At 45.0% G+C, this 284,588-nt stretch overlaps 1 protein-coding gene, 1 non-coding gene and 1 pseudogene across 3 annotated transcripts; 2 read left to right on the forward strand and 1 right to left on the reverse strand.

Moving 5' to 3' along the window:
• Window positions 1-13,444: 13,444 nt before the first annotated feature.
• Window positions 13,445-226,743, reverse strand: LOC144498588 (fatty acyl-CoA reductase 1-like). 2 transcript variants are annotated; one of them, XM_078219924.1, is made up of 12 exons: window positions 226,571-226,743; window positions 160,849-161,072; window positions 106,433-106,599; window positions 103,665-103,844; window positions 65,844-66,021; window positions 55,180-55,224; window positions 48,192-48,310; window positions 46,112-46,179; window positions 35,491-35,662; window positions 30,444-30,573; window positions 19,024-19,151; window positions 13,445-16,218 (listed from the first exon to the last, which is right to left on the reverse strand). In XM_078219924.1, exons 2-12 carry the CDS (start codon window positions 161,035-161,037, stop codon window positions 16,056-16,058), a joined length of 1,539 nt encoding a protein of 512 aa, XP_078076050.1. In that variant the 5' UTR covers window positions 161,038-161,072; window positions 226,571-226,743; the 3' UTR covers window positions 13,445-16,055. The 2 variants fall into 2 exon arrangements, with proteins under 2 accessions (XP_078076050.1, XP_078076051.1); XM_078219925.1 differs by lacking the exon at window positions 55,180-55,224.
• On the forward strand, window positions 91,746-91,948 carry LOC144499293 (U2 spliceosomal RNA; annotated as a pseudogene).
• On the forward strand, window positions 92,094-92,283 carry LOC144499380 (U2 spliceosomal RNA). The gene has a single exon (XR_013498844.1). It is a non-coding gene; the product is annotated as a U2 spliceosomal RNA (small nuclear RNA).
• Window positions 226,744-284,588: the final 57,845 nt, after the last annotated feature.

Raw genomic sequence — 284,588 nt, forward strand, 5'->3', positions numbered from 1 at the left:
ACAAACCATGCTCTTATATGCAGTAGTAATATGATTACATACATGTCAACCATCAGAATGTCATGCTGACAGCTATGTTTTGATGGGTGTTTACTTGCTAGAAGTAAAATTTTATTTTTTAGTCACAAGTAAGGCTCACATTAACACTGCAAGGAAGTTACTGTGAAATTCCCCTAGTTGCCACACTACGGCATCTGTTTGGGTCAGTGCATCTAACCAGGACGTCTTTCAGAATGTGGGAGGAAACTGGAGCACCCGGAGGAAACCCACGCAGAGACGAGGAGAATGTGCAAACTCCACGCAGACAGTGACCCAAGCCAGGAATTGAACCCGGGTGCCTGGTGTTGTGAGGCAGCAGTGCTAACCATTGTGCCACCGTGCCACCCCAAAGATGGGGCATTGATGGATGTTGAAAGGGATGGTTTTGAAAGAGGAAAGAATAACATTTGTAAGGGGAAAAATGTAAGGAAAGCACACGTTAAAATAGCTGCCTGGCACATAAAGAGTTAACTGGGAAAGGAACCATAAAACAGACACCGGCTTCCACTTCTACAAAGATCACTTCAAATTAAACCTAACAGACAAGCCATTTCTAAATCACAGACAGTGACTTAAAGTAAACAAACACCTCAGGAAGCCAAGCCAAGGATCGAGACATATTTTAGATAAGGAAAAACCCGAGACAAAGGGAATAGATTAGTCATAGGAAGAGCGGGAAAATATGAATGCAGGGAAACCGATTAGCACCTGAATGAGCTGAAACCAACCATTGATAGCCACAGACATAGGAAATGTACCCATTCATAAGAACAATACTATGTTAAATGTCTGTATCTGTTTGTATCTGCCTATAACGATGTGATAATGTTCAAATCACCGGTCCATCTATTGTGTAAAAAGTATCAAGATGGACCGTTCCCGGCATTTTACTGAGAGAAGGTTTGCTACAGACATGTGCCTTGTCTCCACGGAGCTCCGTTGAATAAATTGTGTTTTTGAATCTCGAGATCTGACTACTAGTGGATTTTTCCCACAACACATTGAAAAGAGTGAGTGAAAGGTTAGCAATGAAGAGAAGAGGGCAGAAGCTGGGAGAATTACAACTGCTGGGGTAGGAAGGAAAATATACAGTGTTCATTGAGAAGGAATAGGGAGGTAGAGTACCAACTAATGATTGAGGCAGAGAGTCAGGGGAAGAGAGACAGCTTGAATGGGGAAAGTATAAGAATAACAAAAGCCTTCATCACTTGCGTTTCCCTTTCAAATTTCCACATGCTTATATTGATGGGAAAATGCAATTGAAGGAATCTGATGCATTCCCATTACTTAAATTACAAAGCTAGCTGACTTTCTATGTTAGGGCTGTTCTTGCATTGTTAGTTTTTGAAGGGCAGTATTAGCTTTTTTGAAGCAGTTGCCAGCTTTTTAATTGTTCTCTTTTAGTGTGGTTTCTGTGTGATTTGATTTATTATTGTCACATATATTAACATACAGTGAAAAGTATTGTTTCTTGCGCGCTATACAGGCAAAACATACCATCTATAGAGAAGGAAACGAGAGAGTGCAGAATGTAGTGTTACAGTCATAGCTAGGGTGAAGCGAAAGATCAAGTTAATGCAAGGTAAGTCCATTCCAAAGTCTGACAACAGCAGGGAAGAAGCTGTTCTTGAGTCGGTTGGTATGTGACCTCAGACTTTTGTACCTTTTTCCCGAAGGAAGAAGGTGGAAGAGAGAATGTCTGGGGTGGGTGGGGCCCTTAATTATGCTGGGTGGGTGGGGCCCTTAATTATGCTGGCTGCTTTGCCGAGGCAGCGGGATGTGTAGACAGAGTCAATGGATGGGAGGCTGGTTTGCGTGATGGATTACTGTTTTAAGTTCCTTTATATAAATCAAGAAATTTTCAGCTTATAATTTGTATTTTTTTCTAGCGTTCGAAGGCTTTGTAGTACATTTCAATATTATGCATGTGATTTTGTACCAATTTGAATCGGTCTATGGGCTGTTTCCACAGCCAGGTAGCAAGTGTCCTCCAGACCCTCAACAATGGGAGCTCATCTCACTCAACAATATTTCTGAGAAAAAGATTTCTATATTTGAGAACCAGCACTTCAGTAATGTTGCAGGGCTAAAGAGTAGCTAATTAGCACATTCCAGTGTAAACTTGGGTGTTGATTACCCAACTGGTCAATCCAAACAAACAGGAGCACATGCCTCCAAACACTGGGCTTCAAATCCTTAGTTTCCTGTCTATTCATTTGAATAGATGATATCACAAGCTATTGGCATGAGAGTTTCCACTGGCACGCCCTACAAGTTGCATTGTGCATTGGAAATGAATAATTGGAAAGTCCCATGTGGAAGGTTCTTTAAAGAGGACCATTTTTCTAACAATTGGTTCCTGTTGGGAGCAATTAGAATTACTATAGATTAATAGTTTTACTTCCTGTGGTGAGAGTTGTTCATTTGCCACTTTGATATCTGAGTAAAGTAGGATCCTGCAAAGTTTTATATTTACAATGTTTTAAATGTCTCGGTAATATTAGTTCCAAGGTTTTAACAAAATAATTGAATATTCTTGTAAGATAAGGCTTTTGTATTTATATTAGCATATTTCATTCCCTGAGCATCTCGTGAAATAATTTCGCAATCATATTGGTGAGGAGCTGTTGATGTGCAATCACAGTAATAGAGAAAATCACAGCAGTCAACTGACCACAGCAAGTTCTCACAATAGCATTGAGGATAGATGCTCAGATAATCTATTGCAATGACACTGATTAAGAGATAAATATTAAGCAAGGCACTAGGAAATTTCCCCTGTACTTGGAATCATTCAATGGGACCATTCGCAGACAACTAACGGAGCAGATGAGGCTTTGTTTTAACAGCTCATGGAAAGATGGCACCCTTAACTGTGCAGCTCTCCTACTAGACTGAAGTGGCAGCCTAGATGCTGGGCATGATTTTACTGGCCATTCACACCCCACTGCCACTGCAACTGAGGACAAAGAATTTGGCGCTTAGCCTAATCTCCGTTCACTGCAGCGGGACCAGAAAATCTCGCCGGCGTGAATGGCCATAAGATTCTGTCAGATGTGTTAATCCCTTTGTCTGTAAAATAGGGCTTGAATCCACGAGATCTTGATTTATAGAAAAGTGGTACCACTGAGCTACAGTACCTTAGAGAAAGATAAACTAGTTGTAAATTATTATAGTTGAGTAGTATTGATTGTGTTCTCTCCCACCATCCATTTCCATTTTAATCCTCTTCTGTAGAATTAGCCTCCAACTGGAAAATGCCAGATGATTTGTAATATGCCTTTGAGGGACAGCAGCATGACATCAATAGAAACCATGGGGACAATCTTACCAAAAGAATTCTCAGTCTCGAACGAGTGTGAAAACAGAAGAAATTTCTGACTTTTTTTTAGGTGACTTAAAAATCGAATCTTAACTAACTTTGTCAAAAAATCTTGCCAAACTTGGAATCTGCCAGCAGGGGGAGTGGGCGGGGCCTAAATCACCCAAAAGCCGGCTGAAAGCAGCAGAGGGTGCCATTGCGTTTGTGCAGATTTCTGTACTCTGCCGGTCAACTAACCCCCCCCCCCCATCCCTTCCTGCCTAGACCAATCAGCAACCCGCGCCCCCCAACCCCCACCCGGACCGATTGCCACCCCTCCACCCATCGCTGTTGCAGAGCGGCAGTGGTTCCCATCTACCCCCTTCCCACAATCGATCACTGTTGCAGAGTGGCAGCAGTCCCAGCAGTCCCCCTCTCCCACCTCAGCAATTGCTGTTGCAGAGTGGCAGCGGCCCATCCCCCTTCCAGGGATCGCTGTTGTACAGTGGCAGTACCTCTCCCCCTTCAGGTATTGTTGTTGCAGAGTGCGCAGTGGTCCCCCTGAACGCCCCACCCCTAGCCTGGCCCCATCCCCTAAGGCCCCACCCCTTGGCACTGCCTTGGTGCCCAATGAGCAGTGCCAGGTGCCAGACTGGCACTGCCAATATGCCAGACTGGCAGTGCCAAGCTGGCACTGCCCAAGGGGCACCTCACCTCTGCTTTTGATCACTTGTAATATTTAAATACTATTTTAAATTGTATTTAAATGTTGAGATCAACCTCATGCCAAGGCTGATCTCGCCTGATATCCGGTGCCAGTAAGATCATGAGAGGCTCTCTCGTGATCTTACCGTCTCGCCCTGCCCTTCGGCTGGTGGAGCGAGAGGATAAGAGCGCCCCCTTTAGTTCCACTTTGGTGTTTGAACAAAGCATGTGCACACAGCTCTGATGTTGACATCTTCAAGATTTCTATCTTTGTATAAATATTCTCATGTCCCTAATTTAAATAAATGAACCCACATGTTTACACAAATATGTGACATAGAAAATAGAAGCAGGAGTAGGCCACTCGGCACTTCGAGCTTGCTCCACCATTTATTTTGATCGTGGTTGATCATCAAATTCAATATCCTGATCCAGCCTTCCCCCCCTTATCCCTTGAACTCTTTAGCCCCAAGAGCCAAATCTAATCTTTTCTTGAAATCACACATTTTGGTCTCAACTACTTTCTGCGGTAGTGAATTCTACTGATTCACTACTTTCTGGGTGAAGAAATTTCTCACCTCAGTCCTAAAAGGTTTACCCCTTATCCTCAACCGAGACCCCTACTTCTGGACTGTTCCACCTTTGGGAACATTTTTTTTGAATCTAGCCTAACTCGGTTAGAATTTTATAAATTTCTATGAGATGCCCTCTCACTCTTCTAAACTCCAATGAATATCATCCTAATCCACTTTGTCTCTATTCATATGACACACCTGCCATCCCAGGAAGCAGCCTGGTAAACCTCTGCCGCACTCCCTCTATAGCAAAGACATCCTTCCTCAGATAAGGACACCAAAACTGCACACAATAATCCAGATGTGGCCTCACCAACGCCCTGTGCAATTGCATTAAAACATTTCTATTCCTATACTCAAATCCTTTCGCTATGACGGCCAACATACCATTTGCCGCCTTTACCGCCTGCTGTACCTACGTGCTTACTTTCAGCGACTGATGCAGAACGGCACCATTCTCAACTTGTTAGATAAATGATTACCAACTGTAATGAGGAATGCCCCAGAGACATTACCTGAGCAAATGCCTTTCTGTGTTCAGTAAGCGGCTTAGTTTGAGGTACAATTTTTTTCTTTGAAATTCACAAGTAATCACACCAATCTCTTGATTAACTTCAGTTTACAAATAGCTTCAAATTACTGGATTTAATAATTGGGCACAGTGAGCTTTAAATAAGACATTAGTTAAATGCTAAACATCACAACCATTCCCCACATCAGAGAGTGCACTGCTAGTAGTACTAAAATAACTGAATGCTGAAAGCACCACAAGTAAAATGTTTGGCCTTTACAGGAATCAGTACATTTAATTGGGCTATTCAAATTTTTGGACATTAAGAATTATAAATTTAATATACGTGGATAATTCCTGAAGGGTCGAATGGATGTTTCAATAAAAGCATCGTGCCATAGTTTTCAAAAGTTGTAGCTGCAGGGACTTGATCCTTCACATAGATCTTGCACAGTCTATTCCTGCTGTTTCCACTTGAGCTTCGATCATTACCTTAACATAGTCACTGTCCCATACAGTGGACCTGGGCATGTGAGTTTCTAACTGACAAATCCTTGAACTTTGGCTGACCTGAGTTGGTGTTGAAAATGGAAGAGTTGTCATTCTTAACAGAGAGAGGAAACTGGAGCATCCGGAGGAAACCCACGCAGACACTGGGAGAATGTGACGACTCTGCACAGACAATGCCAAATGAATCACTGGATAGATAAAGTAGATTATCTGATCTCAGAACTTTAACTTTAAGAATATTCTCTTGCAGCGGGTCAGGAGGGGCAGTTTGTATTTATTATTAGTGTTGCAAGTAGGCTTACATTAACACTGCAATGAAATTATTGTGAAAATCCCCTAGGCGCCTGTTCAAGTACATGGAAGAAGAATTTAGCACCTAACCAGCACGTCTTTCAGACTGTGGGAGGAAACTGGAGCACCCGGAGGAAACCCACGCAGACACTAGGGGAATGTGCAGACTCCACACAGACAGTGACCCGAGGCCGGGAATTGAACCCTTGTCCCTGGTGCTATGAGACAGCAGTGCTAACTACTGTGCCACCATGCTAAGAAAATCAAAAAAGATAGACTGCATGGTGATGCTGAATGAAAATAAAATTGGAATTATCATTAGAAACGTCTAATGTTTTGCCACATTTGGCTACATTTCTCATGATTCCTGTAAAGGCCAAACATTTTACTTGTGGTGCTTTCAGCATTCAACTATTTTAGTACTACTAGCAGTGCATTCTCTGATCTGGAGAATGGTTGTGATGTTTAGCATTTAACTAATTTTTTTTAGATCACAAGGAGCTCCAAGAAAACATTTGCAATGAAAAATGCCTGAATTTGAACGAAATAAAACATTTTAACATTAGCATTGATTTGTAGCTTGCAATATGCTGATAACACTATATTTCATGCTATGGTTTTTGTCTTATTTTCTTTTTTACTCAGGCAGGGATATGGTTGCACAAGTGCCCCACCCTCTAATATTTCACCAACTGGCCATACTCCCCGAGTGAACTGGGCAGCGACTAAAGATAGGCTCTTTGACTGTAGCGACAGCATCACCGCCTATCTTGTCCTTACTTGACATCCATAAACATACTTTCCAATTGGCTAAATTTCTGCTATCGTCATTCTGGGAGTGGGAGGATGAAGAGTAAGTTTTGACAATATTGTAGATCTGTATAAATTATTAATAATTAATGACAATAACAAGAAACTGATTCAACTTCGCAAAAGCCTAACTTAGTGAGAAGTTCTTAGTCATAATGCTGACCGATTAGTGAAAGGGTTAAATCATTTGTGAAATTTGCGTGTGTACCACACTACCACATAGAACAAGATGTAAAAAGCAATTGCTCTAATATTAACATGAGATAACAAGGAGGTTGTGTTATAATGACGTATACTAGGCACAACATGTTTCTAAATATAGCTGGTCTCCTTTTTGCTTTTCTCATGGAGGAAATATAGGAGCACATCAGAACATAGACCACGCCAAGTGCCCCACATGAAATGAAATATGATGAAATGCACCAATTGTTTTTTGGTCAAATGGAGCAACCCTCCAGATCAAGCTGACAGACGTGATAAATGGCATAAACTCTCATGTATACTTAAATGTGAAGTCATCATCAAAATGCTACATGATCAGCAACCAAAAGCACTAGTTACCATGGAAACAGTCACATTTATAGCAAGGACCAACAAGCAATAGTTCCCATGGAAACCTATGGTTGCTAGGGGCCAGTGAGCACTATGTACTACGGTGATTGCAGATGCAATTTTCCAGTTACACTGTTCTGCAGACAGTAAGAATCAGATTTTAGGTCATGGGAAGTCGGTGTCGCTGGCTGGCCAGCTTTAATTGTTCATTGCTGACTGCCCTTGAGAGGGTGCTGGTGAGCTCCCTCTTGAACCTGCATTGTAGGAACACTGACAGTGCTGTTAGGAAGGGAGTTCCAAGATTTTGCCTCAGCAACAGCGAAGGAATGGCGCTAATGTTCCAAGTCAACATGGTGTGTGACTTGAAGGGGAAGTTGCAGGTGATGGTGATCCTACGCATCTGTTGCCCTATGCTTCTAGGCAGTAGAGGTCTTGGGTTTGGAAGGATTGCTGAAAAATTGCTAACTGTTAGACCTGCATATTTTTAATTTAAATAGATAGTTAAAATGCTAATTCAAAGACCATTGTGGGATGAGATTCTTCATTTATATTGGCCTGGCTTTTCACCAAGAGCCCTTTAAAAGTTGCTGGCTAGTTCAGGTCAAAAGACTGCACCCTGCACTCCTGAGTTGGCTCCATTGCAGGAATAGACTTGTCCTCACCCTCTGCCATTTTAATGGAATCGGGCCAGGTTTTCAGGAGTTATGAACCATAGTCTACATGAGGGGACCTTTTAGAAGCTAAGTTCAAAAAGTCCTCCTCATGTCCCTCCACTGCCACCCCCACCCCCAAACTGGAAAGTTTGCCTCAAATAACACCTACAGGCCATCATGTATCCTATGCCAAGGCATGCCCTTCCATCTACCCCATTACCCCCTCATGCCCCCTATACCAAGCCACATCCCACCAGAGACCCTCATGGCCACATGCCAAGCTGTATTATTTCCATGCCCGTTGACCCACTATGTATCATCTAGAAGCAATGAACCCCATCATAACAGAGGGTATTTAAAAAAACTTTTGAGTAGTCATTCATTCATAATTTCCCCCTATGTTAAAAAAGTTGAATAATGCGTCAATCATCCAAACTCTTTAAAGTTCCCATAGCTGAAAGCTTTTAACCTTGTGTAAATAAACATTGTACAATTGACAGCGGAGGTCAGAGAGCCAGAACTGTCAATCAAGCAATGTTTTCACTGGGGCTTAGGTGATTTAACAGACTACTGGATTTCTGGGCTCTCAGCCAAGCCGTATTATGTATTTTGTCTGGTTGCACTGTATTTGTTCAGAGGGGCCCATCTGAAATCAGCCAATCTGGCAAAAAAAGTGGCACAACTTTATAAGTTAAATATAGCGAAGGTATGGTTGAAATATCTATTTAGTCTTTCATGGGGTGTCGGCATTGCTTTGTTCTCCACCCCTAATTACCTTTGAAGTGAATGATCTGCTAGGTTATTTCGGAGGGCAGTTAAGAGCCAACCATATTATTGTGGATCTCAAATCACATGTAGATCTGATCATGGAAGGATGACAGATGCCCTTCCCTAAAGGACCCGACAGGTCTTCATGGTCATTGATGATAGTTTCATGGTCATCATTACTGAGATAGCTCTCACTGAACTGAATTTAAATTCCACCAGCTACTGTGGTGGGATTTGAATCCACGTTCCCAAAGCCAGCACAACATTGGAGTGCAGGGGGCAGCACAATGTCAAGGAGTGGAGTGCAGGGGCTGGGGGAGATCCAAGAGCAGGCTAGAGCAGAAGCTGCAGAATAATGAGAAGCAGAAGAGCATCAAAGAGTGGGAGAGGAATAGCATAAAATAAAGCCATGAGTTGGGAGCGCAGGTGCATAATTTGTGCGGTGGTGTTGGCTGCAACAGGAGATGTAGCACAGAGGTGTGAGAGTTAGGAAAGAGCAGATCAAAGCTGGAGGTGGTAACAGAAGAAGAACAGGTGGACAAAGAATGGGGCAAAAGTCCAATTATCAGCCAAACAATTATTGACTGATTAGTCATCTGCCATGCAATAACTTCAGAGATGATACTTTGGAAAGGTGCGTCACACTAACGTGTGCTCATACAACTGAATTATAAATCAGTGGATTTCACATTGGATTGTGATATGTCAGAATTTGGAGGAGGATGGCTGAATGTTCAAGTCAGAGGCAACCTACCCCACTGTTGTTTTCTACCTCAAATATTTCTCTAGCTTCCCTTGCATGCAACTATTCTATTCAACCTACTTGTGGTATAATTCTGGGATAACATTTCAGAGGGCTGGATAGGGTAGATGCTGAGATTCTCTTCCCTGAAGAGGCTAGAATAAATCAGAGTCATTTCAGGACTGTGATTCAAAGAACTAGCTTCACTCAGAGGGCTGCAAATCTTTGGAGAGCTGTAGATGCTCAGTCAAGAATGTTTAAGATCAAGAGAGATATCTTTTGGGCACTAAGGGAATTGAGAGAAATGAGGATGGGGCAGTAAAATGAAGTTGCAATAGACGGTCAACTATGACCTCATTCAGTAGTGTAGCAGGCTTGGGGGACTGTTTGGCCTTTGCTTATGTTCTTATTGTAGGACTTTCTCCTGAATTCCCTGTTCGATATATTGCTGACTGATGTTTATTGTCCTACTTTTGGTCTCCTCCACAGGTGGAAATGTCTTCTCTTTGTCTAGCTTCCATAATGCTGACAGATATCTATTAGATAATCTTAGCATCATAGAATCCCTACAGTGTAGAAGAGACCATTTGACCCATCGAGTCTACACCAACTCTCTGACATTGAGTGGGATTTTCTGGCCACGTGCCCCAGGACCAGAAAATTCTGCCCGCAGTCAATGGACCTTTGCATGGTCCTGTCCTGCCCGCCACAGGAATCATAGCGGGCGGGACAGGGCCGTGCAAAGGTCCGTTGGAAAAGTTCCACTCCGAATATCTTAATCAGGCCCTTTTCCCCACCATCCCCACACATTTCCCATGGCTAATCCATCTAAACTACACATGCTGGGACACCTAAGGGACAATTTAGCATGGCCAATCTACTTAACATGCTCTTCTTTGGTTTGTGGAGGAAATCAGTGCACTCAGAAGAAACCCAAGCAGACACGGAGAATGTGCAAACTCCACACAGACAGTGACCCGAGGCCGGAATTGAACATGGGTCAGGCAGCAGTGCCAACCACTGTGCCACCATGCTGTCCCCCTGTGATCCCTCAACCTTACTTCTAGAAAAAAGAGCCACAGCCTTGTTCAACTTCTCCTGGTAAGTATATTCTCTCAGTTCTGATACCATCCTTGTGAATCATTTTGCACCATTTCGTGCCTCCATATCCTTTTCTTAATATGGAGACCAGAACTGTGTACATTGAGAGCGCACAGTACTCTTAAACGTGGACTAACCAAGGTTTGATGATGTGGAGTTGCTGGCATTGGACTGGGGTAGGCACAGTAAGTAGTCTCACAACACCAAATTAAAGTCCAACATGTTTATTTGGTAGCACGAACTTTCGGAGCATTGCTCCAAAATGAAGGAGCGGCGTTCCGAAAGCTCGTGCTACCAAATAAACCTGTTGGACTTTAACCTGGTGATGTGTAACCAAGGTTTAATATGTTTGACATAACTTTGCTGCTTTTCTGTTCTCTCTCAGCAGAAATGAAACCATTTTTGTTTACTTTGTAAAGGGCTTTGTTAACCTACGTTGCTACTTCTAGTGATTTAATTATCTGTGCCTTCGATCCTTTTGCATCTCTGCCCCATTAAGACTGTATCCGAGCCAGAGGCAGCCTCCTTATTCTTCCTACCAAAGTGTCATGCCTCATCCTTATCCATGTGAAAATTCATTTGCTATTTATACCTCCATTCTGTAAATTTATGGTCAGGCTGAGAGTTGCTATAACTTGAGTGGAGAACTGACACTAAGAATTTTAATAATCATACAGATGAGTTTGGAGGAAATGTCACTTGGGAATATTGGCTCAAGGAGTTGAAATTTTCCTGTGCACTACTTTTAACTCATTGGCCACAGGTTTACATCAAGTTCCTCTTTGGACTATTTTAGCAGTCATTAACCTAGTTATTTTAAACAGGTTAATGATATTATTAAAATACTGCCCAAATCAATTGAATACAAACATGCTAAACTATACCCTACCTGTAGCACTCCGGGATTTCAGCCTTAATGGTTACTTCCTAAGGGAATTTCTTAACAAATTAGCCTTGCTGTTTATTCACCAATGTTCTCCTTGATGCTGTGACATTGTTGCTACAATATTCGGGGTTTTCTGTGCATGCATGTAGGTGGAAAAGTGAAGACACAGTATCAGATATATTTTACTCAACCATTCTCCAATTAAATAATTGAATCACAAGGGTACTGTGCAGTGCAGAGAATTCATGAAGCATTCCCTGAAAGACTCCAAAGGGAACTAGGAAAATCCAATTTTAAAAATGTAATTTATAAGATAAATAGAAAGCTCTAAAAGGCAAGGAAGAAAACTTGTGGTGGATTCTGCATTCGCTGATTCAGTCTTCTAGCAATTCTAAGGTGGGGGGGTGGGGGGGGGATTTTCTGGCCTCCTGCGCCCCAAGACCGGAAATTTCTGCCTGAGTGCAACAGACCTTCAAATAGTCTGCCAAATCCCACCCCTATGATTCCCGTGCCAGGTGGGACGGGAAATTTCTGGCTAAGGTTTAAGTGTAATACGATTGTTGGACTTATTGGAAGGGTTGATGCTTTCCTTTAAGTTTTGTTGTGGGGTTGGAACCAAGATATTGATCCCTACACTTGTAATAGAGATGTGATTCCCTCTCAATCAAACCATTCACCAGTCCCCAATTGGTTTCCGACTAACCACGTTCCACGCTTTTTTCCTCCGTTCCTTCTTTTCACTTGTCTATCCCCGATTTCCTTTGCCAATGGCAATCATGCTTTCAGCTGTTTAGGCTTTAAGCTATGGAATTTCATCCCTAAATTTCTCCACCTTTCTCTGCCGCTTTAAAATACTCCTTAAGACCTCTGTGGCTCTGTGTTAAATTTTGTCTGATAATCACGAATTGCAGGGATGCAGTTCTGCAATGGAATCCCCAAATCTGCAATAGTGCTTAAAATTTTAAAGCAATTTCAGATCAGCGGGGGAGAAATTTAACGGAACCCATGATAAAAGAATCATAGAATCCCTACAGTACAGAAAGAGGCCATTCGGCCCATTGAGTCTGCACTGACCACAGTCCCACCCAGTCCCTATTCCCGTAGCCCCAACTATTTACCCTGCTAATCCCCCTGACACTAGGGTCAATTTAACATGGCCAATCAACCTGACCCGCATATCTTTGGACTGTGGGAGGAAACCAGAGCACCCGGAGGAAACCCCACACAGACACGGAGAGAATATACAAACTCCACACAGTCATTGAACCCGAGTTCCTGGCACTGTGAGGCAGGTGTGCTAACCTCTGTGCCACCATGCCACTCCAAAAGGGCATCGGAGGAAAACTGGGGGCATTTTGTCACCCTGTTGTCATAAAGGCCCAGCTGTTGCCGTATTTAGGCTGACATGTCAGAGAGCAAACCACTCACCTCTCTGAAACATCAGCGTAAAATGGTTTAAATAAGCACAGAACTGCGGGTGGAAAAGGGAGGAGTCTGGACAGTGTGACTTCTACCTAATAGTCCTGGACATTGAGTAGTCTCACACGCACTCCTTAAAGCAACCACTAAATGCTCCTCTAAAACAAAAAAGAAGCTGAAATCTTTCCCCCCCCCAACTCGCACAAAAAACAAACTCCAACTCCTTTGAGACAGTGAAAAAGTAATAAATTATCTGATTTTTCACTCCCTCGCTTTTTTTTTTGCATGACTTGTAATGATCAAGCACCCCTGGGTTAGCTGGCATATTCTTGAAACTTCTGAATTATGAGTGGCCAATTTTGATTTGAACCAATTGCCCCCCCCCGCAGACACTGCTAACCTATATGTAACTTTGCCTCGAAACATGCTTCTACTGGGACAATGGCCAGATTTGCCTGAGCTTCAGTAGCTGATCTCCAATCAGATGAAGTCACTTTATAACATAAGTAGAATCAGTCGGATCCGAAGAGGGCAATCACGCAATGTGGGCGACTGAGAGGTCATAACAATTAATTCTGATAAAAAAATTATTTTATTCTGTTTTTTTCATTAGACTTTGGCACTCAGTCAGGAGGTTTTGAGGTCACTGAAATAACTTGGTTTGCAGCATAATTTGCAGTATGTTTGACATCATTCAGGAAAAATGGCACAAGTAAGACTACTACCTGGTAATGTACTGAGAACGTAGAAATCTTACACTTCAACATATGAAATCCAGCGGTATTATTAAACGATCCTCACATCCTACTGTAAGTATACTAGAACAACCCTTTCCTCGAGCAAAGTTATGGGCAAAACATAGTTAACCTTATTAATGTTCGCTCAGTAAAGCATGAAAAATGTGTGCAAATTATGTTTTATTGGCTGCACTACGCAATCTTATGAATACTTAATTGGTGACTTGCATCATCTTCCACCACAATTAATTGCCATGCATTTGTCTCTAGAGGAATTGACTGCGTGTAGCAGAAGTACATGTGGGCCATTTCTCCCAGGAATTTTTATGACAATTTCTCTTGCCTCCTCTTTCTTAAAATAAAGTGACTGTCTGTGCCTCTGGCATGCAGTCAACTGAGTTTACCATAGTTCACTTTAGAACCTCTCATACTGCTAATAAGGCACACTAGACAAGCAAAGCCTGTCCATAATAAAGGTAAATCAATATTATTCTTACAAATATCAAACGTAGTATTTAATCTTTTACCATTTGTGTTGGAAGCAATAACATTACCACATCTGGTGCTGATTTCCAGCTGCTCTCCATGTGTTGCAATTATGAGATTTATAAGATTATGTTTTGGGATGTCATTTTTAGCTTAAGGTAAAATAAAGAGGGTCATGCGACCTGTTCTCGACTTTGCCTGACAGCAAAGCTGGGTGGTTTGATTGCTAGAGATTAAGGGAGGACCAGATTGTTTTACTGGGAAGATGGTGCAAAATGTTTATATTTGGAGACAATGGCAGTAGCCCCTGGGGCTAACATGTGGTGGACTCATTCTCCAAAGTGCCAGAAATGTATTAGGAATGTGGGGTTATAAACAGTTGTGTTTTAAACTGTTCATAAACTATCAAATTGAGAGTTATGGTCTCAAGGATAGATAATCATTTCTACCTGGATACAAGGCCCATGTGATTCACATTGCCCAGTGGTGGGCTTTGAGATGGGAAGGGTACAATGGAAGCCATTGTGATATCAGATTATAAGCTTTCCTGAAATATCACTGATTATCCCAGGTAGGTTAGTCTGCTAGGGTCCACGTGACAGAAAGGGCAGCGAGAGGCCAAAAGTCTTTTTGGTTCACTGCTTAGAAATGCAGGCAGGAGCTCGTGCTTGGAATGGACAGACCAAATTCATGAGGTGTTAAAACGAGGCTGGGAGATTTACCCAGATTTAGCCAGAGTGAGAAGTCTCCAGGGAAACCTGGACTGTGAAAGACAGTTCCGGATTTAAAACTTTCCAGGCTAGGGGAAAAGAAAGATCAGAAGTAAACCCTCAAGAGTTCAGAGCAATTTTTGTCTGATTCTCAGAGAATTGAATGTCTGCTTAAAGGACAGTGTAACATATACCTGATGATTGGCTTTTTATGATTATGTTAAAAGTTCTGCTCTATTTTAAAAAGTGCAAGTTGAGTCAATAGTCCTTTTAATATGTTACAGTAAGTGTCCTAAAACATCAAATCTTGTTGTGTCATTCTTTCGGCTATTAACGGGAAGTTCAAATTTCTTTTTAAAGGTTATTGGTCTCTACAAAGATTGTCACACAACAAACATTTTGTCTCTATTTTCGCAGGAAAGGCCTTAGCTCGTGACCAAATGTTGAACACCTTTCTATAATGATTCCAGATTAGGCACAAAACAGAACAGAATGAGTTTCACATATCAGTTATTTTTATTCTGTTGTCATAAAAATGTGGTATGTTGCTGCCAAGGTCTCCAGTTGGTAGTTGTTGGCAAACATGGGAAGAGGGAAATGGTGACTTTCTGCAAATATTAGCAACAAATTCAGAAATTTTGGTCAAGTGTAAAACACCTAGTAATGTTTGTTAAGCTTTCTTTGCCGTTTTAGCACCAAGAAGTAGAATGTTACTGTGTTATTGCTGGAAAGTGACTTTCCTATTACATTAACTGTACAATGGGCCCCAAGCCCTATTCACAAAGATAACTGAATGCAATACCAGTCTCGAATGCAGTGGGACTACTAGTTCTATACACTGTGCAGGTTCCTCTTGTGAATAAGGCCCTGCATCCAAAATGTAACGGTGCAGAAGAGACATTTTTTTGTACTTGACAATCCATTCCAGCAATTACCTGTAAAGTCAAGCCAGGATATTGCAAGTGTGTAGAAATACAGACATTGAAAAACTGTTTATGCTGTCAATCTGAAGAAGGTGGTAAATGTTAGAAAACCAGAGGATCACACCAGCATGAGCTCGGTGTGAAAACATTATTGTTCTTTATTATAACATTGGCAGTGTGTAGTTTGGTTACGTTGGAATGCAGTCATATTATTTTCTTTACAGTGGCTTGGGAAGTCTTGTGGCCTTTCTGGGACGGGGATATTCCTAAAGGATTGCTTGTTGTTTGGAGCAAATTGAGGTTCTTCAATTTGCAGCGTGCCACGTGGGGCAGACCTCAGTGCCGGATAGTACTGGATGCCCTGAAGTAGGACAGGAATTTGTAACACAGGCTCACCACAAAGTACCAGATGTGGCGAGCCATTTGTGATCGAGCAATAAAAACACGCCAGATGACGACGAGGAGGATAGTGTTGAAGGCATAGCGGATGTTTCGTAGCCTGCAAGAACAGAAAGATTTCAGAGGTCAATATACCTTTTCATTCTGTTGTGGCCGGAGGGCCAACTACAACAGTGATTACAATTACAATAACAACAACAATATTAACTTTAAGAGCAATTGTTACAATGAGGGTTAAGAATGCTGGAAACTTTGGTCAAGATCTAATTAAACACAGATGCTAGTTAGAAAGTTGCTGCAAGTCGCAACCTATCCTGTGAGCTGTGACCTGACACTTCCTGTGGTGGCCAAATAAGGATAGTTGTTTTACTCCGCTAGACATATCAGTGCCACTGTTACCATATATGGTGAGGCTATATAATTTACATGTAGTTTGGTATAAACATTTAGGAGTTGTTTATGAGTAACTCCATGGCCATGATCGAACATTGTGATTGGTTTCTGGTTTCATCATTGGCTGAGTGTCAGAGAACTTTCTGGAAGATTGGGACAGTTTGGGGATAAAAGGTGTGTTTCAGCCTTTTGTTTTCTGTGATAAGTCGAGACCCACCATCACAAGTGTGCCCTGAAGGAACATCTTCAGAGAATGCAAAGAACTATGTGGAAGAACCTACAATGGGAATGGACCTGGCCAGCTCATTCTAAACCGGACGGTATTCATTTTCAGTTAAAGAGTTGAGGTGCGAGAGTTGAGTTGAGGTGCGAGAGTTGAGTTGAGGTGCGAGAGTTGAGTTGAGGTGCGAGAGTTGAGGTGCGGCAACTGTTGTGAGTTTGAGTTTTATACCCAAAGTGTTAAATAAATGAGAGTTTGTTTAAGTGAATTTGAATTGACTCCTGTCCTTTGGTTTGTTATACTAAACTAAGTGCCTGGAAAGAGATTTAAGTTTAAAGCCGGGTAACACTGCGTCGAGCAGTAAATAATATGTCTTAGTACTTGCACACTCACCTGTTTCCATTTTGTAAATCATCCACGATTCACAGAACTAAATATTTTTATTATTTTAGTGGATATAGTTTGACAGCCACAAATTTTGCTATCTACACCCTCTTCTTATAGCTGATGTACTTCTTTCAAACAGGTCAGTCCCTGGAGATGCCTTCACCGCATGTAACATGCGTGAGGTCCATTGTAAGGTGGGACCTGAGGCAATACAACCAAGGATTCTTTTTTCCTTAAGAACAATATTTTTAAATACACTATCAAAGTTTCATTACACTCCTTTAAGTTACCACTTTGTGTCCTGCTACACCATTCACTGGCAGATAAACCTTCTACCCCAGTGAGAAAGCAGCCTGCATTCCCATTTGCACTAAACCTCCACTTAACATTTCTCTTCATGGCCTGGGTCTCAGTTCTGGCAAAACGTCTACACTGAAAACATAAACCTGATTTGTTTTCAGATAGAGGATTGAATTGTCAGTTGCTGAAAGACACCAGACTTGTGTTGCTCCCCTGGTGTCAGGAGAAAGGATCCCATGGAAGAATGCACAGCATTTTGAGGTTGGTAGACGGACAGCTGAAAGTCATGGTCCATGGGGGAAGCAATGACAAAGGAATTCACATGTTTTCCTGAAACTTTGAATGTAAGAAGAAAGTAGAGACAATTAAAAATCAGCACCTCAAAAGTAGCAATCTCTGGATCACTCCCAGTCCACACATTGATGAGTAAGAAGAATGAGTTAAAATAGGCCAGTGCATGGGTGCAGAGTTGGTGAAGGAGGGAGAGCTCCAAATTCCTTTGGTATTGGAGGAAGTTCTCAGGGCAGGAAGGCCCTGAACAAGATGAACAGGTTTCACCACAACAGGGCTGGGACAAATGTCCACACAGTGAGGTTAAACCGTGCTGTGAGGGAAGGCTAAAGCTAGATTGGCAGGGGATGGGACATGAGAACAAAGCACAAGAGAAGGTGCACAGAGTTTTAAGAAAGACAAACAGCACTCGAGTAACAATGACCTTTGGAAAAAGGGGAGGTGAATTTGAGTGGAGGTGTGTAAAGTTGAGTATGGCAAGTCGGCTTGGTGAGCTGTAGGCACAAATCCCACCCCAGCCTTACTTGGGACGAGTCAGGAAGGCAACAGGGTCTCCATCCTGCACTTTCCCACCCCATTCTATGGCTCCATACCCCCCTCACCCTCCTCGACACCTCCCATCCCATCTACAGGGGGAGCACTGAATTTTTCCCTATGACAATGACAGACTCTGTCTCAAAGAAAGAGCAAATTTTGAACTTAATATTCTTGGCTACACAGTATTACGGAAAGATAGAGGAAGAAAAATAGGAATGGCATGGTAGTATTGATCAAATAAACTATTTTAGCACAAGAGTATGATGAGGGGGTTAAATGTATATAAATTAAGGAAAAATACAGCAGCTATTCTGCTATGGGTGCACACTGAAGGAGGGAGAGGACAAATTCTGCAGGCAAATAGCAGGAAGATGCAAAAAAAGATAGTCATGATAATGAAGACTTCAATTATTGTAAGATAGACTGGTTTGGGAATAGTGTAAAGGGAAAAAACAGGAGGAGGCTACGTTATGTGCTGTAACATAGGGATATTTTACTATCAACTGACTGCACATCAAAATTGTCCTAACATTCCTGTTATTTGTTTATAAAAACAAACTTCTAGGCAATCATTTTCCATGGGAAGGAAGCTGTATCCAGCCCATGGTCTGATCTCTGGATGCCTACATCAAACATGAGAAATAAAGGGTAGCTGGAATGCGGAGGAGGTGGTGACGAGTTATTATTTACGTTGCTTATTCTAAAAGTTTCCTTTTCCTCCCAATGAAGTTATGTAAAAGCAAAAGAGAAGCAGCTAGTGAAGATGTCTGTACTCACTTCTTTAGGTGCTGTCTTGCTGCTGGAAGTCCAGACATGTCTTCATTGAGCACATATTTCTTAGTTCCTATACAGTAATTTTCGATGTATTCGGGCCAGTGAAGCTGGCGAACATCAAAATTGAATCCCTGCAAAAAAAGCATTAAAAGTTGACCTTGTTGCCCTGACTCAAAACTCACACAATTCACCCGGTGCAGGAAGACTGTACATTCTCAGGCATGCAATCTCATTCATTGACATCTTTGTTAAGTTTTGGGTTCAAACTTCCAGTTCATGGAATTTTGCATTTAAATGTCTGCAAGTTGGCAGCTAAAAAAGATACTGGGTTAAGAGAATAAAACGTCCATATCGACATTTGATTATGACTACACAACACAGACGGAAAAGCTACAAACTTTATTCTGGTCCGGGCGTCCTATCTCAGTTCTGTGTTGTTGCCGTAGGCGATTAAACTTGGCTACATTCTTTCGAATTCCTACCCACAATACTCAACCATTCCATCTGATAGCGAGCAACAGAATTTAAGTGGGAAGTACCAGAACATTGTTGAAATGTAGGGAGCAGGGAAATGCCAGAATTAACTTGGCGGGGTGGGTGGCAGTGAAAGAGGAATGCCAACATGAACTGAGAAGGCGGGGGAGGAGGGCCGCACAATGATGTGCCAGGATGAGTTGAGCTGAGCATGAAAAGAATGCCCAAATTAACCTTCAACTGTTCAAGGAGGAGTGAAAGCAATTGGGGGAAAGAGGGGGCGAAGAGGTTGAAGGAGTGAGCTTGATCTGAAAGGAGTAGAATGTCTCTATGAGCAGAATGGGAGAGGGGCTGCAGATGGGCAATGATGGTTGATGTAGCATTTGAGGGTGTAATGATCTGGTTGGTTTGTCATATATTAAAAATCTATCAACCAGAACGTACCAATATTTGTTATGAGGCAGGGGCAGTATTTGCAAGGAATGTGTACAATTGCTGCCTATAATCCAAGAGGAATGGTTAAGATCTTCCTCTTTTAAAAAAATAAGTCTGATGGTTTTCAAGGGGCAATATCTTTGAAATTAGAAAGGAAAGTAATTAATTTCCAAATGGCAAATCGTAGTTTTCAAAAAAATTGAGCAAATGTCCATTCCTTTGTAGATTAATAAATGCAATGTTCATCTTCATTATGGGTTTTAAAATGGAATACCGGATTAAGAAAATCTTGTTCTTTTAGCTCTGGATCTCTCTTTAGGCTTTCATGTACTTTAATATCTTTTCCTTCAATATAACTGAAACGTTGTTTATACCCGCTGTTTAAATTACCCGCATGCATCTAACTGCACCTTCAGTGCAATTATTTTAACTTGTCTGCACCAACTAGTCCCTTGGTAGCTTGGTAATTATGTGTTCTCCATGTACATTTTTGACTTGATACTGCACATCAAGCAATCACAGAAGTTACAGCACAGAAGGAGATCCTTTGGTCTGTCATGTTCGTACCGACTCTCTGCAACAGTAACTCAGCTTATTCCACTCCCCAGCCTTTTCCCCATAGCTCTGGAATTTATTTCTCAACTGCTTAACCAATTCTGTTTTGAAAGCCCTGATTCTAACTGCCTCCACTACAGTCTGGAGTAGTGCATTCCAGATCCTAACCACTCATCGCATATAAACATTCTTCTTCTTATCGCCCTTAGTTTTTTTGCCAATCATCTCAAATTGGGGTCCCCTGGTTCTTGATCCTTCTAACAATGGGAACGGTTTCTCTCTATTTACTCCTGTCCAGACCCCTCATGATTTTGAACATTTCCATTAAATCTCCTTTCAACCTTCCCTTCTCAACTTCTAGTTGAGGCCAAAATAGGTTTTTAGAAAGTATCATCAAAACGTCCTTGTTTTTGTACTCTGTGCCTCTCAATATTAAGTGCAGGATCCTGAATGCCATTCTAACCACTTTTTCAACCTGCAAATTCATTGATTTGTGCACATGTACCCCCAGGCCGCTCTGTTCCTGCACTCCTTTTAAAATCATCCTCTTTATTTTTTATTGCCTCTCCTTGCTCTTCCTACCAAAATATACCGATTCACATTTCTCTGCATTAAATTTAATCTGTCATACGTTCGCCCATTCCACCAGCCTGTCTATGTCCTCTTGAAGTCTATCACTATCCTCCTCATAGTTTACAATACTTCTAAGCTTTGTGCCATCTGCAACTTTTGAAATTGTTCTCTGTACACGCAAGTCTATGTCCAACGCACCTCTCCCTGATGAGCTCAATGCATTCTATGCCCGTTTTGAGCAAGAGGTCAGCAAGAACATGCCCTCCACCCTAGAAGCCCTGGATGATCCTGTATCTGGGGTCACCATTGCCGGTGTCAGAGCAACTTTCTCGAAGGTCAACCCACGGAAAGCGACTAGCCCAGATAGAGTACCCGGACGAGCACTCAAGTCCTGCGCGGATCAGCTGGCACGGGTATTTGCAGACATCTTCAACCTCTCTTTACAAAAATCTGAGGTCCCTATCTGTTTTAAGACGACGACCATCATCCCGGTACCTAAGAAAAACCAAGCAGCGTGCCTTAATGACTATCGTCCGTTGGCTCTGACATCCATCGTTATGAAGTGCTTCGAAAGCCTAGTCATGGCACGTATCAATTCCAGCCTCCCGGACTACCTGGATCCACTACAGTTTGCCTACCACCGCAGCAGGTCCACAGCAGACACCATCTCCCTGACCCTGCACTCAACACAGGAACACCTAGATGACAAAGCCACCTATGTCAGACTCCTATTTATTGACTACAGCTCAGCCTTCAACACCATGATTCCCACGAAACTCATCTCCAAATTCTGTGGCTTGGGACTCGGCTCCTCCCTCTGTAACTGGATGCTGAACTTCCTAACTCACAGACCACAATCAGTAAGGATAGGCAACAACACCTCCTCCACGATCAAGCTCAACACCGGTGCCCCACAAGGCTGTGTTCTCAGCTCCCTACTATACTCCTTATACACCTATGACTGTGTGGCCAAATTCCCCTCCAATTCGATTTTCAAGTTTGCTGAAGACACCACCGTAGTGGGTCGGATCTCAAACAATGACAAGACAGAGTACAGAAATGAGATAGAGAATCTGGTGAACTGGTGCGATGACAATAATCTCTCCCTCAATGTCAACAAAACGAAGGAGATAGTCATCGATTTCAGGAAGCGTAAAAGAGAACATGCCCCTGTCTACATCAATAGGGACGAAGTAGAAAGGGTCAAGAGCTTCAAGTTTTTAGGTGTCCGGATCACCAACAACCTGTCCTGGTCCCCCCATGCCGACACTATAGTTAAGAAAGCCCACCAATGCCTCTATTTCCTCAGAAGACTAAGAAAATTTGGCATGTCAGCTACGACTCTCACCAAATTTTACAGATGCACCACAGAAAGCATTCTTTCTGGTTGTTTCACAGCTTGGTATGGCTCCTGCTCTGCCCAAGACCACAAGAAACTACAAAAGGTCGTGAATGTAGCACAATCCATCACGCAAACCAGTCTCCCATCTATTGACCCTGTCTACACTTCCCGCTGCCTCAGCAAAGCAGTCAGCATAATCTGGGACCCCACCCACCCTGGACACTCTCTCTTCCACCTTCTTCCGTTGGGAAGAAGATACAAAAGTCTGAGGTCGCGTACCAACAGACTCAAGAACAACTTCTTCCCTGCTCCCATCAGATTTTTGAATGTACTGCGTTTAATAGGATCACAGAAGTTACAGCACAGGAGATCCTTTGGTTGATCTTGCATTAAGTTGAACTTTCCCTGCACCCTAGCTATGACTGTAACACTATATTATGCACTCTTTCGTTTCCTTCTCTATGAACTGTATGCTTTGTCTGTATAGTGTGTAAGAAACAATGCTTTTCATTGTATGCTAATACATGTGACAATAATAAATTAAATCAAATCAAATGTCATTGATACGTATCAAGAGAAACAGTGCTCCCAGTACCGATCCACGGGGTGCCGCACTGCAGACCTTCCTCCAGTCTGACAAACAGCCAAAGTAGATAAACAATAAGATTAAAAGACTAAGTGCAGTCAGCCTTTCTAAAAACTCCTCTTTAACCAATTAATACCCATCTAGTATCCAAGCTACCTCCTCTTTTCCTATAACTTTGGCAGAATTCTTGGGAAAGACAGATACAAAATATGCATTTAGCCTCTCTGCCTCCATGCATAGATCCCCTTTTTCATAACAATTCACCACTTGCCTCTTATGATTTTTTAAAATGTTTATCTACTTGTAGAAGACTTTTGGACTCCTTTGTACATTAGTTGCCAGACTCTTTTTCTGCTTTCTCTTTGCCTCTCAGATTTATTTTCCTCTGAACTTTATATATTCAGCCTGGTTCTCATTTGTGTTATCAACCTGATGCGTCATATGCCCCCTTTTTCTGCTCCACCTTGCTTGCTTCTCTCTCATCATCCAGGCATCTCTAACTTTGGTTTCTGTACTTTTCTGTCTCATGAGAATGTACCTCGAAAGTACCTGCTTTAAAGGTAGCTCGTTGTTCCATTATATTTTTCCTTCCAATGTTTGAATCCAATATACCTGGGACAGATCCATTCTGACCCCACTGAAATTGGTCCTCCTTTCATTTCGCACTTCTACTTTAGATTGCTCCTTGTCCTTTTCCATGGCTAAGCGAAACCTGATGTGGAGATGCCGGCGTTGGACTGGGGTAGTAGATAGTGTGACAAATTCCACACACGAGGACGGCCTCAACCGGGATCTTGGGTTCATGTCATACTACCTGTAACCCCCACGACTTGCCTGGGCTTGCAAAATCTCACTAACTGTCCTGGCTGGAGACAATACACATCTCTTTAACCTGTGCTTAACCCTCTCTCCACTCACATTGCCTGTACCTTTAAGACTTGATTACCTGTAAAGACTTGCATTCCAACCATTATCTTGTAAATTGAGTTTGTGTCTTCATATGCCGTTTGTGAACACGACTCACACTCACCTGATGAAGGAGCAGCGCTCCAAAAGCTTGTGGCTTGTGCTACCAAATAAACCTGTTGGACTTTAACCTGGTGTTGTGAGACTTCTTACTGAACCGAAACCTTCCGAGACTATGATCACTGTTCTCTATTTGTTCCCTGACTGATAGTTGATCCATTTGGCCCATCTCAATCCCTAAAACCAGAACCAAAGAACAAAGAACCGTACAGCGCAGGAACAGGCCCTCCAGCCCACCAAGTCTGTGCCAACACAGATGCCTCTGTAATCTAATAGAGAGATTAGATTAGGCCTCTGTGTGGTCCATATCTCTCTATTCCCTGCCTATTCATGGATCTACCCAATACCCGTTGAACGTTGTTATAGAATCTGCTTCTACCACCTCCTCTGGCAGCACGTTCCAGGCATTCACCACCCTACATGTGAAAACCTTTCTCCTTACATCTCTTTTAAACTTTCCCCCTCTCACTCTCAACCTATGCCCCCAAGTAATTAACCCTTCAAAAGACTGACTAACCACGTTATCCAAGCCTGTCATAATCTTGTAAACCTCTATCAGGTCCCCCCTCATCCTCTGATGCACCAATGAAAACAATCCAAGTTTGTTCAACCTTTCTTCAAAGTCCATATCCTCCAAACCAGGCCATATCCTAGTAAATCTCTTCTGCACCCTTTCCAATGCATCAACATCCTTCTGGTAGTTGTGGTGACCAGAATTGTACACAATACTCCAAATGCAGCCTAACCAAAGTCTTCTTCCTCATCAGGTTGAAAATCATCATGAAAATTCTCCTGAATCCAAATCCGAAACTATTTTCCCTCCGTCCTTTACAATATTGTTATCCTAATAATATAAGGATAATTGAATTTCCACATTATCAATATAATTTAATAATGTAATTTTCCTGCAACTTTGCTGTCCCATATCTTTCCCACTACTTGGTGATCTATAGAATAGACCCGGTAGTGTGGTGTTTCTTAACTCTAACCAAAGATATTCAGTTCTTGCTCCTTCTACGACATCCTGGAAGGGGTGGTGGTGGTGATGGGGTGGGTGGGGTGGGGGGGGGGGGGGGGGTGACTTTGAACCTGCACTGTCCAAGCTTCTATTTTCCAGAGTGGAGTCAAAATGCTGTGAGATTGCAGAATGGTGCAGACCTCGCTGAAATCGTTTCTAATACATTTGCATCTCAGTTATCAGACACTCCCGCGGGATTTTCACCCCTCATGGAATATTCACAGGGTGCCGGAGTGACGTCATGCTGGCGTGATGTACAACAGCTCTATAAAAGTGTGAAACTGGCACCCTCGCCTCTGAGGGGGATTTTGGAGGTGAGCGCTCAGGAGGACATCACCCTACGGGGTGACCAACGCTCTGTGGACACTGCAGAGGACAAGGGGGATGCAGGTAAGTGTAACTCGAAGCAGGGAATGGGAGTCACTGTCGCGACCCTCGGAGTGGCGTCACTTGCAGGCTCTACCTTCCCTTCATGTTGGAAATTTGGCATGTCCGCTACAATTCTCACCAATTTTTACAGATGCACCATAGAAACCATCCTTTCTGGTTGTATCACAGCTTGGTATGGCCCCTGCTCTGTCCTAGACCGCAATAAACTACAAAGGGTCGTGAACAAAGCCCAGTCCATCACGTAAACCTCCCATCCATTGACTCTGTCTACACTTCCCGCTGCCTCAGAAAAGCAGCCAGCATAATCAAGGACACCACACACCCCGGACATTCTCTCTTCCAACTTCTTCTGTCAGGAAAAAGATACAAAAGTCTGAGGTCACGTATCAACTGACTCAAGAACAGCTTCTTCCCTGCTGCCATCAGACTTTTGACTGGACCTACCATATATTAAGCTGATCTTTTTCTACACTCTAACTATGACTGTAACACTGTGGGGGGGGGGATTCTCCCATCCCCCGCAAATTATTTAGTGCAATGGGCCGGGGGATTTCAGCGGGGCCAGATTAGCGTGATCCGCACTGTGTGTCTGGCCCCAAGCGAGTCTCCCAGATTTCCGGCGCCATCAGATCCACGGAACTGCATTAGGCATCCGAAGGAGCATGCAAATCTAATTTAAATATCATTAGCAGGCCCAGGACGGAAGTGTCCGGGCCTGCTAACCCCCCAACCTACCAGGAGTATTTCACTCCAGCGGGGTTTACAGTAGCTGGACTGGGGGAGCTGGCAGCTCGATCCCACTGGAGTGAGTGGGAGGGCAATCGCGGGGCCCTCCCAGAGGGTCAGGTGTCAGGGGGATATGCACCCTGGCAGTGCCAGCCTCTGCCCCTACCCATGGGGTAAAGTGCCAATGCTCAGGGGGCACTGGAGCAGGGGTTGCTCAGTCAAGAGATGGTAAATGACAGCTTTACCTCTGAGAATAGCTGGAGCTGAACTGAGTTAAAGTAGCCTGTAGCATACTTATGGGTGATCCCTACAAAAATAAATAACTTAAAGGCTGATGTGTCTTGTCAGAAAATCCTTGGGGTAAGTAAGAAGTAAACCTTAGTGCATAACAGTTATAAAGCATATTGTTAAGGTAATCATGCTTGTTTTGTTTAAGTTTGTGTTTAAAAATGTGAAATCTAGTGACACAGTTGATCAAAATGAGATGTTCAGATTCTCTTTAAATGTTAACAGTACTGAAGTGGATTGGAACAAACTTTAGAAGCAGTGATATTTGTAGGTCCATGGTCAAGCCACTAGATGGAGTAGCTCCTAAAATTAAGTTTTCAACCATTAGTAAGAGAATTATTGACAGTGCCGGTCTCTCCCTGTTAAAATGCATCTCTGCTTTGCTGAACATGCACCATCACTGGAGTGACACAAATCCAAGGTGACTTGTCTCTGCGTGTCCCATTTTCTCTCTCTCTAATATTTAACATGTCACAGTTCGCTGCTCTTCTAATTTTTTTCTAGATGTCTGAAATGTACTAGGATATTTTTCTATATAAAATACATTATATTAATGCAAGTTGTTATCAGGATATCTCTGTCTCTCCTAATTCAATGCTGTGTTCTGGGGAAACTCACAGCCACATCCCATAATAACACAAGAACAATAGCTGGTGTTGTTCCCATAGCACCCATGGTACTTGTACAGAAGGTTATCAACATTTCCTAGATGTGAAAATATTGAAATAAGTATTTAAGTATTGGTGACTTATTTTTGCCACTTGTTTGAAATACTATGATGATTTTGCAGCATTATTTAAATCATAAGCTCTTTTCAACTTTTACACACAGAATAGACATGGCATTTTGCAAGTGGTGGACGGCTAAGTATTCAGTTGTTTGTTGGGAATGGCTAACAGGACAAGACATGCTCAAAGGGCAGGCTTTCTTTTACTCTTGCCTACTATGGTACGTTCATATAGTTTAGACCTCTCTAAAATGAGTTTGGGAGAAGGTGAAAGTTAATTAGGAGAAATCAGGTAATGTTTCTGTTGTGCTTTTATAATATACAAGCATCAATCACTCATAACGAATTGGGTAAACATATTGTGGGTTCACTTATCAACTCTAGGCACAAGTGCACAGATGTACATGGCCATAAAGCTTGAAGACATCCGAGTTATAGAGCTGTGTACTGTGTACTCTTATTGAAAGCAAAAGTGAAACTAAACTGGATCCCATGGCATGCTTCCTACTAGTGAAGTGCAATCCCTTAAAGGTTATTACAACAGTTTGTAGTTGGGACGGTATGGTGGCACAGTGGTTAGTACTGCTGCCTCTAAGCGCCAGGGACCCGGGTTCAATTCCGGCCTCGGGTGACTGTGTGGAGTTTACACTTTCTCCCAGTGTCTGCATGGGTTTCATCCGGGTGCTCCAGCTTTCTCCCACAGTCCAAAAGACGTGCTGCTTAGGTGCATTGGCCATGCTAAATTCTCCCTCAGTGTACCCGAACGGGCGTTGGAGTGTGGCGACTAGGGGATTTTCACAGTAACTTAATTGCAATGTTAATGTAAGCACACGTGACACAAATAAATGAACTTAAAAAAAAACATTAAAACGCTTAGTTCTGTGGCAGTACTGTTCATCCTAGAAGCTGTAGCAATGTTCATTCTAATTTTTTATAAAGCCAAATTTCTTTCTTCATCAAAAGAAAATGTGATCTACAGAGGGCTCTTCAGTAATGACGCATATCAGATAAAAGGTGTGCTGACATTGATGGATGTCGACACTTCCTCACGACATCAGATCCATTACCTCAAATCACTTCTGCAGCAAAATCAAAGCTGATTTCATTTAGTGTGCCTTGCCAACATATTCTGAATGAATCAATATCTGGAAATGTATTACATTGATCTATTTCTGCTTTCTACCATTGGCCAATAGAAACAACAGAATTTATTTTCAGGAGGTAGTGGGAACATGTTACAAAATATCTTCCAGCATTCAAAAGCTCTTCATGCTCTTCACACCTGCTGTACTGATTTGCCTCCAAGGATGGTTCACTCAGAGCTGGTCCATCCTCCAATCCCTCAAGTAACCTACTTCATCAAACAACAGTACTTAGTGAATAATTCACTGTGTGCTGTGCCAGTGTTGTTAAGGACTAGCACTTTATGCAGCTTCTCTGAACTGTGTTTTCTAAATATCTCTTCCCCCGCCCCCCACTCTTTCCCCCTACTTTATCCCACCTTTTCTTACCTTTCCTCCCCCTTTTCTCAATTTTAACTCTCTCCCACCCATCTCCCCCCACATCTTCATCTGTCACAGCTCACCCTCTGATTTCAGCTTCTCTACCATTTGGCCATTCACACCTTCTATTCTCTCTATAGATTGTCATTAGCACCTCTGAGCCTTTCCCCTGGTTTCTGTGGCTATGACTCATCTTTCATTCCTTCACCCTGCAGTATAAATATCTCCCACTTTCTACTCCTTTTAGCTTTAATAAAAGCTCATCTGGACTCGAAATGCCAGCTCTTTTCTCTCCTTACAGATGCTGCCAGACCTGCTGAGATTTTCCAGCATCTTCTCTTTTGGTTTCAGAATCCAGCATCCACAGTAATTTGCTTTTACATCTTTACTAATGCTCTGTTCCGGAAAATATGCATACATTAACCTCCTGGACAATGAATTCACTCGGGATTGGATCAAGAAGAAAATAATAAAATGAGTTGAGTCCAAAATTCCATTCAAAATGGTGCTTTTCTTTTAAATGGTCACAGTGACATATTCTCCCCCTCCCTGATATCAAAGTTACCTTTTCCATAGAAACCCTACAGTACAGAAAGAGGCCATTCGGCCCATCGAGTCTGCACCGACCACAATCCCACCCAGGCCCCACACCCATATCCCTACATATTTTACCCGCTAATCCCTCTAACCTACGCATCCCAGGACACTAAGGGGCAATTTTAGCATGGCCAATCAACCTAACCCGCACATCTTTGGACTGTGGGAGGAAACCGGAGCACCTGGAGGAAACCCACGCAGACACGAGGAGAATGTGCAAACTCCACACAGACAGTGACCCAAGCCGGGAATCAAACCCAGGTCCCTGGAGCTGTGAAGCAGCAGTGCTAACCACTGTGCTACCGTGCCGCCCGCACGGTGTCAGGATAGCTTTACAGAGCTATCCTGGCACCGCAGTTCAATGCTATATTTTAGACCTTTACATTTGTGCCTCTATTTGAAGTACTCTGTTTCATCATCTTATCAGAGGTGCAGTGAGTTAGATGTTATTATTTAAGGTGCTTATTTTCCTGGAATATTTTAGGGCCTCAGATTTTGCTAGAGGTGTGACAGAGAAGAATATGAGATATATGTTTAAAGGCAAAATACGGCAGTGGATGCTGGAATCTGAAACAAAAACAGAAAATGCTTGGAAATCTCAGCAGGTTTGACAACATCTGTGGAGGGAGAATAGAGCCAACGATTAGAGTCAGGATGACCCTTTGTCAGAGGTCATATATCATGAGTTATATGCTCGTGGGCCTGGTACTCCACTGTGGGTTGCAATCTAGATACACAACTAGTGTATATCTTGTGACCTTATGCTCGTACATGTAGTGAGAACAGACTGGGGATCATGGCCTACTCCTGCTCCTATTTCTTATGTTCTTATTTCCTGGATGGTGCTGCTATTTGAGGTACTTACGGGTGACACGGTGGCACAGTGGTTAGCACTGCTGCCTCACAGTGCCAGGGACCCGGGTTCGATTCCTGGCTTGGGTCACTGTCTGTGCGGAGTCTGCACATTCCCCGTGTCTGCGTTGGTTTCCTCCGGGTGCTCTGGTTTCCTCCCACAGTTCAATGCTGCTGGTTAGGTGCATTGGCCATGCTAAATTCTCCCTCAGAGTAGCCGAACAGGCGCCGGAGTGTGGCGAGTAGGGGATTTCCACGGTAACTTCATTGCAGTGTTAATGAAAGCCTACTTGTGATACTAATAAATAAACTAAGCAGGGACTGCTGCTTACCCTCTTATCTTCAAGGCTAAGTTGACTCATCAACATATTCATATTGTCGGAACTCCAATTCCAGGACTTGCTGCTGAAGTACTCCAGTAGCATCATGGACTTGTGAAGTCTGTTGAAGATCTTCATCATTCTGCAATTACATGTACGCTTACATCAGTCCTTACATCTGTAATCATTAGTTAAAGAGTTGCTTCAGTGTGAAAGCTCACTGGGGGCGATTCTCCCAAAGAATTTTTCAAATTTGCATAAAAACTGGAGTAAATCACGCTGGTTTTTACAGCGGAAGTTTCAAAATGAATCTCCCACACTCTGGACACTGCAGAGTGCACTGGCATGATTCACTCCAAAAGTCAGGGGGCAGGGCCTATTCCCACTGGAGAGGCCGGCAGCAGAGCGCTGAGCGGCACATGCACAGTGGCCCCTGTCAGCCGGCGCCCCAATCATTGGCCAGCTCCGCAACCCCGACATCGCCAGCCATGCAACGCCCGATGGCCAGGTTGCTGCCCCGCCCCCCCTCCCCCCCCCCCCCCCTCCCCCCGAATGTGCCCGGGCCAGCCATGACCACCCACCCTTCCCCCGCAGCTCCGAACTCCTGATCCCCCCCCTGCATCCCCGACCCGCCCAGCATCCCCGACCCGCCCCAGCATTCCCCGACCCGCCCCAGCATTCCCCGACCCGCCCAGCAGCCCCGACCCGCCCCACCATTCCCCGACCCGCCCCAACATTCCCCGCCCCGCCCAGCAGCCCCGACCCGCCCCACCATTCCCCGACCCGCCCAGCAGCCCCGACCCGCCCCAACATTCCCCGACCCGCCCCAACATCCCCGACCCGCCCCACCATTCGCCGACCCGCCCCAACATTCCCCGACCCGCCCCAACATTCGCCGACCCGCCCCAACATTCGCCGACCCGCCCCAACATTCCCCGACCCGCCCCAACATTCCCCGACCCGCCCCAACATTCCCCGACCCGCCCAGCAGCCCCGACCCGCCCCACCATTCCCCGACCCGCCCCAACATCCCCGACCCGCCCCACCATTCCCCGACCCGCCCCAACATTCGCCGACCCGCCCCAACATTCCCCGACCCGCCCCAACATTCGCCGACCCGCCCCAACATTCGCCGACCCGCCCCAACATTCGCCGACCCGCCCCAACATTCGCCGACCCGCCCCAACATTCCCCGACCCGCCCAGCAGCCCCGACCCGCCCCACCATTCCCCGACCCGCCCCAGCATCCCCGACCCGCCCCACCATTCCCCGACCCGCCCCAACATTCCCCGACCCGCCCCAACATTCCCCGACCCGCCCCAACATTCCCCAACCCGCCCCAACATTCCCCGACCCGCCCAGCAGCCCCGACCCGCCCCAACATTCCCCGACCCGCCCCAACATTCCCCGACCCGCCCCAACATTCCCCGACCCGCCCCACCATTCCACGACCCGCCCCACCATTCCACGACCCGCCCCAGCATTCCCCGACCCGCCCCAGCATTCCCCGACCCGCCCCAACATTCCCCGACCCGCCCCAACATTCCCCGACCCGCCCCAACATTCCCCGACCGGCCCCAACATTCCCCGACCCGCCCCAACATTCCCCGACCCGCCCCAACATTCCCCGACCCGCCCCAACATTCCCCGACCCGCCCCAACATTCCCCGACCCGCCCCAACATTCCCCGACCCGCCCCAACATTCCCCGACCCGCCCCAACATTCCCCGACCCGCCCCAACATTCCCCGACCCGCCCAGCAGCCCCGACCCGCCCCAACATTCCCCGACCCGCCCCAACATTCCCCGACCCGCCCCAGCATTCCCCGACCCGCGCCAACATTCCCCGACCCGCCCCAGCATTCCCCGACCCGCCCCAACATTCCCCGACCCGCCCCAGCATTCCCCGACCCGCCCCAGCATTCCCCGACCCGCCCCAGCATTCCCCGACCCGCCCCAACATTCCCCGACCCGCCCCAACATTCCCCGACCCGCCCCAGCATTCCCCGACCCGCCCCAGCATTCCCCGACCCGCCCCAACATTCCCCGACCCGCCCCAACATTCCCCGACCCGCCCCAGCATTCCCCGACCCGCCCCAGCATTCCCCGACCCGCCCCAGCATTCCCGACCCGCCCCAGCATCCCCGACCCGCCCCAGCATCCCCCGACCCGCCCCAGCATCCCCCGACCCGCCCCAGCATCCCCGACCCGCCCCAGCATTCCCCGACCCGCCCCAGCATTCCCCGACCCGCCCCAGCATTCCCGACCCGCCCCAGCATCCCCGACCTGCCCCAGCATCCCCGACCCGCCCCAGCATCCCCGACCCGTCCCAGCATTCCCCGACCCGCCTCAGGATTCCCCGACCCGCCCCAGCATTCCCCGACCCGCCCAGCATTCCCCGACCCGCCCCAGCATTCCCCGACCCGCCCCAGCATCCCCGACCCGCCCAGCAGACCCAACCCGCCCCAGCAGGTGGGGAGCTGCTGTAAACCCCGCTGGAATGAAACACTCCTGGCGAGGTGGGGAGGAGATGCTAGCGGGCTCGGAGACTTCAGTCCTGAGCCTGCTAATAGCATTTAAATTACATTAAAATGAGCTGCTGAATACATTAGGCAGCTGGCAGCAGCAGAAATGCGGCACTGGGAGACACGCGGAGTCCGTGGCGCCCAATGGACAGCCCGTGAAACGCCCTCCGTTCGAGTCTCCCAGCCCGCTGCGCTCGAAAAGCAGCAAAGTGAGATGGGAGAATCGTCCCTATTGTATTTTATTGCCTTCACTTCAACTCACTGATATAGTTCAGCATTCAACATTTTAAACGTTTATTAATTTTACATTTCACTTATTTCACCATTTGCGGTTTCTATAATTATGTATTAAAATCGGTACATGGCAGGGCAAATGAGCATTTAATTGAAAACTCATTGTAAGCATCTAAATTACCTTTCCTCCCAGAGCTAGCCTTGCCATAGATATTTTGAAATGTTAAACACATCATTATTTCCTATCACAGTCAATGTCACATACAACAGATGTTATTTTATAAAGAAAGTATATTGGCCGTAAGCGTCATAATGAGCGAGGCTAGCGCGATGCGGACCACCATCGTCTCACACTCAGTCATTGTTTGGGAGAGCAGTGAACTGTGCACCATTTCTGGGAGGAGCGGGGCCTAAACACTGGTGAGCCTGGCTGCAAAACGATCGGGTGCCATTTTGGAAGGTCGGCCCAATCTCTCTGAGCTCTGGGAGACCCCCTCCCTCCCCCCATGGACATCGGAACATTCCCTCTTCCCCCCCCCCACAATCAGCGGCATGTTCGCCACCCTCTCCCTGACACAGATTGCCGGAGTTGGGGCCTTCCCAATGGGTCCCCTCTCATGACCCCTGACATGGCACCCCTTCATGACCTCCCACGACACCAAGTTACAGTCCATCAGGTCTTCACCTGATGAATGAGCTGCTCTCCAAAAGCTTGTGATTTCAAATATACCTGTTGGACTATAACCTGTTGACCCAGAGATGTGACTCCATGAGCTGAATTTGGATAGTGCAGTCTCAGAACGTACACTATACGCACAAATCTTGGTGGGAGTGAATGGTGAGGAAGATGTAAAGAAGTTTCAGGGTGATTTAGACAAGTTGTGTGGGTGGACAAATACATGGCAGATACAGTGCAATGTGGATAAATGTGAGCTTATTCACTTTGGATGGAGAAACAGAATGGTAGAGTATTATTTAAATGGTGATAGATTGGGAAATGTTGACTTCGAAATGAACCTGAGTGTCCAAGTACATCAGTCACTGAAAGAAAGCACTCAGGTGCAGCAAGCAGCTAGGAAGGCAAATGGTATGCTGACCTTCACTGCATGAGGACTAGAGTACAGGAGCAAGAATGTCTTACCGCAGCTGTACAGAGCTCTAGCGAGACCATACCTGTAATACTGCATGCAGTTTTGGTCTCCTTATCTAAGAAAGGATATATTTGCCAGAGAGGGAGTGCAGCGAAGGTTTACCAGACTGATTCCTGGACTAAAAGGATTGTTGTACAAGGAGAGATTGGTTCGACTGGGCCTGTATCCACTGGAATTTAGAAGAATGGGAGGAGATCTCAATGAAACGTATAAAATTCCGCCAGGGCAGGTCAGACTGTATGTAGGTATGTTCTTTCCCCTGGTGGTCTAGAACAAGGGGTCACAGTCTCAAGATTCAGGGTAGGCCATTTAGGACTGAGATGAGGAGACATGTCTTCACTCAGAGGATGGTGAATCTGTGGAATTCTCTAACACAGAAGGCTGTGGAGACCAAGTCACTGAATATATTAGAAATGATTAGGATAGATTTCTAGATTTTAAAGGCATCAATGGGAGAGCGTGGGAGTATGGTGTTGAGATGGAGGATGAGCCATGATCATATTGAAAGCCCAAATGGCCTACTCCTGCTCCTATTTTCTGTGATTCCATAGCTAATTTCCCATCATTATAATTCAGGAATATTGAATTATTCAAAAGTGTAAAAAAAAGCAACTGGCAAATTGCAAAATCTCTAATGGGTAAAATTTATTTTTTTAAGAAAAGTGATTGTGTGATTTAATAAGCTGTGTCTACGTGCATGAGATAAAGGACAGATGTGGCTTTTATTTGATATCTATAAACCTCAGAAAATGCATTAAGTTCAGAGAGCAACCAGTATTTACTTTTGTAATTGAGATATTTTTCCAGCAAGTGGCTGCATTTTGAAGCAAATGGCTTTTAATTATCTCATCTGATTATCACCGTTACATTGACAGAATATGTATGCATTCTAATTACTAATGATAGTCAAACAGAAAGCATGAGAGATTCAGTTGTGTTTGAATGTAAATACATCAATATACCAATAAATATGATCCTGTCAAAGCAGTTTTGAAGCTTCACTTTTGCCAAGCACTGGTGTCTTTTCCATTGTAACACTAAATTCCATATTGGCAGAAAAATAATTGGCAGAGCTTCCAAAGACTGAGACCCCTTTCAATTCAGAGAGCTCCCGCCGTTCAGGAAAAAAAAGTTGCAAGGGTCTACTTACCGTGGTTTTTGCCCTGTTAGCCTCAGATAAAGATCATAAACCAAAGCAGGGGCTTTGTGACTGACAGCAATCCAGTACTGATTAATCAGGTAGTTTGATGTGATATTTGCATTGGGTCTTCTAAAGGCCTGATCCAGAGGGTTCCTCTTAAACGTGGAAATTACATGGTATTCTAGGATGAGGAAGAAGAGAATCAGTTATTTTTTTGCACGGTTTGCTTTATTTAGTAACTCTGCCAGGTGGTAAAAGGCTTATTTTTCTATTCAAAACAAAAGTTGGGAGGAAGTTCAATTCCTGTCCACTCTGGTGAGCACAGAAATCCTGTGCATCCACTCAAATAAGCAGACTGAATTGTACAGCTTGTGTAGCACACACCACGCTTACTTAAATTACAAATAACTGATAGATTCTGTTGAGAACTTCGTGACCTCACAATGACTGAACTAAAGAATTTTAAATACATTAGACCCACTCAGTCCATCATAACTCTTTCTGCCGCAATCAGTTGTGTTTGTGTGTAAATACAGCAATATACCAGTAAATACGAGCTGGATAAGTCACACTGCTTATGGCTTTGTGTTTAAAAATCAAATACTTAAAGCAACCAATTCAGCTCTGAAATTCTGGAAATGCCCCCCCCCCCCCCCCCCCCCCCCGCCCCTGCTAACTACCTGCTCCAGTGAAAATGTCCTATTTTTAAAAAAAACTTGCCTTATAATTTTGTCTTCTCATCAACTAAAAGTCAGGTACGTCCATAAGGTAGCCCAACTCATTTTCTGTCTTTTAGCTTAACATGGATGGAAAATTAGTCTGATTACAAAGGGTCCGCTCCACCTCATTTTCCTTTACACATTCTGTTCAGGCAATGAAGGCCCTTGAAGCTTACTCAGAGGTACGGGAAAAAAAGACAGCGCTGGTTGTTCCAGCAAGGTCACAAACATGCTTCTGCCTAATGAGCTGGGGAACAACTGCCACTGCAGGCTAAAGGAATTGGTATTCAGACAATCCAGGTCCATCCCTTATTGCTTACATATTCCATCCATATTGGTCCCAGCCTAACAGGAGTAGGCAGAGGTGAAGCAACTTCAGGAATTGTGCCACTGGCTGCTACTTCCGGTCATATCCAGAGGTTAGGTGTTTCTAAATTCCCAAACGAGCCAACTTCTCAGCTCAGCGATGTTTTTTTTTGGGGGGGGGGGGGTTAAAGACGCTTGCCCGCCTTGGCAGTCCCAATCGCCACAGCCAAAGTATAAGCCATACTACACCAAGCCAGTTGGTGAAGACAGACTCTGACCTCCCATCAGGCAAACCACCACTGGAGATTGGGGACCCATCCAAAATATACAAAAACCATAAAATTAGCTAAGGTCAGCATGTCATCACTGCGGCTGGCCCACGTTCCGTCCTGCCAAAGGTGTACGAGTCCTTGAATGGAGTTTCCTGGAACAGAGGCTACCTTTCCTGAATGCTGCTTTCAGTCAAGGAGATCAACATTTAAATTTCCCATCCCAGAGCCCCGCTGCTGCCTCTTCCTGACAACATTAACTGTCGTTCGAGAAGCTATCTGGCTCGTTGGTGATACTTGACCACCACCAAGGGAGATGCAACTGTGTGGACTGTGGTCGGGAGGGGGTTGCAGAGCCGGGAATCGAGGAGACATTTCACCGGGGTCTCCGAAATAGGGTGAGGTCCCTTGGTAATATCCACCCTTGGCTTCCCATGTTCACCTGTCCACTGTTCCTGAAAACTGTCTCACAGCAGCTGCATGAGCAAAAATACTCAACCACGGGGATCCAATCTTTACAAGGTCAGTACAATAACACTCATAGAAGTTATGTGATCAGGCATCAGGCATGAACTTTCAGAAGGCTTTTGATAAAGTCTCCTACAGGAGGTTAATTAGCAAAATAAAAGTATAAGTGATAGGAGGCAATTTACTGGTATTTATTAAGGATTGGGTAAAAGGTGTAGTCATAGTCCAATTCCCCCATTTTGAGGGGGAGAGCTAACTGGTGGTGATTTAACCTGAGGATCACCACACCTCAGGCGAGGGGTAAGGTTGAAGATTGATAAAGCTGACCTTAGCTGGTACGGGAATTGAACCCACGCTTTTGGTGTCGCTTTGCGTCCCCAACCAGCTGTCCAGCCAACTGAGCTAACCAACTCATTAAAGATTAACTAATAGGCAGAAAACAGAGAGTAGGGATAAATGAGTCATTTTCATGTTGGTAGGTTGTGGATAGTGGGGTGCTACAGGGATCAGTACTTGAGCCTCAGCTGCTCACAATAAATGTCAATGATTTGGATGTGGATGCAAAATTCCAAGTTTGTGGATGCTACAAAGCTAGGCGTGAAGGTTTATTGTGAGGAAGATGTAAAGCGGCTACAGGAGGATTTGGACAGACATGGTGAGTGAGCAATAATATGGCAGATGGAATATAATGTGGAAAAATGTGAGGTAATCTACTTTGGTAGAAGGAAAAGATGTGCAGAGTATTTCCTAACTGGTAAGAAGTTGGAACATCTAAATGTACAGAGGGGCCTGGGTGTCCTTGTCCATAAGTCACTGAAGGCTAACATAAAGGTGAAGCAAGCTATTGGGAAGGCTATTGGAATGTTAGCCTTTATCACAAGAGGATTGAGTACAGGAGTAGGGCAGTTTTGCTTCAACTGTATAGAATCTTGGTTAAACCACACCTGGAGCACTTTGTGCAGTGGTCCCCTTACCTTAGAAAGGATATTATTGTCATAAAGGGAGTTTTAAAAATTAATTTACAGGACTGAGTGTCGCTGGCTAAGCCAGCATTTATTGCCCATCTCCAGTGCCCCCTTCAGAAGGAGGTGTTTGAGCCTCCGCAGTCCCTAAGGCATAGGTACACCCACAGTGCTATTAGGGAGGGAATTCCAGGATTTTGATCCAGCAACAATGAAGGAATAGCGATATATTTCCAAGTCAGGATGGTGAGTGACTTGGTGGTGTTCCCAGCTACCTGCTGCTCTTGAACTTCTAGATGGTTCCAAAGAACCTTGCTGAGTTCCTGCAGTGCACCTTATAGGTGGTACACACGCCTGCCTGCCATCATCAATGGTGGAGGGAGTGAATGTTTGTGGAAGGTGCTGCAATCAAGCAGGCTGTTCCTGAGGAACTCCTGCAGTGATGTCCTGGAGCTGAAATGATTGACCTCCACCCGCACAACCATCTTTCTTTGTGCCAGGTATGACTCCAACCAAGGGAGGGTTTTCCCCCCAATTCCCACTGAATCGAATTTTGCTAGGGCTCCTTGATACCTTACTCGTTTAAATGCTGCCTTGTTGTCAAGGGCAGTCACTCTCACCTCATCTCTGGAATTCAGTTCCTTTGTCTATGTTTGAACTGAGGCTGGAATGAGGTCAGGAGCTGAGTGACCCCTGGCAGAATCCAAACTGAGCGCCACTGAGCAGGTTATTGCTGAGCAGGTGCTGCTAGATAGTGCTGTTGATAATCCCTTCCATCACATTACTGATGAGCAAGAGTAGACCGATGGGGTAGTAATTCGTTGGGTTAGATTTGTCCTGCTTTTTGTGTACCTGGCAATTTTCCACATTGTTGAGTGGATGTCAGTGTTGTAGCCGTACTGGAAGAGCTTTGCTAGAGATGCAGTTTGTTGTGGAGCACAAATATTCCGGACTATTGCTGGAATGTTGTCAGCGCTCATCGCCTTTGCAGTATTCAGTGCCTTCAGCCGTTTCTTGGTATCCAATGGAGTGAATCAAATTGGCTAAAGACGGACATCTGTGATGCTAGAATAAAGAGGTCCCCAGAGGGGAATAAACCTACTTCCCATCATTTAGGCGCACTTGTCACAAGTCCATGATCACTTAGGCAATGTGCAAGATTCCCCAAGAAATATGTATCTGCACCAATACTGGTACTGCTACTAAATTCCCAACAGATTAGCAACTAAATTCTTGTTCTTCAGTGCATCTGCAGCACTGCGGATCAATGGGAAAAAGTGAAGAGGCAAATGAGGCAAAAGTAAATCACGGCATAATGCATTTTTAAAATAAAAAGGGTTGCCATGATCACAGAAATGAGGAGACTCACACCTCTGAACTGTGCAACAGAGGGCTGTGCTCTCAGCTCCATAGTCTTGCCAGTAATATCCAGTCTTAGTTTAATGACCTGGTTCTAAAAATGAAAAATCAGGACAGAAAGTGCATAATTCTGCTAGATTTTCCTTAATTAATAAGAAGGATAACCACAACATTAGTGCCTATGGGGGCATAGAATATGAAACGAGAACCAACACAATATTTAAATGAACCAATCAATGAACTGAACCATTAAAAGAATGGCTTTTGATGAGCAGATGTCATTAGGACCTGTCTTTTCACACAACTTGTACAATGCTGCTTTTTTAATACATACAGCACATTAAGCCAGTGCAGCAAAGTGAATTAGAATCAGTTAATTGTTTTATGCTTTGCAAAGGTCTGTATACACGTACAGAGTTATTAAATAGCTATTTATAATTAGTTAAAAATAGGTGACCATACAGAAAAAGCATTTTTACTCGGTTGGTGTTTTTTAGCTGCACTTGTTATCACTAGGAACAGCTAGGTTGAAAAGGGGAGCATGTTAAACAGATTGTTCCAGGCATCTGTGCCAGGGTCCCTTCTGTTTCCTATACAGATAAATAACTTGGATTTACAGCTTCAGTCCAAAGTAGTTTAAACTAAAAAATGGCACGTTATCACCTCACATCCTACAAAGACAACTATGAACTTGGGCTAATCAACGGCAATAAAATTCAATATGAGCAAATGCAATAGAAAATAGAAAAACAAATGTTAAGGACATAAGAACATAAGAACTAGGGGCAGGAGTAGGCCATCTGGCCCCTCGAGCCTGCTCGGCCATTCAATAAGATCATGGCTGATCGTTTGGTGGACTCAGCTCCACTAACCTGCCCTACACATGTTCCATGTGTAGGTTAAAACTTACCACTCCCCAATGGGAAAGTTGAAACAGACATGAGGGCGCTAATTGTTTTGTCCCTCGCTATGTTCAAAGAGCACGTACTGACGTAAACCCAGAAAACTGGATTCTAAGGCCGGAATGTTACTGGCCCCTGGGTGGTGGGCTAAGAGGTGGGGGATGGGTGGCAAAATGCCAGGGAGTTGTGTCACAAAGGTTCCCCACACAGTCCCACTCAGATGGCTACCCACCGATGCGGATGTGGGCAATGGGGGAAGAGGGGGGGTCTTGATTTCCAGAGACTCCATTGCTCAAGGTGGGCACCCCTCCCCACAGTACTGACATCTTTGCTGAAAGGGGCATACCCTCTGATTGCTGGGGCTTGGGTCTGGCCTTGGCACAGCAAAAATGTCCTACCCTCTCTTCAAGCATGCCTCAAAATGCAAGTGCCCTCTCATTCTTCTCGCTGTTTCTCTATCGAAGGTGCAGAGCTGCCTGCCCTCTGATTGGTCAACAGCATCGCGAGCCGAATCTCCTTAACTGAATGGCGGCCATGATGATGGCCTATTCATTGGTGGCTGCTGGGAAAACTGTCCCCGTGGCTCTGCTGCCCACCAGCATAGGTTCAGGACTCGCATTTGGTGACAACAGCAGGGACCTTGTGCCAGAAAGATCTCAGTCCATGTTATTCAGTACATCAGTTCAGTTCTGATCCCCAGAAGCTTTCCATAGTGTATTTGAATCATGTCACATTTGCAGTGCTGCACATTGGACAGATGCAAGGGAGTGTTTATTTGTATAGAGGTTACCAACAGCTGGGCTGGGTTGCTGGAAAACATGGTTCAGACAAGGACACAGAACTTGTGTAAGAAATAATTGGATGCAGGATTGGGAAGAGAATAGGTTAGTATTCTCGAAGCAGAACATCAAATGAATGAAAAGATTTTCCTGTGATCTTTATTGTTAAATGGCTTTCCTAATTTTTTGATGACTTAATATGTGTAAAGATTAACAGGAAAAAGTTTTAGAAATTTATTTATAAATTAAGAATGCTATGAGCAAGGGACTTGATATGGCAGCAGGTGCTGTGATATTTGTACACCTACCAGCACGGATTTTAATTGTGCCAATGTGACTGGAAGCATGGCAAGATTGTTGACAGACCAACTGAGTTGCTTTGACATGGACAAGTTCACCAAGGATCATACATGTGGCAGCTTTCTGGAGGAATCAGACACCGCAACAACTTAAAGGGCCAGACTGCTTCTGCAGTTGGGATCTTATTGTTGGCTCCAATTGCTGCCAAATTCTAACAATAAGGAAATATTGAGCACAAGTTCTGTAATTCATTAGCATGCCTGCTATATATTACATTTTCCACCATGTTCCCTGTTAGCTTGTAAACTGGAACACCTGCTGTCTGCTAGTTTCGGTGCTAATGGAAAATGTAATAAATAACATCATTCTGTTACATTAACCTCATTCAAAATTAATTTTGTCTTAATTCCAGCAGTGAAGAGGTATTAAGAGATGGGAGAAGTGGGAAGCACATTAGGATCACCGGAAAGCAGGCCGGGAGCAGTGTGAAGCAGGTCAGGATCACTGTGAAGCAGACCGGGAGCGGTGTGAAGCAGACCGGGAGGAGCGTGAAGCAGACCGGGAGCAGCGCGGAGCAGACCGCGAGCAGCGCGCGAGCAGACCGCGAGCAGCGCGGAACAGGCCGCGAGCAGCGCGCGTGCAGGCCGCGAGCAGCGCGGAACAGGCCGCGAGCAGCGCGGAACAGGCCGCGAGCAGCGCGGAGCAGGCCGCGAGCAGCGCGGAGCAGGCCGCGAGCAGCGCGGAGCAGGCCGCGAGCAGCGCGGAGCAGGCCGCGAGCAGCGCGGAGCAGGCCGCGAGCAGCGCGGAGCAGGCCGCGAGCAGCGCGGAGCAGGCCGGGAGCAGCGCGGAGCAGGACGGGAGCAGCGCGTGTGCAGGCCGCGAGCAGCGCGGGGCAGGCCGCGAGCAGCGCGGGGCAGGCCGGGAGCAGCGCGGGGCAGGCCGGGAGCAGCGCGGAACAGGCCGGGAGCAGCGCGGAGCAGGCCGCGAGCAGCGCGGAGCAGGCCGCGAGCAGCGCGGGGAAAGCCGCGAGCAGCGCGGGGAAGGCCGCGAGCAGCGCGGGGAAGGCCGCGAGCAGCGCGGGGAAGGCCGCGAGCAGCGCGGGGAAGGCCGCGAGCAGCGCGGAGCAGGCCGCGAGCAGCGCGGAGCAGGCCGCGAGCAGCGCGGAGCAGGCCGGGAGCAGCGCGGAGCAGGCCGGGAGCAGCGCGGAGCAGGCCGGGAGCAGCGCGGAGCAGGCCGGGAGCAGCGCGCGTGCAGGCCGCGAGCAGCGCGGGGCAGGCCGCGAGCAGCGCGGGGCAGGCCGGGAGCAGCGCGGGGCAGGCCGGGAGCAGCGCGGGGCAGGCCGGGAGCAGCGCGGGGCAGGCCGCGAGCAGCGCGCGTGCAGGCCGCGAGCAGCGCGGGGCAGGCCTCGAGCAGCGCGGGGCAGGCCGCGAGCAGCGTGGGGCAGGCCGCGAGCAGCGCGGGGCAGGCCGCGAGCAGCGCGGGGCAGGCCGCGAGCAGCGCGGGGCAGGCCGCGAGCAGCGCGGGGCAGGCCGCGAGCAGCGCGGGGCAGGCCGCGAGCAGCGCGGGGCAGGCCGCGAGCAGCGCGGGGCAGGCCGCGAGCAGCGCGGGGCAGGCCGCGAGCAGCGCGGGGCAGGCCGCGAGCAGCGCGGGGCAGGCCGCGAGCAGCGCGGGGCAGGCCGCGAGCAGCGCGGGGCAGGCCGGGAGCAGCGCGGGGCAGGCCGCGAGCAGCGCGGGGCAGGCCGCGAGCAGCGCGGGGCAGGCCGCGAGCAGCGCGGGGCAGGCCGCGAGCAGCGCGGGGCAGGCCGCGAGCAGCGCGGGGCAGGCCGCGAGCAGCGCGGGGCAGGCCGCGAGCAGCGCGGGGCAGGCCGCGAGCAGCGCGGGGCAGGCCGCGAGCAGCGCGGGGCAGGCCGCGAGCAGCGCGGGGCAGGCCGCGAGCAGCGCGGGGCAGACCGGGAGCAGCGCGGGGCAGGCCGCGAGTCATTGAAGGTCTCTATTCAAGAGAGAGAATTTCATTTCATTCCCTCTTGCCAGAGATAAGCAGGTGAGCATAGCTTAAGAGGTTGCAAGGTTTGCAGGCTACCCCATGGTGCAGGTGCCATTGACTGCATGTATATCTTTGTGTGAGTGCCTCATAAGAACTTTGCCCTAAACCAAGACTGAAAGGGATTCCACTTCATCAATGTGAGCAGTGTGTACCATCAACAAGATGGACTGCAAGAACTCACCAAGGTTCCTTCGGCAGCACCTTCCAAACCCAAAACCACTACCATCTAGAACAACAAGGGAAGCAGACACATCGGGACACCGCCACCTGGGAGTTTCCCTCCAAGCCACTCACCATCCTGACTTGGAAAGATATCACCCTGGAAAACTGTCAATGTGATACCCTTAGTGAAAAAGGGAGGGAGGCAAAAAGCAGGTAACTGTAGGACAATTAGCCTAATATCTACTGTTGGAAAAATGCTGGAATCAATTGTTAAGGAAATGATAGCAGCGCATTTGGAAAATCATAATCTAATCAAGCAGAGTCATCATGGCTTCATGAAAGGGAAACCGTGTCTGACTAATTTATTAGAGTTTTTGAGGAAGTCTCAACCAGATCAGATTACGGGGAAAGGGCAGGAAAGTGGACATGAGGAATGCCGGATCGTCACTATTGAGTGACAGAGCAGGCTGAAGGGGCTGAATGGCCTACACCTGTTCCTACTTCTTATGGCCTTATTCGTTCACTGTCCCTTCGTCAGAATCGTGGCGTTCCCTCCCTAACAGCACTGTGGGTGTACCTACACTACATGGTTCAAGAAAGCAGCCCACCATCACCTTCTTAAGGGCAATTGGGGATGGGCAATAAATGCTGGTCTAGCCAGTGACACCCACAGCCCACGAATGAATCAAAGAAAATGTCTGCACTAACAGCTTCTCATGCAGGTCAATGCCATGTATCTTGGTGGTAATCGTGATGCCTTCATTCTCTGGCATTCTACTGTGCCAACTGCACATCAGCCACCATGACAAACCAAACATTAGAAATTGGATGGCAAGGGCTATCTACTAGCGACATGGTTCACGACTATAGTTCGTAACACACACACTCGCACACATCATGCACATAACAAAATGCAAGCTGTCACGAGGTGTAGGGTATAGATCTTGGATATGTGTCCTGGTTGACAGATTTTTAGTAGGTGTGCAGTGAACTGAGTAGTGGTTGAGGCTCGTGGTGCAGTTGGTAGAATATGACATTTGAAGATGCATTCACTGACCTTGACTACCTGTGTAGTTATTCATCCAGGTCCTCGGGGCTAAACTCCTGGTACTAAGCTCTCAACTATTTGTTCACATTGCCTTATGACCGTGTCTGGAGAGCCTCCTGCCCAACCTTACACTAACCTCCATGGTTACAGGACATCCTTCCTCCACCTAGGCCTCCACTGCAGGATCAGAAAACCTCAGCACACACTCTCACCCATGATCAGCCATTGCTCTACATTGCACAGCATCATTCCAAATAACCTCAGCACCACCTTCAGCAGCCACTATACACCTTCCCCTTCAGAGGTACAAGCCAGCTTCAAGTAGCTCCAGCAACTTACAATACTGCTGATGCAGGAAGCCAAAAAACAATGGTGCACATAAATCGTGATTTAAGAACAGGTAGTGCAATGTTGGCGAGAGCCTACTTATTCTGAACGGACATGTGTTAATTGTGCAACTTGATAATTGTGCCTATTTTTGGGGACTATTCCTTTCTCTTCATTTCTGTACCATGGAAGGGATTTCCTTACACCTGTAACACCAGGACAGATTTCACGCTGTTGTTTCTGGATCACGATATTTACTATGTTCTGCTTACTCATCTTAATCTCCCTCTGGCCAATGCATTTCACGTTAGTGCAACCTGTTGTGTTGAGGCAGGTGGGGAGGGAGGGGCAGCGGAGATTGTAGAGTTACTCTAGTCACCATCTGACTGGAAGAATAGTTTGAGAAATGTATTTACAATGTCGATAAGGCATTGCAACTTAGAATCATAGAATCCCTACAGTGCAGAAGGAGGCCATTCAGCCCACCGAGCCTGCACCGACTACAATCCCACCCAGGCCCTATTCCCGTATCCCCGCTTATTTACCCTGCTAATCCCCCTGACACTAGAGTCAATTTAGCATGGCCAATCAACCTAACCCACACATCTTTGGAGTGTGGGAGGAAACCGGAGCACCTGGAGGAAACTCACGGAGACACAGGAAGAATGTGCAGACTCCACACAGACAGTCACCCGAGGCCAGAATTGAACCCGGCTCCCTGGCACTGTGGGGTAATCCCTTTAGCAGCTCTCCTAGATTTTGATTTATTAAAGATATTGCACATTCCAAAAGAGGGTTTTCATATCTTCCCCTATTTGGGTACACTGTGTTACCAGTCAGATAATTATTTAACTTAATTAGTTTGAAGGTGCATTCGGCCACCCATCAGAAAATGATGGGGGCGGTTGGGGGGAGGGAGTGGGAAGAAATCATTGGGCAAAATGGAAACCATCAATATCGTTTTTATTTACAAACTCAATCTTACCGATCTCTCCCCAATGAAACGGGTTGATGCCTCCTGTGGTACAATTGTAAATAAGGGTAGTTTTTGGTCTGTAAAAAAAAAAGTACAGCAAAAGTGTGATCAAAGAAATGTGCGTTAGGAATGGGGGTGTAACAGGTACAGTTTCTCATCTGAATTTTGGATCATGAGAGCAGTGGTGTGACCACAGTACACCCTCTGCAACGCCTGCTAAGGTTCAACACCGCTGCTTTGAAGTAACACTGTAACTGGGTGGACTAACTCAAATGATCCTAAGGTATGCAGTAGAACAAAGGTAAACAAAAGCAGGGACAAACAAACAAAAAAAAAGATCTTTGCATCTGCTCACCACATCCTTCTGATCTTGTAAAATCCTGTCTTTTAAAGCTGTATTTCCTTTTCCAATGTTGACTTTAATTTTAATTTCCAATGTTGATTTTAATCTGTTCCACACACAAATAAATCCGGCATCTTTTTGTCCATGCTATTTATATCCTTCCCCAGTCCTTATCTCATCAGAATATTTCGGTATTGTTCCCCAAAGTACTGTTTATGAATAAATATGTCACAAAGATTATAGGTGGATTGCAGTACTTATTAAGCCTTTAGGTGGCACTATGATAGGCCCTGCTAATGTTAAAATGAAGATCTAATATCTCCATTTCATTTTTCTTTCTGACTGCAAGAACCTTTCCAACAGAAATTTACCAATTTATTCATGAAGGATGCATCATATCTAACTAATCTAGTCAAGGTTTTGAGGCGGTTACTTAGCACAGTGGATTGTTTCCAGATATGGTCTTTCAGAAAGTCTCCACACAAAAGATTATAGGTAAATTGAGAGTGTATGGTATTGGAGGTAACCTTGTGACATGAGGTTGGGAATTAGGCGCTAAGACAGGAGGAAGGGTTTGCTCTATGATTAGAGGATGCATCAATACTAGCCCCCACGAATCTGTACTGGGGACCTCAGCTTTGTACCAGATCTCGCCCCAAAAGGCTGTGGATGCTGGGTCATTTGGAGTTCGATAGATTTCAATTAGTTAAGGGTATCAAGGGTTACAGAACAAAGGCAAGTCAACGGAGCTGACATACATATCAACTGTGATCTAATTGGGCTTAATGGACTGAATGGCCAACTTCTGTTCTCAAGATCCTATTTCCTTGGCCTTGCTTCCACAGCCCATTCCTGGTCCATGTGTTCGCTGAGTTCCTCTTACTCTACTCAACATCCTTTCCCTGGTCTCTGTCTTTCCTTTGTATAAAGCAGAGATTTTCCTCTTATTCACCCTTTCCCATTATCTTTCCCCTCATTCTGCCACCCTTCCTTTCGTCCCAGCTTTCCCATGCTCACCCCACCCCAAGATCCAATTACCCCCCTTGTCCACTAACCCTAGTTTCGCTGAGTGGGATACTTGACATCGACTGTATAAGTGCAATATCATGTGAGATCACCCAGCTGACCCAACATCGACCTCTGTGCAACAACATCTGTCTGAAGCTTGGGAATAAATTTACAGTCTTCCTCCACGTTGTGGAGTTTGAGAAACCAATCAAAAAAATAGTGGGCGGTGTGTCTGCAACGCAAGGGTCACTGTGACTGAACTGTACGTTTTAATTCAAAAGAGCAGGCAGATGGGGAGGATTTGCTATTTGTCGCCAGCTTAAACTAAAATGGTTCTGTTAAAGCATTTACAATTTTAGTACAAACGGCAGAGCAAATCCTCTCAGGAGACGTTCAAAAATGGTAACCCCCGACAAGCAACTCCCATTTTTACTTCTTTTTTATAAACTGCGTCAGTTCAGCTCTCCCAGGTAGAGAATGCCAAACTAGTGTCAGCGATCGCAAGTGAACATTTTCTGTGGACATGAAATCAGGGATTGCTGAAACTGTCCAAACTTGCCCCAGAAACCCAGTAAAGCAAAAGCAATTCTTGCATTTATTTTTGTCCAAAATGGAACAGTTGATGAGCAATGAGAAAGTCGACACGGGCAAAATCGTACAGAAAAAAACACTGGTAGTCAGAGACAAATCAGTGTTGTGAGTATACAAGATGTGGTGTGGTGCGTATAGATCTCTCACCTGTGAACTGCTGTATACCAGCCAGCTGCGAGTGTGAGATTAACCACTACGTCGACAGGGATCAAATCAGCCACTGCATCATTAGTAGCCTTCATAGTGCGGAGAATCCCCTTGCCTGCCTGCATGACAATTGAAATAACATAATAATATAATATATGTATCAAGCCATTTGATAAATTGCCCTTCCTTTTCAGCCCAATTCAGTATCAGCACAAAATTTCAACACTGGCCGTTCACTGTATGACAGGTGTCTTCTCTTGTTGCCTCATCTTTCACTTTTCCTCAACCCTCTCTCCACCCCGCAACACTCAAGACTATTGAGATTGAAATGTGACATGTCCACTCTTGGCTGGGGGGGGAGAGGGGTGTGGGGTGCAGAGTCTCACCTCTGTGCCTGAATGGTGAGATCTTTGGGCTTGTTTTCAAATGGAACCAGTGAGGTGCAAACAGTCAGAGGAAACCAAGATTATGCTGTTGGCAGCATTGGAGCAGCTTTTATGTAGGCGAGGGGCAGGCATGGATGTGGGGCAGATTGAGAGATGGAGGAGGAGATCAGAAACTAAGCCAAGGGCGTCAGTGGCCAAGGGGTATTGGAGACCAGAATGATCAGGGAATGCTGCTTAAATGTGAGATTCGGAGGAACATTTCATGCAAGCAAATTAAAAAACAATTAGTCTAGTTTTCCTGAGTGCAACCACCTCCGACACCAGCCGCTTCATAGCGAACCAGTTTTACAATGGGGACCTCAAACGGGCAGTAAGTCCCTTGTTTCCCTGGGCAAAGGGCAGAAAGGCCATTTCAGGCATGCATACTGCACAATGATTCTTTTTCCTTTCCCAATACAGTGAGTGTCACATGTTCAGCCAGAAAGCTGCCATTTCATCCTTCCCACTGGATTGAAGGCTGGATAGCATCTTAAATCCATTGTGAACCTCTCATTTAAAGCATTGTCCCCACTTCTTTTAAAACCAACCTGAATTAGCTTTTCATTAAAAAAAAGCTTCCTCTACACTCCCTGCTTTCCTGAGCTTCCATCATCTATCACCTGTCTTTTCTTCCAGGATTCTTGAATTGATGTTACCTGCCATCTCTCATCATCCTCTTTTTCACCTCTAATTTATCCACCAGTGACATCCTGTTTGGCTGCATTCCTGGATAACTGTCCCTCCTCATGCTCACTTCGACCTTCTATAACCCATTGACCAGGTTATCTTCACCCATTGCCTATTTTCCATAGATCACCTTCTTCAGTTTATTTTTATCGTTCCACATCTACCAGTCCCAATGGAGCCAGTACATCTCATTCTGAAGGGTTTGGGCAGAGATGATAATCTCTGGTGTAGCCCTAGTGATTGATCCTTGGTCTACTTCAATTCATCATCTACATGCTGTCCCAACTGTCAGCATCATCCACAAGCATAGGGCTAACTTCCGCATATATGTCAATGAAGTCCAGCTCTTTACGACCAGCACGAGCTCCAGCATTCTTGGGATACCACCACACTGTCTGCCTGAAGTGTTATTCATATTAAGCATCAGTTCACAGTCTACAGTTGGACTCTGATCAAATTGATACCATTCTGTATATTCTTGCAAGCATCAATGAACCTGAAGCATTCTAACCTGCCATACAAATTGTATCTGGTGACGCAAACTTCAGTGCTCTGTGCAGCCCCCAATGAAATCTCACACCAATGTGTCATCGAGAATATATTTTTCCATCTCTGGAACATTCCCTATCTAATCAACAATTTTATCTCCACCAGTGCTAAAACCCGAAGCCACGCCTCCACCTCAAGGACTGATTCCACAAATACTTTCATCACTGACCTTCCCACAAACTTCAACTAATCCATTTAACTATCAATTCCATCCTCACCCTCCTCGTGAGCTTTGTATTTTCCACTAGTACAGCACTGTGGGGGTTCTATATGATGAATTTCGTAAATTTAAGTTGTTACTGGTTGCGGATAATTAGACAGGAGATCTCATGAGAAATTGGCATGAAATAAAACATCATAGTCACCTCACAGTGATAATGGGACATTATCTGCTAACGTTCAAGTCCAGGATAATTTTGAAAAAGAAATAGTAGTGAGACTAATGACATCAGGAACAATACTATAATATTCTCTGTATATACTGTAACAGGGAACCAAGATGGCAGCTAAGATGTGCTGGTTAGGTGCATCGACCATGCTAAATCTCCCTCAGTGCACCCGAACAGGAGCCGGAGTGTGGCGACTAGGGGATTTTCACAGTGACTTCATTGCAGTGTTAATGTAAGCTGACTTGTGACACTAATAAATAAACTTTAAACTTTAATTAATTAGAACCTTCTTCACAGTGTTCCTTCTGATCCGACTGACCACTGTTACTTTGAAAATTTATGGTATTGCCATAGAACAGAAATCAGAAAACATTTAACAGAACACTCATCTCTACACACCAATTTAATTACAGCACTTTGAATAACTTAAATATGAACAGAGAGAGAGCAACTTTAGGAGAGGCAATAGCCTAGTGGTATTATCATTAGACTATTAATCCAGAAACTCAGCTAATGTTCTGGGGACCCGGGTTCGAATCCCACCTCAGCAGATGGTGGAATTTGAATTCAATAAAAAATACCTGGAATTAAGAATCTACTGATGATCTTGAAACCATTGTCGATCTGGTTCACTAATGTCCTGTAGGGAAGGAAATCTGCCGTCCTTACCCGGTCAGGCCTACATGTGACTCCAGAGCCACAGCAATGTAGTTGACTCTCAACTGCCCTTCAAGGATAACTAGGGATGGGCAATAAATGCTGGCCAACCAGTGGTGCCTATGTCCCACAAAAAAACCTTACTCCCTCCTCAGTTCTTTCTCCAGCACTGCACCCAAGGACAGATTTTTTTTTTAAATTGTCAAATTTACTGCCTTGGGAATATTTATAAATATTTATTTGGACTGGAATCCAATTGCAGGTTTTAGCTGACAGGACCACACTCCAGCAATATAGTTAGTCAAACCTGAACACCAAACTGAACACTAACAATTCTAAACTCCTCAGAAGATCATTACTGTACCAATGTGATGTTTAATTTCCAATAATAGTATTCGCTGTGTCCTTTATGAATAATACAGCCAATTTCTCTTAGGTACCAGACAAGCTAACGAGGTGGATCCACACTTGCATGGAAATAGATTGATTCTGTTCTCAAACTCACTTTGCTTTGAATCCTTGTAGCAATCACATAGTGAGTTCTGCCCCATCAATTTGATCCTAATTAGCTCTCACTTGGCCACACCTTAACTACACAACCACTTGCATTCATAGAGCACCTTCAATCTAATGAAACATCCCAAGATGCTTTATATTTTGACACCAAGTAACACAAGGAGCTATTAGACCAAATGTTTGATTGAAGGAGATCTTAGGGCAGAAATTCTAGAGATTAAGACCTTGGCAGCCGAAGGCATGACTGGGAATGAAGAAGCAATCAAAATTGGGAATATGCAGGTCAGAATTGGTGGAATGCAGAGATTCTGAGGGGCTGTAGGCTGGAGCAGGTCACAGAAATGGGGAGGGGCAAGACCATGGAAGGATTTGAAAACAGACAGTCTTAAAATGTTAAAAATACATATATTAATCTCTGACTATTGCATTTGTATTAAAGGGATGCTCTAGACCAGTGGTTCCCAAAGGGTGCGGCGCACCACACTGGTGCGGCGAGAGAGGATGGCAAGTGTGGCGGGAAGATTCAAGGACAATCAAAAATTAAACATGGTTTAAACAAGCATTGTTTTATACTTTCTGGATGTCCCATGATCATGTTATAAAGTAGTTGTGTTCTATGTATGAATCAAGCACTGCTAGGAGTTGGTTTTTTTTGTTTTTGAATGTATTTCTTATCAATAAAAAATTCGGTGTGGCGCGAACAAATTTTTATTCCGAAAGTGCGGCCCAGTGAAAAAAGTTTGGGAACCACTGCTCGAGACTAAATGAGGGCTGACCATTAAATGAATGAATTGCAATAATTGTTGGTCTCACATACACAGGTTGGGGTGGATTTTCTTTAACATGTCCCTGCAAAGTTAGGACTTCCTTTTGCTACCCTAGCTCCCATAAGTACTGCAGTTGGCCCAGGCCAATGCAACCACTATTAGAGTCTCTATCTGCATCCTGATATCTTGGTACCTTCCTGCCCACTATAAGGACCACTGCCAGAGTATTCCTGGCAATGGCAGAGGTAGGTAGACAGAGTAGATTGAAGAGAAGTATGCCAGTGGCCTAGGCTTTTTTCAGCTTGCATTTACACGTGGCAGGTGGAACAGCCACGTGAAGTTGTGGGGGAGGGGGGTGAAATGAAGATAGGATTGGGGTGAGGAGTTGGAAAGTTGGCCTTTCCATTTTATTTTTTTCTGCTTTTTCAGTTGCTACACTGCTCAATTTGGTGCAGGATAGCAGAGGAAAATTTCTTAGAAGGCCATGTTTGGTGGTGAAAGTATTTAAGGCAGACTATTGAGGTTGGATGCTTCCCATTTCCAACTCCCCCCCATTTAAAAAATTGATCATTTAACAATATTTTACTTGCAGCATTGTCTATGAATGGAGTCTGTTTGACAGCAACCCACAATCTAAACATTCCTCATTAGATAGAAGTCTTCCATTGGAAAGTAAAAGTGAAATTGGAAACAAATTCTGAGGGACAGTACAAATTATCACAAAGAGAGGTGCAGATTAATCAGTCAGTCAGCATGGAATTGTTGAGGGGAGCTCCTGTCTGACTAACTGGACTGTTTTTTGTTGAGGAGGTAACAAGGAAGGTTACGGGCAGCACAGTGGTTAGCACTGCTGCCTCACAGCACCAGGGACCCGGGTTCGACTCCAACCTCGGGTCATGTCTGTGTGGAGTTTGCACGTTCTCCCCGTGTCTGCGTGGGTTTCCTCCGGGTGCTCCGGTTTCCTCCCACAGTCCAAAGATGTGTGGGTTAGGTGGATTGGCCATGCTAAATTGCCCCTTAGTGTGAGGGGGACTAGCTAGGGTAAATGCTTGGGGTTATGGGGATAGGGCCTGGAACTCACTTTGCAGAACTTTAGACACTGCAGGTGATCTTACAGTGGCCAGCAAGCAGCTCTTTACAGAAAGATTTTCACACCTTATTACATCAGTAACAGAAAGTCAGACTATACGCCTTCAAAAAATATGGGCTGGAATTCTCCGGCCTTTCAAGCCAGCGCGATTGTGGTCAGTGCAGACTCGATGGGCTGAATGGCCTCCTTCTGTACTGTAGGATGCTATGATTCTAAGGTTGATGGTAGCACACTTCAGGTAGTCAACATGGATTTTAAGAAAGGTTTTGACAAGGCCCTGCATGGCAGACTGGTCAAAAACCAACGGGATTCAAAGAGTGACATATTTGATCCAAAATTGGCTCAGTGGCAGGAAGCAAATGGTAATGGTCAAAGGGTATTGGAAAGTTGTTTCCAGTGGAGTTCCACAGGGTTCAGTACTTGCTTTTCGTGGCATGTATCAATTATTTAGACTCAACTGTAGGGAAAATGATTCAGACGTTTGCAAATGGTACAAATATTGGCCATGTTATTGATAGTGAAGTAGAAGCTGGAGATGGCAGGTAGGTATGATTGGATTGGTCAGGTGTGCAGAAAAATGGCAAATCAAATACAATCCAAAGAAATATAATGCATTTGGGAAGAGCAAAGAAAGGAAGAGAATGCATCAGAAATTTTGTTTATTTATTAGTGTTACAAGTAGGCTTACATTACCACTGCAATGAAGTTAGTGTGAAAATCCCCTGGCCGCCATACTCTGGCACTGTTCGGGTACACTGAGGGAGAATTTAGCATGGCCAATGCACCTAACCAGCATGTTTTTCGGACAGTGGGAGGAAACCGGAAATAATAGGATATTGAGAGGTGTAGAGCAAAAAGCCGACCTCGAATGCACATCCTCAGATTCATGAAAGTAGCAGGACTGGTAAATAAGGTGGTTAAGAAGGCATACAAGATAGTTGCCTTTATTAGCTGAAGCATAAAATATAATAATCGGAGGTTTATGTTAAAACTGAACAAAACACTAGTGAGTCCACAGTTTGAGTGCGGCATATTGTTCTAGTGGCCACATTATAACAAGAACGTGATCAAACCAGAGAGGGTGCAGAAGAGAACTAGGAAGATGTTGCCAGGACTGGTGATTTTATAAATGAGGGAAAGATTGGAGCAGAGAAGGCGGAGCAGAAATGTCATCAAGATGCATAGAATTATGAGTAGCTTAGAGAGTCTAGTTTGGAAGAAGTTATTTCTCTTTTTAGAAGGTCAATAACCAGGGGCAAGGGCTTAAGGTAATTGGTAGAATTACTGAAGGGGTATTAAGGAGAAATGTTTTCACTCAGAGGATGGTAGTGTCCAGAATTCACCGCCTGAAAGGATGATAGAGGCAGAAACCCACATTGCATTTAAAGCATACTCAGATGTGCACTTGAAATGGACCAAGTCTGGGAAAGTGGGATTAGGCTGGAAGCATAGTGAGAAGGTGGAGAATGTTAATAAAGTGGGAGGGAGCATTTCCAACCTCTCACTTCTTTTTCTGGATGCTAAGTTCGCTAGGCACTCATGCACAGGGTGGCTAGAAGCAGCTGGCAGTGGTTTGACCTCAATCTGATGGAGGGTACGTGGGTGTTCCAGGCCAGGTTGACAGTGCCACCACAGAGCTGACACTACTAGTGCCAGCCTTTGCTGGAAGGGAAGGCGGGCAGGTCTGTGCTGGGTTTTCCCAGGACATGGCAATGACAGAGGCAATCTTGGGGTTGGACAGGTGAAGTGCACGTTGGGAGCACTGACCCTGTTTAGCATTTTGGCACAAGGGCTGGGGATGGGCAGGAAATTCAGCCCTGCTTTCTATGTTTACCTGTCAATTCACTACGTTTTAAGAAAGATTTATTTACTCAAAAGAAAATAACAATAAAAAGATATTTTACATACAGCAATGAAAAGCCCACTTGGTCCATTGAAATTGTCGATCCAACCCTATTTAATTAAAAAAAAGTCACAGTTAGTTTTTTTTGAATGCAGGACTTTAGGCACTGCAGTTGATTTTACAGTGGCCAGCAAGCAGCTCTTTGCAGGAAGATTTTCACACCTTATTACATCAGTAACAGAAAGTCAGACTATACGCCTTCAAAAAATATGGGCTGGAATTCTCTGGCCATTCAAGCCGGCGGGATTCTCCGGTCCCACTGGCAGTGCGCCCCCGCCTCTGGGTTTACCGCCAGCGTGGGGTGACGTCAATGGCAATTCCCATCAACAGCAGCAGGACCAGAGATTCCTGCCGCAAGCAAATAACCTGTCACCTCCCACCGGTGGGAAACATGTGGCTGGGAGGCTGCAGAATTTTGCTCAAGGCATATATGCCAGCATCAGAAATCTACTTTGAGATTTCATTTGCATTCCATTTTAGAGAATCAGACATCAAAAATTGACAACAAATTGTTTCTACAGATGTGATATTAATGGACAGATGTGAGTATGCTGAAGTTTGAAAAAGAAATTTCAGTTTTCAAATGATTAAAAGTGCAGGACAATTTGTAAATGTGGTTTAGAAACATTTTAAAAGTTTGTAGATCCCATATAAATATTCATAAAGCTCTTCATTCTTCAGCATCCAGCCATATTCGCTTCTCAGGTGTTATGAAGATACATTGTTTTTTATTTGGAGTAAATTAGATTGAAAGAAACATGATCTAGGTTTGGACTGCTTAGTGCTTATGAGTAAAAATATTTTTAGATAAAAACTTTTAGTGAAAGTTGCATGACATTAAAGATTACATTACATCCATCTGGTCATATAGCCAGGCAAACTAAGTAAAGATACTTTGAGGTCACTTTCAAAGAAGGTGTGTCTTATTCCATCTTACAGAATATGTTGGGTGGGCTGTCAAAAATCTCAAACAATCTCACCATTTAGAAAACAGAGTATATGGCAATATATACCCAGTTAACACAGGAGTTTACCTAGATTATACCAGTTTTAACTCCAAACTTCAATTAGCCTACTCTTTCCTAGTTGCTTTAATACATCTCCTTTGTTAATGTTGCAAAAGTCAAATAATGTTGCTTGGAGAAATGCAGTTCTGTGGTTCGGTGCGTTTCACTTGTATATGACATCCTGAGTTACAGTATTAGTAATTGTGATCAGGGAGGATCAGAAACCTATCCAGAACAAGCCTACTATCTTAAATCATTTTAGACAATGATTATTGTGTGGTAGTAAGTACAGAAACCATGAAATGGCAAAAGGCCAAAGGTAAAAAAGCCGTTCTTCAGAATACTCATCCATTCCCACACCTCAACATAAGTTCCCTCTATCCTGCGCACCTTGTGGAGGCAATGGCCTTGTGGTATTATCGCTAGACAATTAATCCAGAAACTCAGCTAATGTTCTGGGCACCCAGGTTCCAATCCCACCACGGCAGGTGGTGAAATTTGAATTCAATATAAAAAAAATCTGGAATTAAGAATCTACTGATGACCATGGAAGCATTGTCGATTGTCAGAAAAAAACAATCTGCTTCACTAATGTCCTTACCTGGTCTGGCCTATATGTGAGTCCAGATGCGGTTGACTCTCAACTGCCCTCTGAAATAGCTTGGCAAGCCACTCAGTTTCAAGAACAATTAGGGATGGGCAATAAATGCTGGCCAGCCAGCAATGTCCGTGTCCCACAAATGAATAAAAAAAATAAGCCATGCATCAGTACATCCAGTGTTGTGTGTTTGATTGTGAATGCCACTCACATGACATGTGGAGCCCATCTGCCACTTCACCAATCAATGCTCGGTGAAGCTGTGGCGTCACACATGGCTGGAATTTCACCGGTGCCGGATCCCACTCGATACCGGCAGCCAGTAGCCAGGCCACATGGCAACAACTGATTGGCTTGCAGCTCACCCATTAAGAGCACCAGAACAGACAGAGTGTTCTGGAAGTGAGAGCTGGTGATGAAAAGGAGCTGTCACTTGGAAGAGTTAAGGAGTTTGTCTAACCCACTGTGAACCGGTAAGTAGTTTCCGAGGACCCTGACTTACGTGTTTGCAAATATTTGTTTTTCTGACGTACAATTTTGGGCTTGATGTTTTCCCACCAGGATGTGGCAGCTCACATTGGCTGGGAAGGATCAAGTGTGGATCGGAATCACAAGACTTAACAGAATCAGCTATGTTCGGGAAAAATGGCAAGTGGAAGGTCTTGGGAGGCAAGCAGCAAGTTGGAACTCTCCTGACTTGCCAACCCTCCTGTTCACCACCTCTTCCACTCGCTGGGTCCCTCCCACCTCACTGCTTGCCCCCAACTTCGCTGCTTCCCTTCTGCCTTGCTCTTTCCCTCCTGCCTCACCGCTCCCCTCCAGTCCCGCCGTTCCCCTCCCACCTCGCCGCTCTCCTCCTGCCTCACTGCTCCCCTCCAGTCCCGCCGTTCCCCTCCCACCTCGCCGCTCTCCTCCTGCCTCACCGCTCCCCTCCAGTCCCGCCGTTCCCCTCCCACCTCGCCGCTCTCCTCCTGCCTCACTGCTCCCCTCCAGTCCCGCCGTTCCCCTCCCACCTCGCCACTCTCCTCCTGCCTCACTGCTCCCCTCCAGTCCCACCGCTCCCCTCCCACCTCGCCGCTCTCCTCCTGCCTCACTGCTCCCCTCCAGTCCCGCCGTTCCCCTCCCACCTCGCCACTCTCCTCCTGCCTCACTGCTCCTTTCCAGTCCCGCCGTTCCCCTCCCACCTCGCCGCTCTCCTCCTGCCTCACTGCTCCCCTCCAGTCCCGCCGCTCCCCTCCCACCTCGCCGCTCTCCTCCTGCCTCACTGCTCCCCTCCAGTCCCGCCGTTTCCCTCCCACCTCACTGCTCCCCTCCAGTCCCGCCGTTTCCCTCCCACCTCGCCGCTCTCCTCCTGCCTTGCCATGAATTAATACTAATGATAAAATATTATGTTTCCTATGTTAAGAAAATAGATCAGTTTGGTTTTTGGCACAAAGGAATAGACACATGTAAGAGTCTAAAAGATTAGTGAAAAACCCACTGTGTTAGTTTCTTATTTTTAAATTTTATATCAAATTAACATATTTAATAGCGCAACTTGCTAATTATCCCTGGTTTTAATGTTCTTTCTTTCATAATTTTGGTAACTTTTAAAAAATAAAGTATTAAAGATACAGAGTGGAATTCTCCATCCTCCACTGAATGGGGCATCGGCCAAAAATCAGGATTCCCGCCGGGCATAAGGACTCTCAGGATCCACCCGACCCACCCCGCTGGCCCCACCACACAGACATGATTCAACACCCCCTCAGCCTCCATCCCCCCGAGATCCCACTCAGCAGCCCCCATCTCCCTGAGACGACCCCCTCACAGCCCCACCCTCTGAGACCCTCCCATCTCAGGGGAGGGTGACGAGGTCATCCTCTTACCCCCAGGTCGATCCCACCCATCCCCCGGGACCCTTGGGGGCCCTTCCTTTGCAGGCCAGCAGTGGCAGAGGGTGCAAGGGCACTGGATCTACCTCTTTGGCCTCCCCAACCCCCTCGGGAAAAGACATGAGGCCAGGGTGTCAATGCCAGGGGCAGTGCACCATTGGCACTGCCAAGGTTTTCAGCAAACTCCAGTTTTCCCACTGGCGTGGGCACTTAGTTCCAATTTGGGTGAATCATACACAGGTTCTTTAGGTTTTTTGTTTGTGCTGTTCACGCACGTACGCACAAAATGACCAGAATTTTCAGGGGCTTGGTCGGTTGGATGCATTCCCGCCCATGGCACGGTGGCACAGTAGTTAGGGGTGACACAATGGCACAGAGGTGGGCGACATGGTGGCACAATGGTTAGAACTGCTGTCGCACAGCGCCAGGGATCCAGGTCCAATTCTGGCCTTGGGTGACTGTCTGTGCAGGGTCTGCACGTTCTCCCCGGGTGTTCCGGTTTCCTCCCACAGTCCAAAAGACATGCAGATTAGGTGGATTGGTCATGTTAAAATATCCCCTAATGTCTCGAGATGTGTAGATTAGGTGGATTTGCCATGGTAAATTCATGGAGTTATGGGGATAGGGCGGGGTGGGGTGGGCCTGGGTAAGTGCAGACTCGATGGGCCAAATGGCCTCCTTCTGTCCTGAAGGGATTCTATGGGAATGCTTGGGAAGTCCTGAGGGAGGATATTCTGATCTTGAGGGAAAACCTGCGGAGGGAGGGATGTCTGAAGGTCACTGGACGGTGCCCCCAATCAGAAAGGGACTGCTTATGGATGCGCAACTTCACAACCTTCCCACCCGAGATCGAACTTTGTTCAATTCCGGGATTCCCCCCCCAATTTATCATCTGCCTGCCTGCCTAAAAATTGAGGCTGGGCAGGAAAAGGCCCTATCATGGCCATTAAAAGGCCCTTCAAGGGCCTTAACTGAGGCAGGGGAAGGTTTTCCCTCCAAGACAATGCGCTTTACAATGCACAGAAGGGAGGATCAGCTAAGTCTGCGAGTCCAATCATATCTTACAGATTGGTGAGTACAACACTAAACACTGAACATGAACATTCATCAAAGAGTGAGCAAAAAACTACTGTGATAAAGGAAATGTCCCCATCTCCCCTGTAGCCATTAATGCGTGCCAACTGTTAGGTGTGTGTGCCAGTACACTTAGCTCTCTAACTAGGCTAATCTCAACAAATAACCATGAAGCACCCTTGAATAAAATGAAACCCATGTAATGTGAATTATTTACAAGTGAAACTTAAATTTGAAAATACACCCGTGTCTCATTTGTGCTCTCAGTAAGTCTTATACTAATGGCAATGAAGTTGTGGCCTTGATCCCCGTTTGTCCTGAAAACTCTTCTATAGCCCGCCCGAAGCTGCAGCATTGATTTTACCATCCTGAGTTGAAACTATATTACTGTTCCTTCACAGTCACTGGATTAAAATGCTGGAACTCCCTTCCTAACAGCACTGTAAGTGTCCCTGCACCACATACAGGGGTTCAAGAAGGCTGCTCACCACAACCTTTCAAAGGGCAATTAGGGCTGGACAATAAATGCCGGCCTAACGAATGACACCGACATCCCATGAATGAATTAAAAATGTTTTTAACACTGAAAAGCATCCCTTGCCGCAAAATCGCAGGTTTCCCACGCGTGCTGCCCGCACTTTACATTTTAATTGTAATCAAGTGGGAAATGGAAAAAGCAGGAAAGTGAATGTGGTGCACATTTTGGTTCTACCACCAGGAAAGGCACACCATCGACAAAAGTTCCCTAGATCTTAGAGACCCCTGGATATTTTTCCAGCTCCTTTATTGAAAGAAGTAAACAAAAGGACTGTTTTTCCTGTTCGTTATAGCCAACTAGTTGAGGAAAATATTTTGATCTCGGTTCCCAGATTTGGCCATTTAACCTTTTTTCAAACAAATGTTCCTCATCGCTTGCCTCTGGATCCCACACATGAGTTTTTCATTCTGTGCATACTCATTTTGAATCATGAAATAAACTGTTTTGGACACATGCTTTGTACACCACACTCAAACTATGCTGTAATTGAAAAGAGGTGAGAGATCAAAATGTTCTGCATGCTCTCTCAGCATGTTTTTCAAGGGCTATGCTGAATCTGGTATCTACCAGGTACCAATAGCAATCCAGATCCCTTGTATCTTCCAGCCAACTCTCTTGAGCAAAGTTATAATACCACAATTAAGGACATACAGCACCATGGCCAGAACTCTACCGCCTCGCCCGCCACAATTAGCACGGGTGAGGGTCTGACAATGGAAATCTCCACTGACCTCGGGTGGGAATTTCTGGTCTGGCGCGAGCGAGGCCATAAAATCCCACCCCATGAGTTACTGGTTAACCTACTATTTAGGATGATGAATAAAGCACACAGGATCTCCATAATAGTCCTCCTGTGGCACAATGCTATACTACAATATAAATAGAGGCACCATAAATCTTCCAGAATTGTCTGGATTATTGGGGACATGCCTGATTTGGTACCCAGGATGTCTGAAGTGAAGATACTGAATAGATGGAGGCCTGTGGACACAGTTATCTGATTACAGCTAGGATTTTCCAATCCCCACTCACTGCCAGGATCACCCGGTCCTGGCAAAAGTCAATGGGTTTTTGGTTGGCCCACCGCATCCCTTGTGTCCCGCCACGACGAGGCTGGAAAATCCCTGCCTTTTTGAGACTCAAGATCCTTCCATAATTTTCAGGCTCAGTAATAACCCCTTTTTCTTTTCCTCGTATTGAAGCCACAGCTGCGCTCCGAGTACGTGTACCTCAATCTGAATTCAATCCGCCAGCTGAAGTTGCTTAATACTGTCCTCCAGGATCAATACCGTAACCAATGCCCCCTTTCTCATTTGTTTGCACTGCATGGACCCTTTAAGATTGTACCGTCAAGGGAGCATTGCCTGTGTGTGGCCTACTTGCTCCCTAAGCGGCACATTCCTGATTGCTGGATGATCATACACCCACACAGTTTAGAGGGAATGCTGGCCGTGACCCTATCCCCTTTGCCTGGAGCAGATGTTAAAAACTCAGCCCTTCCCTTTCTCATTGACACAGTGTGGAGTCCTCTGTGGCCAGGAAGAGAACAAAATGTCAGAAAAGGCAACAAAAAGACAGGAAGAGGAAAATGTTCACGATACTGAGGCTCAGTTTAACGACATGAATAACTCGAACGTTTGAAAACTAACTTCTGTTGCTTCTCAGTTGAAGACAGCATTCTGAAACTTGCTTACGACCTTGTCAAGGTTTTAATTCTGCCTAAAAGCCATCAGTTTTGCGATGAACTTGATTAGCTGAGATTTGCTGACCAAATCCTGGAGTAGGTAATGCTAATAGGAGTTAGAAATTATGCAAAGTGCTTAAGTCAGGTCTGGAAGCATTGAAACGAGAAACTACATTTTCTTTGTTAAATCAACCCACAATGTCTGACAGAAATGCAAAAGTAAAAGTCAAAATGCTTTTGTGTCTTAATTAATACTCAGGGCAGAGAGAGTTGTATGGCACCAAGCAGTTTATTGGACACCCAGAGAACACAGTCCAGCCAAGATAATGCAGTTACCTTGCTCAGCAATGCAAGCCATTCAGTTGAATTCAAGAAGGCGGCTCATCACCACCTTCTCAAGGGCAATTAGGGTGGGCAATAAATGCTGGCCTTACCAGTGATGCCCACATCCTGTGAATGAATAAAAAAAGATCAGAAATAGGATCATATATGGAATCAAACTCGTAAATGAGGGTGAGATTCCTTTGTGCAGCAGACTAAGAGATAACAAAATGTCTGCATGGGGGTAGCGTTCCTTTGGGGATACACTAAACCTCGGAAAGGTTGAGCGCTAGAAAAAGGAATTGCAGACAAAGCCAGATATTTTAAATGTAAGGGCTGATTGTATGCAAATGCACCTCATTGGAGAGCCTCGTCTGACAGTAATGCATACTGGGAAATTACAGGCACGCATTCTGATAAACTACATTGTCTCTAAGCTCTCAGTGTAATTACAAGTATTCGCTGCAAGTGATTCAGAAGCCCATCATAGTGTGTCTTTTGACATGTCTTATTTCCAATTGTTTCCTTGAAATCTGGATTATGTCTGCCTTGTGCCCATCTGCCTCTCATTTCCCTTTTCCATTCTCATTCTCTCCAAATCTCTCTGTCATCCATTATTTTCGCCTTCCTCTCATAATCTCTGAATCTTGCTTTCTTTTGTCTCTTTCCAATTCCTTATTTTCCATACCCTTGCCTCCACATTCTTTTGTCCCCTCCCTTTTTCCTTCTCTTATTTCCCCTTTGTTTCCTGCATCTCAGATTCTGATCTTGTGAATACGTGACTAATTCATTATCTGGAATAAGGACATGCCTCCGGTGCAGGAAAACAGGGGTTTCCATTGGCGAGCGTTTCCACCCCACTTTGTTTAGGGGAAGCTTCACACCTTCTGCTCCTCCTTAGTTCCATTACTTGTTCTCAATCAGTTTATCTGCACTGTAGCCCACACATGCAATCGTGAGGATCTGCTAGCTTCATGTCACTCAGCCGCTGCATTGAAAAACTAGGAACTGGGTGATGCCGTGAGTCAAACCCTAATAATCACGTAGATCATACGGTAAATCAGCAATGGAAAATCTGCTCCGTTTGGCATGACTTCTGCATCATCATCTGAAGGTGCGCTCAAAAATATATCCCTGTGTCAATAATGGCCTTGTTGCTTCCTGTTTGCCTCTCTGTGCATTTGCAATGACGAATTAATGTGTGTCCATGATTTTAAAGAGCTATATGGCAAGTACACAAAATGTTGATTGGTCATTCCTCTATCGCAGTCAGAAAGGATTGAGCACAGTTCACGATACAAAGCAGGGGGTGAGACCACTGCTAAGAAGACAGTTTTGTAGCATGAGCCACCAGTCCAACCATGTTAAATACTTCAGGCAGAAGGAAAAATTCAGAAGTGAAGTAGTGTCCACATGTCGTCAGCTATGCCGTAACTACTACGAAAATTACCATTACTTTGCTTCACAATGTTAAACCAAAAACTAGAGGGTTAATTTCCACACCATGATATTATAAGTGAAACCTAAGGGATAGAGAGGCCAGTAACTCAGCTGTCAGAGGTACAGCAGATGAATTCTCCTAGTTTGAGTCCCATCCCAAGCAAAATGGCAAGTTGGATCCACAACTCAGAGAAAGCAAAGGGTAATGGGCGATTGGTGTTTTTGTAACTGGAAGGCTGCTTCCAGTGGGGCTCAGTACTAAATTTCTTGCTTTGGACTTGAATGTAAGGGGTACGGTTAAGAATTCTGCAGACGATAGTAAAAAATGGGCACGTGGTTGATCGTGAGGAAGAGAGCTGTAGACTGCAGGAAGGTACCAGTAAACTAGTCAGATAGGGGGAACAGAGGCAAATGGAATTCAATCAAAGAAGTATAAAATATTGAATTGGGGAAGATTCTCAAGGCAAGGGTAGATAGTAGATGGTAGGATATTGAGTTGTGTAGAGGAACAAAGGGACTTTCGTGCGTGCTCCAGATCCAGGAAGGTGGCAGGACAAGTTGGTAAGTGGTCAAGATGGCGTGTAGGATGTTTGTTTTTATTGTTGAGGCGAAGAATACAAGAGCTGGAAGGTTATGTTGGATGTGTATAAAACAGTAGTCCACAGTTGGAGTACTGTGTTAAGTTCAGTCTAGGTTATTGCATCGTAGGAAAAATGTGACTGCACCAAAGGTGGCACAGAGGAGATTTATGAGGTTGTTGACAGAAATTAAAAAGGTTAGTTATTGGAAGATTGGGTAGGTTGGGCTGTTCCTTTGGAATAAGGGAAGCTGAGGGGAAAGCTAACTGAAGTGTATAAAATTATGAGGGATCAGGGTAGAATGGACAGTCAGGCCCCATTCCCTTTGGTTGAGGGATCCATAACCAGGGGGCATAGATACTGGGCAACGGGTAGGATGTTGAGAGAGGATTCAATGGGAAACATTGTCAGCTGGAGCGTGGTGGGAATCTGGAACTCACTGACTGAAAGGCTGATAGAGGCAGAAACCCACATAACATTTAAAAGTACTTGGATATGCACATAAAGTGTTGTGTCCTTCAAGGCTACAGATCAAGAGCTGGAAAGTGGGATTAGGCTGGATGGCTGCTTGATGGCTGGCATGGAAATGATGGGCTGAATGACCCCCTTCCTCGTTGCAAGCTTCTATTATTCTATCTTTTTTGCCGTAACATACATTAACAGACCAGGTTAGTTACAGTTTGATTGCAATACTGCCCACAGTTTGATCACAGCCAAGCAACTGTCTGAAAGATCTTTTCAAGGCATCACCTTGAAGAAGATCATCAGGCTCAAGATAGCTAATTCCCACATTGCCTTCATTAAGAAAAACACCTGCAAAATGCCTGCTTTCCTCTTTCACACCAAATGTTTCCTCACAACAATTCTTAGCTCCCTATAAAGTGCAAATATACCATTTACCTCAAACCCTGCCTAAATAAACAGCTTTGACTCGATAGACAATCACTGTCTCACCTGTAGTAACAAAATAGCTTCAATATCAGTATATCTGCTTCTGTAGGTATGATAGCAGAGACGGGTTATGGATTAACTCGAGAGTAATACTTGAGTGCCGCGGGGTGGCACGGTGACACAGTGGTTAGCACTGCTGCCTCACAGCGCCAGGGACCTCGGCTCAATTCCCGGCTTGGGTCACTGTCTGTGTGCAGTCTGCATGTTTTCCCTGCGTCTGCGTGGGTTTCCTTCGGGTGCTCCGATTGCCTCCCACAGTCCGAAAAACATGCTGGTCAGGTGCATTGGCCATGCTAAATCCTCCCTCAGTGTACCCGAACAGGCACCGGAGTGTGTCAACTAGGGGAGTTTCACAGTAACTTCATTGCAGTGTTAATGTAAGCCTACTTGTGACACTGATTAAAAAAATAAAAAATATAATAGAAGCATTTCTCATTTTAACATAGTTCTCTTACTTCCACCCAACTAAGTGGTCTCCCCTTTCGATGTACATCCAGTGAACTTACAATTAAGACTTTAATAACACATGCACTGAGTTACATAGAGCTCAAATAAAGAAGCAACAGGACCATAAAATACATTGCATTAAAGTAAAATTACTTACTGGGAATGGCTCCTGCCAACTTGCCCCAACAATTGAAGGCCTGATAATAGCAATATTCAAATCCCGACTCTCCTGTTGGACCACATACTCTGCAAGTGCCTTTGTGTAGGTATATGTGTTTGGCCGGTCTCCTATCAGTTTGGGGGTGATATCTTGGATTATACTTTCATCCATCCACCTGGGAAAAAGCAAGAGACTCATTAAACAGATGAGTGATTGCTATGGAAAGGTTAATTAGGTAAGATAACAGGATTCCTGAAAATGGTTAGGCAACACAGGCTAATTAAATAAAGGAGGCAATGTAGAGGATTGAACAAGGACGTCCTGAATTTTTTTACCCTCTTAGTGATAGTGACAGTACACGCAGCGATACAACCAAAAAATAAACATTAGGTGGAGACATGGGAGAGGTGACTTAAAGGCAGATGATCTCTGGGGTAAGGTCTAAAACAGTGAGTAAAACAATTATCTCCAGTAAGGAGCATGTTACCAGTTCTTCTTTCTCTGCAGTTGGAAATGTCCAGATCATCATTTGATGGATTTCAGACAAGCAAAAATATTGTGATTATAACAAAGTGGCACGGTGACACAGTGGTTAGCACTGCTGCCTCTCAGTGCCAGGGACCAAGGTTCGATTCCGGCCTCTGTCTGTGATATCTCTCTGTGTGTGTCCACACTGTGTGTGTGGAGTTTTCACGTTTTTCCCGTGTCTGCGTGGGTTTCCTCCGGGTGCTCCAGTTTCCTCCCACACTCCAAAGATGTGCGGGTTAGGTTGATTGGCCATGATAAATTGCCCCTTAGAGTCAGGGGGACTAGGAGGGTAAATATGCGGGGTTATGGGGATAGAACCTGAGTGGGATTGTTGTCGGTGCAGGCTCAATGGGCCAGATAGCCTCCTTTGGCACTGTAGATTCTATGGAAGTTCAAAGTTTCCAATGCAGCATAAGCAGCAGCCACCCAACCTCTTAGTGCCACAGTGCAAGTTCAGACCGAGGTCTGCTTGTCACTCAAAGTGGCATCCAGCAATCTGGTCTCCAACAGATTACCAGGATTGCTGAATTCTGCCAGTGGAGTGCCAATCTACTGTCTTCTCTTAGGATAGCAGCACTCATCCTCCCACCACTGCTACGCTACGTGTGCCTTTGCTGTTGCCTGCTAGCCTGCCAACCCAGTATGATGCCATCCTGGCCGAGCATTCTAAGATCAGAACTGCTAAAGGGCATCCTACAAAGCCATCTGCAGACTCACCCAGTGAAAGTCACCAGCCTTCCAGCAGCCATGCCACAGCCAGAGTTAGCACTGGACCAGGGAAAGGAACAATAGGACAGCCATTAAGGAATGTGCAGAACTGTGGGCAAAATTTAACATGGCCATTTTTGGAAGATCCAATGGATTAAGTCCTAGCTGGGCACCGATCTACTTGCCATCAGGCTTCCTGGCTCATGTGAGGGAAATCATCCTGGTGTGGAACATCCTGGTGTGGGGCTGATATCTCACCTCAGAGAGCTGCTGGCCAGAAAGGTGTAGCCCACACCAGTGATTGTTGTGAGGAAAATGTGAGTGGGTTCACCAGAGCCAGACAGGGAGGCCCCAGAGAGCAGGGATTGTTTAAAGCATGGGGAGAGGGTGTCTTTGGGCCCCTCCAATCCCACCAGCGGGTACATCCATCAGTCATGATGAGCTTGACAAAGAGGACCCACCCCCATTCCATCAGCCACAAGCATTTCCATCAGAACTTTCCGAGCAGTAGGTCCACAGGGGTGCGGTCCCCGCCAACCACTGATAAATTATCAATGCTGGCCCCACTTAACAGGCATCAATTGGCCTCCAGGCAGGAGGGCCATCTGGAGCCTTTCCTCTGTGCACTTAATCAGAAAGAGGCAGGAAAGTGGTGGGATCTCTCCTCTGCACTTTCCCGTCCAAACTACAATGCCCCTCACCCAGCCCCCACACCCCCTGCCTGGTTTGGGCCCTCTGTTTGAGTTTTCAATAGATTATTGGATATTTTGCCAGTTGGTAAGTAATTGGTTGTTTCTTGGTGGCTTTTACTTCAGGAATGCAGCCAAGAATGAACAAAGAACAAAGAACAATACAGCACAGGAACAGGCCCTTCGGCCCTCCAAGCCCGCGCCGCTCCCCGGTCCAGGATTGAATCCTGAATCCAGGATCCCCGCCCAATTTTCCAGCCTAAATGAATTGTGATGGTTCATAATAAAGGGCTGATAAAAGTGTGGGATGTAGGGCAATACAGATCTGGAGTTACATTATTATTTATGGGTAGCCCATCTGGAACATATCCATGCTGACTGTCTCCTCCCTTCTTCTTCCTCCCCCGCATACTCTGCTACCTGCCCTTGAAGAGGTTACTGAGTCTCTGGGGTTTAAGGGGTGCAACCTCACGTTGGACAGGCTGTGGAGAATTGCAGTAGATTACCATGAATTGGGACACCGAGAGGACTCCCCACAGCGGCCACGGTTATGGAACTGAAAGGGTTAATAATCACATGTGGTTAAAAATCACATGAGCTGCAAGCTGAACCTCAGTCACACAAGGAAAGCTATGTGCAGATGACAGGTTTTTTATTAAAGTAAGCCTAGATAAAGGTCAAGGACCATCTAATTGAATGATGTGCAGCTGTAGTTCATGTCTGCCCATTCGAACAAGGAACAATAGAAAGGGAGGTTGAGATACCATTGGTCAGAGATATAGCTTTCATTTCTTGATGATCTAACAGGCACGAGTTTTAATTGGATATTATACCCTTATGTATGCAAGATGTAACCTTAACTATGACTCGATAGAGATAACTCCTATACGTCTATTGATATATGCTAATTACTTGTAATCGAAGCTGAGGCTTTAATTGCCTATGTATTTCTAAAATTTTCACTCTGAATGGTCATTCAGGGTCCTATAGCTATAATGAAGTTCATATTGAAACCACTCTATTACCTTATCTGGCTACTTGAAAGGAATGATAGTTTTAAATACAACAAGAAAACCATCGTAACAGCCCCTAATAGGAACCATTGCTTCCTGCAGTAGCATGAATTTCATTATACATGTGCTGGTCATGTGGATTATAGAGATAAATCATCAGCCAGCCCTAGTCACCCTGCAGCCACCCTCTGGTTTGACATGGTGGCTGAAAGATTGTTGAAATGGCAGAAGATGAATGTCCCAAGGCTGCTGCCAGGATAGTGGGCATTCGCTGGCATGATGTGCTAACTGTGGGTGCACACCATCTGATCACTGCCCATGTGGTCACTTTTGAGGTTGCAATGCACCTCATCAGCAATGGCGACCACAAAGCCAAGTGTGTCCAGCTGATGGCATCCTGCACCATGTGGCAGCGGCCACGACAATGGATTTCAGCCCCAAATTACTTACAGACATGTTGAGCTTTTAAGTTGTTTTTTTTTAAAAAGGACATACAAGCAAAAACTGGCTGAAATTGCAAAATAACTCTTGCTAGAATTTCTATGTGGATTGACCAACTAGTCAAGAGAGAAGAGAATGTTGCACCTTTTTTCAGATAGAGACATTTAAAAAGGAAGTAATGCAAGGGAAAAAACTGAACTGTAATCCCCTGAGAGTTAGATCCTAGACTATGGACATGATGTGAGTTGATATAAAGCATTCTGGGCAAAAGGCATGTTTGTGTTTTTCCCCTTTCTGGAATACACGAGATGAGGGGTTAAAAACCAATTGTAACACTAGTGTCAGTGTGCTAGTCTGGTGTTCCAGTTCTACTCTGCTCATGTGCGCTGTGAAGGTCGCAGCTGAAGAACATCCTCTAGACATTCCTGTGCTTACAAGTAGAAAAGTCGCTCTCTCTCTGATTGCTGGAAGCAACTCAAGTCAGCAAAGTCACAGTGGAAAAGGAACAGGACAACTCCTCTCAGCTAACCTGCAGAACCTGGAATCTCCAAACCAACTGTTCAACTGTCGAAGTCAGCTCTATTGGAATTGCCCAACCTAACAGCCACAATGTCTCACCCTCTACTCCTCATGGACCATTTATATATATCTTTTTCACTTTTATTTTGGATTCACTTCTCATTTCTAATCTGTGTGCATGTATGTAGCATTTTTGTCATTTTCTTCTCACGTTTTAGTCACTAGTAAACTCCCTCTTTCTTTAACTCAAGAAAGTCTGGTTAAACTGCATCCTTTTAACACAAATATATTTGGGGCCCGATTTTACCATTGCATCGCGCCCGAAAACAGGCACAAAAACTTGGCAAAGTCGGGCGTGAGGCGATTAGCGTGATCCGTGCCCACGTCCGCGCAGATGCCCACTTTACCAAGGCTCAAAAATGGCCGCAATCCGAACCGCGCCCAAAACGGACGCAACGGCGATTTAAATGCATTTGCATGCATTTAAATTGAATTAATGAACTGCCCGCCCAACTTTACATTGCTCCCGGGTCGCAAAAAGTGGATAAAGTGGCTGGGAACGAAAAGTGGGAGCGATGGCCCCCACAGACATCGCCCCACCCCCACGACATAACAGTTCCCCCTTATCCACCCACCCGTCCACTACCCAGACCGATTGCGACCTCCTGCCCCCCCACTGATCGCCCGCAAAGTGGGCTTTACCTTTACCATCACGTTCGCGTGTTCAGATTCGGCGTGAAACAGACACACTTGGCAAAGGTCTGTTTCGGGCGCTCCAGCTGCTGAAGAGTTAGGTACAGAGCTTCCAATGGCTCTCTAACTCAGATCGGTTGTGGGAGTTGGGGAAGGGAGGTGGGCCAGATCATTCTTTGGTGAGGGTGGGGAGGAGGGAGGCCAGATCATCCTTTGATGGGGGGATGGGGGGGGAAAGGCCTGATCATTCTCTGGTGGGGCGGGGGAGGGAGGAGGGAGGCCAGATCATTCTCTGGTGGGGGTGGGGTAAGGAAGGCCAGATCGCTCTCTGGTGGGGGAGGGGTGGGGGGGAAGGAGGCCAGATGGATTTCTGGTGTGGGGGGCAGGGGGGGACCGCTGCCACTTTGCGGGCGATCAGTGGGGGGGCAGGTGGTCACGATCGGTCTGGGTAGTGGGCGGGTGGGTGGATAAGGGGGAACAGTTATGTTGTGGGGGTGGGGCGATGTCTGTGGGGGCCATCGCTCCCGCTTTTCATTCCCAGGCCGCTTTATGCGACCCGGGAGCGATGTGACATCGGCACGTTTTTCACATTTTTCTTTCACCGTGCATGTGCAGTTGAAGGCTCCGATCAGAGCTGCAGCGTTTCGGGTGTGATAAGCCCCGCCCACAGTGCAATTCGGACTCGTGATTTTTTTTCAGGCTGAGTGCGAATGGGGCGCCTGAGAGCAGTTTTCCAAATTGGATCTGAATTGTGCTCAGATTCAGCACTGAGAATGAAAATGGTAAAATCGGGCCCTTGGACAGGGAGAAGGGATCCTAGAGGGAAGTGATCCTTTTTAATTAACTTCGTTCTGACCAACTGAGGGGGTTAAATAAAGAAGGGGAACCAGTTCATCCCCCCTCACTCAGGAGCAATTTGGGGGTACCTTGTCCAGAATCGCAATAAATTGGGAGACCTCACCCGGGGCCTAGCCATAACACAGCCCACTATATCCTGACTAAGTCACAAGCGCACTCTGCCTGCTTCTCTCTGTACACAGGGAAAACAATAACGTTTCCTCTCCCGGCATACAGAGGCTCCATCACTTCGCCGAGGACAGAAAAGGACAGTGAACTGGAGCATGTTAGATAAGTCACCTGTTCTGGCTTCGAAGGATCCCAGTATAAAACAATTCAGGGCCATCTTTGCAGGCACTGGCAGTGCCACCTTTGCCCTACTCTGAGATTACAAATATGGTTCCAAGACACGACTAAATTCCATGAGTACCTCCTTTGCGAGTTGCAGATGACAAACACACTGCTGCTGACTTCAGTGGAAGAAAGAAAAGTGCTCCCAGAAGACCCTGGGTAAACAAGGCTTCTTGTTGAGAGCCCTTCTGTCCCTCCCAAGCGAGCCGAGCACCTTGTCTTCGCATTTGCTGCTATTAATATCTGCTATTATAGCCCCCACTAGAGAAGCAAATGGTGTGCCCAAAGCCCTGGCAGTCAAAGGCTTCTTTTTGCATGCAGCACCACTCCCTGTACACTTCACCAACTGTAACCAACTCCTCCAAACACCCAGCACTTCCACCAACTCCAAGAGATCCAGCAGAAATTCCGTTCCGGCCGCTACACGGTATGTCAATGGCCATTTGCGTTGCTTGCTGGTCTTGCCGCCGGGGAGCATGCCGCTGGGGCTGGTCACAGATCCTGCTGGCAGGAAGGGCTGGAAAATCCCACCTCAAGAAACTGCTGAGCTCTCTATAGATTTTGCAAGACTTGTGGCATATAGGAGCATTGGCAGCAGCAGTACACTGGGGTAAAGCTACAAAGAGCCATACACTGATCCAAACAGACCATACACAACACATGCCTTCATACAATAAGAACGATCCAGTATCCTGTCAGATACATTTACATGAGGTGACCGAGGAACTAGAAAGTGACAATGATGTGCACGATGAGATGAAGGACACATGTTTCACACTGACAATCTCATGGAAAACATTAATGCTATTTCTCCTCTAAAGTGTTTGCCAAGCTTCTAATTATTTACCTTAAGAAAGTTGGTTATTATTTGTTATTGGTCAAGATGGATACAGGTGCAAGTACCAACATACCCATACGAATTCTAAATGACACGTATCCACTGACATGGAAGGCCATGGTAAAATCTACTGCTGTGAAACTCTCAGCGTACAATGGTTCACTAACTCCCAGCGGAAGTTCCATAGTCCTGGTTTGCAAACACAATCAATCCTCCTGTCTGCCACAGATGTTCTACATCGTGGAGAATGAGGTTTAGCAATTGTAGATCTACCAGCGTGCTATGATCTCTCACTAGTTATAATCTATGGATTTAATCCTCATGCATAGGTACAGAATTGCTAAGTTTACAGTTTGAACAATAAATTTAAATCCAGGATCCCCACAGAAGGTATATAGCAACCAGCCAAAATGACAAGAACTTGTTTAGAACAAAGGTCGGATGAAGTCATTACGCACAAAGGTGTGTAACTGAAGACAAATCAGATCCATTCCAGCTCTCCAACCACCATGCAGTCCTACTGAATTTAGATTAGAATCCTGAATACAACCAGGAATAACATCCAAGGATTACAATCCCACAGATCACTGAGCAATTAAAGAAACCTCCAGACAAGGTTATCATCACGCGATCTGGGTTACTGGTAGATTACCTTTACACTTTAGAGAGTCAAAGACTCAACAGTTCTATACACTTATTATAGCAACTAAACATGAACATGTATTGTAAGTAGTTTAATTGGAAAGGGGCAAACTATCTTTAAAATGAAAGGGGGATGTTGTAATATGTCTTTAAGGGATAGCATCATGACATTCTTTTATAGGAAGTGTGTCATGTGATCCAACCTCCATTTCAATTTGGCTTGGAGCAGAATACATAGAACATAACAGCGCAGTACAGGCCCTTCGGTCCTCGATGTTGCGCCGACCAGTGAAACCAATCTAAAGCCCCTCTAATCTACACTATTCCAATATCATCCATATGTTTATCCAATGACCATTTAAATGCCCTTAATGTTGGCGAGTCCACTACTGCTGCAAGCAGGGCATTCCACGTCCTTACCACTCTCTGAGTGAAGAACCTACCTCTGACATCTGTCCTATATCTATCACCCCTCAATTTAAAGCTATGTCCCCCTCATGCTAGCTATCCCCATCCAAGGAAAAAGGCTCTCACTGTCCACCCTATCTAATCCTCTGATCATCTTGTATGCCTCTATTAAGTCACCTCTTAACCTTCTTCTCTCTAACGAAAACCAACCTCAAGTCCCTCAGCCTTTCCTCATAAGACCTTCCCACCATACCAGGCAACATCCTAGTAAATCTCCTCTGCATCCTTTCCAATGCATCCACATCCTTCCTATAATGCGGTGACCAGAACTGTACGCAATACTCCAAGTGCGGCCGCACCACAGTTTTGTACAGCTGCAACATGACCTCCTGGCTCCGAAACTCAATCCCTCTACCAATAAAAGCTAACACTCTGTACGCCTTCTTAACAACCCTATCAACCTGGGTGCCAACTTTCAGGGATCTATGCACACGGACACCGAGATCTCTCTGTTCATCCGCACTACCAAGTATCTTACCATTAGCCCAGTACTCTGTAATCCTGTTACTCCTTCCAAAGTGAATCACCTCACACTTTTCCGCATTGAACTCCATTTGCCACCTCTCAGCCCAGCACTGCAGCTTATCTATGTCCCTCTGTAACCTGCAACAACTTCCGCACTGTCCACAACTCCACCGACTTTAGTGTCATCCGCAAATTTACTAACCCATCCTTCTATGCCTTCATCCAGGTCATTTATAAAAATGACAAACAGCAGTGGCCCCAAAACAGATCCTTGCGGTACACCACTAGTAACTGAACTCCAGGGTGAACATTTCCCATCAACCACCACCCTCTGTCTTCTTACAGCTAGCCAATTCCTGATCCAAACCGCTAAATCACCCTCAATCCCATGCCTCCATTTCTTCTGCAATAGCTTACTGTGGGGAACCTTATCAAACGCTTTACTGAAATCCATATACACCACATCAACTGCTTTACCCTCATCCATCTCTTCTCAAAGAACTCAATAAGGTTTGTGAGGCACGACCTACCCTTCACATGGTTTTCCTGAAAGCCTTCTTGGATTATGTGACTCCCCCTCAGACTTTATATATTATTCATTACAAGGGCTCTGAATGTGGGTTCACCTTTTTCAGAATTGATTTGGTTGACAAGTGTCAAGTTCTCTTATCATCCTCCTCCTAGTCTTGTGTACTGAGGCATCTCTAGGGAAGGGCTGTGGTCAGAAATTCAGTTCAGGATCAGGAGGGAAATTGTCATCAGGACCATTTATGGGTCCCGACCCCAGGCCATGTCATACCACATCATTTTCAATGAGAGAGGTCCAAGACGAGTTCAGCGCACAAATAGGAACAGCAGGCCCAGGGTGGAGGTGGGAATTGGTTACGGAAGACAATTTTAAAAGGCAAACAGCAGCCATTACAGGGCTTGCCTTTTCCTGCAGGAATAGAACAGGCTGGAAAGCAGAGGGTCAATAACCTCATGGTCTTCACAAGTCCTCAAGAGCTCACTTCTCAGGTCACTCTGCGATGGCAACTTTGTGCCACTGTATGAACACCTCAGTTGGACTATCCTTTATTATACAAGGTTTGTCATCAACAGCCACTGTCAATAATGACTCCTTGTTGAGAACTACCAGCCTGCTCGCTCTTCCCATTATTAACTTTGAAATGTCATTCTGCTCCTCTCCAGCCCATTAGAAGCAAGTGAGGTATGTGGGTTGCTAGCCCCGTCCCCCCTTTAAAAACTTCAGTGTGTCACAGGGATGTCAGGACATTGACATGCCAAGGAGTGCACTATTTTCAGAGCACACCTGCACCTCCCCTCACATCCCCCATGAGCAACTGAAAATCTTGCCAATAAATTGTATCTGTCCACCCCTTCAATACCTTAAGGGCTGCATGGTGGCACAGTGGTTAGCACTGCTGCCTCACAGTGCCAGGGACCCAGGTTCAATTCCAGCCTCGAGTTGCTGTCTGTGTGGAGTTTGCACATTCTCCCCATGTTTGTGTGGGTTTCCTCCGGGTGCTCCGGTTTCCTCCCACACTCCAAACATTTGGAGGTTAGGTTGATTGGCCATGCTAAATTGCCCCTTAGTATCAGGGAGATTACCAGGGTAAATACGTGGGTTTCCAGGGATAGGGCTTGGGTGGAATTGTTGTCAGTGCAGACTTGATGGGCATTGTGGGTCAACCCACAGAACATGGACTGCAGCGATTCAAGAAGGCAACTCACCATCACCTTCTGAAGGGCAACTAGGGATGGGCAATAAATGCTGGCCAACCAGCGACGCCCATGTCCCACGAATGAATTTTTTAAAAATTGACTTCTTATGCACTGTAGGGATTCTACGAATAGACCTGCATTACTACTGACCGTGCTTTACCTGATCTCTTCACTCCAATTTTGAATTCTTTCATAATTCAACCGAATAAACATTTGTCTACTCCTTCTCAATGTAGCTTGTGAGTAATACAATTAGTGTTTCTCTTTCTTCCAACAGCTGGTCAATTACATGGGAAATATAGTCATTGGGGCTGAAAACAGCAAAGCTACATGTAAATCAGCAGGTTCCATATATAATTGTCAGCCAGTAAATGTTGGACCAATGGCAGTTTCTAAGCTTATGAGTTATAAATTGGTTACAGTTAAAATATACGTGTTGTGTATGTCCCCCAACATCTCTGCAGCATAACATTTTCATAGACTTCAAGGTCAGATTCCAGTCGATTTATGATGACATTGTTCAAAATGAAAAGAAACACTTGCATTTCTATTGCGCCTTTTATGACCAGCTAATGTCTCAAAGCACATTATAGCCTATGAGGTATTTTTGAAATGTAGCCACCGTTATAATGTAGGATGCATGAAGCATTTGGGATTCAAATACTCTCGGGAACTCCTTTAGCCCAAGTCAGGAAAATCCCGGCCAATGTCTCTTTTAGAAGTAAGGGTAAAACCTTCGACGCCACTGCTTTCAAGACAACTGAAATTGATCCCAAAAACGGAAAGATCTAAATTGAGAATACTTATTATTAGCAAGTATAGTTGCACTTTGCATTAAAAGATTGTAGAGCTGGATTTTCCTTCTGGGAACAGGAAGCAGAGGTCAGGACCGTTTCAGGTCCCGAACCTGCCCCCAGGGGAAACAGTCATTATTACAATTTTCACAGGGTTCACGGGAGTCCTGATCTCAAAAGTGGAGGGCCAATCAGAGGCCTTTCAGGCTATGAAGCAGCTAAGCGAGAGGGCACTTCATTATGGGGGTGCCCTCTCCAACTTTCAAAATCTCGAATTTAAAAATTGCTTTTGCGGCCAGGCCACCACTGTGGGAGAGCGGGGAGAATGGGGTGTCAGTGGAGATGGTACCCGACCCATCACAGTACCACAATCAAAGCAGGCAGGGAGGACCTCTTGGTCTGCCTGAACTGCTGGCCACATACCAGCCCTCTGCCAGGAAGCTATCGCGAAATGGCCCGTTACCTGCGAAAACCTGGAGAATGAATGTTGGCCTCTGCTAACTGGCCTCAATTAGGTTCTTAATGAGCCTGATCAGCTACACGCCACAAATGGGCAAGAATGGTCTGGACATGGACTGAAGCTAGGAAAATGTATATTTAACTATTTATTATTGACACAAGGAGGCTTATATTAACACTGCAATGAAGTTACTGTGGTGCGGCCAGTGGGATGATTTGCATCTTTCCATCCACCTCCAATCCCAGCCCCAGTATGGGCTGTACGTCCAGCCCATAGTTTCACACCAATTGGCTCCTAACAGTTGCAATGTAGCCATAACTGGTATGAAGCAAACAGTTAAAAAAAAATTAAATGCTCCTCTGCTTAGATGGTTGGACCATTTCAGAGTCTGAACGCTGGTTGGCTGAACTCTGTGTTTTGATGGAACCACAGACAGAACTTTGCTTTCCTTAACTAAAAAGGAATCATAGAATCCCTACAGTGCAGGAAGAGGCCATTTGGCCCATCAAGAATACACCAACCACAATCCCACCCAAACCCTATTCCCGTAACTCCCCACATTTACCCTGCTAATCCTCCTGAAACCAAAGTCAATTTAACATAGCCAATCAACCTAACCCGCACATCTTTGGACTGTGGGAGGAAACCAGAGCACCCGGAGGAAACCCATGTAGATACAGGGGGAATGTGCAAACTCCACACAGACAGTCATCCAAGGCTGAAGCTGAACCTGGGTCCCTGGGCGCTGTGAGGCAGCAGTGCTAACCACTGTGCCACCATGCCACCCCAGATTACAATCTGGATCTGTCAATCTGATTTACATTTACTGACTACACATCAGTTTAATCGGGACTTAGATCAGTAAAACTGCACTCTCACAAAAAACATAAAAACAAAAAAAGTGGCAAAGGAGAACATTCTAGTGAAAACTAATCAGGTTCATTACTACATTCTGCTTTATTTTAAAGTTTCTGTCGTGAAGACTTTCCAACGCAGCCTCATTTTATGGGTGTAACACAGACTTTGGCATGGTCCTGCATCTCATTCCTTTCAAATGTCATAATTGACTTCTTTTGACATTTTCTCTAACTTCTGGGCATTGATTCAGAAGATCAGATAAGCCGTTTATCTGTGATAGAAACTGCCTGCTCACCACTTCCCTTTAATTACAGCCAAATGCTTGTGAATCTGAAAAACTGTTCAGTTTAAGAATTTAAAATGCCTATTTACAAGGCTATTTATACCATTGAATAACCTCACTCGTGTAACATTCTCTTTTCTATCCAACTTAAAAAGAAATTATAGTCTTAAAGTCACAGTCGTAACAATTCATTTGCAAGGGTGAAATTGAGGAAAGTGCTGATCTGTCACAAATATTGTTCAGACTTGATGCTACTCTGATACAGAAAATGGAAAATAAGATGTTCTAAAATTGCCCCATCTTCACAGAAGAGCTTAGCAAACCTTTGTACCGGAACGCTGTCAGTTTGGTCTAATTCTGCCATGGAATCTTTTCTGACCTGATGCTGTTGTCACTTACCTCCTGCTGTGAAAATTGTACCAATTATGTCAAGGGAATCCAATTGGAATATATTCATCAGGCACCCATCAATTTGTAGTGGCTGCATTCCAGAATAGAGTCAGTCGCTCTGTTTAAATCGGGATAGGTGAAAGAATGGAACAGTACGTGTTCCCCAAGTAAAATAATTGGACAGTATTTCATTCCTAAAGTGAACAAATGACAGGGAACATCATTCCCCAAGTGAAAGAATGGGATGTACGTCATTCCCAAAGTACAAAAATGGGACAGCAAGCCATTCCCAGAATGGGATGGTATGTCATTCCCAGAATGGGACAGGACATCATTCCCCAATTGAAATAATGGGGCAGCATGTCATTCCCAGAATGAGATGGTACGTCATTCCCGGAACAGGACAGTACATCATTCCCAGAGTGGGACGGTACATCATTCCCCAATTGAAAGAATGGGACAATAAGCCATTTCCAGAATGAGGCTGTACGTCATTCCCAGTATGGGACAATACATTATTCCCAGAGTGGGATGGTACATCATTCCCCAAGTAAAAGAATGGGATCGTATGTCATTCCCCAGATTTTGCCAAACACACGGCCCGTTCCTGCTGAGTAGGTCAGAATAAAACTGGGGCTTAATCCATTTTCAGTTGCATTTGACACAAGGGGGCCATTTACAGCCCACGTGAGCCATCAACATGAACGGTAAATATGCCGAGAATTTGGAAACGCAATTCTCGCCAGCGAGATCACATTTTCGGATTTTCCATGTCCCTCGCCAGTGACATCACCACAAAAGGCGAGAACCTCATTTTAATGTTTTTACACACATTTTCATCTAATTACTGAGCCCCCCTCACTGAATATTCAAATGTCCCGTCGACAAGGTTTACAGCAGCTATGCAAGGACGTGAATCAGCTGAGTGCATCCCCCTGGGGGAGAGGAACATGCCTGGCACAAGTTGACCTGAGCCAAGGGGCAGTGCCAGGGGATAGCAGCACAGGCAGGCCCTCTGGAGAGTGCCATTGGCAGGGGGGAGGGGGTTTCCCCATTATGTGTGGTGGAGTGTTAGAGGGAGCACCGAGGGCATTGAAGGGGGAATCGGCAGGCATTTGGGGTGTGCAGCAGCCATTGAAGGGGGATCTTGCAGGCACGGTGGTGGGAGGAGTGGGCAATGAGGGGGAATCTTGCAGGCAAGGGGGGGGTGGGCAATGAGGGGGAATCTTGCAGGCAAGGGGGGGGTGTGGGCAATGAGAGGGGTGTGGGCAATGGTGGGATGAGCAATGAGGTGGGAACTTGAAGGCATAGGGAAGCAGATATTGAAGGAGGAACTTACAGACAGGGTGGGGGGGGGGGGGTGGAGGAGAGTGGGCAGAGAGGTGGAAGGAATGTCTGTGATACTTCAGCAGTGGTTGTTGGCCGTCGGTGGGGAGAGTGGGAAGAGTCCCCGGTGATTATGCAATGCGCCGTGATGGTGGCAGGTGGGTGGGGTGGGTGGAAGAAGAGCCCCTGAATCCACCGTGCTGGGAGGCAGGGGAGGGGAATGGGTGTTAACTTCGGAGCTGACTGGGGCACCCTTCAAAGATGGCACCCTGATCACTATGGATCTGGCCTTCCCGGCTCTATCAGGCCCACCAGGCTGACGGCGTAAACCAAGCCCCCAGATATATTTTTGTCAGACTGGCTCAAGATCTGCTCTGAAAACTCATCAGTGCATCTGGAGAGAGACACATTGGTTTTCAGTCAGAGCTTGACACTCCGACAAATGATGGGAAAATTCCACCCACGGTGTACATTCCTGTTGTTACTAATCCTAGTACTGAATTTCCTGCATCAGGAGAGCACACTGGAAACTGGGCAATAGACCTAATCATGGGATCACTTCTCTATCCATTGGAACTGGACAGAAATCTTGGGGTCTACCAATTGAGCATGTGGCCAAGTTCCTGAGAAGCAACCTTACCTCAGTGTTATCTTCCAACTGATATGTCAGTTTTGTTGTCAAATTTCAGAAAGGTAATTGTTATCCACCATTTAAAAAATGGATTTCAAATTCCTCTATCCCCCAAGGAAATCCTATTGCATGTCAAAAATGCCAGCAACTTGTAGAACTCCAAGTAGAACGAAATGTGAGCTTTTGTCAAATATAACCGGCAAAACAATTGTGCTGTTGATCAAGCTGAGTGATGCCACAGAAATGAACCATATTTCATGCAAACACTGCAACTCCTGATTACACAACTCACATACAGGTGACGCAGTTTGTATCAGCAACTGCAAGGAGAAAAGCACATTAATATCTTAAATGTAACCTTTCAAAGTTGACCTGTTTGTTCCTCTTCAGAGGCCAATGTTTCCAGCAATGACTATTTTTATTTCAGATTTACAGGGGGCATTTTTAACTCTTAGAAATGGATGGGTTTGGGTTGAGTGAGATGTGAAAACCACCCAATTCCTGTTTTACCAGAGTGAGGCAGACACTGAGCACCCAACTTGCTCTCCTTAGGGTTGGTTATTTAAATATTATAACGAAGATGCATACCTAATGATTTAACATATCTTCCAGGTACAATCTGGCAACTAAAGGGCGGCAAGGACTGCCTCATGGAGCAAACAAGTGCCTTTACAATGCTGGTTGTGGATCAGAGCATTTCCTCCTAGCCCACAAGGCTCACCTGTTTTCCCCTACTCGCAGAGGGTGGTGAATGGGCGGCATGGCTGCCTCACAGCGCCAGGGACCTGGGTCACTGTCTGTGTGGAGTCTGCACGTTCTCCCCGTGTCTGCGTGGGTTTCCTCCGGGTGCTCCAGTTTCCTCCCACAATCCAAACAATGTGCTGGTTAGGTGCATTGGCCATGCTAAATTCTCTCTCAGTGTACCCGAACAGGCGCCAGAGTGTGTTGACTAGGGGACTTTCACAGTAACTTCATTGGAGTGTTAATGTAAACCTATTTGTGACTAATAAATGAATTTTACTGTGGAACTCGCTGCCCCATAGTGTGGTGCAGTCTGAATCATTAGATGGTTTCAAGAAGGAAAAATATATATTTTTGATAAGAAACAGGTTAAAGGGATATTGGGAACAGCTAGGGAGGTAGATTTGAGACCAGGAATGGCAGACCAAGCTTGAAGAGCTGAATTGCCTACTTCTGCTCCTAATTCCCATGTTCCTATGTTCTCCCATTCTAACAACTGAATGAATACCAACAGCCTTCCCGTCTCAATTTCTCCCAGTGATCCCCTTCCTACCACGATGACGAACACCTACCCATGACCCAGACCCTTTCCTCCCTTGTCTTCCCACGCCACTACCTCCACTAATCCAGTGCAGGCTTCCTATCAGCTCCTAGCCTGCAGCTTTCTCTGGAACGCCCTGTAGCGTCCAACACAGAACCAAACCTATTAGTTTGGCTGCCTTCTGGGTGGGAAACCTGCTGGGGAAAAAAAGATGGAAGCAAGTTCACAGCATGGAGGTAACAAATCCCCCTTTCCCTCTTCCCATCTCCCCAGCCACCCCCAACTCTGACCCAGCCACAACACCTACCTGAGATAACATCAGAGCCACAGCATCTGTTGCTAATGTTGCAGGCAGTTTGAAAAGGGCAATTACTTCAATTGGTTCAATCTCTGTGGACATGCTTTGCTTCACTTAGCTGACAAGGGGGCTGGCTGTGTGTGATATGTTGAAAATATTTTTCTATTCAAATTTCCTCATTAAAGTTAGACTTTGAGAATCAGTATTGGTACCCACACAAGCAAAACATACTGGAGAAGCAATCATAAGCTTTGCTCTTACATACGTAATATGCCATAGGTTTCCTTATTAATTGATGCAAAAACTGGGGTCAGGAATTATAAATTAGTGTAGGGTTTGGATTGGAGACGGGCAAGTGTGCAAATTGGCATCACCATCTCCTGTGCCAGCTTGTCATCACCATGACCCTGTGCCATTTGCAATGAGGATGGCATGAGGTCAGATCAATTGCCTGTCACTTATTGGTGACAGCCAATTAAGGCTGATTATTGATAACTATGGCTCTGTTACCGCAGCAACTAGGATTTTCAGCCAGTAATGTCGGTAAGCCCACGTCAATCAAAACCATGTCCAGACCCACATGGCAGGCTCAGGGCAGGAAGAGGACAGGGGGGTGGCAATGGATTATGCGAGGAGCAGCCTTCACCCATAATTTAGGGGACGACATTGGCATAACGGTAATGTCGCTGGATTAGTAATGCAGAAGCCCAGGTGAATTCTCTGGGATCATAGGTTCAAATCCCAACATGGCAGCTGGGTGGGAATTGAACTGAATTTGATAAATGAATTTGGAATTGAAAAGCTAGTTTCAGTAATGGTGACCATGAAACCATTGTTGATTGCCATTAAAACTTAACCGGTTCACTTTAGGGAAGGGAGTCTGCCATCCTTACCTGGTCTGGCCTGGCCTACATGTACTTCCAGACTCACGCCAATGTCGCTGACTTTTAATTGCCTTCTGAAATGGCCAAGTGAGCCATTCAGTTCAAGGGCAATTAGAGATGGGCAACAAATGCTGGCCTCGCCAGCGATGCCCACATCCCGTGAAAGAAGAAAAAAAAAGTTGGCTTCTGGATGACAGCTGCGATCACTGACTGACCCCTGAAGGGGCTTCCTCTTGGAACATGGCCAGACGGCTGTAGCCTTTTTAAAAATAAAACTAACTTCACTGTCCTTTCTCTCTCTCTCTCTCTCTTTCTTCCCCCCCCCCCCCCCCCCCCCGCCCCACTCCTCTCTCTCTCCATCAAAAAGATTGGCAGCTTCCACCTCATAGAATCCCTACAGTGCAGACGAAGGACATTCGGCCCATCGGGTCTGCACCGACCACAATCCCACCCAGGCCCTATCCCCATAACCCCACGTATTTACCCTACTAGTCCCCTGTCACTAAGTGGCAATTTAGCATGGCCAATCCACCTAACCAGCACATCTTTGGACTGTGGGAGGAAACCAGAGCACCCAGAGGAAACCCATGCAGACACGGGGAGAAAGTGCAAACTCCACACAGACAGTGATCCAAGCCGGGAATCGAACCCGGATCCTTGGCGCTGTGAGGCAGCAGTGCGAAACACTGTGCCACCATGCCGCTCTCAGTTGGTGAGGCTGTCAATCTGAGTGCTGGAGGGCCTCCCATTGGCCTCCCATGTCAGTGGCCTGCCCACCATCCCTGTTCCCTGGTCTTTATTTGGCTACACTTTGAAAATGCCAGCGGGCATGCCTTAAGCACAGCAGACGGGATTTGGATCTTGAACTCGGCCCTATTTCCGGTTCCCAATCCTGACTGAATATCCAGCCCCAAGAGTCTTAGTGGTACAATCCCATTAGAGTCTGATGCTGTTGTAATTCTTTATAGTTAGCATAACATCAGTCATGCAATTGACTAACATAGTGTTGGATACCTCACTCTACTTATCAAAAATCTCCTACTTAACCTAAAAAAAACCCTGTTTCCTCACTGACAATGTTGCAATTACCTGAAAAGTGAGAACATTCAAAGTTGTTGTAAACCACTTACAGTCACCAAGATTGTCCTATTGTATTTCCAGCTGGAACAGTTATATCAAAGGATTGACAGATTTAAACTCTTCCTGGATCAAACGTCTGTGATGCTAAGTACCTCAATTATAATTTCTTTCGAATATTTATACATTACGCTTTAAAATCAAGGACATAATAAACTCTAAAATTCATAAGTTAACAGCCTGGTTCAAAGTTACCAACATGAAAAGAAAAAAGAAAGGCATCAGCTGTGGCTCAGTTAACTTCCAAGTCAGAAGGTTGTGGGTTCAAATCCCACCCCAGAGACACGCAAGAAACAACACGAAAATCTAGGCTGACAGTGGTCCTGTCTGCTCTTTAAGTTGGACATAAAAGATCCAATGGCATTCTTGTGAAGAAGATCCGGGGAAATATCCTGACGTCCTGCCCAATCAACATCACAGAACATCTGATCATTATCACATGATTGATTTGGGGAGTTTGCCGTGTGCAAATTGGCTGCCGCATTTCCTCCAGTACCACAGTGACTGCACATCAAAAGTATTTAAATGGCTTAAGACACACTGGGACATCCTGAGATTGTGTAGGACACGATATAAATACAAATCTTTCTTTTACGTAAAGCTAAGTGCTATTGCCACAGGAGTGGTAACTCTCTTCCTGCACTTCGCGATATACAATATATATACAATACTTATTTCAAAGTTCACTAATATCTGTTCAGCATTTGATCAGGCCAGTTAGGCAGTATTTCCCTTAAAAAATGTTTGTGGGAAATCCTCTAATCAGCTTGGAGGCACCTGATTAAATGATTAAAATCAGATTACGAAACTTCTCTTTTGTTACCAAAAATCAGGCAGAGCTTTTTTGCTCCCCAAAATAGTTGCCAAACACATTTCATTAATAAAGAAAATAGAATAGATCTGAAACTGAAAATGGAGATAATACGAGAGCAGTTACAGATGAATTTATGAAAGTTCTTGTCAATAGAACCATAGAACCCCGACAGTGCAGAAAGAGGCCATTCGGCCCATCGAGTCTGCACCGACAACAATCCCGCCCAGGCCCTACCCCCATATCCCTACATATTTACCCGCTAATCCCTCTAATGTACGCATCCCAGGACACTAAGGGGCAATTTAGCTTGGCCAATCAACCTAACCTGCACATCTTTGGACTGCATAGAACAGAGGATTTGCAATGTTATAACAGGCCATCACATTGCTGATACCAATCTCCCTATAACATGGCCAGCTGAGAGTTCCATTCGATCCCATGTGGTGAGGGCGATGAAGGTGATGCTTTTAGTATTTGGAGATCATTTTCTAACATCACAGAAATAGTTAGGAACGATAAAGAGCACTAAGAACTACAACGCAAAAGATTCCTGGCCTCAGAATCTGCTGATAATGAGGCCGAATGCATAGGTCAGCCTCCATTTAGTTTCCTTTTTATGCTTTCTTCCAGATAGTATTGAGGGAAATTGTAATTATCATAGAAATCATAGAAATCCTACAGTACAGAAAGAGGCCATTCGGCCCATCGAGTCTGCACCGACCACAATCCCACCCAGGCCCTAGCCCCATATCCCTACATATAATTAAGCAACTGAAAATCAACTTCTGATTATGTGTATATCATCTTCATAAATAAAGTCAGCGAGCTCGAGGTCCAGTTATCCAATATTGAAGATGCCTTTTCACAAAGTTACAATTCCAGCATTTCTCATGGCGTTTTCAGGTTCAACTCCACCAGTATCCAAGTGTGGTAAGAAAGCCAAGAGACGATTTGCTGGAGGTGTTTAAAATTACAAGGGGTTTAGATAAAGTAAATGAAGAGGAGCTATTTCCAATTGCTGAAGGGCCAATATCCAGAGGGAAAAGATTTATGATTATCCAAAATCATTGGACACAACAAGCAGTTCGGATTTGAAATGCGCTGCCTGATAGGGTAACGGATAGAGATTCAATGGTAGCCTTAAAGAGGGAATTGGATAAACACTTGGAAGAGAAAAAAATGCAATAAGTGAAACTAACTGGATTGTTCTAATAAAGAGCTGGTCTCAATTTGATGGGCCGACTGGCATTCTTCTATGCTGTACTGTCCCGTAATCTGATGAATCCATGACAAGCTGAGGTTCGGGAACTTTACAAACTTTAAACCCTGCATGACCTGTCATTCCTCGCGGATATGTCAGTTACTACTGCTCAGCTCTCATTCCCAGAGGAGCCTAATGACTCTGCTGATAAACGGCAAGTTTATTCCTTTGTGACTGATGTAGGCCATTTGCAATGTCAGTTTATTCCCAGACTCGAACATTATGAGTAATCATTTGTGTGGTGTGGAGCTTTCAGTCAGTGCTGTGTCTCAATCAAGAATTAATTTTTACTTTTGAGCTTTTTTTTCTATTTTCACTTAGCCGTCTGTGAGAGGGTTGCATCTAACGGCAGTAATGAATGAGATGATAGGATTTTTTGTTATTTCTTCCAATGCTGATATTTGTGTTATCGATTGGTTCTGCCTCCTGCCAAAACAATCACTGGGAAATAAACCCTTGATATAAAATCACACAGCACAAAAAAATGGGGGCGGCACGGAGGTTAGCACTGCTGCCTCACAGCGTCAGGGACCAGGGTTCGATTCCCGGCTTGGGTCACTGTCTGTGCAGAGTTTGCATGTCCTCCCTGTGCCTGCGTGGGTTTCCTCTGGGTGCTCCGGTTTCCTCCCACAGTCCAAAGATGTGCAGGTTAGGTGGATTGGCTGCACTAAATTGTCCCTTAGTGTCAGGGGGATCAGAAGGGTAAATACGTGGAGTTGCGGGGATAGGGCCTCGGTGGGATTGTTGTCGGTGATGGGCCGAATGGCCTCCTTCTGCACTAGAGATTCTATGAAAAAGAGGCCATTTGCACCATTGTGCCTGTGGCATCTCTTTAAAAGGGCTATCCAATTTAGTCTGCTCCTTTGCCACTTCCACACATTCCCGTAATGTTTTAATGTGAAGCACTGCTTAGCCCAATTATAGATTTAGTGGAAAGCAGGGATCAGTATTGCTATGATCAAGGAAAATAAACACCATGGTAAATAGTTTCATTTAACTTTGCATTTGTCCGCATCTGTAATATATTTAAATAGTAAAGAGAAGGAGATCGTGAAAACTATGGAAAGAAAATTTAAATATTAAATTGAATTTTTTTTCTCAAAAAAACAAGAATGCACCTTTTCATAACATCGCTTTACAGTTGGTCAAGATGTTTGTTGGGATAGCGATGGATTTTAACCATAGGTTTCAATAGAACACTCAGATTCATTCCGAAATACCTGAACCACTTTCAGATTGTATACAGAGCCACTACTTTAACAGAGTCAGGCAAAACACACACCTCCACTTCATCCCGTTTTTATCTGAATGCTTTGTGCTTTATGCTAGCAACAGTGTGTGAATTGGTGAAATCTGTTGCCACCATCCACCCATTTTTCATGGTTGAGTTGGGAATATCACATTGATTGAATTAAATTCAGTTCATGGAGAACAATCAAATGGCCTTTGATAAATATGGCTGGTTTAAAGGAAATGAGAATCATTTCGACAAAAGCATCATGGCCCACTGCACTTTTTGGAAATGAGCAGAATGCGGAATGAAGGTGAGAAAATGCTACAATGTTAATTGCTTTTTGTTTTGCTCAATTTCATGGAATCATAGAATTCCTACATTTCAGAAAGAGGCCATTCAGCCCATCAGACCTGCTCTGATAACAATCCCACCCAGGCCACATCCCCATAATCCCAATTATTTATCCTGCTAATCTCCCTGACACTAAGGGGCAGTTCAGCATTGCCAATAACCCTAACCCGCACATCTTTGGACTGTGGGAGGGAACTGGAGCATCCAGAGGAAACACCCGCAGACATGGGGAGAAAGTGCAAACTTCACACAGACAGTGACCCGAGACCGGGAATCGAACCCAGATCCCTGGCGCTGTGAGGCAGCAGTGCTAAGCACTGTGCCACCTGTCCTCCTCTCTGGGAGAATTTTAAGTTCTATAGACACTGGCTGCCACTGACCATCGTTTAGGTGCGAGAATAGTCAATAAACGACAAGCTATTTGACAGTCCACACAGGCGAAGGTCATATTCAGTTCTAGGTCAACATTCCACTTCTCATGTTCACTATTCTTGTGTGCTGACTAACAATTTGCTGTCACTTGCTGCAATTTATGGCCGGTTTTGTGTTGTGTTGCAGTTGGTAAACATGGACTAATACTGTCCAGATTAATTTTGCTTCGGATCTTTATTGTCATAATAAAGATAAAATATTCATTACATCAACTTGGGCCAGTTTCAAAGCTGAATCCAAATGAAGAACAACTGCAATCTAACCCTCTTTCAGCTAGCTCCTCCAGCCAAATTACAGTACGTAGCAATTGATCCAAACAAGCATGTCAAAAGAAATGTTTCAGCAGGCCACAGATATGAATAATATGATTAATATGCTGTAGAATGTTTTGAATAAATTGAAGGTATCTAAAGTTCATGAACTGCTGTTGTTCCTTAGGGTAGTGTTCCTAGGCCTCGCTGTCTTCAGCTGAATCATCATCAACGACCTTGCCTCCATCATAAGGTCAGAAATGGGGATGTTTGTTGATGGCTGCCAAGCATTCAGTTCTATTTGTAACTCCTCAGATACCAAAGCAATCTACGCCCACATACAGCAAGACTTCTTCAGCATCCATGTTTGGACTGATGTGTGGCAAGTAACAGTCACGCCACACAAGTGCCAGGTAATGGTTATCTCCAACAGGACTGAGCCTAACCACTTCCCCTTGTACTCTTGCTGAATCTCCCACCATCAACATTATCATTGATCAGAAACCAGCAGGTTAGAGGCTGAGAAACATGCAGCAAATAACTCATCCCCCTGAATCTCCAAAGACTGCTCACCATCTACAAGGCGCATGATGGAATACTCTCCACTTGCCTAAAGCACCTCCAACACTCATGAAGCTTGACACTTCCAGAACAAAACAACACACTTGAATTGCACCTGCCCACCACATTAAACAGTCATTCCCTCCACCACTGGCACATAGTGGTAGCTGTGTATACCTTCTTAGGCAAATTGCCAAGAATTTGTTTTTTATATTCAGTCATGGGGCGTTGGCGTCACTAGCTGGCCAACATTTATTGCCCATCCCTATGGGCATTTAAGAGTCAACCATATTGCTGTGGATCTGGAGTCACATATAAGACAGACCAGCAAGGATTTCCTTCCCTGAAGGACATTAGTGAACCAGGCAGGTTTTTATGATAGTCAACAATGGTTTCATGGTCACCATTTGACTTTTAATTTCAGATTTTTTTAAAATTCAAAGTTCACTATCTGCCACGGTGGGATTTGGACGCGGGTCCCCTGAGCATTACCCTGGGTCTATGGACTACTCGTCCAACGACAATACCACTATGTCACTGCCTCCCCTTAGCTAAGGATTCATTGACAGCACCTTTCAAACCTGCAACCTCCACCAGCCAGAAGAACAAGGATAATAGACGCATGGGAATACTTCCTTCTGTAAGTTCCTCTCCAAGTCACACACCTTTCTGACTTGGAACTATATTGTTATTCCTAAACTGCTGCTGGGTCAAAGTTAATGAATTCTCTCCCTGATAGCACTCTGGGTATACCTATGTTACATGGACTGCAGCAGTTTAAGAAGGCAGCTCACCATCACCTTCTCAAAGGCAACTTGGGAGGGCATTATATGATGGCCTTACCAGTGATGACCAGGCCCATGAATAAATTAAAAATATATCCTGGGGTCAGCATTGATCAGGATCTTAATTGGACAAACTAAAAGAGAAACTAAAAGGTCTGAAAATTGATAAATCTCCGGGCCCAGATGGGCTACATCCTAGAGTTCTAAAGGAGATAGCTGAAGAAATAGTGGAGGCGTTAGTTATGATCTTTCAAAAGTCACTGGAGTCAGGGAAAGTCCCAGAGGATTGGAAAATCGCTGTTGTAACCCCACTGTTCAAGAAGGGAACAAGAAAAAAGATGGAAAATTATAGGCCAATTAGCCTAACCTCAGTTGTTGGCAAAATTCTAGAATCCATCGTTAAGGATGAGATTTCTAAATTCTTGGAAGTGCAGGGTCGGATTAAGACAAGTCAGCATGGATTTAGTAAGGGGAGGTCGTGCCTGACAAACCTGTTAGAGTTCTTTGAAGAGATAACAAATAGGTTAGACCAAGGAGAGCCAATGGATGTTATCTATCTTGACTTCCAAAAGGCCTTTGACAAGGTGCCTCACGGGAGACTGCTGAGTAAAATAAGGGCCCATGGTATTCGAGGCAAGGTACTAACATGGATTGACGATTGGCTGTCAGACAGAAGGCAGAGAGTTGGGATAAAAGGTTCTTTCTCAGAATGGCAACCGGTGACAAGTGGTGTCCCGCAGGGTTCAGTGTTGGGGCCACAGCTGTTCTCTTTATATATTAACGATCTAGATGACGGGACTGGGAGCATTCTGGCCAAGTTTGCCGATGATACAAAGATAGGTGGAGGGGCAGGTAGTATTGAGGAGGTGGGGAGGCTGCAGAAAGATTTAGACAGTTTAGGAGAGTGGTCCAAGAAGTGGCTGATGAAATTCAACGTGGGCAAGTGCGAGGTCGTACACTTTGGAAAAAAGAATAGAGGCATGGACTATTTTCTAAACGGTGACAAAATTCATAATGCTAAAGTGCAAAGGGACTTGGGAGTCCTAGTCCAGGATTCTCTAAAGGTAAACTTGCAGGTTGAGTCCGTAATTAAGAAAGCAAATGTAATGTTGTCATTTATCTCAAGAGGCTTGGAATACAAAAGCAGGGATGTACTTCTGAGGCTTTATAAAGCACTGGTTAGGCCCCATTTGGAGTACTGTGAGCAATTTTGGGCCCCACACCTCAGGAAGGACATACTGGCACTGGAGCGGGTCCAGCGGAGATTCACACGGATGATCCCAGGAATGGTAGGCCTGACATACGATGAACGTCTGAGGATCGTGGGATTATATTCATTGGAGTTTAGGAGGTTGAGGGGAGATCTGATAGAAACTTACAAGATAATGAACGGCTTAGATAGGATGGACGTAGGGAAGTTGTTTCCATTAACAGGGGAGACTAGGACGCGGGGGCACAGCCTTAGAATAAAAGGGAGTCACTTTAGAACAGAGATGAGGAGAAATTTCTTCAGCCAGAGAGTGGTGGGTCTGTGGAATTCATTGCCACAGAGGGCTGTGGAGGCCGAGACGTTGAGCGTCTTCAAGACAGAAATTGATAAATTCTTGATTTCTCGAGGAATTAAGGGCTATGGGGAGAGAGCGGGTAAATGGAGTTGAAATCAACCATGATTGAATGGTGGAGTGGACTCGATGGGCCGAATGGCCTTACTTCCGCTCCTATGTCTTATGGTCTTATGGTCTTATAACTACATAAATGCTGTGGCTGCAAGAGCAGGATATATACTGTTGAAGAAGTGGCTTAAGCTCCTGACTCCCCAAAGCCTGTCCACCATCCACAGGGCACAAGTCAAGAGTGTGATGGAATACTCTCCAACTGCCAGTGTAATTCCAAAATTACTCAAGAAACCTGACACCATCCAGGATCAAGCATCCCAATTGACTGTCACTTCTCGCTTCTCGGCCTTTTGGCTAAGATCAAGTGTAGTATGGAGAGGATGCTGCACTTGGTTGAGGTCATTAGGTTACATTGAAGCTTCATATGTTTCATATGAAGCAATTTTTAAAAGCGGCATCTCGGCCTTTTGGCTAAGATGCAAATGAGCTCAAGTCTTGGAGGAGGTATTGCTTTGCTCCTCCAATCAGCTTGGCTCATGTAGATCAGGCCCAGGACAGGGCAATTTGGTCGCTTGCCCTGTCTTGTCAGCCTGGATCGGAAATGTCTCAACTTGTTGAGACTTTGAATTGGATTTGATTTGATTGAATTGGAAAAGTACAAAAAAAAATTGACTGTCACTGAATCGCTTCTCGGCCTTTTGGCTAAGATCAAGTGTAATATCGATGTGCTGCACTTGTTTGAAGTCATGAGGTGACATTAAGCCTTCATTTGAAGCAATTTTTTAAAGCGGTATCTCGGCCTTTTGGCTAAGATGCAAATGAGATCGAGCCGTGGAGGAGGTGCAATGCCTGCTCCAATCAGCTTGGATCATGTAGATCAAGCCCAAGACAGGAAGTTGGATGCCTGACTTGTCCGCTTGGATCGAGAATGTATATCTTGCTGAGACTCTGAATTGGACTTTGATTGGATTGAATTGGATATGAACAAAAACAAAATTGACTGTCACTGAATCCAACACCTTAAACATTCACTCTCTCCATCACCGACACATGGTGACAGCAATGTACACCATCTCCAAGATGCACTGCAGCAACTCACCAAGGCTTTTTCAACAGCACCTCCCAAACCCACACCCGCTGCAACATAGAAGATCAAGGGCAGCAGGCGAAGGGAAACATCACCCAAAGATCCCCTACAATTCACACACCATCCTCACTTGAAAATAGATCATCGCTGGTCAATACCCTAACAGTATTTTGGGAGTGCATTCACAAGGACTTTGGCAGTTCAAGATGGTGCCTAATCACCACTCTCTCAAGAACAGACAATAACTGCCGGCCATGTCAGTGAATCAACCAATAAAAAGGAAATGTATCCGTGTCTTACAAAGAAATTCCAGCTTGTTGTTGTTGTTGTTGGTGAGCGGGGGGAAAGAGAGAAGAAGGAGAGACAGAGAGACACGAAACCTTCTGGACCGTGGAGTGGAAAACTGGTTAGATCTTGCTACTTTCCAGTGAGTTAGTATGGACTGATTTCCTGCCCATTCCCTTATCCCTTAAAGTCTTATATCTGAAGGTTTCTGATTTACTCTGGATATTCTGCCCATTCTAGCCTATAAGCACAAGAGCAATGCCTTTACGAACAAAGGGCTGGATATTACAGGGAAGGGGGGTGGGGTGGGATGACTCTCCTCTCCAGAAGCAAAGTCAGTGTGGTGCCGATTTGCGTAACGCCAGCCTGATCCACAGTCATGACATGCTGTGGGTGAGTTCAATGGGCAGTCAGTGGGGCTTCCACCATTCATTTGGGAATAAGTCTCACCCCGGATGCTGCCAGTCAATCTAACCGTCAGCTCCCCCAGTCCCAGCAGTGGCAAAAACGTTTTAGTGGGCACTGGCAGGACTGCAATCAGGCCCAAGAAGAAGGATCATGGATCCCAGATCCAGATAAATCTGGACTCTTGGGAGGGGAGAATTGGGCAGTTTTGGGCTTTGAAACACTTAGTGGAATCCTACAGCTGATGCCGGGAAAAGGGGGAACTGTTACTGTGCACATTCTGGTCTCTGCTGTCTGAGGATTCCTGCGTTTCAGAAGTTCTTCAGCATCGTGGATCAGAAGTCGGAGCCTTTTCAACTGTTAATTGGATGGGTGCCTGTCTGACCAGCGCTGGACACAGGGATTTCTGACTCTGATGGGAAGTTTTGATTCCTGTCTGACTGCCAACCATGTTATGGCGTGGGCAGCATATTATCGGGTTTACAAGCTTGTTTACCAGCTCAATTTGCTCTTGATTATTTGTTTAAATGTGGTGGGCAGGCTGCCAATTTCATATTATAGGGGCGGAGGGGTGAGCTCGAGGGTGGGCAGGAAGGTGGTGGGGGGGCACATGCCCTATTTTATGTGCCCCCCCTCACTGAAAACATACCCAGCGAAGGCATGTAAAATCCAGCCCAAGGTGTGTAATATAGTGTGGACATGAACATGAAACGGCACGGTGGCACAGTGGTTAGCACTGCTGCCTCACAGCACCAGGGACCCGGGTTGGATTCCCGGCTTGGGTCACTGTCTGTGTGGAGTTTGCACATTCACCCTGTGTCTGTGTGGGTTTCCTCCGGGTGCTCCGGTTTCCTCCCACAGTCCAAAGATGTGCGGGTTAGGTGGATTGGCCATGCTAAATTGCCCCTTCGTGTCAGGGGGATTAGCTAGGGTAAATGCATGGGGTTATGGGGATAGGGCCTGGGTAAGATTGTGGTCGGTGCAGACTCGATGGGCCAAAAGGCCTCCTTCTGCACTGTAGGGATTCTATGAAAACATGATTAGAAAGCGCATTTCGTGTCCGGGTCCCTTCATTAAAGTTTTACTTAAAGACCTCTGCCTCTTGAAAATATCATGGTTTGAGTTGAAAATGTCTCCAGAGCACCCTGCCGGGGAGATGTAAAGGGTTAAATGAGTCACCTGCACTTGCAATTGCCAAAATGGACACAATGTGGACAATCCCTCAGCATGAAACAGTAAACTTCGATCTGCTCATCAAACAACTGAAAACATGAGGCAGATGTTGAAGATGTGCCAAAACTTCCATCAAACTCAGAAGCCCAGTGTCCAACGCTGATCAGGCAACCATCCAATTAACTGTACACATTGAAAAGGCTCCGACCTCTGATTCAGGATGCTGAAGAATTCCTGCAGCGCAGGAATCCTCGGTAGCAGCGAAGAGAATGTGCACAGAAACAGTTCCCCCTTTTCCTGGCATCAGCTGCAGGATACTGGTAAGTGTATAAAAGTCCCCAAGCTTCTTGTTAGTGAATTGTTGAGTATATAGGGTGTAAGCAGATAGGTGGATGAAGTAAGTGGGTCAGGTGGGTCGGTGACAAGTGGGTCAGGTGACAGGTGGGTGAATTGGGTGTGTTGGTGGGTTATGAGATAGTCCAGGAGGGATGGACAGGTCGGGGGCTATTCAAATTGGTTCAGGAGACAGTCGGGGAAGAGAGTTGGCTTGTGGGGGATAGTTACGGCAGGTCAGGGGAGTTGGGCTTATGGGGTGAGTCCAGGAGATAGTGGTGATCAGTTGTATAGTTACCTTACAGTTAGATCTGACTATAATTTTCATAGAACTGTGGAACCATATAATCCCTACAGTGCAGAAAGAGGCCATTTGGCCCATCCGGCCCATCCAGTCTGCACCAACCAGGCCCTCTCCTCCACCCTATCCCCAAAACCCATGCATTTACCATGGCTAATCCACCTAATCTACACATCTTTGGACTGAGAGTAGAAACCAGAACACCAGGTGGAAACCCACGCAGACACAGGGAGAACATTCAAAAGCCACACAGATAGTCATCCAAGGCTGGATTTGAACCTGGGTCTCTGGCATTGTGAGGCAGCAGTGCAAACCACTGTGCCGCTGTGCCATTCCTGGGTAACTATCCAGGTAAATTGGAACTGTCCTTATCAATCGGTCCTGGGGAGCAGGGGAACTGCCTGAAGGAAGTTCAAACTACACAAGCAATTGCAAGGAGACATTACTTTGGAACTTCTGCAGAGTCCAGATGGGAGTCTTGGGAGAGTATGCCTGGTCTCCGATGATCCAGAGACGGGAGGATCTGGGCCTCTGACGTGGAATTTAATGCATTCCCTGTGGTGAGTTTAGTGGCGGGGATGGAGGGGGTTAATTAAGTGAGAGGGTAGTGGGAGGGGACCCAGTCATCTTCTCACTTGTCTCCCAGTTAAATTCTCGGCAGGAAGCCTTGTGCCCTACTGCCAATTGAAGCCCTCCAGTAGGCAGTTAATGCCACTTAAGAGCCTCATCCCGCTGTCACTGTATTAACCAAACAGCAGGGGGTAGCTCCCCAAGCAGGGAGTATGACAAGCAAACCCCATTCAAGCGGGATTGGGAGTTCCTGGAGGTCCCTCATTGAAAAGCATTTTGTGCTGATTGAGGTGCCAAGCATCAGGAAGAGAGGTGAGAAGCATCCCCTGCCCTAGCTGTGGGCACACCCCTGGCCACCATCACTCGCCTGTGGCCTGGGATTCAGTGACAATAGTAGCCCTATGGTGGGTGTCGTACCAGGAGCAGCCATTCCCTCTCCAGAGCTGCCGGCCTCTGATTGACCTCTGTTCCAAAGTCCTTAATCCTATGTAAGGTCACCTGCTGTTCAGTTCAGCAGCACCTAATTCAACAGGCCTTCCCTAAAAGAGGTAACACAGGGCTGTCGCCAGCTCTCCAGTTGGCAGGCAAGATCCCCGCCTGCTCCATTAAATATCGTCCTTGACGTCTATTTTAGAACTTAGAACAAACTAGAACCTTAGGTGCAATCTTACCAACAATATTTTTAAATGCAGGCCAGGCTAGGAGAGGTGGGCGCTGCCAATATAGGTGGCGAAATGTGTGGGCACCTCAAAATGGTTACACCCTCTGAAAACTTCTGAAATCTTAAAAACAAAAGTGTAGCCACAGCTGCCAGACTGTTGCTGAGGATGGGAACCCCTCCACAGTATTTGCTCTGGTTACAGCTGTGATCCTTGGCTCACAAGATGAGGGGGATTGAAAGGAGGTGTTGATATCCCCTGGCCTGCCACTGAGAGGCCTCCACCAGGCTTTGGACTCAATGGGGGACTGTCTGCTGTAGAACAATCCCTACAGCATCACCAATTTTCCCTCAGGCAGACACTTAATTGATCTTAATTAGCCACAAATCACTGCTGGGCAAGATCACTCAGTTACACGTGGGGTTAATGACTCAACTCGTAACCTTCAGAAACTCCCTGCCCTCCCACCTCCAGAGCTGCCTCTGGGTATCTGATAAGATTCCACACTTTGTCTGCATGGTACAGCAGAGCCTACTTAATCCTATCGTGATAATTCTGTGCTTGGAAAGGACTGTAAGGATTGTAGAGTAAACACTGTGTATCAGTCAGCTTCAGGTTTAAAGGAACATTCCTTCCCATGTGTCGTCCAAAATGATCATTCTCCATCAGACCCTGAACGAACATTCCTGTTATGGGATACTGCACTTTATATAGAGTATAACACTCAGTGATATGAAAGCCGGCTCAAATCATTTCATTTGATCTGAACTGGTTTGAGCATAGAGTCATACAGATCATCACTGACTATATTCCCCAGTAGCAAAAGTTAATGCAAAGTGAATTGGCTTTCAAATCACAATTATAATTAAGAATTAATGACTAGGGCTAAGAGTTAGCATTGACACATTTCAGACAGTGGGCAGTAAATATGGTGATATTGTATTTATATTTTTGATAGCATGGTGGGCACAGCGGTTAGCACTGCTGCCTCATAGCGCCAGGTTCAATTCCCAGCTTCGGTTACTGTCTATGTGGAGTTTGCACGTTCTCCCCGTATCTGCGTGGGTTTCTTCCAGTTTCCTCCCACAGTCCGAAAGACATGCCGGTTAGGCGCACTTGCCCATGCTAAATTCTCCCTCAGTGTACTCGAACAGGTGCCGGAGTGTGGCAACTAGAGGATTTTCACAGTAACTTCATTTCAGTGTTAATATAAGCCTACTTGTGACACTGATAAATAAACTTTAAACTTCAAACTATGCTGACATGCACACTTCAGGTACCAGACGACATTATGGGTAGATTGTTAGCTTGGGCATTGGGAGTATAAATGCCCAATTATGCATTCTTTTAGTGCCTGTCTTATTGGTATCATTGCCTGTTCTAGCTTTCCTGCGCAGTGCTATCTCTATGACTGCAGTATGGCTGACAGAAGATTGCTGGCCTTGCAGGATGCCCTCCTAGAAGGCTCAGCTTCAGATTGCAACACATTGATGCAGGCTCACAGACTTGTCAGGAACATCAAAAGTATTTACTGACCAGGAAAAATTGTACAAAGGCTGACAACCCCCCAGCTGCCCTGCCCCGACATGTCTTGTACATGCCTTCAGACTGTCTTCTGTCTAAGAGAGGACTCCAGACCCTGGGGTGATTACCCACTCTCAGTCCCCCAAGCCAGGTGACCCCCTCTGCGGTGTTGCCCTTAAAGAGACAATCGCCACACTTAGCATGGGCAGCGACAGTCTGGTCTGATGGACAGACAGGGCACAGAAAGGACACTGAGGAGTATGCTTTATTTGGCTCGAATTTTGAACTCTGTGCCAAATTAAAGTAAAATTCTTACTCATCCTTTGACAAATACAAATCAAAGATAAACAAAGTTTAAAAGGAGATGTGACTAATGATCAAAATGTCTTTGAACAGCCAGCACTCAGTGTGTTTACCCTCTTTGTCCTGTAGATATTACATATTGATAAACTCGGGTTCCACCTTATTCCATATTCAAAGATTTATGAAAATTCTTCCAGCATGTTTCAACTCAATCCTCATTAATTCTATGAAACCTTATTAGATTATTATATTTTATCGACATCCGTTTGTCTTTGGAGATGGTGGACTATGCTCAGGGTTCTGTATTGAATATCATCTGTAGTTGCTGTAGAGGCTGGTTCGTGAGTGCTCATCGTTTCCACACTGAAACAGCATCAGCCCATTGAATCATAGAATCCCTACAGTACAGAAGGAGGCCATTTGGCCCATTGAGTCTGTACTGACCACAATCCCACACAGGCCCTAATCCTGTAACCCTCATTTACCCTGCTAACCCCCTATCACTAGGGTCAATTTAGCATGGCCAATCAACCTAACCCGCACATCTTTGGACTGCGGGAGGAAACCGGAGCATCCGGAGGAAATCCACGCAGACACAGGGAGAACGTGCAAACTCCACACAGACAGTGACTTGAGGCTAGAATTGAACCCAGGTCCCTGGTGCTGTGAGGCAGCTGTGCCCAGTGAGTTCATTGCGGGAATTAAAGACATTAAAGGTCGGACTGTCTAGGATCTCTCCAAACTTCAAAAGAATTTACAATGCAACAGCCCATTTGATGTCGCTCCAGTACCTAGACAGATACTTTAAAGTGTTTAGGAGTTAAGGTTTCTTTTTCTATTTTGCTTTCATGAAAGTAACTTGCAATTTACCTTTCGGTGGGCTCTCTTTACTGTTATCTGGTAATCTCTTTTGTCCTCTACTTTTTTCACACCCTTCCTGACTGCTTGTCCCCAGGCATTCTGGGCAGCAGCAAGGATTTCCCATGCATCAGCTTCAATCCCTGTCAACTTGAAGTCTTGCTCGCAGACATCCTTGTGTCAGATATGGGCTACCTGTTAGTCTTATGCTGATAGCAAGCTCACCATAGAGCATGTCATCTATTTGGCTCCCGTGACCCAGCCAACAAAGTGGCTGACCATTCAAGAGGGCAAACATGCTGGGCATCCCTGCACGCTGGTGCGCTTAAATGTCTGGCACTCTGTTGTGCCAGGAAGTGCTCAGTGTTTGTCTGAGGCAGCCACTTTTCTTGGCTTGCATTAAGGAGCATGCTGAGAACACACGGAGCTTTGACTTTTTGGTTAGTTTGCTGTTGGTTCACACTTGACTTCTCAACTTTGACATGACAGCTGTGCCCTTGCCAATCCTATGGCAGATTTTGGCATCAAGGGGCGGGTTTCTAATTGTTGATCTAATGTATGCAAAGCTGTCGAAGTGAGGTTGCTGCTGTTGGTGGAAGGTGGAGTCTCTACATCCTGGCCCACAACTCTGCGGTCCCTGACACTAATTGTCAGTCCAAACCCCCTGCAGGCCCAGGGGAACTGATCTACAAGCTGCTGCCAGTGAACTTCAGTATGGGATGTCAGTGCAATACGATCAGCAAACAGCAATTTGTGAATTGGACATTAAGCTTTTTGGTCTTGGTGCACAGTCTTGTCAAGGTTGAACAGCTTGCCTTTGGCTCTGACACTGGTAGACACTGTCATTTGAGTCACTGAAAATATACAACATGGGGGAAAATGTACCAAAGAGAGTTGGTGCCCGGACTCAACACTGCTTTAACCCGTTGCTGATTTTGAAAACCTCCACTTTGCTCCATTGTAACCAACAAAACTGTGCAGGTTCGACAGTCTGCTGAGACTTGATTCCAGCAGCTCTGAGTGTACCTAACCTTTGTTTGCCGGGGACTTGCTTGTAGTTCACGAGAGCTCCCTTTGTGGTTGCAATTATTTCAGCCCATTCAAGTTAAAGTTTATTTATTAGTCACAAGTAAGGCTTACATTAACACTGCAATGAAGTTACTGTGAAATTTCCCTAGTCGCCACATTCTGGCACCTGTTCAGGTCAATGCAGCAAACCAGCATGGTCTTTCAGCCTGTGGGAGGAAACCGGAGCACCCGGAGGAAACCCACGCAGACATGGGGAGAACGTGCAGACTCCACACAGACGGTGACCCAAGCCGGGATTCGAACCCAGCTTCAGATAATATGCATACCAGACAATACAGAGACATACATTTAATATAGCTCCCGCAACTCCCTTCTTATACTTGAATAATTTTTGCAATTCCCATCTTGTAGGTCCTTGTCACCTGAGACACAAAATGGGTCTCTCTTTTCCAGCAGGCACAGATAGGATGGGCCGAATGGCTGTAAATCTTTCTTTGTTTCCAAAAAGAGAATCTGTCTGCTGTGTGAAACACAATCACACGTTCGCTGTGAATTGTACTCTGTGTTGCTAGCGGCATCCACAGGTGTACTGGCACACCTGCTTATTTAATTTCAATGAGTGTGTTCCCATTATGTTGTAGACACAGTTGCTGCTACAGTTAGATGGCACTGGAGAGCTCAGTGCTGGCTTTGGAATCACGACAATCCTGATTTCAGAGTGGCTGGTCACATTTTGGGAGTGAAAAGGACTGGTGGTGACACTCAGTTCTGATCACAAGCATGTCTGATTTTATTGAATTGCCAACTTCGAGCCAGACTTTTGTTGCTGGGAAACGGGTCGGTCGGAGATGGGTGACAAGAAAAATTGGCGTCAATATCACGTGCGACAATGTTTCACTCTTGTTTACAGCCCTGCCAATAGTCCTGGGAGCAGGAGCAGTGTAAAGGCTGGGCAGGAAGTTAATTTGTCTGCACCATCAATTGGGCACCTTTAGGTAATTAAGCAACTCCCTAAGAGCTCACGTTTTAAAACGTTCACTGAGGTGGGTGGTGTTTGAAAGCTGAACATTTCTAACCTGTTGGCAATAGGGTCAGAAGCATGGAAAAAGCTTTATTTGGGACTGAAAAAAAAGTGGACGTTTTAAAGAAAATCCATTCCACATAACGACATTTTAATAACACTAACATTGCCCTACCCTAGCTCAGATTCCAGCTCTTCACCTGCCCTGGCCAATTTGAAGGTTCAGATGCTTTAATTTTTTTTAAACCATGCCCAGGTAGCCCGGACCAGAGTGTGACCTGTTTCCCTAGTGTCCCACCTCCATTCCAGCTCTCCATCCTTCCCACCACCAGCAATGAATTGGCCATTGCCCCCAACCCCTTTGCAACTAACCCCAAGCCACCAGCAAAATCGGAAACATTTGGCTGCTTCCTGTCAGTGCTGAGTCTGCAACCCAAAAGCAAACCCACCTCAACAGTCAAAATCCAGCTCCTAGAATCAATATATCAACAATTCAGAATAACTGACAATGTACAGATTACACCTCCATGGAATTTGAATACAGGGGTATTAGGTTATCTTCAGTTAAACCTCTTGCACTGTTTATTGATGTAGCTTACTGTGGAAGACCATAAGACGTAGGAGCAGGAGTAGGCCATTCGGTCCATCGAGTCTGCCCCGCCATTCAATGAGATCGTGTCTGCTCTGATACAATAACCCTCAACTCCACTTTCTCATCTAATCCCTATAACCCTTGATTCCCTTCCTGCCTTTCTCAGATTCCAGCTCTTCACCTGCCCTGGCCAATTTGAAGTTTCAAATGCTTTAATTTTTTAAAAACCATGCCCAGGTAGCCTGGACCAGAATGTGACCTATTTCCAGCTCTCCATCCTTGACGTCAATTTTTCTTGTCACCCATCTTTCAGTCCCAAAGAAAGCTTTTTCCATGCTTCTGACTCAACGACCCAACCTCGACAGCCCTCTGAAAAGCTAGTACTGTCTATGAGCTTCTAAGTCTCTCCATATATTCCTTATACTTTACTCATTCATTCCTTCCAGGCTGCCTGCATCTTAAAAATGTTTGATTGACTTGTCGTCTAGAAGTCAATCTAACTAGCTTAAATCCAGTTATACTGCGCAGCTGAATTGGTGTGTGCTGGAATAGGGAGGGTTTAGAATTGTTTTACCACCTGTCCTATCAAACACACAGCCCCCCGGATTTGCAGAATGAACTTAACTTTATAAAATATGATTCCTCCTCATTGGGTACCATGCCCTAAGATGACATTGACGACCATGGACTTGCATTTGATTGGTTCATAATTATGCTTGGAAGAGTATTGCAATGGTTTGCCGTTGCCTTCTGCACAATGGCTGAACAGGAAACTCTCCCACTCTTTATTGCATCAGTCTGTCTGGCCATGTTATGCCCCTTCTCATGGCCACCAAATGAGACTTTCACCCAGAGGTAGGGATGCTACCACTGTGCCACAAAACCTATAACATACGTACTAAAGTAACATGAAAAAGACATGGGGGGCGATTCTCCCAGCCCGCTGTGCTACTCGTGCAGTGCAGCGGGCCGGGAGATATTAGCGGAGACCGTTTAGTGAGCTCCCCGCTGGGCGCCATGGCCTCCACGTGTCTGCCGAGCCCGGATTTCCGACATCGTCAGCTCCACGCTGGAAATCGGCATCAACCTGGTTTGAATATTGAAATCGCCATTTAAATGTCATTAGCTGGCCCGGGACTAAAGCTTCCAGGCCCCACTCCAGGCTAGCCTCTCCTCCCCAGCCAGGAGTGGTTCACTCCAGCAGGTTTACAACTGCTCCCTACTAACGGGGAGCTGGCAGCCTTACCCCGCTGGAGTGGAGGGAGGTCAGAGAGGCCAGGAGGGGATAAGGGGGGGATGCCCCCTGGGCAGTGCCAGCCTGGCCCCTTGGCTCTGCCAGGGGACAAAGTGGCAATGCCTAAGGGGCATTTTGGCACCGCCCACTGGGCATCGGGCAATGCCAAGGGAGCAGGGCCTCTGGGGGGAGATTGGTTGGGTTGGGGGTCCTGCTGCCACTCTGCACTTGGGATCGGTGGTAGAGGGAGGGAAGGGGCTGATCGAGGCTGGCCTTCAGGGTGTGTGGGGGGGAAATCGAGGTGGGTCGGGAGGTAGGTTTGGGGTGTCAGGCCTGGCCTGGAGACGTCTGGATGGCCAGCCAACCAGGGGTTTGAGGTATCGGAGGGGCAGCGATGCTGTGCTGGCCAGTGATTGGGAGACCGGCAGTGCAGGACTACTGCGCATGCGCCGATCTCCGCAATGACAAATCGGCGCAATGGCCCGCTCAGCGCTACGCTGCCGGTCTCTCCAGCGGGAATAGGGCCAGCACACAGATTTTCATGGTGAATCTCGCTAGGGCACTCTGCAGGGCTCAGAATGTGGGAGATACATTCTGAAAATCCCATTAAATAAACCAGCGCAAGATACTCCAGTTATTACCCGAATTCGGCACTTTAGAATTTTTTTGGGAGAACCCTGGCCACGTAGCTTGTTTATTACTTTGCATTGCAAATCAACAGCAAAAACATTTAATGTACCAACTTTACATTGCTGATCTCTATGTTGCATCTTTCAAGGTTGCTTGATATTTGAATTCCTAGGATATGATAAAGTGGGGAGGGAGCGGGGAATGGAGAAGCTAAATATAATAAAACAATTATTATAAAAGGAGGCTTACTCTAAAGAATCAATGAGCTTCTTTGGCTCTACAGGTGGAGGGTAGATGACCTCTTCTACGTGGTTCCGGTTGCAGTTTGCATAAGCGGTGGAGATGTGGATGAAGGCTTCAAGTTTCTGCATCTGTCGGGCCAGCAATAGGAGCTGTTGTGTGGCGACCACATTCAGCTGCAGGGCATGTCTGTGCAAGGCAAGAGCAAAGGAAAACAGGATCACGGAATGGGAAAACCAATCCCTGCCTGAGGCAAACAAATGCATTGGCAGACAGTCTAAACTCAACATTTCATCTTCTTGCGATTACATGGGGCTTTGCTAGCATGCAAAAAGTATCTCCTCTTCTTAAAAGAATGCCTTTGTAAACATGGGTGTATGCACTTGTCAGCACAGTCACAGCCCGAAAGATGCGATAGCACTCTGAAACTGTCAATCCATCCGCAATTTGGCAAAGCGGTAAACATAGGAAACATTTGAGACTATGGGCAGGCTTGTTGGCACCAACAGACAGTTCCATACAGTAAAAAGTAAACTCAATTCCCCTACTCCACTGAGGGTGGGGTTTCAATTGCACTGTTACGAAGTGCCACCAACCAAGGTTTTTACCGTGCCTCTCCTGTGGGATGAAAAACTAAACAGAGGCTTCTCATTGGAGTGTTGTCGTCTGCCTTTCTAACAGCTGACCGAAGAACAGTGACAGCAGGTCACACACAAGCCTCCCCTCTGCAGGAGGTTCAAGGCCTGGCAAGATACAAATAGAAGGAAATAGGAGGAAAAGTTGGTTTTACACCACCATTGAGCAAGCACGAATATGGAGATCTCAGCTCTTTATGGGCCTGAAGGGATTGGTGGATTTCTTAATGAACGATTGGAGTATGGAGTGGTCAGCTTCCAATTTAAAAGCTAGCTTATGCCGGGTTTTGTTCTGATCAAATTCCTCAACAGCGGGTACAGGAAGCATTTTGGAATGTTAACTTTGAAGGGTTCCTTTCCCAAACAATTTTAGAAGCAAATGATACACTGATTGCTGCACAATGGCCTGAATCTCCCAAGCAGCAATAATGTTGAACGGATTGCCTCTGTGGGTGAAGATTCTCCTGATCCTACGTTCATTGCTGTCCATTTCTTCCGGGATCCTTCAATCCAAGCAGTCAAAGAAATGTGTACAGCAGCATCCCTTGAAGAACTTCATTGGAGTGGAATAGAGTTGGGGGAAGACATGATTTGCACCATTTTAATGGCACGAGCTGCCATATGGTACATTTAAGGCTCTGAATGTCGGTGAATAGATGTGTGAATGGATGAGTGGACATATGGACGAGTCCGCGGTGAGTGAATGGATAGGGTGAGTATGTGGGTAGATAGATTTGTAGGCAGGTGGTGAGTGGATGAGGGGATAAGTGGGTGAGTGTGTAGGTGGCTAGGTTGCTGAGTGGGTGAGGTAGGTATCTGGGTGAATGGATGAGGTGGGCAAGCAGGTGAATGGGTAAATACATGAGTAGGTGAGGAAAGTGGGCAAGAGTAAGGTGGGTAGGTGTGGAGGTGACAGGTTGGTAGATCAATAAGTGGGTAGGTGGGCGAGTAGGTTGGTGGTACGGTGAGTGAGTGCATGGGCAAGTGAGGAGGGTAAGGTAATAGGTCAGTAGGCGGGTGAATGGATAGTCGGCTTGGGGGCTCATCAAGTAGGGGGGTAGTCAGGTGGTCTGGAATAGTCGGGTCAGGGGTCAGTTCGGTGGGTGGAAAGTAGTTGGATCAGTCAAGGATTAGTCATGTGATTGGCTGGTAGGTGGGTTGAGTAAGGGGTTGTAGTCAGGTCAGGTTGGAGGTGTAGGCGGGTTGGATAGTCGAGTCAGGGTAGTTGGTGGAGTATTCAGGGGGTAAGGTGGATCAGGGTGGGGTGATGGGTGGGTTAGTTGTGGAGATACCCAGATGTGAGATTACGTTCTAATATATCTAACATTTCCTGGGTAACTATTTAGATAAGTCCCAGGGAACTGTCCTGAGTCTAACCCAGAGTCAGATACATTCATGGAGAGGTCCCAGGAGCAGGAAAATTGCCCATCAGAAGATTAAACTTCCCAGGCAATTTCCATGTCGGTCCACACGTCAGGATTTCCACAGGGTCCTGATGTGCATCTTCAGTTGTATATCCAATCTCTGATCTTCCAGAGATCGGAAGATTTGGTCCTTTGCTGCACTGTAGACTTCTTGAATTTGACAAAATTGAAAGTGGATGTGGACCCAACTGCTGTCTATGAAACATCATATCTCGGACTAAACATTTTTGCCATTATCAATTATACTGCAAATATTTTTACAATATGATTAAATACACAGGTTACCTGCAGAGTGGACATTAAAAAGTTTAACCTGATAAATATTTGTATTTGGAGGGGCCAGTTAGCCCAGTTGGCTAGACAGCTGTGTATGTTTTGGAATAATGCACTGTGGGGTTTAATCCCCATTATGGCATTGTTAGACTTGGGACCTGCCTCTTTACTCTGCCTGGTCGTAAAACCATGGTTTATAGCGACCCTTGAATAATCAAGGATGCTACCTGGAGAGGAGGAAGATTTGTATTTATCCTCCACCAATATTCGGGGAAAAGGTTGCTGTGTGAACACAATAAATTATAACTCAATTACTGCTACGGCCAGAAACGAACAACTTCTGAAAGTAATGATGCAAAGTTACTGATACAGGAAATCAGAACTTAGTCAATTTTTTTTTTTTGCTTTTTCAGGTTTGGGTGCAAAGATGACACAAGGGACATACTTTAAAGGCTCGTCGAATCGTACGGTAGCTGCACAGTGGAAGATGACATTAACGCAGGAGAGCAGACGTTCGGTGTCCTCTGAGTTTATGGCCAGATTAGGCTGCATCAGCTCACTGCCGATAGGAATGATCTTTTTCTGGAAGTCTTCTCTCACCCTGTCAAACAGCTGCAATGGAAAAACAAAGATCAAAGCATTTGTTACACTTTTAAAATTTTCACTGCAGTTTTGCTTCACTTTAGCAATACGGTGAACTGTTAAACTTATCAGCCATGGTAAGGCCGAAGTCGGCCTAATTCTGTTCCTGTATCTTATGGTCTTAAAAGTGTACAGATGATTTTTTTCTTACCCATAAGACATAGGAACAGAATTAGGCCACTCGGCCCATTGAGTCTGCTCTGCCATTCAATCCTGGCTGATATTTTTCTCATCCCCATTCTTTACCCGTCATTTTTATGATCATCTAATGGAGTTATGTGCATTTGTAATTTCGGTTTTGAAACTCCATGAAATTTGACTGATTTAAGACAAACTATTACAGCTGGAGTTATACTTTGTCAGTGCGACTGGTGGGGTCGAATACCTCAGGATATTAGCGCATTCAGTTGCCTTCTGACAGGACTCATTTGGACATTCTGCATCTCCAAATCCATTTTACATCCATGATTAAGTGAAATAGAACTGCATCCTATATTAATATTCAGTTTTCCAACACAAAGTTGGTTCACCATGCACTGACGCTTTAACCATCCAGGGATAGAAGGACTTAAGATAGGCACTTAAAAAATAAAAATCATAGAATAAAATCCTTACAGTGCAAAAGGCGGCCATTCGGCCCATTGTGTCTGTACCAACTCTCTGACAGAGTATCTTACCCACTCTATCCCCGTAAACCCACACATTTACCAAAGCTAATCCATCTGTTTACAGACACTAAGGGACAATTTAGCATGGCCAATCTAACCTGCACATCTATGGACTGTGGTGGGGAGGGGGGGCGGGGAACCGGAGCACCCGGTGGAAACCCACGCAGACATGGGGCGAACGTGCAAATTTGACACAGACAATGACCCAAGACCGGAATTGAACCTGGGTCCCTGGCGCTGTGAAGCAGCAGTGCTAACCACTGTGCCACCGTGATGAGAAATCAGTGTAGAAAAAACACCCCTCGACTGCCTCATTCTTAGAGCACCAATGGCTTGGATTTGATGGAGGGCTCTGATGGTGAACTAATAGTGTTTGCCATCCTTATCCATCCGAAACCGAACACAACTTCCGGATTTAGTGCAAGCGAAGATTAACACAGAAATCCTGAAGCTGCAGTCTGTTATTCACTGAATCACCACACGCCCACCATCTCCCCACCCTCACCAAGCCCCGGAGGCAGCAATCGATAAATCATTTGAGAACTTCCCCTTTTCCACTCTTGCATCACTGCTGGACTCCCAGAAAAAAATTATGCTTTGTTCAACTAGCTGCATGTAGGATTTGAACGGCGGTCGGAGAGATAACTATTGTGAAAAAGATTATGCTGAACAAGGTGTGGTTAAACAAGAATGTTGTTAAGTGTCAATGTTAAGCTTAATTGCTTCAGTTTTTCCATGATATTTTAGCTTTCACCTTCATCCACCTGTACATCTTTATTTTTCGATATGTAGAGGTTTTTAAAGGCTATTTGATTTTAATGTTTTTTATTTTCCGGCTGTCTGTGAGAATTCTTTAATGTGTCTGGTTGCTTGAACAGCTTAATGGCATCCCTGCAGCTCCACACTGGGCATCCTCATTAAAGAATCCACTGCACATTGAGAGGAAGTAAAGCTATTGCCACAGGGAACATGAGATGTCTCAGCAAGGCTTTCTTAGAAGTCAGCAGTGAGCAGTCTTGTTTCCCCACTGACCGCAATCCAGAAGGGAAATAAAACAGTAAAAATGGGAAATAAGAACACCAGTCTGAACTGTTTTTTCCTATAGGGAAAATGCATGCCAAAATCTTTAAATATTGATGCTTCAAGTTTACTCTAAAGAGTTTGTTCGGGTCACTTGCATTGTGGTCAGACATGCTAGTTTTTACTTTGTCCCGTTAAGTAATTTTGATTTGATTTATTATTGTCACATGTATTGGGATACAGTGAATATGCACACTATACAGTCACTGGGATACAGTGAAATGCGTACTATATAATCACTGGGATATGTGCTATACAGTCAAAACATACTGTTCATAGAGTACATATGGGAGAAGGAAAGATTAGGATGCAGGATATATTGTTGCAGTTACGGGTTGGGTGCAGGGAAGATGCAAAAACAGCAATTATTAGTTTAGACCACAGTGAACATGTAACAGCTGATTTTTAAAACCATTAAGCCAACAATGAAAGTCGCCAGTCTTTTAATGAGCTAAAGAAACCAGCTAAAACGGAATCTCTGCTGATTCTAACTGTTCCAAAGAGCACTCTCGGAATCCAAGCTTTCAAAGGGACAATCCGAACCCAGGTCTAATATCAAAAGTAGCTGTGGTATGGCAGGCACGCTGAACCTTATTGCAAAAGGGGCAGAAGTCCAGAACTTTCTGATGACTAACCCACGCTTAAACTGATCAGAACACAATGTTCTGCCAACATCTGTGACTAATAATTTCACATCATTCTTCAAACTGAATCTTTGACTCATCACAGAAACAGGTGTCAAGAAATCCGCTCAGACTTGCTGGGTGTATTCAACTCCAGTCAAAAGTGCACAGGGTCATCTTCAAGTGAATGGGCAAGCCACTGTGAATATCACATTCAAACTATTGAACCCGTGAAGTGAGTTTAACCATGTATGACAAATGGAAAGGGAAAAAACCAAAGTAGCTCCAATGCAATTGCAATATTGGCGCAGAGTGTGAGAGAAGTTGAATTAAGAAATGATTATAATATTCTTTCTTCCATTGGATTTGGATTGGCTGTCACCTTCCTACCCACTATCTCTGAAAATCCCAGGGCTGTATAAAATATGTTGTAATCCAAAGAAACATTCTTTGCCCCCTTGTCTGGAATTCAGTGCCTGGTAAATGGCGGTTTTCTAGGTCAATTGGATTTGTGAAGCCACTCAAGGCAACAGACTTGGATAAATGTGAGGCTATCAGCTTTGGTAGCAATAATAGGAAGACAGATTATTATTTGAATGGGTGTAAATTGAGAGAGGTGGATACTCAGTGAGACCTTGGTGTCCTCGTGCATCAGTCACTGAAAGTAAGTGCACAGGTACAGCAGGAAGTAAAGAAGGCAAATGGCCTGTTGGCCCTTATAGCGAGAGGAGTTGATTTTGGGCCAGCAGAGACCACCAGTCAATTGCCCCTAACTGCAGTGAAGAAGCCGGTGCAATTTTGAGGCCTTGACCCTCATTGGTTTCAAGCTGGCAAGCTACAAGGCACCACATGAGCACTTAAATGTAGCTCAGTTAATACCAGGCCAAAATCAGGCTGTCCCAGATGGAAGAATGGTAAATGCGGGAGTGTGACTGTTACAATCAGGGTGGGGCAAACCAAAAGCAGCAGCAGATTAAATTATTTATGTGGAGCCCTGAGGAACATTCCGGGTCCTCCCATAATAATTTCAATAATTTGGTGGGCTTCCTTGATGTTATTGCCCATGGGGGGATGAATCAGAGAAAGAAAGCACATACTTCATTCCAACCTAACAAGGCAATTGTGGTTTTAGATTTCCAATTTGCATACTGAAAGGGATCCTTTGCCTGAAGCAGGCAAGCTCCTTGGGGTTCAGTGTGAGACTCGATTCAAAAATGGCACCAATTGCACTGTTGGGATTAATGGGGCAGAAAGAGGACCAATCCTGTACTCCAACCCCCACTCAACACTAGGCACAACTCTCCCTCAAAAACTGTAAAAGTGTTGCAAACCATTACAAGTAAGAGAGAAACATAGAAACTAGACGCAGGAGTAGGCCATTTGGCCCTTCAAACCTGCTCCGCCATTCATTATGATCATGGCTGATCATCAAATTCTATGTCCTGATGCTATCTTTCCAACCCCCCCCCCATATCCCTTGATCCCTTCAGCCCCAAGAGCTATATCTAATGTATTTTTGAAATCGGACAATGTTTTGGCCTCAACTATATTTTGTGTAGTGAATTCCACACATGCACCACCCTCTGGGTGAAGAAATTTCTCCTCATTTCAGTTCTAAAAGGTTTACCCCTTATCCTCAAACTATGGCCCCTAGTTCTGGACTCCCTCACCATCGGGAACATTCTTTCTGAATCTACCTTGTCTAACCCTGTTAGAATTTTAGAAGTTTCTATGAGATCCCCTCTCTCTTCTAAATGCCAGCGCATATAATCCAAACCAACTTAGTCTCTCTGCATATGACAGACCTGCCATCCCAATCTGATAAATCTTCGCTGTACTCCTCTATAGCAAGGACATTCTTCCTCAGATAAGGTCACCAAAACTGCAATTTACAACTGCAATAAAATATCCCTATTCCTATACTCAAATCCTCTCGCTATAAGGGCCAACAGGCCATTTGCCTTCTTTACTTCCTGCTGTACCTGTGCACTTACTTTCAGTGACTGATGCACGAGGACACCAAGGTCTCACTGAGTATCCACCTCTCTCAATTTACACCCATTCAAGTAATAATCTGTCTTCCTATTATTGCTACCAAAGCTGATAGCCTCACATTTATCCACATTATACTGCACCTGCCATGCAGATGCCCATTCTCTCAGCCTACCCAAATCATGCTGAAGCATCTCTGTACTCTCCTCACAGCTCACCCTCCCACCTAACTTTGTATCATCCACAAATTTGGAGCTAATGGGCGGAATTGTACGAGATATTTTCAGTGTCCAGCTGAAAATGGGAGAGTGCCTGATCCATTTTTTGGGCGACTTTTCTCACCCAACCTTATGCACTCTGTCTTTGAAATTATGGGCTAGACCATTTATAACTGCTCGAGGCAGTGGGTGGGGCTGAATTTGCCAGACAGCCAGCAGCTCAGATCGGAGCCACAAACTGCGCAGGTAAAGCAAAAAAAAGCAGCTCGCCTGGCAGAACACCCCTGGGCCAGATACAGCCTCCCCCCTCCTCCCATGGACATCGGGGACCACCCCCCCTCCAACATTACTGACCTTTCTACCCCCCCCAGCCCCCACCCCCCCCCCGGCCCCAATGGCTGACTGACATGACCCTCTCTCTCCCCTGCCCCCGATCATCACAGAGGTACAAATTCCCCCCCCCCCCCCCCCCCCCGCCCGCCCTCTCCCTACTCCCACCCAAGAGTATCACAACACTTGCTTTCTGAGGGCCACCCCCTAATACCCTTCAGGACTCGTGCCATCAGATTTTACATGGCTCCTTCTGTCCTCAAGAATTCCAACAGTTTCATTAAACATAATTTCCCTTTTGTAAATCCATGTCGACTTTGTCTGATTATACCACTGCTTTCCAAATGCTGAGTGATGAAATCCTTGATAATGGATTCTAGCAACATTGCCAATACTGACGTTAGGCTCACTGGTCTATAGTTTCCTGTTTTCTCTCTACCTCCCTTTCTGAATAGCGGGCTTACATTAGCTACTCTCCAATCTGTAGGAACCAGTCCAGAGTCCAAAGAATTTTGGAAAATAATCACCAATGGATCTACTATTTCCAAGGCCACTTACTTAATTACTCTGGGATGAAGATTATCAGGACCTGGAGATTTACCCACCTTCAATCCCATCAATTTATCCAAAACCATTTCTCTACTAATGCTGATTTCCTTCAGCTCCTCACTAAAACTTGTTTTTCTCAGAACTTCTGGTGCATTATTCATGTCTTCCTTTGTGAAGACTGAAGCAAAATATGAATTTAATTCCTCGGCCATTTCTTTATTCCCCGTTATGAGTTCTCCAATTTCTGACTGCAAGGAGCTTACATTCATTTTTGTCAATCTTTTTCTCTTTACATACCTATAGAAACTTTTACAGTCAGTTTTTATGTTCCCCACTAGCTTACTTTCAGATTCTATTTTCCCCGAACGAACTTTAAGGAAAATATCAACTTTGAGTGAGACGACTTTACAGTTAAACCAAGTAAAATTTCTGGTTGTTACCTTAAAATAATTCCTCAAAGCAACTGGATAATTTGTGTTGGATTTCTATGTGCCCTGACTTGAGCTCACTGGTTCGTGATGCAGAGCAATACCAACAGCGTGGGCTCAATTCCCATACCGGCTTAAGTTATCCACCTTCTCGACCTTGCCCCTTGTCTTAGATCTGGTGACTCTCAGGTTAAATCACCACCAGTCAGTTCTCCCCCTCAAAGGGGAGAGCAGCCTATGGTCATCTGGGACTATGGCGACTTTACCTTTACATTGTAGTCTATGTGAAGTGGAGTTGGTGTACAAGAGCCTGACTTGTCTTAATGGAAGAAATTGTTTTGGAGTGACAGGTAGGTGTGTGTTAGTTTTGTATAAATGGAATCCATTGAGTTGAAGCATTGTCTTAATATGACAAAGTTCGTGTTGTAAATGTTTCTAGTTACTGATGGAGCCGGCTCTTCCAATGAGGGTGTTGAAGATCAATTGGAGGGTGGAGAGATAATGGAAGAATCATTAGTTCAGGTGTCTGTCAGTGTAAGTGCCTTGTGTGTATTGGCGTGCTGCTGTGAAACATGGTATGGAGAGCACAGATGACAACATAGACTCAAGTCAGCAGATAAAGCTGTCTGACACAAGTCATCCAAGAGGCTCCAATCCATCCTTCATACTGAAGGAGGAAATTTTCCAGAAAACCATATTTGTATCATCAAACATATTTTTATTGGACTAATTGGCACCACTCATAACGGGCCAACAATGCAGAGGGGCACCCCCGGATGGATATTCGATCGGGTCTCCCCCTGCACAGCTGAGAGACTCACGAATTTCAGAAACTGCGGGAGATCCCTAATCTGCCTAGCAACAGCCTGTAGCTGCATTTTAAACTGGCCAAGGAAGATCAAGATCCCTATGAAACGAGACAGAGAGTGGGTTATCAAAACCAAGCTATCACTGAAATATTACCAATTCGGCCAAGGCAGACATAAAAATCTAAGAGATAAGGATAAAAGGTTAAGAATGAAATACCCCAGACACCCAACAGGACAGGATGACATTAACACTCAATCTCACAAGCAGGAAACACAGACACGGAACAATAGGACCAATTTAAATAAGAGGACACATAGAGATAGTAATGGGAAACGCATTTAGACACCGGGGCAGGACCAAGTAATCCCATTAACACGAACACACACCATACAAATGCTAATCCATGAAACTTCCTAGGGACTTTTGAAACTGACAGACCACTTTATACATTGTGTAAAAAAAGGCATAATCAAATGTTCCCGCGCGAATTTTGGATCCCTATAAAGATCCAGAGCTGATGTGATTTAATGGAGATCAACGTGGCCAAGCCACTGTTTCTGAGCTGGCTACGGGGGTCTCCCTAGGATCCTAGTAAATTGTACAATAAAGACACGCTTTGAACCTTGATTTGCGACTCGGCTTCTATTCTGTGCTGGTAAGGGATTTTTCCCTACAACAAAATGGCGTAGTCACGGCAGGATTTGATATCTGACTTCTGACTGATGGCCACAGTTTGAAAGTCGGGATCAAATTTAAACGAATCTGATACAAATCCAGAGCAGTCAAAGGCGAGTGCAGGTCTCCGTTCAAAGTGAGGTACCTTTAAGGGTTAGGGTTTGTCTGTTTTAAGTATTGTTGTCTTGTAGAACTGTATAATCTTGCCTAAGTTTTTAAATTGAAACAGAAGTCCGCACTAAAGAGGTACAGGTCAGAACGACCGCGTGGAAGAAGGTAAGTAACTTTTAACTTTAATAGGAGTAAAGGACCAGAGGTAAAGATAACAGGTTTTGGGCTATTTGATAACAGGAATTAAGACTAATATAAAGATAAGTACCGCATGCAGAACTAATTGGTGTAACTAACCCAGGATTGTAAATGAAACCGCTGTCTGTGCCAAGGCAATAGGACAAGGGAGTGCTTGACTCAAGGTGCCCTACCCTAAACTGGACGTTAAGAGGAGAAATCTCCCACGCTAAGGTTGGGTTTTGAAGCGGGCGCTAAGAGGCACAGGCACTCAGGGTGCAAGGCACGGACAGTGTAAATCGGGTAACAACACTGACTCTGAAGGGACGAACAACCTCAGAGTCGATACAGTTACTAACTATAACAGGGGCTTTGATAACAGAGTACAGGTGTGTAAGTGTTGAGGAAAAGTGGACCCGATCCATCCTGACCAAGAGACACGACGACGGAGGATCCATTAGGGACCCGGGCGGAGTTTGATAACCTTGTTCGTCTGTAGGGAACACCACAGCCCATAGCAGGATACCCGGTTTTGGGGTAACGGATCAACCCTGCTAGTGGGGGTGGTGGCCGAGCGGGAGGCGTTGTACTTAGAGGGGCTGGGAACAGGGGCGGACAAACCCACTAAACAACCAGCACACATCCCAATAAGACAACACAAAATAGTCCAAGCGTGAGGTGTCAGGAATAGTTGGGGGAGCCCAGGGGAAAGAGACCCACTGGAACCTCACTACGAGGCTCTACAGCAATACAGACGGTGCTGGGGCAGTATCAGTGACAGGAGTTGAGGCACTTTTACTGTAGCAGCCAGCATACGGGGGTTGCAGGACTGCTAGACAGAAAAATGGCAGACCACGTTGTTAAGGGAGAAACTGCAGTAGCTCTCATTTTAAAGTATCTGTTAGCCAGAGAAGCGATTGTTGCAAAGATGAAACGGAACGGGTGGAACGCATCACAAACTTTAGAAGATCAAAGAAAGTGGGTAGACGGAGTTAAACGGGACAAAACAAAAGTAATGGGAGTAATATTAGTGACCCAGTTAGCTGGACTAATTGAGGAAGTAAATGCCTCCATGGAGGAGAGACACAAAGAGACAGAACAAATTAAAGTATTACAGGAGAGAGTGAGGGAGTTAGAATACAGAAACAACACTGCGGAGATAACGCAGAGATCAGAGGAAACGGACCCTCGGCGCCCATACGAGTCAGTGCAGAAACATACAGCCACTCCAGCATCAAAAGAAAACATAGACAATTATAATCTAGCGCCAGTCACGAGAGGAGGGACGTTAGCACAACCAAAGGCAACCTATAAGCCTTTTACGCCAGGGGAAAGGCAGCAGATTATGGCATCCCTGGGGAAGTTAAAACCCAGAAGCGCAAACCTGGAATTTTGGGGCGAATTAGATTCGCTCTGGGTAGGACACCAGTTACATTTAAGGGACATACACCAGCTGGTCAGGGCAGCCTGTCCAGCGGATAAATGGAGGTTGGTAGCAGGAGGGCCAGCGGCTCAAGCAGCACAGGACTATAATGGAGGAAGGTGGACACATGCCGTTCCTACAACGGCTGAGATAGATGACCAGCAGGCACCCTTTACATTATTCAAGACCGAAGTCCAACGGGTCTTAGGGAACTCCCCCACTAATTGGAGCAGGATCACAAACACTAAACAAGGTCGGGGGGAAAATGCATCGGAATTCGGAGAGAGATTATTCCGGGTATATAGGGAATGTTCAGGACGAGACGACGCGGATAGGAGAGACAGGGCTTTTGTTCAGGCATTTAAGGACGGGCTCTCAGAGGCACACCAAGAGATCCTTAAGATGGGGGTGATAGCATCCCAAGACTATGATGAGCTAGTCGAGTGGGCTAGCGGGATAAGAGAAGAGAAGGCTGCCCAAACCAAGCCCAGACGAGAGAGAGTTGGAACCCCCCATAACGGAGATAGGGGAAGGACCGGGTTCAGCTGCTACACATGTGGCCAGCCAGGGCATACGGCTAGATTCTGCAGAGGGGCACCAGTCAAGGGGAAACCTGAGAATGGCGGGCCTCGCTGTGACCACTGCCACAAGGCAGGGCACACTGAGGCAACATGTTGGGGGAAGCATGGGAGACCCCAAGACAACTATGGAACAACCCCGGGGGCACCACATTCCCGGAATCCACCAGGGTGACTAGGAGAAACCTTAAGCCAGGGAGATGGGAGACGAGAGAGGATTAGTGTAGCCACGCCCACAGAAGACTGTGAATCCCGACAAAAGCCGGTGTCCGTCCACTCCACTTATCGGCCAACATTGGTCGAAATCTCACAACCCGTAGCTCCCATCCAAAACAGGAAAGAGGGGGAGAGAATATATGTAGATGCCTTGAAGGGGGCTGGGAGAGTGTTAAAACTGTTAAAGATTAAAGTGATAGGATTTCTTGAATTTACTTCTGCTTTGAGTTAATTACAGTTTGGAAGAAAGAAGAATAAAAGCGATTGTCTTAATCAATGTTCTGTATTCTCTTTGAATGTTTTACACTCATCCCAGTCTGAAATGATAGGTTTGAATGAAAAAGGATGTACTGTGGAATGACTTTTGGAAGCTTCCATGTGTGTGTGTGTGTGTTTAAACAAAGTGGTTGCGTGGATGCTTTGTTGTTGTTTGTTTTAATGTTAAGAAAGGATTTAAACCTTGGAAGGAAGCATGTGCTCTTTCCTTTGTCTTGAAGTAGAAATTATAAGAGTTAGTTGAGGAGTTAAGAGAAGAAAATAAGTTATTTTGTGGAAAGGTAGAAAAGCAGGAACAAAAGACTGAGGTCTATGAATTAGTTTAAAGTATATCAAGTCAGTGAAATACAGTATTAATCGCAGAATATCGCGATTTGCGAACGTCAGATAGTTTAGTATTCTGAACTAGTTAAAATTATGTACTGCCGTCAGAATTTCATGAGCCATCAAGGTTCAAGGTTTGCCAAATATAAAAGCACTGCAAAGCTTAAAACCTAGCCAGTTAAGAAACCAAAATGTTCCTAATCAAATAACTGGTATGTATTGTACCTGCTTTGATTTTGATTCGGCGCCTGTTACTTTTCCTAGAGTGCGGGGGTTTCGATCTGGAGCTCAGTTTAAAAAAAAAAGAAACGGCTTAAATTAAAAGGGTTTGGATATCACGGGTACGATGTGTAAAGTGGTATGATACAACTGCCGCTTGATTATTTTTATTATACAGTATAGCACTGCCATATAGACACAAGAATAACATCAAATCCTGAAAAGCCTTAACCAACTTTGTATGATATATTCATATACTATATTGGGCATTGATAAAGACATAATTATTTTGTGAAGTACTGTGGTGTAGCGCTTGCACGCAAACAAATGATCAAATTAGAGATAGTGTAAGAGTACTCATATAAAGATCGGAACTGTATGGCATGTGATTTTAATGGGGAAAGCGATGTCTTTTGATAAGATTACATACAAATGAATGGATGTCCAATTGCAGCCAAAAAAGGCCAGTACAAAGTGTTATTTAATTCACACTAAGCTTGCTATGGATGGGGGATGCCAATTCAAGTTGATTCGGACCAGGGAACACATTTCACAGGAAAGGTTCTGAAAAACATTTGCCAACTATTAGGAATAAAACAAAAATTTCACATCCCCTATCACCCACAAAGTTCCGGGATGGTGGAGAGGATGAATCGGACTCTAAAAATAACAATGGCAAAAGCAATGCAATCCTCAGGTAGAAATTGGACAGAAGTCCTACCTGCAGTTCTGATGAGGCTTAGGGCGACCACAAATCGAACTACCGGCTTGACTCCATACGAGCTGATGACCGGGCGAGCAATGCACTTACCCGAAAACATTATTACAGGCTGGACAGATGTGGGTCCGATAAAAGATAGGATCCGACAATACATCCGAGACCTTAGCACCCAATTGAAGGGGATGCGCCGGTCCGTAATTTCTAATCAGGCACAGGTCGACGCAGAGGGGGACTCAGAAATATTACCAGAAGTCCCAAAAGCCGGGAGCCGGGTATTAACAAAAGTGCTTCCTGCAAAACCAGGATTTGCCCCAAGATGGCACGGACCTTACGAGGTCATTATTAGCGGAGATACCTGTGCCTGTATAGATATAAGGGGACAGGGGGTCTGGAAACACTGGACCCAATTAAAACTATATGAGGACAAATGAACTAAAAAATACCGTTTTGCTCATTCAACTTCCACAGGAACCAGGACCAGATCTACTATCAAGACGTCGGAACCAACTACTTTTAATTTAATTGCCTGTTTATTTTCTGTATATACTGTAATTGTAAAATACTGTTGAAAAAAAAAAAGAGCGATATGGGAACAGGGACATATCTGATAATAACCCTGACCATTGTAAATACACTCCAACACATGGGGGTTAGGGGAGCAGAACCACCAATCATGGAAGGAAACCTATTCCTGAAAACACACATCCAGATCTATGGGAATAGGACCGCTTGTTACCCCTCAGCGCGATCAGTAAACTCCCTATTCATCGCAACACCAGGGTGGCTCCCACAAGAGTTATTCACTATTGACACATCGGGGGCACCCTGCAAAGAACATATTGGGTACTTTAAGCAAGGGATACAAGGAAGGTGTGTAGAGCTCACTGAGCCGGGAATTCTAAGGGGGACGGGACCCCAACCGGAGGAGACACATGGGAACTACCCACAATGTTTTAAGGGAGAGGGATGGGGGTGCGTGCATGCCTTTGTCCCTAAAAATGATTCGTGCGCTGAGGCACATTGTGCTCTCCAGGAGTGCCGGGTCCGGGAAGGACACTTCACTTGTGACTGCAAGCAACAAAAATGCATTGCAGTCACCGCGGGTAGGCAGCTTATGTGTGGCAAGTGCAACAGCACCCACGTAAGCTCAGCCTCAGGGACATATCCATTTGATTCTCACCAAGAGGTACAATCAAGTGGACAGTCCAGGGGGAGGGAAGGTTCCACAAGATGGGGCCATGCGGTCAAACGACCCCGGGGTAATGCATGTTATCGGGTTAAAGACGGGTACGTGTTTTTATTTAAAAATGTATATATGACGGCCACAGACAGGCCTCCAAGGTTCTTTTCCGTAGGGACAATCAGACCTCTCACGGTTCCATGCCCAAGTGAAGGGCATGTCCAGAAACGCATAGTGACCAGGGCCATCAGCGCAGAATTTTGCTCCGACTGGCAGGCCCCTGTCACACTAGGGTCTTCTTTAGGATATGGATTTCTGGGGACACTATCCCTGGGAGGCGCCGCAGGGGTGATCAGTGCCAGTAATAGGAACTTCTTCATATGTGGACTGACCATTTTAGGAAACAACACCCTACAAGCATTAGGCGCAATTGACCAAGAACTCGCAGAACTCAGACTATACACACAACAAACAAGATATGCGGTGGACTATCAGCTAGCCAGACAAGGGGGGGTATGCACCATCATCAAGGACAAATGCATCACATACGTACACGACGAGACACTAAACATAACAGCAGCCATGTCCGGGATACAAAAGCAATTGGATAACTTTAAACAGGGGTTAACAGGGACTGATGGGTGGTTAGGATGGCTGTTTAACACCGTTTGGGGAGCATATATTATGAAGGGATTAATCCTAGTAGTAGCCATCCTGTTCACAGTCTGCCTTGGCCTAACCTGTATTAAAGTGATATGTGCAAATATTACATCAAGAATGCTACCCACTGCCAGTATCCAGATGCAAGAACTTAACAACGACCCAGAAGAGGAGGAACAACGGCAAGGACAACAGCTGTACAAATCACTGTTCCTCTGAAGGTCGTCCATGGGGGGTCAGCCATGAATGGCACCCCCTGGACGAGAGGAGGGACTGAAGGAGGAAATTTTCCAGAAAACCATATTTGTATCATCAAACATATTTTTATTGGACTAATTGGCACCACTCATAACGGGCCAACAATGCAGAGGGGCACCCCCGGATGGATATTCGATCGGGTCTCCCCCTGCACAGCTGAGAGACTCACGAATTTCAGAAACTGCGGGAGATCCCTAATCTGCCTAGCAACAGCCTGTAGCTGCATTTTAAACTGGCCAAGGAAGATCAAGATCCCTATGAAACGAGACAGAGAGTGGGTTATCAAAACCAAGCTATCACTGAAATATTACCAATTCGGCCAAGGCAGACATAAAAATCTAAGAGATAAGGATAAAAGGTTAAGAATGAAATACCCCAGACACCCAACAGGACAGGATGACATTAACACTCAATCTCACAAGCAGGAAACACAGACACGGAACAATAGGACCAATTTAAATAAGAGGACACATAGAGATAGTAATGGGAAACGCATTTAGACACCGGGGCAGGACCAAGTAATCCCATTAACACGAACACACACCATACAAATGCTAATCCATGAAACTTCCTAGGGACTTTTGAAACTGACAGACCACTTTATACATTGTGTAAAAAAAGGCATAATCAAATGTTCCCGCGCGAATTTTGGATCCCTATAAAGATCCAGAGCTGATGTGATTTAATGGAGATCAACGTGGCCAAGCCACTGTTTCTGAGCTGGCTACGGGGGTCTCCCTAGGATCCTAGTAAATTGTACAATAAAGACACGCTTTGAACCTTGATTTGCGACTCGGCTTCTATTCTGTGCTGGTAAGGGATTTTTCCCTACAACAATACCAACAAAGACAAGAAACGATTTCTCAATAAGCCAGGAATTTACAGCATCCCATTTGATTGTGGACTTGTCTACACTTGACTCAAGGAGCATTGGGGTTCCTTCAAGCACAGTGAATGGTACAGGTCAGCTATCATCAAACATGCTCAACTTAATGACCACCACATCGAATTGTCCAATCCGAGACGTATCTCATCCATCACACACTGCCATAAAAGACACGTCAGGGAGGCCAGGGTGATCTACCAATACCACAGGTTTATAAAATAATGAGGAGCATAGATGAGGTAGATAGTCAACATCTTTTCCCAAAGGTAGTGGAGTCTAAAGCTAGAGGGCATAGGTTTAAGATGAGAGGGGAGCGATACAAAAGGGTCCAGAGAGGCAATTTTTTCACACAGAGGGCAGTGAGTGTCTGGAACGAGCTACCTGAGGCAGTAGTAGAGGCGGGTACAATTTTGTCTTTTAAAAAGTATTTAGACAGTTAGATGGGTAAAGTGGGTATAGAGGGATATGGGCCAAACTTGGGCATTGGGACTAGTTTAGTGGTAAAAACTGGGTGGCATGGACAAGTTGGGCTGAAGGACCTGTTTCCATGCTGTAAACCTCGATGACTATGACTCTCGAGATAACAGTTTTTTTATCAGAATCATAGAATCCCTACAGTGCAGAAAGAGGCCAATCGGCCTATCGACTCTTACCCAGGCCCTATCAACTTAACTCTATCCCTCAACCCTACATATGTGCCCTGCTGGTCCCCCTGACCCTAAGGGGCCAATCCACCTAACCCACACTTCTTTGTACTGTGGGAGGAAACCAGAGCACCCAGAGGAAACCCACGCAGACATGGGGAGAATGTGCAAACTCCACACAGACTGTCAACTAAGGCTGGAATCGAACTCGGGGCCCCTCGCGCTGTGAGGCAGCAGTGCCAATCACTGTGCCGCCGTGACATCTAGTAACCCTTACTAACAAAAGGCATTACCAGCCATTCTGTACAGTCAACCAATCAGCAGCAGGGATACTAACATAAATGAACATATTATAAACACAGCAGCCTGACCAATCAGCAGTAAGATCTTGCCTATGTTCCCATCCTCCACCATATCGAACTACCTATTTTTACTTGTTCTGGTCATTCATATTTTACTTGCTCGTCATTCCTCCAGATGATGAGCAGAGTACATGGCATGAAATGTTGGGGCCTATCATTTATTTGAAGGAATTCTTTTCAGAGCAGATTTTTCTGCTTTAACTATAAATTGTCTCACTTCAAACAACTTTTCAAAATACTAAATCTTAAAAGAAACATGCTGACTTTATTCCAACTTGCCCTGATGCCATATTGTACTTGAAGGTCCCTTTACTCGAAGCTTTCAATAATAATAGTAAATATTTATCAAGCTATATTGTTTGTTCCTTCATTAATTACAGAACTGAAAGCTATGCTCATCCATTGGCCCAGTACGGAGTAATTACAGCTAGTCTTAGGTGTTAATTATTTAAATAGTTAAGATTGCTTTAAAAGCAGGTCACATGATTCGATGGGCACAACCCGGCCATGCCCCTGACCACCCGGGGGCTTCAATGTCCTCCAATCCCCCCAGTGAGGACATCACATCTGGTCTCCACTAGTAGAAACCAGCTGTTATTCTTGCCGGTGTGAGGACTGACCGGTGACGAAGTAAGTCCGAGTGAGCCTGAATGATGCCTTCTGGGACTCACTAATTACATGTAAAACATGTCATTAATATTTAAATTGGCTTTGCTCCCAGAAAGGCATGAAGCTGACTTCGTCAGCAAAACAGGGCCTGTAAGATTACGTGAGGCAAGAAACTGGGCCCAAACTGGTAAGATCGTTCCCACAATGTTTATAAAAGATTGCCTTTCGGAATAACATCCATCCCAGCCCTGTTCTAAAGATCGATGAATCAGATTTTAAGTGATCCCTCTAGTGGTACAATGTCACCTGAATAAAATTCTAATCACAGGGTCCACTGAACAGGAGGACTTGAATAATTTAGAAGCAACATTGGAATGTCTTGAAGCACATGGCCTGCGTATTAAGAAAGAAAAGGATGACTTTTTCCAGATGTCAATCCAGTATTTGGGTCACATTATTGATAGTAAAGGCCTACATAAAGCACCTAAAAAGATGGGACACTATTTTAGAAGCACCACATCTGATGAATATGATGCAATTGAGGTCCTTTCTAGGTTTAGTAAATTATTATGGCAAATTTGTTCCTAACTTAGCAACATTAATAAAGCCATTGCGTAGTTTACTATGTGTGGAACAGTCATCAGACTAGACAACAGGATGTGAGAAAGCATACAAGAATGTCAAAGATGCTTTGCAGAACTCTGAAGTATTGGTTCATTTTAACCCGAAGCTACCATTTCTGCCTGCTTGCGATGCTTGGAGTAGGAGCAGTAACTTCACATACTGTGCCTTCAGGAGAAAAACGACCAATAGCTTTCGCTCCACATACTCTGACTAGTGCTAAATCTATCTATGCTCCGCTTGAGAAAGAAGCACTGAATATAATTTGGCGTACAAAGATTTCATCATTATTTATATCAAAGTCATTTCACACTATTGAATGATTATTAATCTTTAACTACTATTTTTGGGCTGCATAAAGGCATACTATTGTTAGCTGCGAGTTGATTGCAAAGATGGTCACTAATCTTATGTGTATACTCCTACGATATAAAGTATCAGAGTGCCATGCTATTACTGATACATTATCATGCTTAGTTTTATCTTTAGTGGGCGGCACGGTGGCACAGTGGTTAGCACTGCTGCCTCACAGTGTCAGGGACCAGTTTCAATTTTGGCCTTGGTTCACTGTCTGTGTGGAGATTGCACGTTCTCCCAGTGTCTGCGTGGGTTTCCTCCCGGTGCTCCGGTTTCCTCCCACGGTCCAAAGATGTGTGGGTTAGGTTGATTGGCCATGATAAATTGTCCCTTAGTGTCAGAGGGACGAGTAGCGTAAATATGTGGGGCGGGGCCTGGGAGGGATTGTTGTTGGTGCAGACTCGATGGGCCGAATGGCCTCCTTTTGCATTGTAGGGATTCTATTGAGCAGATACCACCAACTAGTTTTGCTAATATTCTTTCATTTTTGCTTGTAGATCATTTGCCTGCGACAGCTTCTCAAATTCAGAGCCATACCAGAAGTGATCCAGTGATGGGGAAGGTGATGGATATGGTATTGAAAGGAATGATAGCTGGAATGCATTGTACACTTCCTGATTTGAAACCATATGTGTCAAGAAAACTTGAGTTGACTGTCCAAGGTGGGTCTTTCTAGTGGTGAATCCGACTGATCATTCCTCCATGGAAGGGTTCTTGGACAATTACATGAAGGACATCCTGGTATAGTCTGGATGAAGGAATTAGCACAGTTATTTTTGATGGCCAGGTCTCGATGCTCAGATTGAAGAGAAAGTGGGACAGCGTCAATAAGAAATACACCATCGTTGTCTCCTTTACACCCTTGGGAGTGGCCTAAAATGTTATGGCAATGATTGCATGTAGGTTTTGCTGATCAGTTTGAGGGTTACATGTTCTTGGTCATAATTGATTAACACTGAAAGTGGCCAAATGTTATCATGAGATCCACTACATCTGAACAAAGCACTGAAAAACTTGACAAAATCTTTGCAAGATTTGGTAAACTGGAACAGATGGTTAGTGATAATGGTTCACAGTTTACTGCACAAGAGTTTAAGGATTATCTTGAAGTAAAAGGTAATCAACATTTAATTCCACATCTTATCATCCATCAACCAATGAATTAGCTGAAAGATTTGTTCAATCCTTGAAATATTCTTTAAAAGCTTCAAGAGAGAAAGATTTATTTTCACATTGTGTGAATAGCTTTTTGGCATCTTATAGAACTACTCATGCAACTACCCAAAGTTTACCTGCATTACTACTCAAAGAGAAAGTTGAGAACTATGTTTGATTTGTTATTGCCTCCATAAATTTCAGAGATAGTAAAGCGTCAACAACCTCAAGTTGCTAGATAAGAAATAAAGGCAAAGCAAAGCTCATTTCAACAAGGAGATTGTGTGTTAGTGTGTAATTATGCCATGAGTGAAAAATGGATACCAGCCATAGTTTTTGTAAAAACAGGTCCAATTTCTTACACAGTTCCAACTAAAGAGGAATAACCTGGTGATGCCCTGCTGACCAATTGTTGTCATCTCAAAATGATTTCTCAGAATCATCTCCAGAAGTACGAACTTCTTTAGTACCTGGTGTTGTGAATATTACTGTGGAATCGGAGTTGCCCAAAGATTGCGTCTATGCTACTATACCAGGTGAGAATGATGCAGAATTATTTCCAAGAGAAGAACTGTCTATTGAAATTCCAAATCATAGAGTTAAGGACAGCCAAATTCCAGAACATCATATACAACTGAAGAGGAATAGATGTATTCCTGATCGACTTTCTTATTGACTGTGTATAATGATTAATGATGCATATCACTATGTCTAGAGGATTATTGATCTTATGTATAACATCGTAGTCGTTTGTTGTCATGACCATGGAAGTAAAGGGGGAGGGATGTTATATATTTAAGTAGTTGCATGATGGCTTTAAGAACAGGTCACATGGTTTGATGGTGATATCACTGAGGTATTTCAGAGGCTCCTGCTTTTGTTTCAGCTTCTACTCTGGATAGGCAACATCTCTTTCAATAAACCTTGCTGTTGTTGTTGAATCTATGCGTGCAAACCACATCTTTTTCTCATTGTGTAAAACCCACAACCCCCACATTACATTAGGATCTCTGAATAAAGAATGGAAAAAAGTATCCTCTAGCCAGCAATCATCTTAACTACCAGGGAAAAATTTCCATGGGGTTCTTCCCACTTGGGCTAATACCCTGGAGAATCCGTATTGTCAGTTATAAGCATTTGTGATGTTACTCTGGGAGTTCCAGCAGCTTCCCACTGGAGAAACTCCTACCAGGATTTGGCTTAGCTATGATGGCTCTCATAGTCAAATAGTCAACAACAACAACATTGATATGACAACTTTTAATCTACCAATATTTACTGCACATCTGATGAATGGCCGTATGATCAAAGTACTTTAGACCAGTGATACTCATGGAGTTGAACCAACAGGAATCATTACTGAGGCAATTAATTTGTGCTCAACTTCACAGACAAATGGGTGGAATCAAAGAAATGCATATCTTTAAAATTCCAGTAAAAATCCCAAAATGTGACTTTTCCATTCATCCTAGCCTAGCTGTATTGCCTTCAGTGAAAAAAATAATAATGTGAGGGAATTGGGAGGCTCCTGGAGTGACTGGTTTAATTTTCCTCACACCAGGAAATCGTAAAATCATAGAATCCCTACAATGTAGAAGGAGCCATTCGGCCCATCGAGCCTGCACAGACAACAATCCCACCTGGGCCCTATCCCCGTAAACCATGTATTTACCCTACCAATCCCCCTGACACTAAGGGACACTTGAGCATGGGCAATCAGCTAACTCGGACATCTTTGGGGGCACAATCCCTGTGCCTATTATAAAATTTTACTCGCAAGAGAAAAGATGTTTCCCATTTTCTCACATTTCAAATTCTACAATAGAATCGGGAAAAGTCATGTTTTAAAAGATAAACTTTGTTTATTAAGATTGGCTTGGTGATGTTATGTTTGCGATGCTTAACGGGTTACAACAGGAAACAAGGTAAGATGCAACAAAGCAAGGAGTGGGTGATTAACCAGCCTGAGAAATGCACTGTTTGTTATTCTTTAGAAGCTAACAAACTACTTTATTTTCCCTTCACGAACCGTAGAAAGTAACTTCATCACAGTAAATTTGTGAGTAGATTTTTCGAACTGCGGTCCATAGAATGTTATGCACCAGAGAATGGAACAACGTGAATCACAGATGACAATGCAAGTCTCGGCCTTAGTTCCTAATTGGAAAATTGCACATTCATAGAGTGTGCTCTGCATCAGCCAGCCTGTCGCTAACTGGCTTGAATTATACGTTTGCCTTTGTCCATTTCTCAGTTGTCTTTGCCCCCCTGCCTCTGCTACCAACAGGTGAGGAACAATTAGTGTGTCTCAGTGTTGCTAAAATTCAACTAGTTAATGAACCATCACCCTGTCAAATCTTGAGAATGCTCAGTCGGGATCATTAGTACTTAGTGGGGAAGCTTCTGGCAAACGGTAATAAGATTTTGAGAAATGGTTTGCTGCAATATTAATAAGTTTTTGTGCTTATTCTCTTGTTACTGAAAACCCCTGTAGAGATGTATTATGAATAGCAATAGTGGAAGGGCAAAAAGTTTTAGATTTCGCTATTACATTTATTTAGGTCGAAAGACACATTGCAAATGGAAAATAAAAATAAAAAAATACACAACATGTCTGTTACATCAGAAAAGAGAAAAGACAAGTCAATGTATCAGTCAGGACCCTTTTATCTGAAACTAGAAATATGAATAAAATGTTCTCTTTTCATATACGTTGAAGTAACTTTGGATTAGTAAGAAAGAGCCAGGTAACCAATTTAATTATGGCACAAGTGTGTGAACAATTTTCAGTTTTTCCAATGACTCCGTTCTGAGATTGTAGAATAAAAGATGCTTGTTTTCACGGTGACTGCGCCCTCTGTCAAAGTGCTTGTTCTAAAAGTGTGTTACTATAGGTCACCTTTATTCTTCTATTTTGAGGGAGAGAAAAACAGAAGAGCTGTGCACTGTTTTTAATCAAAAGATCATCCATGTTTTGACTCCATTTGCATTGTCACAATGTAGATTTGCGATACATTTTCCTAAATATTGTGCCCTTTAAATAATGGAAATGGAATTGAGCCTAACTTCTTAAGGGGAAGTGTTATATAGCAGGCACTGCCCAATATCCCTAACTGCAGGAACCAACAGTACCTGTGTCAACAGGTTATACATCGGGCATTGCGAAAAACTCTGCTAGTTCATTAATTCTTGATCAGTGTGCCAGTTTGTTTAAGTTTGCCAGTTCAGTAAATGGAATATATAAATTAACTGTTTTCTATGTCCATTTATTTAATTAATTGCAGATTAATGTGGCCCAGGGGGATAATTCCTTTCAAATGGCACAATGCCAGAAGATGAACATTAACCTGTCTTTTTCAAACAGGTGAAGATTTGCTCCCTCTATCTCAGTTATGTTCTTGCCAACACATTACAGTTACTAATATTATCCAGTAAATGATTTGCTGAATTAAAGCATATAGCAAACTCCTTACATTACTTGTAAAAAGTTTAAAGTTTATTTATTAGTGTCACAAGTAGGTTTACATTACAACACTGCAGTTAAGTTACTAAGAAAATCCCCTGGTCGCCACACTCCGGTGCCTGTTCGGTTACACCGAGCAATTAATGTCCATGGGACAATGCTGGACACATGAAGACTGACAGCAATAATGCAGCATTTATTGTTTTCAAATTCAAGATTTGGAAGAAGTCAGATCAATCTGAGAGTACAAAATTGAAGGCTGGATTTTCCTGCAAACAATGGATGCGATCCTACGAAAAAAATTCTAAGCGCCGAACAAGTGAGAAAACGGGAGAGAAACACATCGGTTTTTTCGGTGAACCAAGAGTCACAATCTTATGGCACCTAATGCAAAAAAAGTGCCAGGATGTAATTCTTGCCAGCAGAACCTGAGCCTGCCGCGGAAGCAGACTGCTGACCTCTTGGGGCGCCATTGCGCAGGCACCTATATTGGGAGATCTCCTGTGACTCTCCCCCCGCCCCCAGACATCGCCACCCCCACCCCCTCCACAACACGCCAATCACCCCAGTGCTGGTTTTTCCCCCCACCTGTCCCACAGACATGGGGACCGCCCACAAACCCCATCCCCCACCATCCCCTGTACTGGTCTACATGCCCCCTGCCAATCACCCCGGCTGCAGAGTTCCCTCCCAGCCTGACCACCACTCTTGTAGAGATCCCTCCCTACCCAGTCACCACCACTGCAGAGCACCCCTTCCCTCCCTGCCCCCGTCATAACTCCACCTCGATTCAGGTTCCATCCCCTTGGCACCGCCCCGGCACAGTTATAGTACCCAGTGGGCAGTGCCAGGGCACCCAGTCAACAGTGCAAGGTGCCAGGCAGGCAGTGTCAGGGCACCAGGCAGGATGGCACTGCACCTTGGACACTGCTTGGCACTCCCCCAACCACCCAGGGGCTTCAATGGCCTCTGATCCCCCAGTGATGCCATCATATCTGGTCTCCACTGCTGGAGACCAGCTGTGATTCGTGCAAATGAGAAGCTCAACCATTGAGCAGGTAAGGTCAAGTGAGCCCGGATGATAGCGTCTGGACAGGCTAATGACATGTAAATCGTGACATGCAAGTCATGTCATTAATAATAAAGTTGGCTTTGCGCCCTATCTGGGATTTTGCCAGTAAAACAGGACCAGTATGATCAGGGGAGGTGAGAAACTCTCACTCGATCTTACCACCTCGCCGAACAATGGGCGGGATGAGGTCGTAAGATTGCACCCTATGTCATTCTATTTTTTTCCCCATGATAATTGCAGTGCACGAGTTTATTTTCAGAACAAAATGCGTATTTTTGTCAAAACAAAAAGCAACGTAGGCTAAACTACAATTGAGAACAGCAGATGAATAATTAAGCTGAATGACATTTCTCTGCCTGTTACCTGTCATTTATTTTCAGTAGTTCACCCTTCTGACAGAGGAATGTCACACAAACATGTTCAGGATTCATTTACTGCTATTAACAATGGTAACTTCTAGTCTCATGTGGTTGAAAATGCTTACAATGCATAGCAAGTTGAATCGCAATTATACAAGTTAACATGGGGTATGACCCTTAGAATTCTACCCTCGTAGTGGCTCACCCACATCCCTCCCCAAACTACAAAAAAGGTTAGTTCGTTAGTTAAAATAATTAAATCAACATGTCCTGAATGCATCTTAATCCCTCAGTGCTTTTTGCTTGACATGAGGTGGGGAAGAGAATACATGTGAGAGTGAGCCAATTCTGTCTGTAGAACACACTGGGACCTGGGGTCAAGTAGGTGTGCGCTGTAAGGGATTTCAACTGATGGGGTAATCATAGAAATCATAGAAACCCTACAGTGCAGAAGGAGGCCATTTGGCCCATTGAGTCTGCACCGACCACAATCCCACCCAGGCCCTACCCCCACATATTTACCCGCTAATCCCTCGAACCTACGCATTTTAGGATTCTAAGGGGCAATTTTTAACTTGGCCAATCAACCTAACCCGCACATCCTTGGACTGTGGGAGGAAACCGGAGCACCCGGAGGAAACCCACGCAGACACGAGGAGAATGTGCAAACTCCACACAGACAGTGACCCGAGCCGGGAATCGAACCCGGGACCGTGGAGCTGTGAAGCAGCAGTGCTAACCACTGCGCTATGTATATGGGTTAAGATTTACAGGATCCTGCAAAACTATACAATGCCCGCACAAATAATTCCATCCCTATTAACACAGCTCTACTTTCTGCAACTGCAGCAGAACTTTATTGTAAGGAATTGGTTCCAAAGTGCAAATCTGTAAAATTACAGGTCCAAGAGAGGAGCCTAATGGCAGCAAGTGCTGTGCCAATTCCATTTGGTTGTGCCACTGCATTCTAAAGCAAATTCTAAAAGAGCAATCATTTTGTTTTTGGAGAATGTGTTGTGTTTACCATGTGCGCTGCAGTCAATGCACAGACATAAATATTGCTGGAATATTCAGCTATAGGTAGCAGTGTTGTGTGAACAAACTGCAGCTGATAACTCCACTACCAAGCTAATCCATCTGTCAAGGAGCAATTTAATCACATCCCTTTTCCCAAGCTGCGAGCTGCACATGTCATAAATTACTGAAGTGCCATAATCCAATGTTAATCTTGCCGGGTAGCATTTATGATTAGGTAAATTCAATTCAGCAGAAAATGGTACGGACAGGATTCTTATGCATTTTCTGATAGAAATCGATTTTGGCTTTTAACAAGTTGACAGAATTAGATCCTCTCCCATTCATAAAATACAGTGGGTGGAATTTTCATTTCGGGTGAGAAAACAGGTGCAAACTGGTGCAAATCAGATTGCAACGGTCCCACACTTAGTGACCTTTTGGAAGAGGCGTAAGGTGCACACTGGCACTGAGAGGGGTGGGACCTAAACACACCAGTCTGCCTGGATACACGGGGCACCCCGATCTCAAATTTAAATTGAGGACCTCCCTCCCCCCAGGACATCAGGGACACGCCCCACCGTGCCCGCACACCCCTCATTGAAGGGATGTTTCCCCACCCCCAGCCCCAACGGAGATCATTGCACTGCGGCCCTCCTCATTGGTTCCCCTTCATGACCCTCTACATTAACCTCCCCCTTCAGGCTCCACTCTCTTCATGTCTCAGCCCCTTAGCACTTCCCCTGTCACCCTGGGAGTGTTCACCTGGCAGTGCCCACCAGGGTGCCAGTTGACACTACCAAGTAGGCAATGCCCAGTCATGGCCCTGACCACTGGGGGCTTCAGTGGCCTCGGAGCCCCACTCCTGGCATGACCATCACGCCTGTGTTTGTAACTGTTAGTGGGGCCCACTGCACCCAGCTGCATCCAGTATCCAGATGTTTCCAGTGCACTCAGCTGTGTCTGAATATCAAGTGGCGTTAATCTAATTGGTTGTAATTTGGTTTCTGTGATGGCCGAGATGGATAATTCACCTGGTATTTCTAGCTAAATGGGTTTGCAAAACCTCCAGCCTTGTCTTTTGCACTCACATGCTGGGATGCAGATTAAGGGTGCAAGTATTAATGGAGTGTACCCATTCCCACCAATTGTTTAACTGTCCACCATCATTCATGATTAAATGTGGCAGGGCTACAGAGACTTGATCCAATCCATACTAAGTGGGGTGACTTTGTCCAATGTATGCATCCACTATTTGTAGCATCATCAGGTTGACACTTTAATTTTAGATGCCCCTCATGCGCTGCCTCTGACCTGCTCTTCTACACTCTTCATTGAACCAGAGTTCAGTGGCTGGTGATAATGGTAGAATAAGGGATATATCAGGACATGAGGTTATAGACTGTGAAACACAATTCTGGGGCTGCTAATGACCCACAATGCCTCATGGATGATCAGTTTTTTTTGTCTGCTAGATCTGTTCTGAATCTATTCCATTTGTTGTGGGGTAACAATCATTTTTTTTACCATTTTAAAGAGTCAAATGAACTCTTAAAGCATCCCTAATTCTGTTAGCCTATGTGCTTTCCCAGAGTTAAGGGAAGGTTCAACTGCAACAACTAAGCTGTTCTTGTTTGAGGTATTGCCAGGGAAACGAGGCCCAGCTCAATCACACAAGTTTCCTCAACTGGTACAGTCCCAAGGTTGCGGGGATTGGCAAAAGGGGAAGTCCGTTGTGCTTCTTTACAGATTCTTTTGTCCTGCTGCTTTCCAAAAAACACAGTCATATTGTTCTTCAAGTAATGACTCATTTGCTGGCATCATTTTTGTTGTCGTCTGCGTTTTTAACCATGTCAGTGCTCAGATCTTTTTGAAATACAACTTTACTTTTCATAAAGCTACGAGTGAACCTTGACTGTTCAACATCATGAAGCAATTTGTACAAATAAAAGTGGGAATACTGAATATTTCTTCTTTTTCTTCCCCTAAATGTTTGCTTTTGCAACCCTGAAGTTTCTTTCACCCCTCAGGCTCTCAGTTCATAATAACATTTAGTCTGCATCTCCTTGAAAAGCATTCTTTTTACCAGACTAATATATTAAATATGAAGCAAGCACACAGTACATTTTCATCTGAACTGTTTTGGGTATTCCAGGAGGTTGGTGGGAAATGGATCACATAGCAGGAACTGAACTCATCTTCCTGATCTTCCTGCCACTGAGATTAATGGAAGCACAATTTGGCATATTTTATAAGGAGCCTGTAATCCACTCTACCGGGTTTTCCTTTCCGCAAACAGTTGCTAAGTAATTAACACCCAAGTTATAAAGTCGCATATCTTACCTCTTTACAACAATGAAATATTTTTGCAAATGCTTGAAAGGCATAACGAGAGCCTAATTTGGGTAGAGCTAAACACCATGTCAGTACAAGTTTATATGACACAGCTTTGGCTTCATGTCAAAGCTATTACAGACTTAAATCCTAAGGGAAACCCACAGTGCAAACTTTGTAGGCCACAGATTTGCTGTACAAAGCTTAGAGATCCCAATTTAAGGAATAATTACAATAATAATAATTGATACTGGTAAGTGATCAGAGTCATGAAGGTTTACAGCATGGAAACAGGCCCTTCTGTCCAACTTGTCCATGCTGCCCAGGTTTTATCACTAAGCTATTCCCAATTGCCCATATTTGGCCCATATCCCTCTATACCCATCTTAACCATGTAACTGTCTAAATGCTTTTTAAAAGACAAAATTGTACCCGCCTCTACTACTACCTCTGGCAGCTCGTTCCAGACCCTCTGTGAAAAAATTGCCCTTTTGTATCTCTTCCCTTTCACCTTAAACCTATGCCCTCTAGTTTTAGACTCCACTACCTTTGGGAAAAGGTGTTGACTATCTACCTCATCTATGCCCCTCATGACTTCATAGACCTCAGTAAGGTCACCCCTAAGCCTCCTATGCTGAGGGAAAACGTCCCAGTCTATCCAGTCTCTCCTTATAACTTAAACCATCAAGTCCCAGTAGCATCCGAGTAAATTGTTTCTGCACTCTTTCTAGTTTAATAATATCCTTTCTATAATAGGGTGGCCAGAACTGTATACAGTATTCCAATTGAGGCAATTAATATCGCGAACTGTTAACAGTTCAGCCTTAGGAGTTTGGAACGGTCATCTTAATCCCTCAATGAATCACTGCCTATTAGACATTCTCATTATTATTATAAGATGAAAACATGCGAATTAGGAGAAGGCAGTCACTCAGCCCTTCGAGCCTGCTCCACCATTCAAGAAGATCATGGCTGATCTGGTTGTAATCTCAGCTCCACATCCCTGCCTACCCCTGATAACCTTTCATCCACTCATATTATATATTGAGACGCAATTCTCTGGCCATTCACGCCAGAGAATATAATGCCAGTGGGATTCTCCAGTCCCGCTGCAGTGAACGGAGATTTGGCTGAGCACCATATTCTCTGTCCTTGCTTGCAGCTGTGGTGGGGCTTGAACAGCCGGAAAATTCTGGGCGTTAAATGGTGTATACTTGTGGAGTCAATTTGTTCCATTCTCTATTTTTCCAGTGTGGAGAATCAAGTCAGGCAGTGACAGCCAGAACACTTAGGAGCAGATTTTCCTCTTCTGCACTTAGACATAACACAATTTCCAAGTTGGAACACAAACTAGTAAGTCAGGCAGGAAGGATTGCATGCCTGTGACATTTAACTGTGGTATGCATGCAACGCTGTCCCACGATTCCTCTCCATGAGCTGTCCTTGCTTACTTATGCCCAAATGTGAGAGGGGAAACTTGTCAATTATGGCATTCGCTTTAAGTAGCATGCAAGCATATAGAAAAACAACATGCAATATGGGCTACTTAGAACTAATCCAGTACTAAAATAAAGGATAACCTGATCAGGACTGTGTCATCTAAACTTCAAAATTGGGATCAGATGGTAAATTTAACAGTCTTCTCACCTCATTACTATAGCACCAGTTCTCCAAGTTGTGCTTCTTTCAATCTCAATTTATTTACTGGCTATTGATGAGATTACCATTACATCCTCCAGACTATTTGCATATTTTATAACAAGGAATGTAAAAGCAGGGAGGTTATGATGGAGCTGTATAAAATGATCATTAGGCAACCGCTAGAGTACTATGTGCAGTGACCTAATCAATATCCTGTGCAGGGTCAACACCAGGGCATCTTGGTCCCCCCCCCCTCAGTCTCCTCTGCTCTAAGGAAAACAACGCCGGCCTAAGCAATCCCTCTCCATAGCTGAAACACTCCAGCCTTGGCAACATCCTGGTGAATAACTTGCCTGTGCATCAGTCACTATATATCAAAAGTAATTAACTTTTGAGATGCTTTGATACACTAGGTTGGTACATCAACACATTTATTAAAATTACTGCCACCTCACCAAACAAATATCTATGCTATGATTGAAAATCAAACATACAGCATGGATTTGAGTGTCTTGGAATGTTCATATAGTAAAACGCAAATTTTCAGCCCAATGTACCTGCTAATTGCTCACCAGAGTATATACTCTACACCCAGATTTTGGTCTGTCCCCTGTTTTCTAAGTTTTTATCTGATTATGTTTTAAACATGAACAAGCTTCAATATTTGCTTGTGGTAATGAATTACATATTCTAATAATGCTTATATTTGTAAAAAAAAATTGACCTCCTTAATACGACAGCACTAATTCTAAATTTATGTCACTTTGCCCCTTTATCAATGATTCACTCACTGTGAAAATAACCTTTCACCATTTACCCTTCCTTACCCTTTAATAATCTTCAACACTTCAAGGGCAGCATGGTAGCACAGTGGTTAGCACTGCTGCCTCCCAACACCAGGGACCTGGGTTCAATTCCCACGTTCTCTCTTGTGTTTGCATGGGTTTCCTCCGGGTGCTCCAGTTTCCTCCCACAGTCTAAAGATGTGTAGGTTAGGTGGATTGGCCAATCTTAAATTCTCCCTCAGGGTACCCGACCAGGCACTGGAGTGTGGCGACTAGGGGATTTTCATAGTAACTTCATTGCAGTGAGAATGTAAGCCTACTTGTGACACTAATAAACTTTTACTTTAACTTTACTTCTGTTCCCCTTAACCTGTGCTGCATCAGACAATCCTGCCTTCGCTTTTAGAACCATAGACTCATAGAACATTACAGCACAGAAACAGGCCTTTTGGCCCTTCTTGGCTGTGCCGAACAATTTTTCTGCCTAGTCCCACTGACCTGCACCTAGACCATATCCCTCCACACCCCTCTCATCCATGTACCTGTCCAAGTCTTTCTTAAATGTTAAAAGTGAGCCCGCATTCACCACCACGTCTAGCAGCTCATTCCACACTCCCACCACTCTGTGTGAAGAAGCCCCCCCTAATATTCCCTTTAAACTTTTCCCCCCTCACTCTTAACCCATGTCCTCTAGTTATTTTCTCCCCTAGCCTCAGTGGAAAAAGCCTGCTTGCATTCACTCTATCTATACCCATCATAATTTTATACACCTCTATCAAATCTCCCCTCATTCTTCTGCGCTCCAGGGAATAAAGTCCTAACCTATTCAACCTTTCTCTGTAACTCAGTTTCTCAAGTCCCGGCAACATCCTTGTAAACCTTCTCTGCACTCTTTCAACCTTATTAATATCCTTCTTGTAATTAGGTGACCAAAACTGCACACAATACTCTAAATTCGGCCTCACCAATGTCTTATACAACCTCACCATAACGTTCCAACTCTTATACTCAATACTTTGATTTATAAAGGCCAATGTACCAAAAGCACTCTTTACCCGATCTACCTGTGACGCCATTTTTAGGGAATTATGTATCTGTATTCCCAGATCCCTCTGTTCTACTGCACTCTTCAGTGTCCTACCATTTACCTTGTATGTTCTACCTTGGTTTGTCCTTCCAAAGTGCAATACCTCACACTTGTCTGCATTAAACTCCATCTGCCATTTTTCAGCCCATTTTTCTAGCTGGTCCAAATCCCTCTGCAAGCTTTGAACACCTTCCTCACTGTCCACTACACCTCCAATCTTTGTATAATCAGCAAATTTGCTGATCCAATTTACCACATTATCATCCAGATCATTGATATAGATGACAAACAACAATGGACCCAACACCGATCCCTGCGGCACACCACTAGTCACAGGCCTCCATTCAGATAAGCAATCCTCCATAACCACTCTCTGGCTTCTTCCATTGAGCCAATGTCTAATCCAATTTACTTCCTCTCCATGTAAACCTAGCGACTGAACCTTCCTGACTAACCTCCCATGCGGGACCTTGTCAAAGGCCTTACTGGAGTCCATGTAGACAACATCCACTGCCTTCCCTTCATCCACTTTCCTGGTAACAAGACATTTATTATAATTATATTCTTTCATCCTTGATATTATCTCAGTGAATCTATTTTACATCTTTACCAGGGTTCCAATGTAGCTGACACAACATTGTAGACAGCAACAGTAGGAGCCTAATCGATGTCCTGTGCAGGGTCAACAGCACTGCCTTCTTTTAAGACTCTCTGCCATTACATACGAGACTGACGGACTGGGGAGGGTAAAAATTGTTCTTTGACGGTGACTCAAGCTGGGCGACAATGAATCCACAATTTGTTTTACGGTGCAGCCTGATCTACTTCCCTATTGACTTCAATGGAAAGCAGAACAAGCAGAGTATAAAATGAGCAACCGATTTCCCCCCAGTGACCATTTTGCGCCATCAGAAAGGATGGCTCTCATCTCCTGCTTTCCAGATTAAAGCTACTTCAGAAAGAATCCTGCAAAGACCATTTTAAATGGAATACCACTACATTTGTGTTTGGTGATGCTAGCCCGAAAATCACCAAAATATAAGTGAGAAGTGAGGCTAACAATGAGTGACAATGATGGTATCTTAACGTGCTTGGAATAATTTCCTCTCTCTGCTATTTTAAACAGAGGCATATATATTTACAATAAACAGGGGCATTATAGATTTAAAATAAATGAGTGAGCAGCACTGTTAAAATAGTGGAGAGATAAATTGAGACAAGCACATTAAATCACCCAGGCAACAATTTGCTAGCTAAAAAAAATGGGGCAAACATTTCACGCTAGGCTCTTTACAGACTGGCTCCCGTGAGGTTACACTGGCATATCGGGGTTATTTGTTTATGCAAAGTAATTTTTTTTTAAAAATCGAGGATGAATTACATTACAAATTTCGAAGGAGGAGTCATTGGCTGGGATTTTCTGGCTGCACTCGTCCAAGACTGGAAAATCCTGCCCAAGGTCAATAGTTGCATGGTTCCTGCCTCGCCCGTGGGGGACAGAACAGGAAAGTTCCGGTGATTATGTCACCATTACTTTAGCAACAATGGCCTTAAATAAAAAGGTTAGAAATATCAACTTCCCTTTGCACCTATCTAAACAGACCTATCAACATTTAAGCTGGTGCCAAATTCATACGGCTCTCAGAAATGTCACAACATTTGGTGAAATTGTAAATTTTTAATCAAGAAAAATACATCACTTTGAAGTAAATCTATTCAAAGCAATTAGAATCTGGCATGTATTCAAGCCAAGGAAAGTTTAGCAGTAGGATTATTGATTCACCAATGGCCATCCTAAACAATGTCATTAGACTAATTTATGCACTTTCTGCTCGAATTCCAATTGTATTACAAATTGTAAATCCAGATGATTTCAGATTTCTTTTTATTCTCATAAAATATCTCCATACTAACATACTGAATCACTTCTTAATCATTCTCTTGGAATAGAATTTCTGATCCAGTGGGATACTTAAATGTACTCATTCATGCAAAACACTTTTCACAAATCCTGTTAACAATATTCAGGCCACTTAATATTTTCAGGCTGGAATTTAATAGTTTCCATTACTTTGTTATAAAAATATTCCAAGTTGTTAACTTCTTGAATGTATTCAAGAGGTGGCTGGATATAGCACTTTGGGTGAATGGAATCAAAGTTATGGGGAAAAAGCAGGACTAGGCGATTGAGTTGGGCGATCAGCCATGATCATAATGAACAGCGGAGCAGGCTCAAAGGGCCTTCTCCTGCTCCTATCTTCTATGTTTCTTGTACAAAGTTGATGTTGGCTAATGTTAGACATTAAAAAAATTAAGAAAAGCTAAACTAGACTAAAACAACCACTAAGAGAGGGATGAGTATTTTCTTGGAAAGAAATAAAATAGAAAAGTGTCTATAATGATATTATTCAAAGTCAGAGATGGAATGTCATAATATAACTCTTGAGAGTGTAATTATTTTAAGTGCTGTGGTGCTTCCATAGATATTGTGAAAGGCTTTTTATCACTTGCAAATGTAATAGCCCAGATTTTACAGCAAGGCTAATGGCATTCTGTGTTATTTATAAGCAAATGCGGCAACTTTGGGTGAGTGGCAAATGAGTTGATCAAGTCAAATATCCAAATTTTACTGTCGGAGTTGTATCACCCTGCTGTTAGCTTCGCAAAAGCAGCAACCTCTCTGTCTGCCTCATTAAAATGTAACGGATGGCATGACGTTGTTGCATTCCTGCAGCAGCTTGCCTCAGAAAGTTTACACTTGTTTTTCTAAATTAGTTCATGGGACGTGGGCGTCGCTGGCTGGCCTAGCATTTATCGCCCATCCCTAGTTGTCCTTGAACCGAGTGGTTTAAGAATCAACCACATTTCTGTGGGTCTGGAGTCACATGTAGGCCTGACCAGGCAAGGACAGCAGATTTCCTTCCCTAAAGGACATTAGTGAACCAGATGGGTTTTTACGACAATTGACAATGGTCATCATTAGACCTCGAATTCCAGATTTTTATTGAATTCAATTCAAATTGCACTATTTTCCATGGTGGGATTCAATCCCAGGTCCCCAGAGCATTTGGCTGGGTCTCTGGATTACTAGTCCAGTGACAATACCATTACACTACTGCCTCTCCTATCATTCTGACGTTGTGATCAATTTAATTACTGCCAATTAACCTTTCTTGCACTGAAAATGAATAATTATAAATTAACTGTTTTATTCCTTCAGTTTAATTGTTGTTGAGCATTTAAAAAAAGTAAAATTTGAAATTAATCTTAAAACTTTTATTTTTGGTTGCTTTTCCTCAACTAAATCAATCTTTTTTTCTCCCTCTTTCTCCAAGTGTTGTGACAGTGAATTTGCCCATTTTAATTTCCACCTCCTTCTCAGTACTTGTACTGTTATTTTCACTTGTTCAGTCTTATTGGCTGAAGAGATACACAGTTTCTTACCCTGTTCGCCCAGGCCCCAGATTCCTGGTTTTCCTTGCTGCTATGTTACCATCTCACACTTTCAGCTACTTGGCACACAATATAAAAATCTAAAGACACAAAGTCGAGTCAAAGGAAGGCAGGTGCCATTAGATGTGGTCACAGCAAAATCTGGCACAATAAAACGGTCCAAAACTTCCTCAAACTGTGTAACTGACAATTTAGTTGCACCAAAAGTTACACTAATTTTGCAGTAGCTTATTCTGAAATTTCTTGAAAATCTCATTAGCATATACCAGGACATGAAAATCAGTGTAAAATTAGCAGAAATCAATGTCATGAATGCCTGAGGAGCAGTAAGAAATGTCTATCATATTTGTTCTTTTATGCATAAAGCTATTCTTCTATGGAGACCAGGCACATCAAGCTTAAGCCATTTTTTCAGATCATTTTTGAAGTGAACTGAATTCATGAAACGGTGGCACAGTGGTTAGCACTGCTGCCTCACACGCCAGGGACGCAGGCTCGATTCCTGGCTTGGGTCACTGTCTGTGTGGAATTTGCACGTTCTCCCCGTGTCTGCATGGGTTTCCTCCGGGTGCTCCGGTTTCCTCCCACACTCCAAAGATGTGTGGGTTAGGTGGACTGGCCATACTAAATTGCCCTTTAGTGTCAGGGCAACTAGCTAGGCTAAATGCATGGGATAGGGCCTGGGTGGGAGTGTTGTTGGTGCAGACGCGATGGACCAATTGGCTCCTTCTGCACTGTAGGATCCTATGATTCTATCAATTGGTTGGCTTCTTTTATGATAGGGAGCTCAGGAGGAAAGAAACAGAGAATCCACTTGACATTTCTGGCTAAAGGTGGTCACAAATGCTTCACATTAGTCTATGAAACTCACATACTGGGCTCCACCATAATTCCGGATGGGGATACGCAGAGCCTCCTCCTCCTGCAAACTGGTTGTCCACCACCAGTCATAACTGGATGTGACTGATCCAATGGTCATGCTATTGGTTTCCTCAGCCTATAGCATGCCACTTCCACTGTTTGACATGTATGTAAGTACTGTGTTGTAGCTTCACTAGGTTGACACCTCATATTTAGCTGTGCCTGGTGCTGCTGAGGGATACGCTGGGCATGAGGTTGTGATTGTGATTGAATTTTGTTGCTGCTGACAGGCACTTCAGAGATGTCCAGTTTTGACCTGCTAAAGTGGTCCTGAATATAGTTCACTTAACACGGTTGCACTGTCACACAACACAATAGTGGGTGTCTTCAGTGTGAAGAAGAACTCAAGTCTCTATAAGTGTGATGGTCACCCCTACCAATACTGCCAAGGATAGACAAATCTAAGGAAAGGAGATTGGTGGATGAGTTCAAGTAGATTCTTCCCTCCTGATTGGTTCCTCCCAGTCTGGCAGAACTCAAGCAGCTCAGTCAGTAGTGGTGCTACCAAGTCACTCTTGGAGGTGGATATTTATGCCCAATTCTTAATGCATTTAAGCATTCAAAATTAAGCCAGAGTACATTTTGTATTACCCCAACTGTAACCAGGATCCAATCAGTAAACTCAGTATTGTGGAGTAAACCTAGGGCTTTTTCTGATTCATGTGACTCAACTACTCACCATCTTGATAGCTAAGCTAATAGGAGAGAACACAATCCCAGTTCTCCGAGAGTAGTGGCTACCAACCAGAGTGCCGTGGGCAGCCGTGAGCTCCCTATCATAAAAGAAGCCAACCAATTCATAGAATCATAGGATCCTACAGTGCAGAAGGAGGCCATTCGGCCCATCGAGTCTGCACCAACAAGTGGTTAGCACTGTTGCTTCACAGCGCCAGAGACCTGGGTTCAATTCTGGCCTCGGGTCACTGTCTGTGTGGAGTTTGCACATTCTCCCTGTGTCTGTGTGGGTTTCCTCCGGGTACTCCGCTTTCCTCCCACAGTCCAAAGGTATGCGGGTTAGGTTGATTGGCCATGCTAAATTGAACCTAGTATCAGGGGGATTAGCAGGATAAATATGTGGGGTTATGGGAATAGGGCCTGGGTGGGATTGTGGTCGGTGCAGACGCAATGGGCTGAATGGCCTCCTTCTTTACTGTAGGGATTCTATGATATCTATGAAGACACCATAAGTGTGCCACAAAAAACATTTAAAATGATTCAAACTTCATGTAATTAAACTAAAACCAATCTTCATCTTCAGCTGTGATTGGCATCTCCAAAACCTGATGAATCTTGGGCCTTCCACAAGTGCAGCAGCTGGGAAAGGGCCACACATGCGTAGTTTAGATTTTTCATGTTGGTCAGGCCTATACACATGACCAACGGGATTTGGAGCTGAAGACAAAGGACCCCATGCGCCCACGCAAAAAACAAAAACTCAAAAAGGACGCAAAAACTTTGGGAGAAGCGAGAGAGGCGGGGAGAGATTACAAAAAAAAAAGCAGGCAAGAGGGCAGGGAGAAGTTAAAAAGAAAGTTCCCAGTAAGGGAAGAAGACAGAGAAAATAAGAAGTGTGCCTCAAAATTTTTTTATCGTATAGAGGTGTGTCATGACATAGGACAGGTTAGACAAAAGAACCCACTGCAGGCATTCCAGGTCCCCTCAACCGGACTTACCGCCAATCAGGCACTTAGCTGGCTGGCGACAGAGCCCTCGGTGTCCTCAGCTCAGTGCTGCCAGCAAATCAGAGGCCAGCAACTCTCCAGTTTCGGCAGTGGCCACTACTAGTTCTGCATCAAGGCCTAAGAACAGGACCATGGCTGAAGCCCTGCAGGAAAGGTCGGTGACACAGGATTGCTGGAGCCCAGCTTAAAAGGAAGGCATAAATCTTCCCTTCTGGATGACCCTTGCCGCCAGCAGGGCCCTCCATTGGGCATGGGCTGCCCTAGCAAGAGGCATACAGGAACACATACCTGCCTCCAAACCAGACCACGGGCATGCCCGTCTGGGTTTACCTGGCTGTTTGCTTACACGGCACGGCCTCTACCCGAGTCCCTTAATTGGCCTTTAAGTGGTCTCTTAATGGTCTCAAGTGGCCTTCCAGACAGGAAGGCCGTAATCCTCCTACCCCAAACTTAATTGGTTTGAGTCGGGAAGGTAACTGGGTCTCCACCCCACAGCTGCTTGCCTGATTACACGGCTTCCCCAACCCTCCTGCCAGAGCATTAATTCCATCTCATAACTCTTACTATGACGTTATAAACTGGGACTCACTGATCTGTTGCTCCTATATGGTCCGTTGGATTTAAATTCCACTGGCTTCAACAGAAAGGAGAAGCGGGCAGGATGTATAACAAGTGGGGACCTGCAACAGCCAGGTTTCTGCCAATGCACAAAGTGACCATTCCCTCTGAACAGCTAAAGTAGCCATGCTTGGGCTGGTCACCATTTTGAATGATACCAACATTTTAGATTTTGTACTCGTCATAGAATTTTGCTTTTGAAACAGACAAATTTATATTCCGACTGTACATTTAATTTATAAAGGTAACTAAATGCACGTATATAATGCACACATATGTGTTGATCCAAGAAGCAGCATGACTAAATATAGTCCATGTTGGACCAACAGAATAATCCAGATGCAGAACCAACTCAGTTCAGTAAGCTGACATGCATTCAATTAAATCTATAGCATGTGAAAAGAAGATCATACAGCTCTTAGTGTGACATCCCATTTACACCAACATACCTGACTCCCTCGCCAGAATTCTACCGCCTTGCCCGCCACGGAATCGGAGCGGGCGAGGGTGGACAATGGAAATGTCCACTGACCTCGGGCGGGAATTTCCGGTCTCGCTCGAGCGAGGCCATAAAATCCTGCCCCTGAAATCTGCATTAAGGATGAAGCAACTGACATAAAAGCATCGATTTTAACACCGACTGTTAAATATTTGGATGTGTAAGAAAATAGTATTCATATTCTCGCACCTCCTTTCAGTGTATCATATGCGTCTATTAAAATGGCAGCTTTTGCCTGTCACTAATCAAGGTTATGCATGACAACACTTAAGTGCCGACACAGCAAGCTGCATTGTTGGGAGACTTGCTTGTGTTGGAGCGCAACTTCTTATTTCATTCCTTCCAGGGTTGTAGGCATTATTGACAAGGCCAGCATTTGTTATCCATCCATAATTGCCCCCGAGGTGGTGGTGTGCCTTCATCGTGAACCGCTGCAACCCATGTGGTGTAGGTGCACCCATAGTGATGTTCGGAAGGGAGTTCCAGGATTTTGCTGCAACCACAATGAAGGAACGGCGATGGAGTTTCAAGTCAGGATGGTGTGTGGCTTGGAGAGCAACCTGCAGTTTGATAGTGTTCCCCATGCATCTGCTGCCCTTGTCCTTCCAGGAGGTTAAGGATTTGGAAGATGTTGTCAAAGGAGGCTTAGGGAATTGCTGTAGTGCACCATGCAGTGATGGATATATCATAATTATTATACAAAACATAAAATTAATATAGTAAGCATTTTACTCGAGTCAAATTCATATGTTGCAGACTTGTTCAGAGAGGTATCAAAAGGTCCCTAATTTTATATTACTGAAATTCAAAATACAGTTCCAATATTACATCCAGTGGGTTCATTTTCAGTGATGGTATAAAATGAGCAATATTGAACTTGTTACCCATTATATGTTATGCCTGATTTAGTCATCCAATAGAAGAAAAAAAAAATCAGGCAAGGCATAAATTGGACAGCTGACTGAATATCACCCATTTCACACCAACATCCAGAGTTGGATGCACTCCTGGGCATCTATCTCGCACCGTGCAGGTCATTCACCACACAAACAGCAATTTAACATCCAGTGCACAGCAGAAATCGATCCTGTACTGAAAGTTAATGAATGCAATTTCACTTTTTCAAATGTATCACATTGCTATTGGCAGGCTGTAACAAAATATCTTAATTTGTCATTACAAGCTTCCACAACCAAAAACAAAAGAAATCAAGCAATATATTGTTAAGTGCCCCTTGTAAAACAGTAACCGTTTGCAAACTTCACTGTGGTGTAACTTTGAAGCTCTCTGTGCATAACATCTTCCGTCTCATTTCTGGCACCGTAAGGCTGGTAAAAAGGTCTTCCGTCCCTTAAGGACTGTACTCATATCATTCATATCTGTGTTTTGACAGTTGAGGTCAGAAGGAAGAAAATAAGAACACTTGCCTCTATGTAGCATGTTACATCATTTCCTCAGTATTGCCTCAAAGCACTCACAATCAATTAATTACTTTTGACGTGTAGTCACCGTCTTAAGATCTGGACAAACATGAATGGTAGCTGTATACAGCAAAAATGACTAGTAAATCAGTTGGTGTTGGTCACAGGATCATTGTTGGCCAGAATACTACAAATAATGCTATGGAATTTTATGTCCACCTGAACAAACAATCACAATCTCGCCTTAACATCTGATCTGAAAGTTAACACCTTCACCAATGCAGCAGCAGCCCCTCTGTACTGCATGGACAACCTAGCTGTCCAACCATCTGAATCAAAGGCAAAAGTGTTTTCAATCAAGCCAAGCTGAAAATTAGGTGAACAGCAGACTGAAACAGGACAAAACAGGAGCAGAGACTCACTTTTTTAAAAAATGTGTCCAATTCATTTAAGGCAGTACCCCACCCGACGTCAGAGACACTGGTTCATGTATTACTCGCTGGGTTTTTCCACACACACGCTATTAATACTTCAGTTGAACACTTCTGTCATAAGACATTTTGTTGCAAAATATTCTGGTTTCCAAACCACACCAGATTACACGGGAAAAACCATCTCGTGATCCAATCAGTAAAGAAACAGACTATGCAATCCTTATAATCGAAGGAAACTTGACTATTTTACCACAATAAGAGTAATTGTACTGGAGTCTTAGCCCAAAGTTGCCCATCACTTGCTGTGCTGTACTGATGCAGAATTCAAAGTAGCACCAACAGCCTCTCAAGGGCTGTTGGGCAAAGGGGGTGACAGGATCAGGCTATGTAGGAAAAATGTGACAAAGAGGTGGTTAGATTAGGATGGACAGTAGTTAGACGCGGGGTGGCAGTGGAAGGGGTGGGAAGGAAAGAAGTATTAAACTGTGCTATCCAGCACTGTACCAATTGGAATCCTCTTTTAACCCAAACTACAGGGTTAGCCCAACAAAGATTTGACCTTTGACAAGGTCCCACATGGCAGGCTAGTCTGGAAGGTTAGGTCACATGGGATCCGGGAGAGCTAGTAAATTGGATTCAAAATTGGCTTGATGATAGGAAGCAGAAGGTGATGGTCGAAGGTTGTTTCTCGGACTGAAGGCCTGTGACGAGTGGTGTGCCTCAGGGGTCTGTGTTGAGACACTTGCTATTCATTACTTATATAAATGATTTGGATGTGAATGTACAAAGCATGGTTGGTAAATTTGTGGATGATACTAAATTAGGAGGTATCGATGATAGCGAAGAAGGTTATCAAAAATTACAGGGGGATCTTGGTCAGTTAGGGAAGTGGGCCGAGAATTGGCAAATGGATTTCAATACAGATAAGTGAGAGATGTTGCATTTTGGAAAGTCAAACCAGGGTAGGACTTATACAGTGAATGGTAAGGCCCTGGGGACTGTTGAGGAACAGGGGGACCGAGGGGTACAAGTACCTGGTTCGTTGAAAGCGGCATCACAGGTAGACAGAGTGGTGAAGAAGGCATTTAGTACACTGGCCTTCATCAGTCAGGGCACTGAGTGTAGGAGTTGGGACATTATGTTACAGTTGTATAAGTCATTGGTGAGGCCGCACTTGGAGTACTGTGCACAGTTTTGGTCACCCTGTTATAAGAAAGACATTGATAAACTGGAAAGAGTGCAAAGAAGATTTATGAGGGTGTTGCCAGGACTACTGGGCCTGAGTTATAGCTTGGCCAGGGGCTTTATTCCTTGGAACGTAGGAGAATGAGGGGTGACCTTATTGAGGTGTATAAAATCTTGAGGGGCATAGATAGGATGAACACACATACGATGGAATTCTCCCCAAACAAATTCTAAGTGTCGAATTCGCATGAAAACTGGAGTAAATCATGCTGCTTTTTTTCAGTGGGAGTTCAGAGAAGAATCTCCCACACTCACTCAGAGCACCAGTGTGATTCTTTCCAGAAATCGGGGGCGGGGCCTATTCCCCCTGGAGAGGTCAGCAGCATAGCGCTGAGTAGGCCATTGCGCAAGCGCCAATCTGTCAGCGCCAAAATCAGCACATGCGCAATGACACCTGTTTGCCAGCCTTCTGAACAATGGCCAGCCCCATCGCTGGCCAGCCCACGACCCCGCACCACCCATGACCTGACTGATCACTGCTCCTTGTGCATGTCCAATCCAGCTTTGACCCCACCCCACCTCAACCCCGATCTCCCGCCACCCCACCCTCGATTCCATACCCCTGATTCCACCCCAACTAGTCCCGAACCCCCCCCTCCCCAACTGACACAAAGCTCCCCACTTCAGACCCGACATCCACCCTAAGTCCCAAACCCCCCAACAGGCTGACGCTCCCCCCACCCCCCCCCCAGCGATGGCCAGCTCCGATCGCTGGCCTCCCTCCCCACTGATTCTGATTGCAGAGTGGCAGTGGGATCCCCCAACCCCACCAATTGCCTCACCCCCATAGGCGCTGCCCCCAAAAGGTCCCACGGCCTTGGCACTGCCCCATGCCCGATGGGTAGTGCCAAGGTACCCCCAGGCATCGGCACTTTGCCCCTTGGGCAGTGCCAAAGGGCACAGGCTAGCACTGCCATGGTCCCAATGCCCAGGGAACACCACCCCTCCCGCCGCCTGATCCCCTGGAGGGCCCTGATTGCCCCCCCTTCACTTCACTCAGTCCGCCAGCTCCCGAAAGTGGAGAGCTATAGTAAACCCCACTGGGATGAACCACTCTGGCAGGAGGGTGGGGGGAGGGGCCAGGACGCCCAGCGCAGATCCCGTGCATCGGGTGCCACTGGAATTGCCCGGCCCTCTGTGCTACCAAATTAAGGAGAATTGCCCTCATAGTCTTTTTCCCAGGGAAGGGGAATTGAAAACTAGAGGGCATAGGTTTAAGGTGAGAGGGGAAAGATTTAAAAGGGACCTGAGGGGCAACTTCTTCACACAGAGGGTGGTGTGTATATGGAATGAGCTGCCAGAGAAAGTGCTTAAGGCAGGTAACATTTAAAAAGCATTAGGATAAGTATGTGGATGGGAAAGGATTAGAGGGATATGGGCCAAACGTGGGCAATTGGGACTAGCTGGGAAGGCACCATTGCCTGCACAGACTGGTTGGACTGGAGGGCCTGTTTCCATGCTGTATTGCTCCGAGACACTAAGAAACGGTACTTTCCCTACACTTCCCTACAGCACAGACCAGCCAGTAATCACATTCACTGCGACTCGAGTTTACCCAAGTGGCTTCCATACAGTGGCTCATTCCTGCATTTGGGCAGCGTTAAGAATTGGAAAAGATGTTTGAGAATTTCAAAGAGTGACTGCTGAGCGCACAGCAAGATCTCAGAAACAAGTAGGAGAGGAATTGGGAGACAGGCCAGGCTGTGTGTGTGTGTGTGGGAGAACCAAGCCCAGAGCCAGGAATTCTGTCCTGTTTAATGTTGGAATCAGAGACACACTTAAACCAGGTTCAGTCAGATTACTGCTGACCTTTTATATCTAATTAAAATAAAATTGGCAGCTTATCAGTGACAACTAGTTGCCATAGTTTTAACCGAGAGATAAATAGATCTGTATGATAGCTGCGGATTCCAACCGTCTTCTGTGAGTTTTTAATGAGTTTCAGTTGCATCATAAAATCTACTTGGTTTTCAGCATTTCCAAATCTGTCAGGTCACCTCGACATGGCTTGTTAAGCTCCGGTAAAGACACTGGCAGTTCTTTTTGATTAACTGGCACCACACATTAGTTCATTAACCAGCACTACTCCATGCTAGATAACGGAACTTTTGCTGCAATAGGCCAGGGGTGACAAAGGGCGAGATTTACCAAGCAACCCACCCTCCACATGTTTCCCGGCAGCCGGAGACAGTCCACCATCAGCCGGCAGCGGGATCTTCTGGTCCTGCCGCTCTCAATGGGGTTTCCCATTGAGTGATCACTTCGCCACTGGGAAACCCACAGTGGGCATGCACCATTGGCAGGTCCAGAAGATCTGCCGGCATGAATGACCATAAAGTTCCAGCCACGGAGAGAGGTTGGAGAGGAGTGAAGACAGCTGAATAGGAACAATTTGAAAAAATATATGTACATTTTATGTGGTGATCTGTGAAGCAGTAAAATTAAATTTAGCTCATACTGTACCAAGAAAATCATCCAGATGCAGAACTAACTCATCTCAATAAGTTGGCATTTGTTAAATTAGGTCTGAAGGCCTATATGCTTTTGGGAAAATTGTGTGTTGGAGTGATGGTTCCTTTATGAACTAGGTTTCTCTCAGATACTTTTTTCTGGTAAAGCACCTGACCTCCAGTAATTGATATTCCCATAACCCATAATTCCCTTACTGATTAAAAATCTATCTTAGCCTTGAACATACTTAATGACCCAGCCTCGACAGCCCGCTGCGGTAAAGAATTCCACAGATTCACTGCCCACAGAGAAAAAATTCCTCCTCATCTCTGTCCTAAATGGGCAACCCTTTACTCTGAGATTATGCCCTCTGGCCTTAGACTCTCCCACAAGGGGAAACAATCTCTCAGTATCTATCCTGTCAAGCCCCCTGAGAATCCTATATAGCTCAATAAGGTCGCTTCTCATTCTTCTAAACTCCAATGAGTACAGGCCCAACCTATTCAACCTCTCCTCATAGGCAAATCCCTCCATACCTGTGATCAACCTAGCAAAGCTTCTCTGGATTCCCTCCAATGCCATCATATGTTTTCTTACTGAAGGAGACCAAAATTTTTCACAGGCCAATGACAAAATTTCTGAAAAAGGCAAGTGGGAGCCTAATTAACATTCCAGCATCACAGTTCCATGAAGTAACTGACAGCCTAACTTAAAGGTGAGGTGTAGGGCCCAAACTGTCAGCTTCCTGGCAGGCAGCAAAGGTAAGCATGGAAGATCTTGTCCTAGCACTCAACCTCTTGATCATTGGCCACTGCCGCCACCCCCACCCCCAACTCTACCCCTCTCATTGCCCTGATGTTCTCCCCTGATATTCACTCACATCCTGATAATCACTAACATCCTGATTGCTGCCCTGGGCCCTGACTCGTTCAGAATTACTTTTGTTGGGGACTTGGGATAGAAAAGGCTGACATACCATTTGTTAGATGATTCAGAATTTCAAATACTTCATAAAAACATCCACGGTAAATGGTTTTAACAAACACTTAGCAATCAAGTGAATCTGCTGATCTTCATTTACCATGATTCATCAGATAATGACTTAACTCTCAGCTGATTTCAGTCCACGTGTCTCTGCACAGAAGGTGAACAGAGTTCAGTCTGGTCCACGTTATGGTCAAACATAACGTTCAGTTCATCCAGGAACAAAATGTTTGTGTCTGGTCTGCGCACTATCACAATCCCCATTTCCCACCTTGAGAACATGCTGAAGAGCAAGGGAATGTTGCAGCAATCTCTAGTGGTCAAAATGTGAAAGCTGTTTTAAATAATGTATTGTTTACATTGATCCTGCCCTACGTGCAAAGATGTCCTGACCTCATCATGGAGGTTAAGGGTGAGTGAAGGTGACAAATGGGTCAAACTGCAATGGCCAGTCTTTATAATAACCAAATCCAGTGATACAGGATGCTACTTAATGCTTTATTTACTCATATTTGAGGTAATTTGCAGGCAATGCCTTCTGTGGGACAGATAAAGACCGCAGTTTTCCTGGGCCATTTGCCGCCCGCTAAACTTGGCGTGAGGCCCAAAATGGGATTTATGCCAGCGGAAACTCCAAACGTGATTGTCCTCGGCACTTCCCACTGGTGTAATCAGATTTACACCCAGGAAGGGCGAGAACCTGATTTGAATGCATTTGAATGTCATTGGCAAGGTTAAAGTGAGGTGCTCCGGCCTTATTGAATCTTCTCACCCACCAGCAGAATGTCCGTGGGCGACAATTGCTACTGCTCTTTAAAAACGTGGGTATCATGGACTCCGAGAAGGAACAAGGAGGTGAGTACCACTCTCCACTTAGTGCCAGGGTGCAAACGGGCAAAGCAACTTCTGACCACGTGCAGAGGGGGCGGGAGGGGGGCGGGGATCCCTCAATGGAACTGGGGTTGGGTGGGGGGGGGGGTTGTGTTGTGGGCGAGGGGGCTATGTCGGGGGTCTCGCTTGGGATGGGGGCTGCAGTTGGTCAGTGTTGCCTTGAAGCCTGCTAACTTTCAAGTTTAAAACCTCGTAACAGTTCACAACAAATCTGTAGCCTGTCTGTCCTAAAATCTTCCGACAGGTCAGTGCTCCTCTGAAGCTGATCTCTTGGAAAAGCATGCACACCCTATGAAGTTTAAATAGGCTCTTGAAGTTGTTTGTTTATGGAGCATTTCACACCCCTTTAATTTTGAACAGGCTCTGCAGTTAAAAAGCTGCTGCCTGGCATTACCCAGAGCTTTTTATGAAGAGGGTTTTTTTTCTAAACCAGACTGATTCCAGACCCCAGGGGTTTTTTTTAAAAATGGGGCTTTTTTCAATCCAACAGTTGTCAGCCATCAGAGGTTAGAGTGAAAAAGTTCTTGTCTGAATATCCTTTCACTGCCAGTGTTGAATTTTCAGGTTGTTTGCCAAAGAACTGAGAATAAGCTCACAGATATCATCTGCCAAGGGGTGCTGGGAGGGAGTGAGAGTCGCGGGATGGATCACCTAATTGACTGTTTGTCTCTCTCTTTCTCCCAGATTATCAATTTGCCTGGGTATAGATCCACTGGAGCTGGCAGTAATTCTAATTACAGCAGTGGGGAGACAGCCGTCTCCTAGAACCCCAATTCAGGGTAGAGCCTGCATCAGTAGAACAGGAGGCCGCTGGTCAGGCTCAAGACCTGGCCACCCATCAGGCCATGATTTGATTTATTATTGTCACGTGTATTGGTATCCAGTGAAAAGTATTGTTTCTTGCGCACTATGCGGACAAAGCATACTGTTCATAGAGTACATAGGGGAGAAGGAAAGGAGAGGATGCAGAGTTTAATGTTACAGTCATAGCTAGGGTGTAGAGCAAGGTCAGCTTAAAGTAAAGTATATTTATTAGTGACAAGTAAACTTACATTAACACTGTAATGAAGTTACTGTGAAAATCCCCTAGTCACCATACTCCGGCACCTGTTTGGGTACAGGGAGGGAGAATTATATGGCAGGCCTATTCAAAAGTCTGATGGCAGCAGGGAAGAAGCTGTTCTCGAGTTGGTTGGTAAGTGGGATGGGATTCTCCCAAAAAAATTCGAAGTGTCGAATTTGCATAAAAACAGGAGTAAATCCCGCTGGTTTTTTCAGTGGGATTTTCAAAATGAATCTCCCACTCTGTGCACTGCAGAGCACACGAGCGTGAATCACGCGAAAAATCAGGGGGGGGACCTATTATCGCTGGAGACACTGGCAACATAGAGCTGAGCGGGCTACTGCACATGTACCAATCTGTCAGCGCTGAGATCGGCGCATGTGCAGTAGCTCCGCACTGCCAGCCTCCCGATCGCTGGCCAACCCCAGGAGCCCCGCATCGCTCTCCTCTGACCCCCCCATCCACCAATCACTGGCCCCCCAGAATCGCCCCCATGATCTCAGACATTTGTATCTTTTCCCAACGGAAAAAGGCGGAAGAAAGTATGTCCAAGGTGCATGAAGTCCTTGATTATGCTGGCTGCTTTACCGAGGTGGGGGGAAGTGTAGACGGAGTCAATGGATAGGAGGCTGCTTTGCGTGAAGGGCTGTGCTTTGGATGGACTATAACCCTTTGTAGTTAGTTTCTTGCAGTCTTGGTCAGAGCAGGAGCCATACCAAGCTGTGATACATCCAGGAAGGATGCTATCTATGGTGCATCTGTAAAAATTGGAGAGAGTCGTAGCTGACATGCCAAATTTCCTTAGCCTTCTGAGAAAGTAGAGGCGTTGGTGGGCTTTCGTAACTATAGCGTCGGCGTGGAGGAACGAGCACAGGTTGTTGATGATCCTAGAAACTTGAAGTGGAAACGGTCGCGAGCTTCATCACCGTTGGGGGGAGGTCGAAGATGGCAGAGAAGGAGACCTCAGATCTACAGGACCCCATATCCCTCCTGAAGCTGCCAAAGACTTTGTCTGAACAAACAGACAGTGTGACACCTCTGCCATGTCTTTGTAGACCTCACACCATGTGGAGGAGGAGGGCACCTACTCCCCGTGGACGTGAAGCTAACGGTAGCCTCAAATATCTTTGCAATTGGATCATTCCAGGGCCCGACCGGCAATGTGTGTGGGATCTCTCAATCATCAGCTCACAAGTGCACCCGAGAGGTGATGGATGCTCCGTCCGAGCCTCCAACTTCACCCACTTTGACCTCGAACAGGCCCACCAGGATGCTCAGGCTGCAGGATTCGCCATCATCGCCAGGATGCCTCATGTCCAGGGGGCCATTGATGGGACACATGTGGCCTTCAGAGCACCATGGTATCAGAGAATGTCTTGTGGAGCAATAGCTAGCATCCCTACCTCTGAGCCAGAAACTCTGCGTTTCAGTCCCACTCCAGGACTTGATGGCCAAGCAAGGTGCTTCCATGATATAGACAGTCAGGTTGAATATCAACCTGAAAATTCTTCCAACGTACACCAATGAAGGCGGTGAGAGTGGGAGTGATTCCTGGTCAGCCATGTGATGGAAAGAAAGTTGGAGCCTCTACCATCACCACACACAGCTCCAGATGACCCCAGGCATGTAAAAGGTGCAAGCAGTAACACTACATTCTGCATCCTCTCCTTTCCTTCCATATGTATCACAGCTTGGTACGGCTCCTGCTCTGCCCAAGACCGCAAGGAATTACAAAAGGTCGTGAATGTAGCCCAATCACACAAACCAACCTCCCATTCACTGACCCTGTCTACACTTCCCGCTGCCTCGGGAAAGCAGCCAGCATCACTAAGGACCCCACGCACCCCGGGCATTCTCTCTTCAGGAATAAGATACAAAAATCTGAGGTCATGTACCAACCGACTCAAGAACAGCTTCTTCCCTGCTGCCGCCAGACTTTTGAATGGACCTACCTTGCATCAAGTTGATCTTTCTCTACACCCTAGCTATGACTGTAACACTACATTCTGCACTCTCTTATTTCCTTCTCTATGTACGGTATGCTTTGTCTGTATAGCGCACAAGAAACAATAATACTTTTCACTGTATACTAATACATGTGGCAATAATAAATCAAATCAAATCAGCTGCCACAGTAACTCTAACTCTCTGAGTGACCTGTAACAGACGACAGAGATTTGATACTAGTGAGACTGGGTGTGCCACATGTCTCTATAGGTTAGGCAAAGTTGGCTGGAAGGAGGATTATGTTCCACAAAAGGATGGAGGCAAAGAATTCAATTTAATGGTTAATGCTCACCACTCTCAAAACAAGTTCAAGGGGAGCACTAGCAAATGCCCAGGTGTTAGGTTATGTGCCCTCTGCTATGGTCAATGGAAAGGGGGTGACACTATCAGGCCTGAGTAGCGAGTGAACAGAATCATAGATATGTGGCAAAGCAGAACAATGGCAAAGAACGTGCCACTGATACTGTTCATGGCATCCTTAAAACTGAACATCAAAGTCAGTAATTTACAAACTTATCCAACTCCCAAAAGGTCCAATGATCCAATAACGTAATCCTGAAAAAGACCCTGGAGAAATATAAAATTCCATTTGAGTCTTAACATAAAGTTCGTATCTTCCATTTCTATTCAAATCACCCACAGCAGGGCTACAATGAAGTCAGTTTAAAGTTTATTTATTAATGTCACAAGTAGGCTTACATTAACACTGCAATGAAGTTACTGTGAAAATCCCCTAGTTGCCACACTCCGGTGTCTGTTTGTGTACACTGAGGGAGAATTTAGCACGGCCAATGCAACTAACCAGCACGTCTTTCAGAGTGTGGGAGGACTCCGGAGCACCCGGAGGAAACCCACACACGGGAGAAGGTGGAGACTCTGCACAGACAGTGACCCAGGCCAGGAATCGAACCCAAGGTCCCTGGCGCTGTGAGGCAGCAGTGCTAACCACTGTGCCAAGTCAGCTAACTGGAACAGTTTTTTATTATTTTACACAAGTCCACTCCTGTATACACTGTAAATGGAAAATAGAGAAAAAGCAATAAGAAACATAATGAGCCATTCTGAGCAAGCAGAAGCTTGTGCAGTGGAATTGGACAGTCACTTCTGTTTCATCAGCTGTTACTCTCTGTTGCTGTTTCCACATCCACGCCCCACCCCCACAGTGAAGTCAATTAATCACGTGTTTGCCCACATAAACCGATTCCCAACTACTTACACCGAGTGTTTCTGTCTGATGAGAATATAAATGATAGGATAATAAATAGACCAGAGTAAGAACAAAGGTAGCCTCAAGCAATCATCATTTGACACCAAGTAACTCACAACTTCCAGCATTCTTCTTGAGCAAGTGGCAAGATTGGGATAATGATTGAGATGTTGGTTTCAAAATGTAATCGTGTATGTATTCAGTTGTGCACAGGAGCTGGGCTTATGATTCACACATCTGTTTTCCTGGTCCCAGGAAGTATATGTGTTGCGGGTATGCAGACACTATTCATTGCCACACATCTGTTTAGCTGTCGGGGAAAGTGGGGCAGAAATCGGGTTTCACTGACACCACTAAAAGATAGCCAGCTCCACTTAAAATAGTGGAGTCTTCTAGCAGCAGACAGAATGGAATATTTCGGAATAAATAACTGGTTCCACCACCGCACACACCAGGCTACCAGATCTTGGAAGACCTAGTGCAATCGATAGACAACAGACCTTCCCTCCAGCAGGCAGTAGGCCCTCCAGACCTGCACCACCGATGGGAAGAGGTTGCAGTGTTGGTGCATGCCAGACATTTAGCTCCTGCCACTTGGCTGAAATGCAGGATAAAGTTCTCTGATCTCCCCACAGTTCTCACGGTAAGAATATTATCGCTCTATCCCTCTCTGCTTAGACTCCCTGCTTCCGTAAGGTTGCCTGTAGATTTGTGCCCTTGGTTTCCTTCATTTTGGCTCTTGTTCCTCTCTTGAGCCATTGAGGCAGGCAGGGTTGGAGGAAGTCTGTCAGAATCCTGTCCCGTTTATTCAAAGGTGGAATCTTTTAAATGCTTTATAATTGGCTAAAGGCCCGTTGTGTCAAATAGAAAATTACACTTGGTACAAGATACTAGAAATCATAGAAATCATCATAGAAACCCTACAGTACAGAAAGAGGCCATTCGGCCCATCGAGTCTGCACCGACCACAATCCCACCCAGGCCCTACCCCCATATCCCTACATATTTTACCCACTAATCCCTCTAATCTACGCATCCCAGGACACTAAGGGGCAATTTTAGCATGGCCAATCACCTAACCCGCACATCTTTGGACTGTGGGAGGAAACCGGAGCACCCAGAGGAAGCCCACGCAGACACGAGGAGAGTGTGCAAACTCCACACAAACAGTGACCCAAGACGGGAATCGAACCCAGGTCCCTGGAGCTGTGAAGCAGCAGTGCTAACCACTGTGCTACCGTGCCGCCCCGGTTCAATACTATTGAACCATTGCCAATTCACACCTGGACTCAGTTTCTGATGGAAACTGGGGCGCATCACAAGAGTGTATTTTACCAGCGCTAGCCGACTGCTATTTGCATAATGAGAGTTCACAGACAGGTCAGCACTTTCACCATGTTAACACTTTTCGCCGCACCCTGATGTTTTATTTTCTAATTTGGATATTTTCATTTTCTTCCTCCTTACCTAGCAGCAGTAACCCATGCTGGGATAAATTTCCTCAACTTTCAGCATTCCAGTACCCCAAGGAGGGTTTGCCAATCTAACTTATTGGTTTTCTTTCACCATTTGTAACTACGTGTCTCAGTAAGGTTTCTCGGAAAACAATAACAATATTAAAAAGAACAGAGTAACAATCAGGGATAGCTTTACGACTTGCAAAACCCTGAGCTGTTCTGAAAACCAGTCTCCAGGTCAGAGAAAATACTGTACCATTCCGAAGAAGATTGACATTGGACTCAAAACATTGGGCGGGATTTTCTGGCTCTTCCCACTGGCCAGGGTCTTCCAGTCCCGCCAAAGTCGGCCCCTGCCGCAGGTTCCCCAGTGGTGGGACAGGCGAGCCAAGCAAATTGGCACGGACTTCGGCAGGACCTGCAGATTCCACCAGAAGCCAATGGTGGGCAGCCTCCACCATGGGTGGACCCTCTGCAGGGGGGCTGGAATATCCCAGCTGTTAACTGTGTTTCTCTCTCCGCAGATGCTGCTAGATCTGCTGGCTTTTCCAGCATTTTCCATTTTTATCTCAGATCTCCAGCATTTTGCTTTAATAGGAGAGAAAATATTGCAATGTGTTTGCCCCAACTTAGGCCACTTAAAATTTTACACAAAGTATCTGAGTTATTGACGTAATAAATTATAATGCACTACTTCATCCAATCCGTTGAAAGCATTCTTAGATTTAGTTAAGCTCATTAAAGTTACTCACGTTCATGGACAAGATAAAACAAAAACATTCCTGCACAATAGTTGATTCTTTGTTCAGTTCCAGTCCAGCCTTTTTTAATAGTACAACATCTGAACTTAATAGTTATTTCTCCTAAACAGCAAATTCCCCAACCTACACAACTTATCCTCCAACTTGAATTCTAAATTAGATCATCTCCTGCTCTGATTTTTTTTCTCCCTCAGGAGTTGCAAAATCTCTTGACCCTGAGTTTCAGTCACTGTGCCATCGGAACAGGGATAGTAGATGCATTCATTGCCATTGTGGCACAGTAGTTAGCCTTGCTGCCTCACAGCGCCAGGGACCCGGGTTCACTTCCAGCCTTGGGTGACTGCCTGTGTAGAGTTTGCACGTTCTCCTCGTGTCGGCGTGGGTTTCCTCCGCATGTTCTGGCTTCCTCCCCAAAGTCCAAAGATTAGGTTGATTGGCCGTATTAAATTGCCCCTTAGCGTCAGGGGGATTAGCAGGGTTAACATGTGGGGTTACGGAGATAGGGCCTGGGTGGGATTGTTGTTGGTGCAGGCTCGAAGGGCCAAATGGTCTCCTTCTGCCCTGCAGGGATTGTATGATTCTATAATAGCTTTAGTGTGTTCGTACTTCCACCAGGCATTCAATAAGGTGCCACGTAACTATACACAATGAGAGCTCAAGGTGTTGGGGGTAATATATTAGCATAGGTGGAAGTGTGACTAACTACCAGGAAACAGAGTTGGGATAAATGGGATGGGCAAACTGTAATTAGTGGCTTGCCATAGGAATAGAATCAGTGCTGGGGCCTCAACTATTTACAATCTGTATTAATGACTTGGATGAAGGGACTGAGTGTATTGTAACCATGTTTGCCGATCGTACAAAGATCAGCAGGAAAGCAAGTTGTGAGGAGGGCACAGCGAGTCAGCAAAAGGATATAGATGGGTTAGGTGAGTGTGTAAAAATATTGGCAGATGGAATATGACGTGGAGGTTGTCCACTTTGCTGAGAAGAAGAGAAGCAGAATATGATTTAAATGGAGGAAGAATGCAGAACGCTGTGATGCAGAGAGATTTAGGAGTCCTCGTACGTGAATCACAAAATTACTGCAAGTAATTAAGAAGGCAAATGGATTGTTGGCAATTATTGCAAGGAATATGGAGTATGATGCCATGAGATGTCATGTGGTCTGGAGTCAATGCTGAGGACTCCAAGGGCAATTCCCTCCTGACTGTATACCATTGTGGTCAGCACAGTAAGAAGTCTCACAACACCAGGTTAAAGTCCAACAGGTTTATTTGGTAGCAAATACCATAAGCTTTCGGAGCACAGCTCCTTCGTCAGATGGACAGCTCCTTCGTCCATCTGACGAAGGAGCTGTGCTCCGAAAGCTTATTGTATACCATTGTGCCAGTGGGACAGGACATACCCAGGGATGGTGGTGTGGGGGACATAGGGTATATGGTGCTGGTTGACTGTTGTTTGTCTAGTCTGTGAGACAACTCTTCCAATTTTGGCACAAGTCCCCAGAAGTTAGTAAGGAAGACTTTGCAGAGTCAAAAGGACTGAAAGTGTCGTCGTCGTTTCTGGAGCCTAAACCAGGTGGTTGGTGGAATTCCCATTTACACAAGGAAGCATCTTATGCATCATACTTCCTCTGAAGTTAGGGCAGAAAATTGGGAGAAAATTCAGCGACATAATCTTCTTACACTCATCAGGTTTTGAAATTCCAAAGCTGGTTTCATCCAATTACTGTTTCCTCCTCTTTTCAACTTTAATTGTATCCTTGGCATTTCACACAGGTTTGATACTTATGAATGGGTAAATGAATAATATGAATGAGCAGATGAACAGAAATACATGGGGAAGAACATCCTATCTCTGCAAGGTGTGCCACAGTTTATCAGCTGTTCTTTTAGGCATCTTACCACTCCGTACAATCTATTATAATATTAAAAATAGAGTTTTAAGAGGCTGCATATTACCACAAGCTTTTTAAGCAGTTCCTTAAATGAGCCATGCCACTCAGGTAATATAATGAAGGCAGACTTTGCATGTCTTTTGTGTGAGGGAGAGGACATTGGAGGGGAATCAATTATGGAGTAGCGTTTGGAAAAGCAAATGAAGTAGGCAAGGTATCCAATGGGAAACAAACAGGAAATGTTTGATAGCTGGAGACTAAACTGTTGAAATGTTCTTCTTCCGAACTCTTCTTTCCTCTCGGCACCAAATATGTAGTATACAGCTGGCCGTGCTTAATCATTTGTGTAAACAAATGTGTTTTGGGAGTTCCAGACACTCTCAATCCCCAGAAAGTCAGCTCCCACTCTGTGTTTACAAGTTGCTGCGCTGGTTATCCAGGGAAGTTTCTAGATTTTAAAGAAATTCTTAGGAGGATTTTTAAGATGGCGAGAATTTTCAGCCCACTATCTGAGGCATCAGTGGAGAACATATTCCCGCTGATACTGCTTGTCCCACGGCCAAATAATGCTCCAATGGGTGTTAATCGGCTGGAGGGAAGACTCCAACCCCTCACTCGGGGAGGAAGTCCCACCTCAGTCAGATTGGCAATGCCAGAAACTGCAGTGGACAAGACTGGGACTGCGGACAATCCCCACAGCCCGAGTCCCAGGATTCCAGGACCAGACACATTTTGGGAGTCTCAGGACAGGGTGGAGAGATTAGACCAGGGAGTGGGGATGTTGGAGGAGAGATCAGGACAATCCCTTCGGGAGCGGCACCCGATGTCAAAAGGAGGTGTCAGATGAAGGTGGCCCCTCATCCCAGCGCCCCACTCATGGCCTGAACAGAGTTACTTTTCAAGCTTCCCCCTGTCCTTAAGCTCCCTCAGCTAGTGTAAAAATTGAGGCTTGAGGAGAAACAGCCCTTAAATGATTAATTATTAGCCACTTGAGAGCCTAATTAGAGGATATGGGGTGGGCAAACTGACCAAGGCTTTGCCTGTTCCAGCATAAAATTGCAGAGAGGTCTGGGCCAGCAGGAACTCAGTGGGAAGGTAATTTGAGACCTTTTACAGCCATCCCCTGGCTGCAAACCTAGCGGTGGGGGAGCTAAATTCTGCCCAATGTTTCAGTAGCAATGAAGATCAACACCCAGATCTACAACATTCTCACTCGGTTGTGATGGCAACCCTGGCAAAATGGCATGTAGATCAAGAAACAGAATCAACTCACAGAACTTCCCAGATGCCTTTTTCCAAGGGGCTTTTGTATTACTGTACCTTGCATTTCATCATATCTGCGACTCTTGCCTGCATCGACTGTCCAGCTTTAGGCCTCACCAATATGTAGATGACTTTCACCTCAGGGCAGGACCGCAGCAGCTTCTCCACAAGTACTTTGCCCATGAAGCCAGTGGCTCCTGTGATGAGCACATTTTTGCCTGCATAATATGCAGCGATCGATGACATCTTGGCAAACCTTTATTCTCCCTCTCGCAGTATTCCTTGATTGAAAAGATATTAACAACATGAGTATAACGTAACACATATACCATCTGTATAGCTTTCAGTTGTGTTTCTTTCTTGGGGGGGTTTCAGTCAGTCAAAAAATAGTTTCCTTCCTTAGTTCAGTTCCTTCATCCTCTGTTGTTTTGACACTTGTGTGAAAGTCTGATCAATGGTTCACAGGCAGTGCAGCAGTTCAAAAGCCCAGGGGTGGTGGGCAGGTTTATTGAGAAGTGTTAGCGCAGGAACCTAGATGCACACACTGGAAATACTGAGCTCTGGGTGTTGTGCCCAAGTTATGGTGTCACCAAAATAAAAATTCAAGCCGTTAAGTTCACGAAATTTCTACTTCTCTGTTGCATTAAAACAAACAGCAATAAGAGGCAACCAAGTGATTACCAATAAGAGTACTAGCACCAAGCTTTATGACATTAATTAACTTATGGAGTTATTCCATAATAACCGGAATATGCAATTATGAATCAAAATAATTCACCATAATGTAAGCTAAAAGGCAAGAACTGACAGGCAGATGTGGGGCAGAATTTTTCCAAAACATCTCGTCATAATAGTGAGAAAATGGGGAGTTCTGCATGTGGATCTCTTCAACAAATTTAGCATTGCAATATTCCAGCACTCGTCATTTTATTTGATGCACACTGGGGAAGCCAGCTTGAGAGCGTTCAGGCGCTATTGCCAAGGGCATCCTGATCTGATAGCAAAGAGGGAGACCTCCTCCCACCTCCCCACAGATATTGGAGGCCCCCCCACGGACATCAGAGCACCCCCCCCCACCTCACCCGCGGCAAACATTAGCAGCATTGCTACCTCCTACACCAACTCAGGTCGTCGGGATCCTCCCAATGAGTCCCTGGCAGACCCTTTATATGCACCCCCCCCCACCTTTCAAGACCCCCTCCATGGCCCACAACTCTCCCCCTTGCTGGCCTAACCCTTGCAGAGCTCTCCCCCTGCAGAGTTCCCCACTTGCCAATCACCCCCTCTTGCAGAGCTTCCAACCCTGCATAAGACCCCCGTCATTGTGCATACAGCTCCCCTGTCATGGCCCACTCAGGCCACACCATTTGGCACTGCCTCTAGCACACTTATAATGCCCAACTGGGCACTGCCAGGGAGCCAGGTGGGCACTGCCAAGGTGCTCAGTGGGCCATGCCCCCGACCACCCGGTGACTTCAATGGCCTCCAATCCTCCCAGCGTGGCCATGACGCCCGGTCTCCGCTACTGCAGAGCAGTAGTGATTCTCGCTGGTGTGAAATCTCGCCAGCGAGGGGCAAAGCAGACATGAGGACGGAAGCAGCTGTGCCAGAATCACTAACTACATTTAAATGCAAGCAATTCTATGCTATTGGGCTTCGCATCCTTTCCTGGTGTGAAGCCACACTCGCTGGTAAAAAGTGGCAGGGAGGATAGCAATCTGATTCGCACTGGGCACATATCGGATTTTTGGCCTCACACGCTACCTTGCCGGCTCGCCACCCTGTTCGACCAGCATGGCAAGCTGGTAAAATTGCACCTGCTGTTATGTAAACTCAGTAGCATTCAAAATTACTGACAAAAAAGGTTTCTGTCCACAATAATGAACCCTGTATTCATTATTTAGAATAACGGATATCGGTGAAATGTCAAGACATTTTAACTAACTTTATCTGAAAAAGAGCGACCTATTGTTTATCGATCAGAGATTCTGCACTGCTATTCACAGTACAGCTGTTTCCCGCTTTGTTTTATCAATCTGTATTATTGACATAGACAGTATTTTAATGTTTGCAAGTTGCTGCTATTCATTGGGCAAACCATCCTAATGTAATGAGTCTGATTTTTAATCCACACTTTGACATTTAGAAGTTCTTCCCAAGCTCGCAGAATCTTTCAATTGTCTATTAGTGTCAGTTAGTGAAGCTGCCACTGCAGACAAATAGATACAAATACTGTTTGTTAATTTGAAGCGTATACGAGGAGCATTAAGGAGTGAAGTATCTAACCTTTCCAATACTACAATAGACCAATAGCTGCAGTGCTTCCAGAGTAGGCCAGATGGAGGGAGCATTTTGGTTAGTGCAGTTTGCCATTTGACAGTATTTTGCTTCCACCCATCAAGTATTTTACAGCATTCATTTAAATAATGATAGATGCATCTCTTGTGAATGGAGAAAGTTTATGGATCACTGCTGTCAGGAACCTACCGAACATTCAAAGCTAAATAAAATGGTTGGCACCATTATTCCGATAGGAGGCTCATGACTCACCTGTGCCCGTTCAGGTGGAGGTAGGCAGCAGGTAAATTTGGTGCTGCCACTGTGTTTATCTAATAGTAAAGTTGGACCAAGCATCTCACACCCTTCTGGCTGTCACTGCATTCAGCAGGAAGCCAAACAGTTTACCCAAACAGCAGAGGAGCAGTCATAAAATCCCTACAGTGCAGAAGGAGGCCATTCAGCCCATCAAGTCTGCACTGACCACAATCCCATCCAGGCCCTATTCGCATAACCTCTCAGATTTACCCTGCTAATCCCCCTGACACTGTGGTTAATTTTAGCATGGCCAATCAACCTAACCCGCACATCTTTGGACTGTGGGCGGAAACCGGAACATCCAGAGAAAACCCATGCAGGCACAGGGAGAATGTGCAAACTCCGTACAGTGACCCGAGAACAGGATTGAACCCGGTCCCTGACGCTGTGAGGCAGCAGTGCTAACTACTGTGCCACCATGCCGCCCCTTAGTCAGTCAGTCTTGTGTTCTTAAACGCAGCCTGTTCCTCTTAAAAGGAAGTTGCACTGAATCACATGGGGTTGCTGCTGAATGCCACTCCTGCAATTGTAAACAAGAAAAAAGAGAACACTGGGCCTCATAGTGGACTCCAGATCCATAGATGTCGCATGGGTGGCCTTAGTATTGGAGGAGGACAGGAGGAGGGATGCCACTGTTCCACAGAGGGACAGGCAAGGAACCCCCTCAGTAGTATTTGAGAGTACATGGTCAGTGAGATCAATTCCCGACTCCTGGGTTTGAGGACTTAGATACAGTACCACAAGAGATCTAATGACCATATGTGGGTGGTGAAATCCTCACATGACATCACCTACCAATCACTCCACCAGCCATTGGCACTGCTTAATGTATCGCAGCTCATTACCCACCCAGCACTAGTCTTGGTACTCAAGTCTCCGACCTAAGATCCAGACACTGGTGTCCCCAGAATCACCTCACAGTTCCTCCATACACTTCCAGTCATTTAGCTGCATATCATCATGAAGACTCAGATGTAGGCTTTGAGGGGTGGTGTACAGTCAGCCAGGCAGCCTCCTGTCACCGCAAAGATGCAAGGAGTTTGACTCCAGTTTGGCAGAGTGCAACACATAGCATCCTCTTCCTGCAACCCCTGCTTCGAGCCACATCATCAGACAGATCTGGAGACACTGCAACTGCAAATCCCATGACTGTTGCAGCCTTTATGTAGACGAATTGCCTAATTCTCTGTCCACCCTGTGAGGATGAAGTAACAGTCCTTGCAAAATTTAGGAAGTCAGCATGATACCTTCAAAAACACTGAGTACTTCCAGAGAATTTGCAATCGCAGAAGTTCCTCACGCTACCTTACGTGCAAGTTTTCAGAGATATTAGTGCTGGGGTCTCTTGCAATGGAATACATATTCTTTGGTGAGTGATGTGGGAATTGTTGAATGGGCCTGCATGGTTCAAATGTGGAAACACAGGATCATATCATAGAAACATAGAAGATAGGAGCAGGAGGAAGCCATTTGACCCTTCCAGCCTGCTCCGTCATTCATCACGATCATGGCTGATCGTCCAACTCAATAGCTTAGTCCTGCTTTCTCATAACCTTTGATTCCATTCGCCCCCAAGTGCTATATCTAGCCACCTCTTGAATACATGCAATGCTTTGGCATCAACTATTTCCTGTGGTAATGGTTCCACAGGCTCATCACTCTTTGGGTGAAGAAATATCTCCTCATCTCCATCCTAAATGGATCCTCAGACTGTGACCCCTGGTTCTGGATACACCCACTATTGCGAACATCCTCCCCCATCTAGTCCTGTTAGAATTTTATAAGTCTCTATGAGATCCCCCTTCATATCGGTCCCTGGGGTTGTGTGATGTAATGACTGCACCAATTCAGCCACTTCCACCACATGCATGGGACACCCACTCGAGTGCCCTTCCTGAACGTGGGAATTGTGCTGTACCAGTGGCGCTACAGATCTGAATTTCATGTCATCAGACTTTTAAAGTCGTTCATTAACATTGGTATTTTTCAATAGGGTTACAAAAGTCACTGATAAAACAGAAAATGCTGTAAAGACTCAACAGGTCTGGCAGCATCCGTGGAGAGAGAAAAAGAGTTAACATTTTGATCTATGTGACTCTTCTTCAGAACTGAATACTGCATCTGGGCTCCAGGACCTTGATTCAGTGCCATACAGGCCCGAAACACTGACTGTTTCTCTCTCCACTGATGCTGCCCGACCTGCTGCATCTTTCCAGCACTTTCCGTCTTTATTTCGGATTTCCAACATCTGCACTTTTTTTGCTTTTACAAAGATCATCGGTTGATTTACGTTTTCAGACCAGTGAGCGATGCAGTAACAATGATGCATTTCTTCCTGCTAAGTATTAATGGAGGAAGTGTGAGACCTTCTTTACAGTAGTCATGGTTTGTTGATTCTTATCTGTTGAATCGGATAACAACTAACATGGGAAAGATGCCAAGATTATGCTTTTAACATTTTAATGAGTAGTATTTGTAAGATATTTTGTAAATATTTAGGGAAGGCGATGGCCTAGTGGTAATATCACTGGATTATTAATCTAGAAACTCAGCTAATGCTCTGGGGACCCAGGTTCGAATCTCGCCACAGCAGATGGTGGAATTTGAATTCAGCAAAAAATATCTGGAATTAAGAATCTACTGATGACCATGAAACCATTATCGGAAAAACCCATCTGGTTCACTAATGTCCTTTAGGGAAGGAAATCTGCCACCTTTATCTGGTCTGGCCTACATGTGCTCCAGAGCCATTGCAATGTGGTTGACTCTTAACTGCCCTCTGAAATGGTCTCGCAAACCATTCAGTTCAAGGGCGACAAGAGATGGGCAATAAATGCTGGCCCAGCCAGTGACGCCCATGTCCCACAAATGAATTTTTTAAAAAAGAGATCAGCTGATCACCTTTTGTTGTTAGCTTAAGCTCACCAGTTTAATGCCAAGGTTTGGACAGACTGCTCTCCATGTGGCACCTGCTACACTATCTCTTCACACACTGATATTTTCACTGTGTTTCTACAAACAGGAACAAATCGATGAGTATTTCAGCAGTCAGCTAAAAACAAGATTAATGACAAAGGCAACATCCCTGAAGAACTCGGAAAGAACAATTAATAATCAATAATGTTCCAAGAAACACTGGACAACCAGAACCAACAATGAAGCAGCTTAATGGACATATTTAGAATCTGATGTTTTGGCACATACGTTAGCAGTTTTATTCCCATCTCTAACCTCCTGTTTTAACTGTTCAAGTGCACAGTGAATAGCAGAGTCTGTACAGAGTAAGCTTAGCTGAAGATCAGCCCAGCAAGGACTGCCCACGAAGCATTTATAGAACCCAGCATGCTGATACTTAGAGTCAGCTGTCTGTCCTGAATTACAACGCAGCTTGATTACAATAATTCATAGCAGGTTTACATTTGAAGGCTGGCATGCTTGGCATTGCTGAGCAGTCCCTAAACATGCCAGTGAGAGTATGCAAATGCTGTGGCTATGGAAACCGCTTGATTTGTTCGAAGCAGAGAGTAAAGTCATGCTGCTTATTCCCACAACAGAGGCAGCCCAATCCCCTGAGCAGGGATGATGCGGATGAAATAATCACAAGAATTCAAAATGTAAAACAGTCAGCCATTCTCTACTGGAGGATTATACATTTCACAAAAATAATACCAATTTTTGTGTTGTGCTGTATGTTAAACTGAACATTCAAACATGCCACTAATGTCACTTAAGTGCAATGCAAAGGATGTTAGTGAGTTCTTTTAAAAAATGAAGATGTTTATTGTTTTTGCTTCTTATCTTCTTTGAGATGACAAGAAAAGCGAGGGGAACCGACAAGTGACTCACCCCCAGACCTCCATCAGCACCAACACTAGGAGGTGCGCGAGAACAGCTTAGGGGAAATCTCCCTCCCTCCATTGTGGATAGGTTCTCAAACCCTTTTCCAGCTTACAGTTATGCTGGTTTCTGTAAGGCATGTTACAGCATTTACTTTTATTTTAAATTAAGACCATAAGATATAGGAGCAGAATTAGGCCATTCAGCCCATCGAGTTTGCTCCACCATTCGATCATGGCTGATACGTTTCTCAACCCCATTCTCTCGTCCTTTTCCCCATAACCTTTGATCCCCTTACCAATCAAGAACCTATCTATCTGGTACTGCCCTCCTTCAACATCCATTCAATACACGCAATGAACTGACCTCCACAGCCTTCTGTGGCAATGACTTCCACAGATTCACCACCCTCTAGCTGAAGAAGTTCCTCGTCATCTCAGTTCTAAAGGGTCTCCTTTTACTCTGAGGCTGTGCCCTTGGATCCTGGTCTCTCCTACTAATGGAAACATTTTCTCCACATCCACTCTATCCAGGCTTTTCAGTATTTTCTAAGTTTTAATGAGATCCAATGAGTAGCAGAGCCGGGTACAATTTTGTCTTTTAAAAAGTGTTTAGACAGTTACATGGGTAAGATGGCAATAGAGGGAAATGGGCCAAACGCGGGCAATTGGGGCTAGCTTAATCATTTTTTAAAAAGGCGGCATGAACAAGTTGGGCCGAAGGACCTGTTTCCATGCTGTAAATCTCTATGACTCTACCCCCCCCTCATCCTTCCAAACTCCATCGAGTACGGACCCAGAGTCATAGACGCTGATCTTACTGGCTTGTCCCACTGTCAATTGGCGTGGCAAGCTGGTAAGATCAGACAAGAGGTGAAAAATCAGGTTTGCTCCTGGTTTTTACACCTCTCGCGATGTTACCGGCACTGAATTGCTAGTGAAATCAGTGTTGCACTCATAAAAGTCTGATGGAGTGGGGTGGGGTAGAATGACAGGAGATCGCCCAGTCCACTGTGTACACAATGCACTGGGAGTTCGGGGTGCATGCGCAATGGTACCCCTAGAGCTCAGCAGCCAGCTTCCCAGAGAGAATAGGTGCCACTCACTCCCCCTACTGGTGTGAATCACATCTGAGCTATTTTTGTTCTAACTGCTGTACAATTTCTTTTGGGAACTCACCCAAAAAAATCAGCATGATTCTCTCCTGTTTTCATGCTCGTTTGGCACCTAGAATGTTTTTGGTAAGATCGCCCCCATAATATTTAAAAGCACAATTGTTTTAAACAATTTTTGCTCCTTTTCATCTCCTGAAAGTTTTGATTACCTGTTAGCTTTCAGTTCAAAGTGCCAAATGCCCTCCAGTGTTTTGCCCAAGTGGTTATCCTTTACATATTAACCCGAAATGGAGTGTTGGCAGCCAAACCTGGTACTGCCCTCCTTCAACATCCATTCTTATGTGCTTTTCAGTCAGGGCTGCTGGACAGCAACCCTGACTATTGGAGTTATAAATAAATACACAAATAGCATGATGATCACCATTGAGTCGCTCACTGATTTCTCATTGTTCACCCTTCTACTGAACACCAATGTTGTTGTCAGCATCTCTAGCTTTTTTTTCCATTCATGCCTTTCTGTGTGATAAACCTTGTTTCCACTATTTTCTAATAAAAAAGGTTCACCCAATACATCTGAACAAATCTGCAGATGGTCACCAGTTTTCATCAATGCAGCAACATTTTCTGCAGTATGCTTCAGTTAATAGTTTTAGAAATTGCAAACTCTTCAAATTTCAGCTGCCTTTCCACTCTCTTACTAACACCAATGTTTACAAACTCTGTAATTCTAATGCTGTTGCTGTTCTTAATTTTTCACACCCTGAAACTCTTCGGCCGGGATCTTATCACCCTTCATGCACAAAGATGTGCGGGTTAGGGGGATTGGCCAGGCTAAATTGCCCCTTAGTGTCAGGGGGGATAGCCACGGTAAATGCATGGGGTTGTGGGGATAGGGCTTGGGTGGGAATTGTAGTCGGTGCAGACTCAATGGGCTGAATAGCCTCCTTCTGCACTGTAGGATTCTATGCTGATGGGATTTTCCCAACCCGCCACAGTGATCAGAGATTTGGCTGGCTGCCAAATTCTCGGACTTGGCTGCAGCAGGAGCGTGGCATGAACGGCAAGTAAGATCGCCCCCTTCAAATAATTTACAGTATAGTGTGTATGATCCAGCAGCAATATCACAGAATCCCTGCAGAGCAGAAGGAGGCCATTCGGCCCATCGAGCCTGCACCAACAACAATCCCATCTAGGCCCTAACCCCACGAACTTACACTGCTAATTCCCCTGACACTAAGGGGCAATTTAGCATGACCAATCAACCTAACCCGCACATCTTTGGACTGTGGGAGGAAACGGGAGCATCCGGAGGAAACCCACGCAGACACCAGAGAACATGTTAACGCCACACAGATTGTCACCTGAGGCCGGAATTGAACCTGGGTCCCTGGCGCTGTGAGGCAGCATTGCTAACCACTGTGCCATCTCATGGTATCTCCAGTTATTGAACATGTTGCTCTGAACCTAATTACTCAAAACGATACTTTCCATTCAAGATATGTATTTGAATAAAAACTCTTCAATGAAAAAAATCATACTTATAATTCGAAAATGCATTCTAAGGATTCTGAATCAAAAATGCTATGGCCAAATCATAGGTTCATGGTAACTTGTGCAAACAGCATCACATACCGAGATAGTTATCATTTGTCACAGCTGCCAATCCACATTGAAAGTTCTGTGTACGGTGCAGCCATCCTGTAACTAACATACTCACTTCCTGGAACACTTTTCTCATTATACTCTTTTGATTCATCGGAACAATGCCATCAAAAGTTAATTAACATAAGGAGTGAGTCATAAAGAAGATAAAGAAGTCATGCCAAGTTGGTTTCCCTTAACCTGGAGCCAAAGGTCACAAGCCAATCTGCAATCGTTGTATACCCCAGCAATTTAAGCAGACCTTAGAATTTGCTGACTTATAACATCGATACTTCACAGCCTTAAAGCAACAGGACATGTTACATAAAGTTTAGTTGGGTCTGTGGTACTGCCACTCAGATACTGGGACACAGAGGCAGAGTTAGCAACTTAAATGTAGACAATTAGCACACAGGAAATGATCTACTGTGATCTAAATTAAACAACGGTCATGGGAAAGGACCATAAGCGCAAATTTGAATGCATGAATCATGCACATGAATATCCAGTGATTCAACTACTGAGGTTGTTTCTAATGCTTTTTTTCCTTTTTCCCAGGGTTGGCCCAGGGAACCGGCACTCAGAGGGATGCCAGAACCCAGGACTCTAAGGCCCTGGCCGATGATGTGTCACTGGGCCCAGTCAACCCACAGCTGCTGGGGCTGCAAAGGCAGAGTCGCAAGTATCAGTAAGGGTGACAGCAGCCCTCCTCAGAGTGCAAGGTCGATTGGAGGAGTCCCATTGTCTTCTGTTCGAGGAGATAGTTCCGTCACCACAGTGCACCGAGGCCAACACTGCGAGGTTAGCATCCACAGTGGACACCTTGATGAAGGACGAGCACTCCATGGCCAGAGATGCTCACACTATGGCTCAGCTCATGACTTCCATGTCTGTACGTGAGCTCCATGGTGCTGGGCTTCGACTGCATGGTGCAGGCACTGCTGGGAATCCACAAGTGTCAGCATCAGAAGATGGTAGTGCTTCTGGATCTCACTCCAGCTGCCACTCTTATCCCATGGATGAGCACAGGAGCCCCCAGAGCCCAAAGAGAAGAGGAGAGGTAGGAGTATGGCCCGGGGCCCTCCAGCCAGGGGACTGTGGGTGTCTCCAGCCCATCTGACAATCCCCTCCTTGTGAGTGACACCCCTCCAGACCCAAACACTGAGGAGGGCAGCAGTCAAACATCCATGCTGCCCAAAAGCAGGCCTAGACCCTCCAGGTCCCAGCCGCCCAGAGATCACCTTAGGAAAATTGGTGTGGAAGTCAGCAGGCCACCTCAACCTCAGCTGTGGATCCTGGGGATGTACTTAAGCATAGTGGTAGGGTCAGGAAGATTAAGAAACCATTGGCACAGAGTGGGCACGGGTGAATATAGGCATTAGTGTAGTTAGGTCAGCATTTTGTATTGAATGTTTGGCAATAAATTTTGCTTCATTCGCCCAATGAGCCTCCACCCTGTCTGTTCGTGGCACCAAGCTCGTGGGAACCACCATGATCACCCAGCGCCTCATCCCTGTGGGGTGTGAGAATGACAGTCCTATGTCCCTCCAACCTCGGTGATGCAGTAAACAGGCACTGCTGCTGACAGCCCCCTCGCTGCACACCCCCCCCCCCGCCCCTCCCAGGCCCCCTGGAGCCCATCCCCCAACTCACAGCCATGGAAGGGTAAACCCCCTCACCGCCCTGCACCCCTCTCAAATCAACAGTCTTCTTCAATGATCACGAGGCCAAGAGCTGTCGAGATGTTGACAGGCTGCCCAACTCGGCTGTAAGATGGAGGTGAACACCAGGATCCCTCCACTGGTGAGGGGCCGGGAAGATCAGAACTCGGAAACTCACTGGCACAAATCGCACTTTCCAGATTTTGAGCACACGCCACCATTCCGGCAGATAGAGAGTGCAACCTCAAAATCACCCCCCCAATGTCTGAAAGGGTAAGCCAAGGTGCAGACCCCCGGTCATGAATCTCTCGCATATAGCGACCAACAGAACAAAACATATGGGAACAAGACATGAAGGAATTGTTACACTATTACAACAGTGGCACACTGGTTAGCACTGCTGCCTCGCAGTGCCAGGGACCCGGGTTCGATTCCCGGCTTGGGTCACTGTCTGTGCGGAGTCTGTATGTTCTCCCCATGTCTGTGTGGGTTTCCTCCGGGTGCTCCGGGTTCCTCCCACAGTCCAAAGATGTGAGGGTTAGGTGGATTGGCCATGATAAATTACCCCTTGGTATCAGGGGGACTAGCTAGGGTAAATACATGGGGTTATGGGGAAAGGGCCTCGGTGGGATTGTGGTCGGTGCAGACTCTATGGGCCGAATGGCCTCCTTCTGCACCGTAGGATTCTGTGATTCTAACAGATCATATTGGATTATCTTGTTGAAAAACTAATTGCAGTTTAGGGAGAAGAGATGAATTATGTTGACAATGTGGAGGCAATGTTTGTAGAGAATCATCAGTCCACGCGGTATAATCAAATTCTGTGGTGAAGGGAGGCTGAGTCATCGGATTATCACCACAGAACAAACTTCAGGCGATAACTTTGCTACTTTCCCAGAGGAGATCATGTTGAACAAGTGGGAAGTATAAATAACCATGTTTGTTCTTTCTGTTCTCAGTTAATTTGTAAGTCAATGTTGCTAAAAGAGAGATGGGCTTTTAAGATTTCTTTACATATGTTTAATTCATTTTAGAAGTTAATTGGAATTTAAAAATGTTTTATAATGATTTTACAATAAAAAGAAAGTAAAGGGGAAAGCATTTTAGTGTTATTTCTGTACATGATAAATAATTGATTAAGAAGAATTAACATAGGTCTCGTCATGCTCTGTACCTCATTAGTACGGCTCCATTATCATAAACATCTGAAGTGTGGAAATAGATCAATAAAATAATTTATAATTTAATAAAATTAAACAACTCATTATTTGGAGTGCATAAGATGCACCAGACTGGTTTCAGATCAGCAGTGACAACGGAAACATCAGAGAAATTGTATTGACGAGTGGTGTTTCTCAGACTCGTGTCCTTGTAGATGAAAGGATTGTAAATTAATGTCACTGAGTCATTTCTTGGATATGGAATGTGCAGCTGCCCGCTGGATGGTGGGACAAACAGAATGCAGTAAGGCATGGAAATTGAGAATAGAGTGCAACCTAAATGACCACTTGAAGTTCCACTACGGAGCTTGAGCACAAAAATCAAGACTAACTTGACTATCATGTAGGGTGGCACGGTAGCACAGTGGTTAGCACTGCTGCTTCACAGCTCCAGGGATCTGGGTTCGATTCCCGGCTTGGGTCACTGTCTGTGTGGAGTTTGCACATTCTCCTCGTGTCTGCGTGGTTTTCCTCCGGGTGCCCCGGTTTCCTCCCACAGTCCAAAGATGTGCGGGTTAGGTTGATTGGCCATGCTAAAAAAAAAATTGCCCTTAGTGTCCTGAGATGCGTAGGTTAGAGGGATTAGTGGGTAAATCTGTAGGGATATGGGAGTAGGGCCTGGGTGGGATTGTAGTCGGTGCAGACTCGATGAGCCGAATGGCCTCTTTCTGTACTGTAGGGTTTCTATGATTCTATGATTTCTATGAACTCTCTTGTGCAGTACCGACGGAGTGCTGCATTGTCTTGTCAATGTTTGAAGCATTGTCTTTCAGATGAGACATTGAACCGTGGTCCGATTTTCCTGCTCATGTGGATGTTAAAGATCTTATGGCACTGTTCCAAAGAGGTGGGTAGTTATCCCCCACGTCCTGAGCAGTACTTATCCCGCACTCAATATCACAGTAGCATATTATCTAGCCATTTCCACATTGCAGTTTTGTGTGTGCATTTTGTTTCCTACATAGCATAGAATCATAGATTTCCTACAGTGCAGAAAAGGCCATTTGGCCCTTCAAATCTGCAGTGACCACAAACCCACTCAGGCCCTATCCCTATTATCTTTGCCAGTCCCCCTGGCACGAAGGGGTAAATTAGCATGGCCAATTAACCTAACCCAAACATCTTTGGACTGTGGGATGAAACTGGAGCACCCAGAGCAAGTCCACGCAGACACCGGGAGAATGTGCAAACTCCACACGGACAATCACCCTATGCCAGAATCAAACTCAGGTCCCTGGCACTGTGGGGCAGCAGTGCTAACCACTACCACCATGCCGCCCCAAAGTACTACATTTGCCACAAAACACTTTGAGACATCAGTTGGTAAAGTGCTATACAGATACAAGCGTTTCTTTTTCTCCTTTCAGTGATACTAAGTTTCTTTCACCGTGAATTCTACACAGCACACTTTGCCGTTCCTATGAAGAAAAATCTTTCGGTATGCACCACAAGCATCCTCTCCTTCAAATCCTTCTCCCAAGAATAGAGAATTGTCCTCGTCTGTCAAATGTTAGACCTACAAGTACATATTGTATATATCTATACATGAATGGACATTGAATTCCTCCTTCTAATCATTTGTACTTCTTTTGTCCCTACTTGCTTCACCCCCTTTGCTCTTCATTGTCTTTTTAATTGTGGCTCTCTTTCACCAGTGCTACACTGTCAGCAGGTAACAGGAACAAAATATCTCCTTCCTTGCCATGGGCAGATGCCCATATACCTCTCACCTAATGGTAAATTCAGAAATAGGCTTCCACTGTCTGGGCAATTCAAGATATGAAAACCTGCATCTCCGTGACTAATTGTATGGGGTGAAATCCTAAAAGTTACAATAGAAGAATGAGAGGACGCAGAAATCCATAAAGTGTAGGATTGGAGTCGCACGTCTGCCTGATACCGTAGGGACCGTAGACGCCTTTCCCTAAAGACATTAGTGAATTAAAGGATCTTTATGAGAATCTGGTGATTTCCATGATTTTTTTTTTGTTTGCCTGGTACCAAATTTATTGAAGTCAATTTCTCAGTGTGCCATGTTGTGATTTGAACTTGTACCCAAGTGGGTTACTGCCCAGCACCGTAACCATTGCATTACCATACCACCTTCAGCTTAAAGTTCTGATGGCAGGGCAACAGGAACTGCAAAGTGGGAGCGTACAAACCACTACTCATTCTTACTTAAAACTATATTTAACTTTGGGTAAACTGTACTCAAAAAGCACCAACATTCTGAAAAATCCAGACCAATTTATCGCTGAGTAAAATGAACGTGAGACATAGATGGTGTTTTACGGTCAAGGTTCATTGGTGTTGCTATCTTTATATTGAGGTTTAAATAATCAAATTTCTTATCCACTTGATATTCTGAATCAAATACCTATTTAGCACACAGAATGGAACATCAATTTTACCAAAAATAATCAAATTATCAGTAAATGAGTACTTCAGAATAAAGACACAGAGATTTTGTCATAAAATTCCAAATACTGTACCAGACTGAGAACACCTGCATCAAACTGACGGATACCAGAGTTGAAGGTTAACCGTGTCCTAATTTACTTTGTAGATAAAAAGGCAGAGAATTCAATTTATAAATGGATGTGTGAAATCTAAAATAAATTGACTCCTTTGATATCACAACCTCTGAAGCATAATTGGATCTGGCTGTTAGGTAGGGCTTGCGAGGCCGAATGCTGTTCCGCTCAGGTTTGTACAAAAAGGTCCTTTCCACCAGTTCCTGAGGGGCACAGACATTTTTGGTTACGCTGTTTAAAAAAAAAACTAAATTGCCATCATTTGACGAAAAGAACTCAAAATCAGGAAGTGATACAAGCATTTCCTGTACATGAAGAATTATAGAAAATAGGGTTGTGTTCCAAGTATTGTGATGCCTGCTTTAATGTGAATTATTGGATCATAATACTTTCTCCTTTTTCCCCCCATGTACTGAACATTTCCACATAACTAACCCATAATGAAATTGCGTGATTGACACTCTTACTTGGTTTCACGCAGCACAGCACCTTAGTCAAGAGATCCTGACAGCAAGAGATAGAGAGAGGCAGGAAGCAGGTGGGTGGCACCAAGATGCCAGGAAACGCAATACTATAGAATGAGGGGGTGCAGTGATGGTGGAGGAGACACCAGCATTGTTTGGAACACAATACATTAGTGAATGATGATATACATAATCAAATTCTGGACCAAACTAAATGGGGGGCATAAATACTGAGATAACAAAGGTGAAGAAACAGAAAGAGAGAGTAAATTAATACTGTCCAAGATCCAACAAACTGAAATGAAAGAGAAAGTGAGCAGATACAGATCTGGGAGTGGCTGAGAAGACTACAGCAAAGAGATACAATGTACTTAGAATGTAGTCTCAGTATAAAATGTGCATTTTGTTAGGTTCATATAATGTGATCCTTTACCATTTAACCAATCAGCAAATTTAAACTTTATTTATTAGCATCATAAGTAGGCTTACGTTAACATTGCAATAATATTATTGTGAAAGTCCCCTAGTCGCCACACTCGGGTACACTGAGGGAGAATTTAGCATGGCCAATGCATCCAACCAGCACGTCTTCTAGACTGTGCAAGGAAACCGGAGCACCCGGAGGAAACCCACGCATGGGGAGAACGTGCAGACTCCGCAGAGACAGCGACCCAAGCCGGGAATCAAACCCAGGTCCCTGGTGCTGTGAAGCAGCAGTGCTAACCACTGTGCACATTAAAGGAAATTATTAAAGTAGACTTTAAAAAATAGTTTTGAAAGTGAAGACACTGACTGTTTTCAGGGATTGGTGGTCCAACTGAAGCTCCATGTTACCTCGTTCGCAAGATTTCCTTCATTTTGGTTTGGTTATATTAGAGGTAAATGCAAAGGGATACAATTTCTGTGAAATGTACTCAGGAAATCTCATTTTATCTGGGGAAGGCAGCCATATATTATTTCCTTATGATACAAAGTACAAGCAGTGCATGGATTATTATTAGTTTGTTACTCTCTTGTAATCAAATGAGAAAAAAGTTTTGTGGGAGATAGTTTCACTGTATTTTAAGGTCTAAATTCACGGATGTCACAATCTATAGTACTTGCAATTTTACAAATTCAAAAGTCAAAAATTGCTACCATTAAAAAATTTTTTTTGTGTTTTTCATTTTGGCCAATCTGATTAAGGTAATGGAACTTAGAATATAATTCTAGCAAAGCATTGTAAAAAAAAAATCCCATATTGTATAAAAGTTCAGATTCATCAAATTGTTCCAGTAAGTAGGAATGACAGGAGTAGGAAGACCATGATAACCAATTTTCCTGAGACAAAGGCTCTTGCTGCTGGTACGCTTGGAAGTGGAAAGGCTGTTTCCTTAGGTAGTATAATGGCGTACTAGAATCCTGTCGCTTTCCTGCCTCCATCAGAATTAAATGCTGGATAGGAAGACCCGTGGTCAACCATTGCCAATTGAAATCATTGAATGGCACATTCATGACCACCTTAGGGTCTCATCCTCAGCTGCTGCTGATATTAACCTGGTGGCAAATGGGCCTGTCACCATACGGCGTGCATGGCATGTTGAGTGGCCAGCTTATCACCTGTGTGTGTGGTATGTGGTCTGTGGGTGGTGGTTTGGGGGGGGGGGGGAGCGAGAGAGAGGCAGGGAACTCAACGAAAGGTTCTCAGTTCTTGACTGAGGGTCTGTATATTGGGATGTAGGGGCCACCGAGAGCCGACATCCATGCACCCCTCTCTGAACCACCCCACCCCGCAAAACCGTGACTCCCTCCATATTACTTACCTGCGGCCTAAACAGGCAGGAATGCAGATATGGGGTGGGGGGTATAGGGGGTGTAGGAGGAGAATTAAGAGAGAAATCAAGAGGGCAAAAAGGGGACGCGAGATTGTTTTGGCAGATGAGGCAAAGGAGAATCCAAAGAGCTTCTACAAATACATAAAGGGCAAAAGAGTAACAAGGGAGAGACTAGGGCCTCTTAAGGATCAACAAGGTCATCTATGTGCGGATTCACAAGAGATAGCTGAGATCCTAAATGAATATTTCTCATCAGTATTTACTGTTGAGAAAAGCATGGATGTTAGGGAACTTGGGAAAATAAATAGTGATGTCTTGAGGAGTGTACATATTATAGAGAAGGAGGTGCTGGAAGTCTTAAAGCGCATCAAGGTAGATAAATCCCCAGGACCTGATGAAGTATATCCCAGGACATTGTGGGAGGCTGGGGAGGAAATTGCGGGTCCCCTAGCCGAGATATTTGAATCATCGATAGTCACGGGTGAGGTGCCTGAAGATTGGAGAATGGCAAATGTTGTGCCTTTGTTTAAAAAAGGCTGCAGGGAAAAGCCTGGGAACTACAGGCCAGTGAGCCTCACATTTGTGGTGGGTAAATTGTTGGAAGGTATTTTGAGAGACAGGATCTACAGGCATTTAGAGATGCAAGGGACAGTCAGCATGGCTTTGTGAGTGGAAAATCATGTCTCACAAATTTGATTGAGTATTTTGAAGGGGTAACCAAGAAGGCAGATGAGGGCAGTGCAATTGATGTTGTCTACATGGACTTTAGCAAGGTCTTTGACAAGGTACCGCATGGTAGGTTGTTGCATAAGGTTAAATCTCACGGGATCCAGGGTGAGGTATCTAAATGGATACAAAATTGGCTTCCTGACAGAAGCCAGAGGGTGGTTGTAGAGAATTGTTTTTCAAACTGGAGGCCTGTGACCAGCAGTGTGCCTCAGGGATCAGTGCTGGGCCCACTGTTATTTGTCATTTATTGATGATTTGGATGAGAGTATAGGAGGCATCGTTAGTAAGTTTGCAGATGACACTAAGATTGGTGGCATTGTGGACAGTGAAGAAAGTTATCTCCAATTGCAACGGGATCTTGATCAATTGGGCCAGTGGGCTGACAAATGGCAGATGGAGTTTAATTTAGACAAATGCGAGGTGATGCATTTTGGTCGATTGAACCAGGGAAGGACTTACTCAGTTAATGGTAGGGCGTTGGGGAGAGTTACAGAACAAAGGGATCTAGGGGTACAAGTTCATAGCTCCTTGAAAGTGGAGTCACAGGTGGACAGAGTGGTGAAGAAGGCATTCGGCATGCTTGGTTTCATCGGTCAGAACATTGAATACAGGAGTTGGAACGTCTTGTTGAAGTTGTACAGGACATTGGTGAGGCCACACTTGAAATACTGTGTGCAATTCTGGTCACCCTGTTATAGAAAGGATATTATTAAACTAGAAAGAGTGCAGAAAAGATTTACTAGGATGCTACCGGGACTTGATGGATTGAGTTATAAGGAGAGGCCGGATAGACTGGGACTTTTTTCTCTGGAGCGTAGGAGGCTGAGGGGTGATCTTATTGAGGTCTATGAAATAATGAGGGGCACAGATCAGCTGGATAGTCAATATCTTTTCCCAAAGATAGGGGAGTCTTAAACTAGAGGTGTAAGGTGAGAGGGGAAAGATACAAAAGTGTCCAGAGGGGCAATTTTTTCACACAGAGGGTGGTGAGTGTCTGGAACAAGCTGCCAGAAGTAGTAGTAGAGGTGGGTACAATTTTCTCTTTTAAAAAGCATTTAAATAGTTACATGGGTACGATGGGTATAGAGGGATATGGGCCAAATGCGGGCAATTGGAATTAGCTTAGGGGTTTTTTTAAAAAAAGGGCAGAATGGACAAGTTGGCCGAAGAGCCTGTTTCCATGCTGTAAACCTCTATGACTCTATCCCCCTCTCATCTTTCCAAACTCCATCGAGTACGGACCCAGAGTCAGAGGCGGCGATCTTATTGGCTCGTCCCACTGTGACTCTATGCAGATGTTGATCACAGAGCTATCTAAAATCACCATGCCAGGGTGATCTTCCGGTCTGCCAGGACTAGAAGGGGCAGTCCAGCCACGACACCCCCATCCCGGGGGAGAGTGGTGAGTTCAACCACTTGCCCCAGCCCGAGCCCACCCGATCCCCAGGACCCCTGGAAAGCCCTTCTGCAGCCTGGCAGCAGCAGAGGGGCAAATTGCCACTGGACCTACTTGAGCCCCTTTGAGCCCAAGGCACCAGGCCAGGGTGTCAGTGCCAGGGGACAGTGCACTATGGGCACTGCCAAGGTGCAATGCCTGAAGGGGAGGTGGTCTGAAGGGGAAGGGTGGCTGTGTGGGAGGTCTAAGAGGAAAAGGGCCTGAGTGGGTGGTCTGAGGGGGAAGGGGGCCTGAGTAGGTGGGCTGAAGGGGAAGGGGGGGCTCACCCTCATGCCTAAATGGTGAGGGGTGGTTACCTGTTATTTGTGGGTGGAGCTGTGGATGCCCCTCTTTGGTAAGGGGCTGTTGGTATTCCCTGGTAAGTGGGGGGAGGGAGAACACCATTAATATTTTTAGGGGGGAGGGGCCTGTTTCCTCATGCGGAGATTGGGCCACCTTTCCAAAATATGGCCTGGTCTCTGAAGAGCAGGGATGGCGGGAGGACTGCTCAAAATTAGTTCATCTGCGTCTTTCAGGTGGGTGAATGCCATCTGACAGACACTGCCAATGCCAGCAGGAAACACTCCTGTTTACCCACCGACATGGGCACTTAGCCTCAAAATGGGAGGATTCAGCCGACCATCTTTCAGTCGAAACCTGACACTTCACTTTTTTTTTGGAAAATTCCCCCCATGGGGGTGGGGGGGGGGGGGGGGGAATTATTTGGCCTCCCAGCCATGGGGGGAATTCTTTGGCCTCCCAGCCATGTGTTTCTAGGCAGCGGGAAGTGGCAGGCCGTTCGCTGATAGTGGGATTCTCTGGCCCCGTCGCTGTCAATGGGATTTCCCACTGGTGTCGCCCCACGTCACTGCAAAACCCGCGGGAGCGGGCACGCTGCCAGTGGGACCAGAGAATTCTGTTGGCGTGAATGGCCGGAGAATTCCCCCCATAGCCTTGTGAATATGTATTCAGCACCAGGGCTCAAATCCTGTCGGTACATATTGCTAGCGAACAGCAAAAATGCTACAGCTGCTGAAATTAGGGACTGAGATTTTCTGCTACTAATCTCTGCGCGAAGATTTTACAATAATTTCAGCCACTCCGGTATGACGCCAGTGCACAAACGATAGCCTGAGTGTTCCTAATACGGATGTTGTAGGCTTTTGCTATTAGAGAGATCAAGTTTTGTCAGACAACAGCTTGGATTCTTTTGACAATTTCTTAACTCTGTAATACCGGCGGCTGCTGAGCTATAACTAATGGAGGATGAGCAATTGTTGAGTTCTATCAAGGTGTGATGTGACCATGATGCTCATGTCAAAAGAGCCCCAGAAAGAAACTGTGCTCCTTATTATGTGGATCATATAGAAAAGAGCTAGCCAGAGGGCGACACGGTGGCACAGTGTCTAACACTGCGGCCTCACAGCGCCAGGGACCCAGGTTCGATTCCCGGCTTGGGTCACTGTCTGTATGGAGTTTGCACATTCTCCCCGTGTCTGCGTGGGTTTCCTCCGGGTGCTCCGGTCTCTTCCCACAGTCTGGTGAGGTGCATTGCCATGCTAAATTTTCCCTCAATGTAGCCGAACAAGTGCTGGAGTGTGGCGACTCGGGGATTTTCACAGTAACTTCATTGCAGTGTTAATGTAAGCCTACTTGTGACACTAATAAATAAACTTTAAACTTGTAATGATTTTGGAGCATTCTTCCCGCCCCCTCCCCGCCTCCAGTTAACCACTAAGCATATGTGCAATTAATATCTAGGAAAATATTACACATAAAATTGCACCTGCCTGCAGTGTTCTATCAGAATATACTTATATATACACTTCTTTTTATTTTATAGATCAAAAGTTGCATTCCTCGACAGTTTTGCTCTTCTACTGAGTGCATACAGAATCAATAGTAAAGAAAAGTGAAAGGAAATTAATTAGTTGAGAATTCGAAAGGAGAAAAATTGTAGGGACATGGGGGAATTATGAGATTATTTGGATTGCTCTTTGAAGGAGTTGAGAAAGAATCAATGGGCCAAATGGCTTCCTCCTGTGTTGTCCTATTCTAGCATTTAGTTTCACTGTCCATTGGCCAAAATATATTATGCAATCTGGATCAACTGACAAGCCTTAGCAACATACATGTAAAACACACTCACTACTCAGTTGCCAGACAATGATTGTCTCCACCAAGAGAGAATTAAAGCATTTTCCCATGATGTTCGATAGCATTACCATCACTGAATCCCCCACCATCAACACCTCTGGGTTACCACTGATCAGGAACTTAACTGGACCAGCTATACAAATGCTGAGCTACAGGAGCAGGTCAGACATTAGGAATTCTGCAGAGAGTAACTCACCTCCTGACTCCCCAAAGTTTGTCCACCGTCTGTAGTGTGTGGAGTGTGATGGAATACTCCCCACTTGCCTGGATGAGTGCAGCTTGAATAACACTCAAGAAGCTCATAACCATCCAGGACAAAGTAGCCCATTTGATCAGCACCTTATCCACTACCGTAAACATTCACTCTCTCCACCGCTGGCACACCTTGGAAAAGATGCACTGCAGCAACTCAGAGACTCCTTCAACAGCACCTTCCAAACCCATAACCTTTGCTGTCCAGAAGGACAGGAGCAGCAGATGCAGTGGAATACCGCCACCTGCAATTTCCCCTCTAGGCCACGCACCATGCTGACTTGGAACTATATCATCATTCCTTCACTGTTGTTGGAGAAAAAACCTGGAACTCCCTTCCAACCGCACTGTTGATATACTTACACTAGAAGGACCGTTGTAGTCCAGGAAGGCAGCTCATCACCACAATATCAAGGGCAATGAAGGATGAGCAACAAATGCTGACCTTGCAGTAATGCTCACATCCCAGGAATGAGTAAAAAAAGGGCCATTAGAGCTCTAATCATGAAAAATGTAAGTAATTAGCTTTTTGAAAGTATAAACAAAGATTAGAAGGGTCATGTCCCATTTAGTCTCACATCCAATGATTTATGAATTAGGTCTTAAATATGGAAATAAGGATAGGTTTTAAATGGATGTCAAAGTAAGGAAGGCATTTGCAACAGTGGAACTCTCCTTCAGTACTGCAGCTTTGAATATGTGCAAACATCTCCGAACTTTGAACCCCCACCTTCTGACATGGAAGCAAAGGCACCACCACTGTGTCAATGTAATATCGCTCTCAATCTCAACATTTTCAGGTCTGGGGATAGGCATTTAAAGATTTTTATAGCTAAGAATTTCACAGAATTCTCAAGCCTGCAAGAAAGCCATTTGACCCATTGGCTGGGATTTTACCAGCCCGCCCCCGCCATGGGGATTGGAGCGGGCGAGGCGCAGAGCGTGGGAAGGTCTGTTGACCTTGGGGCGGATTTTACGGATTCAGGACAAGCGAGACAGTAAAGTCCCACCCATTATGTCTGTGCCAACCGTCCACTTAATCTCATTCCCTCACTGCTGCCTCAAAACCTTTTAAATTCATTTTCAATTATTTATCCACTTCCCTTTCTAAAGCTATTGTAGATTCTGCTTCAACCATTGCTTCCCTTAGAAGATTCCACATCCCAACAATCTCTCTCCCTTTGCTATTTCAGTAATAGTTTTAAATTCATACCCACTAGCTGTTGACTTAATGGCAAGGAAGGATACTTCTCCTTCCTATCTTAGTAAAAACCTTTTTCACCTTGAAAACATTCATCAGATAAAAAGAACACCAGTTTCCATAACTCACTTCACAACAAAACTTTTCATTTATTGCATTACAAACTAATGTAGCATTACAGTTACACAATTACAGACTACTGTACTAGTGCAATTACCACATTACAGACTGCACCATTATATTAGTTACAGCATTATAGGCTGCACTATCCCTTTGCACAAAAGCTATTACAGGCCACATTATACCATTATAGTCACACCATTACAACATGGCTCAATACCATTACAGTTAACTATTACACTCTACTATTAGTTATAGCAATCCAGACTGCACTGTAACAATACAACACTACAGACTGCACCGTACCATTAGTTATATAATTACAGGCTACATGGAATCTATTAGAGTTACACCATTACAGACTACACTATATCTCATAGTTATATCATTACAGAATGCACTGCACCATTACAGTTAAAGCATTACAGATTGCACTATATGATTACAGTTACAGCATTGCAGACTTGAACTGTACCATTACTGTTACACCATTATAGACTTTCTGTCCTTTTGCAGTTGTAGTATTAAAGACGGCTCTACGTTATTACAGTTACAGCATTACAAACTCCACTACATCACTATCATTACACCTTTACAGATGGCACCGAGCCATTGCAGACTGTTCTGTGCCATTACAGTTACATCATGGACAGAGTTTATGTGTTTCTTTTTTCTGCCCATGATCAATATTTTTTGTAAGCAAAGAGTATGTGTTTTCTTACCCTCAGATTGACCCAATTTAAATAATCCCAGCAGCAAGAATTTTGTGAGTTGTAAAAATAAAAGTTATTTATTATCACAAACTTGCCCAGATGTTTAAAACACAATGGGCAGGATTTTCCGGCTGTGCTTGCCCCAAAACCGGAAAATCCAGCCCAAGGTCAACGGACTTTTGCATGGGACAGTAAAATTCGCCCCAATGTCTCACTCATTCAACACACAAACTATTGCACACACAAATATTAGATACTGATTAAGGTAAAACAACACAATTGCAAATTATGATTGCCTTAGTCTCTTTCCTGGCAGGCTTATAGTTTCTTAGATGAGTTGATGCTTTCATGAACTGAGGATCTCATAAAGTAGAGGAACCTTAGTAAGCTGTGAGGCTTCTTGTAGCTAATTTCCAGGAGGTTGGTTTTCAGGTGAACTCAAAGTTGGAACAGGTTGGGGAACTCCTCCCACTTTCAAGGTATTGCTCTTTATTACCTTGTCTGCTTAGATGACTCACAGTTGGTTTAATGGCTGTTAGAATTCTGTCTACAAAACAACTTCTTGCTGTGAGTTTAAAAGCAGACTAAAAAGGTTTCCCAACCACGTGACTTGCAAAGTTCAAAGTGTTTTTTTTTCCACAAGGTGGTGGCACGTTAATTACACATACCGCGTTGTCTGAAATTCCAAAGAAGAGTCATATTGGACTTGAAATGTTAACTCTGTTCTTCTCTCCACAGATGCTGCCAGACCTGGTGAGTTTTTCCAGCGCTTTTTGAAATTCATCCAGTCGAGTTTGGATGAGGGACCATTAATGGAAGCTTGATATTCACATTTGTCTAACACACAATGGATGGGATTCTTCAGTCTTGTCCATTTCTGCCCCGCTGCCAGTGAGAATGGAGAGGCTCAGCCAATACTCCATTCACTGCTGCAGCACCGGAGAATCCCAGCAGTGGACAACGTCATAGGTTTTCAGTGATTTGGGTTTCAGTATTTCCTTTGTTCATGGCGAAACAGAAAGATGGGTTGGCTGGAATGCTATAGTTCTTTTGTTGACATTCCATCCTTAAACAAAAGGTTGTGTGAATTCCTCGGATGTCTGTGAACGTCCATATTGAATTAGGTATTTTCTTGAGACTCACGATTATGTGGAGCTTGAAATGCCAAAGGTTAAATGATTTGCAGCAACCATTTTAATAGTCTGTGTTCAAAATTTTAAAATATTGACGGGAAGTTCATTATATGCTGAAACATGACAGTACAGTTACATCACAGACTGTAATATACGTTTCGGGTACAGCATTACAGACTGAACTATACCCAGGATAGTTTCCACATTACTGGTCGCATGGTACCATCTCAGTTTCCCAATTACAGATGGCATTATATCATTGCAGTTACAGCATTACAGACTGCACTGTACCACTACAGGAACACCATTGCACACTGTGCTATACCAATACAGAATTGAAGACTCTTCTATGCCATTACTCCATTAAAACATTACAAGCTGCACTGTGTTATTGCAGTCACACCTTCACAGGTGGCATTGCATCATTACAGTTACCCCATCACAGCCATGCTGTATTATGGTTACAGCATTAAGGACTGCTCTATATGCCATTAGTTGTGTTACAGATTGTACCACTACAGTTACACCATTACAGAATGCACTACCTCCACAACATTCAGAACTGGATGTTGTTAAAGGCACAGAAGCTGTAGCTAGTAACGTTTAAGACTTATCTAGACAGCCATATGAACGGAGTGGGAATGGAGGGATACAAAAGAATGGTCTAATTTGGACCAGGGAGCGGCACGGGCTTGGAAGGCCGAAGGGCCTGTTCCTGTACTGTATTGTTCTTTGTTCTAGTAAAAGGCCATGGTGGAATTACGTTTTGACTCTGTCAACTGTGGCTGCCGAAGTGGGGTGTAGCCCGCCAGCTCAGCTGCCGGCTTTTCCTGCCATATTTCCTGGCACCTGGAGGCGGGTCCCACAATGTCATGCTGAAGGGACAGGTTTATTCAGATCAGGGCACCCTTTGATCTAAATAAAAAGGATCCCCCCTCTACCTACATAGGACCCCCCCACTCCAAACTACAGACGAGGGACCCCCAACCCGGACTTCCCCAAATGGAAACCTCCCAGCAGTTCCCCTTTTGCGCTGACAGGGGGTAGTGCCAGGGTACTGCCCAAGCATGACCTTCTCCCTGTGGGGCTGTACTTACCTGTGCACTGGTGGCGGGGACCATTCACTAGGTTCCCCATTGGTCCAGACCTGATGTAAACCCCTCCAACGTGACTGGAGGGGTGGGGGGAATGATACAGCAGGGAGGCCTGCTAATGAGATGCAGACATATCGTAATGAGGTCCCCAACCTTTCAAGGCAGAAATCCCATTACATCGTTGGTGGTGGAGGGGGGACAATCTGAAAGGGAAATCCCGCTGGCATAAAAGTCTTTTGGGGACTGCTGTTGGATTCTCTGTCCTTATCATTTGAATGGTTAAAAAGAAATTGAGCAGCCTTCTATATGATATTTTAGTATTGTTTGTTCAGGAGGATTATACAAATGTCTATAAAGCGGCACAGGCATATGATATATATGAACATTTGAAACAACAGACAAATGAGCATATCCTGACTGACGGATGTTTGAGATACGATGTGACATCTTGTGACATCGACTGGCATTTAAATATGACTGACTGTATTATGCTAGTGTCATGACACAATGTACTGCAACAAACTAATCATGCATATTGTGCTTTTTCTCACTGTGTTACCTCTAAATGTTGCTTACTACACAAGATTAATTGTGGTGCTATCAATGTCAGTTTGCATAATTAGGACATTTTTAGGAATGCGTTTACATTTTGGAAGGTTAGTCAGGTCCTTGCCATCAGTAGCAATGCAAAATGCTGCAATTAATTGTGGTGTTGTAATATCATTTTTTTAAATTCAATCTTTAAATGTTAGAAGTTTTATGCAATGTGCCTCATGAAATCATGATGCGGAGATGCCAGGGTTGGACGTGGGTAGGCACAGTAAGAAGTTTCACAACGCCAGGTTAAAGTTTAACAGATTTATTTGGTAGCACGAGCTTTCGGAGCAGTGCCCCTTCATCAGGTGAGTGAAGAGTTAGGTTCACAAACAGGGCATATATAGACACAAACTCAATTACAAAATAATGGTTGGAATGCAAGTCTTCACAGGTAATCAAGTCTTTACAGGTGCAGACAATGCGGACAATCTCACTAACTGTCCTGGCTTGAGACAATTCACACCTCTTTAACCTGTGCTTAACCCTCTCTCCACTGTAAAGACTTGATTACCTGCTAAGACTCGCATTCCAACCATTATTTTGTAATCGAGTCTGTGTCTATATATGCCCTGTTTGTGAACCCAACTCTTCACTCACCTGACGAAGGGGCAGTGCTCCGAAAGCTCCTGCTACCAAATAAACCTATTGGACTTTAACCTGGTGTTGTGAAACTTTGCATGAAATCATGCCTTCATTTTAACAGGACCCTTTATAAAGCTGCACTGACCTTTTAATATTTACAACTTGAGCTGTTACCAGATAAAGACAAAATAAAAATGCTGCAATTACAACAGTCCTGCGACAACATTGGGCACAGAAAAATTAGTGAAAGTACATCTGTAGAGCACAAAACACTCAGAATCTATAATACTAGGTTAGTCTTTGAATGAAAAAAAATGTGAAATATATGAATGGCACTAATTGAAGAATAACTAATTATTTCAAGGTGAAGGAAGTAGAAAAGGCACAGGAAGAGAAGACAACAAAATAGGGGTCAGGTACAGTTACAGGAAAGCAAGTGGTGTATAAGTTGTCCCAAATTGCTGATTATTGCATCACCAATGCATTGATAATCGAGCAGAGTCACTGATATGCTTATGTGGCAGATTCATATTACACAGACCAGGAAAAAAAAATAGCAATTTATTCATTTCTGGTGCTGTTTCATCGTGGTGTCAAATTCCATCCATGCAAGACTTTAGCTGGATACGGTACGCAGGAACCCAAACAAAGACGATAGTTAAGGTGGTCATAAGCACGAGACAAATACTGCATTACTTCACCTTCTGCCTTAGAGGTTGCATAAGCAACACTCATTAATTCCCAAACAAACTAAACAGATCCTTAGTACAGGTCAACATGCAAGTGTAATTTACTTATATAGAACAAAGAACAGTACAGCCCAGGAACAGGCCCTTTGGCCCATTAAGCCTGTGCCGACACATGATGCCTTTCTAAACTAACGATCTTTTGCCTCTACACAGTCCATATCCCTACATTCCTTGTCTATTCATGTATCTGTCAAGATGCCGCTTAAACATTGCTATTGGATCCGCATTTACCACCTCCTCTGGCAGCATATTCCAGGCACTTACCACCCTCTGTGTAAAAAACTTGCCTTTCACATCTCCTTTAAACTCCCCCTGCCCCCTTTACCTTAAATCAATGCCCTCAAGTAATTGACATTTCTACTCTGGAAAATAGTACTTGTGAGTGTGGTTGTCCTTTCAAATTAATAAAATATCCATTAAATCAAACACCTTATATGAGTTATTTTATTAGCTGCACTTAAATAGTCACTGCTACTGTTCCATTTTATTTAAAACTTAATTCCACACATGATACAAAGGACAGCTGGTGATTACTCATATATTATTCTCCATGTCCATTCAGGTCGAAAGAACAAAGTAATTAAAGTTGCTGGAAATCTGAAACAGTTATACAAGGCAACATAGAAAATGTTAGAAATAAACAGAAAGTCCAACAACGTAAAGAAGGTTAACATTTTGAGTTGAGATGGTGCAGTGGGAAGGAATTGCAGGTTTTTCTAGATTGATGAGGTAAAACCTTCCTTTTTTAAAAATTAATTCGTGGGACATGGGCATCGCTGGCTGGCCAGCATTTATTGCCCATCCCTAGTTGTCCTTGAGAAGCTGGCAGTGAGCTGCCTTCCTAAGCAGTTGATAACTGAATGGCTTGCTAGGCCATTTCAGAGGCCTATTTCAATTGAGAGTCAACCACATTGCTGTGGCTCTGAAGTCACATGTAAGCCAGACCAGGTCAGGACAGCAGGTTTCCTTCCCAAAGAACATTAGTGAACCAGATAGGTTTTTCCGACAATTGACAATTATTTAATGGTCACCAGTAGATTCTTAATTCCAGAAATGTTTTATTGAATTCAAATTCCAACATCTGCCCTGACAGGATTCGAACCCTCGTCCCCAGAACATTAGCTGAGTTTCTGGATTAAATAGTCTAGCGATAATACCACTAGGCCATCGCCTTCCCTCATTCATAATGGTCTTGCAAAATTGACACATTTCTGTGATTTCATGAAAATGGTTCTTCATCAGAAGTATCCATGCACAGGATCTCAATTCAAAACCTTAATTTTCATTGCTGAAGGTACGGCTTGGTATTTGGTGCTTTATATAAAGTTGCATTACATTTTGAGTAAAAAATAAACTCCAGTCACACCTACTCCAGTTGAAGGTTAAATGAATTTTAATGAAAAATAAACTTAAATCTGAGAAAATGTCAGGTACATTCAGTCGTAGGTTCCTGCACTTGATTATTAACACACGTGGCACATGCAGAGAATTCTGCTGTTGTGCCAATTGATGCTTCGTGAAGCTGAGATGTCACGCACGGCCAGACTTCCACTGATGCCTGATCCCACTCATTGCAACCAGCCATGTCACAAGGCAACAACTGATTGATTGGGAGTTCGCCCAATGACAGGGCAGTAACAGAGAAAGCTGTGGAAGCAGGAGATGGTGGAGAAAAGGAGCCACCACATAAGGAGTTTGACTTGCTGTGAAGCAATGAGTAGTTTGAGGAGCGGTGAGCTCAATGAACACAAATATTTGTTTCCGATGTTATCCCAGCAGAGGCATGGCTGTTGCTGCTCAAGATCCAGTGTGGATTAGGAACACAAGGATTTACAGAATCAGCTGTACTCTTTCATACTGAAGGCAGCGGTGTGTTCACATAGCGATCCCATGGTCTGCTCTGCTGCTGCCAATGCCATTGCCCATTGTCCCCAAACAGTGACATGTAATTCCACCCCTCTAACCCAGGGACACAAACTCCCAGTGGGGAAGTGGAAGTCCCCTACCCAAACCTGCACCTGGTTCATGTTTCTCCAGATGCCACCAGGGCACGGTGGCACAGTGGTTCGCACTGCTGCCTCACAGAGCCAGGGACTCGGGTTCAATTCCGGCCTCGGGTGACTGTTTGTGTGGAGTTTGGACCTTCTCTCTGTCGGTTTCCTCTGGGTGCTCCGGTTTCCTCCTACACCCTAATGGTGTGTTGATTGGCCATGTTAAATTGCCCCTTAATGTCAGGGGGATTAGCAGGGTAAATACATGGAGTTACGAGGATAGCACCTGGATGGGAGTGTTGTCAACGCAGGCTCAAAGGGCCAAATGGCCTCCTGCATTTGTAGGGATTCTAAGATAAGATACTTGAGAAAAATCACAGCAGGTCAACACTGTGTTACTGTTCCCCAGATTTGTGAATAGGAGAGGCTTTTTTTTTACAAATCTCTGCATTTTACGGTCAAGTTAACACTTCTAAGCATTATTAGATGAGTAGTTAACAGTTTGTTTCTTTTTTCTGTTGTACATATCCATAGAAACATAAATTCTCACCCAATGGGGAATTGACTGGCAAAGTATTCTACCACAAAACACTGGTGACAGACAGACGAGACTTGAACTGATGGAAAAAATAATGTTCCAAACCAGAAGAATTAAATGTTCTCACAGACATTGTTCTGTTTGCAGTACAAATGAACAGCTCCATGAACTCTGCACAAAATATAAATGAGCACTCGGCAAAGTATCAGTATGTACCAGCGTCTGACACAGCAAAAACTGTGCCTGAGTTTTTGAAGTTAATCAACAGTCTTGTCCTTGCAGAAATCACGTCAGAGACTCGCCGGTCTTATTATAATACACTTAATATTGAGGAAAGCACAGATACTTTTAAAACTTTGGTTAGGCCGCACTGAGTGTATTGAGTTTAATTCTGGTCGCCACATTACTGGAAGGATGTGGAGGCTTTGGAGAGGGTGCAGAAGAGGTTTACCTGGGTGCTGCCCGGATTAGAGGGTGTGAGCTGTACGGAGAGGCTGGACAAACTGGGACTGTTTTCTCTGGAGCAGCAGAGCCTGAGAGGAGACCTGATAGAAGTTCATAAAAATTATGAGGCATAAATAGGGTTGACAGAATCTTTTTCCCCCAGAGTTGAAATGTTTAATACTAGGGGGCATGCACTTAAGGTCAGAGGGGGAAGTTCAAAGAAGGTGTGAGAAGTAAGTTTTTTTTTTACACAGTGGTAGGTGTTTGGAACGCGCCACTCAGGTGGTGGCGCAGGCAGATGCGATAGGGGCATTTAAGGGGCTTTTAGATAAGCACATGAATATGCAAGGGATATGGACCAAGGCAGAAGGGATTAGTTTAATTTGGTGTCATGTTTGGCACAATATCGTGGGCTGAAGGGCCTGTTCCTGTGCTGTACTGTTCTACGTTCTATGATACCAGATGCTTATAATTTACTTTAAGTTTAGGGGTGCAGCATCTGCAATGTATAAGATAGTGTTTGCTGGAATTATTAACTTCTCTGGTAGCACTGTGCAAGCTATAGTGGCTGCTGTAAAAAGTGTTTACACTCTGAATAAGCTGGACATGATGAAAATGGTAATGCTCGCTTCAGATGGTGCTTCCATCTGAAGGGAAAATCAATGATGTTGCAACACAACTCAAGCAGCGCATTCCACGTTTAATAGAACAACACTGTGTGGCTCGTGGCAAAGATCTGGGGTTAGTCAATGCCTGGAACAAAGTTCCCATGGTGAAGGAAAAAGAGACACTTGTGGAGGCCATTTATACAATCGTCTGCAGCTCCACAGTCCAAAGAGAACAATCTGAGGAAATGGCAAAAATCCCAGAGATGCAACTACATCGTTTAAATCTCTAAAAGGAGTGAGGTGACTGTCTAGACATTTCACTTCAAGTGATTCGATGTGCAATCATGAAGTCCTTAGATACTCTGAACATTAAATCTTTGTAACTAATGACCTAAGAGCAAAGTAAAGCTCTCTGACACTAGGTAGTGCAACACCGGTGTCTGATATAGAATCCCTACAGTGCAGAAGGAGGCCATTTGGTCCATCGAGCCTGCACCAACAACAATCCCACCTAGGCCCCATCACCATAACCCCACATATTTACCCTGCTAATCCCCCGACACTAAGCGTCAATTTAGCGTGGCCAATCAATCTAACCTGCACATCTTTGGACTGTGGGAGGAAACCAGAGCACCTGGAGGAAACCCATGTAGACACAAGGAGAATGTGCAAACTCCATATAGACAGTCACCCGAGGCCAGAATTGAACCTTGGTCCCTGGCGCTATGAGGCAGCAGTGCTAACCAGTGCGCCATCGTGCCGCCCCTGCTAATATGAATCAGCAGAGTTGACCAAATCTTTTCAGAAGGGCTATTTAACAATATTTGAAGCTGTTGAGTTAGCAATAGCGATATCCTTAAATGAGAGGACACTATCTCAAAGAAACAGTCTCATGGAGCAAGTGTGAATTATCTAACTGCATCTAACAGATGATCAATTCGATGGTGAATTTGTTTGATGTTTCATATCCCTAAAATGTGATCATATAAATAAAAGTTTTCCAAAAGGGTTTTGCAGAACTAAGTGAATGGGCAGTTTTGACTTTGCCTCATATCCCAATGGGCTGGATTTTACTGTACCTCACCAGTATATCTGAAGGCGGGGGGCTCGTAAAATGTAGCGTGTGGCATGGCCACCACCTTTGCCTCTGCCCCTGATCTGTTTCCCATATTGTGGAAGGTGATGGGGCCATCAGGCAGTCCACTCACACTGAGGTCTATTGAGGCCCTTAAGTGGCCAATTAATGGCCATTTAGGACCATCGTCCCGTCCCTGCTGTTAGTTTACCCACAGCATTGGAAGGCCTGGGCCAAGCAAGTAGCCTGGCAAGTTTTACTGGGCAAGCTGGTGTCGGGCAAGAAGCAGGGGAGAACCTCCTATGGGTGAGTCCCCTATGCCCATTGAAGGCATCCTTCTTTCCCCTCCCCACTGCTGGTCATAGCCACCCATTGAACCCTTCCTCTCTGGTCTCTCAAACCCAGTTCCCCATGCCTTCACCCCACTCATTGGGACCTGCCTACCACCCCCTGCCAAGGGCCTGGGCTTGCCTTCAGTCTGGCTTCCATAGCCTCCTCTCCTATGGGTTCTAGCTGTTGTCCCAGCAGTCACCATCTCTCGAACCTGGTGCTACTGGGATGAGAAAGCTGTCGACCAATCAAATTGACCGGCAGCCATCTAAGATGGGATTTCCTCCCCAGATGGGAGTGGTAGTCTTGCCCTAACCAAATATAAATGGCTGCCGGGCAACCTCTCAGTGGGCGACGTCAAGGAACACAACAGCCTATAAAATCTAACCCATGAACTCAGTTATGAATTTGGCACCAAAAATATTCGCAAGCTAACTGGCGGCACGGTGGCACAGTGGTTAGCACTGCTGCCTCACAGCACCAGGGACCTGGGTTTCATTCCCGGCTTGGGTCACTGTCTGTGTGGAGTTCTTCCTGTGTCTGCGTGGGCTTCCTCAGGGTGCTCCGGTTTCCTCCCACAGTCCAAGGACGTGCGGGTTAGGTGCATTGGCCATGCTAAATCCTCCCTTTCGTGTCTCGGGATGCGTAGGTAGAGGGATTAGTGAGGTTACAGGGATAAGGCCTAGGTGGGATTGTTGTCAGTGCAGACACGATGGGCTGAATGGCCTCCTTCTGCGTTTCAATGAGATATAGTAGTAGTAAGAGTGGAAAAACGCTGAATGATTCGAGGTTAATTACAGTGCAATAAACATCTGGAGAGATAGGTGGAAGACTATCTTGAGTTGTACTCCAGAGAGAGCACCATCACCAGGGAAGCTGTAGACACTATAGAAATCCTGCCTGTCATGGCAGAGCTGGATATCAAATCCACAGTGCAGGAGATTAGCAAAGCCATTGACTCACTTGGCATGGGAAAAGCTCCAATGGCTGTTACTATACTGCCTAAACTCATCAAGCATGGAAAACCGGCACTCCTACAGCCTCTGCACAAATGTCTCCGTGGAGGAAAGGGACAGTGCCCCAGGATAGGCGTGATTGTGACCATATAAGAACAAGGACCACTGCAGCAATTACATCAACTATCAAGTCATCTGCCTCAAATTATCTGCCGTGTTTCCTGCATTACAATTATGGCTGCACTTAGAAAGTACTTACCTTTAAGTTTATTAATTTATCAGTGTCATAAATATGCTTACATTAACATTAAGGCCAGCATTTGTTACCCATCCCCTAATTAAGTTTCAGTTTTTAAGTTTATTTATTAGTTCACAAGAAGGCTTACATTAACACTGCAATTAAGTTACTGTGAAAATCCCCTAGTCACCTCACTCCAGCACCTGTTTGGGTACACTGAGGGAGAATTAAGCATGGCTAATGCGTCTAACTAGCACGGCTTTAGAACTGTGGGAGGAAACCAGAGCACCCTGAGGAAATCGATGCCGACACAGGGAGAACATGCAGACTCTGCACAGTCAGCCAAACCAGGAATCAAACCTGGGACCCTGGCACTGTGAGGGAGCAGCTCTGACAACTATGCCACAATGCCGCCCAATTGGCTGGCTATCACTATGGGACACCCAGTGGTGATTAAAGGAGCTATACAAATCTTTCCTTTTCATATAATAGAATGACTGGTGGTCATTTTGGACCCCATCACTTGACTAGGGTAGAAACGCCAGCACCTGTAGGGAGAGAAACAGAGTAATGTTTCAAATCAATTACCTTTCAAGAGTTGCAACCAGAGGCCATTGACCTGAAATACTAACTCTGTTCCTCTTTCCACAGGCGCGGCCGAACCTGCTGAGTATTTCTCACATCTCTTTTCTTTTCATTTCAGATGTCCAGCATCCACAGTCCTTAGCTTTTGAACTCTGCATGAGGGGCTGATGTCTGGTCCACGTCCATCTCTTGAAGTTTGGGTGTTTCATGGGGGAGGTTGAAGCTTTATCCAAAACTCCCTTTAATGAACAGCCTGTAGATTTACTTCTTTAACTTTTCAAAAAGGCATGTTTTTGGGACGAAATATTAAACCGAAACCCTCATCAAGTAAACATTAAAGCTCTAAGGAGACCTTTCACGAATATGGAATTCTCCCAGTGTGCTGGTCAATATTCCATCACACATTACCCCATGAAAAGTATGAACTCATTTCATTTCTGGTTATTGGATCTTGCTCTTTTTGTTGGATCATGCTCCATTCATTGGAACTTGTAATTTAACAAACATATTGCTACATTTACCCATGTGCAATTTCAATAAGCACTTCCTGTGAAATACTTTGTGTTGTAATTAAGATACAATCTTTCTAGTGTGCTTCTCTCTTATCTTTCAGAGGTGGTGAGGAGGAACTGAAGTAATGAGAAAAGTGCCTTGTGCTCCAGACTTTGGAAATGAAAGATGCAGCTAGCCATCAAGGTAATGGGAAAAATGGCTTTTGAAGTTCATATAGATATAAAGCTGCAGGACTGGATTAAATTTGGATATCGCTCCCATTGTAAGAGGGCTTAAAAATAAAGTTAAAGTTTATTTATTAGTCACGAGTAAGGCTGTGAAGTTACTGTGAAATTCCCCTAGTCGCCACACTCCGGCACCTGTTCGGGTCAATGCATCTAACCAGCACGTCTTTCAGATTGTGGGAGGAAACCCACGCAGACACAAGGAGAACGTGCAGACTCCACACAGACAGTGACCCAAGCCAGGAATTGAACCCGGGTCCCTGGCACTGTGAGGCAGCAGTGCTAAGGGAGTTATACTTTCAGGAGTACTTCAGGCCAGAACTGCAGCCTGAAACATTTCCGTGGGCCTCACATACACCACTCCAATCAACTGGATGCCAATATCTTTCATAGGAAGTGGAAACAACAGATCCCATTGCCCTTATTTCATTGTAAATGCCAGGCTTCCAATCATCAGTACCCAAACAAATCTCCAACAAGCCCAGCTCCTGCTCCATTTATCACCCCCTCCAATCATCTGCTGATCAACTTCTGCTGACTCCAAAGAAAGTTAGAGTTGTTGTGTGCAATTTGGTCACCCCACCTTCAAAAAGGATCACTAGAAAAAAAGCAACCATGATGGCTTTAGGACTCAAGACTCCAGTCTAAGCTAGGGACTGAATTAATTTTAACTGTAAAAAAATTAAGATGGGCCATGATTGCGGTGTTCAAATGGTGAGTCATGAGGGCTGCAATTAGACGTAGAGATTGGAGAGTGAAAACAAGAAGCGCAGGTAAGATTAGATATCCTCTGCAATAAAACATTAACAGTCTCATCTCTCAAAAAGCAAGAGCTGTAGAAGTGTATTTAACTTTTGACCAAAGGTTATAAGGATAGGCACAAATTCTTGAATATCTAATAAACCTGATGGTTTTAATGCTATTGGGATCATGTAGATTTACAACTTTTTAGAATTATAACTGTGGATCATACTGAGTTAATAGCTTGACTATCTTCATATAATTGATGTTGCAAAAGATTTTATCATCTTAGAAGTTTATCTGTTGCTTATCAACTCCCTCAATAATACATGATGTACCTGACCAGTGGAAGGATCAGATTTGATGGAACAAAAGCTTGCTCTTGTTCCAGTTTCTATGTGGTACAGATAACAGTTCCAAGGTGTTTGGAGTAAATACTGGGAAGGTGCCTGGTGAGCGAGGCATTCATTTCATGTCACTCAAAACTGAAAATATTAGAAACATTCAGCATGTCAGTCAGAAAATGAGGAGGGAGAAACAGTGTTAACATTTCAGATCAATGGTCTTTCATCGGATATACCTGTCCATTTTATTCTGCAGAAAGATACAAAGGCTAAAGTATGGTTATGGTTATCTGGCTACGGTCATTGATCTGAAAGGTTAAGTCTGTTTTTCCTGCCACTGATGCTGCTTGACCTGCCAAGTATTTCCAACACCAACAGTGTTTTGTTTTGAATTTATTTTATGTTGCCTTGGCCTGAAGAGTTCCAGTCCTAGTCATGGCTGCAATATCATTTTTCATGACCCATACAGTTGTGGAATGTTCTTCATCCATTCAGAGTTTTTGAATTGTGCTAAAATTTCTTTCCCCAGTTATCTTTAATAAGCCAAAGCAATAAATAAATGCAATGTAAACACCTGTTAAGGAATTCCACTACTCACTTGGATGGTGCAAAACCTAAGACAATACTGAAAACCTCTGACTGTGTTTCCATACAGATCATAACAAGAGCTAACCTGCCCTTGTAAAACTGCCAGTCTTAACATAACGGAGTTAAAACGTTTTGCCCTGTCATCAGTCTCTGACGAGCCCAGGAGCCAATCCATATCTGAATAAACTAGCATTAAAAAAGAGGAAGAAAGATAAATGAATGAGGGAGATGAAAGAACAGAGCCTTTCAAATCAAAGAAGGGTTCATCTTAAGAGATTTCCTCTGAAGCAGTGGTAGGATACGTCCAATGAAACTGTGCTCAACAAGAATTGTTCTCAATCAGAAAGTCAGTTTTCCACTTATAACGATGCTCAATTTTCTCATCCACTTTTGCTTTGCTCTCTCGCCTTTTGGGCCTTATTAAGTTTAAAGTTTATTTATTCATGTCACAATTTGGCTTATATTAACACTGCAATGGAGTTACTGTGAAAATCCCCTAGTCGCCACACTCCGGTGCCTGTTCGGGTACACCGAGGGAGATGTTAGCATGGCCAATTCACCTAACCAGCACATGTTTCAGGCTGTGGGAGGAAACTGGTGCCCCCAGAGGAAGCCCATACAGACAATGTGCAGATTCCACACAGACAGTGACCCAAGCCAGGAATCAAACCCAGGTCCCTGGCACCGTGAGGCAACAATGCTAATCATTGAAATAACTTGTTGCAAACAAAGCTCCAGGAAATAATGTTTAAAAGTGGAAAAACAAATCAGTTATACATTGGTTTATACATTCCCAGGTAGAAAGAAAAGATCATTTTAAATACCTTAACAATTTAAATCACTGGGGTCCACTATAGCTGTGGAAAATCAGACTTCTTTATGAAGGTAACCGCTGCTTCTTAGGAATGTTTTACCCACTGAAATGGAGGAAAATTTGTGCTGCACTCTTCCCGATAAGTCAAACTTATCAGATGGACTCATATTTCCATCTATTATTGCAACACAGTCTTGAAAGTGGCAAAGAGATTTTTGGGCAGATGTTATTTTAACACCAGCAATAACCCAGGTAAAACAAATGCAAGTTAGCAATTTCAAAGGATAACACAAGAAAGTGAGAGATAGCAAGATGTGTACAGATAACACATATATATCCTTTCTGTAATACTTAGGAAGATGCAAAGTTCCTTTTAGTCGAGTTGTACTTACCAGCACTTGTTCTGTAATTCAACTACAACAGAACATTGAGAAACAACAGTTGGCAAGTAGTTCCACAGCACCATGGAAACCACGACAACACTCAACAGGATCACATTCAGAAGTGAGAAGAGGCACACAGTGCATGGCCGGGTAATTACTCAGAGCTGCTCCTGCTCCACCAGCGTGATTTTGCTGCAAATTAGGTTTTCCCTCACAGTTTCTGCAAAGTACTGCCAGCACAGCTGGAGCAGCTCCAAAGAATTGCTTGTCGGTAAATTCATTTCAATTTGAGAAGGTATTTTCCTCTGCACAACGCTCGCAATCATTTTATTTGAGGTAATCTAGGAAAACTCGAATGGAAGAATAATGAACGTTCAGATCTGAACATTCCAACAAACTCGTCCGTCACCCTGCTGCTAACTCTTATCCCCCTCCTTAGATCTCCTTACAAAGCACACTCTATTTTTTCTGTTGACCAGGATGGGAATGTGCATTTTAGTCCTGCTTCCCTGAATCAAAGCGCTCAGTTTGCACCCACCGCAGCTATCCTCCCCAAACGCTGCACATTTAGGTCAAAGCAAAATACTGCGGATGCTGGAATCTGAAACAATAACAGAAAATGTTGGAAATTCTCAGCAGGTCTGACAGCATCTGTGGGAAGAGAATAGAGCCAATGTTTTGAGTCTAGGTGACCCCTTTGACGAAGGGTCATCTCGGCTCGAAACGTTGGCTCTATTCTCTCCCCACAGATGCTGTCAGACCTGCTGAGAATTTCCAGCATTTTTTGTTATTGCTTACTGCACATTTAGGGTTGGGAGGAAACCACCAACTTTGTGTCACACTGAACTCCAACAAAGCTTACTCTGCTACTATACACACCACATAAGTGCAAAGGATTCTTCACCATCTCTCCTCCCTGTTTCTACACGTGCTATTTGCGAACATCAGCAGTATTGTCATAATGTTCTTCTGATTTTATATTCACATGAAGGGGCGAAGAACTGCCAATGTTGTCTGTTAAAAAGGCACATGTCAAAAAATACGAGTGATATCAAACAATACTCTACCACAACAGAGAAGCCAGGAAAAATTGTCAACACTTTCAGGACCAGATGATGGAGGAAAGGAAACATGCTTATTATTTATCAAAGATTACCAGAAGCTCCTGCACTTCTGTAGACAGTTTAGGAGTCTTACTCATAGAATATTAGGCATTGTAACAATGACAAAACTGTAAATGTTTGCTGTCAATACTCCACTCAAACTGACAAAAAAATTCTGAAGTCCTCACAGGCACAGAATAAGGTGAAAATTCAAGAATTGCTGTCATCGATTCAACATTCCCCAGACTACAATTTCTAAGCCATCAGTGAATCGATACAAACTTCCACTTTAACACTAAAAACTCCTGAAAAAGCTAAACCTAAATGAGGTGTAACTGTGTTTAGAATGGTGTACTAGCTTCACAATTATTGTTAAATTGAGCCTAGTAAGCTAAGTTTATAAATTGTAAAAAGTAAAATAAACTTGGAGCAGAATGTTTTTTCATTTTTCTACACACTGACACAGGAAAAGAGGGGTGGAAGCTGCCAGCCCCAAAGACAGTTCCTCTGCTATATTTCTTGCCACTTAATTGAAAAAAAAGGTTACCGGACGGGTCCCACGACATCACACTGGTGGCTCAGGAACTTAGGTTTTTTAAAAGATCGGGACACCATTCTTAAAGTGTACATGATTTTTAAAAATAAAAATAGAAGTGCCCTCCCCACCCACCACACAACCAATCCCCACTACTGCGCCACCCCCTCCCCCGCAGAACGCCCCATCCCCACCACAGAGGCCCCCTGTCAAGAACATTCCACAGAAGACCCACAAATGCAACATATCCCAGGCACTGCCCTGGGGCAATGCCAGGGGACTGCCCTGGGCATGACCTCCCTCCCCCCCCCCCACCCTCTGGTGGCTGTTTTCACCTGTGTGCCTCCGTTGGGTTCTGTTCGCCAAGTGTGCATTGTGAGGGACCTGCTGTGATTCGAGTCGGCGTGCCCTCACACTGACATTAATTTAACGGGTGGGGGGGGGGGGGTGCGGCTACCAGACGTAAAGGCCTAATAATGATAATGACACCAAAAATATTCAAATGAGGATCCCAATCTTCAATGTCAGGATACCCATTATGTCATTGGCAGAGGGGCGAGAACCATTTCAACAGGAAATCCCACCAATGTGAAACCCATTCCGGAATTCCCGCGGGATTGTCTACCCCTATTACCGGACCCACCCTTCAAAAACAGGAGCTCAAAATCTACCCTCCCCGCCCGTTGGTGTAGGAGTGGTGATGGTGACAAATGTCAGGAACTGAGAGCTGGAGAATGTCAGGAACTGTACGGGAAAACGGGAATGTCAGGAATTGGGGTGGGGCGGGGGGGTATAGGAAGCAGGAAATGTCACAAAGTGGAGAAGGGCTAGGGAATGTCACAAACTGGAGGCCAGGGAATGTGATAGAACATAGAACATAGAAAGCCACAGCACAAACAGGCCCTTCGGCCCACAAGTTGCGCTGATCATATCCCTACCTCTAGGCCTATCTATAGCCCTCAATCCCATTAAATCCCATGTACTCATCCAGAAGTCTCTTAAAAGACCCCAACGAGTTTGCCTCCACCACCACCGACGTCAGCCGATTCCACTCACCCACCACCCTCTGAGTGAAAAACTTACCCCTGACATCTCCTCTGTACCTACCCCCCCAGCACCTTAAACCTGTGTCCTCTCGTAGCAACCATTTCAGCCCTTGGAAATAGCCTCTGAGAGTCTACCCTATCCAGACCTCTCAACATCTTGTAAACCTCTATCAGGTCACCTCTCATCCTTCGTCTCTCCAGGGAGAAGAGACCAAGCTCCCTCAACCTATCCTCATAAGGCATGCCCCCCAATCCAGGCAACATCCTTGTAAATCTCCTCTGCACCCTTTCAATGGCTTCAACATCTTTCCTGTAATGAGGTGACCAGAACTGCGCGCAGTACTCCAAGTGGGGTCTAACCAGGGTCCTATAAAGCTGCAGCATTATCTCCCGACTCCTAAACTCAATCCCTCGATTAATGAAGGCTAGTACGCCGTATGCCTTCTTGACCGCATCCTCCACCTGCGAGGCCGATTTAAGAGTCCTATGGACCCGGACCCCAAGGTCCTTCTGATCCTCTACACTGCTAAGAATGGTACCCTTCATATTATACTGCTGCTTCATCCCATTGGATCTGCCAAAATGGATCACTACACACTTATCCGGGTTGAAGTCCATCTGCCACTTCTCCGCCCAGTCTTGCATTCTATCTATGTCTCGCTGCAACTTCCGACATCCCTCCAAACTATCCACAACACCACCTACCTTGGTGTCGTCAGCAAACTTACCAACCCATCCCGCCACTTCCTCATCCAGGTCATTTATGAAAATGACAAACAGCAAGGGTCCCAGAACAGGTCCCTGGGGCACTCCACTAGTCACTGACCTCCATGCAGAGAAAGACCCCTCCACAGCCACTCTCTGCCTTCTGCAGGCAAGCAACAGCCCCTTGGATCCCATGCCCTCTCACTTTCTCAAGAAGTCTTGCATGGGGGACCTTATCGAACGCCTTGCTGAAGTCCATATAGACCACATCCACCGCTCTTCCTTCGTCAATGTGTTTGGTCACATTTTCAAAGAACTCAACCAGGCTCGTAAGGCACGACCTGCCCTTGACAAAGCCGTGCTGACTACTTTTGATCATACTAAACTTCTCTAGATGATCATAAATCCTGTCTCTCAGGATCCTCTCCATCAACTTACCAACCACTGAGGTTAGACTCACCGGTCGGTAATTTCCCGGGCTGTCCCTGTTCCCTTTCTTGAATATAGGGACCACATCTGCAATCCTCCAATCCTCCAGAACCTCTCCCGTCTCCATCGACGATGCAAAGATCATCGCCAAAGGCTCCGCAATCTCCTCCCTCGCCTCCCACAGTAACCTGGGGTACATCCCATCCGGTCCCGGCGACTTACCAACCTTGATGCCATTCAATAGTTCCAACACATCCTCTTTCTTTATGTCCACATGCTCGATCCTTTCTGTCCACCGCAAACCAGCAGTACAACCACCCAGATCCCTTTCCACCGTGAATACCGAGGTAAAGTATTCATTAAGCACCTCCGCCATTTCTAACGGTTCCGCACAAACTTTCCCCCCTTCACCTTTTAAGGGTCCTATGCCTTCACATCTCATCCTTTTACTCTTGACATATTTGTAGAAAGCCTTGGGATTCTCCTTAATCTTACCCGCCAAGGTCTTCTCATGACCCCTTCTCGCTCTCCTAATTTCCTTCTTAAGCTCCTTCCTACATCCCGTATACTCCTCTAAATCCTTAACACCTCCTAGCTCTCTGAACCTTCTGTACGCCTCTCTTTTCTTATTCACCAGGTTCATCACAACCTTCGTGCACCACGGTTCCCGTACCCTACCAACACCCCCCTGTCTTATCGGAACGTTGTCATGCAGAGCTCCAGACAAACATTCCTTGAAAATCCTCCACTTTCCTTCGGTACTTTTCCCCAAGAATGCCTCCTTCCAATTTACCCGTCTAATTTCCTCCCTGATGACACTGTATTTCCCTTTACTCCAGAGAAACACTTTCCTAGCCTTCCTGATCCTATCTCTTTCCAATGCTATCGTGAAGGAGATAGAATTATGATCGCTATCCCCAAGATGCTCACCCACCGAGAGATCCTCCACCTGTCCAGGTTCATTAGCCAGCACCAGATCAAGTACAGCCTCTCCTCTAGTAGGCTTATCCACATACTGTGTCAGGAAACTCTCCTGGACACACCTAACAAACTCCTCTCCATCCAAACCCCTAGCCCTAGGGATATTCCAATCTATGTTTGGGAAATTAAAATCTCCCATCACGACAACTCTGTTATTCCTACATCTCTCCAGGATCTGTTTCCCCATCTGCTCCTCAACATCTCTGTTACTATTGGGCGGCCTATAGAAAACACCCAGCAAAGTTACCGACCCCTTCCTGTTCCTAACCTCCACCCACAGAGACTCCGTAGTCAATCCCTCCACGGCGTCCACCTTCTCTACAGCCGTGACACTATCCCTGATCAACAGTGCCACTCCCCCCCCTCTCTTGCCTCCCTCCCTGTCCTTCCTGAAACATCTAAAACCCGGCACCTGAAGCACCCAGTCCTGTCCCCGAGACATCCAAGTCTCCGTAATGGCCACCACATCACAATTCGAAGCAGCAATCCACGCTCTAAGCTCATCCACTTTATTCACTACACTCCTGGCATTAAAATAGACACATCTCAGACCTTCAGCCTGAGCACTTCCCTTCTCCATCACTCGTCTAACCTCCCTCTTACCCTGTCTACATTCCTTATCTATTTGCGAGCTAACCTCCTCGCTCTCAGTCCCCTCATTTCGATTCCCTCCCCCCAACCTTTCTAGTTTAAAGTCTCTCCAGTAGCCTTAGCCAACCTTCCCGCCAGGATATTGGTCCCCCTGGGATTCAAGTGCCACCCGTCTTTTTTAAACAGGTCACACCTGCCCCTAAAGAGGTCCCAATGATCCAAGTACCCAAATCCTTGTCCCTTGCTCCAGTCCCTCAGCCACGCATTCATTCTCCACCGATTCCTGTTCTCACTCTCCCGCGGCACAGGCAGCAATCCCGAGATTACTACCTTTGCATTCCTCTTTCTCAGCTGTCTACCTAACTCCCTATATTCTCTTTTCATGACCCCTTCCCTCTTCCTACCTATGTCAGCAGTACCTATATGCATCACGACCTTGGGAGGGCGGAGGCAGGGAATGTCAGGAACTCAGCAGGAGGGAAGAAGTCAGGAACTCATAGGGTGGAATTTTCCCATCCCACCGCCATGGGAATCATAGTGGACAGGACAGAAAATTGGATGGACCATGCAAGGGTCCATTGACCTCGGGTGGGAATTTCTTGTCTTGGGGGCGAACGCGGCCTTAAAATCCCACCCATGGAGAAGGAAGATCTGGATTTGGGGGGTGGGGTGAGAGGAGGAAATTGGAGAAGAACATTGGGGAAGAACGTAATTCAAGTCGAAGCTGGCGGGCAGCGAGGTGCATGGAAATGAAAGTGGGAATGTCACCCAGACGGGTGAATGGATCACATTCTCTCCCCCCATCTCTGTTAGACCCTGTGTCACATTCTTCCAACCCTACCATCCTTATACCTACAAAATACTCTCAGTCTTCTCCCCCACCAGTCTTGGATCACTCTCTTGACCATCAACAACAGTGAGTTGTTTTCTGGGAAAGCCCAGTGCATGCACAGCAGTTGCTGGAAATGTGATATTGAATATTGGAAACAATCAGCAAATTAGGCAGTTTTTACAGAAAGATGCACAAAGTTTCAAATTCTGAAATGTTATCGACCCAGAACATTTCCTTGATTGATGCTGCCTGACTGGTTGAGCTTTCAAGCATTTTATATTTGATCATTCAACTCATGACTGGGGGTCAGACAGGGCAGGCCATATGACAAGGAGTTACCTTGCTTTATTGGGTGACCCTCCACATTAACAGGTAGCTGCCATTCCTTTAGCTGCACCACCGCAGCAAACCTTGGAGAGCAGCGAGCTCCGACACACCCGTCTTCTGCACCTTACCTGGGATAATTGCAGTGTCCAGAGCACTGGGACACGCTTCCCCAATGCACTATTTTTAAAAACGGGAGAGGGATGAACCCACCAACGTCAAGCAAGTCAGCCTAATGCCAGTGGTGGGAAAACTTGTAATCCAATGGACAAAATTAGTGTTTGGGAAAATATGCACTAATAATTGAAAGTCTGCATGGACATGTAAAAGGCAAATCATGTTTGTCTTGATCAAGTTAAAGATATATTGGAGAGGGTGGATTCAGGTAGTGTAGTTGATGTTGTGTATACGGACCTCCAAAAGGTGTTTGATAAATTAACCCAAAATAGACTTGTTAACAAAATGAAAGCCCAGGGATGAAAGAGATACAACATTGGCTTAGGAAAAGAAAGCAGAAAGTAATAATGACATATTGTTACGGTTTTTCAGACTAAATGGAAGTGTGAAGTTGAAACCACTGATTTTTTAGATATAAGTTGATGGGCTGGAGATAGATATAAGGCACATAGGGTGGTATTTTCCACCACCCCCTTCCCCCTCCCAATCCCCCCAAGCATGTTAGCACATTATCTGGCAGCAGAGGAGACTCAGCATTGGCCACCAACAGATGTCTATGCTTTTTTGCATGTCTCGCCCATCCCACCAGCAGGGAACCGGCCACAGGGGGTTGTCTTCAGTAAGAACGGAAGATCTCGCTGATGGGAAAGGCCAGAAAATCCCGCCCATTATTTCAAAGTTTACCAATGACGCAAAGTTCAGTAACGTAGTAAGCTATGAAAGACTTAGAGGATATAGACAGATTGATGAAGGGGACAGTATTATAGGAGATGTTAATTTAACACAAAAATGTGAAGTGATTGGTTTTGGTAGGAAGAATGAGGAAAGGCTATGTAAACTCAATGGTACAATTTTAAAAGGGTTTCAGGGACAGAGGGACTTGGGAGTGTACGTACATAAGTCTGTGAAAGTGACAATACAAGTAGAAAGCAAGAATGATATGTTAAACCTTTATAAAAACACTGATTAGGTTCCATCTGGAGTATCATGAACGGAGCCCAGACCATCACTGCCTCCCATCCATTGACTCTGTCTATACTTCCCGCTGCCTCCGCAAAGCATTCTGGTTGTAATACTGAAAGCTTATACTCCAGAAAATTGCCTTGTAATGTTCTGTGGATTTGCCTTGCTTTTTGTACAATCAGGTTAGTGGTGACTCCATCACTCTACTCTTGATCATCAGCAAAGTGATGGAAGTAGTCATTGACAATGATATCAAATGGCATTTACACACCAATACTAATTTTGGGTTCTGCCAAAGCTCTGCTCCTGATCTCACTACAGCTTTGGTATAAACATGGACAGAAGAGCTGAATTCAAGAGGTGAGGTGAAAGTGACAGCGCTTGACCTCAAGGCAGCGTTTAACCAAATGTAGGGTCAAGGAGAAAATTTGAAGTCAACGGGAATCAAGGTGAAGCTCTCCTGGTTGGAGTCCTATCTATCACAATGGAAGATGATTGTGGTGGTTGTCTCAAGACATTGCTGCATAAATTCCTCAGGATAGTGTCCCATGCCCAACCATCTTCAGCGGCTTCATCGAAATATCAGAAAATGGTGAACCACACCAATAAAATCAGTTACTTGGTAGTACAGAACTGGAGTATTGTCGCCAAAGCTTTTTGTCTTGCACTCATCAGGACAGATTCACAAGAATACCAAATATCAAAGGGAACAACACTTTATACTACATGTGAAAAGGGTGCTGATTGGTTGGCAAGTGGACCTGGATTGCTAGAGGGGTTGGTAGAGGGAGAATGCACCAGGGAACAGTTAATGCCAAGCTTTTGCTTAAATGCAAACCAAGTTGACTCTGAATGGTCAAAGCATTGCCATGGCGAATGAACCAGGGAATGGCTGTCCACCAAGCTTTTGTGTAAGGAACCGGCGATTAGTTTGGCATTTTCCTTTCAAAGCACTTAAAGACTAAAGGTGTGAAAACTTAACACTGAACTGAGATTATGACATTTTGATTTTATAGTGTGAAACTTGCTGCATCTCTCTACTTCCCTCTCCTATCAATACATAAGAATGCCTACAGTGCAGAAGAGGCCATTCAGCCCATCAAGTCTGCACTGATTGGCAGAGTAACTTACCCAGGCCCGCTCCCCTACCCTATCCCAGTAGCCTCACACATTTTCCATGGCTAATCCATCTAATTCACACATCTTGGACACTAAGGGGCAATTTAGCATGGCCAATCCACCAAAGCTACACATCTTTGGACCATGGGAGGAAACCGGAGCACCTGGAAGAAACTCACTCAGACATGGGGAGAACGTGCAAACTCCACACAGTCACCCAAGGCCGGAATTGAACCTGGGTCCCTGAAGCTGTGATGCAGCAGTGCTAGCCACTTTGCCACCATGCTGCCCTTATAATAAAGCCAACTTTTACCTGGTTTACATCTAACCCCTTGAGTTTTCCAAGTAATGTTTATGTTGCAAAATAGAAAGTTGATTTCAAGAATGAAAAATCAAGAAATGGATTTGTGTGAATGTATGTTTTTGAGCCCATTCCACTCACTAGATTTCAGAAGTAGTGAATCACTGTTTTTTCATTCCAAAATATCCCAATATTTCAACCAAACAATCAGATCTAAGAGACAGCGGCTTACATCTATGTATCACCTTTAACTTAGTAAAATATCCCAATGTACTTCACAAGAATGTTATCAAATGAAATTTAGTAACAAGCCACATAAGGAGACATTAGGATGCTTAACAGGCCAAAATCGGAGAATCTCTGAGGATTGCTGGGTTGGACATGTCAAAGCTAGGAAGGACAAGCTCATGGAGGAATTAGAAGGATTGGAATTTTTTAATCAAAGCACTGCCGGACAGGGAGTCAATTATGTCCGTGAGCAGAGGGGTAATAGGTGAGCAGGACTTGGTGCAAGTTAAGACAATGACGTTAGAGTTTTGGATGATCTCAAAGGTGCAAGATGGGAGGTCAACCACCAGAGCCTTACAATAGTTAAGTCTATAAGTAATAAAGGCATGGATAAGTAGTTCAGCAGCTGAATTCAGTGAGTCTCCTCAGGCCTCCAAAAAATTTCTAAGTGTGGTTGAAGTGCAAATTGAATAGTACTGACCCTTCCAGTGGGAATCTCACTGGTTTTCCCACGGAGGACAACAACTCAGAATGCTTTGGGAGAGTTCCACCCACAATCTCACTCAACTAGCTGAGGTGTACTGTTAAACATGTATCATTTGCCACAGCATTACAGGGTTAGGTTAAAAATGAAACACAATCCCACTCCAGAAGAAAAGAAAATGGCTAAATGAATGGACCCATGTACATCTCCAGTAGCCAAACTGGAGGGGGATGTACTTTTAAAATAAAATTCTACTAAAAATAGACCAAATCGGAATATCCTGCTTCAAAAAAATCCCAATACAGGTTTCCTGAAACTCACTTTCCTTATATTCCATATATCCATTCCTTATATTCACTTTCCTTATATAAGGAACTCACTTTCCTTATATTCCATCGTTTTAGGCTAAGGAGTGGCAGATTTAAAACAGAAATTAGGAGGAATTACTTCACTCAAAGGGTTGTGAATCTGTGGAATTCTCTACCCCAGAGTGCAATGGACACGGGAACACTGAATAAATTTGAGGAGATAGATAGGTCTTTAATTAGTAGAGGGATGAAGGATTAAGGGGAGCGGGCAGGAAGGTGGAGATGAACATGAGGTAAGATGAGCCATGATCATATTGAATGGTGGAATAGGCTCGAAGGGCTGAATTGCCGACTCCAGTTCCGAGTTCATATATGTTCGAAATCTTACATGCTAACATTCAGCATTTGACAGGAAATCATTCATGCACACCTTGTTTGAATGAGATATTTTGATTCTTAAAGTGGCAAAGTACTCACGGAGTTAATTTTCAAATTCAGCCTACCTTAGCACCCAAAAAACAATGTGATAAAGTAGTTTCCATTCTGTTGGTGCACTGTGTCATTAAAAGAGGAAGTGCGTCTATTTAATTTGTCACTTCCCTTCCCTTGCCGTTACTTCCCTCTATGAGAGGTTCCAACCAAATCATTCATTCGGATCTGTCCACCTCAGTCAATGCCTATAACTCAGAGCTTGGTGCAAGAACAAAGTATTGAGAAATAAGAATGCTTGGTATCATGCTCAGTTGAATGTTATCCTAAGCAACCAAAGGGGTCACGGCATCTCCCTTGGTGAACTATGTTCCGTTTCCTCAGACGGATTGGGAAATTGATGGTGGGCAAGTGCCAACCAAGTGACCTGGGCAAAATGGTTGTTCATTGGGAACAAAACATTCTTATGTGTAACTGAACTGAGTGATTGCACCAAAAATCACGAGGATGATTGCAGGATTATCGACAATGCTCCAGATCCTCCTTTAGCCTTACCTATGTCACAGTATATGCTGTTTATAATGAAGAAGGCATGACATCTAAAGCTGGGAACAAGATGGGCGATTATAGTTTGAATGTCATTTCCTGTTCGCGGCAAAGGGACTAGCTTGAGAGCAATGATGTGCTTTTAAAGGAAAGTTTTATTCAGACCACAAGGCGTGGTCAGTGTGAGGAAGAGTTCTAAACTGGCACATCCTGAAACCAATTACAGGCAAGCTACTATTGGGTAAGAGAGTTAAACCTAGATTGACATCTGGCACATTCAGAGGTCAATTAAAGGTTAATTGGTGAGGAAAATTAAAATTGCTCAGTTGTGGTTCTGGGATGTTTTAATAATGAAATCTGAGCCAATCAGTACAAGAGTCATACACACTTATATATGTAACACTTCAAGTGCAATGGGAACACGAGATGCAAACTCTTAGATACATTTTATCGTGTTTTCCACTACTCGTTTATGATTTGAAAGATAACCTATTTTACAATGATAGGGAAGTAAAAGTTATACTTTATAACACACAATGAAGTAACGAGTGACCGAACAAGCCAAATTGAACTTTCTAGCACAGCATTTTGAGATTGTTTCATCTCCAATTTTGCCCATTTTTCTTTGAAAAGTTTTGATCAAAAGATTGATTATTATTATACGTTGTCTTTATCTTCTTAGACTTTAAGCTCTTACACTGCAAATTGGTAACCAGTGTACATCATGTTGGAGGCATGCATTTATATTGGGAATGGTGGGGTGCCATCATGCGCTTTAAAAGCAGTTGGGGTCTTGTGGCAATGAGCGATGACCCTGAGGTATAGCACTGTCTGCCAGCTGCTCCAGTAAGGTTGCTAAAGTGTATTTCCAATACTCAGATGATGGGCGGGATTTTATGGCCTCACTCACCCCAAAACTGTAAAATCCTGCCCGACGTCAATGGACCTTTCCATGGTCCGCCCCTTGCCCGCTCCAATTCCTGTGGTGGGCAGGATGGTAAAATTCCAGCCCATATGTTTACGATATCTGGATCTGCAACTGCATTTATGAATTTCCTTACACTCCTTAATAGGCTCCATCCTGCACTCAAGTTCACCTTTGAAATGGAGCAGCGTTACAAGCTCACTTTCCTCAACATGCTAGTTAATCTGCTAATGGACTTTCTACTACTATCTACCACAAGGCTACCTTCACTGGTCAATGTACACATTGGGATTCCAACAGCCCCACCGGCCATAAAATTGGTCTTCAGCAAAGTAGTAAATCGGGCCCGAGCCATCTGCTCCCCATGCAAGCTTGATGCCAAGATAGGGGCCAACAAAGTTATGGCAAATGGAGAGGAGGGTCGACTCCATGCAATTGAAGTGCCGCCATTTGCTCTGTGCTGCTCAGGGGGCTGGGGCTCAGAGAAGCAGCACGGTGGCACAGTGGTTAGCACTGCTGCCTCACAGCGCCAGGTTCAATTCCGGCCTCGGGTCACTGTCTGTGCAGAGTTTGCACATTCTCCCCATGTCTGCGTGGGTTTCCTCCCAGTCGAAAGATGTATGGGTTAGGTTGATTGGCCATGCCAAATTGACCCTTAGTGTCAGGAGATTAGCAGGGTAAATATATACGGGAATAGGGCCCAGGTGGATTGTGATCGGTGCAGACTTGATGGGCCGAACGGCCTCCTTCTGCACTGTAAATTCTATGGATCCTAAGCCCTGGGAGCCATTGGGAACTCCATGCTGTGAAGAGTTGTGGCTCAGGGAATCCGAGATGCAGTATTTGCTCGGTGCAGCAGGGCAGACCAAAGCTTTTCAAAACCCAGGAACAGTACTCGCTCAATGAAGCTGAGGCAAAGGAAAGCCCAGGAGCAGATGAGTTCTACTCAGAGAAGCTAGGGAGCTGGAATCGTGCTGATAACTGAGATGCAGCTATATGAAAGATGTTAGAGTTCTTTGAAGAGATAACAAATAGGTTAGACCAAGGAGAGCCAATGGATGTTATCTATCTTGACTTCCAAAAGGCCTTTGACAAGGTGCCTCACGGGAGACTGCTGAGTAAAATAAGGGCCCATGGTATTCGAGGCAAGGTACTAACATGGATTGACGATTGGCTGTCAGACAGAAGGCAGAGAGTTGGGATAAAAGGTTCTTTCTCAGAATGGCAACCGGTGACAAGTGGTGTCCCGCAGGGTTCAGTGTTGGGGCCACAGCTGTTCTCTTTATATATTAACGATCTAGATGACGGGACTGGGAGCATTCTGGCCAAGTTTGCCGATGATACAAAGATAGGTGGAGGGGCAGGTAGTATTGAGGAGGTGGGGAGGCTGCAGAAAGATTTAGACAGTTTAGGAGAGTGGTCCAAGAAGTGGCTGATGAAATTCAACGTGGGCAAGTGCGAGGTCGTACACTTTGGAAAAAAGAATAGAGGCATGGACTATTTTCTAAACGGTGACAAAATTCATAATGCTAAAGTGCAAAGGGACTTGGGAGTCCTAGTCCAGGATTCTCTAAAGGTAAACTTGCAGGTTGAGTCCGTAATTAAGAAAGCAAATGTAATGTTGTCATTTATCTCAAGAGGCTTGGAATACAAAAGCAGGGATGTACTTCTGAGGCTTTATAAAGCACTGGTTAGGCCCCATTTGGAGTACTGTGAGCAATTTTGGGCCCCACACCTCAGGAAGGACATACTGGCACTGGAGCGGGTCCAGCGGAGATTCACACGGATGATCCCAGGAATGGTAGGCCTGACATACGATGAACGTCTGAGGATCGTGGGATTATATTCATTGGAGTTTAGGAGGCTGAGGGGAGATCTGATAGAAACTTACAAGATAATGAACGGCTTAGATAGGATGGACGTAGGGAAGTTGTTTCCATTAACAGGGGAGACTAGGACGCGGGGGCACAGCCTTAGAATAAAAGGGAGTCACTTTAGAACAGAGATGAGGAGAAATTTCTTCAGCCAGAGAGTGGTGGGTCTGTGGAATTCATTGCCACAGAGGGCTGTGGAGGCCGAGACGTTGAGCGTCTTCAAGACAGAAATTGATAAATTCTTGATTTCTCGAGGAATTAAGGGCTATGGGGAGAGAGCGGGTAAATGGAGTTGAAATCAACCATGATTGAATGGTGGAGTGGACTCGATGGGCCGAATGGCCTTACTTCCGCTCCTATGTCTTATGGTCTTAAAGATGTGCAGGTTAGGTGGATTGGCCATGCTACATTGCCCCTTAGTGCCAAAAGATGGGTAAGTTAGCTGGAATAGCCATAGTAAATATGTGGGGTTACAGGCTTAGGGCAGAGGGAAGGGTCTGGGTGGGATTGCTCTTTTGGAGGGTCAGTGATAGGCTGAATGCTGGCCTCTTTCTGCACTGTAGGAACTCTATGGTCCAATCTAGTGGAACGTAGTCTCGGAAGAAGAGACTGAACAACTGGGAAGCGAACAGTCATTGGGGCAGTTTGCATTGCAGTGGCCCTTGAGGGAATCCGGGAATAGATCTTCAAAAGAGAGGAGCTGAAATCCCTCGGGAGGAAGACAGAGGTGTAACGAATTTTGTGACTCACCGTGATCGCTGGTGTCTGGGTGGCTTGTTGAGAAATTAGTGGCATCTGCTATTTAATGTGCTGTTTGTGGTGCGTTTGATATCATGTTGCCTTTTAATTCATACTTACTTCAAGTTAATTCTGTATGTTAACAGTGTAAAATGGATGGTGTTGATTGCTTGCTTTGCTGGTTTCTCTATGGTAAAGATTTCTTCTGTTGGTTTAAAACTATGGAATCTTGTGGCTTTATTCTGTTACTAAGTAATTGTAATTTCAAATTTCATCTAGTTTACAACAAAAGTGAACATTCCCTAACCACATCACAACAAGTTTGAGGTCTGGGTTGGGATCATAACAACCTTTCACCCCACCTCCGCAGACAGTGATTGTGTCTGGAAACATAATTAAAAATAAGCAGTCTATAAACAAGTCCATTTAACTTGCTGCAATGTATACAGCTGATCAAAGATAATCTCATGTCCATGTGTCTATCATGTTAAATATGGAAATATTGTGCTGGATGACTCTTCCATTGCTGACAACAATATTAAAATGTCACCTTCATAAGGAAGCTTTTTTCCAACTGGGGCTTTCACACTCACAGAATGAACTCACAACTGACATTAGACAGTTACGTGTAAAAGCATGTTGTATTTTTTATTTCATATTATAGACACTCGGGGTGGGATTTCCCTTCCCCTCTGCAGTGTGTTTCACAGCAGCTGCAAGCAGCGCACTGTTTGAAGTTTATTTATTAGTCACAAGTAGGCTTACATTAACACTGTAATGAAGTTACTGTGAAAATCCTCCAGTCACCACACTCCGGCACCTGTTCGGGTACACTGAGGAAGAATTTAGCATGGCCAATGCACTTAACCAGCACGTCTTTTGGAATGTGGGAGGAAACCAGAGCACCCGGAACAAACCCACACAGACACAAGGAGAACAGGCATAGACAGTGACCCAAGCCAGGAATCGAGCCCGGGTCCCTGGCGCTGTGAGGCAGCAGTGCTAACCACTCTGCCACCGTGCCGCTGTTCACTGGTGTTGGGATCTTACGATCCCGCCATTGTTAATGGGGTTTCCCGTTGAACGCACCCCTTGCCATTGGGCAACACCAAGGCGGGGGTGTGCCATCGTCGGGACCGTAAGATCCCACCAGCGTAAACAGCAGCAAGATTTTGGCATAGAACTTCACACAATTATTATGTCAATGTACTCCCGCAGTAATATTTCCTGAGGAAATCTTATTTTTTTTCTCCACACTTCCACATCAGCACATTAGGAAAGGGGATCGATATCCACTCTGTAGTGTACAACTTTGCCAATCATTCTGTTCATTTAAGGTTTTTGCTATTGTGCAAGAAAATTGTAAGTGCCCTGTTCAAGGTGCAGTCTGATTTTGTTAGCAGGAAAGCAAAATCAATTCCTAAGGAACACAATAGCTGCAAATATAATTGCCTCACTCAAGGCTGTGTACTTGCATCGGAGAAATTTTACTAGAATATGGTGGTGATGTTATAACTTTATAACCTTTACAATTCTTCAAAGCTCTGACAGGAAGGGCGGGGAGAAATGAGACCATGTATTTGGAACAAACTTTAAAGAGGCATGTGTGCTCTGCTTCCTGTACTGTTCATGCTTACAATATTTTCAGAGCTGAAAAGGGGATATGGTGCTGACAGTTATCGATAAAATTGCTCCCCGACCACATGGGACAATTGGACGGACAAGGTTAAAGCTATTTGACTATTGGTGATCACTGTGTCAGTCGCCACCATTTAACAGTAACAAGGAAGTTAATAACTTGAAGTTGCGACCCAACTCGAGGACAACAAAGCAGCTCTACAGACAGCTGAAGGCTGAGACCCAGCAAAAACCCCTCGACCTAAAGTACAGGTAGTGGGTGGAGAAAGAACAGGAGAACCAGCAGTTAGCTAACAACCGTGACACGTGCGGTTTCTTTAGTGTAGCCAAGACCACCTATGGCCCAATCACCCATGGTCACACCTCACTGTTGGCCAAGAACAAAGAGGTGGTCAGCAATTACAGAGAGGCAGTCAATGCCCACTAGAAGGGGCACTGAGAAGACCTCCCTAACAGAGACTCTGTCTTCAACATAAGTATCCTTGACTGCATCCCGCAGCATGCTACCTGCCACCATCTCAGCACAACCCCAACCCAGCAAGAGGTAGAAAAGGCCATCTGACAGCTAAAGAGCAACAAGGCACCAGGAGCAGATGGAATCCCCATTGAAGTACTAAAGCATGGCGGTGCAGCACTATTAGTGAGAATATGTGACCTCATTTCCCTTATCTGGAAGATGGAGAACATGTCAGGAGATCTCAGTGACACCAAAATTATGACCATCTTCAAGAAAGGTGACACGAATGATTGCAGTAACTACAGAGGAATTCCATGCTGTCAGCTACAGGGAAAGTCATCACAAGATCCTCTTCAATGACCTGCTCCCTGTGACTAAAGAGTTCCTCCCAGATTCCCAATGCAAATTTCACCCACTAAGGGGCACAACCGATATTTTTTTAATTCATTCATGGGACATGGACATCACTGGCTGGCCAGCATTTATTACCCATATTGAGTTGTCCTTGAACTGAGTGGCTTGCTAGGCCAATTCAGAGGGCAGTTGAGAATCAACCACATTGCTGTGGCTCTGGAATCATATGTCGGCCAGACCAGGTAGGAACAGCAGATTTCCTTCCCTAAAGGTCACCGGTGAACCAGATGGGTTTTTCTGACAATCGACACTGGTTTCATGGTCATTACAAGAGAAATGCAGGAAACAGCACCAACCCTTGTACATGCCTTCTTTGACCTCACAAATGTCTTCAACACTGTCGACCATGAGGGATTATGGAACATCCTTCTCCATTTTGGCTGCCCCTAAATGTTTGTCACCGTCCTTTGCCTGCTCCACAGACACGCAAGCCGTGATCCTAACCACTGGATCCTCCACCAACCCAATTTACATTCAGACTGTGTAATCGCACCGATGATCTTGTCAATCTTCCTTGCTACAATGATTCCATCTCACCCTCAGCAAGCTCCTCGCTGGAGTGGAGCTAAACTACAGAAGAAACCTCGACCACCTGCAGGCCAAAGTTGTCCCATCCTCTGTCATTTAAGTAAATAGACAATGCTTGCTTCTGCACACACTAGGAGGCCAAGCTCCAAGCCATCGTCTACACCTTCACCGAGGTGTATGAGAAGATGGGCTAAACATCCATCTACCAATCTCTCTCTCCCCCCTGCCTCCCCCCCCACCCGCTTCATAGCACTGCCCCGGTTATCAAAATCCATGAAGAGGCCTTGGATAGTGTGGATCATTTTCCATACCTTGGGAGCTTATTGTCAACAAGGGCAGATATCAATGACAAGGTTCAACACCGCTTTCAGTGTGCCAGCGCAGCCTTCAATTGCCCGAAGGAGAGATTGCTTGAAGATCAGAACCTCAGACCCAGTACAAAGCTCATGGTCTACAGAGTAGTAGTGAAACTCTCCCTCCTGTATGGCTCAGACTCATGGACAATGTACAGCAGACATCTGGAGATGTACCACCAGAGCTGCCATCACAAAATCCTGTAAATCTATTGGCAGGATAGGAATACTAACATCAGTGTTCCCAGGCCAACATCTCCAGTATCAAAGCATTGATCATGTTCAATCAGTTCCACTAGGTGGGCCACTTCGTCTGCATGCCTGACTCCAGACTCCCTAAATAAGCATTTACTCGGAGCTTTGATATGGCAAACGAGGCCCAGAAGGGCTTCAAGTACACACTCAAAGCCTCCTTGAAAAAGTGCAACATCTCTACTGACACCTGGGAATCCCTGGCCCAAGACCGGCTGAAGGATCTGAACACAGAGTTTCATCGCCGAGAGCAAGCTGAAGCCAAACGTCAATAGCAAAAGGAGTGCGTGACAACTCGGACATCCCACCCACCCACCCTTCCAACCACTGTCTGCCCCACCCGTGGCAGAGACTGTAGGTCACGCACTGGACTCCTCAGTTACTTCAGAACTCATTATTAATGTGGAAGCAAGTCCTCCTCGACTCCAAGGGACTGCCTAAGAAGAAGCATCCACCAAAATAGTGCAATCAGTCAACATTCTAACTTAGCACATTCTAAGCTGGCATAAGAGAGAAGCACGCGTTCATTCAGCTTAAGTCTGCTCCCCAAAATGATCACAGATATAATTTGACCATTTAACCAACCTGAAGATGACAGCTCACATCTTTAATAGTCACTGTACTATATTGTGGTCTTCCTTAGAAGTAAATGGCTTAAGAGAAGTTTACTGCTGCTGTGCAGAGAAAAATTGGGATCATAAATTTCTTATCTGTAAATATGTATGCAACTTTATTACAGGACTTTCCTTCTCTCTGCTACTTTGCTGAGTGAAGTACAACTCTAAAAGTTCAACCCTTTGAAAAGTAAAAGTTGTTTAATCACTCTTATTACAATCAAGCAATTGCAAAAAAATTTATTATCCCCTTTTGCTCCTTGTTCTTCTGAACTGTTGAATATCTTTGTTGAGTTGTTTTGCCTATTCACAGGATTTGACATTACTAAGGTCAGCACATATTGCCCATTCTGAATTCCACTTGAGAAGGTGTTGGGGCAGCACAGTGGTTAACACTGCTGCCTCACAGCTCCAGGGACCCGAGTTAGATTCCCAGCTTGGGTCACTGACTGTATGGAGTTTGTACATCCTCCCCGTATCTGCATGGGTTTCCTCCAGATGCTCTGGTTTCCTCCTACAGTCCAAAGATGTGTGGGTTAGCTGCATTGGCCATGCTAAATTGCCCCTTAGTGTCCCGGGATGCATAGGTTAGAGGTATTAGTGAGATAAGTAGGTGAGATTACATGGATAGGGCCTGGGTGAGATTGTTGTCGGTGCTGACTCGATGGGCCGAATGGCCTCCTTCTGCAATGTAGGATTTCTATGGTTTCTAATTGACGGTTTGCTAGGCCATTACAGAAGGCAGTTGAGAGCTAACCACATTGCTAGAATCCCATATAGGGGTAAGGATCACTAAGGACTTAATACCCTTTCTTCCCTAAAGGGTTTAAGAAAATATAGTACTTTCATGGTCACCATTAATGGTACTAGCATTTGATTCCAGATTTTAATTAACAGATTGAATTAAAATTCCCTAGTTGCCAAAGTGGGATTTGATCATGTCTCCAGGTTATTAATGAAGGCCACTGGATTATAAATCAAGTAACAGTACCACTACACTACAATACTTCATACCAGCTTCTTACTGTGCAACAGAGTAGGTAACAAGCTGGACACAGTTAGATAGCTACACTAATATCCAGAGATAAACAGACATTCATCTAGAATGTGTCACAAATATGTCATTTCCTCTATATTTCTGCCAGTACAACATCTTCAACTTATCACACTTCATAACTCCTCCAAGATAGTTTCCCTGACAATATCAGAATAATCACTTTAAAAGAATGTTGATATTCGTCATTCTATGCAATACGATTAGGGGAATGAATTGAGATGAGCTGTGAGAACACAATTTGGCCATGGCTCAGTTTTGGCCTTAACTCCGTTTTCCCACCCATTCCCTATCTGCATGGGTTCTCTGAGCCATCAGAAATCTCAGAAGGCACAATGATATAATGAATTATTAAACCAGAATCCTATCTACTCTTTTGTATCATCAAGCTGCCAGCTACTCTCACAAATAATGGTATCACCCCAATATAATAGAAATGACAATCATTGAATTCTAATGCAGTGTTTAAGTGCCACAAATGTATGCCATAGATTGCTAGGGTAGACATCACCATGGTCATTTGCACAGTAAGCCACTGATCTCGGCTGTGTTGCTGTGTGGAGGTTACTGAGTGTGGAGGCCAGACTCAAACAGAAGAAAAATCATCCTGGGCCACTCACACAAACCCCTGGCAGCTGGACTCAAGTTGATAATAGAAGACACATGGAACGCCCAGGTAATCGTAGTGTATTGCACAGGCAGGACTAACAAAGGGAGGGAACCCCATCGGTTTAGAAACAGAGAGTTAACGCACCCCAAAACGTTTTAAGCATTTTTTTAAAAATAGGGTCCTGATAATAGAATTCCAAAAGTGCAAGTGATTCAATGCCTGGTCTGGAGCCTAAGTGTAGCCTTCTTCCCAATTTCATTTGGCCATAATAAAGATGGTCTCATAACTAATAAACCCTTGTTCCCCACCCCCTAATCAGCAAAGAACCACTGATAAATTGGGTGAATGCAATTTATGAAAGGAGAGCAGCAATGTCTGTCGAATTTTAAGCCAGGTCCGAACTGGACTGAGGCATGTGTCTACCAATTACATTCTGTCTGCAAACAAAACTGTCTGATGTATTTGATTCCACAACTCTACTTGTAAGACAACTGTTCCTGCTGCTGAGCTTCTCCAGAGGTAAGTGCTTTTTGTTAATATTTTGCTCCTCACTTATAGTAAGCTCCATGCAGGGAGCAATGTCATTAATGCTTGGCCAGCCCACCTCAGAACGACTTGGTAACCCAAAGCAACCCTCAAGAACAAACATAAACAATGGCTGAGCTTGACACTTTCAACACTGCTTCCCCGTCTATAAAAGGTTAAACAGAAAACTTTCATACACATCTCATTCACCAGGATACAACTGGGTACCCAATGTCCTTTCAAACCCTGCCACAAACATATTGCAATGGAATCTAACACAACAACCCAAGTCCCAATATGACCGAGATTCAATCAATCAGGAATTTTATGTACGTTATTAGTAAGCAATCACTGATATTATAGACAACACTGACCAAGTTGTGTATTGCTCCACAGTTGCGAATATACAGAAATAGGGAGTAAGGAAAAAGTGAAAAATAGGAAAAGAGAATAAAGTGAAGAGAGAGATAAAAGTAAAATAGCCTAACAACATTGTAATAATGAAGGAATGAGTGATTCAGCAGACAAGAATGGCGCATGAATAATTGGAAGAGGGAGACAGATTGAAGTGAAAGACATACACAAAGAGGCGAAATAAACAGGAACAAGTGAAAAGGTAGCGAGAAACAAGCAAAAACAAGAATGAAAAGGGAAGTCCATACACTGTTTGATTTCATCACACAACCCACGATATGCAAAGATCCAGCCCAATGCCATGCTACCGATGTACCAAGTAACGTAGAAACATTGTGGGCTATCCTGCTGAATGGTGGGAACTGTGGTAAAGTACAGAAGTTAATCATCATAGGTGGAAATGGTTGCTACGAGAGGACACAGGTTTAAGGTGCTGGGGTGTAGGTACAGGGGAAATGTTAGGGGAAGTTTTTCACACAGAGGTTGGTGGGCGAGTGGAATCGGCTGCCGTCAGTGGTGGTGGAGGCAAACTCAATAAGGTCTTTTAAGAGACTGCTGGATGAGTACATGGGACTTAATAGGATGGAGGGTTATAGAAGGTAGGGATATGTTCAGCACAACTTGTGGGGCCGAAGGGCCTGTTTTGTGCTGTAGTTTTTCTATGTTTCTATCATTTGCCTGGTGTTTCCGCCAAAGTTAAAATAAATAATATTCTACCCCAGTGTTTTAAGTTTACAAAAGAATATCCTCTTCATTGAAACAAAGGTTGGGTATTTGATAACGTAAATGCTGCTAATTCACCAGGTAATATTTTCCTTCCTTTATTTCACAAACCCTGGTATCCCTAAAATTGGTTTTATGGCTCTCTCTCATTTGCTTTGTCTGCTCCTTCTAAAGTAATGACTGGAGTATGAGCTATTGGCTAGGTTTCTACCCTCAGCAGGGAAGGAACTGCTTTGGCATTCATCATGTAGATAGTTGCCCAGAAACTTTTTTTGTGGGCTCATCAGTGAAGATTTCCACTGTCTGTTTCAGTTTGGCTCTACTGATGATCTGTGGTATTTGGACAGGAAAAGCAACATAGAGGCTTGCCAACCAATCAGATTGAAGAGTTTGCACTGTGATGCACAGAATCTAAACCAGGAAGTAAGAAACAGAAAACATCAATTATATTTGAAAAATGCACAGGGAGCAAAATAAGGATTGAGAAATATAAATGTGATTTAGAGAAAGATAAAAGGGAGAAACAGAAAAAAAAATTTTTTTTTGAAAATCTCCAACATTAATTTGCAGAATCAAAGTCCACACTGGTAAAAGTATTTTTCAGGGCCAGAGAGGTTTTTCAGCATTAATTAACACTTATTACACCGTTAGAAACTCCCTTACCGCTAAATGCACTAGCTCCAGCACAGGACTAGTGGCCAAGTTCTAGCTATCACAGTGATTTCAGTGGCGTATTTAACGGCGATGACTGCATCCTATAGAGGAGCAGCGTATCTCTGACTGCAACTTCTGCATTTCCATGTTTAATCACACAAGTGTGAATGCCAGAGTTGCAGTCAGATATACCCTGTAATAATGGCAAGCACTGACAACCCTGCCATTGTTATTGAAGTAGAGTTCAGGCTGTTATAACAAGATATTCACATGCTTTACATCACTTGTCTGGCACAGCAACTAGAAAGTGAGGTGAAAGGGGCTTAAAGTTTCCACTGTTTGTCAATCACAACACCATATCGGCAATGGCTGAAAGGAAGGTATAAAGTACAGATAAAGTTGTATTTCTGGGCCCTAAAATTTCAATATTGCCCCATCTGCACAGGCTTCGGTGAGCAGTAGCTTTTTAGAAATTATCAAGGCTAGCCCTCCTACTAGATATCAATTAAGTGTAATAGATATCATCATAGAATCCCTACAATGCAGAAGAGGCCATTCGGCCTATTGAGTCTGCACCAACCACAATCCCACCCAGGCCCTATCCCATAACCCCATGCATTTACTGTAGCTAATCCCGCGACACTAAGGGACAATTTAGCATGGCCAATCTACCTAACCTGCACATCTTTGGACTATAAAAATATCAATTATTAGGACTCAGATGTTAGGAATTAAGCCTAGCTATCAACAATTCAATGAAAGGAGAAAGATGCAACCAAATGTCTATTTCCACCAAAACAAATTGAACTTCGATTTCTTTTGCAGAACAGAAAAGCAGCGTTAAGAATCTAACCACACAGGCAAGACCACTGGTTTAATCATTCACCCACTGAAGTATCATGGGTGGGGGAAGAGCTTGACACAATGAGGACTGCAACAAAGGACCTTATTAACCAAACTTCCCCTTCATAGAGATGGAAATGCTGGCCAGCAATAGAAGCTGCCTTTATCCTTTTACTTTCTGCTATGAATTGTGATGCCTCCAATTTCTATCTAATATCCCAGTGTGTTCACCGCTCATTGCCCACTGCCAGTAAGGCCCAATGCCATCAATGGTGTCTTGAAACTTGCCCATTAAAATATTCGTAACCTATGCCTCCAAATCATGAAGCATAGCAGTGAGTTTAAATAAATAAACTGGAGCGAATTTTCCTCTTCTGCCCACCATGGGAATCATAGCAGGCAAGGGACAGACCAGGGAAAGGTCCACTGACCTCGGGCAGAATTTTCCAGTTTCAGAGCAAGTGCGGCCGGAAAATCCCACCCATTACGTTTTATAATCAGACTTCTAGGCCAGAATCTAACCACTATTCATGCCAGTAAGTTTTTCCCATCCCACCGCAGTGAACGGAGATTTGGCCAGCCGCCAAATTCTCCGATCTCACTGCAGTGGGAGCATGGCGTGAGCAGGCGGTAAGATCACCACCCCCAGTGTCCAGTTTATATTGTAGACATTTCTGAACACTGCATTCAAATGTTGAGAAACCATAACCTTGGTGGTTTAGAGAAAACTATAGTTTATATAGCAAGACAAACTTCATAATACTTTGAAGTTCAGCTACTGTCAACAACCAATTCGTACACAGTAAGTCAAACAAACAGCAATGAGATCACCAGAATGGATTAGCTGGTTGGTTATGTTGATTGAGGAATAAATATTGACCAGGACAACAGAGGAAACCTCCATTCTCTTCTTCAGAAAGTACCCCAAGATCCGAGATGGTAGGCAGGCCCCTGTTCTGATGTCTCGTATGAAAACAGCACCTCCAACAGTGCAGCAACCACTTGGCGCTGCAATAAAGTGTCAGTTTGCATTATGTGCTCAAGTCTCTGGGAGTGAGGCTCAAATTGTCATGCATTTGTTATTTCCTGCTTGACTATTCAGCTGGCCTCCCATTTCCACTCCATGAGTTCATCCAAAACTCTGCTACTGCTATCCTAACTTGCTTTAATTTCCTTTTGTCCACCACCTCTGTGTTCACTCATCCACACTAGTTCTTGATCTTTACAATCTTGTATTCAATTCCCTGCACAGCCTCAACCCTCTCTATCTCTGTAACCTCCAACAGCCCAAGAGCTCGGCATTCTTCTAATTCTGCCCTCTTGTGCATCTTTTGTCCCACCAATGGTGGTGGGGTCTTCGGCTGTCTCGTCCCCAAGTTCCAGAACTTCCTCCCCTGACCTTGTCTGTATCTCCATCTTCCTCCTTTTCTCAAGGCACACTTCAAAACTACTGCTTTGATTAAATTTTTGATCATTTCAAAACAACCGGTGATCTAAACCATAATGACCACTATCCTTCTGTTGTAATGCATACTACCTTGAAGAGATGATGTGGAGATGCCGGCGGTGGACTGGGCTGGGCACAGTAAGAAATCTCAACACCAGGTTAAATTCCAACAGGTTTATTTGGAATCACGAGCTTTCGGAGCACTGCTCCTTCATCAGGTGGAGCGACCACCCACTCCACCTGAATGAAGGGGCAGCGCTCCGAAAGCTCGTGATGCCAAATAAACCCGTTGGACTTTAACCTGGTGTTGTGAGACTTCTTACGGTACCTTGAGCGAACTACTGAGGGCACTTATTTCTATGCAGCAAGCTATTGAAATAATCCAGGCTGACCCCTTAGCCCAGTACTAAGGGAGTGCTGCACTGTCAGAAGTGCCAACCTTTATATGAGAAGTTAAATGGAGGGTCCCTATGCTATCTCATGTTATGTAAAAGATCCCATGACACTATCTGAAGAGGAGCTGGGGGATTTTCCCAATGTCCTGGCCAACATTCAAATCATTCAATCAACAGGAAGAAATTAAACTCCACATTTGTAAAAGTCAATTTTCAAACCGACAGTAATATTAAAGACTTCATCACGCCTTTTAAAAAAGGTGCTTACACCAAAATGGGCAAGCCCCAAATTTCGGCAGCTACAACACCAAGTGCAAGAACTTCGCACCGTCCAATATAATTGAATCAGAGGTCAGAATGCCAGATTTCTTGCAGCCTACGGAAAAGCAGCAAGAACTTCGACAGCAACTTGCGGATTTTCACTCTGCATCTCCCTGAAATTGCCGCTCGATTTGCGCTCGAATAATGGTGCCTCGCCCGTTATTCTTTTTTAAACAGTAAAACGCCCAACCACAAATCTACCTGAGCGACCCAAACACACACACACACACACTCGAGACCAAAGTGTGGAAAGCAGTGAAGTGGAGCTTGCAGTAAGTAACCAGCCATTACAATGAATAGAAGGAAAGGAATAATAGATTGTATTTTCTTCATACACACACCGCTTCCTGGGTCAAAATGAGTCAGTATTGTGGCAATTAACCACGGGCAGAAACTGTCATACAACAATTGGACACGCAGCAGCTAAAATTAGAGTAACCACATCTCAGAAAGGAGCTGGTGCCCCTTTTGTAAGTAGAGTTTTCAGGGAGGCCAGTTCCTGGAACCACCAGTAAAAAAAGGAATCACGTAGAGAGAGAGGCAAAGTGGCATGCCAAACGGATAGAGGATATTAACTGTTGGTGGCCTAATCTCTTTCAATACTGCTTACGGATTTTCTAAAGGTGAACTCTCGAGTTTAAAAATGAAACAAAAATAAATAAATAGAATGAACATGAAATTTGCCCGTCTGCAGCTTATTGCATGGCACGCTCCGTTAATAAAAGACACTTGCAGCTAATTGCAAGACAGCCAAGTCTAGAGGCACCGCCCCATTACAAAAGACGCAGCACATCCCCCGAGCAGGCTGTGATAAAGGCTCAATTCCCGATTTCTTCACGGGGACAAGTCTTTCCTCAATCAAATCAATGGCTACTGATGGCGATGCTCCCTTTCTGACTGTGAAGCAATGTAAAAAGGAACATTAAGGCAGGGGCTCTGTCGAAAAACCAAGGCGTGTGCCAACATCTCAGTGAACACTGAAAGAGCGGCTCCACTCCCGCCGCTCCAGGCTCCTGATTTCTGAGCACTGCATCCGATCTGGTGCAGAAGTGTTCTCTCTCTCTTCCGTCTTAGTCCCATTACTGAAAGGCATGCAACTCACGCTGCTTTTATTAGATTCCCAACTCCCCCTCCAAGCAAAGACGTTGTGGCCCAAATTAAAATAACTTTGGCTTGGGATTTTAAAAAAAACACATTTCTGATCACAGTAACCAAATACACAAACGTAGCGCGCAGAGTTAACACACTAAAACCTGTAACTAGGTAAGGAACAGCGAGTTGGAGGAAATTGGAGGTCTTTCATGCTTGGAGTAAGGGGGTGGTAGATGGGCCGAAACGCCGTCCTCACCCGCTCGCAGTTTATGGAAACTGTCACCTTACATTTACTTTTCCTGTACGTCAAGGGTACTCATTAAGGGGTAAATGCTGGAAGAGGGGAGTGGGGGACACTATACTCCAAATGATATCACCAGTGTGGGTGGGGTACTGAAAAAGCAAAAACATAAAAATGTCTGATACTTATTTTGGAATATAACATGTGGAATGTCAAAGGAAATGGTTGGGTTTTCCAAGAGCCCTTAATGTCCAGCTATCTGCAGCAGCTGCACACCCACTCCAGTGTTCCCAGAGTGGTTTTTTTTACACCCAGTTTCTCCCACCCTTATTGTGTGCTGTGCATTTTTTAAAAATCGTATAACACAATCAGAAGAAATATTGGACAGCCTGTATCCCCCCGCCCGCCCCGGTAACATCCCAAAGCATGGGATCTGCATTCATTCATTGTATCACACATACACACAGATACAAGACAAATGACAGGCAACCTCCAGCCTGGGAGGAACAGGTGAGTTTCACAGGAGGAAAGGACACGGCTGACGGTGCTTACCGTGTGCATGGGTCGCTGCGGATCGGGCGCTGGGTTTTTTTTAAAGCACAAGCCGAAAGTCAGCGGAACTGGGAAGAGGCGACCGCCGGTGCTAAGGCTGCTGCTACCGCCCCGGTCCCTCCTCCCGCAGCGCAGGCGCCTCTCTCTCTCTCTGTGTGTGTCTCACTCACAGTAAGCAATATTCAAATAACTCCCTCTCACACACACTGGAGGCAAGCACGCCGGCAGCAGCTTGTCCTGGGACTTGTAGTCTTTGCAAACCAGACCTATAGCAGTGTTCTCCAGTGTGTGTGTGTTACATGCTATGGATGAAAATTCTAACATGAAGAATTTCATGTAATTCTTGTTCAAGTCGGCTTTAAAAATATTACTATTCATTTAACCCCTTTACAGTTGTCATCTTCAGAGCTTTGCGATTAGAATGAGGTGGATATGTATATATATATATGTACACACACACAGTACCGAGACTTCTTATAAAACATATTACAGAGTTTTTTTTACTATGATAAATGCAGCCACACTTGCACTTGAAACAAAAACGCACTATGTAGGAGATTATTGCATTTTTATGTGGGGTTTGATCAATACTCATGGAGCAAGACGACCATTATCACTGGGTGGATCGCATTAACGTGGATTAAAAGCTATAACTAAGTGAACGCCCGACATTTCAATTTTAGGAACACAGGGCTTAGGGAGTGGGCCGTTCGGCACTTTTCCAGCCTGCTGCACCATTCAATAAGATATTGGCTGATCTGGTTATGGTCTCAGTTCCACTTTTTTGACTACCCCCATAACCCTGTCCAGCAAACATTTTGATTTATTATTGTCACATGTATTGGGACGCAGTGAAAAGTATTGTTTCTTGTGAGCTAAACAGAGTTCGTAAAGTACATAAGGGAGAAGGAAAAGAGTGGGTGCAGGATATAGTGTTACAGTCACAGCTAGGGTGTAGAGAAAGATCATCTTAATACAAGGTAGGTCCATTCAAAAGTCTGATGGCAGCAGGGAAGAAGCAGTTCTTGAGTCAGCTGGTACGTTCTTTCAGACTTTTGTATCTTTTTCCCGACGGAAGTAGGTGGAAGAGTGTATGTCCAAGGTGCGTGGGGTCCTTGATTATGCTGGCTGCTTTTCCGAGGCAGTGGGAAGTGTAGACACAGTCAATGGATGGGAGGCTGGTTTGCATGATGGACTGGGCTACGTTCACAACCCTTTGTAATTTCTTGCGGACTTGGTCAGAGCAAGAGCCACACCAAGCTGTGATACATCTGGAAATGATTCTATGGTGCACCTGTAAAACTTGGTGAGAGTTATAGAGTGGACATGCCAAATTTCCTTAGCCTCCTGAGAAAGTAGAAGCATTGGTGGACTTTCTTAACTATAGCATCAGCGTGGAGAGACCAGGACATCTAACTCGGTCCTGAATAAGTTAAATGACCCAGCCTCCACTGCTTTCTGGGGTAGAGAATTCCACAAAGTACCAACCTTTTGAGAGAGGAAAAAAACTCACATCTCCATCTTAAAAGGGAGAAGTCTTATTCTAAAGTGTGACCCCTGGTTCTAGTCTGTGGCACCAGAGAAAACACCCACTGTGTATCCACCCTGTCAAATCTCTTCAAGATATTATACATTTCAACAAGATCACCTCACATTCTTCTAAACTCCAATGAGTTTAGGCTCAATCTGTTCAATCTTTCTTCATAAAATAAGCCCCTCATCCCAGGAATGAGTCAAGTGAACCTTCTCCAAGCTACTTCTAACACAATTATATTCCTTTTTTCAAATAAGGACATCAAAACTGTCCACTGTACTCCAGACATGCCCTGTACAGATGCAGTAAAACTTCTGTACTTTTGTATTCCATACCCCTTACAATAATCACCAACATTGCATTTTCCTTCCTAATCTCATGCAGTAGCTGCATACAACTGTTGTGATTGTGAATCAGGTTTTACCACCACAGAAATTTGGGCTACAGAATGGACACACTCCTTTTCACAGTGCCACATCCCATAAATGGTGTAGTTTCTGGGGGCGGGGTGCAAACTCACATTGAAAATTTATAATCTACCCATTGCGACTCCAAAATTTGGCTCCAAGTCAGTATTTTCAGGGCTACAGATACCAGTTTGGAAGTAAAATGGTGTCCAAGCCACTCTTAACCATTTCCACCATGGTACATGCTGAACGACATGTTGTGTGTAGAAGTATTGTAGTATAAGGGTATCTAGCATAGCAAGGTTTAATGTGGGACTGGGAAACTGTACCATCCACCGTGTGATGTAAAGAGACATATGACTAGGGTCAGTTTTGGACTGGACCGAGACCTGTGTAGAAGCAAGCATGGAGTTAGCTCATAGCTTAAGCAATGCTCTATATATGTATACCTCATTATGTGTTACCAGTAAACACTTAATGTTCAACTATACAAGACTCAGCACCTATTTGAGATCTACTGAACATACAGCATACAACAGGGTGGCAGTGAATTGGAAAACCCAGAACCTCATAAAAACCGGAGCAGAAATTCAAATACTGAAAAACTAAAGGAACAACATTCTGACCTGAATAAAAGCACATAGAGTGAAGACAAAGATATCGTCAGAAAGCAATTCCATTGTAAGACTGGAAGTAGAAAGGCAGAAGAAAAAACTCCACTGTGCAGCCGAGGACTCAACAATATTTAATGGAGTTGCATTGTGAATGCCCACAGAGTACAGTGTCAAAGTACCGAGCAGGGATGAATCAAAATTTCAGTTAAGTCAGGACTGGCTTAAAATGTATCAGAGCAGGCTATTTCTAAAAGCACTGTGGCCAGTCTGCATTCAGAATCAGCACCATATCACATGGCAGCCAAGCTCATTGTAAAGAGAAATCATGGAATCCTACAGTGCAAAAGGAGGCCATTCAGCCCATTGTGTCTGCACTGACCACAATCCCACCCAGGCCCTATCCCCATAACCCCATGCATTTACCCTAGCTAGTCCCCCTGACACTAAGCGGCAATTTAGCATGGCCAATCCACCTAACCTGCACATCTTTCTACTGTGAGAGGAAACCGGAGCACCCGGAGGAAACGCATGCAGACACGGAAAGAATGTGCAAACTCCACACAGACAGTGACCATTTTTAAAACCTGCATGGCATTTAAAGTTGCACTCAACTGAACTTTAAAGCAACCATGGACAACAAATCAACACTTCCAGCTGAATTTGAACTAATCCAAGGGCCAGACCAAACACAAAATTGTGGACTTTGGTAGAATCATAGAAACCCTATAGTGCAGAAGGAGGCCATTTGGCCAATCAAGTCTGCACCGACAACAATCCCACCTGGGCCCTAGCCCATAACCCCACATGTTTACCCCGCTAATCCCTCTAACCTACGCATCCCGGGACACTAAGGGGCAATTTAGCATGGCCGATACACCTACCTGCACATCTTTGGACTGTGGGAGGAAACTGGAGCACCCGGAGGAAACCCATGCAAACACAGGGAGAATGTGCAAACTCCACACAGTGACTCAGGCCAGGAATCAAACCCAGGTCCCTGGAGCTGTGAGGCAGCAGTGCTAACCACTGTAAATGATAGTTTCATGATTAAATAAAATGACAGAAGCTGAACAGGTGAATACTGGACAATGAACAAGGTCCAATAATCAATGATACTGTTGCAAAGCAAGGAATAAAATAATCCTCAGCTAAATTCGTTATGTTTCTAAAATCCTTCAATACATATTTTAATCTAAGCAGGAACAACATTTTACAGAGAGCAAAATTCAACAAATGTGTCCAACAGCCTGGAGAACTGGTTGACTTTTTTATAAACAAATTATACAGATTGGCTGAAGGCTGTGACTATGGTAACCTTAAATCAGAAGCCAAAAGACACAGAGTTGTTGCTGGAGTGAGAGACACTCCGCTTTCAGACATACTGCAGAATGAGGAAGATCTGACTCTGGAAAAAGTCACCCAAATATTCAGACGATCTGAAATCTGCCAACAGCATTGATCCATTTTAAGTGGCAAAAGCAAGCCATGGTACAGAGCAGCCCCAACTGTCCAGTTGGTGGGTCAGAGAGACCCCAGGCCAAGGAAGGCAATTTCCAAAATGACCACAAGGGGACCGTGTCAGTGCTGTGGAGTCAAATGACCTCACAGACAGGAGCAATGTCTAGAAATCTCAGTGCAGTGTTTCATTGCACCCACATGGGACACTATGGAAAGAAATGCAAAGAAAAGGTGGAGGATCCCAAGAAAATCCAAGAGTTTGAGGTACCACACTAGGAAGAGACCCAACCATGCTGTTTTTTTTATTCATTTGTGGGGCATGGGCGTCACTGGCTGGCCAGCATTTATTGCCCATCTCTAGTTGCCCTTGTTCTGAGAGCAGTTGAGAGTCAACCACATTGCTGTGGCTCTGGAGTCACATGTAGGCCATGTAGACCGGGTAAGCAGGGCAGATTTCCTTCCCTAAAGGACATTAGTGAACCAGATGGATTTTCCCAACAATCGACAATGGTTTCCTTGTCATCAGTAGATTCTTAATTCCAGCTTCTTGGGTAAGTCAAGGATCCTGGATTCTCTTTTTGGAATGCAGACAGCTCAGTAAACGGTCACCTCACCAACTTTAAATTGGACACAGGAGCCAGTGTTACAGTCCTGTCAGGCAACGAACAATGGCTGGCGACACAATGCCTCATGCCACCCACAACAAAGCTGCTCCAAGCAAGTGGCATTAAGCTCATTGTAAATGGTAAATTGCAAGTGGCACTCCACTACAAAGATAAATACATATGAGTAACATTGGCTGTGATTTTCTGGTCGCCTCACACCTGATGTGTTAGAGTGGAGTGGGGCCAAGAATCACAGGTGAGTGAGTGAGTGGTTTAGCACATTCTGCACGAGTGCCAAACCTCATCATTATCGTCCCACCGACCACTCTCGGATGTAACCTGGTTCCTGCCCTTACTGAGCAGGACCCAGATCAACATATTAAATTGAGCAGATTTTCTGATCCTTGGGCACGGCGGAAGCCCAGCGAGAATCACTACTGGTCTCCACAAATAGAAACCAGGCATGATAGCCAGGGCAGAGGGGCTCGGAGGCCATTGAAGCTACCAGTGGTCAGGGACTTGGCTGATGGAACACTGGCACTACCAGCGTAGTCATTGCCAGGGTGCCAGGGCAGTGCCAAGGGGGCTGGAGCATGAGTGGCGGGTTATGAAGGTGAGCATGAAGTGGGTGGGGGGGCGGGGGGATCATGAAGATGGGGCATGAGGGGGAGTCATAAAGGGGGGGTTCATAAAGAGGATGGTCAAGAAGAGGGTCATGAAGGGAAACCCATTGGGAGGGCCCCACTGCCAATGATCTTTGTTGGGGAGTGGGATGGGTAAACATCCCTTCAATGAGGAGAGGGAGGTGTTCCCGAGGGCTGTGGGAGGTGGGAGGGGGATCCTCAATTGAGATGAGGGCGGCCTGTAAAAATAGTGCCGATCTCTGTGAAACTGGGCTTGGCAGTGTGTTTAGGCCCCACACCTCTCAAAACTGGTGCAAAACTCACAGCTCTCCCAAAAATTGATTCAGAGTGGGAAAATTGCAATCTGCTTTTGTCACCATTTCCTAAAGGCTCCTTTACAACAAGGTTATTTAACCTCCCTTTCTCATTACAGAACATTAAGTCTAAAATAGTCCAATTCCTAGTTGGTTCTTCAATGTCCCACTCCAGAAACCATCTCATGCACACTGCAGGAATTCATCACGCACAGCATTGGTGCTAATGAGGTTTACCCAATCTTTATGTAAATTGATGTCTTCCATTACTACTGTATTTCCCCACATCACATGCAGCTCTAATTTCCCGATTTATACTGTGCCCAATGTTGCCACTACTGTTTGGTGGCCAATAAATGACCCCCACCAATGTTTGCTGCCCCTTCGTGGTTCTTAGCTCCAAACTGATTCTACATCTTGATTCTTCAGTCTAACGAACCATGCTGATGTTATCTACAGGTCTGTCCCAATTTGAAACATCAGTTTGTGGTGGTGTGTAGTTTTGTTGCAACATTGTGAGGAGTCATGTAAAACCCCAGTCAGGATATCGGTTTAAATAATTACCAATGAATATTTATTAACTTAAAAGAAAAATACACAATGGAAAAGATTACAATACTCTTAAGACACTTAGTACATGAATAATTTAACGCACAGTTTGTGTAGAAATTACCCCTTGTCCCAAAATATATCTTATGATCCCTGAATTTACTAAGACCTCCATTCCCCAAACAACATCCAAATTGAATGAATCTATAAGTCAAATCCAGCTTATAGTTACCACACAATATAGGGCTGATGATCAAGTCTGGGAAATGTCTTTTTCTGGTCCAGCAAAGAGTGTTAAACTGTCTTTATGAAGGTTTCCTGCAATGCCGTGGCTCCTATGTCTTAGATGCAACACCATAGCATCTCTGAGAAGTAATAGATGTGATGTGGAGATGCCGGCGTTGGACTGAGGTAAACACAGTAAGAAGTCTAACAACACCAGGTTAAAGTCCAACAGGTTTATTTGGTAGCAAACGCCACTAGCTTTCAGAGCGCTGCTCCTTCGTCTGGTGGAGTGGGAGATCTGCTCACAAACAGGGCATACAGAGACACAAACTCAATTTACAGAATAATGATTGGAATGCGATTCTTTACAGCTAATCAAGTCTTAAAGGTACAGACAATGTGAGTGGAGAGAGCATTAAGCATAGGTTAAAGAGATGTGTATTGTCTCCAGACGGGACAGCTAGTGAGATTTTGCAAGTCCAGGCAAGTTGTGGGGGTTACAGATAGTGTGACATGAACCCAAGATCCCGGTTTAGGCCGTCCTCATTTGTGCGGAACTTGGCTATCAGTTTCTGCTCAATGACTCTGCGTTGTCGTGTGTCGTGAAGGCCGCCTTGGAGAACGCTTACCCGAAGATCAGAGGCCGAATGCCCGTGACCGCTGAAGTGCTCCCCAACAGGAAGAGAACAGTGTTGCCTGGTGATTGTCGAGCGGTGTTCATTCATCCATTGTCGTAGCGTCTGCATGGTTTCCCCAATGTACCATGCCTCAGGACATCCTTTCCTGCAACGTATCAGGTAGACAACGTTGGCCGAGTTGCAAGAGTATGTACCGTGTACCTGGTGGATCGATCGACATTTCCAACGCGCCACAGCGCAAAACCGCCCCGACCTCCTCAGAAGACAAACACGGGACACGGTGGACAGAGTACCCTTCGTCATGCAGTACTTCCCCGGAGCGGAGAAGCTACGACATCTCCTCCGGAGCCTTCAACATGTCATTGATGAAGATGAACATCTCACCAAGGCCATCCCCACACCCCCACTTCTTGCCTTCAAACAACTGCACAACCTCAAACAGACCATTGTCCGCAGCAAGCTACCCAGCCTTCAGGAGAACAGTGACCACGACACCACACAACCCTGCCACAGCAACCTCTGCAAGACGTGCCGGATCATCGACATGGATGCCATCATCTCACGTGAGAACACCATCCACCAGTTACAAGGTACATACTCTTGCAACTCGGCCAACGTTGTCTACCTGATACGCTGCAAGAAAGGATGTCCCAAGGCATGGTACATTGGGGAAACCATGCAGACGCTACGACAACAGTTGAATGAACACCGCTCGACAATCAGCAGGCAAGACTGTTCTCTTCCTGTTGGGGAGCACTTCAGCGGTCATGGGCATTCGGCCTCTGATCTTCAGGTAAGCGTTCTCCAAGGCGGCCTTCACGACACACGACACCGCAGAGTCATTGAGCAGAAACTGATAGCCAAGTTCCGCACACATGAGGACGGCCTAAACCGGGATCTTGGGTTCATGTCACACTATCTGTAACCCCCACAACTTGCCTGGACTTGCAAAATCTCACTGGCTGTCCCGTCTGGAGACAATACACATCTCTTTAACCTGTGCTTAATGCCCTCTCCACTCACATTGTCTGTACCTTTAAGACTTGATTAGCTGTAAAGAATCGCATTCCAATCATTATTCTGTAAATTGAGTTTGTGTCTCTGTATGCCCTGTTTGTGAGCAGATCTCCCACTCCACCAGACGAAGGAGCAGCGCTCTGAAAGCTAGTGGCGTTTGCCACCAAGTAATAGATGTTACAGGACTCCTTGGCTGTGAAATGGATACTGGCCTCCTGGCTATGAGTTACAGATTGGATTTTGGCTGTGGGGTGTGGACTAGCCTCTCTGCTTCTGAGGGGGGGAGGTAACAGTTATACTATTTCCCCTTTTGTTATTTCAAACTCAAGATTCAGCTATCTACATATCTCAAATTCTTTCATAGAATGATAGAAACCCTACAGTGCAGAGAGAGGCCATTTGGCCCATCGAGTCTGCACCGACCACAATCCCACCCAGGCCCTACCCCCATATCCCTACATATTTACCCACTAATCCCTCTAACCTACGCATCTCAGGACACTAATGGGCAATTTTAGTATGGCCAATCAACCTAACCTGCACATCTTTGGACTGTGGGAGGAAACCGGAGCACCCGGAGGAAACCCACGCAGACACGAGGAGAATGTGCAAACTCCACACAGACAGTGACCCAAGCCGGGAATCGAACCCAGGTCCCTGGAGCTGTGAAGCAGCAGTGCTAACCACTGTGCTACCGTGCCGTCTTTTTGTGGAGCTTAGCATTTCTACAGCCCTGAATCACCCAGTCACTTAGGTAAACTGTTTCTGCTTGGGAAACTTAACATTTCTATAGGAGTCATCTAAGTATTCTATTTCTACTCCTAGAGCAATTCATCTTTAGATGCTCTCATACCTTTGGAATGCCTTGATCACTTTTAGAGGCTCACCTGCCCCTGGAAATGCTGACTGTTACTTTTGCTATCTTTCTATTTTAAGGCCTTTTAAAATTATTGTAATTGTTGTTAGGCAGATTTCAACTTTTCAAGTTCTTCTTACTGTTGCTGCTCGGCAAATCTTTGACATGAAAATCTCTCTTATTAATGTATTGATCTGTCCCATATTAACAGCGATACCCCACCTCCTTTTCACCTCTTCTTCCTAAATGATGGATATCTTTGAATATTCAGTTCCCAGTCGTTCACCCTGCAACCATGCCTCCATTATGGCAATTTAATCAGAGCCATTGAGCTCTATTTGTGCCATCAAATCATCTACCTTATTGTAAATGCTGCATGCATTCAGATTGAGTGTCCTCTTCAGAAAATTGATGAGGTCAACTAGCAAGGGTCTTGTTCCAAATTTTAAAATAGGTTCCCAAACTCTTCACTGGATTAGGGTGACTGAGCACAGTTTTACACTGAAAGAGGATACCAAGCCCCTGCCTGTTCACAGGACAGGAAATACAGCACCCGTTCATAAAGGAAGTACAGAAACAACTGGATGAGATCACCAAGCTCTCCAAAAGCACAATATTTTCAAAGCTTGATGCTTCAGACAAGGTCTCACATGGGACACTATGAGCCCATGGGATCCAGGGCAATTTGGCAAATTGGATCCAAAACTAGCTTCGTGGCAGGAGGCAGAGGGTGATGGTCAAAGGTTGTTTTTGTGACTGGAAGCCTGTGTCCTGTGGTGTACTGCAGAAATCGGTGCTGGGTCCTTTGCTGTCTGTAGTGTACATTAATGATTTGGAGGTCAGTGTGGGGGCTATGATCAGTTAGTTCATAGATAACATGAAAATTGGTGGTGTGGTAAACAGTGAGGAGGAAAACCTTAGATTATAGGATGATATAGATTGGCTGGTCGGATGGGCAGAACAGTGACAAATGGAATTTAACCTTGAAAGTAGGAGGTAATGCATTTTGGGGTGGCATGGTGACGCAGTAGTTAGCAGTGCTGCCTCACAACTCCAGGAGCCTGGGTTCGAGTCCAGCCTCAGGTGTCTGTCTGTGTGGAGTTTGCACATTCTCCCCATGTCTGCATGGGTTTCCTCCGGGTGCCCCAGTATCCTCCCACACTCCAAAGACACACAGGTTAGGTGGTCTGGCCATGGTAAAAATTGCCCTCTGATTTGTATGTGCGTGTGTGTACGCACCCTGCGATGGGGCATGTTCTGGTAGCTCCTGCAGCCAACTGGTGCCAAATGTTGTGTTTTGCAATCCTTTGGAATCCACCAGCAAGGCCGAGAGGGAGGGTCTGATGATTGGGCAACCCAGAACCAGTTGGTGAAATTTCTATCCAACCTGGTGCAGGTCAAAGAATCCCTGCAACACCTACTCAAAAATGTACAGGCATGTTGCTGGGGTGTGCACCAGGAACAAGTGTTTACACACATCAGAGCCATGCTGCTCTCACCCATACCCTGGCTCGTTATCACCCATGCCTGCCCACTACTCCAGCAGTGGATGCATCGTCCACAGGCCTAGGGGCAGTTTTACTTCGGGAACAACTAGATAGATGTCACCGGTCAGTCTATTAGGCATCTAGGGGGCTGTCATGCATGGAGATATGGTATGCCATTATCAAAAAGAAGGCTCTCACAGTTAGATGGGCTTGCAGGAAGTTCTCTATATCAGCTCGAAAGCCACCAGTGAAATGAATCATAGACCATTGGTCTCACTACTAAATGAGAAGGAGCTTGCAAAGATACACCCCAGAATTCAGAGATTCTATTTACCTGTCATGAGATTTGCGTACGAGACAGTGTATGTTCAAGGGAAACATCAAACAACCGCAGACACACTATCCAGAGCCACAGTCAACCTTCCTGCAACACACAAAGTTAACCTGCTTGAAGAGCTCAAGTCATACTCCCAATATGGGGAGGACATAACTGTTGGCTCCCACAGAGAAACTTCAGCAAATCCACCAGGAGCAGATGTGAGATGAGTAATGTGCCCGCATTTGTGATCACTGTCGACAAGGGTGAGCATGATGTGGATGTGAACAGAATTCCCACTCACCTGAAGAAGGGGCTTGGAGCTCTGAAAGCTTGTGTGGCTTTTGCTACCAAATAAACCTGTTGGACTTTAACCTGGTGTTGTTAAACTTCTTACAAGGGTGACCACAGGAGAGGCCAGGTGGCAACATCATGAAAATTTGGTTTGAGCATCAGAAGCATTTCACCGGGATGGATGATCTGCTGGTTTGCAATGAACAGTTGATCATTCCAATCTCTCTTCAGTCTGAGATTTTCCAAAAGATTCACCAAGGCCATCTGGGCGTTACAAAGGGCAGAGCACACAGGTCTAATCTGCAGCATAATATTCTCCGACATATCAAAGGCCATTGAAGAAATGATTGCAAACTGCCAATTGTGTGCACTGCACAAGTCAGATCAGTGAGCCGCTCACCCCCACATAGTTCTCTACCAAGTCGAGGGAATATTATCATTTGAAAATCCTGATGGATTGAGATGTAGCAATCACACATGGCAACCACGGAGACAGTCACTAGGTCTTAGACTTAGACTTAGATTTAGAACAGTACAGCACAGAACAGGCCCTTCGGCCCACGATGTTGTGCTGAGCTTTACCTGAAACCAAGATCAAGCTATCCCACTCCCTATCATCCTGGTGTGCTCCATGTGCCTATCCAATAACCGCTTAAATGTTCCAAAAGTGTCTGACTCCACTATCACTGCAGGCAGTCCATTCCACACTCCAACCACTCTCTGCGTAAAGAATCTACCTCGGACATCCTTCCTATATCTCCCACCATGAACCCTATAATTATGCCCCCTTGTAATAACTCCATCCACCCGAGGAAATAGTCTTTGAACGTTCACTCTATCTATGCCCTTCATCATTTTATAAACCTCTATTAAGTCTCCCCTCAACCTCCTCCGCTCCAGAGAGAACAGCCCTAGCTCCCTCAACCTTTCCTCATAAGACCTACCCTCCAAACCAGGCAGCATCCTGGTAAATCTCCTTTGCACTCTTTCCAGCGCTTCCACATCCTTCTTATAATGAGGTGACCAGAACTGCACGCAATATTCCAAATGTGGTCTCACCAAGGTCCTGTACAGTTGCAGCATACCCCACGGCTCTTAAACTCCAACCCCCTGTTAATAAAAGCTAACACACTATAGGCCTTCTTCACAGCTCTATCCACTTGAGTGGCAACCTTCAGAGATCTGTGGATATGGACCCCAAGATCTCTCTGTTCCTCCACAGTCTTCAGAACCCTACCTTTGACCCTGTAATCCACATTTAAATTTGTCCTACCAAAATGAATCACCTCACATTTAGAAACATAGAAAAATTACAGCACAAAACAGGCCCTTCGGCCCCACAAGTTGTGCCGAACATATCCCTACCTTTTATCAGGGTTAAACTCCATCTGCCATTTTTCAGCCCAGCTTTGCATCCTACCTATGTCCCTTTGCAGTCTACAACAGCCCTCCACCACATCCACAACTCCAGCAATCTTGGTGTCATCAGCAAATTTACTGATCCACCCTTCAGCCCCCTCCTCTAAGTCATTAATAAAAATCACAAATAGCAGAGGACCAAGCACTGATCCCTGTGGCACTCCACTAGCAACCTGCCTCCAGTCTGAGAATTTTCCATCCACCACCACCCTCTGTCTTCGATCAGATAGCCAGTTACCTATCCAATCGGCCAACTTTCCCTCTATCCCACACTTCCTTACTTTCATCATAAGCCAACCATGGGGGACCTTATCAAACGCCTTACTAAAATCCATGTATATGACATCAACTGCCCCACCTTCATCAACACACTTAGTTACCTCCTCAAAAAATTCTATCAAATTTGTGAGGCACGACTTGCCCTTCACGAATCCGTGCTGACTATCCCGGATTAATCCGCATCTTTCTAAATGGTCGTAAATCCCATCCCTAAGGACCTTTTCCATCAACTTACAAACCACCGAAGTAAGACTAACTGGTCTAAAATTACCAGGTTCATTTCTATTCCCTTTCTTAAACAGAGGAACAACATTCGCCACTCTCCAGTCCTCTGGCACCATCCCCGTGGACAGTGAGGACCCAAAGATCAAAGCCAAAGGCTCTGCAATCTCATCCCTTGCCTCCCAAAGAATCCTAGGATATATTTCATCAGGCCCAGGGGACTTATCGACCTTCAGTTTATTTAAAAAGGTCCTTGAAGGATGTGACATCCCGGACTGGTTGGTGTCCAATAACAGCCCACAATTCGCAAATGAATACTTCACTCAATTTGCCATCAGTTATGGCTTTCAGCACCTTACCATTTCACCACGGTATTTACAATGAAACGGTGAGTTCTTAGAGAACACACATCATTAAAAGCTCTTTTGAGAAATAACAATGACTTCCCTATGACACTTTTACTTTACAGATCCACTGCGCTACAATGTGGATTGGCCACATCAGAGCTCCTGATGAACAGGAAACTTTGCACTCAACTCCCAGTGCTGCCAAAGAAACTAATGTAAGAAGTCTCACAACACCAGGTTAAAGTCCAACAGGTTTATTTGGTAGCAAATACCATAAGCTTTCGGATGTAATCGTCATCTCCATATCAAAGAAACTAATCCCAGGGTTGGCAGTCAAGGACTTCTGAAGCATTCAGGATTGAGAACAGCCCTACATTAAAGACAGGCTTCAATCTACCACAGAAGGTACTGTACTAGATACCTGCCACCTAATACAAAGGAGACAGGATGTGCATCGGGGATCCTGAAAGAGAGGGTGCCATTGCCTTGTGAGATGATGACCAGCAGAGGTCATTTCTCATTCATATACTGGAAGGTACAATCAGGAGGAGCCTTCTCCTCATCCTCGAGGTGAACCTCCCACTACACATGAGAAAATTAGGAGAAGAGAACCAAATGCCAGAAAGACAGATTGCAACTCAAACTCTGAATCAACAAAGGTTGTCCAAACCAACAATTCCTCTGGATGAGACCGGAATTAAATCTGGGACAACAGTAACCCTCCAGACAGTCCGAGTTGAAATCAGACATTTCAGAAGGGGTTAGGGTGGTTGCATGGCATGATTGCAATGTAAATACATTGGATAAAGACTTGGGGAAGGTAAAATATCAGGGTATCTGGTTTCATGTGTGACTGGGAAACAGTACCACCCACAGTATGATGTAAAGAGACATATGACTTGAGATGAGACTCAGTTGTGGACTGATAGAGACCTGTGTAGAAGCAAGCATGGAGTTAGCTCATAGCCTGGCCTCTACCCTATATATACACATGTACATATATCAATAAACACTTAATGTTGAACCATACAAGACTCAAATCTCTTGATGAGATCTACTGAACATACAACATAACAAGGATGGGCATTATTGTGCCAGAAGCATGCAGAGAAGATAGATTATGTTGGCCATTAGTATATTATGCTGATTTAACCCTAACCTGTCTTTTTGCTGCTCTAGTTATCTCCCTTTCCTAAATGTGTGCAGTTGAACATGTTCCCTGGCAATGGCAACAAGCTCTGTGCACAATACTCATCAGCCTCTGTACCATTCCAGTGAATTCCTCATCTGAGTCCTCTGCGTCAGAACTCATGTGTGACCTGCCATTCCGAGGAGCTGGAATCCATACTATTCTTTTCCTCTCTCTGCCTGCAACCCCCTCTTGCCCAGTGAATCATCATGCGCAGGTCTCACCTTGATGCTATCGTCTATGATTTTCACAATGCCTGCACTGAATATGAGCTCATGGGGCAGCATGTTGGCATTGCTGTCTCACAGTGCCAGGGACCCGGGTTCAATTCCAGCCTCGGGTCACTTTCTGTGTGGAGTTTGCACATTCTCCCTGTATCTGTGTGGGTTTCCTCCAGATGCTCCAGTTTCCTCCCACACTCCAAAGATGTGTGGGTTAGGTTGATTGGCCATGTTAAATTGACACTAGTGTCAGGGGCATTAGCCGAGTAATGCCCGGGTTATCGGAATAGGGCTTGGGTGGGATTGTGGTCGGTGCAGACTCGATGGGGCCAAATGGCCTCCTTCTGCACTGTAGGGATTCTATTATTCTCATGGCTGTGAGTGTCAGATTGTGTGATTGTTTCTTCCTCCTCATGCTGTTTTCTGGAAAGGCATTTAGCCTTCCACACCACTGGCTGGCCAGATGGCAGATTTGGGGATCTGAAAACTTAAAGGTACAAGGGCAATGTTGGGGTGAAGGAAGTGGGGAGAAGCAACAGGTGCATGGTTACACCATTTGCAGTTTGTACATCATAACAGGCTGATAGGAATTGAGAAGGTGCGTTAGACATGAATATGCCATCATCCTCATTGACTTCAGTGATGCTGGTGGCCACGACCCTAGTGATGGTCACTCCAATTGTTCCCAGTACCATCTCGTCCCTGGGGAGAGGGCATGAAGCTGCACATACCCCCTGTCAGTTAACTGCTATTACCATCTATTGTAGAAACATTAAAAAAAGGTGCAGGATTCGGCCCTTCAAGCCTGCACCACCATTCAATATGATCATGGTTTAACCTTGACCTTGACCTGAAAAGGTGAGGAAAGTGTTTGTGAGTGTGGTGCAATGTGTTTGGATAATGCACCTGGCTGGTAGTATGTGCAAGCTATGACACGTGAGTATGTGCCTTGTAGCAATGTGAAATATCTCTGAGTAAAATTTAGTATATGAATGGGAGGTATGAGTCTTGGTGAATATAGACTTCTTGTTCATTCTTCGGGGATAGGGTTTGGTCGGGTTCCAGTGCATATATAGGTGACTGGCCAAATGAAGATTCTGCAGCGAATAGGAAAGGATACCCCCCACAATTGAATTTTGGATGAGTTGCTGGCTGGGGATTTCCTCTCATAGAGTCATAGAGGTTTACAGCATGGAAACAGGCCCTTCAGCCCAACTTGTCTATGCCGCCTTTTTTTAAACCCCTAAGCTCATCCCAATTGCCCGCATTTGGCCCATATCCCTCTATACCCATCTTATCCGTGCAACTATGGCGGTAGATGTGGTTTATATGGATTTTAGCAAGGTGTTCGATAAGGTCCCCCATGCAAGGCTTCTAGAAAAAGTGAGAGGGCATGGGATCCAAGGGGCTGCTGCCCGGTGGATCCAGAACTGGCTTGCCCAAAGGAGGCAGAGAATGGGTATAGATGGGTCTTTTTCTAAATAGAGGTCGGTCACCAGTGGTGTGTCCCAGGGATCTGTTCTGGGACCCTTGCTGTTTGTCATTTTCATAAATGACCTGGATGAGGAAGCGGAGGGATGGGTTGGTAAGTTTGCCGACGACACGAAGGTTGGTGGGGTTGTGGATAGTCTGGAGGGATGTCAGAAGTTACAGAGGGACATAGATAGGATGCAAGACTGGGCGGACAAGTGGCAGATGGACTTCAACCCAGATAAATGCGTCGTGGTCCATTTTGGTAGGTCAAATGGGATGAAGGAGTACAATATAAAGGGAAAGACTCTTAGTACTGTAGAGGATCAGAAGGAGCTTGGGGTCCGGGTCCATAGGACTCTGAAATCGGCCCCGCAAGTGGAGGAGGTAGTTAAGAAGGCGTATGGTGTGCTGGCCTTTATCAATCAAGGGATTGAGTTTAGGAGTCCAGGGATAATGATGCAGCTATATAAGACCCTCGTCAGACCCCACTTGGAGTACTGCGCTCAGTTCTGGTCGCCTCACTATAGGAAGGATGTGGAAAAGATTGAAAGGGTGCAGAGGAGATTTACAAGGATGTTGCCTGGATTGAGTGGCATGCCTTATGAGGATAGGCTGAGGGAGCTCGGTCTTTTCTCCTTGGAGAGACGAAGGATGAGAGGAGACCTAATAGAGGTATATAAGATGTTGAGTGGCATAAATCGGGTGAACTCTCAGAGGCTTTTTCCCAGGGTGGAAATGTCTGCTACGAGAGGAGACAGGTTTAGGGTGCTGGGGGGTAGGTACAGGGGAGATGTTAGGGGTAAGCTTTTCACACAGAGGGTGGTGGGCGAGTGGAATCGGCTGCCATCAGTGGTGGTGGAGGCGAACTCAATAGGGTCTTTTAAGAGACTCCTGGATGAGTACATGGAGCGTAATAGGATGGAGGGTTATAGGTAGGTCTAGAAGGTAGGGAAGTGTTCGGCACAACTTGTGGGCCGAAGGGCCTGTTTGTGCTGTAGTTTTTCTATGTTTCTATGTTTCTAACTATCTAAATGCTTTTTAAAAGACAAAATTGTACCCGCCTCTACTACTACCTCTGGCAGCTTGTTCCAGACACTCCCCACCCTCTGTGAAAAAATTGCCCCTCTCACCATAAACCTATGCCCTCTAGTTTTAGACTCCCCTACCTTTGGGAAAAGATATTGACTATCTACCTTATCTATGCCCCTCATTATTTTATGGACCTCTATAAGGTCACCCCTCAGCCTCCTACGCTCCAGAGAAAAAAGTCCCAGTCTATCCAGCCTCTCCTTATAACTCAAACCATCAAGTCCCATCCTAGCATCCTAGTAAATCTTTTCTGTACTCTTTCTAGTTTAATAATATCCTTTCTATAATAGGATGACCAGAATTGCACACAGTATTCCAAGTGTGGCCTTACCAAAGGCACAACATTTGCCACTCTCCAATCTTCAGGCACCTCACCTGCGGCTGTCGATGATTCAAATATCTTGGCTGGGGGACCCGCAATTTCCTCCCTATCCTCCCACAATGTCCTGGGATACATTTCATCAGGTCCCAGGGATTTATCTACCTTGATAAATATGTAGGGATATGGGGGTAGGGCCTGGGTGGGATTGTGGTCGGTGCAGACTCGATGGGCTAAATGGCCTCTTTCTGCACTGTAGAGTTTCTATGATTCTCCCATATTTTCTCCCTGGAAAGACGGAGGATGAGGGGCGACGTAATAGAGATGTATAAAATTATGAAGGGCATAGATAGAGTGAACAGTGGGAAGCTTTTTCTCAGGTCAGACGTGACGGACACAAGGGGTCACGGGTTCAAGGTGAGGGGGGAAAGGTTCAACACAGATGTCAGGGGGACGTATTTTACACAGAGGGTGATGGGGGCCTGGAATGCACTGCCAAGCAAGGTGATTGAGGCGGACACGCTGGGATCGTTTAAGACTTATCTAGATAGCCACATGAACAGACTGGGAATAGAGGGATACAAAAGAATGGTCTGGTGGGCACATAGAACATAGAACATAGAAAGCCACAGCACAAACAGGCCCTTCGGCCCACAAGTTGCGCCGATCACATCCCCACCTCTAGGCCTATCTATAGCCCTCAATCCCATTAAATCCCATGTACTCATCCAGAAGTCTCTTAAAAGACCCCAACGAGTTTGCCTCCACCACCACCGACGTCAGCCGATTCCACTCACCCACCACCCTCTGAGTGAAAAACTTACCCCTGACATCCCCCCTGTACCTACCCCCCAGCACCTTAAACCTGTGTCCTCTCGTAGCAACCATTTCAGCCCTTGGAAATAGCCTCTGAGAGTCCACCCTATCCAGACCCCTCAACATCTTGTAAACCTCTATCAGGTCACCTCTCATCCTTCGTCTCTCCAGGGAGAAGAGACCAAGCTCCCTCAACCTATCCTCATAAGGCATGCCCCCCAATCCAGGCAACATCCTTGTAAATCTCCTCTGCACCCTTTCAATGGCTTCAACATCTTTCCTGTAATGAGGTGACCAGAACTGCGCGCAGTACTCCAAGTGGGGTCTAACCAGGGTCCTATAAAGCTGCAGCATTATCTCCCGACTCCTAAACTCAATCCCTCGATTAATGAAGGCTAGTACGCCATACGCCTTCTTGACCGCATCCTCCACCTGCGAGGCCGATTTAAGAGTCCTATGGACCCGGACCCCAAGGTCCTTCTGATCCTCTACACTGCTAAGAATGGTACCCTTCATTTTATACTGCTGCTCCATCCCATTGGATCTGCCAAAATGGATCACTACACACTTATCCGGGTTGAAGTCCATCTGCCACTTCTCCGCCCAGTCTTGCATTCTATCTATGTCTCGCTGCAACTTCTGACATCCCTCCAAACTATCCACAACACCACCTACCTTGGTGTCGTCAGCAAACTTACCAACCCATCCCTCCACTTCCTCATCCAGGTCATTTATGAAAATGACAAACAGCAAGGGTCCCAGAACAGATCCCTGGGGCACTCCACTGGTCACTGACCTCCATGCAGAGAAAGACCCCTCCACAGCCACTCTCTGCCTTCTGCAGGCAAGCCAGTTCTGGATCCACAAGGCAACAGCCCCTTGGATCCCATGCCCTCTCACTTTCTCAAGAAGTCTTGCATGGGGGACCTTATCGAACGCTTTGCTGAAGTCCATATAGACCACATCCACCGCTCTTCCTTCGTCAATGTGCTTGGTCACATTTTCAAAGAACTCAACCAGGCTCGTAAGGCACGACCTGCCCCTGACAAAGCCGTGCTGACTACTTTTGATCATACTAAACTTCTCTAGATGATCATAAATCCTGTCTCTCAGGATCCTCTCCATCAACTTACCAACCACTGAGGTTAGACTCACCGGTCGGTAATTTCCCGGGCTGTCCCTGTTCCCTTTCTTGAATATAGGGACCACATCCGCAATCCTCCAATCCTCCGGAACCTCTCCCGTCTCCATCGACGATGCAAAGATCATCGCCAAAGGCTCCGCAATCTCCTCCCTCGCCTCCCACAGTAACCTGGGGTACATCCCATCCGGTCCCGGCGACTTACCAACCTTGATGCCATTCAAGAGCGGTGCAAGCTTGGAGGGCCGAAGGGCCTGTTCCTGTGCTGTATTGTTCTTTGTTTCTTTGTTTGATGCGCTTTAAGACTTCCAGCACCTCCTTCTCTGTAACATGTAGACTCCTCAAGACATCACTATTTATTTCCCCAAGTTCCCTGACATCCATGCTTTTCTCAACAGTAAATACTGATGAGAAATATTCATTTAGGATCTCACTCATCTCTTGTGGATCCACACATAGATTACCTTGTTGATCCTTAAGAGGCCCTACTCTCTCCCTTGTTACTCTTTTGCCCTTTATGTATTTGTAGAAGCTCTTTGGATTCTCCTTTGCCTTATCTGCCAAAACAGTCTCGTGTCCCCTTTTTGCCCTCCTGTGTTTTCTCCCTGTCTCTATTTGTACTCGCCTTCAAAAAGGAGGCGGCATCATTTTTATTTAGTTCCAGGTTCAGCAAACCTGAGTAAGCTTCTCCCAGAACTCAGAATTGATATCAAAATTCAGAAATAAAGCACTCAGATTCTCCTTGCAGTGCTTCCTTTGACCACCATGAGAGTGAACCCCAGACCCAAGCTCTCCATTGAACACTTGCTTCAGTAGGCTAGTGTCAGATATTCTGGCTACGTGACCACCCCAACTCAGTTGTGACAGTGTCAGTATAGATGTTTGACATGCCAGCTCAAGTGAGCGCCTCAGTGTCTGGGATTTTGTCCTGCCATCTGATCTTTCAGAAACTTCTGAAGGCAGCTCAGGTGTAAGTGCTTGAGCTTCTTGGCATTGCACTGGTATACAGCATATGTAGTGCAAGAATATTCCTCTAAAATGTTATGAACAATGTATAATTTTAAAGTATATTTGTGTGTTAAGCAATGGTTCAGTTTCATTTATGTAGTTTGTTAGCCTTGGTGTCTGGATTAACTCCTGACTAAAAAGGCCAGGTCTTTTAGGTTTTCTATATACATTTTAAAATCAGATTTCCCAATCCCTGAAGGTAAAGAGATGAATTAAAAAGGGGATTAAAAGTTTAGTGATTCTGGAATATAAGACTTTATTGTTGCCTAGCAACAGTGGTCCAGACACAGAAGAAAAAAATAATTCAGCGTACATCAGAGAAAGAGGAAAGGAATTTTAAGCTCTCTGATAAGAACAAATTATAAGGCTGTTGGGATGATAGTTAACTGAGTAATCAGTTATAGGACTCCGTAAAGTGATCAGTTTAGCAATTGTTATAATCAGGTTAGAAACGCCAGTGTTTTTTTTAAGTCAGCCTAGATCACAAGTTTTGCACTTTGAATTTGGCATGGGTAAGGATAAGATGTTTCTCTCCAGGTACGATTCAAATGACCCACAAGGGAGCTTTTATTTAAGAATACAGTTAACATAGAAAAAGAAAATTAGCAAGAACTTTTACCAATTACAAGCAATAAAACAAAACACAATCATAGAAACTCTACAGTGCAGAAAGAGGCCATTTGACCCATCGAGTCTGCACCGACCACAATCCCACCCAAGCCCTACCCCCATATCCCTACATATTTACCCTCTAATCCCTCTAACATACGCATTTCAGGACACTAAGGGGCAATTTTTAGCATGGCCAATCAACCTAACCCGCACATCTTTGGACTGTGGGAGGAAACTGGAGCCCCCGGAGGAAACCCACGCAGACATGAGGAGAATGTGCAAACTCCACACAGATAGTGACCCAAGCCGGGAATCGAACCCAGGTCCCTGGAGCTGTGAAGCAGCAGTGCTAACCACTGTGCTACCGTGCCGCCCTGGTCATGATAATCATGATAACATCTCAATGTACTTACTGTTCCAACCAAATAAACCTTCTTACAAACATACACCTGTCCCAGGTTTAGCAGAGAAAATAAGAATGTTCATATGATGCTGGATCTTGCAGCTTTGCACCACCTGCTGTGAATTAGTTCTTTGGATGGAGAATTGAAACTCTGACTTCCCAGTCTTGTAGCTCCCAGCACACGTCGAGGTAGAGATACAGCCGCTGCTTGCCTCTAGCTAATGAACCATGAACAGCAAAACTTGCACTCCAGAGAGGCAAGAAAGACTGCTTCCAATTAGCCTACAGAATTTCCAATACCAGGGAGAGAGAGAAAAACACCCTTTGCAGTCTGGAGTACAACAGCTTCTAACTAAAACTGAAAGCAATTCTGGATTTCCCAATGAGGGAAAAAAAACTGTCCAAAGCACCTGACCTGCCAAACAGTTGTAAATCAACAAATCAAAAAAAAAGTCATAAACTCCAGGAGAGTACATTAGGCCTACCTTAAAAATACACAAAAAGCCTATTATGTGAGCCTAACAGCAATAAAAGGACATTGGTGAAATCCTCCCAGAAATTTTAGAAGTGTCATAACGGTGAGAATAATGGAATAATCTGCACCAGTCTCTCAGGCGCACTCCACACTGCAATCAATCACTTTATGGAGAGTTGGGAGTTTTGCGCCAGTATTGGGGATGTGTGGGGGTGCTACACATGCCAGGAGCGCTCAGGCGCCGTATCACAAGGACTCTCCAATCTCAGTGCACTGGGAGTCCCCCTCCCTCCCCCCATGGACATTCTGAGCCCACTTCATTGAAAGCAAGTTCCCCCACCCCCTCCCTCACGTGGGTCGCCAGCACTGGGGCATCGGGTCCCACCAAATGGGTTCCCCTGTCTGACCCCTGTCATTGCCCCCTCATCATGACCGCCTTCATGATCCACCCCTGCATGACAACAGTGTCAGGCCCCCCCCAATGCATAGCCCCCCATCATGGCCTCCACACAGGCCCAACAACTTGGCACTGCCTCTGGCACATTGGTGGTGCCCAATTGGCACTGCTGGGGTGTTCACCTGGCCACTTGTGTCCAGTGGGCACTGCCAGTGTGCAGGTGGGCACTGCCTAATAGGCGCTGCCCTGCCATGCCCCCAACCACCCAGGGGCTTTAATGTCCCCCCCCCCACAGACGCCCTGGCATGACCATTGTGCCAGATCTCCGCTAGTGGAGACCAGTAGTGATTCACGTCAATGTTACCTCCTGCCGGAAAGGTAGGAATATTCCGGGAGGGGGGAGGGTTGCGTGCCCAACTCACTAACGAGATTGAAATCTGGTCAGTCTAATGCAAATTGCCCTCGCGCCCTTTCTGGGTGCAATCCAGTTGCGCCATTAGAATCGCAAACTGTTTGGTGCCATTTGCGAAACCGATCTTTAGGTTCACACACTATTCTCTGGGATCAGTGCGATCTACTCCAGGCATTGAGAGGCCGGAGAATCACTCCCTAATACGCAATTCCTGCAATTTCATAACTTGCTCTATTATGGGGCCAATTTATTCAGATTATACAGAATTCTAAGAATACGACTAATATTTTGTGAAATGCATCCGCAGTTTAATCAACTTACAAACATAACACTGATTAACAGTAATTGAATAATTTCAATTCATTTGTATCACTGTGCAATTAGGATTGGTTTTTCAGATCTCATTTTAGGATTTTATATTTCCATGGAAACAGCAAAGCATTCATTTCATTAATGAACCATTTATGCGCAATGTATATGGACATCTTGATTCAATATATTGTGAGAATTGTGGAATATGAATAATTACTTACTTACCGTTAAAACTGTCCAATATCTACTCCTCAAAGTTCCAGTCTCTTCCAAACTCAAACAATTCAACACTTTATAAGATGCTAAATCCTTCGGCTTGTAGGATCCACTACTTGCTGTCTACTATGGCTGGGACCTTGCCATCTGCGAGATCGCTGGCGGAGGTTCAAGATGTGGAGATGCCGGCGTTGGACTGGGGTAAATACAGTAAGAGTTTTAACAACACCAGGTTAAAGTCCAACAGGTTTATTTGGTAGCAAATGCCATTAGCTTTCGGAGCGCTGCTCCTTCGTCAGATGGAGTGGAAATCTGCTCACAAACAAGACACACAGAGACACAAAATCAAGTTACAGAATACTGATTAGAATGCAAATCTTTACAGCTAATCAAGTCTTAAAGATACAGACAATGTGAGTGGAGGGAGCATTAGGCACAGGTTAAAGAAATGTGTATTGTCTCCAGACAGGACAGCCAGTGAGATTCTGCAAGTCCAGGAGGCAAGCTGTGGGGGTGACAGATAGTGTGACAAGAATGCAAGATCCCGGTTTAGGCCGTCCTCATGTGTGCGGAACTTGGCTATCAGTTTCTGCTCAGTGACTCTGTGCTGTCGTGTGCCGCCTTGGAGAATGTTTACCCGAAGATCAGAGGTCGAATGCCCGTGACTGCTGAAGTGTTCCCCCACAGGAAGAGAACAGTCTTGCCTGGTGATTGTCGAGCGGTGTTCATTCATCCGTTGTCGTAGCGTCTGCATGGTTTCCCCAATGTACCATGCCTCAGGACATCCTTTCCTGCAGCATATCAGGTAGACAACGTTGGCCGAGTTGCAAGAGTAGGTACCGTGTATCTGGTAGATGGTGTTCTCACGTGAGATGATGGCATCCATGTCGATGATCCGGCACGTCTTGCAGAGGTTGCTGTGGCAGGGTTGTGTGGTGTTGTGGTCACTGTTCTCCTGAAGGCTGGCTAGTTTGCTGCGGACAATGGTCTGTTTGAGGTTGTGCGGTTGTTTGAAGGCAAGAAGTGGGGGTGTGGGGATGGCATTGGCGAGATGTTCGTCTTCATCAATGAAGGCTCCAGAGGAGATGCCGTAGCTTCTCCTCTCCGGGGAACAGACACCTCCAGATGCTGAAAGATGCCCTCATAAGAACAGGATATGGCGCTCGACTCATCGATCGACAGTTCCAACGTGCCACAGTGAAAAACCGCACCGACCTCCTCAGAAGACAAACACAGGACACGGTGGACAGAGTACCCCTCGTCGTCCAATACTTCCCCGGAGCGGAGAAGCTACGGCATCTCCTCTGGAGCCTTCATTGATGAAGACGAACATCTCGCCAAGGCCATCCCCACACCCCCACTTCTTGCCTTCAAACAACCGCACAACCTCAAACAGACAATTGTCCGCAGCAAACTACCCAGCCTTCAGGAGAACAGTGACCACAACACCACACAACCCTGCCACAGCAACCTCTGCAAGACGTGCCGGATCATCGACACGGATGCCATCATCTCACGTGAGAACACCATCTACCAGGTACACGGTACCTACTCTTGCAACTCGGCCTACGTTGTCTACCTGATACGCTGCAGGAAAGGATGTCCCGAGGCATGGTACATTGGGGAAACCATGCAGACGCTACGACAACGGATGAATGAACACTGCTCGACAATCACCAGGCAAGACTGTTCTCTTCCTGTGGGGGAGCACTTCAGCGGTCACGGGCATTCGACCTCTGATCTTCAGGTAAGCGTTCTCCAAGGCGGCCTTCACGACACACAACAGCACAGAGTCGCTGAGCAGAAACTGATAGCCAAGTTCCGCACACATGAGGACAGCCTAAACCGGGATGTTGGGTTCATGTCACACTATCTGTCACCCCCACAGCTTGCCTCCTGGACTTGCAGAATCTCAGTGGCTGTCCTGTCTGGAGAGAATACACATTTCTTTAACCTGTGCCTAATGCTCCCCCCACTCACATTGTCTGTATCTTTAAGACTTGATTAGCTGTAAAGATTTGCATTCTAATCAGTATTCTGTAACTTGATTTTGTGTCTCTGTGTGCCTTGTTTGTGAGCAGATTTCCACTCCATCTGACGAAGGAGCAGGGCTCCGAAAGCGAATGGCATTTGCTACCAAATAAACCTGTTGGACTTGAACATTGTGTTGTTAAAACTCTTACGGAAGTTCAAGATCCAGCGAAATCCGGGAATTGCGAAATCTGATTTTTCCGCCCTCCACAGGCGACGTAATCAGTTTCCTGCCCATATTAGAAGAGAACCTGATTTGCATGTATTTAAATAAATTTGAGTCTAGATTTTGCCCCCTCAATAGATTTTCGTATCTCAATGTCAGCACGGTTTACAACAAGTTCACCCAGATGTGGACCTGTTGAGGGGATTTCTCCCCCACTCCCCCAGGGTACAAAAGTCACTCTAGTCCCCGGGGGAGGGGGGGGGGGCAGGGGGAGGGGCAGGGGGGAGAGGAACATGACCAGGCAGTACCCTTGCAATGCCCGCAGCACAGGTTAGCACTATCAGCAATGATTGGGCAGGGAAGAAGAGTGGGCAATGCCAGTGAGGATCGGGGGGTGAGGGGGGCAATGCCAGCAATGACCAGGAGGAGGGATGGGGGGGCAGCCAATGCTGGTGATCAGAGCAGGGGGTAGGGGGCCATTGCTAGAGATGAATAAGGGGTGGGATGTGGTGGGGAAAGCCAGGTACCTCCATGGGGGGGGGAATTATTTTTCTAGTTATCTGGGTGCTCTTAATCTTAGTGGAGCCAGTTAAAGTCACAAGGCCTGGAGAGAAACCTGGCCAGCGGAGCTGGAGAGTTCTGCAGCAGATTTTCACCGGAACGTATACTCTGCCAAACCCTCGTAAGATTCCACACAACGTTCTATGTAAGAGTTTTTACATTGCAGCAAATTCATTAGGCTGTGGAAATTTCCTTTTGCTCAACGTTTTACATGTAACATTATTTGGATAACTCGGTCATGTTTTTGCAATAGTTTCACCAACATCTGAGTCAGTACAATGAAATTTCACACACATATTTGTACAACTATATTTTTCTCTCATTTGTAAATATATCTTGTTACATTACTGTTATGTCAATACTTACCTTTGATGGTTGTCTTTGTTAAGCCTCTCAGTTGCAGCCCAGTAATAAAGATGATGCAATTCCAGCTTCTTCACAAGCTCACTTTATTCTCTTTTACAACTCCACATACACACACCCAACATTCAGTGCCACCCATAACCCCTTTATATATCCTGGTGAGCACTATTAAACAATTCACATACAAATTAGGTCTAAAGTGGAAGGTTGCAGTTAATCCATTCCTAACAGCCTTAGTCATGTACCTGCTTTTGGACTTCTGACCTTCTTCACGGCAGGAAATTGGTCTCTCATCATAAAATGTGCTTGTATTGCTACCAGTCTTTTCTAGCACTTGTGTAGCCTTATCGTTAATTCACATATTTCACTCTTCAGTTCTGCTATTGAGCTATTTTTGCCAGGAATTTGATCCAGAAGTGGAGTTTTATATATAGCGTGATGTGCGAGGCTAAATGACCAAATAATGAGAATAAGTAGTGTGAAGGTGTCTTGCATTCCCTTGAGTATATAACACTGAGGATAGCTGATCTAAATGAGCAGTTTAAAACGTTAAAAAAGATTCATTGGGTAGATATGGAGGGACGACTTCCTCAAGGGATACGGAGTCAAGGTGAGTAAATGGGGTTAAGGTAAAATCAACGATGATCTAATTGTATATCAGAGCAGATTCATGAGCTTATTAAAAGCAAATTACTGCGGACGCTGGAATCTGAAACCAAAAGAGAAAATGCTGGAAAATCTCAGCAGGTCTGGCAGCACCCGTAAGGAGAGAAAAAAGCTGACGTTTCGAGTCCAGATGACCAGAAGCTTTGACAAAGGGTCATCTGGACTTGAAACGTCAGCTCTTTTCTCTCCTTCCGGATGCTGCCAGACCTGCTGAGATTTTCCAGCATTTTCTCTTTTGGTTTCATGAGCTTAGTAACCTGTTCCTATCTTCTCACGTTATCTATGTCGGAAGTGTGAAATGATTGTTCTTGCAAATACATTAAATTGCAGTGCATTGTCACTGATAAGAGTAATTTCTTAAATGACTGTAACAAGCTTTAGTCTTGATTTTTTTCAATCCTCAAATCTTCATTCCTCTCCTCTCTCCACCTGCGCCATTCAGAGCACTCACACCTCTCTGCTTTCTCTCCTTGCAGGAGGAGAACACATTACCTATCAAGAAGAAAACAGACCAGGGTGGTAGGATCACTGTGCTGCCCGTGACAGGCACCCTTTCAGCCATTAGCAATGTGTGCCCACCTGCTCCACTGGGACGGAGGTCTTGTTTCTAGGGCAGCCTGGTGTGAGGGCTTAAGCCTCCTGAGGCATCAATGTTCAGACATATCAAGGGAGCTGATCCTTTGCCTGTAAACCTTATGTTGAAGATGGCACCTCCTTCCAGCCAGATCTTGGTGTCTATCCATTTACCCCCCTGTGGAGCGGGATGCAAGTGAGGAGAAGGTATTGGGTGTTATTGCTGAAGCTTTTGGCAGCGGTATGGCTTCTGCTTTTGATCCTCAACAAAGTAGGAAGGTGGAGCTGCATAAGTTGCTCCTATGCTATGGTGAAGGTTGGCAGCAAGGCAGTGCTGCTGCGGGTGAGCGGCCTTCCAAGAAGCTGGAAATTAACTGTTAGGCAATGAAAGCACTCTGAGAGAAATGCTTTGGATAGAAGTCCCTCAATGGCCATATTTAAAGCTCTTCAGTGTAACTGATCACTGAAGAGGCTTTTTACACTGTGCACTCACCTTCATGATCCTAGTGAGGTTCTAACACAGCGTGGAAGCTGCACACTGATTGAAAAGGAGGAATTCACGATTAAAAAGGCTCTTTTTAATCAGCTTAATTGCTTTTCTGTCAGACCCATGAGGATTCCCCACTGGACCTCGACGGGGCGATTCTCCCATTCCGTTGCAGTAATTCTTTAGCGCAGCGGGCCAGGAGAATCACGCGGTGGGGGCAATTCGTGGGGTTCCTGTGAGCGCTCGCGCCCCTCTAGCATCTCCCAGCTCCAGATTTCCACACATCTGCTCGGCGCCGGAAATCAGCGGGGAGGCAGGGCGAGCATTTAAATGATATATTAAATATCATTTAAATGCTATTAGCAGGCCGGGGACTGAATTCTCCGGGCTTGCTAACCTCTCCCACCCCGCCAGAGTGCTTCACTCCAGTGGGGTTTAGAGTAGCTCTCCACTTTCGGAGAGCTAGCAGCCCAACCCTGCTGGAGTGAAAGGGGGGGCGATCAGGGCCCCCCAGGGAGTCGGAAGGGGGGTTGATGCCCCCTGGGCATGGGCACCCTGGGAGTGCCAGCCAGATCCCAAGGGGCAAAGTGCCAATGCCCAGCAGGCACCTTGGCACTGCTCACCAGGCATAGGGCAGTGCCATGAAGTGGGGCATATGGGAGTGGGATCTGGGGGGGGCGGGGCCTGATGGGGGCAATCGGTAGGGGTGGGGGATCCTGTTGCCGCTCTGAAGCCGGGATCGTGGGCAGAGGGAGGGGAGGGACTGATCAGGACTGGCCATCAGGAGGGGGGAGGTCAGCCTGGTGGGGGAGTTCGGGACTGCCGGTAGTGGTGGGGGTGGGGGGGATCAGGAGATCAGGACTGCTGAGGGGGGGAGCAGGGGGGGGGGGTGGGCAGGGGGGAGCATGGTGGGATTGGAGGGGCAGCGTTGATGGGTTGCTATGCTGGCTAGCGATCGAGCTGACCAGCAATCGGGAGGCTGGCAGTGCGGGGCTACTGCGCATCCGACAAACTCCGCTCTGACAGATCGGTGCATGTGCAGTGGCCCGCTCAGCGTTATGCCGCCGGCCTCTCCAGCCGAAATAAGCCCTGCCCCCGGAACTTCAGTGTGATTCTCCCTGAGGCTCTCAGCCGTGCACAGAGTGTGAGAGGTTCATTTTGAAAATCCCGCGAAAAAGACCGGCGGGGTGGGGGGGTCACTCCAGTTTTTACGCAAATTCAGCACTTAGAATTCTTTTGGGATGATCCCGGCCAACTTCTCTGCTTTTCAATTATTTCCCTCTAAAAATAAATCCCAATGCTTGGTTTTCTTGTTTTGAGTGGCCTTATTAAGGGGCATGGACTACTGTTAGTGATTTGTATACCCATCCCCTAGATCCCTCTTGCTCCTCTGGCAGCACGGTGGTGCAGTGGTTAGCACTGCTGCCTCACAGCGCCAGGGACCTGGGTTCGATTCCCAGCTTGGGTCACTGTCTGTGTGGAGTTTGCACGTTCTCCTCATGTCTGTGTGGGTTTCCTCCGGGTGCTCCGGTTTCCTCCCACAGCCTGAAAGACGTGCTGGTTAGAAGCATTGATCCAAACAGGCGCCAGAGTGTGGTGACTAGGGGAATTTCACAGTAACTTAATTGCGGTGTTAATGTAAGCCTTACTTGTGACTAATAAATAAACTTTAACTTTCTATCACATTTATACTCTGATTCGCGATATAACTCACGAGGCTAGAGATGCTTGAGGAAATAAAGGCTTTTATTGACTACTACAATAGAGCTACCATATATAATACACGATCCCAGACTGAGGGGTCCCAGACAGAGCAGTGACCTTTATACCTCTCCCAGGAGGCGGAGCCCGACTGGGATGTACCATAATAACTATATTACAGGTAGAACAGCCCAACCCTAACCCCAACAGTAACATGTAGAACAGCCCAACCTTAACCCCAACAGTAACATATATACAGACTCATAGTACTGGCCAGACCCTGGCTCAGTACTACCCGGTGGGAACCAACGATGGTTCACCACATACTCTTAACAGTCAAACAAGATATGGCCTCCTTATTCTTCCGACTAAAATGCACCCGCTCACAATTACCTATGTCGACATTTACTTGGTAATTACATGCACACTCTGCACATTTAGCAATGTCTGCCTGCATATTGTCACACAACTTCTGCAAATCCTGTGGACAAAAAGTAAGTTCCAGTAACTAAAGAAATTGCCAGAAAATTGTTCTGTTCACAACTGTTGCTGCATTTCAGGAAGCTTAGCTACATAACGAAGTTGTGAGGACAGCTTCAAAGGCATAGAGGGGTGGACTGTGAGATAATTACTGCGGAAGCTAGAATCTGAAACAAAAGCAGAAAATGCTGGAGAAACTCAGCAAGTTAGACAGCATCTGTGGAGAGGGAATAGAATGTTACTCTCTCTCCACAGATGCTGTCAGACCTACTGAGTTTCTCCAACATTTTCAGTTTCTGTTGGATTGTGAGGCTGTCCGAAAACATCAAGTCAAAAATTTCAAAGCAAAAAGGCCAACGGCCCAAAAACACTGCATCAGCTTTCTCCAGCCAGAGGCCCATCCCTGCATCTGTAACCCAGCTACTATCATTTAGTTTCTTTCCAAAGAAAGTACAGCTCTGTTATATTACTGATTCATTTACAGAATAAAGGTCTTCATTTCTGGCTTGTTTTGTAATTTAACCCTGATTGCCACTATTAAAATGGATTGCCAAATTAATGTAATTTGTTGATGGTGCTGAGAAAATAGCATGATTTTATATATTATATAGAATCCTACAGTGCAGAAGGAGGCCATTCGGCCCATCGAGTCTGCACCATCCACAATCCCACCCAGGCCCTATCCCCATAACCCCATACATTTACCCTAGCTACTCCCCCTGACACTAAGGGGTAATTTAGCATGGCCAGTCCACCTAACCTACACATCTTTTGACACTAACACCGGAATTTTACCGGCACACCCGCCCCGATTCCGGGGGCGGGCGAGGCTTGGAGAACGGCATTCTCCGTTGGCCTTGGGCGGGATCGTATGAACCTCGGACGGACATGCCGGTAAAATTCCACCCTAAGGGTCAATTTAGCATGGCCAATCCACCTAACCTGCACGTCTTTGGACTGTGGGAGGAAACCGGAGCACCCGGAGGAAACCCACACAGACACGGGGAGGACGCTTAGTTAACTTAGTTAATACTCAAATGCATGCCATTAGCAAGTCTAAGAAACAATACACCAAAGTAATGGAAGGTGTTTAGTGAGTGGCAACAAGCTGAAGGTTTCAGAGCAATGAGGGGCGGCTTTCAGCCTGCATTAACCATCAGTGAGAACAGCCATGTGGGTTGAAAATACGGCGAGAATCGGAGAATCTGATTCTCACCAGGGAGATTGCGTTTCCTGATTTTCCACAACCCTCACTGGTAACGTCACGAGGTTCACACCCACAAAGGGAGGGAACCTCATTTAAAAAGATTTGAATACATTTTAAGTTACTTACCAAGCGCCCCACCACATGAATCCCCCTCCATTGAATATTATCACGTTGGTGAGATTTACAACAGCTGTATGAAAGCATGAACCAATTGAGGATTTCCCCATGAGGGTGCAAACATAAATATAGTCCCAAGGGGAAAGGGACATGCTCGGGGCAGTGCCAACTTGGCAATCCCAACCTGTGCCAATGGGTCAGTGCCAGGGGGCAGTGCTGGGGTTGGAGGGGTTCCCGTAATGTGTGGTGCGGGGGTGAGAAAAGTGCAGAGGCTGTTGAGGGAGGAACCTGCAGGCACGGGGGAAGGGGGGAGCAGGCAGTGAGGGGGGATCTTGCAGGCACGGGGTAGGGGGCAAGCAGTGAGGGGGGATCTTGCAGGCACGGGGGGAAGGGGGGAGCAGGCAGTGAGAGGCAATCTTGCAGGCACGGGGAAGGGGGGCAGGCAGTGAGGGGTGATCTTGCAGGCACGGGGTAGGGGGCAGGCAGTGAGGGGGGATCTTGCAGGCACGGGGGGAAGGGGGGAGCAGGCAGTGAGAGGCAATCTTGCAGGCACGGGGAAGGGGGGCAGGCAGTGAGGGGGGATCTTGCAGGCACGGGGTAGGGGGCAGGCAGTGAGGGGGGATCTTGCAGGCACGGGGGGAAGGGGGGAGCAGGCAGTGAGAGGCAATCTTGCAGGCACGGGGAAGGGGGGCAGGCAGTGAGGGGGGATCTTGCAGGCACGGGGGGAAGGGGGGAGCAGGCAGTGAGAGGCAATCTTGTAGGCACGGGGGGAGCAGCCAGTGAGGGAGGGGATCTTGCAGGCACGGGGGGAGCAGGCAGTGAGGGGGGATCTTGCAGGCATGGGGGGAGCAGGCAGTGAGGGGGGGGGGGGAGTAATGTCATCAATACCTTCGCAGTGTTTGTTGGCTTTGATGGTGGGAAGGGGTGAACCCCTGATGATTGTGCCAGGGGTGGGGAGGGTGCCCCTGATACCTCTCTGTTGGGTAGGGGGGTGGGGGTGGTCCCACTTCACCACCTTTAAAGATGGCACCCCGATCTCTGTGGAGTCGGCCTTGCTGGCTCTATCAGGCCGTGCCCCCACCAGACGGATGACCAAAACCCTGCCCAATATTTATTTTTCTCTCTCAGTTCCTGAACATCTGGACTAAAACCTTGACAATGCATCCGGGGAGCTACATGTCGGTTTTCAGTCAGAACCTGACACTTGAAAAATTATGGGACAATTCTGCTCATGAAGAATGATCAAGGAAGTTAAATCTATCCTCACCGTGAAAGAAAATTAATAATGATCTGAATTCATAGTGGGAATGCAGAGGTATTTTGTACACAGCCAGGATATGAAAATTAGCAATATGATTGAAAACTGAAGGTTTGTGAGCTACATTTAATTGAACAAACGTCTTCACACTTGTTGAGTCATGGAACACACTGCCACCTAGTGCAGTCATTACTAACGCAGCTGGGCCTTTAAAAGGGATACAAATGGATGGTTTCAGCAAACTCTAAAAGGATTTCAGAAATAGACATAGAAAGAACAATGAGAAATGATTATATTTGGTCCTGAAACAAAAATAAAAAGTAGGTTGGAATTGCCTCTTCTTCATGTTTTATCAGTATGTATTACTCAAATATTTCCTGTATTTGCACCTTCTGTTCTCTTCAGGTTGTGTGCTTCATATGTCTAACCTGTTCCTGCCTACATTGTCTCATTAAGGAAGGGACTCCAACAGCAGCATCTTCTCCCAAGCCAACATGTCCAGCATCCAGGCACTAATCACTCAAAACCAACTCCACAGAGCAGGACATTTTCTTGATTTGATTTATTATTGTCACATGCACCGAGATACAGTGAAAAGTACTGTTTTGCGTGCTATTCATACAAATTATACCATATATAAGTACATCAGGGGAGCGGAACGGAATAGTCAAATGTATTGTTTAAAATAAGGAACTTCTTGATATAAATAAATAACAAAGCTCAATACCAAAAACTCAGCAGAACAATAGTAATTACACTATACTCCTATACTACTATATTCCTCATACACCTATGACTGTGTGGCCAAATTCCCCTCCAATTCGATTTTCAAGTTTGCTGACGACACCACCGTAGTGGGTCAGATCTCAAACAATGATGAGACAGAGTACAGGAATGGGATAGAGAATCTTGTGAACTGGTGCGGCAACAATAATCTCTCCCTCAATGTCACCAAAATGAAGGAAATTGTCATCGACTTCAGGAAGCATAAAGGAGAACATACCCCTGTCTACATCAACGGGGATGAAGTAGAAAGGGTCGTGAGCTTCAAGTTTTTAGGTGTCCAGATCACCAACAACCTGTCCTGGTCCCCCATGCTGACACTATAGTTAAGAAAGCCCACCAACGCCTCTACTTTCTCAGAAGACTAAGGAAATTTGGCATGCCAGCTACGACTCTGTGGTGAACCATCGTTGGTTCCCACTGGATAGTACTGAGCCAGGGGCTGGCCAGTACTACAAGGATGTACATATGTTACTGTTGGATTGTGCTATTGTTGCTGTTGGGTTAGGGTGGGGTTGTTACTGTTGTGGCACATCCCAGTCGGGCTCCGCCTCCTGGGAGAAGTATAAGAGTCCCTGCTCTGGCCGGGACCCCTTCAGTCTGGGATAGTGTACATAAGTTCTGATAGCTTCATTAATAGTAAATAAAAGCCTTCATTTACTGAAGCCTCGAGCCTCGTGTCTAAATTGATGTGCATCAGACTCTCACCAACTTTTACAGATGCACCATAGAAAGCATTCTTTCTGGTTGTATCAAGCTTGGTATGGCTCCTGCTCTGCCCAAGACCACAAGGAACTACAAAAAGTCATGAATGTAGCCCAATCCATCACGCAAACCAGCCTCCCATCCACTGAATCTGTCTACGCTTCCCCCTGCCTCAGCAAAGCAGCCAGCATAATTAAGGACCCCATGTACCCCGGACATTCTCTCTTCCACCTTCTTCCTTCAGGAAAAAGATACAAAAGTCTGAGGTCATGTACCAACCGACTCAAGAACAGCTTCTTCCCTGCTGCTGTCAGACTTTTGAATGGACCTACCTTGCATTAAGTTGATCTTTCTCTACACCCTAGCTATGACAGTAACACTACATTCTGCACTCTCTAGTTTCCTTCTCTATGAACAGTATGTTTTCTCTGTATAGCGCGCAAGAAGCAATACTTTTCACTACATGTTAATATATGTGACAATGATAAATCAAATCAAATCAAGTAACAGTAATAACAATGGGGAGGCGATGGCCTAGTGGTATTTTCATAGACTATTAATCTAGAAGCTCAGCTCATGTTTGGGGACCCAGATTTGAATCCCGCCGCGGCAGATGGTGGAATTTGAATTCAATAAAAAATATCTGGAATTAAGAATCTACTGATGACTATTGTCGATTGTCGGAAAAACCCATCTGGATCACTAATGTCCTATAGGGAAGGAAATCTGCCGTCCTTACCTGGTCTGGCTACATGTGACTCCAGAGCCACAGCAATGTGGTTGATTCTCAACTGCCCTCCAAGGGCAACTAGGGATGGGCAATGAATGTTGGCCAGCCAGCGACGCCCATGTCCCACGAATGAATAAAAAAAAAGGAACAGGAGCACTGGTAAAATAAGTATTCCTTCCAGGAATCTTCTTGCAGACTGAAAAGCCCACCAAAGCCCACACATGATTAGAACCTTTAACAGACACCTGTAAAGCAATTACAGAGGAAGAAAGGCTTATAAGAATACTCTGTAGTCAAAATGACACTTTGTAACAAAGGTCAAAGGAAAATCCTGGCCTTCCAGTGAAACGTACTTTTAGCTGCACAAAGAACTCCATATTTAAAGTAATCACGGTGGGGGATGGGGGGGGGGGGTGCGGGGTGGGGGGGGGGGGGGGGGGGGGCGGTTTCCTTGTGAGGTGCCTTTGACTTTCATTTGCTGCTGAATATTTGATTTTTGATTTGATTTATTATTGTCACATGTATTAGTATCCAGTGAAAAGTGTTGTTTCTTGTGCACTATACAAAGCATACCATTCACATAGAATGGGAAAGGAGAGGGTGCAGAATGTAGTGTTACAGTCATAGCTAGGATGAAGAGAAAGATCAACTTAATGTGAGATAGATCCTTTCAAAAGTCTGATGGCAGCAGGGAAGAAGCTGGGCGGCACGGTGGCGCAGTGGTTAGCACTGCTACCTCACCGCTCCAGGGACCTGGGTTCGATTCCCGGTTTGGGTCACTGTCTGTGTGGAGCTTGCACGTTCTCCCAGTGTCTACAAAGAACCAAGAACAATACAGCACAGGAACAGGCCCTTCGGCCCTCCAAGCCCGCACCGCTCCCTGGTCCAAACTAGACCATTCTTTTGTATCCCTCCATTCCCACTCCGTTCATATGGCTGTCTAGATAAGTCTTAAACGTTCCCAGTGTGTCCGCCTCCACCACCCTGCCTGGCAGCGCATTCCAGGCCCCCACCACCCTCTGTGTGAAATATGTCTGTCTGATATCTGTGTTAAACCTCCCCCCCTTCACCTTGAACCTATGACCCCTTGTGAACGTCACCACTGACCTGGGGAAAAGCTTCCCACCGTTCACCCCATCTATGCCTTTCATAATTTTATACACCTCTATTAAGTCTCCCCTCATCCTCCGTCTTTCCAGGGAGAACAACCCCAGTTTACCCAATCTCTCCTCATAACTAAGCCCCTCCATACCAGGCAACATCCTGGTAAACCTCCTCTGTACTCTCTCCAAAGCCTCCACGTCCTTCTGGTAGTGTGGCGACCAGAACTGGACGCAGTATTCCAGATGCGGCCGAACCAACGTTCTATACATCTGCAACATCAGACCCCAACTTTTATACTCTATGCCCCGTCCTATAAAGGCAAGCATGCCATATGCCTTCTTCACCACCTTCTCCACCTGTGACGTCACTTTCAAGGATCTGTGGACTTGCACACCCAGGTCCCTCTGCGTATCTACACCCTTTATGGTTCTGCCATTTATCATATAGCTCCTCCCTACATTATTTCTACCAAAATGCATCACTTCGCATTTATCAGGATTGAACTCCATCTGCCATTTCTTTGCCCAAATTTCCAGCCTATCTATATCCTTCTGTAGCCTCTGACAATGTTCCTCACTATCTGCAAGTCCTGCCAATTTTGTGTCGTCCGCAAACTTACTGATCACCCCAGTTACACCTTCTTCCAGATCATTTATATAAATCACAAACAGCAGAGGTCCCAATACAGAGCCCTGCGGAACACCACTAGTCACAGGCCTCCAGCAGGAAAAAGACCCTTCCACTACCACCCTCTGTCTTCTGTGACCAAGCCAGTTCTCCACCCATCTAGCCACCTCCCCCTTTATCCCATGAGATCCAACCTTTTTCACCAGCCTACCATGAGGGACTTTGTCAAACGCTTTACTAAAGTCCATATAGACGACATCCACGGCCCTTCCCTCGAAACCATTTTGGTCACTTCTTCAAAAAACTCCACCAGGTTAGTGAGGCATGACCTCCCTCTCACAAAACCATGCTGACTATCGTTAATGAGTTTATGCCTTTCTAAATGCGCATACATCCTATCTCTAAGAATCTTCTCCAACAACTTCCCCACCACGGACGTCAAGCTCACCGGCCTATAATTACCCGGGTTATCCTTCCTACCCTTCTGCGTGGGTTTCCTCCGGGTGCTCCGGTTTCCACCCACAGTCCAAGGATGTGCGGGTTAGATTGGTCATGCTAAATTGACTCCAGTGTCAGGGGGATTAGCAGGGTAAATGTGTGGGGTTATGGGAATAGGGCCTGGGTGGGATGTGGTCAGTACAGACACGATGGGCCGAATGGCCTCCTTCTGTACTGTATGGATTCTATGTTCTTGAGATGGTTGGTACGTGATCAGACTTTTGTATCTAAGAACAAATGGAAACACTGTGTTCAGCAGTATTGGAGGAGTTTAGAAAAGTATTTGGATTCAGAAGGAAGCAATGCTGGACTTTGAAAGGAGGTCAGAGAAAGCTGGTCAGCAGTGAGCCTGCTTTCACTCATCGGGGTTACATTGCAGTCCCTCTTGGGACTGCAACATGACCAGAACATGAAGCAGAGGCATCAGAGAGGGAAAGCTGTGCACAGTGTTAGGTGGAGGAAAGCTGGCATCACAACGTCAGCTCACCCAGGGTCTTCAGAGCCACATCTTTGCCACTAGAGGAAAAGAAAATCAAAATTATCATCAAAGGGATAAAGCGAAGGCAATGCTTTCTTCATTCTAGACTGATTATGGTGATTTATTTTCCATCTACAGTCTGCTTTGATGGATAGAAACTTTGTTTTTCTTGTACTGGTTAAGAAAGACCTCATAGAACAGAGATAAAAATATTGTTGAGGTGCTAGATGGATGAATGACAGGATGAAAGTAAGTTTTTCTGAAATCACATGTAAAATCTCACAGGACTAGAATCTCCAATTCTGAAGTGCATGTATAATTGCATAAAATACCAGGGAAATTAAGGGCATTTCATTTTGTTCATGTACATTTGAAAACTGTGGTTCTGATCAGTGCTGGTGTTATTTAAGCAATTGTGCAAAGAGAAATGGCCACTCTGCCTTCAAGTTCACTGCTACGTTTTAGTTATTCATGGGATGTGGACATGACTGGCCAGGATTTATTGATGAGGTCAACATTTATAAATACTTCCATTGATCTTGTACAGGCTACCATGTTAAACACTTTGCTCTATCCATTTTGTTTCTTGTGTCTTATGTTTGCCTGAACACCCTGATCACAAATACAAGCATTGCAAAGCAAAACCGGAAATGGGAGCCAACAGGCCGATCTGAGGAAGAGTCATGCTGACTTGAAACGTTAACTGTGTTTTTCTCCCTTCACGTTTGCTGCCGGGCTGCTGAGTTTTTCCAGCATTTTCTGTTTTTATTTCGAACATACACTATCGGCGACATTGCATTGCATTTCGAACATTGCACTATCAGCGGCACAGTGGTATAGTGATTAGTCTCACAGCGCCAGGGGCATGGGTTCGATTTCTGGCTTGGGTCACTGTCTGTGCGGAGTCTGTACGTTCTCCCCGTGTCTGCATTGCTTTCTTCCGGGTACTCTGGTTTCCTCCCACAGTCCAAAAGACATGCTGGTTAGATGTGCATTGGCCATGCTAAATTCTCTCTCAGTATGTACAGGTGCTGGAGTGTGGTGACTGGAGGATTTTCACAGTAACTTCATTGCAGTGTTAATGTAAGCCTACTTGTGACACTAATAAAATAAACTTTAAACTGGCCAAGTGCTCTCCACAGATCACAATATTTCTTCTAAGTTTAGCAACACTGAAGCTATCGTAGCACATGAAGCATTTGGCTAACATAGACCATATCAATTGTTATCACCTTCAATCCTGTTCATAATTAGGTATTTAATCAGGCCAAACAGGCATTAACAGTACAGGGAACTTAATCTTTCATTTGTGCAACGACATAAAATATCATTGTTACCCGGGCAATTTATATTCCACTGTTTTAAAATTATGATTGCATTTTTTGGATACTGTGCATGAGCTATTTTTATAGCATGAATTCACAGGGAATGTGTGGAGGAATAGTTATTTAATGCAAACTTACAATTTGTAAAATTATGGTTCTGATCTGTGGTTTAGAGAAGTTATGCATCAACAGAACTCAAACACCGGGCGGGAAACCACAACAATCTTTTCTGGCTACCCACACAACTCAATGGTAATGATCTGTTCACACATCTCTACATGTCAAGGGATAATTAATACCCAGGGGGGAATCTTACCAAATAATGGCAGAGTGTTGTTTCCAGCGAGAAAACTGGCGTGTTTCTCTCCAGAGAAACCGGTTGGTTTTCTTTGCAGATTCTACTATGTAAAAAAAAAATCAAGGGAGCGTGCTTCATGCCATCATGTGAGGATGGTGGGGGGGCGGGGGACTCAACTTGCTGGCAAAGCCCAGCTGCACTGAGATCGGGGCGCCATGTTTAAAGGGCGCCCAATCAGAACATGAATAAACCTCACGCCCAGCACCCCAAGGAGTTCTCAGGGGCTCCCGTCCCCACCCCCGATCTCTCTCCCCTCCCCCCCCCACCCCTCTGATCATCAGCCCCTTCTCTCCCCTCACATACCCACCAATCATCAGCTTCTTCCCACCCCCCCACCCAGATCATCTGCCCCTTCCATTGTTCAAAGCCTTCCCAGCTTGTCAGTTCCACTGAAGAAGCACTTCCTGATGTTTACTCACCTCAGTGACCCTGGCAAGTAGTGCCCTGGCTGCCTAAGCCAGAATGCTGGATTAAAAACAGGACTACATTCCAATGATGATATTTAATTGACTTACTTGGCAGCTGCATAAGGGTTCCCAGTTTACCTGCAAACCCCTCTGAGTGAAACCCAATACTGGATGGGTGATGTAGGGTTCCTGAGCCAACATCACTTCTGGGGAATTTAACTCCCTGTATTCACCAATGGCACAGTGGTTAGCACTGCTGCCTCACAGTGCCAGGGACCCGGATTTGATTACTGGCTTGGGTCACTGTCAGTGTGGAGTTTGCACATTCTCCCCGTGTCTGTGTGGGTTTCCCACAGGTACTCCGGTTTCTTCCCACATTCCAAAGATGTATGGGTTAAGTGAATTGGCCATGCTAAATTGCCCCTTAGTGTCAGGGGGACTAGCTAGGGTAAATGCATGGGGTTATGGGGATAGGGCCTGGGTGGGATTGTGGTCGGTGCTGACTCAATAGCCGAATGGCCTCCTTCTGCATTGTTGGATTCCATGATCTATGACCAAAATCCACCTACCTCTGCCTGGGAAAATTCCATCCGTTGACTGAGTTTCTTTCTGTACAGGTGCTATCTGACTTACTGTATATTTCCAGTATTTTCCGTGTTCCAATGTTCTTCTCACTGATCTTTCATTCATTATTCAATCTATTATATTCATCTAAAACCAGTACCCATATTTTCACAAAATTCCACACACATACATCACCCATTCTGCACGTTAGGTCTCAGTTGCTCATGCTTTAAATTTACAATTCTTATCTTTATGCTTAAATCCCTCTACAGCTTTATTCTCCCATCGCTTTAACATCCTCAAGCCCTGCAACCTATAAAGACCTCTCCCTTCGCCTGATTCCACTTTCTTGTGCATCCCCTCCCTTCGGCCCCTCCTTGGCAGCTGTCATTTCTCGCGACACATTTTAAAAGTCATTTCGTCTGGCCAAAATGTGGAAAGTAATGGGTTGAGAAGTCATTTCCACACTGACATAATTTGGAGCCTCTATGAACCTGTGCTTTGCCCACTAAAAGGAACCAGCAGCAGCACAGTTCAATTGCAAAAAGAGTTGTGTGTAATCTATTGATGTGAGTCAGCACAAAGTAAGAGTTTAGGGTTTCAGCAATAGCAAATATTCCAACAAAATGGCTTTAAAATATTCTAACAATCTAAAAATGATTAAAATCTTTTGCCTCATTGATATCTCATTTGAAGGACCGGAGATAATTAAGAAAGCCCACCAACCCCTCTACTTTCTCAGGAGACTAAGGAAATTTAGCATGTCCACTAGGACTCTCACCAACTTTTACAGGTGCACCATAGAAAACACTCTTTTTGATTGTACCACAGCTTGGTGGGCTCCCGTTCTGACCAAGACTGCAAGAAACTACAAAGGGTTGTAAACGAAGCCCAGTCCGTCATGCAAACCAGCCTCCCATCCATTGACTTTATCTACTCTTCCCGCTGCCTCAGAAAAGCAGCCAGAATAATCAAGGACCCCACACACCCCGGACATACTCTCTTCCAACTTCTTCCGTCAGGAAAAAAATCTGAAGTCATGTACCAACCGACTCACGAGCAGCTCCTTCCCTGGTGCAGTCAGACTTTTGAATGGACCTAGCTGGTATTAAGTTGATCTTTATCTACACCCTAGCTGTGACTGTAACACCACATTCTGCACTTTCTCCTTTCCTTCTCTATGTACGGTATGCTTTATCTGTATAGCGCAAGAAACAATACTTTTCACTGTATGCTAATACATGTGACAATAAATCAAACCAAATCAATCACAAGAGAGTGCATGAGAGAGAGAGAAAGAGAGAATGGAAAAATGCCACACAGATGGGGGACAATACTATAAGGCTTTTTTCAAATAATCTGCAAATCTACAAAAATAATTCTGCTTCAACTTTGTTTTTATTTTAAATTAACAAAAGACAATAATAATTCTTTCTGAAATAAATACTCAAAGCTGTTAGCACAATATGTTACACCTTTAAAAGAAAATGAAAAACTGCCTCCAAATAGTTTGGATTTGAACATGCATCACACCTACTCAACTTTCTTTTTCAACGTCTCAGCCATTTCAGAAAGTTCAAGCAAGACAATTGCTCCTTTATTGATTTTTATGAAACATTTAAACTGAGTGTTAACTGCATGAATACCAAAGTGATTTTTCCCAACTTAGAAAATGTCATTCAATCACCACCATCCAAACAGTGATACCCTGATTAATATCCAGCCTTCACCTCAAATAAATTGCATTTGTATTGCCTGCAATAATAAGTTTTATGCTGGCAATGTCAGGGTAATGGACAGAGAGTGTGCTTTACAAAATCTTACACGAAATATCAGTATACAAATTGCACATGCACTATTGTGATAATTATTCTGGAGCAAATCACATTTTTGCAGGGAACAGCTAAAGCACATAGTTACAGTTTTCTGGATACACAGTCTGAATTCCTGAGCTCCTCTCATTGCATGACAACCAGTCACAAGTTTGTAAATGAATTTATTTTAATGGTTTCAGTTTCAGATGTATATACCATTAATCATATTAATCATATTACAAAAGTCTCAATTACATATTTAGAGAAGAGAAACATAATTGTCAAAATTTTCTGTATTCATTCAAAACAAAAAACAGTACAGTTATGAAAAGACAGTCAAAGATCACTCTGAGAGTAAGTTAATGTACTATCCTTTTGCCTTTAATACAAGAGTTTGGCTCAGTCTTCAGGTTGAAAATGTCTTCTCTTCTTTGGCTGCAAAGGTCCGAAGTGAAGTGTAATGAGTTTTGCCAGTTACAAGTCAGCTCTTAGTAAGAGGATGAATGATCTAAAATAATTTCTAATGCAATACTGATTGTAAAGTAATAGAGGTTAGAAGGACTTGGTGGAACTTAAAGGATTGACCATTTTTCTTTGAGGCTAACCCCTCCCTGGCACAAAGACTTTTGAATTAAGTAGGAGAGCTGTCCACTTGAGAAAAGTAGGTCTGAAAGTGCTGACATAAAGATTCTGTGGCTCTATTTCTGAGAACAGAGGAATTCTCCTCCTGATCGATACTTAATTCTCAACCAACATCAGTAAAGCAAAAAACAGATCGTCTGACCATTACCTCAGTGCTGTAGCATGGCATTGATGTATGCAAACAATTAATTAATTGCTTGCAATTAATTACAACATTACAACAATCACTACACTTCAAAAGTACTTTATTTATTATAATACGCTTTGGGACATTGTGACGTCACTTTATAAATGCAATTTCTTTTTCTAAACAGCGCATGAATCAAATTCCCAGTTAATGAATCATCAAGTTCCTTAATAAATAAAAAATTGCTAAATTATCAACTTAACTCAGCTTAACAGGTTCTATCCTAAATTTAAAAGATTCTTTCCCCAAAATATCTGTTAAATAATTGCTAGTTAATAAAGACGGGTGCCGGAATTTTACTGCCTCGCCTGCCTGAGGTTCATAAGATCCCGCCCAAGGCCAACGGAGAATGCCGTTCTGCGAGCCTCGTCCACCCTGGAATCGGGATGGGCATGCCAGTAAAATTCTGGCCGGGATCTTCCAGTCCTGCCAGCAGCAGGAATCGTGGTGGGCAGAGGGACTTAAATTGGCAGGAGGCAAAACATCTGTTTCCCGACAGCGGGACAAACTGTTTAAATTTTGTTCTCCAGACTTTCAACGCGATTCGAGTTTCCCAACAGATAATGTCAGGAACACCATTTGCAGGTATTGGCATTTCATGCAGGGTCATTAACAGTCATTACATTTGCCCACCTAATTAAGGATGTTACACAGTGGAACTAGATAGGTGGCTCAGATAACAGAAGGGGCCAGGGGCAGTGTGGACAGCAACAAGTGTTACCTCTGAGGGAGGGAAGGCATGTGGAAGTGGATCGTAATAGGGTGCAAGATAACTGGGGAGGTTAAAGGGTGACAGAGGGGAACAGAATGGTGACTTTGGGTAAGTTAAGCATGATGGAGAGGAAGTTGGTGGGTTACAGTGGGAGGGTAGAAGGTGGTGGACCGAGTCTGGAAGGTGATGCACATCATTATTCAGATCTGTCCATGACCACACAGTTAGGCAGTAAAGTGAGATCCCTCGAAGTAGAAGAGGTTTTTTTTTTCAGGTGGATGGAGTTCAAGATCAGCACAAGTGACTGAATAAATGAGCACCCTAATAATTATGAGGAAACTAGATGTTAACCACACTCAGCTGTGTTGTCCTCTCTATGGTGGAGCCCACCTGGCGGCAGGTTTGTTCCCATCTCAAAGGTCTCATAACATCGAGACCTCAACAAGGTGTGGAGCTGTCGTTCATTAAGAACAGGAACAAAGAACAATACAGCACAGGAACAGGCCCTTCGGCCCTCCAAGCCCGCGCCGCTCTCTGGTCCAAACTAGACCATTCTTTTGTATCCCTCCATTCCCACTCCGCTCATATGGCTGTCTAGATAAGTCTTAAACGTTCCCAGTGTGTCCGCCTCCACCACCTTGCCCGGCAGCGCATTTCAGGCCCCCACCACCCTCTGTGTAAAATATGTCCTTCTGATATCTGTGTTAAACCTCCCCCCCTTCACCTTGAACCTATGACCCCTCGTGAACGTCACCACCGACCTGGGGAAAAGCTTCCCACCGTTCACCCTATCTATGCCTTTCATAATTTTATACACTTCTATTAAGTCTCCCCTCATCCTCCGTCTTTCCAGGGAGAACAACCCCAGTTTACCCAATCTCTCCTCATAACTAAGCCCCTCCATACCAGGCAACATCCTGGTAAACCTCCTCTGTACTCTCTCTAAAGCCTCCACGTCCTTCTGGTAGTGTGGCGACCAGAACTGGACGCAGTATTCCAAATGCATTCTGTGACATTTTTCATCTCTTGCAATCAGAGGCAGGGATGAAGGGAGGGAGGTAGGTGGAAGGGTCCAAGGGGCAGGGCTGGTGGACAGTAGCCAACTTGCAACTCCATCCCTGTGGGTGAATTGTCATGGCTGATGAGCGTTTATATCTTTAGTCTTTCTATGCTGCCAAGTCAATGGTCTCGCTAGAGTCCATGGGGTAGTGGAGACAAGTGGAACAGTGTCAGAGAGAGGCTTTATACATATAGCTCTCATCACCCTTGTCAAAGAGCAATGTCTTCATGTGTTGTAATATATGAATGGGAGGAACACCCATCTCTGACCCTCTAGGATGTCCTTCATCTGGAAGGGTGGGGTGAGGATGCCATGTCTGGATGGAGGCCAGGCAATGGGCTTAGCTCTGGCCTGCTGGCTTTGAGATTGAAGGAAACCTGTAAAGGACATGCCTACTAAATCTATCAATTTAATTAATTCACACATCCACTGAGGCATCAGTGATCCAGGCTGCCTAGGCTCTCCCCCAGAAGAGGAGAAGGAGGGTCCATCGTAGGTTGGCACAGGACCAGGAGGAGCAAGGGCCTGAGCAGCAAGAAGTAGTGGGACTTCAGAGAGGTCAAGATGCTCACTAGCAGGGTCCACTGCAATGGTGAGCATTAACCCATATTTGGGTATATCACTGGCAGTGCTCTTACCTAGAAATGAGCGAAAGCCAATGCTGGAGATGGCTTCGGATGTCCCAGGATGTGATTGTTCACATGTCCCACCTTCTCTGGTATAAGCTGCTGCGATGTGGAGATGCCGGCGTTGGATTGGGGTAAACACAGTAAGGAGTCTAAAAACACCAGGTTAAAGTCCAACAGGTTTGTTTGGTAGCAAACGCCACCAGCCCTCCGAGGGCTGGTGGCGTTTGCTACCAAATAAATCTGTTGGACTTTAACCTGGTGTTTTTAGACTCCTTACTGTAATAAGCTGCTGGCACAAGGATTCTGGAGGTGCAATGCAGAGTTCCTGGCCTGCTGGCTGGGTGCCATTTAAATTTGGCGCCAGGACCTTTAACCCCATGAGCTAACATCATAGCAGATGACTTTGTCCTGTCCTCCCTGCCACAAGGTTCTCTGTGTTCCTTGCGGATGCATAATTAATAAGCTGACAAGCGGAGGATTGCACATGTTCAGTCATCCCACCTCCCAGCGGCCATCACACCAACTTTTCCACCTACCACGAGACTTGAACTGGGATTTTCCAAGCCTGCCCACCACCGAGATCTTCTGGTCCCACCAAAAGTCAATGGATTTTTGGCTGTCCTGCCGCATCCCCGATGATGGTTCCTGCCATAACACGGCCACAAAATCATGGCCTGAGTCTCCAGAACAGAACGTTCTGCCCTATGAATTTCACCAATAGCTGATCATAAAATGTTAGAAGAAACATTAGGTGCTATTGAATTCGCCAGATCTAGAATGTAGTGCGCGTTCTCCCATCGCGACCTGCAATTTTTCTGGCAGGTCGAGGTGAGGGATGTGCGTCGCCGGCCTTGTTCTGGGATTTGCGCGTGCGCTGAGAACGCATGCGAATCTCCCAGAGCCGACGAACAGTCGCCGGTCAGACCACACTGGAAACCAGTGGGAAGGCAGATAAGTAATTTGAATCTTTTAAAAATGTATTTTAAGTATGATTAGCAGGTCATTATCGGGAACTTTCAGGTCCCAATTGAATCTCCCACCCCACCAGGAGTACTCCATTCCGGCAGGGTTCAGACTAGCTCCCCACATTCGGGGAACGAGCAGGAGACCCTGCCGGAATGAAGGGGGGGCAATCGGGGGCCTCCCCAAGGGGTTGGGCAGCGGGGGCTGGTGCCCCCGGGCATGGGCACCCTGGCAGTGCCAGCCTGTGCCCCCTGGCACTACCCAAAAGTGTCCGTGCCCAAGGGGCACCTTGGCACTGCCCATCAGGCATCGGGCAGTGCCAAGGGATGGGGCCTATTGTGGGCCAGGCCTAGGGGCAATTGGTGGGTGGGGGGGTCCTGCTGCCACTCTGCAGACAAGATCGGTCTGGGATGGAGGGAGGGCAGCGATTGGGGCGGGCGGGGGAGGGTCTGCCGGGGCGAGGGGGGGCCGTGGGAGGGGGCTGGAGGGGCAGCACTGCGGTGGTCCCGGGCTGGCCAGCGATTGAGCTGGCCAGCAAACGGGGAGTCTGACAGATTGGGACCACTGCGCATGTGCACGTTCCAGAACTGTCAGACTGTGGCGCAAATAGGCCCCACACCCCAGGGTTTTTAATGATATTCACGACTGCAACCTCTTCAGTGCACGGAGTGCGGAGATTCAGGTGAGAAGCTGAACTGAGAAAACAGTTGGGATTTAGAACAGTTTTCCTGTCAATTCAGCACTTTTGGGAGAATTGCAGCCGTAATTTCTATAGGAACATTTCAGCCACTGTTTATAATGCGACCCCCATTTATAATTCTTCAAATTTAAAATGAAACAACAAAATGAATTACTACTGAAAATGAACTGTTTTAATGTGTGTACAGTAAAATGAAATACAATTACTGAAGTGAAGACCCCTACATTTTCTTTTTGTCATGGGATCTGATTATCAAAATGTTATCTTCAATTTTAAGAATCCAAAAAATAATTTTTATGATTATAATTAAATAATCTTTCATGCGTTGATTCAACTCATTATTTTTTTGACAGATGGCTACTTTTGGAGATGGTGTGATAGTATTATTGTCGTTGGACTAGTAATCCAGAGACCCAGGGTAATGCTCTGAGGACCTGGGTTCAAATCCCACCACGGCAGATGGTGAAATTTGAATTTGAAAATCTGGCCATGAAACCATTGTTGATTCATGTAAAAACCCATCTGGGAAGGAAATCTTCTATCCTTACCTGGTCTGGCCTATATGTGACTCCAAATCCTCAGCAATGTGGTTGACTCTTAAGTGCCCTCTGAAATGGCCTGGCAAACCTCTCAGTTCAAGGGCAATTAGGGATGGGCAATAAATGCTGGCACAGCCAGTGACACCCATATCCCATGAATGAATTTTAAAAAGGGCCTTTGTTTTCCTTCATTGTGTTTAAATTTCTTTCCTCCATTAGCTTCATCTGGTTTTTCATTTAACCAATGATTCTCTCTGTTTCTGCTTTTTGTTCTCATTTGGCAGCTGTTTTTAGAATCAGCTATTTTGAATATTGAGGTGAAAGTTTTCTAAATACTTGCCGGCGGGTGGCAAAATCAGGGACCCAGCTGCTTGTTTTCTCCTCCTTGGTCCAGGGTTGTTGAGGCTAACTTGTCGTGTTCCAACATCCCTCTAGGTGTTAACAGCTAAATTGGTAGAGATCAAAATGTGAATTTTGTGAGCCTGGATGAATGAATTCCATGCACTACATTTACCCACCCATAATGTGAGAAGATCACTTCTCTGACTGAGGGAGAACGGATAGGCACATCATTTTTTTGGCCAAAACTAATGCTGTTTCTAAGACTGAGTTGACTTGTCCTCCAATCGTTCCTTCTCTTCATTGAAAATAACAAGACATGGCCTTATGCTTTATGCTTTCTTTCAAGATCTGAACTGAGTGCAGGAATTCAGCATCTTGGAGCTGCATATATAGGATGATAGAATTTGGAATGCATACAAAAGAATGTCCTCACCACTCAAACATTTCATAAACATTGAGCTAAATAGCAAGAGTCACAAAATTGGAAGATTTGCTTCGGAGATAGGGGCCGGAATTCTCTGGCCATTCACACTGATGGGATTCTCTAGTCCCGCTGGCAGCACACCCCCACCCACGGTTTCCCGCCAGCGTGGGGTAACGTCAATGGGCGAGGAGACTGGAGAATCTCACCCAGGGTTATTAGAAATAATACAAGACATTTACATAAACTCGTTATCTTATTTAATTCATTTACCATGCAGAGAAATGTCGACACACAGATCAGAAAATCTAATACAGTTGGCAAGCTACTGGTTTATTTGAAAGCCAGTACTTATTCTGCAATTTACGCTCACAAAACTTTGCTCTTTGTATCTAAGTGAGCAGCAAATGGTGTATTTGAACAAATGTTATTATTGTAACAGCTGAAATAGGAGCAGGAATAGATCATTCAGTCCCTTGTGCCTGGTCCACCATTCAATACGATCATGGCTGATCTTCTATCTCAACTCCACTTTCCTGACCTGTCCCCATACCCCTGGATTCCCTTGGACATCAAAAATCTATCCCTCTCAATCTTAAACATATTCAATGTTAGAGCATCCACAATCCTCTGGGGTAGAAATTTCCAAAGATTCACAACCCACTGAGTAATTTCTCATCACCTCAGTCCTAAATAATTGAACCTTATTCTGAGGCTTACCCCCATGTTCTAGATTCTGTGTCTAGTCTGCCAAGTCTCTTCAGAATCTTATGTATTCTGATGAAATCACCTCCAAACTCCAGAGGGTGTGGGCACAATTTACTCAGCATCTCATTAAAGGACAACCTCTCATCCCCAAAATCAATTTAGTGGACCTTTGCTGTAACTCCTCCAATGTAAATAAATCCTTCCTTAGCTGTGGAATCCCAAACTGCACACAGTATTCAGATGTGGTCTCACAAAAGCCTTGTACAATTGTGGCAAGACTTCTTTATTAATGTACTCCAATCACCCTGCAATAAAGTCCAACATATCATGATTAGGAAGGGAAACGACAAATATTTTACAGCATGTAAAATTCATTGCAACAATAGAAAGAAAAATAAAATGTACCCGTTATAATGTAAAGATGAAATTTCTCCAAAATAAATGGTTTGTTCTAACCAGTACAGTAATTTGATTTTTTTTTTAAACGGTCCCAATTATTTTTGGTCCTCTTCTTATTGGGCTCTTCAAATTATCTCTTATTCTCACACTTAAAGAGCAGACAGATAAGCTGCACCAAGATTTCTAATCATCGGAATACAGATAACCATTTCAGTTAATGGGTTTCTGTTCACATCATGATCATCCACTGTGTCCAGACCCAACCAATGCTGTCCTGTAAGAAGGTATGTGAGAGACCCAAGCTGACTTGCCTTCTAATTTTCTTTTCATCAACTTCTGAAAAACGACCTTCTTTGCACTCTGTACACCACTTTAAGAGCCTGGTATATGTCCTCTTCAAAAGCACAACATTTCATCATCACTGCTCTACACTCTGGAACTCTTTTCTATATCCCTCCCCACCTACAAATGAGTCCTTGAAAGTTATCTTTTCGAGAGAACTAGGGCCAGCACCACAAACTCTTCTACTCCTGCTCAATGTTGACACTTCCCACACTTTATGAAGTACCTTTAATGGTTCACAGCTTTTAAGTCACTATAAGAGTGTAGATTGGTGCTGTTGATCATGATTGAAAGGTCAGAAGTGTAAAATCGAGTCATATGAATGCGTGGGCCAAGGCATTAAAGCATGCACACAGAATATTGCTGATCAACTATTTATTTTTGGATTTATAAAATCAATTTACAAACTACGCAATGATACTTATGATTATATTTAATTCTGTGAAGCACGTGAAGCCACCTCATACATAGCTTTTCCTGTACATTTGCATTTTCTAACATCAGTTCACATGAAGATACGCTAACATGGCAATTTTTTTTGCAGTTCACCACTCTTAAAAAAATATTTGCCTATTATTCTTGTAGGAATTAAGGCTTTGAAATCAGCAAAGGAAGTGGAAAAAGAGAATCAGGCCAAAAAGTACAAAATAGCTTCTGTTGCAGTGCAAACTTGTGAAACTGGATGCCTCTGTGTAAATTGTTTTAATTAGTCCAGTATGCGATATGGTTTAAGCTATGTAAAAATTACAGCAAAACATTGTTCCACATCCTTATATTCAGAGTCACATTTGGAGAGCTTTTTCTTTACCCTTGCAAACCCTGCAGTCTTTCACTACAAGCCATTCAGTAGAACACTAGCTCCATCTGTAGTAAGCTGAAAGAAACATTGAAATTCTTTATTCCATTAAAAAGATTAGTTCTTTGTGGGATATGAAGGATGAAAGTCATTTAAATGTAACAAACAGGCTCAGTGAGCACCAAGGAGGTGAATGCATAAAGAGAGATTAGGCAGAGGGACCAAAAGCATGTCAAAAAGGTTAATCTGAAATTATGTACTTATAAATATGTTGGAAGAAATGGGCTCTGAGATCAACCAAAGGCACTTCACAGTCTTTTGATTTGATTTATAATTGTCACATGTATCAGTATACAGTAGAAAGTATTGTTTCTTGCATGCTATATAGATAAAGCATACTGTTCATAGAGAAGGAGAGGGTGCAGAATGTAGTGTTACTGTCATAGCTAAGGTGAGAAACATCGACTTAATATAAGGAATTAGAGCATTGTTAGAGAGTTTATAAGAGCTAGAGTAGAGTTTTAAAAGCATAGAATGAGAGTAAAAGATCGAATTAGAGGGTATGCTGGGGTCAGCTCGCAAGAAGTTACCGCGCGATCTCGGACAGTAACAGTCAGTGAAGTACTTGTGAAATGTAAACCCTTTCTAAAGCCCTCTGCCGCTCCAGCTCCCTTTACTAATACTCTTCTTAAAACTGACCACTTTAATCAAAATCTAGGTCACCCCTCCTCTTTGATTCCTTCTTTTGATTGGCATTATTTTTTTCTTTATGCTTCTGTAAAGTGTGTTGGGATATTTTCCTACACTAAAGGTGCTTGAATAAATGCAAATTGTTGTTTCAGTCACTGTTGTCATGTAGAGAAGTACAGCTGCCAATCTGGACACAGCAATGAATGTGACCTGATCTTTCTTTATGTTGCAATTGATTTAGGGATAAATGGTGGCCATGATGCTGAGTGACTCTTGTGTTCCTCAACTAGTGCCACGGGAACTTTTTTATGAGAAGGTTCAATATTTCCTCAGTACTGAACAGAAGTACTAATGTAGATTACATACTCAGATCTGTAGAATGGGGCTTCAGCCCATCATTTTCACATGAGGTGAGTTCTCATGCAGCTACATACAATTAACTGGGGAACAGGAATACACTCTTACATTTCTCTCAAGCCCTAATATTGTCTCTATCTTTCATCTTCTCTATCATTTTCTTTACCTTCTCTATCAGTTCCTTCTTTTTAACTCTTCTTCACAATTCCCTCTCTGACTTTTTCTTTTTTAATTGGTAGGTGGCATCGTAGGCAATAGAGCTAGGCTGCAGTTAATGTGGGAGGGACCTTTTACCACCTCCATTCTCACCGTCCAAGCCCCCAAACACTCCTTCTAAGTGAAACAGCAATTAACTTGTACTGCTTTCAACTTAGGTGACTGTGTCCGCTGCTCATAATGTGGTCTGTGGTCTTCCAGACAGGGTAGATGCAGAAGGATGTTCGCAATAGTAGGAAAGTTCAGAATAGTCTAAGGATACGGGGTAAACATTTTAGGACTGAGATTAGGAGAAATTTCTTCAACCAGAGAGTGGTGAGCCTGTGAAATTCACTACCACAGGAGGCAGCTTAGGCCAAAACATTGTTATGTTTTCAAGAAGGAGTTAGATATAGCTCTTGAGGAGAAAGGAATCAAAGGATATGGGAAATAGGAGGGGATCACACTATTAAGTTGGATGATCAGCCATGACCACACTGAATGACGGAGCAGGCTTGAAAGCTGAATGGCCTACTCCTGTTCCTACTTCCTATGTTCCATGTTTCTTCTCTACATTGGAGAGACTACCAGCAAACTGGGTGACTGCTTTGCAGATACTCACCTCGCTGAATATCCTGTCACTTTCCATTTTAATTGACCAACTTTCTCCCCCAGACCTTTCTGTCCTTGGCCTGCTATAATGTTCCAATGAAACTTGGCATAAACCCAAAGAACAGTACCTCATCTTACAGCCTTCTGGACTCAAGCGAGTTCAACACTTTCAGATCACATTGTGTTTTGCTTATTTTTGATGAGTTGGTTTTCCTTACTTGCTTCTTTCTTAATCCCTATGCTATGTGTTCAGAAGGCTGCTATCTTGTCATTCACACCTCATCTAGATACATTGTTGTTTCTTTACTTATTCCATTACCACTCCATTTGGCCTTGCACTATGAAATCACATGTCATTTAATCTGTCCCACCCTCTACCTCCATCAGCCATTCCTTCCTGTTCTTCTTCCCACTCTACCCCCTTTCACTTGCTCAAAAACTTAACACACTTATCTATAAACATTTCTAACTTTTCTAAGTTCTGATGAACTGTTACAGACCTCGAACATTAGCTCCGTTCTACTTTCCAGAGACTCTGCCTGACCTGATGAGAATTTCCAGCATTTTTTTAAATTTCAGATTTCAGCATTTTTTAAAAATTTTAGATTTCCAGCATCTGCTGTACTTTGCTTTTCGATTTGGTGTAGGAGTTCTGGGAAGAACAATCTTCTTATCCTTCCCCTGTGTCTCCTGTTTTGTCCTACCCCCTCGCTCCACCTGGCCACTATCCATTCCTTTCCCAACCACCTCACTCACATCCCTACCTCCTCTTCAGATGGCTCATTTGACTCCTGTATTCTCCTCTCCCACTCATTTCACTTCCATCCACATCATTCTTAAATGTTCCATTCACCATTCACTGAACTCTCACTTGCTTCCCCCAAGGATGGGTACCAAGAAACCAGAGAACACCTCCTTTTTAACTAGTTTAATTCCTTCCTGCCCCTTTTCGTCCTGTTTCCCTCTGAGGTTTTGATAATGTTTTCAAAATAATACTTGTATTTTTAAAGCAACCAAATTATAGAAAAACAGTACCTCCTTTCTATCCATTTATGTCTTTTTCTCTGCACCTTTCACAAGTATCAGAAATTTGAATCTCTTCCTCGATGAATTTAATTAGTATTAACTGCTTTCAGCAACAAAACATGTGAAAATAATTAATTGGCATTAAAATTCAACTTGTCGATCTTTTTGGCCAACCAAATAAACAAAAGTAAATTAACTAAGGGACAAATTGAAAGGGGCAGCTCCCAAAAGGAGAGGAACTGCCTGAAACAAAGGACGAAGTAGAAAGGAAACATAAAACTTCAAATTAAAATATAATTAAAGGGATTGATAATGCACCCCAGCTCCTGTGGTGCCCAGCGGGCCCAGAAGGTGTTAAAATTCAACTTATCAGGTGCTGGTGGAAGGGAGAATTAATAATTCATTAACTGAAGAAAACACCCTCCCTAACTTTTTCTCTTTCACCTTCTTAAGCTTCAAATACTTTTAAATTTTCTGGATAACAATAGTCACAATTGTTTTTAATCCAAATTGTTATTTCTGTCTCTCCCACATACAAGCATTTAAAACAAATCAAATTCATTACAAATGGTACCTCACTAAACCTTTGTAAATTTGCCCACTTGTTTTTTAAATTATTTAAAGAATATTTTAGGAGGCAAAGAATCATATCGTTCAGGTCCAGTTGATTAAACAGTACTGATACATCCTGAGAAATTAGGTACATTGCATCTGTCTGGACTCAGCAATCCAAATTCAATTCATATTGTTACAGTTTTCAGCAAAATGCTCAACTCCAAGCTCAGGTGTTTGAGGAGAATGAGTGAAGTCTTTAATGCAGACAAAAAGGCACCAAAGACAATTAAGAACATAAATTAAATTATGTCCTTGTTGAATGCAAATAATGCTGTTTTAATTAATTCTTTATTTTGGATATTAGAAATTTCACCTGAAAAAAGCCCGTAAAAATGTTTTTCAGAGAGCATTTTGGATGATTTATGGAAGCTGTATACCATATTGTGACACTCTGAACAATGAAAACACTGATTAAATCATCATCTCCAATAGCCCATGAGATGTGTGTCAAGAACCTGCAGAAATTCTGACGCGCAGATCTATGTGGGAATTGTTCAGGAATTTTCATCTTCTAATGGACAATTCCCCTGCTCCTGAGACCCTCCTTGAATGAAACCGACTCTAAGCTTGAGTCGGAGACTTTGGACCATTCCGATATACTTAGATGGATAGTAACCCAGGAAATGCAGACAGATTAAAATCTAGTCAAATTCATGGTGACACCCCAATCACTCATACAGACCCGATGACTTGCCCCCACCCAACTAACCCATCCTGACCATCTGACTACCCCTTAACTGTCCACAAACTCCCGACTGCACCACTGACCAAACCCCAACATCCCAACCAGCCTCCATTGATCCCCCCACTATCTAACTCTCTTGACCCAGACAACCCCTGACCTGAATACCATCTAACCCACCGTCCCCCTCATCCACCTGCCACTTCACCCATCTGCCACTTCACCCAGCTTCCACCTCACCACCCTACCCATTCATTTACTCACTCATCCATTCACTAACATTCAAACTGGACATGTAAACTTACCATGCAACAGCTGATGCTGTAAAAGGGAGTGTGTCCTCTCTTCCCCCGACTCCAGTCTGCTGCGATGGAGTTCCCAGATGGACATGGCTCTGCATTTCTGGGAAAGGTGGGCTTGGAAGGTCTTGGAAGAAATGCAGAACAACATTGAGTTGTGGGAACGTTCAAACAGAGAGGCAATCTGACAATGATTGCTGCTCCTCAGAAGATCTGGGCTAATGTGTTATCACCCAGAAAGATCTCGAAACAGTTATATGAGGAGAAGATTAATATTCAAATACATAAACTGTACATTATAATGTTGGTGCCCAAAAAGCTGAAGTCTTTCTCTTGGACCCAGTTCCGACACCTGTCTTGATAATGATCAATTGCCCCGAGCAAATCAAAACTAGGTGTAATCATTAGGTAAAACAGGGTTGGTGGCAAGGAATAAATGAATCACAGCAAGTTGACATAATTAGGTTCCTGTTTTAAATTTATATATCCTATTCTTATCCATATTTGATTTGATATGTGTAGTTAAATAGGAAATCCTACAACAACTTGGAAAGTACAGGAACATTGGCTGTTGCAAAAGGGTTTTTCTGCATACAGGTAAGAACCTTGGAGGTGTGAATGTAAAGCATGACAGTGCCACCAATGGAGAGAACATAATTACACTGTGACTAGCTTACAAACACAGCTTTCATTATAAATTTATAATGGAGAGAAATTGGACAAAAGCATGATAAAAATGTAACACTATGAAGTGCACAGCCAGATGCGGATGATACTCCCAGCCCGCTGTGCTGCTTTTGTAGCACAGCATACTGGGAGACTCAAGCGGAGATCCTTTCATGGGCTTTCCGCTGGGTGCCACAGTCTCCGCGAGTCTCCGGCAGCTGGATTTCCTCCGCCGTCAACTCCACGCCAGAAATCAGTGCGGAGCTGAATAAATTATTTAAACGAGCATTTTAATCTATTTAACATATAATTAGCGGGCCCGGGACTGAAATCTCCAGGCCCGCTAGCCTTTCCCCGTCCACCCTGCCAGGAGTAGTTCACTCCAGCTAGGTTTACTGTAGCTCCCCACTTGCAGAGAGCTAGCGGCTGGACCCTGCTGACATGAAGAGAAGGCCATCGAGGCCCCCCAAAGGGTTGGGCGCTGGGGTACTCCCTGGACATTGCCACCTTGGCAGTGCCAGCCTGGGCCCCTTGGCACTGCCCAAGGGGGCATCATGGAACCGTCCACTGGGCATCGGGCAGTGCCAAGGGGATGGGGCCTAATAGGGCGGGTTCTTATGGGGAATCTCTGGGGGAGATTGGTGGGGGTGGGGGTCCTGCTGCCACTCTGCACTGGGATCATAGAATCCCTACGGTACAGAAGGAGGCTATTCGGCCCATCGAGTCTGTACTGACCACAATCCCACTCAGGCCCTATTCCTGTAACCCCACACATTGCTAATCCCCCTGACACTAGGGTCAATTTCGCATGACCAATCAACCTAACCCAAACATCTTTGGACTGTGAGAGGAAACCGGAGCACCCGGAGGAAACCCATGCAGACACGGGCAGAAAGTGCAAACTCCACACAGACAGTGACCCAAGGATCAGTGACAAAGGGAGGGAGGCCAGCCATCGGGACTGGGCATTGGGGTTCGGGGGGTTCGGCCTGCCTCGGGGGGGGGGGGGGGGGGGGGGGGGGGTGTTTGCCTGCCCGGGTGGGGAGGCAGTCAGGGCTCAAAGGGGGTGGGGGCTGCCGGTGGGGGAATCAGGAAATCAGGGCTGCAGCCGGGGGTAGAGGAGGGTTGAGGCTGGCCCTGACATGTTCGGGAGGCCAGCGATTGGGCCGTGGTGCGGGGGAGGCGGTTGTACGGACAGCAATGCAGGGGTTGCGGGGCTGCCCAGCGATTGGCAATGCGGGGCTATTGCACATGCGCTGAGGCCCGCTCAGCGCTACGCTGCCAGCCTCTCCAGTGGAAATAGGCCCCAGCCCCTGATTTTTGGAGTGATTCTCCTTGGTGCACTCTGCAGTGCACAGAGTGTGGGAGATTCATTTTTAAACTGCTGAAAAAGAACAGAGGGATGTACTCCAGTTTTTACATGAATTTGACATTTAGAATTGTTTTGGGAGAATCGCCCCCCAAACCTTTGCTATTCCATGTGTGCATATTGCATCTAGCTCAATATCACTTTAAAAGTCATGAATTCATGATTCATGAAACAGTAATAGATAATTATCTATTGACAAGCAGACAGCATTCCTCAGCAACAGCAATTAGCCCAGAACTGACCCAAGGATAGTGCTTATCTACAACACTCTCCAAAAAGGCAGTAATGGAGAGATAAGATTAATAACAGAATTTTATCAAAATAGACATATTCGCAGTTCAGGAGGTAGGGAGCGTAGATGGCGATATTGAGTTGGGAACTTGGTTGTTTTATCAGCAGACTTGGCCTTAGCTCTTTAGCCATAGGATTAGTATTCCACTTCCAGGTTTCCTGATCAATCACGGTCTAAGTGTGAAAATGAGTATCACTCTGACAAAGGAAGGGTTTCTAGTCAAATGGACTCAGGCAGGCTGAGATCAGAGTGCTGAATTCTACTCTGCTTTTTGAAACTTCTTCGATCACAGATATAGAAAGGAAACATGGCAAGACTGTCTACTCCCCAGTGCTGGCTCTCTGACTCTTCACCAGAGGTCCTGCTGTGGGATCTGAGGGACTGAGGTGAAGTGCTGTTTCCCGTGGATGGGAGGAAGAGGCCAGCCTCTCAAACCAAACAAATGTTATTAGAAGGGGCTGAGGAATTGAGCATCAGGAATCTGG

Source organism: Mustelus asterias, chromosome 9, assembly GCF_964213995.1.
Source record: "Mustelus asterias chromosome 9, sMusAst1.hap1.1, whole genome shotgun sequence".
Taxonomy (NCBI): domain Eukaryota; kingdom Metazoa; phylum Chordata; class Chondrichthyes; order Carcharhiniformes; family Triakidae; genus Mustelus; species Mustelus asterias.

Excerpts from the sequence above, each read along its gene's own strand:
- LOC144498588 (XM_078219924.1), bottom strand. The coding sequence starts at position 161,037 with ATGTCATCGATCGCTGCATATTATGCAGGCAAAAATGTGCTCATCACA. Across the intron at positions 103,845-106,432 it reads CGATTCGACGAGCCTTTAAA|ACATGCCCTGCAGCTGAATG; the intron begins GTATGTCCCTTG and ends TGCCTTGCACAG. Across the intron at positions 16,219-19,023 it reads GCAAGACAGCACCTAAAGAA|GCTACGAAACATCCGCTATG; the intron begins GTGAGTACAGAC and ends CTGTTCTTGCAG.